Genomic DNA, 219,616 nt, shown 5'->3' with positions numbered 1-219,616 from the left:
AGCAGCACCTCGCTGCTCCCTAACTCTGGCTAGAAGGCCTTGGCTGTCCAGCAGCAGGACCTCTGGGCTGGCCTGGCTCACCCAGACAGATACCAAGCTTCCGCAAACCAAACTGCCCAGTCTCCCCAGTGTGGCTTCCCGATGCCCTTCAGGGGTCTCCCAGGGTCAGAACTCGTGGCCCCATCTGTGACTCCCCATTCTTGTCGAGTCGTCTGGAGCCAGCTGCCAGGGTTACTGGACAAGAGGGCTTCACACCAAGGGCATGTGGGGCTTACCTGTCGTCGTCCTGCTGGGGCCAGGCAGCCCAACTTCCGGGGGGACAGGGCACCCGGCTGCCCCCCACAGGGAAAACATCGCACCCCCCATGGCTCTTTCCGAAGACGAGGGCCTTCTGGGAGTGCTGGGGGTCTCAGACCTGAGACCACAGCTGTCCTTCCTCTCTCAGGGTCAGAGTTTCTGGGCAAGGTGCGGGCTCTGACCTACCCTTGGGTCAGAGAGGTACATGGGTCAGGCATTCGCCATTCTCTGGCCTCGCAGAGACACAGTCTGCACTTCACTCTCTCTCATCCCAGACCCCTCCCCCTGCACCCTGCCCCCTGGGCACCCCCCTCACCAGCCCCTCCTCGCCTGCTTCTTCCGGGGTCCAGTCCCCTGCTTCCTGCTGCTGGGGAAGACCTGACCAGTCCCAGCTTCTCCCCAGAGAACTCTACCAGCTCCAACCCAAGTCCCCCCAAAGCCCTGCTCTATTTCACATCTCCTCCAGATTTTAAGACCATGATGGAGGCAAACAGCTGGCCAGAGTCCATCTCTCCCCGAAGACCGAAGAACACAACAATCCAGGAGTTTCCAAGTGAAGGTGAGACACATCACAGCCATTGGCATGTGAAGTGTGTTGCCCGTGGTTTAAAATAGGACATGTTGCCGCTCGAAGTATAAAACTCACGGTGTTATGACTCGTTAGGCAGACGGACAGTCCCATCAAAGCCGCCGGTTGCAGCCCTGCAGCCTCACAGGCGATGGGGGCCTCTTGGCAAACCTCCCATCCTTCTGGGAGGCAAGCACAAGCTGGAAGCCTGGTGGCTGTCGGGTCCTGGCTAGCACCCAGCTCTGGGGACGGGGGTCCCTGACGGGGTGGGGGGGAGGATAGGGCTCTGTCTGCCACGACGAACAAAGCCGCCTTATTCACGAGGCACAGCAGTGTCGCGGAGCTCATCTAGCCCTTCCTGCCTCAGGAGCAGCCCTTTTCCAGAAGAACCACCCAGGAATCCAGGGGCATAACTCAATCCAAGTCCCATCCGGCCAAAGCAGCTCCCGCCAGGTAGCGTTTTGGACACAGCCCTGCCCGGTTTTTTGGTCACCGCGTGGCGGGGCCGTGGCAGGTGGGCGTCCCCATTGGTGCAGGTCCCTATCTGTCCTAACTCACGGTGACACGCATGCCACTGGGGCCCCACCACCATCGTCCGTGGGCTGTCCTGAGGTGAACGCAGTCCCTCAAACCCTCTGACCTCCCTGTCACCTCCAGGGGTGTCTGCAAGCTGGACCAGACCCACCAGCCAGAGTCAATTTTTACATTTTCAGTTTTTGTGAACTGGTTTTGTGAACCGGTTGTGGAATACAGCTATTATCAAAAGTAAATGATATGAACTTACCATTCAATAAATTCCATTGAAAACAAAGATAAGCAACCCTCAAAACTCACCATTGCCTTCCCTCTTACCGTGATTTGCGTCTGTCCTGAGGCGGAGGTGAGGGCGCGCCCCAGGTGGCGGGCTGGTGGCTGGCAAGGGTCATCAGTGGAAACACTCGTCAGTGGGAGCGGTCAGCGCTACACACCAGGCCGGGATTGCGGAGAGCTGCTGCCGGACAGCCACCAGCACCCCTCTGTTGACGTCCCAGTCCCATGACACAGGCGGTTCTCTTCAGACAAATAGGGCCTCCCACCAGGCAGTCTCCTCTCCCAACCTGCCTGGGAAAGTGCCGGTGAGCGTTCTGGGAAGAAGGCAGAGGAAGAGGGGGAAGGAGGAAGGAAAGAGGGGAGAAATATGTTTAAAATTGCAATCCTACTTCTTCCTTGAAATGACCTTAAGTAGAGCTGAGAACTCCTGTGTCCATTTTACAGGCAGGGAGCAGAGGCTCGGAGGACAGAGCTGACCGGGCCGCAGGCCCGCCCTCTCCCCGGGGAGGTCCAGGGGCGCGTCTAGGTTCCGCTGCATCCCAAACCTGTGCTCCTGCACCCTGCCTGGCTGCTCAGAACAGTTTCTCTCTTTCTGAGCAACAGTCATGTTCAAACTGCAGAGATACAAGCAAGTAGAACTTAATGATACTTAATAGCAGGCCCTCTTCTTCTGCTAAAGCAACTACAAATGGGCTCGGCCACGAATTCAGAAAAATCCATGTTTTCGTTTAGAACAGTTCGTTGGTAATGGGACCTGATGACCAGCGGGCTTGGGCCGGGCTGCGGACGGGCAGCGGCTTCTGATGAGAGGCCGGAGCGCACGGACATTGTCTGTTTCCCTGCTCTTGACACAGATAATGTGCATCAGAACTTAACTGTGTCTCATGAAAATGCTCATGGCTCCCATGAGTCTCCATTTACGGTTGAGACCCACGGAGCGAGTGGACTCCGTGGGAAGCAGGGGTGTGGCCCAAAGGTGGGATCCCCAAGAGAAGGACAGGGGAGTGGGCCGGGGAGCAGGTTGTAGGGAACATGCAGCAGGGCAAGGGTGTGGAGGGGAGGGTGCTGGGGAGCGGAAGGAGCATGAGGGCGGGGGTGTAGCAGCGGGAGGGGAGGGGCAGGGGAAGGGAAGGGAAAAGCCTGGCTGGGGCTGGCACCGGACCCTAGATTCACTGGGATGAAGAAGACTCCGCTTGGAACCCCGGATGCTCCCCCCTACCCGTGGCAGTGGCCTCAGGACAAAGAAATGGGACGGGGGCGGGCGCACTGGGCTTTGTAGCTCTTCTGCAGGCCCCCTGGTGCCCAGGCAGTGCTGGGGCCCCTGACCCAGCTCCAGGTGCAAGAAGGGGCCTGGGACATGTGGGTCCTGCCCCCAGCGCGCTCTGGGCACTGGTGGACAGCAGAGCTGAACCGTCACCCCAGAAGGATGCCGTGGGTGGGGTGGTGGGAGGCAGCGGCTGGGGGAGCTTAGCCATGGGCGGCACCACCGCCCCCACAGGCCGGTTCCAGGGCAGAGACCCGCTCCACAGGCAGCCCGGAAGGGCCCCTGCCGGCATGAATGCGAGACCCATCTCCCGAGGGAGCCCTGCAGGTGGGTCCTGCCCACGGCCCCACGAGCCTTCCCGAATAAGGTCGGAAATTCGGCTCCCAGGGCCTGAGTACAGGGGGGCTGGGCCACGTGTGCCCCTGGCTCGCAGGGCACGTTCTCGCAGGGTGGGGCCGCGACCACTCGGGACCGGCCAGACCCAGGCCGCTCCCTGAAGGCTCGCGCGGCCAGTAGGAAGTTTGTGGGGGTTTTCCAGCCAATTCTCGCGAGCTTCCTGCCCAAATCCATACCGATTTAGGCAGAAAGCTGCGAGAATTGGCCAGCGGTCTGCAACGATTTGGACTGTGCTCACATCCGCTGTTCACAGCGCTTTCTGGCTTGGTGCGTGTCGGGGTCATCCAGGAACTCGGTCGGGGACATGCGGCTCCCATGAGGGCCGCCGCACAGGGGAGCTTTCCAGGGGCAGAGTCGAGGGAGGGGGTCCGGCTGACCATCAGCCTCCGAGTTCACCCGGTGTGGCGCTGGAGGTGGGGGAGGCCTCGGGGGGTGGGGGGCGTGCAAGCGTCTCCCGCTCTGAGGGTTCTGCGCAGCTCCCAACAGCCTGGCTTCCTCCTGGGTGGCAGGTGGAGTCCTGGGTTGCGGCTCAGGGGTCCCCAATCTGGAGGGCTTGGGGGCCAGTTCTCTGGGGACGGAAGCCTGAAAACCCAACCTAGAGTTTGGGCCTCGGGGCATGGCAGGCGTAATCTGCCGGTCGCTGGGGCAGGCTCCCCAGGCCTGCTCACGGACTCCAGAAGCACATCTGAGCACACGGCCGGTGCAGCGAGTCCTGAAGGTGGCAGGAGCCCCCCAGCTGGCAGGGCCTCCCCCACCGCCCGCCACCCCAGCGTGAGCCCAGAGGAGGACGCCCAAGATCGCTGGCCCATCCGACGTTGCCCTGAACGTGATCTATGACCTGTGACATGGAGCCTGAGGCCCCTCCGGACCTGCGCCGGGTTCTCAGGCAGCGGCCAGCGCCCTGAGGCCCAGGGGCGGCCCTGGCGGGAGTGGGGTCTGGTGGTCAGCTCGGACCATGACTGGCCCCGGGGGAGCCTGGCTGGTCCCTGTATTTGCCCCATGGGGCTGTTGTTTCCTGGACGGCCAGTTCTCTAACAGGAAGGAAGAAAGCCCCACTGAGTGGCTCTCATGTGACTCCAGGCAGCCGGTGGCCGTCACCCAAGGGACGAACCATCGCATCATCCTGGGGCTGGTGAAGTTTGCCTGGGACAGGTCCTGGAGCCTCCCGGAGACTCAGAAAATGGACGTCCCCTCACCTCCCAGACCATCCGAACTTCGTCTCAGAAGCTGCTGCTCTGTGCCCCGAGCCCCGGGACAGCTGGTTGAGTGGCCATGCAGAACGGGAGCCAGCAGTCAGGGACTCCTGCTGTGGCTGGGCGCGGAGAACCAGAAACAGGAGGCACCTCTTTCAGGCCCCCGGGGCCTCAATCTGCAGAGTCCCCCACATTGCCTTGGGGCGTGGGGAAGGGCCCTCCACAGAGCCCGGGGCGGCACTTTCAGCAGCTTCCGGAAAGCCTCTGGTGTCCCGAAGAGGAAGGGACTCCAGGCCACGCATCAGGCACAGGGCAGGCCTTGGGCAGGGCGTCTTGCTCCCTCCTGGTCCCGCTGGCCCAGGGCTCCGAGCTCCTAGAGCTCCTAGGGCTTGGTGCTGGTCCCGGGACCCTCAGACATCAAGGTCCGCAAGAGGTCAGGGAGACTGCGGCCCGTCTGGGCATCAGGAATGCGGACATCCCACGGTGGGCGCTCTGGGGGCATGGAGTGAGTTTGCAGGGGACATGCTGAGACATTCTTCAAAATGATGAGTGAAGATGGCTCTGGTGCCTGGCCCCCTTTCTTCCTGGAGGCCTCCCGCAGGCTGGAGTGGGGCTCACCTCCAAAGTCAGAAACCGTCCTTGGGAAGCAGGACTTATGCCTGAACCACACTGGGCCACACCACACCAAGGCCCTGAGCCCAAAGAATCCTGGTGGACGCAGACTTCCAGAAGCTCCCCACCCTCCCCCCTGCCCCGAGTGCCCACCCCGTGCCCCTCCCCGGGACCCACAAGAATGGCCTGTCCCAGCGAGCCGAGGACAAGACCGGGGTCACTTGCAAAAATGACTTGGAAGGCCACCAAAGTGGCTCCTCTCTGCGGCGGGAAGGGCCGCACAGAGCCACGGCGCATCCTGCCAGGACGCCCAAAGCCGGCAGGCGGCAGGCGCTGCCCCAGCGGGGGAAGACAGAACCAGGCGAGGGGCAGAGGGCTCGTGAGCCACAGCGACAACTCGCTCAGCAAGGTCTCCCGTGGACGTGGACAGGCCCATGAGGAGGCCTCCCCTGCGCCGGGATCCGTGGGGCCCCCAAGACCATGTCCACCTGGAGCCTTAGCAGGTGACCTTGTTGGGAATAGGTCGCCGCAGGCGTAAGGAGTTCAGATGAGATTGGCCGCAGGTCAGGTGGGTCCTGACCTATGACTGGGGTCCTTGTAGGGGGAGGTTAGGATGCAGACACATGCAGAGGGAGGAAGCCCAGGAAAGACGGAAGCGGAAACGGGATGGACACAGCCGCAAGCCCGGGGATGGCCAGGACATCGGCAGCCCCAGAGCTGTTAGAGACTGGGAATGGCGTCTCCCTCGAGCCTCAGAACCGGCCCGCTGACACCCTGCCCACAGACCTCCGGGCCCCAGACAGACAGGCTGCTTTCAGTCACCCGGCTGCGGTCCTTCGGCAGGGCAGCCCCGGCGCGAGGTGATGTGTTCCGGCCCCGTGGGGACATGGCGGGCGCTGCAGCGCTGGGGGGACCCATCTGCATGGGGCTGACCTTTCGTGTGTGTCCCCCGGCACTTCTGCCCTCCCAGATGCCCATGGCCTCCTGCAAGGGGGACACACGTGTGGCATTCGCGCATCCAGTGTGGAGACCCATGAGCAGGGGTGATGTCTCCCACAACGCCAGAGTCACGCTGAGTGCCCACCACCTGGACTCCTCCCGTGGCGGCAGTGATGGAGAGCACCTGCGGTCTCCACCCTGAAAATCCACCATCCAGGTGCTTCTGACGAGACCGGAGATTGAAGCCTGTCCCTCCTCCCGGCCCCCCGAGCTGTGCCAGCAACCACGCCCACCCTGCTTTGTCACCGCCGGTGCTCCCTTCCTCCTGTGCTCCCGGGGCGCCGGTCCCCTCCCACCAAGCCTGAGCGGGGCAGGGCGCGGCCGTCTCTCCCGGGGTTGCCAGTGAGCGTGTCCTCGCGGGCTGTGGAGTGCCCGTTTTCACATTTCTGTGGCTTGTGTTGGTGCGCTCACGGTTGAAAGGGGCCCCCACCAGGGAGGGGAAGTGTGCACTCCTAAGCCCAAGAAGGCTGCCGTAGGCAGGCGGGGAAAATGCGTGGGTCTCCCGTGCTTTGTTCAGGGGGAGCTACAGCCATTGGCGGAGGTCAGTGGTGCTGAGTCGACAGCGTAGATTAAATAAGGCGTCTTCCCACAGAAACACACCAAACAAAGCCATCTATTGGTCAGCAAACAGAAGTGTGACCCGAGGCCCTCAGGAACGTCATCACGTGTCCCCGGGAGCCACAGCCCAGCGTCTGCTGGTGGGCACTCGCAGGGACTGCATGGAGCATGGTGGCCACAATGAGGACTGCGTGTGTTTGTGTGGGCACAGTGAGAGGTAGTGCCACTCTTCTCTAGAGGTCAGTGAAGGTCAAGTGTGACTCCTGGCTCGGGGCCGGGCCACGAGCCGCTGTGCTGGGACTGTCCCATCCGGTACAGCCAGAATCGGGGGGCGGGTGTCTTGTCTGTCACACCTGCGAGGTCGTGAACTCAGGCCTGGGAGGGTGACAAGGAGGCCCCCTGACATCGCGAGCTGAGTTTCCACCGCCAGAGGAAGGGGCCTCAGCCTCAAGAGTTTAGAGCCGCAGGGTCCCTTCTGGCGCACGGATGCCCGGGTGTGCGCTGGGGCGGCGCGGAGCTCGGGGTCTGAGAGCAGAAGGGGCGGGACGAGGTGATGAGGGGCCGCACAGAGCGGGCAGCCCGGCGGCCAAGGGCCCCCCCCAAGGCTGCGGTGACCTGAGCTAGACCCAAGGGCCCGTGCTGCTTCCTCCTGCTGAGAAGAACCACTCCCTGCGCCGGCGGCCAACACTAGTTACACTGACAACCTTGATAATCGCACCATTGACAGCTCGGGACAAAAAGGATGAGGAGCCTTGTTTGTGGTTTTTTCCTACTCTTTTAAGCACCCGATAGTCATTTTAAAATTAAATTAAGCGGCTTATCGGTGCTAATTCCCGTCGACAGGGCCATCTTTCTTCAGGGACTATTGATGGCGGATAGCCTGCTGCCCTCTGACGTGGCTCGTCGGGCGCTATGGATCCTGGCGCTGCTGGGGGGCTTTGAAGTGACCCCTTTCAACCTGGGTTCATTTCTCCCCCAAAGTAACAGTTGTCTGGGCTCCAAGCCTTGTCAGAACTTGCCTTCACGGTGGTGTCCATCGCATGGGGCCAAGTCCTCCCTGCTGGGCTTGCCCTTGTGTGTCCTCGAGAGGGAGAGTGGGGGGCTCACCGCAGAGACCGCCCCCCATGCCACTCAGAGGACAGACACAAGCCTTCACTCACACCTGTCCCACGGCAGAAGCCACACATCCACGCCTGCACAAGATAAGAAGAAACAGCACAGCAACGCTCAGCACACATGTGCAAAGACAGACCCAAAACCTTCTGGGATAGAATAACCCTAAGAATAGAAGAAAATCCCCAAAAGTGCTCCACCTGGGAAGAACTTAAAAAGACAACGTTTTAAACCTTTTATTTATTTATTTTACGCATTTAAGAAGAGCTTAGAGAGTAGAAGGCAGGACTTAAGAATGAGGTGAAAACTACAGATTTCAGAGTTGAAGAAACAAAACTAGGCTCAAGACTGCAGAATGGGAAGGTAGGAGCGAACCCTGCGAAGCAGAAACCAGGATCGGCTGGGCCAGAATCCCGCCTCTGATGGAGGAGGAAATCTCAAGGCAGGCACGCTGATGACAGATTGTTTCTCAACACCTAAAAGGAAGCAACAGAAAGAAGATTTCCAGAAGCCCCAGGAAGGGGCGCTGCATAAGGACGGCGGTTGTCACCGGTTGGACAGGAAAACCAGCCACAGATGTGCCAGAGGCTTCCCCTGACATGAGTGAGGGCCCGCTGCTCGGCAGGTGGACTGGGACAGTGTCCTGGACTTCACGCCCACATGCCTGCTGCAGGACCCCCACATCGGAGGCCACCCCCGCTGGGCACAGGGCACTGGGGGACCCCTCCTGTGGCCGACGGATAGAAGCTGTGGTAGGATGTGCCGGCATGCACCCACCCAGGACAGCCAGAGAGCGGACCCTGAGCAGCAGAGGAGAGAACTGAGGTCTATGGGCAGTGCCCTGGGACAAAGAGACCACATGCAAGCCAGAGCCCGTCCTGGGAGGGGACCCGGGAAGCCTGTACAACGTCCCTCCTGGGCATGCCGGAGGGAAAAGCCACAGCTCCCGTGGAGTGCAGATGCTGTGGGCAGCTCTGCTCGGGAATGAGATAACACCGGCTAAACGGACCCTCTCCTAGAAGAGCACAGACCACCACAGCCTACCCTGTATGGAGTACATGGGTTATCCCATGGCCTCTGGGAGCCTGCATCAGCACAGCGCTGCTGCGGAATGAGCCAGCCCAGAGCGGAGTGTGCAGAAACCTCCCCTTGTCCCTCACTACAGCGCTCTGAGGAAGGGGCTGGTATTAACCCTCACTTTACAGATGGGGAAACTGAGGCATGGAGCATGGCTGTAACTTGTCTGCAATTACATTGTCAGGGCCAGGTTGTATTGGTCAGGGTTCTCCAGAGAAGCAGAACCAAGGGGAGGGAGGGAGGGATGGATGGGTGGGTGATAGGCATAACAGGAAACTTATTATGAGGAATTTGCTCATGGAGGCAACAGCCTGGTGGGCAGGGGAGGGATGGGTATTTGGCCCAGAGGAGGGCAATGAACAGAGCAGAGGTCCACTAGGGGAAGGGGCGGACCTTGTGGGCAGGGCAGGGGCTGGCAGTGGGAGAGGAAGTCCTTTCCTCCTCTGGCACCTGCTCTGTCTACACGGCCTGCCCATTCTGCTATGTCTGGCGTCACCTTCTGAAGCAGCCCCACCAAGTGCGGGACTTGCCCGTGTTGTGTCTGACACCTGCCTCTTTTTCATCAAGCCTGACACCTGCCCCCTCTCCAGGTCACCCATGCCTGGCCTGTGCCCGTGCCGCAGGGTCTGCACTCCCACCTGTCACCGTGGCCTCAGCTCCTGGCCCCTCACACGACAGACCCTTCTGTGCCTGTGTGAGGATTTGCCCAGCGCTGGAAGCCCGGTGTCGAAACTGTTTGTCCACGCGGCCGGCAAAGTGATCGTCCCACTTTCGAAGCTTTCAAAGCCCAAACCAATCGGGATGTGGAAACAAGCGATGGGCCAAGCAGCAGCGGGGGGGCGGGGGGAGGTACAGGAACTGCATCCTAGAAATAGCACGTCTGTCGCCCCGTCCCCCCAGCCAAGAGGGAAGAGCATCCTCTGGAAGCCAAGGACACCACGGCTGTGGCCATACCAGGGAGTGGGGGAGGCAGGAAGGACCCCCTCCCAGAGCCTCAGGGGCAGTGCAGGCCAGCCACACCCTGACTTTGGACTTGTGGCCTCCGGAACTGTGACAGGACAAATGCCTGATCTTTGGAGACATCAAGTTGTGGTGGCTTGTGGTGACATCCCTGGGATCAGGTACATGCAGTGTGGCCATCTGTGGGGGGTCCCGGGGGATGGCCCCGTGGAGCTCGGGGCCATTTCACAGAGCAATTTTGCTACCGTCTTTGATTTGTCCCCGTCTGGGGAGGCCCGGCTCCAGGGACCCACCAAGGCATTTCCTCCTGAAACATCCAGTTTCTCCCGGAGATGGATTCTGAACATATTTTCTCTTTTCCTAACATCTGCCTCAAACAACACTACATCAGATGACACCTTGTGTTTCCTGTTGTTTTTTTTTGTTGCTGTTGTTTTTTAAAGATTTTATTTATTTATTTGACAGAGAGAGAGATCACAAGTAGGCAGAGAGGCAGGCAGAGAGAGAGGAGGAAGCAGGCTCCCTGCAGAGCAGAGAGCCCGATGCGGGGCTCGATCCCAGGACCCTGAGATCATGACCTGAGCCGAAGGCAGCGGCTTAATCCACTGAGCCACCCAGGCGCCCCGTGTTTCCTGTTGTTTAATGTGCTCACGGCACTTGGTATTTTGCCCCCATTTGAAGAAACTAAACCAGACGTGTTTCCACCAATGGACCTGGGAGTTCTCATCAGCCCCAGACGGGAGAAAATGCAAGATCGAAAACCCAGGTCCTCTGGCCTCTGCGTTCCTGCACCACACTGTCCTTTTCTAACAAATCTCTTTTGTACAAAACTCTATCTCTCAGTCGTTTGTTTGTGACTCAGGAATCTGGTCTTATTTGTGGAAGAATGGAAGTGTCTTTGCCCAGGAAGGCAGAGACCCACTCTGGGAGAGGGCACCAGTTAAGGATCACACTCAGCTGGTAGAAATAGGTGCTTCGCTATTTACTTATTTTTCTCACTGCCAAGTCCCTTGGGAAGCATTACAGAGCCTCCAGGGGATCAGACTCTCTCCTTGTGATCTCAAAATGGCTGCTGCAGCTCCAGCCATCACGTGCACTTTCTAGACAATGAAAATGAGGAAGGGGAAGGAGAAGAGAGTGGAGGCCTGGATCAGAAGGACCAGCTTTCCCAGAAGACCTCAGGAGACTTCTGCTTTTGTCTCCTGGGTTAGATTCACGTGGCCACCTCCAGCTGAAGGGAACCTGATAAACTCGTTGACTTAATTAGAGAAAAGGAAACAGGACTGGATGGATGCCAGGTAAGCCAGTCGACAGCGTGGTCACCCCGTGGTTCTGAGCATGCGGTGGGGGACAAACCCTTGCTGCTGCCCCATCATTGCCCCACCTGATGCCTTTCTGGAAGGCCCCAGAAGTTTCTGGATTGTGGAGAGTGGGCCCCGGGGGCACAGGGTGTACATTTCAGGAATAGAGGGTATAGCAGAAGCCCCATGGTGGCCCCAGACACCCCAGGTAGCCCCCTCCTTGGCTCGCCCAGGCTCTCTGCCCCAAACACATGTGTTCCTCGGCAGGGATGGCTGCGTCTGCACCCAGGAGCCAACCAAAGGAGGATGTGGCTGCCAGCGCACAGTAGGACAGCATCAGGCCTGGCTGCTGTTTCTCGAGGTGGGGACAGACAGCTTTAAAAATGTCCAGAGGAGCCTGGGCCGGCTGATGTCCTTGTGGGTTTGCAGCCTCTCCCAGCAGTGGCCTGGCCACGTCCAGCATGCTTGCCACAGCAGCCCCTGTCCCTCGGGGTCTCGGCATCACCCTGGAGGGACCCCACTGGTTTCCCTCCAGACCCCTATTGTCCCTTTTGCTGTCAGGTACCACCCCCCCGGCCATCCTGTGCCCTAGCAAAGAGCCCCCACCTGCATGTGCCACCAGAGCTCCTGGCCACGTGGCCTTCATGGCACCAACTTCCCCTCCCCACCCCCCAGTATTTCCCGGTCGTCGTGGTGTGTTCCATTCTCGACCTGTGGGTAACAGCAGCTGCCTTCCTGGGGGACTCCTCCTCCAGCACCCACGCACGGGAGACACTCGGCTAGTGTGTCTAGTGGGGGATGGATTGTCTGCTGCCTCACTTCGGGGCGGGTTCCCCGACCCACCCCCCAGCCTCTCTGTTCTGAGTCCAGGGAGTTCCTCCAGAAGCCAGGGTCACAGGGCTCGCCGGGATCCAGGTCTGCCGGGGGCTTCCCAGCACTCGGCAATAAAAGGACCTGCCTCGGTTGTGTCGGGATCGGGGTCCTGATGGGGTGTGGGGGGCCAGGATGCAGACTCAAGGGGACCCAGAAGGGCTCTGTCGACACCAGGACGAGGCAGCCCCCACGCTCCCCTCTGAGCAGGAGGCCGTGGCGTGGAGGGAAGTGGATATCAGGGAAGCGGAACCACAATCCTTCCACCAAGCCATCGACTGCCCAAACCACCAGCTGCCTGTTTCCTCGCGAGCTCTTAGATCTTTAAAGGAAATCTGATTTCTTATCATTCCCCCCACTGACCATGGGTGCAGCCTGAGGTCTGACAGCGAGGGGCAGAGAACTTACCCAGAGCCCAGAAGCCCAGGAAAATAAATGTGTAATTAAGAATCCCTGTAGCCATCCAAAAGGCTAATTAATGGGCACTTTCGGCAGTGCAGGGAGAGGGTTTCGATCTTTAAGTGTAGGAAATTGAACTCTGAGTCCAATCTCCAGAGCAAAGACCTGCCCATGGAGCGATGGCCAAGAAACACTCCTCAGCTCAGACTTTGTCCCAGGTACGGACTGGGACCAAAGAAACAAAATGTCACTCAAAATCGATCCAGAGCAGGGGGTTCTGATGAAAGAGGCTTCAGCTGTCTGCTCATCAAATGCCAGGCTGGTCTGTAAATTCTCCATCTGGGCAGGGGAGTGGGGGGAGATGGAGAGTGAGGCTCAGATGCCAGCAACCCCCAGCCCCCAACAAGCCCAGGGCTGCCCACATCCCCCCCTCCCCAGCTAGCGGAGGGGTCCAAGCCTCAGAGACTCAAAGGTCCCGCTGCCTTGGCTCTCCTTTTGGAGAGAGACCTGGGGGAGGGCGGGAGGTGGGGACATGCTCTTGGGAAGCCTACTGTCTTTCCACCCACAGTGCCCCCTTCAAGCCCAATCCCACCCCACATGGCTCCCACTTCTTTGGGATGGCCCAGAAGCACAGCCCTGCATCAGACAGACCCGAGGTCTTGACCCAGATGCACTGGTCAGTGTCCTAGCTTGAGGGTCACTGCGAAGGTGCCTGGGACTCCTGGTGCCTGGGACTGTAAACGCATAGTTCTTGGAACAGCCTTGACCCCCAGCTCCTGGCAGCAGCACTCCTGTTCCCCAGCTGAGCACAGGACCTGGGGGTGGAGCCCCAGGGAGCCCTGAGAAAGGCCTCGTCTGCACCCTTAGAATCAGCAGGCAGGGGAACCCCACGAGACCGCGTGTCTGCATTTCTAACCAGCCCATGACGCAGGTCCCAGGACCCTGCTCTGAGCCACAAGGCCGAAGCCCAGAAGGAAAACCACATCACTGGGCCATCCCCAGGCCTGCCGGCTGTGCCCACACCCTTCAGTGGGGAAGCAGGTGTCTTTTCCCCCAGGTCCCTGATCCTTGCCTGCTGCCACCCCGTTCACAGGGACATGAAATGCACTTCCCAGGTGATATAGGAAAGGTGTTAGGGTTTGACGCGGATGGCCAAGACAGTTCGTGGGACGGGTCACAGGCGGAGGCTGTCTGCGGTTCTGGAATTGGCCCCATCCAAGCCCGATGACACAGAGGCACCTGTGCCCCATGAAGGCCCATCTGGACGCAGGTGCACTGACTTTCCAGCATGGGTGGCGGCTGACAGGCCGGTGACCCTGCCGCAAACGACCCCGGGAGCTTGGGAGGCCGGGAAGCCTGGGACCCGTCGGGAAAACAGGCCCAGCCCAGACGGGCGCCGCCGCCTGCCCGCCGTCAGCTCGGACAGTCTCGGCCCGGGAGGCTCTGCGGCTGCGTCTGGAAGGGCCTAGGACCACGCGCGGACACACGCCCGCTTCCCCGCACAGGTGAGCGCGTGCCTAGCGCGCATGCGTGAGTCGCTCAGGTGCGGGGAGCCCGGGACTCCTAGGAGGGCAAGCGGCGCAGGGCAAGTGCGCAGGGCGGCTGGGGGAGGCGAGCGGCCGCTGGGTCCGGTCCTCCAGCTGATCCCCGGCCCCAAGCGACAGTCCTGTGCCTGCTTGTGCCCCGGAGGTAAGGCTGGAGGAGCGGGGTCTGCCTTGGTCGCGGGGGCGGGGTCGAGGGGATGGGGGGGAGGCTGGCGGGGTGTTTCCCAGCAGCAGACACCTGGGAGCCTGGATGCCTGGTCACGCAGGAGCCCTCCAGGCAGGCAGCCGGTTGCAGGGGCGCGGACTGCGCCATTGTGAGCTGTCCCCTAACCAAGGGCTGGGGGAGCCTGTTTTATCCTGGAGGCTGCTGGCGTGAGCCCAATGACCCCGAATCCCCACGGGCTCCCAGGCCCTCAGCTGGCTGGTGCGGGGCTCCCTGGGCGAGCTCCGGCCCCACAGGTGCCTGGAGCCCAGGATCTGGTGCCGGCGAGGGGCGGGGGCGAGGGCTGCCTCTCTGGAATGGCCGGGGCGGGGGTCCGTGGCATCGGCCTGTTCCGGAGCGCGAGTGCACACAGACCCGTGTGTTCCCGCTGCAGGCAGAGTGGACGGGTCTGGAAGCCTCAGGAGGCCCGACTGGGGCGGCCTTGGCCTGGATGAGAGGCACCTGGAGCCTTGTTTGCAGCCTAAGCCCAGGCCTTGCGCACAGTGAGTGCACCTGCGGCCGGACTCGCCCGAGGTTGGGGCTGCCTCCCCAGTGGACACTAGGCAGAAGGACTACAGACGCCCGGACTCCTGGGATAGTGACGGGGTGAGTGCCGGGCAGGCATGAGCCCCCCAGGTCAGGGAAGCCCCGGGGCCTGGAACAGGGGCAGTGAGCGAGGTCGGGACCAGGAGCAGACCCGTGTGCCCCTGCGTCTGCCCAAGTCCAACCCACACAGATGCACGCGTGCCCCCCGAGGTCTGTGAGGTTTCGGGGCCGGGAATGCTCCCACGATGGTCTGTGTCATCCTGGCTTTTGTGGCTGCCGCTGTGTGCCTAATCCGCTTTTTTAGGATCGGATTCCAGCGTGGCCGCCCCGCAGTGTGATGCCAGTTTCGGTGCCGGACTCAGCCCTTCCACATAGGGCCCGTGCTCCTCGCAGGAGGTGCTCGCCTCATCCCCTGGTTCCCTCCCAACCCCCCACCCCTGCTGAGCACCCCTTCTCTCTAGCTGAGTCTGTTCTTGGTCGTTTCTCTTCTTCCTTCGCGTGTCTGTCCTACAGCTCCGCACGCGCGGGAAGGCCTGTAGCATTCGTCTTTCTCTGACCGACCTCACTCAGTGCAACACCCTCTAGGTCCATCCACGTCATCACCGATGCCAAGACGCCCTCCTCTCTGGGGCTGGCAACGTCCCGTCATTCGTGCACACGGCGCCTCCGTCCCCTCATCGGTCTGAGGGCGCGCGGCCACGTCCCTGTCCTGGCTGTTGCCGATAACACGGCTGTAGCAGGGCTGCGTGTGTCCCTTTGAGTGACCGATTTGTATCTTTGGGTCAATACCCAGCAGTGAGGTTGCTGGGTCGTAGGGTAGCTCTAAGTTCAGCTTTAAAAAAAAAAAAAAAAAAAGATTGTATTTATTTATTTGACAGAGACACAGTGACAGAGGGAACACAAGCAGGGGGAGTGGGAGAGGGAAAAGTGGGTTTCCCGCAGAGCAGGGAGCCTGATGTTGGAGGGACTTGATCCCAGGACCCTGGGATCATGACCTGAGCTGAAGGCAGATGCTTAACGGCTGAGCCACCCAGGTGCCCTATTCTCAGCTTTTTGAAGACCCTCCACGCTGTTTTCCAGAGTGCAAGCTGGTGCAGCCATTCCCGCCAGCAGTGTGGGAGGGGTCCCCTTTCTCCACATCCTCCCCAACACCTGTTGTTTCCTGTGTTGTTGATTTTAGCCATTCCTACCGGTGGGAGATGGTACCTCATTGTGGTTCTGATTTGCATTTCCTGATGGTGAGCGATGTTGAGCATCTTCTCATGTGTCTGTTGGCCAGCTGGAGGTCTTCTCTGGAAAAGTGTCTATTCGTATCTTCCGCCCATTTTTAAAATGGATTATTTGGTTTTGGGGGGTGTTGAGTTGTATGAGTTCTTAATGAAGCTTTGGATAATAAGCTTTTATCAGATATGTCATTTGCAAATTTCCCACCAATTCTGTAGGTTGTCTGCTAGTTTTGCTGACTGTTTCTTCCTCCGTGCAGAAGCTTTTTATCTTGATGAGGTCCCAATAGTACATTTTTGCTTTTGTTTCTCTCGCCCTTAGAGACGTGTCTTGAAAGAATTTGCTGTCACAGTATCAAAGAGGTAACTGCCTGTGTTCTCCTCTAGGATTTCGATAGCTTCCTGTCTCACATTGAGGTCTTTTCATGCATCTTGAGTCTATTTTTGTGTGTGGTGTAAGGACGTGGTCCAGCTTCATTCTTCTGCATGTGGCTGTCCCAACACCATTTTCCCAGCACCATTCGTTGAAGAGACTGTCTTTTCCCATTGAATATTCATTCCTTTGTTGGAGATTAGTTGACCACAGAGTTGAGGGTCCATTTCTGGGCTTTCTATTCTGTTCTATAGATCTATGTGTCTGTTTTTGTGCCAGTACCATGCTGTCTTGTTGATGACAGCTTTGTAGTAGAGCTTGAAATCTGGAATTGTGATGCCACCGACTTTGGTTTTCTTTTTCAACACTCCTCTGGCTATTTGGGGTTTTTTACATACAAATTTGGGGATTATTTTTTCCACTTCTGTGAAAAAGGTTGATGGTATTAAATAAGGATTGCATTGAATGTGTAGATTGCTCTAGGTAGCATAGACATTTTCACTATATTTGTTCTTCCAATCCATGAGCATGGAACGTTTTCCCATATCTTTGTGTCTTCCTCAATTTCCTTCATGAGTACTCTATAGTTTTCTGAGTACAGATTCTTTGCCTCTTTGGTTAGGTTTATTTGCAGGTATCTTATGGTTTTGGGTGCAATTATAAATGGGATTGACTCCTTAATTTGTCTTTCTTCTGTCTTCCTGTTGGCGTATAGAAATGCAACTGATTACTGTGCATTGATTTTATATCCTGACACTTTACTGAATTCCTGGATGAGTTCTAGCAGTTTTCGAGTGGAGCCTTTTGGGGTTTGCACATAAAGTATCATATCATCTGCAAAGAGTGAGACTTTGACGACTTCTTTGCTGATTTGGATGCCTTTAATTTCTTTTTGTTGTCTGATTGCTGAGGCTGGGACTCTAGTACTACGTTGAATAGCAGTGGTGATAGTGGACAGCCCTGCTGTGTTCCTGACCTTAGTGGAAAAGCTCTCAGTTTTTCTCCACTGAGGATGATATTTGCTGTGGGGTTTTCATAGATGGCTTTGATGATATTGAGGTATGTGCCCTCTATGCCTACACTGTGAAGAGTTTTGATCAGGAAAAGATGCTGCACTTTGTCAAATGCTTTTTCAGCATCTATTGAGAGTATCATATGGTTCTTTTTCTTTCTTTTATTAATGTATGTATCACATTGACTGATTTACAGATACTGAACCAACCTTGCAGCCCAGGAATAAATCCCATTTGGTCGTGGTGAATAATCCTTTTAATGTACTGTTGGATCCTGTTGGCTAGTAGGTTGGTGAGAATTTTCCCATCCATGTTCATCAGAGATATTGGTCTGTAATTCTTTTAATGGGGTCTTTGTCTGGTTTTGGGATCAAAACTGGCCTCATAAAATGACTTTGGAAGTTTTCTTTCAAGTTCTATTTTTTGGAAAATTTTCAGGAGAATAGGTGTTAATTCTTTAAATGTTTGGTAGAATCCAAGCCGCCTGGCCCTGGGCTCTTGTTTGTTGGGAGATTTTTGATGACTGCTTCAATTTCCTTGCTGGTTATGGGTCTGTTCAGGTTTTCTACCTCTTCTTGGTTCAGTTTTGGTCATTTCTATGTTTCTGGGAATGCATCCTTTCTCTTTTCTTTTTGATAAGTCTGGCCAGGGGGTTATCAATCTTATTAATTCTTTCAAAGAACCAGTTCCTAGTTTTGTTGATCTGTTCTACTATTCTGTTGGTTTCTATTTCATTGATTTCTGCTCTGATCTTTATTATTCTCTTCTCCTGATGGGTTTAGGCTTACTTTGCTGTTCTTTCTCCAGCTCCTTTAGGTGTAGGGTTAGGTTGTATACTTGAGACCTTTCTTGGTTCTTGAGAAAGGCTTGTATTGCTATATATTTTCCTCTCGGGACCATCTTTGCTGTGTCCCAAAGCTTTTGAGCAGTTCTGTTTTCATTTTTTTTAAAAGATTTTGTTTATTTATTTGACAGATAGAGATCACAAGTAGGCAGAGGCAGGCAGAGAGAGAAGAGGAAGCAGGCTCCCTGCTGAGCAGAGAACCTGATGCAGGGCTTGATCCCAGGACCCTGAGACCATGACCTGAGCCAAAGGCAGAGGCTTTAACCCACTGAGCCACCCAGGCGCACTGTGTTTTCATTTTTATTTGTTTACATGAATTTCTTAATTTTTCTTTAATTTCCTGATTGACCCACTCATTCTTTAGTAGGATGCTCTTTAGCCTCCATGTATTTGGGTTCTTTCCAAATTTCCTCTTGTGATTGAGTTCTAGCTTCAGAACATTGTGGTCTGACAACATGCAGGGAAGGATCCCATCTTTTGGTACCAGTTGAAGTGTGATCTGTGACCCAGGATGTGATCTATTCTGGAGAATGTTCCATATGCACTCGAGAAGATTTTGTATTCTGTTGCTTTGGGATAGAATGTTCTATATATATCGTTGATGTCCATCTGGTCCAGTGGGACATTTAAAGCCCTTATATCCTTGCTGATCTTTTCTTAGATGATCTGTCCATTTCAGTGAGGGCAGAGTTAAAGTCTCCTATGATTATTATATTATTGTTGATGTGTTTCTTTAATTTTTTTTATTAATTGGCTTGTACAACTGGCTGCTCCCATGTTAGGAGTACAAATATTTACAATTGTTAGATCTTCTTGTTGGACAGACCCTTTAATTATTGTATAGTGTCCTTCCTCATCTCTTATGATAGTCTTTGGTTTAAAATATAATTTGTCTGATATAAGGATTGCCACCCCAGCTTTCTTTTGATGTCTTTTAACATGGTAGATCATTTTCCACTTATCACTTTAAATCTGGAGGTGTCTTGGGTCTCAAATGAGTCTCTTGGAGACAGCATATCAGTGGGTCTTGGTTTTTTATCCATTCTGATACCCTGTATCTTTTGATTGGGGCATTTAGCCCATTTACATTCAGGGCAACTTTTGAAAGATATGAATTTAGTGCCATTGTATTGCCTGGAAGGTGACTGTTCTTATATATTGTCTCTGTTCCTTTCTGGTCTGTGTTACTTTTGTGCTCTCTCTTTTCTTACAAGACCCTTTTCAATATTTCTTGTAGGGATGCTTGGTAATCAAATTCATTTTGTTTCTGTTTGTCCTGGAAACTTTTTATCAGTCCTTCTATATTCAGTGACAGCCTAGCTGGATAAAGTATCCATACCTCCTTATTTTTCTTGTTTAGGACCCTGAATATATCATGTCAGTCCTTTCTGGCCCACCAGCTGACAGTGATAGGTGTGCTGCCAATCTAATTTTTTTTTTAATCATTGTAGGTTACAGACCTCTAGGAAGGACATTTTAACAATATTTTTTCTTCTAACTCTTGAGTCTGGAAGGTCTTTCTACTTGATTGTGTTGTCTGGAGTTTCTTTCATCAGTGTTTTATGGTTTTCACAGTACGGGTTTTTCATCTCTTTGGTTAAACATATTTGTGGATGTTTTATTGCTTTTCGTGTGATTATAAATGGTGGTGTTTCTTAATTTCATTTTCTTTTTTTTTTAAAGATTTATTTGGTTGACAGATATGACAAGTAGGCAGAGAGGCAGTCAGAGAGAGGAGGAAGCAGGCTCCCTGCTGAGCAGAGAGCCCAATGAGGGGCTCAATCCCAGGACCCTGGGATCATGACCTGAGGCAAAGACAGAGGCCTGACCCACTGAGCCATCCAGGAGCTACTTAATTTCATTTTCTGCTCCTTCATTATTGGTCTATATGAAAGCAACAGGTTGCTCCATATCGATATTGTATCCTGCAGCTTTTCTGAACTCCCGTGTCAGTTCTAGTCACTCTTTGGTGGAGTCCAAGGTGTTGCCTTTCTGTCAAAGTCTGGACATAAAGTCCATGATCGATGGGTTAATGATCTAATCGGTGGCCGTTGGTCTGCAAGCTCCTGGGAGCCTCCCAGAGGTGATGTGAACCTCCCAGATGTGATGTGAACATGGCCGCTGCTCTGAAGACAGGGAGAGACCAAGGAAAGGCCACTGCACATCGGTGGGTGGCAGGTTGAAAAGCAGGGGAACTCCCATCCATGGCTTGTCCTGGGCAGCAGCGAGAGGAGAAGACCCCCACACCCACCTGCCCCCTCTTAGATGCTTGTACCGAGGTCGTACCTGGGCTCAGTTACCTAGACCGTCCAGATGGTCTCAACGCCACATCACTGTCTCAGGGCCAAATCCTTGGAGCAGCCTCTGGGAGTGGGGACAGCAGGGGAAACCCACATTCCAAGGACAGGGCAGAGGTATAGAGCCTCTGATTGCCTGGGTTTGGGTCATAGCAGTGGTGGTCACGGCCTTTCCTTGACCTTTCCGATCACCCACCCCTCGTGCCGGCTCTTACAACCTCCCGTGAACCTCTGTTCTGCCTGTGTCCTGACGGGTCAGGAAGGGGTTTCCCGAGCCCGGAGGTGGCCCTGTGGCAGCTGTCCCGCTGTGCTGGAGGCAGAGGCCACGGCAATGACACAGGGGCAGACGAGACAAAGCACAGATTAAGACAACCGTTCCCCAAATGAGCCCAAATGTTCCCCACCAAGATGCCTGTGATCCCAACCACTGATTTCTGAAGTCCCCGAGGCCGGGGTCGGATCGCTCAGGGCGCTCCCCGCGTCCACGTGAGACCCGAGAAACGTGACGCAGCAGCGGGCGCGTCAGGGACAAATACACCACGTTCTGCCTGGATCATGACACAGGCGCCTCCTTGCGAGGCAGTGGTGTCCGAGGCCATCGTGGTCTGGGGGAGAGCTGTTCTCACTGAAGACACACGGGTGTTCAGTAGGACAGACTGTTGGGCCATCACTCAAGGCTCACGGGGTGAGTCCAGTCAGGGCTGCGAGGTCTGCAAACCGATGGAGGGAACAGAGTCCACAGCCAGACGATCACACCATCACAGCCGAGCGTGTCCACCCGGCCTTCAGGAGAGGGAGCTGGTCGGTTGCCTTCCCACGGGGCAGGTTCTCTCCTGGGGCCCAGGGGAACCCCAGGGCACAGCAGCCCAGCTGGGAGCCACGACCAAAGGTTTGTGCCACAAAACCATGGAGATCCATGGGGGTCACCCACTAAAGACTGGGGTGGTGGGACCAGTCCCTGCCAACCAGTGACTCTCCCTGCATGTGACAGGACGGCTACGGTCCCTGTGGTGTCCGTCCCAGGTTGCTGGTTTAACTGGGCTGGTTTTTTTAGAGTGACTTTTCTGTTCCCAGTGTAGGGGTGATTGGGTGTGCAAATGTCCTTAACCCAGAGTAAGCCTCATAAACCCTTCCAATGCTGAGCATAGCCACCATGACTCTGATGGAGTTCTTTCTAGAACATTCCAGTGAATGATTTGAGGGGCTGCCTTTATGGTGTGTTTGACAGAGAAACAATACCCATGGCCAGTGTTAGAGACAGGCTGTTGGTCATATCAGATGAACAGGGAGCTGTCCTCACTGAATGCCTTCCCCCTGGGGGGATGAGACCCTCCATTACCATCCTGAGCGGCTAGAGGACAGCTGCCCACATACCCAGCGGTAGGACTGGTTTCCTCACCGGGCATGGGATGCTGCCCCAGTGGGAAGGTACGACCTCCGGGTGCCCGTGTTGTGACGACACTACAGGATCAGCAGAGGCTCAGGTCAGGAGGACAGACAGGAGGAGGAACTTGCATGGGGAGGTCGTCCCCTCCTATGGGAATGACCCTCGAGACATGAACTCTAGAAGGAAATGTGGCTGCATCTTTAGGAATCTGACCGCGCTGTGCACACCAACCATGTTGGCCTGGGAGGCAGCCCTGTCAGGCGTGGAGGGAACCATGGTGGGAGATGATGGGTCAGGACCCCCACCCGCTCCCCTCTTTCCATGGTTTGTGTTCCATGCGGGTGTGGTGTGTTTCCTTGGTCCGAGGGCCGAGGGACAGTGGGATCCCAGCATAGACTGCGTAGTTTCCCATCACCCAGGCCTGCGACATGATTCATGTACCCCGGCAGGACACCCCAGTACCAATTCCAGTCCCTCGCTCCTGTCCCAGGTGTGCTGGGGCTCGCTGTCCTCAGCAGCAGAGCATGGTGACGCTTGGTGGGAGTCGGGGCGTCGACTGTGTCCTGAAACTTCCATGGGTTACAGACCAGGGCACCTACAGGGGGGTCCCGTCTGGCTTACAGGCCCAGGGCCCCATGGGCTGAACTTTCAGATACATCCAAGCCCGGACAGGACTGCAGTCACCCAACCAAGGTGGTTGGACCTGCTCGTGATCAGGTCTGCTGCCTTGTGTCCACTGTTCCTGTCTACTGGCCCTGCTGCCGTGGGTCTAGGCGAGCTGGATGCTGATCGCACCCACGTCCCTCCCCACCCTCGCCCAGGATGATCTTTGGGGTGTGCACCCCTGATCACAGTATGTGAAGGGGGTCCCCATCCGTGGTCCTCAGCTGTCTAGCGGTGGCTACCTGGCTTGCACGGTGACAGTGAATGCTTGGGTTAGGCCAGCTGCAGGGTCCACACAAACCAAGGCACATTTACAGCCCTGACCCGGAGGGAGGGGCTGGGGGATTCCATGTGCCAATCCCACCCTGGGTGGGAACATCATGGAGGGGCTTGTAGTCCCTTGGCACTGGCCTTGGGGCCTGTTGAGAACACACAGGACATGGTGATACTGCCCCAGACCAGTCACTGTGCTTGTACCCAGGCCGTCTACCTCTGTGGCTCTAGGCCACCCCATCCAGCCACCAAGGTGGCCTCTCTGTCCAATCTGCTGTCCCCTTACCCTTGTCTGCACTGGGGAGTCTGTTTCTCCCTCTGACCCTCCTCCCTCACATGCTCGCTCGCTCGCTCTCTCTCTCTCTCTCATTCTGTGTCTCAAGTAAATAAATAAAATCTTAAAAAAATTTTTATTTGAGAGAGTGAGAGCATGAGTGGGGGCAGGAGCAGAGGGAGAGGGAGAAGCAGATTTCCCACTGATCAGGGAGCCCAATGTGGGGCTCAATCCCAGGACCCCAGGATCATGACCTGAGGCAAAGGCAGATGCTTCACTGACTGAGTCACTATGGCACCTCTAATGTCACTACTTTAAAGCTGTTGTCTCAGTGAGACACTGTGAGTGGGCTCCGTTCTTCCCGGGGAGGGGGGGGGTTCAGAGTGGCTGGGGACTGGCCCGTGTTCTCCAGGCCTGGGTGTCCCAGGTGCTCCAGACCAGCTGAAAGGCTGTGCGCTGTGTGTGTGCATGCTGGGAAGCAGGGCACCTCGGACAGGGCATGTGTCTAGAGTCCAGGTGTCTCATTGGGCTTTTGGGGTCCATGGCATCCATTAAATGTGAGCCCTCAGTGACACAAACGTGCGTGTTCCTCCTGGAGGCACAACTGGCGGGATCTGCGGTCGTGCGGGGGTGCTCTTCGTCAGGCGACGCCTAGGAGCCTTGACTACTGGTTCAGGGGAGGAAAACCTTTTCTCTGTCTTTCGAGGGTCTTCTGGCTGGTTGAAGAGTTAACTTGACAGGATTCACAGGAGAAAAAACCCAGAGTTTTATTGCATGTGCACAGAGATCCAGTGATGAAATTGAGACACAAAGAATGACCAAGGCAGGCAGCTTTTGTTCATTTTAAAAATTTGTTTTACGATTTTATTTATTTATTTGCCAGAGAGAGAGCGAGAGAGCACACACAAGCAGGCAGAGAGAGAAGCAGGGTCCCCGCTGAGCAAGGAGCCCAATGTAGGACTCAATCCCAGGACCCTGGGATCATGACCTGAGCGGAAGGCAGAGGCTTTAACCCACTGAGCCACCCAGGTGTCCCAGCTTTTGTACATTTTAGACAAGCATAAATCTGTGAGGAATTCGCAACACAATTCTTCGTGTGACCAGGCATTAAATATGAGGTATTTCTATGGAAACAAGGAAAAACAGTGAAGTAAATGATATACCGGCTTCTGAGTTCTGAGCACGGCCATGGAGAGGATTTCTAGCCATTGGGGTCGGAGCATCTGCAGGTGGAGGGAAGGCAGGAGGCCGCAGTTGGAGAGTTTTCTTGGTTTGCAGCTGGAAGATCTCTGGTGATCCCTGCGAGTGGCCCACACGGCAACAGGCTCAGAGATGGTTGTATATGGGCTATGAAGTGGGTTTTCTGAAGTTTCCATCAAGTCATTCATATCCAGTTGGCGAGACTTCAGGACCTTGCAGTTCAGTGTCCCATGATTTCAAGTCTAAAAGATGGAAGAAAACGGGAAACATTAGTTTGGAGAGTTGGAGTCTGACGTGGGAGGAACCTGGAAGGATTCAGGATCCAGAGCTGCTCACAGATAGAATCAACCTCAAAACAATGAACAGAACTAGAATCTAACACCCAAAATTCTGTATTACGGTTACAGTGGAAATGTATTTTTCTCTCAACAACTACCCCCATTTCTATGAACCACAGTAAGACTAATTTGTTTGCAAATTAGATCAAGTTTCAATAAACTTTGCTTTTTTATGTCAGCACAGCAAGAGAAGTGATTGATCGTACAGACTCTGTTAAATTTGCTTTGCTATATTAGGGTCTGTAATCAAAGGAGTGAGACTGATACAAAGCGAAGGTCAAGCAAAGCTTTATTTCCGCACCAAGCATTGAGAATCAAACTGACCAGTCAGGGCCGTCTCTTGCAAAGAGGCGACCCCTCCCAGCCTCACAAACTAACTTTATAGAGGTAGTTTAGCCGGGTATACAACAGGTGGCCAATGAGATTGCAACACATAGAGAAAACTGCACCGTCATCTTAGGTCACACACAGGCGGCCAATTGAATTACAATTCACCCTAGTAGATATATGCACGCCCCACTGATTGGCTGTCTCTACCTGGCCTGACCCACCCTTGTATCTAGGCTTGCAAGTAAGTTCCTGTGGGAGGGGCAGGGTCAATCTAAGTTTACTGCATGAACAACAAAATGGCTCCCTCTGGCTAAGTAGGCCCTTACATTGCTGGAACTTTTCATAGCCTGTTTTTAAATTTTTTAAATAAAACAAATTTTTAATTTTTAAAAATTGTTGTAGTTGGCCTACAATGTTATCTTACATTTAGGTGTACAATGTAGCAACTCGAAGTTCTGTACATTCCTTGGTGCCCACCATGACAGCTGTAGTCTGTAGTTCTCATCTGCCTCCAAAAGTGACGCTACAGTATCATTAGCTACATTCTCTCTGCTGTCCTTTTCATCCTTGTGACTTGTTTGTGACTGGACGTTTGTACCTCTTATCCTTTCCCCCTAGTTTTCCCTTCCCTCCAATTCCCCCTCCTTTGGCTGCCACAAGTTTCCTCTCTGTATTCATGAGTTTGTTTCTGGTTTTTTGTTTGTTTGTTTGATTCCAGAATAAGTGAAATCATGTGACATTTGTCTTTCCCTCTCTGACTGACTGCAGTTGACACCTTCCAGTTTCAACCTTGTTACAAATGACAAGATTTCATTCATTGTTAAGACTGTGTAATACTCCATTGTGTGCGTGCGTGTGTGTGTGTGTGTGTGTGTGTACACGCCCCACATCATCTTCAGCTCTGTCAGGGGACACGTGGGCTGCTTCAATGACTGGTCTATTGTACATAATGTAATAAACATGGGGGCGTGGATCTCCTCAAATTCCTGTTTTCATTTTCTTCAAGAAGTACCGGCAGCGCAGCTACTGTCTCATATGGTAATTGTGGTTTTGTGTTTTGGAGGAACCTCCATACTGTGTTCACGGTGGCTGCACCGGTTTGCATTCCTGCCAACAGCGCATGAGGCTTCCCCTCTCTCCACATCCTCTCCAGCATTGGTTGTTTCTTGTCTATTTGATACCAGCCCCTCTGACGGGTGTGCGGGGACCCTCACTGCGGTTCGGATCTGCATTTCCTGATGCTGAGCGATGCTGAGCATCATCTCACATGTTGTTGGCCGTCTGGGTGTCTTCTCTGGAAAGGTGTCTGTTCCTGGCATCTGCCCATTTTTAAATTGGACTATTTGGTTTTTGGGTGTTGAGTTTCATAAGTTCCATATGTATTTTGGATACTGGCCCTCTATCGGATCTGTCATTTGCAAATATCTTCTCAGGTTCTCCTTTCATTTTGTCGACGGTTTCCTTTCCTTGGCAGAAGCTTATTACCTGGTGGGGTCCCGATAGGTTAGTTTTCCGTGTTTCCTTGTTTGAAGATACGTCTCTGAGAAATAGTGCCGGGGTTGGTGTCCAAGAAATTACTGCCCATGTTTTCTCTGAAAGTTGGACGGTGTCAGGCTCACACTCAGACTCCAGTGGACTGAAGACCTATTTTGGCGGGCGGCGTAAGACAGTGTTGCACTTTCAGTCTTTTGCATGTAGCTGTGCATGTCTCCCAGCACCATGTATGGAAGACACTGCCTTCTCCCCACTGCATGTTCTTGCCTCCTTTGTCGTAGATAAACTGACATAAAGGCATGGGTGTATTTCTGGGATTGTCTGTCCTGGTCCACTGATCCGGGTCTGTTTCCGTGCCAGACCCATGCTGCGATGATCACGACAGCTTTGTGGTGTGTGTTGAGATCTGGGTTAGCGATGCCTCCGGCTTCGTTCTTCCTTCTCCAGATCGCTTTGGCTCTGGGGGGGTCTCCGTGGTTCCACACACGTTTTAGGCTTATTAATTGTTCTAGGTCTGTGAAAAATACTATTGGTATTCTCATAGGGATTTTTTTTTAAAGATGTTTTTATTTACTTGACAGAGGGACAGTGAGAGAGAGCACAAGCAGGGGGAGTGACAGGCAGAGGGAGGGGGAGAAGCCCGCTCTCACTGAGCCGAAGGCCGATGTGGGGCGGGATCCCAAGACCCCGGGATCATGAGCTGAGGCGAAGGCAGATGCTTAACCCATGAGCCCCCCATGTACCTTAAGGATTGTTTTGAATGTGGAGGTCTTTTGTGGACATTTTAACAACCTTAGTTCTTCTATTCCATGAGTTCAGTGTAACTTTCCATTTGTTTGTGCTGTCACAACTTTTTTCATCTCTTTTTCATGGTTTTCAGAGTAGGAGCATGTTTCCCATGTGTCATAAGGAGGCTCGCTCCTCATGGCCTGTAGCCTTGCTCTGCTCTCTCCTCTCATGTCAGGGAACCGCACAAGTGTGGTGACCACTGTCATGTTTCTTCCTGGAAGCGCCCATAGTCTTACTTAAGTTTCCCAAGGAATCACGACATGAGGGTGTGTGGCGTCTCCTTCACTTCCGGCTAGGCTGTCTGGGCTCCCAGAACCAGGACTTCCCCCAGATCATGGCTGCTCTAGGAGCGTTCCTCGAACTGGCCCATCTTCCCACAGCAGGTGTCAGTCTACAGTCAGAGGAATAACATCCGTTTTGTTTTTTATCCAATCTGTAGTTATTTCTGGTCATTTCCCCAACGGCTTCGTGTCGAATTTCCATTGCCCTGTTTGCTTCTGTTGGAAATTCATTTCTGTTCTGTGCCACGTGGCTAGTTTTGTCCATTGTGTCCAACGACGACCAAGCCTCCAGGGCGTGTGTGCTGGATCGAGACTGCTTGGTCTTTCCATATTGAAAACTCAGCGTGATTTGATAAGTTTGGAATTGGCTGCTGTTTTTCCTTCAATGGAATCTTCTACCGGTCTCACAAGGACCTGTCTGTCAGAGATTCGGCTTCTGGCATAGGGCATAAGGTGGGCATAAATGATAGGACTCAGCCCGTTTGGGGGATGGGCACCTGTCTAGAAAGTCCTGCCTATTAAGTTTCGAGTCAGAGGCTGCAATCATCACTCCCAGTACGGTCAAGGGAGGGTGTATCAGGAGCGAATCCCTTATTGCTGGAGTGGGAATCTGGGCTGGGAGACTGAAGGTCGACATGACCACCAAGGAGGACGTGTGTTACATGCCAAGATCCTTCGTGTGCTGTGTACGCAGTATAAGGGGCCCCTTGCTTTATCTTTCTTAGATTTTTTTTTTCTCACTTGAGTTTATGACACAGCTGCTTTAAGTTATAACAAGTAGATGAATATCGGGATGTAATGAAGTGATAACATCCCCCTCCCCCACCACCTACCGCTCCTGCCGCTTTGGGGGAAAATAGCGTAGTTGTGAGGCTTATGTGTATGAGGTCGTCCCTGTGCAGCTCAGGTTTCTTTTTTGTTCACATGTGGCCATCCCTGACATCAACAAAACTGTAACCAGTGCATCAACTTGACAGTGTGGCTAAAGCATCTCTCGAAAGAGGTTCTCCAGTTTTAGCCACTACAAGTAATGCAATGATGAACATTAACACCTTCTGAAGCAGTCCTTTTCTTTCTGTGGGAGAGATTCCCCAAAATGGAATATGAGTTAAAGAAATGTTCTTTTCCTTTTTTAAAATTTTTATTTATTTTTTAATTTCAGTGTTCCAAAATTCATTGTTTATGCACCACACCCAGTGCTCCATGCAATCCGTGCCCTCCACAATACCTACCACCAGGCTGACCCAACCTCCCACCCCCCGCCCCTCCAAAACCCTCAGTTTGTTTCTTGGAGTCCACAGTCTCTCATGGTTCGTCCGATTTCCCCCAACCTGCTTCTCCTCTCTGTCTCCCCATGTCTTCCGTGTTATTCCTTATGCTCCACAAGTAAGTGAAACCATATGATAAATGACTCTCCCTGCCTGACTTATTTCACTCAGCATAATCTCCTCCAGTCCCATCCATGTTGATACAAAAGTTGGGTATTGGGGCACCTGGGTGGCTCAGTGGGTTAAACCTCTGCCTTCGGCTCAGGGCATGATCTCAGGGTCCTGGGATCGAGCCCCACGTTGGGCTCTCTGCTCAGCGGGAGCCTGCTTTCCCTTCCTCTCTCTCTACCTGCCTCTCTGCCTATTTGTGCTCTCTCTGTTAAATAAATAAATATAATTTTAAAAAAATAAAATAAAAAGTTGGGTATTCATCCTTTCTGATGGAGGCATAATACTCCATAGTGTATATGGACATCTTCCTTATCCATTTGTCCGTTGAAGGGCATTTTGGTTCTTTCCACAGTTTGGCGACTGTGGCCATTGCTGCTATAAACATTGGGGTACAGATGACCCTTCTTTTCACTACATCTGTATCTTTGGTAAATACCCAGCAGCACGATTGCAGGGTCATAGGGCAGCTCTATTTTTAATTTCTTAAGGAATTTCCACACTGTTTTCCAGAGTGGCTGCTCCAACTTGCATTCCCAAAAACAGTGTAAGAGGGTTCCCCTTTCTCCACATCCTCTCCAAAACACATTGTTTCCTGTCTTGTTAATTTTGGCTATTCTAACTGATGTAAGGTGGTATCTCAGTGTGGTTTTGATTTGAATCTCCCTGATGGCTCGTGATGATGAGCATTTTTTCATGTGTCTGATAGCCATTTGTATGTCTTCATTGGAGAAGTATCTGTTCATGTCTTCTCCCCATTTTTTGACATGATTATCTGTTTTGTATGTGTTGAGTTTGAGGAGTTCTATATAGATCCTGGATATCAACCCTTTGTCTGTAACATCATTTGTGAATATCTTCTCCCATTCCGTGGGTTGCCTCTTTGTTTTGTTGACTGTTTCCTTTGCTGTGCAGAAGCTTTTGATCTTGACGAAGTCCCCAAAGTTCATTTTCACCTTTGTTTCCTTTGCCTTTGGAGACATATCTTGAAAGAGGTTACTGTGCCCGTCAAAGAGGTTACTGCCTGTGTTCTCTAGGATTCTGATGGGTTCCTGCCTCACGTTGAAGTCTTTTTTTTTTTTTAAAGATTTTTTTTATTTATTTATTTGACAGAGAGAGAGATCACAAGTAGGCAGAGAGGCAGGCAGAGAGAGAGGAGGAAGCAGGCTCCCTGCGGAGCAGAGAACCCGATGCGGGGCTCGATCCCAGGACCCTGAGATCATGACCTGAGCCGAAGGCAGCGGCTTAATCCACTGAGCCACCCAGGCGCCCCACGTTGAAGTCTTTTATCCTTTTAGAGTTTATCTTTGTGTATCGTGTAAGAGAATGGTTGAGTTTCATTCTTCTACACATCACTGTCCAATTTTCCCAGCACCATTTATTGAAGAGACTTTTTTCCACTATGTATTTTTTCCTGCTTTGTCGAAGAATATTTGACCATAGAGTTGAGGGTTCATATCTGGGCTCTCTGCTCTGTTCCACTGGTCTCTGTGTCTGTTTTCGTGCCAGTACCATGCTGTCTTGGTGATCACAGATTTGTAGTAAAGCGTGAAATCAGGCAATGTGATGCCCCCAGTTTTGTTTTTCTTTTTCAACATTTCCTTAGCAATGTGGGGTCTCTTCTGATTCCATACAAATTTTAGGATTGTTTGTTCCAGCTCTTCAAAAAATGCCGGTAGAATTTTGATCGGGATGGCATTGAAAGTATAGATTGCTCTAGGCAGAATAGACATTTTTAACAATGTTTATTCTTCCGATTCATGAGCATGGGATGCTTTCCCACCTTTTCGTGTCTTCAGTGTCTTTCATGAGTGTTCTGTAGTTCCTCGAGTACAGATCCTTTACCTCTTTGGTTAGATTTATTGCCAGGTGTCTTATGGTTCTTGGTGCTATAGTAAATGGAATCAATTCTCTAATTTCCCTTTCTGTATTTTCATTGTTATTGTATAAGAAAGGAACTGATTTCTGTACATTGATTTTGTATCCTGCCACATTACTGAATTGCTGTATGAGTTCTAGTATTTTGGCGGTGGAGTCTTTTGGGTTTTCCATATAAAGTATCATGTCATCTGTGAAGAGAGAGAGTGTGACTTCTTTGCTGATTTGAATACCTTTTTATTTCTCTTTGTTGTCTGATTGCTGTTGCTAGGACTTCTAATACTATGTTGAACAAGAGTGGTGAGAGTGGGCATCCTTGTCGTGTTCCTGATCTCAATGGGAAGGCTGTCAGCTTTTCTCCATTGAGAATGATATTCACTGTGGGTTTTTCAGATAGATTTTATGAAGTTTAGGAATGTTCCCTCTATCCCTATACTGTGAAGCATTTTAAACAGGAACGGATGCTATATCTTGTCAAATGCTTTTTCTGCATCAATTGAGTGGACCTTGTCATTCTGCTCTCTTCTCTTATTGATTTGTTCTGTCACATTGATTGATTTGCGAATGCTGAACCATCCTTGCATTCCATGGATAAATCCCACCTGGTCATGGAGGAAAATCTTTTTAATGTACTGTTGGATCCTATTAGCTAGGACCTTGTTGAGAATCTTGGCATCCATATTCGTCAGGGATATTGGTCTGAAATTCTCCTTTTTGGTGGAGTCTTTGCTGGTTTGGGGATCAGGGTAATGCTGGCTTCATAGAAAGAGTCTGGAAGTTTTACTTCTCCTTCTATTTTTTGAAACAGCTTCAGGAGAATAGGTGTTATGTCTTCTTTGAATGTTTGGTAGAATTCCCCAGGGAATCTGTCAGGTCCTGGGCTCTTGTTTCTTGGGAGGTTTTTGATTACTGCTTCTGTCTCTTTACTAGATATTGGTCTATTCAGGTTGTCAATTTCTTCCTGGTTCAGTTTTGGAAGTTTATAGGTTTCCAGGAAAGCATCCATTTCATCTAGGTTCCGTAACTTACTGGCATATAACTGTTGATAATAATTTCTGATGATTGTTTCTATTTCCTTGGTGTTAGTTGTGATCGCTCCCTTTTCATTCATAATTAAATGACAGCCCATCCATATGTTGTCTACAAGAGACCCATTTTGAACCTAAGGATACATCTAGACTGAAAGTGAAGGGATGGAGAAGTATCTTTCATCCCAGTGGGCCTCAAGGCTGAGGTAGCGATTCTCATATCAGATAAATTTTAAAGACTGTAGTCAGAGATACAGAAGGACACTGCATCATTCTTAAAGGGTCCACCCACCAAGAAGATGTAACAATTGTAAATATTTATGCCACCAATATGGGAGCAGCCAACTACATAAGATAACTGTTAATCAAGATAAAGAGTCATGTTGATATGAATACATTAATAGGCGATCTTAACACGCCACTCTCAGTAATAGATCATCCAAGCAGAAAATCAATAAAGAAACAAGAGCTTTGAATGACACATTGGACCAGATGGACCTCTTAGATATACACAGAACATTCCACCCTCTAACAACAGAAAACTCATTCTTCTCAAGTGCACATGGAACTTTCTCCAGAATAGACCACATACTGGGTCACAAATCAGGTCTCAACCAATACCAAAGATTGAGATTATTCCCTGCATATTCTCAGACCACAGTGCTTTGAAACTGGAGCTCAACCACAAGGAAAAGTCTGGAAGGAACTCAAACACCTGGAAGCTAAAGACCACCTTGCTTAAGAATGCTTGGTTCAACCAGGAAATCAAAGAAGAACTTAAACAATTTATGGAAACCAATGAGAATGAAGACACTTTGGTCCAAAACCTATGGGATATGGCAAAGGCAGTCCTAAGGGGGAAATACATAGCCATCCAAGCCTCCCTCAAAAAAACTGAAAAATCAGAATACACCAGCTCTCTTAACACCTTAAAGAACTGGAGAATCAACAACACACAAGAAGGGAAATAATCAAGATCAGAGCAGAGATCAATGAGATAGAAACTATGATACAGTAGAACGCATCAACAAAAGTAGAAGCTGGTTTTTTGAAAGAATCAATAAGATGGATAAACCATTGGCCAAACTAATCCAAAAGAAAAGAGTTCTTTTTTCATTTTAATAGAATCTACTGTCCAATTACTATACAAAACATTTCCTTTTTCTGATTTTGAATTGGCTTGAGGAGAATAATCATTAGCACTTGCTTAAATGTTTGGTAGAAACGATCTGGTCCTGGACTTTGATGTGCTGGGAGGTTTTTTGATTATTGATTTTTGTCACTGGTAATTCTTCCTGATTCTGTCTTGGAAGACCAAGGTTCGCAGGAGTGTACCCGCTCCTTCAGGGTTGTACAGTGCCAGGTGGGGAACATGTCGTCGTGGTCTCCTAATCCTTTGTGTGTCTCTGCTGGCCAGTGCTTTTCCCTCTCATTTCCAGTCTTGTGTATTTGAGTCGCTGGTTTTTATAATGAGTCCAGCTAAATGTTAATCAGTTTTGTTTCTTTTCAAAGAATCAGCTCTCCGCTTTATTGATCTTTTGGTTTTCTAGTCTCTGTTTCCTTCCTTTCCACGCTGACCTTCAGCATTTCCTTCCTTCTGCCAACTCAACCTTTCTTTGTTCTTCTTCAAGTTCATTGAGGATTTTCTTGTCTCCCGAGGGAGGCTGGCATCACGACAGACTTCCCTCTGAGAACGTCTGCTTCCCTCCGGATCTCGGTCTCCTTCTCCAGGTCAGGGACGTTTGGGGACATCATTTCTTGAAGAAACTGTTCCACACGTGTTACCTCCTCTCCTGGGATCCCTGCAGTGTGAATGTGGGTGGACGTGATGTTGTCCCAGATCTCATCGGACCCACACTCCTCACATGTCCCTGCTGCCCCAACCCTGTTGTCCAGATCGTGGGTCCGTCCTCCCGCGTCCTCTGAGCTGCCGATGCCCTCTCGTGCAGCTGCCGTCGCAGTTACCACATTCAACCCAGGTTCTTGCCCAGACTTGCCCTCTGGGGGTTCTCCCTGAGGTAGCCCGCTTCTCTCAAGACGGAGAAGCCCCTCACAACCTCTGCTCTGACGTCGTTCTGGGTAGATGGCTTGTGTCTGTGTTGCACGGTTGCTTCTCTGAAGCTCTGTCTCATTCATCCCTCGGAGCAGTGTCGGACGCTCCGTGTTCTGTGAAGCGGCCGGAAGCGCCGTATTTCCGAATCCGGAGGGAGCGGCCCCCATCGGGTCGCACGTGTTGATGGCTTCGGCCGGCAGGCGGGCTGGGACTGTGGGTAGAGGCTGCGGGTCCCGGTGCGCGCTGAACTGGGGCCACCCTGCTGGGATGGCTGGAGCTGATGTGGGTGCGGGCCAGGGCACCCCGGGGGCTCCGTGCAGAGGGTGCACTTGCTGGAACAGATGGATGGAAGGTTGCTATGGCCCAGGAGGTCCCCGGACATTTAGTGCAGGGGGCACCCGGCAGGACCCCTGGAGCTGAAGACGTCACGGGCCACACGGGGACCCAAGGTGCTGCCCGGGGCCTCATGATGGGATGGATGGCACGAGCCATGGAGTATGACCCCAACGTCCTGGGGCACTCACCTAGACGGTGTCCTGGGAAGTCACATGCACAGGTACAGGCCTGGCTGAGCCCAGGGAGCCTCTGCCCATGTCCAGGGTGACATGGGCAGGCACTGGGTGCCATCGGGGAGTGTCTGCTGTGTGCCGCACTGGGTTGGCTGGGGTCAGCTAGGGGCCCAGGGCCTTGCTAAGGCAGCGGGCTGGTGAGGGACTCCAACCATCCCTTCCATCTGCACCAGTGAGGCGAAGGGAAAATGGAAACCATGGTGGGCACCATGGTCTTCCAGCATGACCCTACATGCTGAAGGTAGGGACCAGCAGGTCCCTACCATTGGGCAGGCGCTCTGGGGTCATTGCTCTTCTACTCTAGCTGCCCCTTTCCCCCGTGGCTTGTCTTCTGTGCCCCGGTCGTGTGAATCTGCTCCTGGTCCCTCCACCCTCTCCGTCCCCACGGCCCATGGCAGGGTTCCTCTCCGTCTGTCCCCAGAGCAGTGCCCAGGCAGCCCTCTGTCCCCCTGCAGGAGGAGCCACTGCACAGCAGGGCGGGGACCCCATGTTTCCGGGGGTTGGTGAACTCAGGGTCCTCCCACCTCACCATCTCTGACCCTCCCCTCCGACAGAACTTCTAACAGCCTCTCAAAGCTAAACATTCATATGCAATGCCTGTAGATTCCTGGAGTCCCCAAAATATCCTGGGTTTTTTTGACAGAGATCACGAGTAGACAGACACAGGCAGAGAGAGGAGGAAGCAGGCTCCCCACTGAGCAGAGAGCCCGATGCAGGCTCGATCCCAGGACCCCAGGATCATGACCTGAGCCAAAGGCAGAGACGACCAGGCCACACAGGCGCCCAAGGGGCTCTTGCTCCTTTGGGGATGTGACCTTCTTGGGTCCCTGGTAAGGCTGCTGGGACCCTGTAAGCGAGCATCAGGCTGACACTTCCAAGGGGCTTCACTGGCTCCGTCAAGTCCAGCTCAGGTCCTAGAAGAGGCTGGTCCCTTCCGAGTCCAGGCAGCTCGTTCCAGTCACAGCTTCGTGCCGGCATCCATGCCGCCCTCGGTGTCCGTCAGCAGCAGAACGGACTCCCCGTGGACTTCCGCAGTTACGTGGCCAAGAAGAGCACCAGGGAGAGCGGCTGGAGGCATTGGTGGGGTCAGGAGATGGAAGTTTCCCCTCTGCTGACGATGGTGTCATTCCCAAACTGCCATAAGTCACAGGTAATGAGGAAGATGGTCTCACGTGGCGGTGAGCAGAGCCACAAAGGTGAGGCTCGGCGGCCGCTCCTGACCTCCGTTACAGTTCCCCGCTGCCGTCAGGTCCTCCGCAGCACAGGCGCCCGTGGTCAGCAGCTCCCGTCAGCGGAGACCACATCCTGCAGTCTGGGTCTGTCCGCCCTGGAGTCCCTGGGGGGAGGGAGCACGTGCGAGGGCTTCGGGACGACACTCCCCACCTGTCGATGAGAAAAGGAGGACATGAACTGGAAAGGAGAATGGTTACAGTTCCTCACAGACACCAGACCAGGAATCCTAGAAAACCTTTGCCTTTTAACAGAAAACGCAAATTTTAATCTAGCATGAGCTTACTTTTGATGTTCAAACTTGTTTTTAAATTAATCTGAGCCAGTTTGACCACACATTTTTACAGATTCTATCGTCTTTGTTTTTCCCAATCAGATTTTTTTAGATTTTTTTGTTCTACTCATTTATTTGTCAGAGAAAGCACAAGACAGCCCAAGCAGGGGAGCGGCAGGCGGAGGAGACGCAGCCTCCCCGCTGAGCAGGGAGCCCAATGCGGGGCTCAATCCCAGGACCCTGGGATCACGACCTGAGCCGAAGGCAGAGGATCAAACCGCGTTTCCACACGGTGGAAGTTTCGGGCAACCCCGTGACACCAAGGCTGCTGGGACATTACTCCCACAGCGTCGGCTCGTGTCATGTCGCTGCTCCCATTTCGTGATCTCACATCGGGCCACGTGTTTTCACGGTGGGTCTGTTGCCGTCTTCCGTGTTGCTCTGTACTCGCTGGGGCTCCGGGACCCACAACGGTGAGCTCGGCCTCCCAGGCTGCAGGTGTCGTGACGTCCTCCAGCGTCCCGTGTCCCTGTCTCTCCCCTGGCCTCCCTCGGCCCGGAGACACAAAGACACTGAAACCGGGCCTCTGGCGTCAGCCAACCCAGGGCTCTGCCTCAAACACCAAAGGGTCCCATACCTGTTGCCTGAGATGGGGCAGGTCAGCGAGGAAGGCGCGTTGAAACGAGACGGGCCGAGCAGAGCTGCGATGAGTGCTCAGTGACATTCTGGAAGCATCAGAGAGCCCGGCTCCTGGGAGGACACGGAGGACCCACAAAGCAACTGTGCCCGGGTGCGGAGAGCATCGGAGTGGCCTGCGTGGACGCAGACTGGCCCAGACGTTCCCTTCAGCCAGAGCCTCCGCAGAGCAAGGCCCTGACCCTGCTGGACGCATGAGGCTGAGGGAGGGGAGGGCACTGCGAGACAGGTCTGGATCCGCAGAGGGGCTCAGGAGGGCGGGGAAGGACGCTGTCCCCATAGCTCCGAGGGCGAGGTGAAGCCGCACGTGCTCGGGAGACTCAGCTGGGCTTGGCTCCGCTGACCGGCGGGCTTCCTGTGTAGACGCAGCAGCCCTGTTGGGAGAGGCCATCGAGGCCTGTCCCACCTGGGAGGGAAGGCAGCGCCTGGCTTCAGAGCTCCCGGGGTCAGGCCGACTCTCTCAGGGGCCAGGGCAGCTGCGGGTTCCCAGCTGCAGCCACGGCTCTGGATCGTCCGAGAACCCTCGGGCCCTTGAGAACAACCCGTCTACTCTGCCTGGGCTCCTGCAACCGGATGGCGGAGCCCGGGTGACAGCACGGCTCCTTCCAGCCCGGCTGGCTGCATATCTGAACCCCCATCGGACCTGCTGCTCTGAAGCAAAGATTGCTCTCAAAATGCTGTTTCTCCCTGACAGCGGGCTGGTCCCAGAGCTCTGATGGGGAGGAGTGACGCGACCCGTCTCTGTGGTGCTGACACGCAGCCGTCCCACTGCCTGCGGAGTGTGGAGTCTTCTAGCCTCTCGCGGCTTCTCTTCAAAGAAATACGTCCTGAGAGGCTGTAGCTGCAGAGATCCGGTTCCTCTGAGGGACCCGGAGCGGGTCAGCAGGGAAGGATTCAGCCTCCCAGACCCACGGGGACGTCCACGATTCTCGGGGAGGGCTCAGGACATCACCGTGGGCAGAACTGGAGCAGGTGGATTCCAAGCCTCCTGTGTACCAGGAGGTGGCGGAGACCCCTGGAGGGAGTCCCCATAGACGGTGTGGATGCAGTGAGAGAACCAGGAGGAGAGCCGGAGCCTGAGGCTGGGACCAACTCCTGTGTCCCAGGATCGCACTTGGGGGACGGGAGCTGCTTCCGCGGACAGACAGAGCGCAAGGGGTCTGGAGAGAGGAGCCCCTCCTGGGGAAGATGCCAAGAACACTCCCGACTCTGCGACAAGGGACGCAGACCATCACGCAGACGCAGCGGCGGGTCTGCGAGGACGGACCCCCGCATGGAAGAGGGTCTGCGGGGGAAAAGGCCATCGGACCACCTGCCAGCAGCAGAGAAATCCCGAAGGAAGGGGATGGTCTGCGGACGTGACGCACGTCATTCTTTCCTTCGTTGGAGGACCCGGCACAGCCCCCAGCCTGCCACCAGCACCCCCGGGGACTAGGGGACTAGCAGCCATTGGCATCGAGGGGAGACGGTCACAGCTCAGTGAGAACTTGGGAGACGGTGGCGTTTCGTACACGGTCTTTTTAAGTTACAGTGTGAACCTGTTTCCATAGACGCCTGCACACGCAGGGGACGACAACAGCAGAAACATCTTTTTTTTTTTTTTCTTTTTTATTATTTGACAGAGAGAGAGTACTCTGACAAGTAGTCAGAGAGGCAGGCAGAGAGAGAGGAGGAAGCAGGCTCCCTGCCGAGGAGAAAGCCCGATGCAGGGCTCGATCCCAGGACCCTGAGATCATGACCTGAGCCGAAGGCAGAGGCTTTAACCCACTGAGCCACCCAGGTGCCCCATCTTTTCACTGATCTCCGTCGATGCATGTGGCTGTGGGGTCTGCACGGGCGCAGGGGCCTGGAACCGGAGCTGCCCTCGCTCCGAGCTGCGCCGGCGGGAGCAACGACCAGGAGCAGAACAGCCTGTCCCTGAAGGGGGAGCGGACGCTGGAACAGAAGGGACAACGGGACCAGACTTCCGACAAACGGACTTGGACACACAAACCAGGGGCATAGCCCTTCGTGCGTCGGGCAAGGAAGGGGCTGGATTCCCCCCCCCACTCCCTCGCTCCTCTCTTCCCCGTCCTCCCTCTCACGCACCCCCCCCAGCCCACTGAGCTTCCGGAAGGGCCATTCACAGCCCGAACAGTCCCACAGAACGTGGTCAGGATGGTGCCGGCCGCCCAGCAGCCTTTCCACGTGAATGTGGAGCCCGAATTGCACATTTTGGACCCGATACAACGAGGGTATTTCAGGAAAACAAATACTCCTTGAACTAGAGGTCTTTCCCCCCCCAACTCATCCTCTTCCCAAATGAACCATTTGCCTCAGTCACTCATCTGCCACTCCTCCCAGCCCCACTCTCTGGTACCGTATGAGCTGCACAGTGCACGGTAACAGACAGTTTATGAACAAATAAAGTGTAAAAGGAGAAACCCGCAGAAACGCAGTGGCCATTAGATGGACGGACCGGAGGAGGAGCACATCTGGTCTCCAGGAGCGGACACGGCGCGGCTCGGGTCCGTGGCCGCTTCAGCTTGGCCAGACCCTCCCAGCACGTGAAGAACATCCTTCTGCCGGACCAGCATCTGTCTGTCTGTCTGCCTACCCGGCCGTAGCCCAGAAGCCCAGAAGGCCCTGGGGCTCACGAGGGCCCCAAGAAGCAGCTCCACGGACACCAGCAGGGGGTGCTTTAATAGCAGGTGCCACCCTGTCCCCTGTCCTGGGGACAGACACCCTCCTGGGTCCACACAGAAGCCACGGTCACCACAAAGCCGCGCCCCTACGCATGGACCGGCACTCCGCCCAGGATCCGCAGGGGACGGGACCCCGGAGAGCTGACTGACGAGCCAAGAGCTGCTGCGGAAAGGCTCCGACGACACTAGCACAAAAGCCACCATGAGCCGGCACCTGCTGGAAGTGGACCCGATCCCAGCGGAGCCCGGACCCCCCACTGGAGCCCGGACCCCCCACTGGATGCGGCCGTGTTGCCGCCCGAGCCGTCCAGACCCCCAGCGTGCACACAAAGGTTGACCACGGAACCTGGAGCGGTGCCCCAGAAACCGCTCAGCCTGGAAGAGCAACGGAACCACCCGCCTTCCAGACTCTGGGACCTACACAGACCCCAATGAGCCCTTCGCTGAAATGTTGCCCTCTTTGTAGAACATGAGCCCGAGGGGCACCTGGATGCTCAGTCCTTAAGCATCTGCCTTCTGCTCAGGTCATGATCCTGGGATCGGGCTCCCTGCTTGGCAGGAAGCCTGCTTCTCCTCTCCCTCTACCACTTCTTGTGTTCCCTCTCCCATTGTGTCCCTGGCAAATAAATAAAATAAATAAAATCTCTAAAAAAGAAAAAAAACCACGATCCCGTGAACAGACACACCGCCGGTCCCCAAGCAGGAGGAAAGCCCACGAGGCCCCCACAGGGATCCACGGGCTCCATCTCCGGCCCAAGTCGGAGACCAGCACGCTGGGGTCACACAGGTTACATCAATAAAAACCCTTTTGGAAAATAAAAGTACTGCGCAAGCCTGTGTTTTCAGGTACACAGTCCCAGGTGACAGTGACACGCGTGTGTGATTTAGAAAACTAAGAAACTTAGAATTAATTAGTAATTAATTCTTAGTAATTTAGAGAACTAAAAACCTTTAGTAACAACCCCGTCTGGGCTGTTCGGAGGCCAGGCAGGTCCACAGACGGACAGGAGGTAACAGACATGCCCACTGAGCTCACCTAGACTTACAGGAACCTAAACTGACGCTCCCAAAAGTCGAGGTGGTTTTCCTGGAGGCGGCATCATCGTGACACCCACCCCGGCTCAGACACTCAGTGCACGCTGGCCGCACCACCTGGTGGTTCCCTGCTCGCCCCACAGACGCGGACAGCAGCCACGACCATGGACAGCAGCCACGACCGCATTCACACGGGAAGGCACAGAGGATCCACTCACCGGAAACCACAGAGACTCCTTAGCGGCCCGGAGCAAGCCCACGGCCTTCTAGCCCGAGATGCCCGGGCCTGGCACGGACACACACGCAGCAGCATTCCATACGCTGATGACACTGTATCTCTGCTGACCACTTGGAGGAGACTAACGTCCACAGAGAGTTCACAGCATCCCTGCCATTCAGGGGACAGACCCCGACCCACGTAAGGGCCATGCACCGCACACTACAGTCACAGAAGGCCTGACATGCTCTTCTGAAGGCAGGAAACACCACCGGTCTCCCGGACCCCAGAGCGTGCGCAGTGACCCCGACCACAGAGGTAGAAGGTCGGAAACCCGGGGGATGGACGCGACACCGCACACACCACACGTGGGATCCCAGGAACACGCGTCTGTGGAACGACGAGGAAGAGCGGGGAAGGGTGGAGCGTCAAGGCGCAGCCCTGACCTGTCAGGAAAACAGCGTCAGAACCTGCCATCCGTGGGCACTGGCGACCGCAGGCTCCGAACTCGCACGAGAGCGTCCTCACTCACAAGGGTTTGTGACAGGGTCACCGGGGACTAAAAACACCGCAGGGCCCACGTTTCACCTGAGTGGGTTTTGGACGGAGACGTTCCCATGTCTGAGAACAGATCCCAGCTGCCGGGAAGGCTCGGCCAGCCCTACAGCTCTGAGGCCCTACAGACAGCGGGGCCGCAGGCGGAAAATCAGCCCCGGATCGTGCACACCAGGGCCCCGTCCGGAGCGAGCAGGGCAGAGCCCTGACAGATGGAGGGGAACGACCTCCCCCCCAGACATCCTGCCAGGAAATGGCACGTGTCCAAGCAGGACACAGAGATGGGGGGTCGGCCCTTTGCCTCCGTGGGGGGAGTCCACGCTGTGCCGAGAGTGGGGTGTGGAAAGTCGCCCACAGGGGCCCGTCCACACTCGAGCATCCGTCACGGGTACTGCCTGCTGGGGGACCACCCATCGCTGGAGACACAGGCCGTGTAGGGGTACATCGGGGACACCTCCCTGTGACCCCCCCCCCACCAGGACCAGGGAAGCCCCGGAATGGTGCTCTCATCCACACGGACCTGCGGGAGAAGACTGGCCTGAGCCACGAATGGGCACGTGGGATTCGGACCAGTATACATGCCGAGATGAGCAGTACCGACCCCCGTACCTCTCCCTGAGCTTATCCGGCCATTTCAGTGCAGCTGTGGGCACAGGGCAGAGCCTGCAAGCAGCCCCGACTTCATCCCTGACCGCACCATGCTCTAGCATTTTGTCATGGACAGCAGCTGCCGAATCCACTAACAAACACTCAGACCTTTCAACAGAAATGGGGAAATCATCACTTATTACACTCCAGCTTGCCATATTTAAACCACAGTCACCAATTACAACCCTCGTAATAGATCCATGGACACAAAGTCCGACTTAAAAGAACAGGGACACCTTGTCAGGTGCAGAGAGGACACATGGAAACGTAGCCCACAGCAGCCATCACCACCCTTGTCAGGGTGCCTCAGGCTTCAGTCTCACGCCCCAGATTTCTACCCCAAGAACAAGGGATCCTATGTTAATAAAGCCCCACAAACATACTGGAACCTACAACACGGGCCGTGCCTCGGAGTTTAACACACGGGACTTTCAGCCCTGATCTAGGTCCCCAGGTGGTGGTCAGTGTGACCATCTTTCTCTGTGCCTAACTTAAGACCTGTATCAAAAATGGGTCTGGAGGGGCACCTGGATCATTCAGGCAGTGAAGCGTCTGCCCAGGGTCCTGGATTCCAGCCCCACATCGGGCTCCTGCTCAGTGAGGAACGGGCTTCTCCCCCTCCTTCTGCCTGCCACTTCCCCTGTTTCTGCTCTCTCTCCCTCTGTCAAATAAATAAATATATCTTTTTTTAAGAAAATACCAATAGAATTTTTCACAGAACTTGAACAAGTAATAATCCTAAAACGTGTGTGGAACCACGGAGACCCACCCAGAGCCAAAGCAATCTGGAGAAGGAAGAATGAAGCCAGAGGCATCGCTAACCCAGATCTCAACACACACCACAAAGCTGTCGTGATCATCACAGCATGGGGCTGGCACGGAAACACACCCGGATCAGTGGACCAGGACAGACAATCCCAGAAATACACCCGTGCCTTTATGTCGTTTATCTACGACAGGGGAGGCAAGAATACACAGAGGGATGAAGGCATTGTCTTTGATACATGGTGCTGGGAGACGTGCACAGACACGTGCAAAAGACTGAAAGTGCAACACTGTCTTACGCCGCCCGCCAAAATAGGTCGTCAGTCCACTGGAGTCTGAGTGTGAGCCTGACACCGTCCAACTTTCAGAGAAAACATGAGCAGTAATTTCCTGCACACCAACCCCGGCACTATTTCTCAGAGACATATCTTCAAACAAGGAAAACTAACCTATCGGGACCCCACCAGGTAACAAGCTTCTGCCGAGGAAAGGAAACCGTCGACAAAATGAAAGGAGAACCTGAGAAGATATTTGCAAATGACAGATCCGATAGAGGGCCAGTATCCAAAATACATATGGAACTTATGAAACTCAACACCCAAAAACCAAATAGAAAAATGGGCAGACAGGGACACCTGAGTGGCTCAGTGGGTTAAGCTTCTGCCTTTGGCTCAGGTCATGATCCCAGGGTCATGGGATCGAGCCCCGCATCGGGCTCTCTGCTCGGTGGGAAGCCTGCTTCCCCGTCTCTCTCTGCCTGCCTCCCCTTCTCTCTCTGCCTGCTTGTGATCTCTGTCTGTCAAATAAATAAATTAATTAATTAAAAAAAAATAGGCAGACACCAGGAACAGACACCTTTCCAGAGAAGACACCCAGACGGCCAACAACACGTGAGAAGACACTCAGCATCGCTCAACATCAGGAAATGCAGATCCGAACCGCAGTGAGGGTCCCCGCACACCCGTCAGAGGGGCCGGTATCAAATAGACAAGAAACAACCAATGCTGGAGAGGATGTGGAGAGAGAGGAAGCCTCGTGCGCTGTTGGTAGGAATGCAAACCGGTGCAGCCACCGTGAACACAGTATGGAGGTTCCTCCAAAACACAATTCCCGTGCAATCCAGTAGCTGCGTTGCCGGTACTTCCCAAAGAAAATGAAAACAGGAATTTGAGGAGATCCACGCCCCCCCCCGTGTTTATTACATTATGTACAATAGACCAGTCATTGAAGCAGCCCACGTGTCCCCTGACAGAGCTGAAGAAGATGTGGGGCGTGTACACACACACGCACACACACAATGGAGTATTACACAGTCTTAACAATGAATGAAATCTTGTCCTTTGTAACAAGGTTGGAACTGGAAGGTGTCAACTGAAGTCAGTCAGAGAGAGAAAGACAAATGTCACATGAGTTCACTTATTCTGGAATCAAACAAACAAACAAAAAACCAGAAACAAACTCATGAATACAGAGAGGAAACTTGTGGCAGCCAAAGGAGGGGGAATTGGAGGGAAGGGAAAACTAGGGGGAAAGGATAAGAGGTACAAACGACCAGTCACAAACAAGTCACAAGGATGAAAAGGACAGCAGAGGGAATGTAGCTAATGATACTGTAGCGTCACTTTTGGAGGCAGATGAGAACTACAGACTACAGCTGTCATGGTGGGCACCAAGGAAGGTCAGAACTTCAAGTCGCTACATTGTACACCTAAATGTAAGATAACATTGTAGGTCAACTACAACAAATAGTTTTTAAAAGTTAAAAACTTGTTTTAATTTAAAAATGTAAAAAGAGACTAGGAAAAGTTCCGGCAAAGCAAATTCAACAGAGTCTATACGATCAATCACTTCTCTTGCTGTGCTGACATAAATAATGAAGCAAAGTTTACTGAAACTTGATCCAATTTGCAAACAAATTAGTCTAACTGTAGTTCATAGAAATGGGGGTAGTTGTTGAGAGAAAAGTTACATTTCCACTGTAACAGTAATACAGATTTTTGGGTGTCAGATTCTAGTTCCATTCATTGTTTTGAGGTTGATGCTATCTGTGAGCGGCTCTGGATCCTGAATCCTTCCAGATTCCTCCAACATCAGACTCCAACTCTCCAAACTAACGTTTCCCGTTTTCTTCCATCTTTTAGACTTGAAATCATGGGACCTGAACTGCAAGGTCCTGACGTCGCCAACGGACTACAAACGGCTCGATGGAAACTTCAGAAAACCCACTTCATCACTCACACGTGGACCATCTCCGAGCCTGCTGCCATGTGGGCTGCTCACAGGGATCACCGGAGACGTTCCAGCTGCAAACTGAGAAAACTCCAACTGCCACCGCCTGCCTCCCCTCCACCTGCAGACGCTCCAACCCCGATGTCTAGAAATCCTCTCCACGGCCGCCCTCAGAGCTCAGAAGCCGGTGTATCATTTCCTCCTCTCATTCACCACTGTTTTTCTTTGTTTCCATAGAAATACCTCATATTTAATGCCTGGTCACATGAAGAATTGTGCTGCAAATTCCTCACAGATTTATGCTTGCCTAAAATGGGACACCTGGGTGGCTCAGTGGGTTAAAGCCTCTGCCTTCCGCTCAGGTCATGATCCAGTGTCCTGGGATTGAGTCCTACATTGGGCTCCTTGCTCAGCGGGGACCCTGCTTCTCTCTCTGCCTGCCTCTCTGCCTGCTTGTGTGTGCTCTCTCTCTCTCTCTGGCAAATAAATAAAATCTTAAAACAAATTTTTAAAATGTACAAAAGCTGCCTGCCTTGGTCATTCTTTGTGTCTCAATTTCATCACTGGATCTCTGTGCACATGCAATAAAACTCTGGGTTTTTTCTCCTGTGAATCCTGTCAAGTTAACTCTTCAACCAGCCAGAAGACCCTCGAAAGACAGAGAAAACGTTTTCCTCCCCTGAACCAGTAGTCAAGGCTCCTAGGCGTCGCCTGACGAAGAGCACCCCCGCACGACCGCAGATCCCGCCAGATGTGCCTCCAGGAGGAACACGCACGTTTGTGACACTGAGGGCTCACATTTAATGGATGCCATGGACCCTCAAAAGCGCACCGTGACACCTGGACTCTAGACACACGCCCCGTCTGAGGTGACCAGCTTCCCAGCATGCACACACACAGCGCACAGCCTTTCAGCTGGTCTGGAGCACCTGGGACACCCAGGCCTGGAGAACGCCGGCCAGTCCCCAGCCGCTCTGAACCACCCCCCCCGGGAAGAACGGAGCCCACTCACAGTGTCTCACTGAGACAACAGCTTTAAAGTAGTGACATTAGGGGCGCCAGAGTGACTCAGTCAGTGAAGCATCTGCCTTTGCCTCAGGTCACGACCCTGGGGTCCTGGGATCGAGCCCAGCATCGGGCTCCCTGATCAGTGGGGAGCCTGCTTCTCCCTCTCCTTCTGCTCCTGCCCCCACTCATGTTCTCTCACATTCTCTCAAATAAATAAATTCTTAAAAAAATAAAATTGAAAAACAACAATGACATTAGGTTCCATGTGGAGTGGCTGCCCAACGGTGTGCTAGCGTTTTCCAGCTGCCAGGGCTCCCGGGTGTCCCCTCTAGGAGGATACCCCAGACAGTCGGTTTATACCCAGTCTTGCCACACAACGGCTAGGCTCGGCACTTTCCCAGCTTAGGCTTCAGGTCGATCATGCACAGGAGTGTACGTTCGAGCTTGGAATTAGGAGTCTTATGCCCCCAACAGCCCATTCCTTGGACCAGCTTCTCTGACACTCTCCCTGTACCTGGTCACTGGCTACAACGGCCAGTGTGGCCCACACGTGCACAATAATAAAACATCAGCAGCCCTGTCATAAAACATATTCTGAACAGAGCTGTGAAAGGCAAGAGGAGAGCAGCAGGTAAGCGTCATGAGTAACCTCACGAAGATTACTCGGGGTGAGCTTTGGGGTGGGTCGATGCTGTATTAGTGTCTCAGGAGACATGGAGACCTCCTGAACACGGGCAGGAGCAAACTTAGAATGTGGGTAATTCGCAACCGACGATTCTCACCGATCACTCGACTCAGCGGGTTTTATCCTACACTCAACAGACCAACGACGGAGGACAGGCCAGCCCTGTCGTCGGCATCAGCTGAGATCAGTGCTGACAGGTGCAGAGAAAAAGTGCTGGGGAGGAGAGTCAGCTCCAGAGGAGGAGGAGACCAGACCTGGGACAGAGGAGAATGGAATTGCAACAAACAGGAACAGGTCAGCACGGTCCGCTCAGCCTGGGCTAGACCCGGGGCTGCTGGGGCACTGGTCACTCATGTCCCTGGCCAGTGCCCACTGCTCTAGAGGGACAAACACTGCGGCGTGGACAATGGGAAGGTGAGGGGAGAATCATCACTGATAAGCCCTTGTGGGGACAGGACATGTGCAAGGGCATTTCAGTCCATTGGTAGGAGCTAAAGGTGGTCGTCGCTGCTTGTCCAATCTCAGCTCGAGAGGCTGGGACAGCTCTTGGCCATCAGGCGGGCTCCCTGCTGAGGCTCAGCCCTGGCTGTGCACTATTCGTGGGGGACAGCAGATTGGGCACACAGAGAGGCCACCTCAGTGGCTGGATGGGGTGGCCTAGAGCCACAGAGGCAGACGGCCTGGGTACAAGCACAGTGACTGGACTGGGGCAGTATCACCATGTCCTGTGTGTTCTCAACAGCCCCAAGCTGGTGCCAAGGGAATCCGGGCCCCTTCATGAGGTTCCCATGAGATCCCAGGGCGGGATCTGCACACAGATTCTCCTGGCCCCTCACCCTGGGTCACAGCTCAAACTGTGCCTTGGTTTGCGTGGACCCTGCAGCTGGCCCAACCCAAGTGATCCCTGTCACCGTGCAAGCCAGGCAGCCACCACTAGGGCAGCTGAGGACCACGGATGGGGACCCCCTTCACACACTGTATCGGGGGTGCACACCCCAAAGATCATCCTGGGTGGGGGGGCAGGGATGTGATGCGATCAGCATGAAGCTTGCCTAGACCAATGGCAGCAGGGCCAGTAGACAAGAACAGCGGACACGAGGCAGCAAACCCGATCACGAGCAGGTCCAACCACCTTGGCCGGGTGACCACAGTCCTGTCCGGGCTTTGATGCGTCTGAACACTCAGTCGTGGGGCCCTGGGCCTATAAGCCAGATGGGACCGCCTTTGAGGCTCCCGGGTCTGTAACCTACAGAAGTTGCAGGACACAGTCGACGCCCTGACTCCCACCGAGGGTCACCATGCTCTGCTGCTGAGGACAGCGAGCCCCAGCACACCCGGGACAGGAGTGAGGGACTGGAATTGGGACTGGGGCATCCCACCGGGGTACACGAGTCACTTCCCAGCCCCAGGTAATGGGAAACTACACAGTCTACACTGGGATCCCACCGTCCCGCGGCCCTCACACCAGTGAAACACACCACACCCGCATGGGACACACACCGTGGAAAGAGGGGAGTGGGTGGGGGGTCCCGACCTGCCATCTCCCACCACGGTCCCCTCCTCACGCCTGACGGGGCTGCTTCCCGGTCCAACATGGTTGGTGTGCACAGCGCGGTCAGATTCCTAAAGATGCGGCCACATTTCCATCTAGAGTTCGGGTCTCGAGGGTCATTCCCATAGGAGGGGACGACCTCCCCATGCGAGTTCCTCCTCCTGTCTGTCCGCCTGACCTGAGCCTCTGCCGATCCTGTGGTGTCCAGTCACAGCACGGGCACCTGGAGGTCGTACCTTGCCACTGGGGCCGGATCCCGTGCCTGGCAAGGAAACCAGTCCTACTGCCGGGTATGTGGGCAGCTGCCCTCTAGCCGCTCAGGATAGTGATGGAGAGTCTCGCCCCCCAGGGGGAAGGGGGAAGGCATTCAGTGAGGACAGTTCCCTGTTCATCTGTCCCTAACACCGGCCATGGGTATTGTTTTTCTGTCAAACACAGTATAAAGGCAGCCCCTCAAATCGCTCAATGGAAGGTTCTAGAAAGAACTCCATCAGAGTCATGGTGGCTATGCTCAGAATTGGAAGGGTTTATGAGGCTTACTCTGGGTTAAGGACATTTGCACACCGAGTCACCCCTATGCTGGGAACAGAAAGGTCACTCTAAACAAAACTAGCCCCGTTAAACCAGCAACCTGGGACAAACACCACGGGGACTGTAGCCATCCTGTCACATGCAGGGAGAGTCACTGGTTGGCAGGAACTGGTCCCACCACCCCAGTCTTTAGTGGGCGGCCCCCATGGGAATCCAGGTTTTGTGGCACAAACCTTTGGTCGTGGCTCCCAGCTGGGTGGTTGGGCTGCTGTGCCCTGGGGTTCCCCTGGGCCCCAGGAGAGAACCTGCCCCACGGGAAGGGCAACCGACCAGCTCCCTCAATATCATCATAGCCATCTATGAAAACCCCACAGCAAATATCATCCTCAATGGAGAAAAACTGAGAGCTTTTCCTCTAAGGTCAGGAACATAGCAGGGCTGTCCACTGTCACCACTGCTATTCAACGTAGTACTAGAGTCCCAGTCTCAGCAATCAGACAAGAAAAAGAAATTAAAGTCATCCAAATCAGCAAAGAAGTCATCAAACTCTCACTCTTTGCAAATGATATGATACTTTATATGCAAAACCCAAAAGACTCCACCTCAAATGTCCTAGAACTCATACAGGAATTCAGTAAAGTGTCAGGATATAAAATCAATGCACAGAAATCAGTTGCATTCCTATACACCAACAGCAAGACAGAATAAAGACAAATTAAGGAGTTAATCCATTTACAATTGCACCCAAAACCATAAGATAACTAGGAATAAACCTAGCCACAAGACAAAGAATCTGTACTCAGAAAACTATAAAGTACTCATGAAGGAAATTGAGGAAGACACAAAGATATGGGAAAACATTCCATGCTCATGGATTGGAAGAACAAATATAGTGAAAATGTCTATGCTACCTAGAGCAATCTACACATTCAATGCAATCCCTTTTTAATACCATCAACCTTTTTCACAGAACTGGAACAAATAATACCAAAATTTGTATGGAACCAGAAAAGACCCCATATAGGCAGAGGAGTGTTGAAAAAGAAAGCCAAAGTCGGCAGGATCACAATTCCAGATTGCAAGCTCTATTGCAAGGCTGTCATCATCACGACAGCGTGGTACTGACACAAAAACAGACACGTAGATCCATGTAACAGAATAGAGAGCCCAGAAATGGACCCTCAACTCTGTGGTCAACTAATCTCCGACAATATTCGATAGGAAAAGACAGTCTCTTCAACGAATGGTGCTGGGAAAATGGTATTGGGACAGCCACATGCAGAAGAATGAAGCTGGGCCATGTCCTTACACCACACACAAAAATAGACTCAAGATGCATGAAAAGACCTCAGTGTGAGACAGGAAGCTATCGAAATCCTAGAGGAGAACACAGGCAGTTACCTCTTTGATACTGTGACAGCAAATTCTTTCAAGACACGTCTCTAAAGGCGAGAGAAACAAAAGCAAAAATGTACTATTGGGACCTCATCAAGATAAAAAGCTTCTGCACAGAGGAAGAAACAGTCAGCAAAACTAGCAGACAACCTACAGAATTGGTGGGAAATTTGCAAATGACATATCTGATAAAAGCTTATTATCCAAAGCTTCATTAAGAACTCATACAACTCAACACCCCCCAAAACGAAATAATCCATTTTAAAAATGGGCGGAAGATACGAATAGACACTTTTCCAGAGAAGACCTCCAGCTGGCCAACAGACACATGAGAAGATGCTCAACATCGCTCACCATCAGGAAATGCAAATCAGAACCACAATGAGGTACCATCTCCCACCGGTAGGAATGGCTAAAATCAACAACACAGGAAACAACAGGTGTTGGGGAGGATGTGGAGAAAGGGGACCCCTCCTACACTGCTGGCGGGAATGGCTGCACCAGCTTGACTCTGGAAAACAGCGTGGAGGGTCTTCAAAAAGCTGAGAATAGGGCACCTGGGTGGCTCAGCCGTTAAGCATCTGCCTTCAGCTCAGGTCATGATCCCAGGGTCCTGGGATCAAGTCCCTCCAACATCAGGCTCCCCGCTCTGCGGGAAACCCACTTTTCCCTCTCCCACTCCCCCTGCTTGTGTTCCCTCTCTCACTGTGTCTCTGTCAAATAAATAAATACAATCTTTTTTTTTTTTTTAAAGCTGAACTTAGAGCTACCCTACGACCCAGCAACCTCACTGCTGGGTATTGACCCAAAGATACAAATCGGTCACTCAAAGGGACACACGCAGCCCTGCTACAGCCGTGTTATCGGCAACAGCCAGGACAGGGACGTGGCCGCGCGCCCTCAGACCGATGAGGGGACGGAGGCGCCGTGTGCACGAACGACGGGACGTTGCCAGCCCCAGAGAGGAGGGCATCTTGGCATCGGTGACGATGTGGATGGACCTAGAGGGTGTTGCGCTGAGTGAGGTCGGTCAGAGAAAGACGAACGCCACAGGCCTTCCCTAGCATGCAGAGCTGCAGGACAGACACGCGAAGGGAGAAGAGAGACGATCAAGAACAGACTCAGCTAGAGAGAAGGGGTGCTCAGCAGGGGTTGGGAGGGAACCAGGGGATGAGGCGAGCACCTCCCGTGAGGAGTGCGGGGCCCTGTGTGGAAGGGCTGAGTCCGGCACCGAAACTGGCATCACACTGCGGGGCGGCCACGCTGGAATCCGATCCTAAAAAAGCGGATCAGGCACACGGCGGCAGCCACAAAAGCCAGGATGACACAGACCATCGTGGGAGCGTTCCTGGCCCGGAAACCCCACAGACCTTGGGGAGCACGCGTGCATCTGTATGGGTTTGGGCTTGGACTTGGGCAGACACGGGGGCACACGGGTCTGCTCCTGGTCCTGACCTCGCCCTCTACCCCTGTTCCAGTCCCCGGGGCTCCCCTGACCTGGGGGGCTCATGCCTGCCCGGCACTCACCCCGTCACTGTCAGAGGAGCCCAGGCCCGTCTCCAGTCCCTCTGCCTTGTGTCCACCAAGAAGGGAGCCCAGCCCTGAAATTCCCCTGGAGGCAGCCCCAACCCCGGACGAGTCCAGCCGCAGGTGCACTCACTGTGCGCAAGGCCGGGCCTTCGGCTGCAAACAAGGCTCCAGGTGCCTCTCATCCAGGCCAAGGCCGCACCAGTCCGGCCTCGCGAGGCTTCCAGACCCGTCCACTCTGCGCGCAGCGGAAACACACGCGTCTGTGTGCACTCGCGCTCCGGAACAGGCCGATGCCACGGACCCCCGCCCCGACCATTGCGGAGAGGCAGCCCTCGCCCCCGCCCCTCGCCGGCACCAGATCCTGGGCTCCAGGCACCTGTGGGGCCGGAGCTCGCCCAGGGAGCCCCGCACCAGCCAGCTGAGGGCCTGGGAGCCCGTGGGGATTCGGGGTCATTGGGCTCACGCCAGCAGCCTCCAGGATAAAACAGGCTCCCCCAGCCCTTGGTTAGGGGACAGCTCGCGATGGCGCAGTCCGCGCCCCTGCAACCGGCTGCCTGCCTGGAGGGCTCCGGGGCGACCAGGCATCCAGGCTCCCAGGTGTCTGCTGCTGGGAAACACCCCGCCAGCCTCCCACCCCCTCGATCCCGCCCCGGCGACCAAGGCAGACCCCGCTCCTCCAGCCTTACCTCCGGGGCACAAGCAGGCACAGGACTGTCGCTTGGGGCCGGGGATCAGCTGGAGGACCGGACCCAGCGGCCGCTCGCCTCCCCCAGCCGCCCTGCGCGCTTGCCCTCCTCGGAGTCCTGGGTTTGCCGCACCTGCGCGGCTCACGCATGCGCGATAGGCACGCGCTCACCTGTGCGGGGGAAGCGGGCGTGTGTCCGCGCGTGGTCCTAGGCCCTTCCAGACGCAGCCGCAGAGCCTCCCGGGCCGAGACTGTCCGAGCTGACGGCGGGCAGGCGGCGGCGCCCGTCTCGGCTGGGCCTGTCTTCCCGACGGGTCCCAGGCTTCCCGGCCTCCCAAGCTCCCGGGGTCGTTTGCGGCAGGGTCACCGGCCCGCCAGCCGCCACCCATGCTGGAAAGTCAGTGCACCTGCGTCCAGATGGACCTTTAGGGGGCACAGGTGCCTCTGTGTCATCGGGCTTGGATAGGGCCGATTCCAGAACCGCAGACAGCCTCCGCCTGTGATCTGGCCTCTTCCCACAGCTGCGCTGCTCCTCACTCCACCGCTGCTTCCCCTGAGCGGCCTGCACTGCGCCCTCTGCCCCTTGCCAGCCCACCTGGCCACCCGGTGGAACTCCGGGTCCGCCCCGAAGCACCTGACCGGCCTCAGAGTGGAAGGACTCCCACCCTGGGAGGGTCCTTGAGGCGGTACATTGAGCCCCCCCCCCCCCAGCCCGGTGGACATCCTGCTGTGGAGGTCCTGGGCCTCTTCAGCAAAGGAGGCTCCCAGGTGTCCCCCTGGAGGACAGCCCAGCTGTCCCCGTGGACGCTCGCTGCCCAGCAGGGGGGATTGTCCAGCCCAGGCTTCAGGGACCCTATGCTCCCTGGTGCCCTATACGGCTTGGACCCCCTGATGCAGGCCCAGATTCCACACCGGCTGCCTCCTTGATCTGTTGGGCCGGGCCATTCCCCCAAGCATGCACACCCCCAGGGCGGAGAGTGCTTCCCCTCAGAAAGTCTTTCAAGGAGTCCGGTTAAAACTGGCTGCACGCAGTCCCTTTCATAAACAGTGCCTCATGGGCCCGGGCTGCCACATGCTCCTCCCCTAGCACCTGATTCACTCCCCATGGCCCAGGCTGTAGCGGGGGGAACAGGGCCCTCCCCAGCTGGGTTAGGGACACGGGGATGGGATTACAAGGTGCTCTGGTGGTCCCCGGGGACGGTGCCCAGGTTCAGGGAGCGGATAAAGGGGTCAGGCAGGGGTGGAGGCAGGGGTGGGAGGGACACAGCCTCTGGAGGGATCCTTGGCCACAACTGGAGGCTGGAGAGACCAGCAAGGACCCTCCCCTGTAGCCTCAGGAGGCAGCTCGGCCTGAATCACCCATGTTAGGACCACTGGCTTTCAAACTGGGGAAGACCACACCTTTGTTGTTTGCAGACCCTAGGTCAGTGGCCCCGCGTGAGGAAAGCCCTGGGAGCTGTCCACCTGCATTTCCCCATTCCCTCATCAGAACGCAGGTGGGAGGGCGCTGTTGTCCCTACCCGAGCTGTGCCCAGCCTTGGTGTCCCAGCTAGCTGAGCTGCAGGGTGCAGCCCCAGGTGGACCCCAGCCACAGGGCATGGGACACAATAAAATGCTGTTTGATGGCACTGAATTTTGGTTTGTTACACAGGAACATAAACAGAGGCATGGGAGCCCAGCCTGAGAAATCGACCCGAGTGATGCAGGAAATGCGTCACAGTGTATCCCTACCTGGGGGATGGCTGCACGGCTGACCAGACCACACAGCACGCAGGGAGCACAGACTGCAGCTGGGAGGACAGAGGGACAGGGGCGCAGCGGGGTGGGGGTGGGTAAGAGGCACCTGCTTTTACTAAGAGAAGAGCCAGGTGGGGAGCGGGCCCATGGCAGAAGGAGAAGCCCCGCAGCACCCGAGTGGCCACAACAGGGCAGTGGACTCTGCCCCCAAGCACGACTATGCTGGGCGTCCTGTGACACCACCAACTCCTCCAGCTCAGGACCTGCGCAGCCGGGAAGGGGTCTGCCCAAAGTTAGACAGGGGACCTCAGGACCCAGCAAGCCACCCAAGACAGGTGTGACAGGTGGTCATGAAGCCCCGCCCACCAGTGTGCACAGCAGCGCAGCCCACGGTGGCCAGAGGGACACATCCCTGAATTTGCCCAAACTGATGACTGAGCAAACCCATGTCCATCCGTACCAGGGACTGTTACTTGGCCCACACTGGGCCTGGTGCGAGGGCGAGGAGAGGAGCAGGGGTGGAGAGGGAGGGTTTGGCAGGTGCCTGCAGGGTCCCCAGTGCTGCTGCATCCTGCTGGTAGCAAACGCCCTACTGTGCGACCTGGAAATTTCAATTTCCAGGAATCAATTGTGTCCAATTAGCAGAATTAAGAACAGAAATACCAGCCAATGTTCTCCACGGTCAAAGCAAAAGCAATCACTACTGACTGACAGACAATTCAATGTCACAACTCGGGGGACACAGAGGGCAGAGGACAGTTTCACGTCAGCATGCACTGGGTCATCATGCTTCCAAAACAGAGGCCGGTGGGATTCTTGGATTTGTGCCAAAGGGGAATGGGTGCCAACATGGTAAGCATGGCCATGCCTGGGACTAGGTCATGCGGATCTCACGCAGACATACCGGAACATCGTCAGAGCAGCTGTCCAACCCTGGGTAATGAGGTGACCTGTAAGACAATCCAGCAGCTCCACAGAGAACCCTGGGGGCACGCCTGGCAGAAAGCCAAGAAAAGAACTCCCCAAACACAAAGCTGACTTCTCCACCAGCAAGGGCTGTCACCTGTCCCTCCTGGAGGCCAGGTTCCTCTCCATGTCCGTGGACCGGACCCATCGCCAGGCACTCTGTCATGCACACGTCCACGGCTTCCAAAAGGCTGGTAAGAAAGATCGCCAGGCCAGCGCTTGGCCGGCCACCAACCACAGGCCAAACCCACCCACCCACTCTCGCGGAGAACCATTGGGACGCACACGTTCTCACCCAGCCCCCTGTGGCCTGCCGCGCTCCACCATGGCACAGGAGGGCTGTTCCACGGGACCACAGAAACCACACCTGCCACCATGGCCGTCTGTGGAGACCTGGTTTCAAGCCCTAAGGTCTGGGGCAATTTGGTGCAGCCCTGGCACTTGGCACCACTCACTGTGCACTTGGGACAGCCAAGGTGGGGCGTGCCGGCCTGGCCAGTGGACGCTTAAGTCACAACCTTCACCACCCCGCTCCGGAAAGTGGCAAAGAGTCTCACGGCTTCTGTGAAGGGACTGGCTCCTTTCCCGCAGAGGCAAGTGAACAGGGCGCAGTTCCAGGGGAAGGTACTGGCAGGGGAGGGGACGTTCACCAAGCTCGTCAGGCTAACTGACCTCTCAGGAGGTGCACCTGCCGACACCGGGCTGCCCGCAGCTGGTTTGCCAAATACCAGGCAGATATGTAAGTGCTGTTCCCTCCAGGACGGGCAAGCCTCATCTGGTCAGACGGCTGCATGACTTAGGTGATTGTGACTTCATTGCCTGCTGGCCCCATTCACCTCCTGGAGGGGACAGGGCATGGGACACTGAAGGAGGGAGAGGTTTTGCCAGGTGTGAGCAAGGACCCAATGGAAGGACACTCCTGCCCACAGCAGGTGCACGGTCAGCACTGGCCTTGGCGATGGTCCAATAAAACCTTTGAGTTTTTCTAAAAACTCTGGGCCCATGGACACTGGAGCCTCTGTGCCAGGAGAAGGGGCAGTGAGCCAGGAGCTGCTCAGGCACAGGAAGGGCCCATGTCCCTGGCCCCCTGAACAAGAGGATGGCGAGAGCTCCCCGTGCACCTCCTTGTGGGGCAGGAAATGCCACGCCCCTGAGTTTCTGCAAAGGGATACACATTCTGTTTCCAGCTCCCATCCTGGGAAGGACAGGAGTGGGGTCTCTGTTGGTCGAGATCCCCCATTCCCCTGGGTTGGGTGCTGCCCAGGAGGGATGTATGGGCTGGGAACAGAGAAGTTGCATTTGACACTGGGGGGTGGCTACATGGTGACAGGGGAGGGGAGGCCACTGCTGCCCCACACAGAGGGAAGAAGGGAGGGGCCAGGCCATCCGTGAGAGCCGACCCTGGAGTCAGGGTCACACCCACGGCACTTGGGACCTGAGTGCCCCCCTTCACTACCTGTCCTCCCCTCCACGCTGAAAGGCCCATCATCCCACCCATGCTGTCTTAAGACCGCACAGGAGGCCCCTGCCTGCCCTGCTGCCCCCGGGGCCTGGACATCAGTTCTGGACACTCCATCCAACACTGCCTCCACTGGCAGTTTCTATTCAAGAGGCATCCCTTGCCCTGCTCTCTGGGCCTGCGTCCTTCCCAGGATCCAAGTAGAGGCCAGCCCCCGGTTTGCTCCGGGTCTGCAGACCCCAGACTGCAGGGCAGACAGCACACAGGGTGGCTAGGACAGGACCTTCTTCCTACAGAGCACAACGCAGGGGCTCAGTGCCACACCTCGTGTCCACCAGGGTTACTGATTCCTGCCCAAGGACGTAGGCTGATACAGCCCAACGTGCAGGACTCTCAGCCCGCCTGCTAGGGGCTGGCGTCTGCCTGAAGCAGGTGATGGGACCTAACTAGGTCCAGGTGGTAGTTACAAGGCATAAACGCGCCAAATGGCACTGAATCGGGTGTTTTAAAATGGCTAACTTTAGATTGGGCGGATTTCATCCCATTTTTATAACTATATCCCAAGTATTGCATACAGCATACTTTGTGTGTCTGAAATTCCAAAAACTGTTGTTAAAGATTTGCTTATTTAATTTCAGAGAGAGCACGTGCAGAGAGGGGCAGAGGAAGAGAACCTCAGGCAGACACCTGCAGAGCACGATTTCATGACCTGAGCTGAGAGTGTGACGCTGGGCCCACTAAGCCACTCAGGAACCCCTCCAAAAAAAGTGGTTTTGGGGGGAGCCTGGATGGCTCAGTCATTAAGTGTCTGCCTTCAGCTCAGGTCATGGTCCCAGGGCCCTGGGATCGAGACCTGTGCTGGGCCACCTGCTCAGGGGGGGGGGCCTGCTTCTCCCCCTCCCTTTCCAGTTCCCCTGTGCTTGTGTCCCCTCTTGTTATCCCTCTGTGATAAATGAACAAAATCGTGAAAAATATAATGTGCTTTTTAAAAGCTCCAGCTCGAGCTACAACATGACAACATCCCAGAGGCAAAGTGGGGAAGGGCAGTGAGGCAGGGTGGCCAGGCGGAGGCGCCAGAGAGCACGGCCTGAGCCAACCCACTGGGGGGCGCTCCCAGGAGCCGGTGGGGTGGTGTGTGAGCAGCTGTTCCAGACCACCCAGGATGGATGGCAGTGCGTGCACTGGAAGGGATGAGCAGCAGGTGTTAAGAGTCAGGCACCAAGGCTGGGAACCGCGGGTCCCGCCGGAGCGGCTGGACCTTGGGTCGGCACCTCCCCATCTTCCCGTGCACTTTCCCCTGGAAGTCTTGCAATTGGCTTTGCGTTTCTTCTGTAATTGAAGTGATCAATGAACCCAGAACCATGTTTTAGTGAACCAGCAACTGGTTTGCGGGAAAGACTTGTGCTGTCAAGGGCACAGCCTAAAGCAGCCCCGCCCTGGCCTCTCAGTCCCCGGGATGCTCGTGGACTCGTGGTCAGCATGGTACAAGCCCCAACAGGCAGAGGCCTCCGCACCAGAGGAGAACCCATAGCAACTCAGACCAGCTCCCGGAAGGCTAGCCTGAGAGATCTGCTGCAGGAAACCAGCACCGTCCTGAGCACTGGGCGCTGACACGGCCCCAGCAGAGACAGGCAGCACTCAGACCACTGACATGCACGCCACTGGCAGCCAGTGTATCAGGGTGATGTGGGGTGGGCAGCTGCCCCCGCAGGGACGGCCACAAGCTGCCACGGAGGTAAGGAGGTCCTGGAAGAGCAGGTGGCACGGCCCGGGGGGCTGCCGGGACCGGTGAGAGGGGGCACTCCGTGCAGGACGCAGTGCCACCTGACCTCCTCGGGACGTGTAGACCTCCTAGGACAGTGACCGCCAGGCCTCACTCCAGCACTGTCACTCAGATCCCAGAGGGTTCCAGAGTCCCTGACCGTCCCGGCTCGAACATCCCCGAACCAAGAGCCCCGACGTCCATCAGATGCTCAGGCTCCCAGCCCAGAAGCCCGAGAGGCTGTCCTGGCCACCCAGGTGCAACTGCCCCTGCCCTGCGTCCACTCAGGCAACCTCCCCAGGGGCAACCACCCAGGGCCAGAGGTGGAGAAAGGCCAGCCCGGGGGCCTAGACAGCTTGGTGGGTTGAGCACCAACTCCGTTTCAGCTCCGGTCATGATCTCGGGGTCTTGGGATCCAGCACCACCTCTCCCCCCAACCCTGGTCAGGCTCTAAGCTCAGCGGGGAGTCTGCTGGTCTCTCTTTCTCCCTCTGCCCCTCCCCCCACCCACACTTGCTCAGTCACTCCACAAATAAAATCTTTTGAAAAGCTAAAGTAAAATACAAAAGAAACACCAGCCTAATACCAAATGTGCCCTAGTGCAGCTGCCCAGCCCCGGTGGTCAGGGGTCACAGCGGCCTTTGTCCAGGCAGTGGGAGTCCCCAAACCTGCCAAAACAAGGTCTACACAGAACACACAATGCTGAATTGGGCGGGGGTGGGGGGACAGACAAGAAAACCTGCTTAAGCCTTTTATAGTTTAACTTTAAAAAGTCAATGGCATTTCTTAATCCATTAGCCCTCAGCCCACCCACGCGGCCCCCTGGTGTCCGCACACGGAAGCTCAGGCAGGACATCTGGTAGCAGGCCGCCAGGAGCCTCGGGACAGTCCCCCACAATGCGCATGAGCCCCTCCTCTGTGCCAGGCAACTCCTGGGCCCTAGGGCTGAGGCAAGGAGCGGGTTGGTAACCCTCAGTCCTGGCGAAGGCTGGCAGGGACAGTCATGGACTACTGTAGGACAGCAGGGCCATGACGATGCAGTGGGTGCCACATAGGACACACAAAGCCATTACATGAAGTGGAGCCTCCCCAAGGCCCCACTCAGCCCGAGGTGTGAAGAGCAGGGGCAATGGAGTGGACAGCTGTGAAAACAGCAGAGCAAAGGCCCTGGGGCAGGAACTGGCCTAAGACAGAGCCCTACAGTACAGCTGGGGGCAGGGGTGCTAGCATCCCTAACTCGCACAACCCTATACAGAGGAGAAGCGCTCCTTCACTACCCGGCAAAGCCCACACCAGGTCCTCGGCCACGGGAGCAGCTCCCTAGAGGCCAAACCGGCCAAACAACGGCCCATTGTGACCCCAGGGCGCTCCTGTGGGGAGGGGCTGTGCCGGGAACTCAGACAGGAGGCTGCAGGCAACCAGGCTCTCCCACCCCCTCCTGTGCCTCCGCCAGGCCCCCTAGCCCACACCAACTGCCGTCACACACGGGATTCCTCCGTCCCCAGACAAGCGGGTTTTCCAGAGAAACTTGCATTCAAACAGGCTCGCCTGACAAAAACGGGGCCTCGAAGGAACACACCGGACCGAAATAATCAGCTGGCCCGTGGCCGCCGGCACCCACTCTGCTGGGGGACAGGATGAAACGGTAAGCGGGCTTCAGCTGTAACTCCCTCTGATGGAGGACACACACTCTGGGACCCCGGGATCAGGGGACAAAGGGGTTCTCCTCAGGACCTGGCCAGGAACGGGTATGAGCGCTCCCTGTGCGCCCCAAGACTAACCAGGACAGAGATCCCTCACTGTCGCTCCTGGGTCACAAAGTCCAACTCCAGAGGAAAAGTAGAGGGCTTGGCCCAGACCCTTCCAGGATACAAGGGGCCCCAGGGAGTCTGGGGTGCCCAGGAAAGCTGGCAGGGCTGGCAGAAGCCACTTCCATAGGCCCACCCCCCCCCCCCAGCACCCAGCCTGCCCCCCTCCCCAGGCTTCAAGGAAGGGAGAGGCCCCTGGACAGCACCTTCCAGCGGCGGCGGGGAGGGGGCTGCCAGTGCACACAGCAAGCGGGCACTGTGGATGTCGGCCCGTGAACACGGCCGCCACAGGAGCCGGGAGACAGGTTCAGCGCCTCCCCAGACCCTTCACTGCCCACAGTCCACCCTGTTGGCTCTCCCACGAAACCACTGACGGGGCGGGGGGCGGGGAGGCCACAGGGTCAGCTGAGCATGAAGTGCTGCGCGCAGAGGTCGTCCTGCCGGCCCAGCAGACCTTGAGTGGGGATGAACTCCAGCGGTATGGACCCCTGGCCCTTCTTCTTCAGGTCCCGCTCGAACACCTGCAAGGGACAGGCAGATGATACGCCTGCGCCGCGAGGTCCCTGCACCCCAGCCACCCAGGCCCCCGCATCCCCCCAGCCCTCACCTCGAATGCTGTGAGCTCCAGCAGCGGGGCGATGCTGACCTCGGGCACAGACAGCGCCTGGTTGATGACGCTGGCAGCCTGGGACACCTCAGGGTGGTAATGTCGCTGGAGGGCCTGCGAAGCATGTGATGTCACCAACCCTGCCCCCCGCTCCAGACACCATCCCAGGCTCAGGTGGGGGGGGGGGGCGCGGTGGGGAGAGTGACGTGCCTGCCAAGCTCACCTGCAGCTCCCACAGCGAACTCTCCAGAGCTCGGCTCTTGGCGGGGTCCTCCTCTTCGGGGTCATAAGGGTCAGCATCCAGCTCTAGGAACGAGACCAGGCCCTGCTCCACAACCGGCCCCGTGTACTGGCTGCTGGGGGCAGGCCCCCCAGGCTCCCCAGTGCCCGCTGCACTCACCGGGGCCCAGGGGGCGGTGCACAAGGACACGGCAGGCAGGATGCCGGCGCAGCAGGTTACAGATGAAGGGCAGGACCATGAGCAGGGCCTCGGGGGGCGCCGTTAGGGCCAGGCGGGACAAGCGCTTGGCGAAGGCAGCCACCAGGTAGGCAGGCAGATGGCTGGGCAGGACGGTGGGTGTGAGTGAGACCCCCCACCGCCCAGCACCCCAGTCCCCGCTCTAGGCCTCAGCCCCCGCCCCAGCACTCACGAGGACGACAGGAAAAGGTCGGCCAAGTGGAAAAACCGGGCCCGGTACTTCACGTGAAAGACAGACGGGTCCAGGAGACCATAGAGCTTCCGGTAGAAATCGGGGTACTCGCTGGGGGAGGGGGCATGTAAGTGAACAGCAGGCACGGGAGTGGAAGCACACAATAAAGAGACAGAGTAGCTTCCAGGGGCTCCGTCCCCTCTCCCGTGCTTCTCCAGCCTGACCCCCACCACTGCCCCCGGGGCCAGCCCAGCCCAGATGAGCACTCACAGGTTGTGCTGATGAATCAGGATAAAAAGTCCGTTCAAGGCCAAGAGACTGATGGCTCCCCCTGTGGACACATGTGCAGCTGTGAAGCCCCGGCCCGCCGTACCCCTCCAGCTGGGGCATGAGTCCAGCAAAGCTGGAGGCCACCAGCCCACAGACCCAGCTTCCCCTGTCCAGCCCGGGAGGGAGGGCAGGGTCCTGAACTGCCAGAACCCAGACCGCAGCAGACACGTGGGAGCTGGGCACTCACCCACGTCATAGGCGCGGGTAAGGAAGTCAATCATGAGGCTGGGCTGGGCCAAGTGCGGCAGGATGGAGTCGTGCATGATCACCAGCACCTTCTTGTAGAGACTGAGGGGCAGCTGGGGGAAAGCAAAAGGTGTGGGCGCACCTGCCCTACTCCAAGAACCCTATGAGCCAAGGGGCCCATCCCACCCCTACCTTATGCTTGAGAAAGCCGAGCCACATCAGTTGGAAAGCCTTCCTGTGCTCCTACAGCAGCGGGGGCGGGGGGGGGGTGTCAGGCCTGCACACAAGGACACAAGGCACCCACCCCAGTCCCCTGCCCTCAGAAGGGACACTGCCCATACTGCCTCCCACCTTGCCCTGTGGGAGGAGAAACTCACAACCCCAAATCCAAGAAGACACACTTAATGACTGAGCCACCCAGGCACCCCAAATAAATAAAATCTTAAACAAACTTAAAAAAAATTAGAAGAACTCTTAATCTCACAAAACAAACTGGGGGTTGCTGGGGGGAGGTGAGGTTGGGAGAGGGGGAGGGGGTTATGGACATTGGGGAAGGTATGTGCTATGATGAGTGCTGTGAAGTGTGTAAACCTGGTGATTCACAGACCTGTACCCCTGGGGATAAAAACACATTATATGTATTAAGAACCAGTGTGCCTCCCCCATCCTGGCCCCGGTCCCTGTGAGGGAACCCCACGACTGCCTAGGCCAGGGGAAGGGCAGCTAGTCCTCTTCCTGTCCCACACACGCTGCCTCTGCCTGAAAAGAGCATTAGTCCCAGGGAGGCCCCCAAGCCCTCTGGAGCATCTCACCTTCAGATGAATGACCTTCCACGAGCGCGGCAGCTCTGTAAGGAAGGCAACAGTCGGCGGACGGGCGGGAGAGGGGCAGCCCACCTCGTGCGCCTGCCTACCCGCCTACCGTCCAGGATGCCCACTGAGGATGCTCACCCTCGTGCTTCACGTAGAAGCTGGAGATCCCACGCTCCTGGCAGGGGAGACTCACAGATGACAACAGCGTGAAAGCGTTGTTCCAGAACGTGAGCGGCACCTGCAGAAGGCCTGGCCTGAGCACGGGCATGGCCACCGCCTACCCATTCCCCCAGCCACATGACCCAGCCAGCTCACCTCTGGGTGCCTGTCAGTGATGCGGCCCACGATGTCCGTGGCTGCTTTCATCGTGTGGTAGCGGATGTCATCGTGCTCCAGGTACTCCCGGAACCGGGCCAGGAGCAGCGAACAGTCGTCCTCCGGAGAGAGCAGACCTTCCACCACCGCCTAGATGCCGCACGGGGAAGGGGGCCTCAGTGTGTCAGCCCACGGCCAAGCGACCACCCGAGGAGACCACCGAGCTGGCAGGCTCACCCTCTGCTGCATGGGAGGGTCTGGCAAACGCACGACACTCACCAACCACCTGCACCAGGCCCCATCCCAGCTCTGGCCAGAGGTTTCTGTGTCCTCCCGCCCCAACGTTCCCCACCTTGAAGAGCTGGCGAGGGAACAGATAGTAGCCGTCCCACTTCGGTTTCTCCAGGGGGTGAGCTCCTTCCAGCTGCACAAACTTCATGAGTGTGCTGAGAGCCAGCTCCTGGGGACAGAGGGGAGCAGAGTGGCCAAAAGGGCCCCGACCATAGGTCACGCCCGCTGCCGGCGAGGCCACGGAGCTCCCCCAGCACGCGAACCCAAGTACGCCTGACACAAGTACCAGGACAGGAATAACACTAGGCATCAGAACTCCAACCACACGGGACGTGAACGCGGCCTCAGGTGGGCCCAGGAACGGAGGCGTAGGCAGCCTCAGCCCTGTGTCGGTGCCTGTGGACAGCCTGGTGCAGGGACCGCGGGGGAGGTCAGCCGAACTCACCTTGACCTCGAAGGAGGAGTGAACCAGGAGCTCCTGGAGGCGGTTGAGGCAGCTGCGGTAGCGGTGCCGCATCCACACCTTGTACTTGCGTGTAGCTCCCTGAGAGCCTGCAGGGAGCCCCAGATCAGCCCACCCCGCCCACCACTTTCCACCCCTCCTGCCCTGCCAGGGACACTGACCTGGGATGGGAAGAAAGAACCTCCTCCTTCCAGGGCATGGTCTGTCACCCCTCACTGGACCCCAAGAAATAAGTGACCCAGGATGGTGAGGTGTGGTGCACCTTCACCAGATGCTGGCCATAAAGGCGGACGCTGTGGTCACCTAGCTGCAGGGCGGTCTCCGACGCCGCCCCCAGCACCATCCTCCTCCTACCCCGGGCCCGCGGAGCAGCTTGGGGGCTGAGTCTCCTCCGGCCCTCCCAGAGCCTCAGCCCGGCAGCTAGACCCCAGCCTAGGGCCCTGGGGGACGCTCACCCGCCATGACCAAGTCCTCGGACGGCAGCTGGCCCACAAACAGCTCTCCCCGCTCCAGCAGGGCCCCGAAAAGGCGGCTGCACGCGCGCACCGCCTCCTGGGTCTCCTCGTGGTCCTCGGACTGCAGGAACAGGCCGGTCGCGGGCGCCCCGACTTCGGCCCCACGCCTGACCCCGCCCTCGCCCGCCCACCCGAGCCTTCGGCCCGCGCCCCCCCCCCCCCGACCCCTCCCCGGCCTCCGACCCCGGGACACCGGCGGCCGCGACCCGCGCGTCCCCACCTGCAGCACCGCCAGGATGTCGAACACTGCGTTGGCCTCGCCGCGGCTCGCCAGCACCGCCTCCAGCAGGCGGCCCAGCGATCGGCGCACGCCCTCGGGGTCGGAGTCCCGCTCCATACCGCTGCCGCCGCCGCCCGCGACAGGAACCTGAACTCGCGCGCCCGCACTCAGCACCCCCGCTGACGTCACCTCCTCGCGCCGGGGGACTCCTGCACGCGGCAGCCGTCGCCCGGCCCCCGCTGTGACGTCACCTCCCCGCGCCCGGGGTCTCCAGCTCGCGGCCGCAGCCGCCCGGTCCGCGACGTCAAAGCTCCGCGCCGCCGCCGTCATCGCGATGCGTCCGGCCAGGAGGCGTGCGGCTGGCTGGCATGGCGCTCTTCCACGTCGCGCGGTACTCGGGCCCCGAGGCGACCGGAGCGGAGACCGAGGCGGACGGCCGGGCGCGCGCGCTGCTGGAGCGGCTGCAGTGCCGGGCCCGAGAGCGGCAGCAGCAGAAGCAGCCGCAACAGCAGGCGGCCGCACGAACGTCGGAGGCGGCGGGGCGGCGGCGGCGGCGACCGCGCCGACCGCGGAGGCGCGAAGGCAGCGGAGCGCCGGGGAGCCCGCACGCGCCGCCGGGGAAGCGGCGTAAGGTGGAAGGCGAGAACGCGCGCGCAGGTGGGGCCGGGCCGGGCGGGAACGAGGGCGCGGCGGTGCTACCGGAGTCCGCGGGGTGCTGACGCGCTGCCCCCGGGCCCGCTTCTGCCGCGCAGGGAGCAGCGAGGAGGCGCCGGGCGAGAGCGGCGCGGACGCCGAGGGCGCGGGGCCGCCGGAGCACCCAGGCGGACGGCCCCGGGGAGAGGCGTCGGGGCCTCCAGCCCACGCCCTGCTGCTCGGGGGCTTTGGAAGAAGCAGGGCGCCCAAGGTGAGCGACCCGGGGTGGGAAGGGAAGCTTTCGACGACTTTGCTTCATCCTGGAGCTGGGTTTGGTGGCTGTCGCCAGTCCGGCCCGTGCTCGTGGGGTAGCGCGGAGGCCCGCGCCTGCGACTGAGGAGGGTCCTTAAGTAGAGGAAGAGTCTTCCCCCCCCCCCCCCGTTGTGTGGCCTGTAATTTCCCTTTTGATTGTTCAAGCCCTGTGCAAGCTCAGTACTTCTGCGTTTAGTTGTAAGAAAGCGTGATTTTGTGAATACAGTTAAGCGGATTTGCAGTTGTCACAGTTGGGTCTTAAAGTAACCTAAATTATCTGGTGTGTATGGATAAAGAGTTCCTATCCCATGTTCGCCCACTTGGTAAAGAAAACGAGTTTCTGGTGGGCTCTCAAGTTAGTCCTTTTTTATTGTGGTGGAGATTTTCAGTAAGTAAGTACCGAACAGAAGGGCTCTGGGATGACCGTGACTGCGGGGAAGGAAGCGGCGGGCTTGCCAGGGTGCGTGGGGCACCTTCACATCTGTGCCCGCGTGGAGGTCTACCTTGAGCTGGGATCAACCGGAGTAAGATGGACGGCGGAGGTGAGCATCACTCAGAACGCGGGAGGCACCAAAGCCCTGAGGCAGCTGTGAGCTTCAGTGTGTAGGAACAGAGGTGTGTATGGCTAGTGCTCACAGTGATTGGAAATGTGGTTGGGGGCAGGTGAGTCTCATGTCCCGGAGAGCTTTGCAGGCGCACCTCTGGTGTGGACGTTATCCAGAGTGTGAGAGGAAGCCCCCACCCCTGGGGGGGTTTGCTCAGGGGAGCGGCACTTTCTTGTGCGTTTTTAAATTCCTTTAAAGGTTGTGTGGAAGCTGGGGAAGGGGAAGAGTAGGGAAACTAGTTAGAGTGGTCGGCCTGCCTTGCTGTGTCCTTGTCAGCTTGAGTGACCCAGAGCTTGGTTTCTGCAGGTCTTAACCGCCCTAGCCCCACGGATCCTGGAGTGTTCACCTGGCCCCTTTCTCTTTACGGTAGGTCCAGCCTTTCCTGCCTTCGTGGTTGGCTGAGCCCAGCTGTGTTGGAAAGAGTGTCACTGAAGACTCGGTGCCTATCGAGCACATCCCCGCAGTACACCCCAACATGCAGAAGAAATTGCGCGCACATGGCATCTCGTCCTACTTCCCAGGTGCCAGGGGCTGGGGCGGGCACGCCTTCAAGAGCGTCTGCACCAAGAGCCGCACAAGGCCACAGTGCAGCAGCTGTGAACGTGGGCTTCTAGGCATGTCCGGCTTCAAGTGCCATCTGGGTTTTTGGCATCTTTGGCCGCCGGGCCTGATGATCCGAGAGGCTCTCGTGCCGTCTTGGAGTGCGAACGGCCTAGAGATCGTTGAGAAGGAGCAAGGCTACTCGTGGCTTCGGCGCCTGTGCTGATTCTGGGTATTCGTGCACTTTGTGACTTGCGTTTCCTCCTTCTTTGTCCAGTCCAGGCAGCAGTGATCCCTGCCCTCCTGGAGAGCACAGCCAATGGATTTCTGGTGGCCAGAGGTGGCTACCGGCCCAGAGACCTTTGTGTTTCCGCCCCGACAGGCAGCGGGAAGACTTTGGCCTTTGTCATCCCCGTGGTACAGGTCAGTGTAAGGACCCCCGCCCTCCGAGGGGGCTCTGCAGGCAGGGAGCCGGCTTTGCTGACAGGGTGGCTCTCGTCCCCCTCCCCCCCAGGCCCTGCTTGGTCGAGCTGTCTGCCAGGTCCGTGCCTTGGTTGTGCTGCCCACTAAGGAGCTGGCCCAGCAGGTTCGTGCACCCTACGCCTCGGGTCAGACCTAGGACCTGTGTCACTGTGCTGCTTCATACCAGCGTGGTGACAGCCGCTTCTTCTCCAGGTGAGCAAAGTGTTCAACATCTACACAGACGCCACACCTCTGCGTGTCGCTCTAGTCACTGGGCAGAAGTCGCTGGTCAAGGAGCAGGAGAGTCTCGTCCAGAAGACGTAGGTCCTGGGGGCTAGGGGCTCCTCCGGGAACAAGGAGCGGCTGTCTGAACCCTGTCAGCAGGCTCCCTGTGGTGTTGCGGGGTTGGTGTGGGGCCCTTGACTGAGCCACTTTGCTCCTCAGAGCAGACGGCTTCCGCTGCTTGGCTGACGTGGTGGTGGCCACCCCGGGCCGCCTGGTGGACCACATCGACCAGACTCCAGGATTCAGCCTCCAGCACCTCCGCTTCCTGGTATGCTGCACCCCAGAGGAAGGCCGGGGTTTGGAGCCGGTCCTGGCCTCAGCCACCTGACACCAGGCCTCCTGCTTCCCCAGGTCATCGACGAGGCCGACCGCATGATAGACAGCATGCACCAGTCCTGGCTGCCTCGGGTGGTAGATGCAGCCTTCCCGAGCGATAGTGCCAAGGACCCCTTTGTCCTACTCCAGAGGCGGCAGCCCCAGGCCCCCACCGCCGCCAGGTACCTGAAGCTGAGCCCTGCCCTGTTCTCAGTGCAGCCGCCCGAGCACAGCCCCATCAGGCATCCTCTCTGTCTCTGAGACCAGCTCAGCCTCAGGCTGGTCTGGTTTGTTCTGGGGCGGTCAGTCTGGGTAGGGGGGGTGGCCAGGGCTCTGTCGCTTAGTTGGCCAGGCTGAGACTCCTGTCCCACCACTCGCTCCCCTTTCAGTATCTCTTGTCCTCAGATGCCCCTGCAGAAGCTGCTCTTCTCAGCCACCCTGACGCAGAATCCGGAGAAGCTGCAGCAGCTGGGCCTCCACCAGCCCTGGCTCTTCTCCACAGGGCTGGCACGCAGAGACCCTGGAGACAGTGACGCAGACGGGGACTCAGGCGGGAAGTACGCCTTCCCAGCGGGACTCTCGGTGAGTGGGGCAGGCAGGGGCAGGAAGCGGGGGGCAGGCAGGGGCGGGAAGGGGGGGGCGTGCAGGGGCGGGAAGAGGGGGGCCGCTCAGGTGCTTGGGGCCTGGCCAACCCTGTGCCATCCCCACAGCACCACTACGTGCCCTGCAGCCTCCGCACTAAGCCACTGGCCATCCTGCACCTGATGCTGGAGAAGAATTTCTCAAGGGTCCTGTGCTTCACCAACTCCCGCGAAAACTCCCACAGGTCAGGCCCTAGGAGGTGCAGGGGGAGCAGAGGGGAGACGGGCTCCAGGCCCTGCCCACTTGGTTCCTTCTGGCTCTTCCCACCCAGGCTCTTCCTGCTAGTCCAGGCTTTCAGAGGCGTGACTGCGGCTGAGTTCTCCTCCCGCTGCGGGCCCGGTCAGAGGAAGGCGGTCTTGAAGCAGTTTGAGCAGGGCAAGATTCAGCTGTGAGTGCCTGCAGAGAGGGGCAGGGAGGGCTCAAGCCAGGTAGCAGCCTGGGCTCTCCGAAGGGGGCTTTCCTGCGGGAGACTTGGCTCCTCAGCGTGGAGGCCTCCCCAGCAGGCCCAGGCAGGGTCATGGGCACAGGGCGTTGGGGGCTCCTGGCCTCAAGCAGGGCCCGTCCACAGCCCCCGGTGTCCCCCAGCCTCATCAGCACAGACGCCACCGCTCGAGGCATCGACGTGCAGGGCGTACAGCTGGTCATCAACTACGACGCCCCCCAGTACCTGCGCACCTATGTGCACCGGTGAGGGTCCCGTGGCTTTGGAGGGAGAATCCATGGAGGGAAGCCCCGTCCCATCGGACCCCTGTGCGCCACCGTCCTGGAGGTAGTTGTGCTTGGTTTCAGGGTCGGAAGAACCGCCCGCGCTGGAAAAACCGGACAGGCCTTCACACTGCTCCTCAAAGTGCAGGTCTGTCTGCTGGAGTCTAACCGGGGGGCTGGGGCCTCTGCTGGTAGCACTGCTCGTGGAAAACGGGACCCCTTTCGTTCATTGCCCTGCAGGAGAGGAGATTCCTCCGCATGCTAGCGGAAGCTGGGGTGCCAGACATGACGCGGCATGACGTCCCCAGCGAGCTTCTGCAGCCGCTCGTCCCACGGTACGAGGAGGCCTTGTCCCAGCTGGAGCGAGCCGTCAAGGTGAGGGGCCGAGGCGTTCCTGACGCACGTCTCATGTCTGGGAAGACCAAATAACAGCGTGTGGGAAGGGGAGAGGGTGGGAGGGGCACCTGGCCTTGGGAGGAGGGCTGGGGCCAGAGTTGCCCCAGAGGGACTGCTGCTGCTGCTACTAGTGGGGGTGGGGGAGCCTCAGGGGCAGGGCAAAGGTGGCGCCACAGGGCCTTTGCCTCTCCCTGCCGCAGGAAGAACGAAGGCAGAAGGCGCCCTGACGGGCTCGGGGGACAGGCGGGCTGAGCAACCCTGCAGAGCGGACCCTTCCACCCTGTGCCCTCTGCTGGGCTCAGCCACTTCCTTTCCGGAAAAATCCTGAGCAGCAGCTGCTGGATACGGAGCAAAAGACAGATTCCTTGGATTTCAGAGGGAGCAGCCAGCTCCCTCTGAAAGGGGAAAGCTCCCTCAGAAAGGGCCTTCATCCCCCAGCGCGCTGCCTCCTCGTGCCAGGCCCCAGATACGGTCGCTGCAGCAGGCCTGGCACTGGGCAAGCTCAGGCCCAGGTGACACAGTCACCGGGCAGCCTCTGCCCAGGTCTCGTGAACCTGCTCATGTTACTGCAGAACTGACAGGGAGGCATCTGGGACCTCGGGGTGGCCTCAGGATGTCTGCCACCATGAGCCATTCCCGGCGCTGTCACGGCTTCCACACGGGGCACAGCACACCACACGGCTGGGGGTTCTCCCCATGGGGATGAGACTAACCTCACCACCCACCAGGACATGCGTTGTGAACATAACGGAAAACAGGCTTCAGAAGCACTGACCCAGCATTTGTGTAGATTTTTGTTCTCAAAATTGCATGCTGATATTAAAACAAACTTGAAAAACCAGGATGGAGCGGTGGTGTCTGGTCTGTCCTGAAAGCATGCTCTTTGCTGCGGCAGGGTAAGGTTCAGAAACACAGCCGCATGGTTGCTTGTGGGGCCGTGGGAGGGCATAGGAAACATCACGCTCAATGGCCACAGACCTGGATGGAGAGCAGCCTTCACGTGCGACCAGCTTACGTCCCCAAACATGGGCTGCTCGTGGCCCATCTGCTCCCACCCCCCTCACTGGGGCCTTGCTGGGTGTTGGAGCCTGACCAGGCTCTGCATCCGGGGGGGGGGGGGGCAGTGGTCAGGACCCACTCCTGGGGCACTACCGCCACAGACACACCAAGCTGCCTGCTGGTGGGACAAGCTCTCACTACCCCGAGGAACCCCGGGTTCGCAGAGGGCGGCCTTCATCCCGGGCTTCCTTGCGGACATCCCCTGGACTCTGGGAACCCGAGACCAAGCTGACGGGAGGGCCTGTCCCACCGGCACAGCGAGGCGTGCGCTTACTGCTGTTCTGTGTGTTACCTGTCGCGTCCACTCCCGCATGACGACTGCTGGTAGAAACTGTTCAGGAAGGAGGGAGCCGGATACAACACGCTCCAGACTCGGAAACACACATCCCGGACATGGATGCGTGCATGCGGACAGCTATCTGGACTCCGCGATAGCTAGTCTTCAGCTACTTTTCAGCTACCCCGTGACCTTTCGCTGTCTCACTTCCTTATTCTCGATTTCCTGAGTCGTCTTAACTGCAGTCACTCCTACTCTACTCTCACATCTGTGGGGCAGTAACGACTCTAATCGGCGTTGGTCCTTCATATGCTTACCGTCGCTAACATGCTCTTCTCCTTTGTCTTACATACGTATACAGAGATAGGTATTTTTCTAAGTTTTACTCATTTATTCGACAAAGACACAGCGAGAGAAGGAACACAAGCAGGGGTGAGTGGGAGAGGGAGAAGCAGGCTTCCCGCTGAGCAGGAGGCCCATTCTGGGGCTCCATCCCAGGACCCCAAGAGCATGACCCATGCCAAAGGCAGACACTTAGACTGAGCCACCCAGGTGCCCCTCCTTTGTTCCGTATTTTACCATTTCAGGAATATTTTAAAATTCTGTATTTTTATTTAAATTCAGTAAGTTAACATACACTGTATTGTTAGTTTCAGAGGTAGAACTCAGTTACTCAGCAGTTGCATCCAACACCCAGTGCTCATTCCGCCACAAGCCCTCCTTCATGCCATCCCCCGTTACCCCAGCCACCCACCACCCCTCCAACAACCCTCAGTGTGCTTCCTATGATTAAGAGTCTCACGGTTCGTCTCCCTGATTTTATTTTTCCTTCCCGTCCTCTGTATTCCTTTGTTTCTTAAATTCTGTATATGAGTGAAATCACATGACATTTGTCTTTCTCAGACTGATCTCACTTAGCACGATACCCTCTAGTTCCATCCACACCGACGCAAACGGCAAGAGCTCGTTCTTTCTGACAGCTGAGTGATACTCCATCGTCTATATGAACCACATCTTTATTCACTCATCTGTCGATAGACATCTGGGCTCTTTCCTCAGTTTGGTGATTGTGGACATGGCTCCTGTGAATGCTGGGGTGCACGTGCTCCTTCGGATCCTTACTTTAGGGGCAGCCACTGCTGGCTGTGTCTCCCCGTCCACGTGGCTCTCCTGCGAGCCCATGCTTCCTGTCCCTGGAGCCCCTTGTGAAAGGCTAACGACCTGCACAGGGCTTGCATTTGTGGGGGCTGCTTGTGGCCCGCTGTGCCTCCGCGCCCCCCACCCCGGGAGGCTACACTGCAGCTGTGGTCAGGGGGCTCCCCACCTTCAGAGCAGGACTCCATTTCTGCCGCGGGGCACACGCCATCCGTCTGCGCCGTGAGCAAAGAGCCAGTGAGAAGCTCAGCAAACAAGGTAAGAGTAAAAACCTCCCCGAGTGCCCATCCCTCCGAAGCTGGCAAACTTGCGGGCACTAAAAGCACAAGGTTGAGTGTGTCATTTTCTGGAATGTCCTCAGTCACCGAGATCTGTCAGCGCTGACACCACGGAAGCACACGTGGCTCCGTGTTCCACGTTCCTTCTGTGCGCTCCTGTCTGCACAGATCGCCGTCTGGGGCAGCGGTCCCCACCTGGCCTCAGAGAAACGTCGTCCTTGTTTTTAAGACACTGGAAGGCTTGCTCATTTTGTTTCGACACCGTGGTCTGGGAAATGTGTGACATTTCAGGAGATGCCCGGAGCAGGTCTCCCAAAACACACCGTCTTCCTGTCGGCCCCCACCAGTTTCTACAGCACACGCTCACAAGTGGAAACACTTATAAATGCTCCTGGACTTGTTTCAACATGGTGCCTTTCGATACTTTTCTTTGGGTTTAACCCAACTTGTTACTCACCACCTAAAGGATATTTTTTATTTTATTTCCTTTCTTACTTGTATCCTCCTTATCCACAAACGTATAAAAAGTTTTTTCTGTTAAACATTTCCTCAAATGTGTTTCTTCAATTCAATTTTAAAATTCTTCAATAAAGCAGGTCAAATCCGGGGACAACAAACAGTGCTCTTCGTCTGTGACACAGAAGCCCACGGAGCCTCCCAGCCTGGGCCATGCCTCCGAAGAAGGTACAACCAATTCCTACCCAACCTCCCAGCCCCGCCCAGCCCCTGGCTTCAGACGGGGACTGTGCACTGGAGCCCAGGCTCACGACGCTCTCCCCGGCTGGCTCTCCCAGGCAGCCGCAAAACCAGCCTCTTCCTAATTCCACGCACCCTTCCTGCGAGTTGACCTGTGCTCAGCCACCAAAATGCCCCTGATTACCTGGTGCAGCCCTGAAGGGTTAACCAAGAATTAAAGACAAATTAGTACCCAGCTGTCTTTCACAGAGGGATCCCCTCTGTGCTGGTTTAGCCTTCCCATGCATTGTTAACTTCTGCTTAAGGCTACCAATTCTTAGGGTAGGGGCCAGCCAATTTTCAGATAAGTAAGTGATAAAAGGCTCTTGAGAAACACCAAAAACCTAGCAAAATGGAGAGTGCTCACAGGCCATGATGCAAACCCCAAGACCGCAGCCCTTACAGCCTGCCTGACGTGCAGCACGTGGCTCAGGGACCATTCACACTTCCGTGGCTGCTGCTGTTCAACTAGACACAGGCAAGCCTCCCGGGTGGGTGAACAGACACCGGGAGCCGCAGCCCTTGGTGAGGGAGGGTGCCGCCCAGGGTCAGGCTGCTGTCCTTGGTACCAGCCAGCCCCTCCCCACACTAGGCAGAGGAAGACAATCAGGCAAATGCAGGAGACTCTGCCACACAACCCGCCAGGGCCACGAGCCCAGCTCATCCACCACCCACCAGCCCGCGGTTTTTCTAAAGCACGCAGGGAATTATAGACTACATCCCAAGCCATCAAACAAAGAAAAATTTAAAAAATTAAAAATTAAAAAATTAAAGCTCAAAATTAGGGGCGTCTGAGTGGCTCAGTGGGTTAAAGCCTCTGCCTTCGGCTCAGGTCATGATCCCAAGGTCCTGGGATCGAGCCCCACATGGGCTCTCTGCTCCGCAGGGAGCCTGCTTCCTCCTCTCTCTCTGCCTGCCTCTCTGCCTAGTTGTGATTTCTCTCTGTCAAATAAATAAAAAAAAATTAAAAAAAAAATAAAGCTCAAAATTATAAGAAATGTTTTGATTGTAAGGAGCAGATATCCAGCACACCCCCAAATATTTGAAAATAAGTATTAAATAAAACCTTTACAGTGTAAAACCTTTGACAAGAATTCCACGTTAGACATACGTGTCTCCATACAGAATGGGTAAGGGGCCCTGTCTACAAAGTCATTAGCCGTGTCTGCACAGAGTCGTAGTTCGACACCTTCAAGAGACACACAAAACCTCCTAGAACCGCAAATCCCAGATTACGCTGCTGAGCGCGTCTCTGCTCATCCTGAAATCTGGACAGAAGTGACTGCGATCTCTGGCACCTGCCAGCTCACCCATTCTGTCACTCCTCGGGAAGGGCACACACTCCTTCCTGCCGTCCTTTGCTGCCTGCACACCTGCATGTTTCTAAACACAGGAGAGGGCACGTAAGTGCATCCAGATGGTGCAATAAAACATCGTTGAGTGTCGACTCAGTGTCGAGCTCCTGCAGCCGGCTTTCCTGGCTGACAAAAGGAAACCAGGCGATGTAGGAGGCCCTGGGGGGAGCGGGGGATACTGAGGGTCAGACCCTGACTGTGCTGATAGCTGGGTTTAAATCCTGGCTTTTCCTCCAATGGTCCACGTGACCTGGGATAAAATGCTTAGAACCACAGACACTTTTCAATTTGTCCAAATAAAGAACTCAGAAAGGCAATCTTCTTTTTTTTTTTAAATTTTTTTTTTTTTTAAGATTTATTTTTTTGACAGATAGAGATTACAAGTAGGCAGAGAGGCAGAGAGAGAGAGGAGGAAGCAGGCTCCCAGCCAAGCAGAGAGCCCGATGCGGGGCTCGATCCCAGGACCCTGGGATCATGACCTGAGCCGAAGGCAGAGGCTTTAACCCGCTGAGCCACCCAGGCGCCCCCAGAAAGGCAATCTTAATTGTTTAACATTATTTCATTATTTCAGCATTTCCAAGATTCTAACCACCCCACTTCTCTTCTCTGACTAAATCTATTTGGTGACTCTGCCCTGTCTCTGGCTTCAGGAACCCACCGTTGGGCTCCTCTCCCGCCTTTGACAGGTGCGGCCACCCCCATGTGAGACGCCATGTTGTACCCTCTGCAATGTGTACCCTCCGCGATGAGGCACGTTGTACCTCCCTTGGGACTAAGTGGATCTCCCCCCTCCACTGGCCCGCCCCCCACCTGTCCTGCAGTGCGAGGTCCTCCCCACGTGAGCGACTGCCCCCTAACTAAGCAGATTCACCTCTGCACCTGTATTTACTAGAATTAAGGAAATACACCTCACAGGGAAAACTAAGAATACCATTTCCATCCAAGCATCAAAGGGACCATCCCGAGCCCGTGAAGCCCCCTCACCCCCACGTCACCCCTGCTCCCAGGCTTAAACACAGCACAGCCGCCAGCAGGGGCATGGCACCCAGCAGAAACACTGAACAGAGGGAAACAGAGGGAAAGCAGCAGGAAGACGAGAAGGAAGGACAACAGCCAAGCCCCCGAGGAGCTGGACAGACAGGAGGACACGGAGAACTACCTCCCTGCTCTGGACCCTGAGCGGGCTGTGACAGAGACTAGATGGCTGCTTGAAAGACCCCTCCCATCTCGGTCTGCCGTCCTGACAAGTACAGTAAATGCTTCCATTTCCGATCCTCTCTAAATGGCGCCGCTGTCCTAGGTCCTCATGGCCCTTAGGCAGAATCTTACCAGCCTTATTTGCTCTTAGGGGCTGGCCCATCGGGGGGTCCGGCTGCTGTGAGCTTTGCGCAGGGAAGCCCTCCTGGCCCACAGGCTGGCCACCGCAGGGATGCTGGCGCGCTGCTGGCCGTGGGGCACGCGCAGCTGTCCGCACAGGACACACGGACGAGGCGCCGAGGGTGGTGGAGACCATGCAGAATGCCGCGGAGCGGCATCGTGGCGGGCAGCGGTGGCCTGTCCGGGAAGAGCTGGTGACTCCGCAGACCGCCGCTGGGCTCACGGTCTCTCCCGCCCCCCTCGGACCTTCAACCCGCACGTTACCCTGAGACCGGCACCGAGCACGTGCTCAGTGAGGAAGAAACTTCTCGGAAACGCGATCTGCCCCTCTGGGTGCCCGCAGGTGTGCAGGCGGCGACCAGAGAGCGGCCGGGCCTGGGGAGGGCTGGCCCGCCCCGCGGAGGGAGCCCACCGAGCACTCGCGGGTCTGCCCGTCCCCAGCCCGGCCGTACAGCTGCCGGCTCCGCTTCCGTCCGGGGAGGTAGGCAGCCGGCTGGGTCCTGCCCGCACGACAGGGACCATTGCTCATGCTGAGGGAGCCCACGGCTCCCCGGGCTGCACCTCAGCCGCGCTGCCCCGGAGCGGCCCCTGCCCACCAGCGGGCGTCTCGACGGCGGCCCCGCAACGGCCCGGCCGTGAGCACGCGGCGCCGCGGCGGTACGCGGACCAGAGGACACACGCGGGAGGGCCCCGGCTGGACGAGATCCGCAGAGCCCCCGCCCGGAGCGGGGCCGGGCCCGACCCTCTGCGGGGACAGGGCTGCAGCCGGACGCGCGCCACAGACGCTTGAGGGTCACTCTCGGGGTCGCGTGTCACAGCGGGGCCACGCTGGGGGCGCAGCAGGCGTGTCTGCGCTGCACGTTTTCAAAGCGGCTTTGTGACGGCCTTTATCTCACCTTCGCAGCCACCGCGGAAAGTCGTTTCTGGAGCCCAGAGGAGCCAAACCCCACCGGCAGCCCGGAGCTGGGCCCCCGCAGCACGCAGGCGCGGACGGCGGGACGGCGCACGGCCCCGTGCGTAGGCGCGGCGCGGCACTGCGCGCCCGGAGGCCCGGGAGGAAGGGGGGGGGCCTGCACGGCTCACTGCCGGCGCCTGCGCACTCCGCCGGTCTGCGCGTTTCTGGCCTCCCGCTTCCATCGATTCCTCGCGTCCTCGTGCCCACCACCGCGTGCCCTCGCCGGCACCATCTGCCACACGGAGCGCGCGCGCCGTGGAGGTGGCGGGAGCCAGTCACGGAGCAGGACCCAGGCGCCCAGTGAGAGGCGGCGGCGGCCGCTCGGGGAGAAGGGTCCAGGGCCCCCTCAGACTGGGGAGGAGGCAGAAGGTGCAGGTTCTTCGCCTGGGATCGGGAGCGCCCAAGCGCAGGTGCTGCTCCCTGACCAGGGAAGCGGCGTGGCGGGGCCGTGGATCCCGTCTCCCCTGCTCACAGCCCTCTCCCCAGAGGCAGACACCCCTTTCTAGGATTTTCTGTATACATCCAGGCATATAGGCCATAGCTCCACTGGGAGAGCATCCCACACGATTCCGCACTTCTCTATTTACTTAGCCTCGGCAGGACCCTTCCATGGTTCTACCTTGTTCTTGATGGCTACGCTCTAGGGCGCCTGCGTGGCTCAGTTGGTCAAGCGCAGTCTGCCTTCAGCTCAGGTCAGGTCATGAGCTCCGGGGTCCTGGGATAGAACTGCACCCATGTCAGGCTCCCTGCTCAGCAGAGAGCCTGCTTCTTCCTCTGCCCTTCCCCACTGCTCCTCTCTGGCTCCCTCAAATGAATAAAAAATCTTTTTAAGGGCCACCTGGGTGGCCAGTGGGTTAACCCTCTGCCTTCGGCTCAGGTCATGATCTCAGGGTTCAGGGATCGAGCCCCACATCAGGCTCTCTGCTCAGCGGGGAGCCTGCTTCCCCCTCTCTCTCTGCCTGCCTCTCTGCCTACTTGTGATCTCTGTCAAATAAAATCTTTTTTTAAAAAAATCTTTAAAAAAATAGCTACACTGTTTCACTGACTGTACATACCATAATTTATCCAGTTAGATTAGACCTTTGGAAGATTATTTGAGGGTATGGGCGATGCGGGCCAAGGACAGAGAAGGGAAGAACGCTGCCCGGAATCTATGGCAGAAGTCCCCCTCTTCTCTCCCCTGAACCACAGCCCCTAATCTGGGCCATGGAAAGCACGTTGGCAGAGGCTGACTGGGATCTAAGCAGCAGAGACCAGGCGGTCAACAGACCTGAGACCTCTAGAGCTGGCTGTGGTCAAGGGGCCTGCGGGACAGCCTGCTGGGTGTGTTTCCTGTTGAACCAAACTGAGATGCCCCATGAGCTGGAGGTGGCGGCAAACGAACCCCTGGGCTCAGATCCGGACCCCACGGCAGCCAGATAGCAGAACCACGGCACTAAGCAGCTGCAGCCCCACCTCCAGTGCCCACAGAAATACAGCCTGGGGCCAGAGGAGCACACCCTAGGCCTCCTGGCATACGTACAGTCGGCAAGGACGTGATCATACATAGGTCATGGTGGCGGAAAGGTTCAGAAATCACGATCTTCTCCGTTGGGAATAATCTACTGAGCACAGGTGGCAGAGGCTAAGAGATTTGCAAATGTCACAACTGCCTTGGGAGACGGGTACACAGGAGGAAAGCAGCGCCCCGAGGAGCAAAGTCACTGGCCCCAGAGGGCAGAGCAACACATCCACAGAGCAGGGGGGTCCCAAGCACCCCATCCTCTCCACACCAAGCACCTGGCAGGGACTTGGCAAAGGGTCCTAAGTGAGCTGACCCCGACTTCCCCCACCCAGATCTGCGGATGCAGGTGATGCACAGAGGAGCCTGCACGCTTGGCTTTGAGGTAGGGGGATGAGAAATGGGAGCCTGGGGCCACAGGTCCACGTGGCTCCCGGGCCCCCATTGCTGCAGTGGAAGACAAAAATAACCATAGATTTCCCAGGGTGCTTCTTAGCAGTGTATGAAATTGTACATTTTTAATTAAAAAGTGTATATGTTTGGGGGGCACCTGGGTGGCTCAGTGGGTTAAAGCCTCTGCCTTCGGCTCAGGTCATGATCCCAGGGTCCTGGGATCGAGCCCCGCATCAGGCTCTCTGCTCAGCGTGGAGCCTGCTTCCTCCTCTCCCTCTGCCTGTCTCTCTGCCTACTTGTATCTCTGTCTGTCAAATAAATAAAATCTTAAAAAAATAAAAAGTAGATGTTTTGTTACCAGCAACTTTTTTTTTTTTAAATATTTTATTTAAGAGCAAGCGAGGGAGTGGGCAAGGGAGGAGCAGAGGGAGAGGGAGAGACAAGCTCCAGTAGACCGTACTGCACACAGAGCCCGACGTGGGGCTGGATCGCAGAACGCAGAGATCACGACCCGAGCTGAAACCAAGAGTTGGACGTTCACCCAGGCGTTCCCAGAAACTTTTTTTTTTTTAAAGGTTTTATTTATTTGAGAGGGAGGGAGGAGAAGCACGCTCCCCATGGAGCAGGGAGCCCAATGTGGGCCTCGATCTCAGGACCCAGAGAGAATGACCTGAGCTGAAGGCAGACACCCAACCATCTGAGCCACCGAGGTGCCCCCAGAAACTTTTTTTTTTTTAACAAAAGGAAAAGTAATCAAAAGCAAAAGGGATGATAAAGCAGGCCGCCTGCTCAGAGGAGTGCTGGGTAGATTGCGTGTGAGGCCCCACCTGACCCTCCACCCGACCGGGAGCACCAGGTAACATGAGGACAGGGCGGCAGGGGCAGCGGTGTCCATACGTATCAGGTCATCCTCCGTCTCTGCAGGGAGCGCGCGGCTTTCCCTGAGAACCACCCCACACGCTCCACTCCTCCCACGGCGGGGGTCGGTCAGGAAAATCAAGCCCCTGCCTCCAACCCTGCGTGCCTTCCCGCTATTTTCTTCACACAAATCAAACAAAACTAGCACCTTATTTTAACTTGAATACTAGTTTTCTACAAAAGAGAAAACGAAAAAGCATAGAAAAAGGTCATTTTATTATACCTTTTGTTTGGTGGGATATCAGTGCCCTTTTTAAAACCCTACTATTCAAGTACAAATGGGTATGTTTACAAAGTATTTACAATTTCAGTCTTCTTCCTTTATATTTGAAACGTTGACAGCCGTGTGGTGACACAGGGGACAGAAAGTGGTGAAGACCGCCGGCAGGCAAGCCCCACCTCTGGGGCGTCACATGGGAAGAGCCCCAGCCCAGCCTCCTGGAAAACAGCCCAGCCTCGGTCAGAGCCGTCAGCTGCCCACGCCGCGCCGAAGGAGGGAGTAGGACAATGCTCCAGTGGTGCGCCTGACCGCCGGCCCCGCATGCTGTCCTGACTGGGGCGCCGGTTCTTGGGCCATGCGGGAGTCTGCGGACAGAACCACCCCACACTCGTGTGGAGCTCAGAAAGGACAGTGGACCCTTGACAGCAGAAGACGGAGAGAACCACACCCAGGGCGGAAGAGGTTTCCTGGAGCAGCTGGTGAGGCCAGCGGGGCCACCGGAGCATCTAAGTTGGACAAAAGCCAACCATCCGCCCTGGGTCCCACGTAAGCAGCCAGGGAAGGACGCGGCCTCGCACACGAGGGCCACTCATTCATGCATGGAGGCAGGCAGGGGCCGCAGGCCACAAACGCTGGCGCACTGGCTCGCTTCTGTCCCAGCAGGCGGCCCGAGCAGGGTGCGCCAAAGCGGGTGCAAATGGAGCCTCTTCCTCCTCCAGGCCAACTGCCAGCAATCCCAGAAGTGGGGGGCCAGGCATACCGGGCACAAATCACGCTGCACCTCTGCACATCGGGGTAGGACAGCAGAAGTCCCCGGCACGCTGTCCTCTCCTGGCGGCACGGGCATGCCAGAGGATGGTGGTGAGAACACACATCACAGCACTGCCTCTATACAAGTACAGCGAACTATCATGTTAAGTCCCTTCCATTTTTTTTCAACACTTGATTTTTGCCTTTCTCCAAATTTCTCACCCAGAGCTCAGTAATGAGCTGCCCCGTTGCTTCAGTAAATGCTGCCATGTTACCGTCCATGTAAATCAATGGGAAACCAAAACTACGGTCTGTGTTCCTTCATGCCACTCAAAGTGGTACACAGGGGAACACACAGAAAACGAACAGTGAGACTCTCAGAATGCCCACACAGACTCAACGTGACCTGATTTTCTGGACCCACAGCAGAAGAGAGCCACAGAGCCAGTGCACAGAGCGGGGAGCCCGATGCGAGCGTGGGCCTAGGGGAGAGCGTCCAGGTAAGCAGACGTCATTGGCCAAACACGCCCAATGCAAACACTTATATTAGCTCACTGCAGTGAAAAAATAAAACAGAAGCAAACACAGGGCCTCCTCTTTGTCCCTCAAGTGCGTCCCCAAATACTGCACAGAAGGTCCTCTGCTTCACATGGACCCACGAGGGAGTGCGTCCGCTCCCGGGCGCGACGCCGGCGTCACGAGAAATAGAAGTCTGGCTCACCAGCCCGCGAGGAAGCACTCACGACGCCCACGTCTGTCGGGGACCCTGCACCCTGTCCGCAGAGGCTGCTCCACTGTCAGCAGGTCCCGCCTGGGCTGGGCGGGAGAGTGAGGGGGTGGGGGTCCAACCCACACAGCAGTCCAGCCCCACAGCCTGAGATGGGAGCCTCACAGAGTTCGCCGGAACCGTTCCTGGGTGTTTCGTTCACACACGCGCTTCATCCGCCGGCCAGGAGTGTCCTGGACATGCTGGGAAGGACACCGCAGCAGCGCAGGTGGACCCGGTGTGAGCCCCACTGCTGCTCTTTGGAATGAAAATTCAGTCAGGGACGGTAAGCCTTCACATGGCCGGAAGCAGGTCATGAATGTGCCTGGAAACACCTCGGAGGAGGTAAAGAGAAAACCACACTGGCCGCCTCGGACCTGAGATGATCTCCCTCAGCCGACCTCTCTCCTCTCTGAGGACCAGAACGCGTGTTCAGGTAGGAGTACGGAACTAAGCAGAGGCGGACGCTGTCCAAGACCAGGTTTCAGGTCAAGAGCTCTCCTTTATGACTCACTGCCACTCCGCGTGGCCCCATGCAGAAACACTGCGCACACACGAGACCCGGCACTACGGCTCTGCAGAGACAGGAAGCTGAAACTGCCAGCAGCACCTCTGCCGTTGGTCACCGGACATGGGCACGGGGGCGCAGACCACGGCTCGCCGCCCCCCGCAGTGTTGGACGCAGGACAGTGAAATGATGACACTACTTTGTTTCCATTATAACCTCCCCGGGGCCGAACGCCTCCAACTACACCGTCCCACGGTTCAACAATAAATATCGTGCCCGCTCCTGACTCGGCGGTGGAGTGCCCAGAGGCCCGCCCCGAGGCCAGCCCGCTGCTGCGACTAGGGGCACGGGGGCTTGGCGGGCGTCTTCAGCCGGACGGCAGGGACTCGCATCTGCAGCTTGGGCTGCTGGCCGGGGCTGTCGGAGCTGGCTGGCACCTGGGCGGGGGCGGCGACGCCAGGGCTCTGCAGCTGGCCCGCCGCCGTTGGTACCACCTGCTGCTGCATGAGCTTCTGCTGCACCACCTGCGCGGTCGCCGTCACCGTGGGGATCATCTGCACCTGCTGCCCAGCCGCCGTCGCCTGAGTCAGGGTCACAGTCTGCGGGGAAGCCTGAGCCGAATGGTCAGAAAACACACACGGCCTAGTGACACGGCCGACTAAACGTTCTTGGGGGGTGGGGGTGGCTCAGAAGCCTCCTCAGCACAAACACTTCTGTGAGATGTGAGAACCACATGACGTATCATGGTACTGCCTCTGGTTTCCGACCACACAGAAGCAGGAAAGAGCCACTGAACGAAATCACTGCTGCTTTTGGCCAAAGGCTGACGGCTGGGGCCTGGGGGCAGCATTTGGCTTCTAGTGCGTTTGGTGCCTTGGAATCTACATGCCATGGGACTTTGAACAAAACGGTGTTTTGTTAAGGTGCTGCTTTACACAGCCACATTTTGCAGCAGTACATAAAAGGGCAGGAGCCAGACAGTTTGGTGACAACGGTCACTGCTGTCCCCAGTAGTACTGACACTTCCAGGACCAAAGTCACCGTGAGCAGACTGTTTTGTGTTTCCCTAAAACTAAGGCATGGGGGCTTCAGCTCGGAGGACGCATCTGAAATCGCCAGCCGAAGGAGAGATCCCACAGATGGACGGGCTCCTTTCGGACACCTGGCACTGAGTTTGAACTGGCTGCTCAGCTTGTATCCTGCCAGCCTAAGGACTAAGTATTGTCCCCAAATTAATCTCTTCTGAATTATGAACATCAAAAGTGATTCTCTGATAGTTAGTGTTCTACTTTCTCAGAGTGAAAACCAAAAACTCCCCTGATGGGAAACGTGAAGGTTACCGAAAAGCCCGTGTGGGACTCCCGGGAGGGCTGTGAGTCTGCAGGTCCTACCTGCTGGGAAGCAGAGGCGACCTGCTGGATGCTGGCCACGGGTGTCTGCTGCTGGACAACTTGAGGGAGTTTGGCAACCTTTGAGAAAACAAAACAAATGTAGAATTTACATGAACATGTGCACAAGAAGATTGTCCCCTCTCCTTCCTTCTCAGTTCTTAATACAGAAGTAGGAACAGACCGGGGGCCAGATGCCACCCCAGAGCGATTCTCTGTTTGCTGGCCGGAGCCCCTCAGAGCCTACTCCTGCGGAGGAGCGCCCACCTCCCTCATCTGCAGGCAGCGGGGACCGGCAGCTCGCCTGCTCTCATCCTTCAGTCACCGTTTCTCTTTCACCAGCAACCGCTCCGGGTTTACATAAGAGAACTACACCAAGGACAGAGTGACTCAGACTGACTCACGACAGTCCCCTCTTCAAGTCTGGGTACCGTTCCAGGAAGGCACCCTCACCAAGAAATGAGCTGGACCGAGCGGGGTTCAGCCCCGTTCCAACCACGTGCCAACATTTCAGGGCAGTTATCGTATCATCTTGCGGTGTTTTCCTCCAGCATGACGCGATCCTTGCTCCCAACAAACCTCTCCACACTACGCCGCCTGTTGCACGCGTCATCGCACACATACATGGCTGCCTCAACACGGAGAGACGATTCAGGCCCCGTGTCTACCCTGTCGGGGTGTCCAGAGAAGCACAACAGGTCCTGAGCAGCCAGCTGTTGGGGGCAGGGACACCCCCACCCGGGTCTCTAACTGGTAGAACAGGGTGAAAGTGAGGCTGCCCAAGACAGTTCTGCAGGAAATATGAATGACATGACATACTTGTGACAGACTCCGAGGCAGTGCTGGCTCCCACTGTAAAACCTGAAATCACCGGAAAGCACTTTCTAGTTCGCTGTAACTCAAATAAAAGTTGTGAACAGTATCTGCTAAGACAAAGAGAGCCCATGCCTGGAAGCTCTCAGCCCTGACGGGAAAGCAAGACTTGGCGAGTGGGAGCAGGACGCCCCTGCACAGGGTGGGCCGGCACGGCCACCCACGGAGGGAACTCCCAGTTCCAGAGCCAAGCAGAGGCGGGAACCCAGAGCAAGGAGCTGAGGCGCAGCAAACCAGAGGCCAAGGACCACTCACCAGCCCTGCAGCTGTGCCCATCACCCAGAGGGGTCTGCGAGGAAGTCAGCTCCCTGAGGGAGGCCCTGAGCTGCTGTGGGAGGGGCACAGGTTCAGGACCAAACTGACACTGCCTGAGACACACCAGCCCTCACGCCACAGCCGACGTGGCCCTGGCAGTGCCCACGGGCGCCCAGCAAGAGTCAGCCTTCAACCCAGACCTTGAAGCAATCCTAAGACAGGCTTCAAGGAGAACTGGTTCCCGAGAAAATAACTACTACAAAAATAAGCACATTTCCTGAGACAGCAGCGAAGACCCAAACTCCTTAATGTAAACGTAGCTAATAGTAGGGGATCTAATTAAAAAAGCAAAAATGGGGAAAAAACAGGAGAAACAAATAAATGCAGAAGCAGAGTGCGAGATGTCAATGCCTGCCTGTCAGTGACGGACACGGAAGGACACAGAAGTAACTGAGTAGTAACCAGACGCCCTGACAAGGGCACCGGCACCAACGTAAAGCAAGTCTCACACCTCCCACTCTGTTACAGAATCGCTGAGGGACGGGGCCCAGCTGCTGTGGGCCTGACACAGGGGTGGGGGGCTGTTGCCCCCGAGCTGGAGAAGTTCAGGTGCACATAGGTGTGGGACAAGGCACCCAAGAGGTCACGTAGCTTCAGGGACCTGTCCAAAGGCAGGCAGGACTGAGAGTCTGCAACGGGGCTAGCCATCGGCTGCAGCTGTGAACCTGGAGTCATAGGCCTCGGAGATGGACTGAGGCCTTGAGACTGGGGGAGACAAAAACCACCATAAAAAAGAACGAAAACGTTCAGCAAACTAGGTGAAAATTCTGACTCTACTGAAAGGTGATTTCAAAACTCAGACCTTGCAAAACAATCACATGAACAGGGATACAGCTGAACTTCCCTACATACCACCAGCCAGGGAGGCTGCGGCCCTAACCAGCATGGCAAAGCAGAAGAACCGGGCACGGGAAGAGGAAGATGCCACTGCCACTTGGCATGGGCCACCTGCCCAGGGACAAAGGAAGTGCCAGAGGCCACAGATGACTGTCCAAGAACAGGGCTCAATCAAAGCAGCGAGATTCAAAAGTCAAGGAGCCAAGAGAAAGGCATAGATGGAAAACAGATACTCAGTAACACACTATTACAGAAGCATCAGAAAACACTAGTCACTCAGGAACAAATCCAATCCAAGCAGTAAGACTGTCCTAGAAAAAATTCAGAAAACCCAAAGGGCACTGAAAGGGCCAGACAGCAAAAGATGCATCGTGTGGGTGAGTCTATGGTCAAAACGGCAAAGACATCGCTTTCCCCCTTAATGTCGTCTAGAAAGTGAATGTGGCTCTGCGCCCCACAGACTAGCACACGTGCCACCAAGGCAGCGATGTGCACAAGTGCAATCCCGTCAGAGTCGCAACAGCTCTGCCTGTGCTGAGTGAGCTTAGCATGCAGACTTGAAACTACCAGGGAGGTGAGGAGGGCCATGGACAGTAGCACATTCCCAATAGGCGGGCACGGTCTGCCCCCAGGGGCCGAGGCTCACCATGTGGCCACAGGGACGGCCACACAGGGACCGCAACGCCAAAGAGCGCTCCATGCACGACTATGCATGATTTACGCCAGAGTTGCACTATGGATCAGAAGGAAAACGGTGCTGAAAACAACAGAGTATTCTCATGGGAAAACTGAACTGAATTCCTAGTCTTATGTTGTCTGGAAAAGCCCATTCCAGGGAGATGAGAAACCTCAGTGTCAAAGAAAAACTATAGCGTTTTTGGAACATGATAGGAAAGTAACACCATGACCTCTAGAAAGAATTATTTAAGACACAAAAGCACTATTCAAAAACAGAAAAACTGGTCACTGCAACACGTTAAAACTAAGAACTCCTGTTCCTGCAAAGCCACCATAGAGTTAAGTGTGAAAATAAGTCACAAACTGGGAGCAGCCAGTGAGTGGGACGGAGACCTGAAGGCTCACAGAGGAAGGTAACGGCGCCAGGACGACACGTAGCCAGCACTCGGCAGAAGGGAGTCCTGACCGTCAAGATTCACGAACGGCAGAACTGCAGAGCTCGGCAGGAGATGCAGGAGCAGGGAGAGGCTGAGCGGAGGCTTGCAGGGCTGGGACTGCTGCAGAAGCCTGGCAGACACGCACACACTCACAGCACAGCTCCCCCACCCCAAGCTGCCACGTGCAGTGCCCACACACAAGAAGCAGTCACTGCTGCTGAAAGGTCAGTCATCTGGGCCACAAAAGGCCCAGAGCAGCCCCCTCGGCCATCGGCAGCAGAGCAATGGAGTGTCAACTCAAAAAATCGGGGAGGACCCCCCCAAGACATGAAGGACAACCCCCAGAGTGTGACCCCAGCATGGCCCCCAAGCCATACTCCATGACCCCAGAGGTGGAAAAGCCAGCGAGGAGTGTCGGGGGCCAGCCACCTCTGAGGAGCAGAGGAGGGCCCACGGTGCTCCGTAACGGGGGCTGGTTTCCCAGGAGTCTGCCTGTCCCCGCTCTCCGGAGCCCGTACATTGACCACTCACTTTCCAGGGCACCTGCTGTCCCGTGAGCTGCCTCGTGCTCGACTCGTGCTCACCTGGATCTGGGTCTGCACCTGCTGGGTCCCAGCCAGTTTCTGGGCCTGGGAGATGGGTGTGGTAAGGAACTGCGTTTTAAGGGCTGGCTGGGTGGCATAGGTGACCTTCTGTGGTTGGCCCTGAGCAGCAATCTGCTGTGCAGCGATCTGAAGGAAGAGAGACCGCCCAGGTTAGAACCAGGCCAGGCTGTGTCCTCTTCTTGAGGCGCCAGGGCCTCCCCTGGGCCCCCACTGCCCACAGTATGACCACTCCATGCTCCCAGCACTGCCTGCGTTCCCCCCAGTCCTGCAGCTAGCTGCCTGGCCGGCATGCCCAGCAACCCCCGCCTGGAAGTCCCCCCCAGAGACCAGGTCGGGGTTCGTCTTCACGTCCTCTGTCTGCTCATCATGTGAGTGAATGTTTCCTGAATCTGATTTGAAGATTTGGGCACATACTCTAAAATACTGAGCACAAAGGATAACAAACCTATAAGCACTGTCCCTGCATGATTAATTTCTAAGTTTTCTCTGCCAGAAGAATAGGACTCCTACTCCGAAGACCAAGCATACACATAGTGTGTGTTTTACAAGGCCACGGTTACACACACATATTTTTCTAATGTCTCAGAACTTTTCTTTCAAATCCCATGAACATCACACCAAGGCTGTAACGACCTCTCACTCAGCGGTAAGCTAAGCCCACTGGATTACCCAGGCCCACCCGGCGGTATCCCTGTCCTCCTGTCACCCAGTGCCCCCGGCGGGCCCCGACACGAGAGCTGCCCTGCAGCCGAGCCCAAGGATGGCTGGAGAGGACGAGGGAGGGGACTGAGTGCTGTCCCTCCCGGAACTGTCCACCAGCAGGGAAGAAGGCAGAACCCAGAGGCAGGTGTGCTGACTCTCTCCATCAGAGAAGACCCTGGGCCACAGCTCTCCCCGGAAGGCAGGAGGAGGCTGTCTGAAGGGCACACGTCCAGCACAGTGGGCTGCTGCTGGGACAGCTCCTTCCTGGGGCCTGGCCCACATTGCCTACCAACATCCTGGTGCCTCTGCCCTCGCCGGCCTCACCACCTTCCTTGCCAGTGTGGCCCCTTCTGGCTGCTGGGCCCTCCTAGCTCATCAACTCACCCTGGGCTGCTGAGGACCACTCAACTTCCGACTCCCTGCTGTCCCCACAAACCGCAGCAGCGTCAGGAACGGGCAGGACCCCAGTTCCAAAAACAGGAGGGACAATGCCCAATGTGAGCACAGAACATGCACACCTGCACCCCGGGCCGCATGCTGCCAGAAGGACACGGAGCAGAGTAGGGGGCATGCTCTGCTCCTGGAGGTCAGTACAATGCCTGCCTGGGGCACAGCCTCAACACGCTGGCCTACCGACAGCTCCGCCTGGGCCCTGCCTCCGCTCAGAGCCAACTCCCAAATGTCTGAGTCAGGGAGACGCTGACAGCACTCCTTCGGGCCCCTCCATCCGGCAAGCACCCACAGGGGCAATGACGCGGTCCTATTGTTCTGCACACCAGGAGCCCCGGCAGTCACGCACCGTGAGATACACCTACACCCCTGGGCCCCTCGGGCCCCTCCCCAGCCACGCGATTCCACAGCCGGCTTCACGGTTCCCCACCGTTCCCGTCACCACCTTCTCCTTGCAGGGCCTTGTTGCAGCTCCCACCCCGAGACCTCTGGGCACAGGTCTTCTGTGTGTGTGGCTGCTGGGAAGCCAAGAAAGGCCCTTGCTGGGCCTTCCTGCTGTCCATGCGCTCCATGCCCAGCGCGCGGCCAGGACGACAGGAGCCCACCCGGGGAGCTAATACCTTCTGCTGGACGGCCGCCGGGCCCGGGGCCGCCTGGGGCTGGATGGCTTTCTGCTGCTGCACGGCCTGCTGCTTCAGCTTCAGCAGCTGCTGCACGTGCACGGGCTGTGCCACGACGGTCTGTCCTGTGAACAGCGACCAAGACTTCAGTTACAGTGCTCCGTGGGGACAAGGGTCTCACGACCTCCCTGAAGCTCCCTCCATGTCCTGGAACCGCTTTCCATACAGAAAGTCGCACGTGGGACCTAGGCCAACGCAAAACAGCCAGCCCACGGCAATTCCGAAGATGTCTGTGGGCCCGCAAGACATTCAAATAAAGGTGTGGGGAGTTCCGAATGGTAACTGGTTAGGGCAAGGGCTGCAGTTTGTCCTGGGGCACCTCTGAGAGGCACTCTGGCCAGATGGCGCCCAGACACACTCGAAATGGGCATCTGCACAGAAGCCAGCAGGAGACCCGTCGCCCCGCTCCGGCACTCGATGGGACAAGAGTGGAGGAGGCAGGGCTGCCCACGAGGTACCTGCGGCTTTCTGCGGCTGTCCAATGGCCACGCTGATCCCAGCGACGTTCATGGGCAGGGTCGTCACACCTGGCGAGGAGACCACGGCCGCCGGCACAGACACCACAGGAGGCTTGGCCAGCGCCACCTGTGCGGGCTGGGGCGCCTGAGCCTGCATCTGCCCTTGCGCCTGCAGCTGCGAAGGGGGAACCCGGGTCTAAACAGTGAAAACGGGAGAGTCCACAGATATTCGGGATGCCATGTGTCTGTGTCTTTGCAAGCACTTCCCCCGAGAGCTCAAGTGGATCAAGAGGACAGATCCACAAAGGTGGGAAGTGGTCATCAGCTGAGGGGCCACATTTCACGGAGGGCTGCACTATGCTTCCTAACCCATCAGCAACCAGCGTGGGGAGCGCATGGCTGCTCGCCCGCTCTCACGGTCAGACCCTGCTACGGGGAGCCCGGGAGCCGAGCTCTGCTGCTCCTCCTCCTGGCTTCTGAATTCCAAGGAACCCCATCCCGCTGGGTCTCCTATAGACTCGCACTACAGTATCCTGTACAGAGACTCCTACAGTCTTCCACTACTCCGGCTACGCCTGAAGGTCAAACACCACCCCAGCCCACGACCACCGCAGCCCACAAACACCAGCCCACGACCACCCCAGCCCTTCCCGCAGACACACCTCCTGCTACTCAGTCTCCTGCCGCCACCAAGCACTTGTGTCCCAAACTTACATCTTCAGAAAACAGACCCATCTTACCTGTATAAGCACTCAGACTACCTGAGAAAACATAAAGAAGTAAAAAGCACCCCTAACCCTCAAACTCCCCACATCTGAATGTGAAGGCCAGTACTGAGACCATCAGACGCTAGTCTTTCCCATGTGACCGACTGTGCAAGTGTGTGAGATGGGACAACTTAGAATTCTTTGTAGTATTTGTACTGTTTCTCTCCCTTTCCAAAGTCACAGACTACCCCAACATATGAACTCCCCAGTTCAGTTAACAGGGACCTGTCTCCTCTAACGCGATTCAAACAGCAGGACTGCACGTCTGTCCCACTGTCCTCCCTCCACTACTGCTTCCTGCGAGAAGAGAACCAGGACCACTGGTTAGAAGCACGCTGCGTAGCTCAGAAACGGGAGGCCCTCCCAGAGTGGAAGACAACCTGTATGGCCAGTCCCGCATGAGCAGTGTGGGCTCCCCGTGCTCACCGCCCTTCTCTGAATTGGCTTGTCTTGTGAACACAGTGAGGCCACATTGTCTTTCCCAGTTTTAGTCCATGTCTACCCTGCTTCTTAGAGACAAAGGCGTCTCTAAGGGCAAGGCACCCAGGTGAGCTGCAGGTGACAAGCTCTCAGACTCAGACAAGTTACTTACTGTATCTGAGGGCCTCAGTTTCTGCCACCTGCACACCGGAGTTCACATTCAAACATCCACCCCGGCCTCGGCAGCAGTCTCTGGGCACTGACCACAGGACAGGTACAGAGCCGAGGGCAGCGGCTCACCTCATGGGACACTGTCTGTCCCACAGGACATTTGATGGATGCTTGTTGAATTTAACTGATCTTCCCTGCCACTGTATTCACCGGGACATTCTGCTCTTCTTGAGAAACCTCCCACGTCTCTCTGTACCAACAGAGCACAGGGACACCAGAGCCTGGTGTTCTGGCCTCGTCCACCTCCCCACATGGGTCTTCTTCCCCATAACCTCTGCTCCAACCACGTGGGCCTTGTCCCCAGGAGAAACCTCGCCCTCCCTGTGTTGCCCAGCCCACCATGAGCTCTGCAAAGCTCCAGGCCTGGGAAGCAGGATGAAGTGAGTGCCTCCACTTGTATTTTATCCTCTCCAAGGATGGCTTAAGCTCCTGGGGGAAGGCACACTTCTTCTATTTGACTTGCAGGTCTGCCAGACACCTGACATGGTCCTCAGCAAGCAGTAACAATTCAATTAAATGTTAAAAGACATAGCTTTGGAAAAACAAACGTATCAACTGGAACTTACGAGCCGGGCCACCTGGAGGTTGGCCACGGTGGTGCCCGTGAGCAGGGCTCCGGGCCGCGGGGCCGTGACCGTGGCCAGCTGGGGGCTCTGCTGCGGCGTGGGTGGCGGGGCCTGCACTTGCACTTGTGTAGCGGGCTGTGGGGGCCCTGGCGGGGCCTGCGGTGGGGGGGCCTGCTGGGGCAGCTGCAGTTTCTGCTTCTGCATTTTGATCAGATGTTCCTAAAACCCAGATAAAGTAGCTTTTCATCAATATTAACTGCATTCCATTTTTTATAAATCTCGGTTTAAGTTACTCTTGTTCTATCCATCAAACACCAAGGTAGACAGTGGCTAGCACACAATACGCAAACCACCCTCCAGGGGCGCTCTGACAGCTTTTCTATGTCCCTTTATTAAAAACTTGTGTACCGCTGATGATAACCGGAAATGGTGATTGACACATGAGTAAATTCATAACAAAATTCCTGTTTTTTCTCACTCACAAGCTTGTTAACTTAAACCTGTAATACTATTAAAATTTTTAGAAAGTCTTAAAACCATGGTCCTTCTTGAATTTTGGAAACTTACTACGTGCATCACCTCTCAACTTTTTATTCCAACTGTTTCCAAATGACTAGATTGATGAATAAACCCCAAGTCTTTAAAAGAAATGACAGCATCGGGGCGCCTGGGTGGCTCAGTGGGTTAAAGCCTCCACCTTCGGCTCAGGTCATGATCCCAGGGTCCTGGGATCGAGCCCCGCATCAAGATCTCTGCTCAGCAGGGAGCCTGCTTCCTCCTCTCTCTGCCTGCCTCTCTGCCTACTTGCGATCTCTGTCTGTGATATAAATAAATAAAATCTTTAAAAAAGAAGAAGAAGAAGAAGAAGTGACAGCATCAATATGTCAAAACAGCCCAAAAATATGTTAAGGAATCAATTTTCTTTTCAGAAAATTTCTAGTGTGTAGTTCGTAACTATCTGAAAATGACAGTGACTCTGGAACTGACTCAGAACAGGGAAGAATGGAGAATCCAGACGCAGGCCAACCAGCAGGTAAGTGGGGCTCTGGCTGCCAAAGGAGGGAACGTGGGGGCACAGCCAGCCACCATGTCCTGGGGAGAGGCAGGAAGGGGAGAAGTCCAGGCCAGGGGGGCGGACAGCAACTTTCTAACTTAGCACTGTCCCCAGACTTCCACAGTGACAGGCATATTCTAGAACTGGCCTGTCCAACAGGCTAGCCACAACCATGCGCACCCACTGCCCCTTTGAATGTGGCTGGTGTGACTGAGGGGCTGAACAGTTTACGTAGCTGCGTCTCCTCTCTCTGGCCTGCGTGCTGGGGCTGTAGCAGGGACCCCGTGGCTCGGGCTGGTGCATGCTCCATGGCCCTCCAGCATGCCCGCCTGTCCCCTCCGTAACCGAGAAGGGGCAGGTCCAAGGTCAGATACTTACTGTGGCCGGCCCAGCAGCTAGCTGCAGTTCTAAAACACTGTCTTGTTTCTATTACATATGCTTCTCCACTCACTTTCTGTGCCAAGCAAGAACACATCTCCGTTTTGGCAGGAAGACAGTACTTCCTTTCAAACGGAACGCATTGACACACACAGCTGCACAGCGGTGCACAGGGTGGCAAACCCAGTGCTCAGCACTGCAAAGGAACCACGCATGAGAAGACCAAGCACCTGGCACCTCGTCCTGGAGCCCAGAGCAGCGCTTCCCGCCAGCATCTTCTCTGGTCAGGCACGGACCCGAGCGGCTTTCTACTTGTCCAGAGCCCGAGCAGCTCCACAGAACCCCAGACAGCAAGCAGGAAGACAGGGCTCCCAAGTGCAGGCTGGCCACGGACGTGGCACTGGCACTGTGCAGAAGGCTGCCTTTAGGAGCAGCATAAGCGCACTCCCACAAGGACAGTAGCAGACCTGTGCTTCCAGCTAAGGGACACACGGGGCCCCCCACAGCAGGTGTGCGGTTTCCTAGGAGATACTCACCGGAGTCAACTTGCCAACAGCCTTGATCTGTGCTGGCGACGGGGCCTGGCCCTGGATCTGTGGGACCTGCACCTGAGAGGGCGGGGGCGGCGGCGGTGGCTGCTGCTGCTGCTGCCGGAGCAGCTGGAAGTGTGCGGGGGTGATGGCCTTCCCGGGCAGCTGCACCCCTGTGGCTGGGAGAGGGGACACCGTCACGCTGTGCACACGTACTGCCCGCCCCTCCTCCCATGACAGAGGCGCGTGCGTGTGCTCACCAGGAAACCCCACCTGCCCTTACCTTGGGACACCTGAGTCACCAAAGACCGGGTTGGAGTCTGCACTGGGGTCAGGCTGGTAGTGACCACGGCTGAGGCTGTCACAGAGGTAACCGCTCGAACACCCTGGGTTGGTGCCAGAGACACAAGGTCGGACGTGGCCGTGGCCGGGGAGCCAACCGCGCGAGGCTGGGTGTGGACCACCTGGGCGGGAGCAGAGCCTCCGGAGGTCTGCAAGAGGCAACGGGGGAGTCATCAGGTAACTCCGCGCTACCCTTCAAGGCTTCCCCACGCACCGGAGAAGACAAGAGGACATCGATCTCTGAACCTGAGGAAAGGAATCACTTGCCAGAGCTCGGTGGTTTGGCAATCGGAACGCCGGAAGGAATACGCTTCACCTGGGCCTTGAGTTTCAAAGTGGGCCAGTCACCACAGAAAAAAGCCGTTTCAGGTGGCAAGGCTCCCACTCCTGTTCTGAAGCGCTATCCTGTCCCTCTATCCACAGTGGATAGATGGTCTGGTCCCCAGGAACACTGTGAGGTTCTGACTACCCTCCGGACACCTGTGCTTGCTCCCCAACACACAGTTTAGGGTCCCACTATCCTCCCCCGCCCCCCTCCTACCTGCGCAGCTCTCGTGGCGGCGCAGAGCCACCTCGCTGTCCCCCACACCCCACACGGACCCGCACAGCTACAGCTACCACCCACTGTAGACAGACCCCCCGGCTCCAGCTCTGAGACAGCTGGCACACGTGCCACCTGCCTCCACTGGCCCCTTCGTGTGGGCAGCCAGGACGTTCCTCCAGACTGTGCGGTTTGCCCCCAGCCCTTCTGCGCTGCCCCACTCCTCCCACATCAGTGACTCCAGCGTCGGACACGGCACTTTCTGTTCAAGCCGTCCGGCTCCACGTGTCCTCAACTGCATCTCCTGCCTTTGCTCACAGCATTTATTATCATCTCCCTTTCCCCTCCCAAAGTCTGGATTACACTCTTTTTATGCTCTTAGTGGCGCATCTAAAATTGTACTATGAGGGGTGCCGGGGGGGCTCAGTTGTTAAGCATCTGCCTTCAGCTTGGGTCATGACCCCACGGTCTGCGGATCGAGCCCACCCCCCACCCCCTGCCTGGCTTGTGTTTGCTCTCTCTCTCTCAAATAAGTAAGTAAATAAATGAAATTTTAAAAAATTATACCCTGGGTACTAGCCAACGTCTCACCAAAAGTCACACTTTTCCTGAATGGAAGTCCAGAGCATCTCAGCACCTTGGCCCTTGGCCAGCTTACACACCTCTGACCCCACACAGCGCACCCCTGCTCTCAGCCCCGCAGGGGGTCACGGCTGTTGGGGGGTCAGTTTGCGCCTCGCCTGTCTCCTGTCACCACCTCTGTGCTCACTTCTCAGACCTTCTGCCTCAAGTGTGTCCTTTCATATGGACCACCTGCTGCTAGTCCGCCTAGTGTCTGCTTACAAGTGTGCCCGAACCCGTGTTCTTCACACTATTTCCAAAAAAGAGGCTGAGCAGGGTAGGCAGTGATTTGCTGTTCTTGGAGCACAGATGACGCTCTGGAGGCTCCTGGCTTCACCACCGCCGACGACGCCACCGTGCCCCTGGCTGAATCGAACCGCTCTGCTGTCGGCAGTCCCAGACCGGGCTCCGAGGGGACGGCTGCATACACGGCTCAGGGTCACTGCTCCGATCTGGAAAACCCGCATCTTCCAGCATCGCCCTTGCTTGCCCTCCTCCCCATTTTGAACTCTGGGTAACCGCACTCTCCACCCTCCCGGTCAGCCTCCCATGACCTCACAGGGCTCTTGCACGCAGCCCCTGCCGTCGTCCTGCACTGCATTCAGGAAAATGCCTCCTGACTTCTCTTCCAGTTCCCTGAGTCTCTCCTCAGTGGTGTGTGAACAGCCCATCACCAGGGACCTCTTCCAATTCTGATGACCATAGTTTTCATTTCCAGAAGTTCTCTACGGTTGCCCTTGAAGAGTGTGGGGGTTATGGGCACCAAAGCCCCCACACAGTTGGAAATCCACGTACAAGTTTTTTGACCGAAGCCTCACTGCTAACAGCTGACTACTGGCCGGAGGCCTTCCTGACAGCACAGCTGGTGAAGACCTGCTCTGTAGGTTAGTGCTTTGTATACTGCATTCTCATGTTAAGTTCGGCTAGACAAAAAAAAAAAAAAAAAAAAAAAAAAAGATTAAGAAAACCACAGGAGGGCACCTGGGTGTCTCAGGCCTTGAGCATCTGCCTCCAGCTCAGATCATGATCTCAGGGTCCTGGGATCGAGTCCTGCATTGGGCTCCCTGGTCGGTGGGGAGCCTGCTTCTCCCTCTCCTACTCCCCCTGCTTGTGTTCCCTCTCTTGCTGTCTGTCTCTCTCTGGCAAATAAATAAATACCATCTTTAAAAAAAAAAAAAAAAAGAAACAAAATAAGGACAGCACCCGGCACTCAGAGGGCTGTATAGCTCCAGGTCTTGGGGCCGCAAGTTCGAGCCCCATATTGGGCTCCACACTGGGCATGGAGCATCTGAAAAATAAACAGAAACAGAAAGCACAGGTGCTTTATGACCCACACCCATGAACTGCGCTATCCCACGTGGGGGTGGCTGCCGCTGTCTGTTTCCACGGGTGCCACTCTTCCATCCTGTGTTGGGTTATTTTCTACCGCGCACCACTCACTATGCTGGCAAGTCACTCGTGGGGGGTCTAAGGAGCCCAGGTCCCAGGCAAGCTCCCCCGGGGCACCTGTGCCAGCTCCTGGCCGCCCATCCAGGAACACCACCCAACTGAGGCCAAATCCGCTTGAGCTGTCAGCTGACAGGCCGAAGCGTGGCTACAGATTTGCAGGCAGAGGGGGTCCCCGTCCGGCCCCTCCACACAGCGACAGCATAGAGGGCAGGCAGGTTTTCCTTCTGCTTCAACCCTGCCTCAAGGGCTCAGCCACAGGGCTCCCACTTGAGCAGTCAGCACCTCTCTCCTCCAGGGCGAGCAGGCGAGCCCGGGGCTTGTGCTGGAGCCTCCCGCCGGATCAGGTAAAATGTCCACGGCAGACCCTGCCTCAGGGCACCGTTTTTCTCTCTGGGTTTCTTCCCTGAGATTTTGCCCTAATCATTACGTATTCTTTGGTCAGCTCTCTTAAAACTTTAAAAAAGTTTCAAAATATTTTTATCCAATAATTTTTGTTTCACTGAGAGAACAGTGTAACTCACCTCCCCTTGTCATCAGAAACAGAAATCTGTTTCTAGACTTCCAAAACGGTTTCCACTCTGCCCTTTTCTGCTCAAATCTGTTCTGTTACACACAGCATCATATCTGTGCTCAGGCACTAGCAAGGGCTCAAAATCCAGACTCTTGCTGGCTACCCAAACTCTGTGAGCAGCCAGCCTGGGGTCTCCCGGCGCCGAGCGCACATAGCCACGCGGAGCCTCCTGGCAGGTACAGGAATCACCGCCACTCTGGTCGTGCCTGTGCCCCCCAGACAGACCTACTCACTGTGCCTTGTATACCCCACACACCTTCCCAGTGCCGAAGAGCTGTGGGGGGGCGGGGGAGTGACGTCGTCCTGTCCGTTGGAAGCCCAGGAAGCCCGCCCTGTCATTGGCACCTCTTTTCCAGTCCAGGCGCAGAACTGGAAAGCAGGCCGCCTGTCTGACACAGTTATTCTTCCCACATCTCCAGCAAGAGTATCCTGTCTGTGAGAGTTCCTCAGAAAACACGACATGGGTGAGTTACTCATCTTCCAAAATATCATACATAGAAATCAGCCTTTTGCAAAACGAAGTGTCAAGTGCAATGATCTCGGCGCTGCACTCACATGAGGAAAGCTCAGAGAGAACGCTTGTGATGGCACAGGTCTACTGTACAGCTCTTGGTATTTGTTAACACGGCGGAATCAAAAGTGACTTACTGCCAAGTATGAAGAAAAACAAATAATCCTAAATCACACAACTAGAAAACCTTTTCATATATGCTGTGCCACCTAGAGAATATGCAAATTTTTAAAGCAGGATTTACTAAAGTATAATTTACATATAGCACAACCCCCCCACTTCAGGTACGTGGACCTATGAACGTTCCCGAACGCAGACCGCCAGGTAGACACCACAGTCCAGACACAGAACAGACTCAGTTTCCTGTCCCTGTGATCTTGCCTTCTGCCCAGTAAATGGAATCACGCAGCATGCGAGGCCTTCTGAAACTCTCACCACTTAAACTGTGTTTAAGAGTTGCACACCCGGGGCACCTGGGTGGCTCAGTGGGTTAAAGCCTCTGCCTTTGGCTCAGGTCATGATCCCAGAGTCCTGGGATCGAGCCCCGCATCGGACTTTCTGCTCAGCGGGGAGCCTGCTCCTCCTCTCTCTCTGCCTGCTTCTCTGCCTGCTTGTGATCTCCGTCTGTCAAATAAATAAATAAAATCTTTAAAAAAAAAAAAAAAAAAAAAAGAGTTGCACACCCTGGGGTGCCTGGATGGCTCAGTGGGTTGGGCCTCTGCTTCAGCACAGGTCATGATCTCAGGGTCATGGAATCAAGCCCCACATCAGGCTCTCTGCTCAGTGGGAAGCCTGCTCCCCCCGCCCACCCACCGCCTGCCTCTCCACTTGCTTGTGATCTCGCGCTCTCTCTGCCAAATAAATAAGTAAATAAATAAAACTCTAAAAAAAAAAAAAAAAAAAAAAGGAGAGTCGCACACCCTATTGTCCAGTTGGGCAGCTCAGTCCCATGTTGCTGGGCAGCTCAGTCCCATGTTGCTGGGCAACATGGATGGTGCCCACATCTCTGCAGAGGCCTGCAGCATTGTCTCCTTTCTCAGTAATTACAAATAAAGCCACCAGACACACTCATACCCAGGTTTACCTGTGCACATCTATGATTTTACTTCCCTTGGGGGAAAACCCAGGCGTGGAAGTGCTAAGTTGTCCAGTAAATGCACATTTGTCAGAAGTGGTCAACTTCGCACGTGACTCTAAGATTCCATGAGCCATCAGCAGCACGGCTCCAGCCGGGCAGCCTTGTTGCTTCTGCCACGGCCAGTTTTCTGTTTCTTTTTTTTTTTTTTTTTTTAAGATTTTTATTTATTTATTTGACAGAGAGAGATCACAAGTAGGCAGAGAAGCAGGCAGAGAGAGAGGGGGAAGCAGTCTCCCCGCTGAGCGAAGAGCCCGATGCGCGGCTCGATCCCAGGACCCTGAGATCATGACCCGAGCTGAAGGCAGAGGCTCAACCCACTGAGCCACCCAGGCGCCCCCCCAGGTTTCTGTTTCTAAAGCCGCTCCCAGAGACATGTGGTGGCATCTCACTGTGTTTTTTTTTTTTTTTTTTAAGTGGGGGCAGGGGCGGGGGAGAGAATCCTAAGCAGGAACCACGCCCAGCACGGAGCCCCTTTCCACGACCCTGAGATCACAACCTGAGCCAAAACCGAGAGTCAGATGCTCAAACGACTGAGCACGGTGGTTTGCACGGGATTTCCCTGATGACTAGTAATGCTGAACGCCTTTTCACATTTGGTTGCTATCCCTGTTGCTTCTTTGGTGAAACAGCTGCTCGAATCTTGTCCAGGTTTCACAGTGTTTTCTTATCACCGGAGAGTCCCCACTGACCCGGCAGACCGGGACTTCATCATGTGTATCCTACAAGTGTTCACCACACTTTCCATTTCTCCTATTTCTTAAATGGTAGATGTCACTGATTTTGATAAAGACCAACTTACTAATTTTTCTTTCATGATTCATGATCCTATGACATCTTTGCCTAAACCAAAGAAGCACAGATGTTCTGTGACTTTCGCCTCAAAGCCTTACGGTTCCGGGTCTCACACTCAGGTCGACGATGCACCCGGAGGGACTCTTCATACCCGGTGTGGTTACAGACCACAGCCCCTGAGCCTGCGTGCGGCGCCACGGTCCTTCCAGCACCGTGCGGGAAGCCCACCTTTCTCTTCCTGGCGCTCCTTTGGCACTCTTACTGAGGGTCAGCTAGCTGCAGACCCAGCCTTCACTTCTGGACCTTGTATCCTGCTCCACAGAGCCGTGCCCGTCCTTCTGCCAGCGCCACCCTGTCCCAATTACCGCAGGAAGACCTTTGTAGAAAAGACACTTCTCTGAACCCAACAGGGACAGGAGAGCGCTACTTGTGCAGGGCACACACTGCCTTCCAATATGTAACTAAACTGGGAAAACACAAGGGAACTTCACCTCCTTAACCTCGGTTGTTTACTTTGGTCATTTATGGCAAACACCAAAGTCGCGGAAGCGGCTGGACACGTGGCATGTCTTTCGGTGAGTGCAAGGTCCCCTCTGGTTCTGCGCTCAAAAGGTCTGATGGCTCTGCCCGGACCTGGCGCCTCCCTGCCTCCCGCACACAGGTCTGCATGTGCTCGACCCGACCCCCATGAGCTCTGGCACCGTAAGTGACAGCACACCCACCCTTGTGAGACGCCATGCAACCCCCCCATATGGTTACCCCAAGAGTGCCCATCCCTGCATCCCCGTGTCCCCCACGAGCACTCTGTCCTGTGGCACAGGCAGACCCCACCAGCGCCGGCAGCAACACGCCCTCACACCCTGCCTTCCTCCTCCTGGAATCACCATCGGTAGCACCCTCCACACGCACTCTGTCAGCAAGCACACCACGAGAGCCAACTCCCAAACTCCTGAACACTGACATCATCTTGGGAAATTCAAGCTGTGTCAGGACTCTTGGCACCGCTGGGATATTTCTTTACAAACCAAACAACTTTCTGGGTACCAGGTAGGCTCAGTTGGGAGAGCACACGACTCCTGGTCATGAGTCCAGGCCCCGTGCTAGATGTCAAGATGGCTTTAAAAAAATTAAAGACAAAACAAAAACCCAAAACCCAAACAATCCTCATGGGGTCCTAGGTCACAGGTGCTACGAAAAGTGCCCAGGAGCAGGGACAACTCACGGTCAAGGCTCCCGGCGCCACAGGCGAAGCGAGGCGCTTGTTAATGGACTGGAAGGTGGCAGCAGGGACCCCCGCGATGGTGTTCACGATGACGTTTCCGCTCACTGTGCCTGCAGGGAGAGACCCGTGAGGCAGGAGTACTGTGAGGGGGAAGCACCGACTTCTGACGGGGGCATCTCGGGTTTCTTACCCGTTGGCATACTCGTCCCCGTGACGGATGTTTTCATGGCTCCCGCCTGCTGAACACAAAAAAACCACTCGAATTAGAGTGCAGGCTCTCCCCTTCACAAGACCTCCAAATGTTTCTACTTCCTGAGAACCATATCCACACTCCCGCCTGGAGACGCAGCCACACGGGCCAACCCCCTGCTCCCTGCCCCCATACCCTGCACGGGCTCTCCTGCATGCACCCCTACCACCTTGCTGCGGCCCACTCTTTGCCCACCAACTCCTGTCAGTCAGGCCGCAGCCCGGCAGAGTCCCTCCATAGTCACTTGCCACGGTGCCCTTGGGGCCACGGAAGCAGGGGCTGAGTGCGCGGCTTTCTGACCCCAGAGCTGGGCCAGAATGCCCCATGGCAAGCCTGCCACGACAGACAGAACCACAAATGAGGCCAGACCGTGCTCACGCCCAGCTGGCAGAGCAAGGCCGCAGGCCTCCCTACGCAGTCCCAGGCGTTCACCCCACATGGGACTCCAGTGTCCGTGATACACGGACACGGGCACACGCAGCAAAGCAGCAGATCAGGGTCCACTGGCAGCAGCACAGGCCATGTGAGTTCACGAGTCAGTATGACTTTCTACACCTTCTCTGTGCATTCGTTTTACCCTTTTCTCTAACGGGCAGCAAGGATTCACGTACTCATGTGTGCGAGAGCATGCGTGCGCCAGCTTTGAGAAGCTCGCACGTGGCACGAGCAGTATTAGCCCTGCCAGGTGACATCACAATGACACCTCCCAAACCGCAATGAACTCCAAACTTCCTGGATGCCCCCACCTCCCCGGCCGGCCAGAGCCTGGAGAGGGCCGAGTGGGGGTGAGGGTGCCCCCTGCATGATCCCTCCCACCCAGGAACGGTGGGGCCTCCTGCTGCCTCTGAGGGGAGCAAGTGCTAGCGTCCACACAGACCATCCCGCCTTGCATGTTCAGGGGCACCCGCACCAGGGAGCAGCGCCTTCTCACCAGCACAGCAGCGCTGCCCACGGTCGTGATTGCTGGGGGCACCTTCGGCGGGGGCTGTGCAGGCGGCGCCTGGGGCTGCGCCGGGGCCTGCTGCTGGACGGCCGGCGGGCCCGCAGGCTGCTGGCTGCCGGCTGCCTGGGGCTGGGGCAGAGGCGGGGGTGGCTGCTGCGGCGGCGGTGGCTGCGGCTGCGGCGGAGGCGGTGGGGGCTGCGCCACAGGCGGCTGCTGCGCCTTCTGCTGATCAGCCAGAGCCTACGGGAACGGAGAGGAGAGGACCCGTGGGCAGGAGCCCAGCACGCCCACCAGCCCAGCCCCACGCTGGCGGCCGGGCCCCCATACCTTCTTCTCTTTGGCAATTCGCTCTGCTCGGAGAGACGCGACCTGAATGGGAGGCAGCGGCTTGTCATAGTTGATCCCGCTGAAAGACAGCATCAGAGACAGAAAATAAGCGGCCACGCTCAGAGGGAGAGGAGCACTCCAGAAACCCAGAGCTCTCGCTGCCCAAGCTGCCAGGTGCTAGGAAACAAGTCCCATTAATCCCTCCACAAAGAAGAAAATTTCTTGTGTCGTCCAAGACCCCATCTCCCATTTCCGTTCAACACAAAACCCTCCAGAAGGCAGGCCTTGGCTTGGTTCCCCACAGCAACACACAGTACAGTGCCCAGAACACCAGGTGCCCTGAAAGGTGTGTGGGTGCACCTCACGGCAAACCGCCTGCCCCTCCCACCCAGCCCACCAAACTGACCACCAGCCCCAAGCTGGGCCTCCCTTCCCCAGCGGAGCATCACAGTCCCTTCCAAGAAGGTGCCCGCAGCCCTGCGTCCCCAGGTCCTACTCTGGCCTGCAGATGCCCCAGGTCCATAAGACCGATGCCAGGGCCCAGGCTACCTCCCATGGCACCAGGCTTCCCGGGCGCAGAGGCTGACTAGCAAAGCCCAGAGAGAGGGAGGGCCCCCTCACAGCCCAGTGCCACGAAGTCCCCGCCGGACCCCCCACCCTGTCATGGAACCCTTGCTCCTGGGGCCTCCACCAACCCCACCCAACACTGTGAGCGGCCCACCTCTGACTCCTCCCACCACAGACAGCCTGGCTATGCTTAAAACCCTGCGCACACCCTCCCCATTTCCAGCGGCACCACCCTGTCTGCTGCTGCTGCACGTCAGCCTTCCACCCCCCATCGCTCACTGCAGCTCACGTGGTGACTTCTCACCCTTTCTCTGACCTCAACCACACCTGTCTGCCCAGATCCCCCCATCACGCCCCACTCTCACATCGACAGCCAAGCCTTCCTCCACCAACACTCCCTCCACCACACTTGGCAAACATATACCCATGCCGGGCTCCCCTGGTCTGTCAGTTCCGGGTGGGGCCAGGTGCCTCCACTGATGAGACAGAAACCACCCCATGCACAGCAAGGCTCCCACCTAGGCCACCCGGAGTCACTGACTCCTCCTTGGTACACAGCCTGGCCCCCGACCCCTCACGGACCCTTGCCCTTGGCTGCCACCTCCAGATCCCAGAGGACACCCAGAACACAGGAGGCTAAGTGCCACCCAGCTATAGGCCAACATGCTCAGTTCTCGCCTCCTCTCACTCTCCACCTTCTAGTCCTGTACTCCAGCTCAAGTGGGATCCAGCCCTCTGATATGAGCCAAACACAGAAACAAACCGGGCTCCCAGGATGCCACAGGCCTGCACTCACCTCTCAGCCTCCATCCACCTCCCCCCAGCTGGGCTTCACACCGAACCTGTTCCCACTGGTGCTCCCAGTCCACCTGCCTCCCTGCTTGCCTGCCCCCCCCACCCCCGAGGTACAACCAGGGGCCCCTGTGCTTGTCCTGTGGACCTGCTGGCCCCACACACTGCAAACCCACGATGGCCAACCTAACACCCCTCACACTGGGGTGACATCCAGCAGGAACACGCCCCGCTCGCCCTTGGCTCTGCCAGGCTGCTCCATCCACCTGCGGGACGGGTCCTTGACTCTGTGAGATCACTCCGAGTTTGCATCTTGCATGGATGGAAATAAGAACATGGCCTTTTGCTTGCTACTCAACTGTGGGGCCCAGCAGAGCGCAAGGCACGCAGCCCACCCACACATACTAGTTCTGCAAAACAATCCAGTAACGTCACTCACAACCCACGCTAACGCCCGCTCTGTACTCCAGGATCCAGAACCTTACATCCACAGGCATGGAGACACCATGTAACTCAGGTAAAGAACACGAAGATGATTCGTGCTCTGAGGAAAAACAGAAGGCCAAGCTGCAACTGTCTACAGGGTGGGGAAGGTGACGTGTGAGGGGCTCCTGGGCCTGAGCCCCACAAGTGTCCCGGAAGGCCGCCCCAGGCGTGAGTAGTACGGCATGGCCGTGAGGCAGGCCTGCAGAGTGGGATGGGTAGCACAGGCCTTGGGCTGCCTCGAAGCTGCCAGGAAGGGCCATCGGGGGTCTCAGCATAGATGTGCGCTGCTGGGGGCCTCACTGAGAGCACATAAAGAGAAAGCAGTGCCTTCGGTGTCCTGCAGACCCTCCCTCCGGCAACCAAGAAGGCTCGAACCAGACGAGCACCTGGGCTTCATGTAGACATGAGGTTTCCACCACCTCAACGTAAAGCAAACAGCTGAAAGCATGGGGAATGGGCAGCAAACACCCGCACACCCTGCATTCAGCTCCCAAGGCAGCGTGCACACCCAGCATCTCCCTGCCCATCCTGCTGTCTGTCCTCTTCTTGCTCACTCGGTTTCAAAGCAAGCACACCCTTCCTGATGCTGGCTATACTTTCCAGGTAGAACCAATAACACACACGCCAAGTGAGAGGCGGGCACGGCCGAAAAAGGAGAAAGCGGCCCTGCCTAGACACACAGATTGCACGATTCACTGACCACACCAAAATGAGATCATTTCCAAGAGTGGAAAATACAGAGGTACCTTTCTGCCAAAACAGAGGCGTGCTTGGGGTTTTTCTGGAAGGGATTCATGCCAAGCCTGCAGTACGGAAAAGGAGACAAGGGTTACCAAACAAGAGAGTGCCCAAGAAGGCAGTGTGGCTGGCACACTGCGCAGGCTGGAGTCCCAGCCCCGGCGCGACCCGGGCGCGGGGCGGGAAGGGCGCAGGGAGCATACAGAGGCTTGATGGGGGGGCTTCTCTTGCCGGCCGTCATCTTCATCAGGTCAAAGTGGCTTGTGTACAGCTGCGTGTGCGTGGCGTTCTCGTCCTGGGCGTACATCTGGCCTGTGCGCAGGGGCCGGTTGTTCTTACTCTGAGACAAAACCCACGGGAGCACATCAGTCAGCCAGTGGCTCATCTGGAGGCCCGACCTCAAACCTCCCAGACCAAACATGGTTCCTTCTTCCCGACGCTCTACACCACCGCCCACCACCTGCGAACACTGTTCCCCTCCATACGTCACCTCGCGCGAACCTGCAATCACCCAGTGCAGGACTCCCTGCCTTCGCAGGGAAACGTGACCGCTGGGCAAAGTGCCCAAGGTCACACGGCAGCTGCAGCAGAGCCAGCGCACCTCCATCGGTGACAGACCCTGGGAAGCAAGTAGCAGCTGCCCAGATGCAGGCCTCCACCCACACGCACAGGGAAGGGGAGAGGCACGGGGGGCGTGGGAGCGCTCTCAGGGGCTTCACGGTACTACTGGCAGATGGCCTGCCGTTAAGCCAAGCACCTGCTCATTCCCAAGACACCTCAGTGTCCCACACAACTTCGGAGCAACCCTCATGCCCGAGAGAAAACTCCAGTCTCCCGACACCGTGTGTGCTTTTGTAAAGCCAGCATGCTTGTTGGCAACCAGGTCTCACAGCTGGGCCACAGGGCTCCCTGGGACACCCCACCACCACCACCACGTCCTAGGTCCTCACTGCCCTATAAGCAGGACTCAAACACAGCGTGCCGGAAGGAAACTGCTACACGGTAAGAACCACACACTGGAGGGCCGCGCACATGCGCCTTCCCATGTCATCTGTGCTAAGCAAAAGCTTTATTTCAAAGAAAACCACCTCAGACGAAACTCAGAAGGACAAGACCAGCACGGGAGGCTCCTGAACAGGGGACCGCATCTGTGAGAACTCCCATGTCCCAGCAAAGTGAAGGAGAAAAGGCAGAGCAAGAATAAAATCAGGTAAGTCACGGTGAGCCCAGGTCGCAACTGGCGGGAGGGTGCTCCTGCCTGAGCCCACCCCACAGGCTGCCACCGGCGCGCGGCTGTGGACACCAACCTCCTGACTGCTTCTGACCCCATCACCTGGCCTTCTGCACAGCTGCCGGCCCATTTACCCACACTGTCCCCTCGGAGCTAAGAAATGCACTTCTGCCTTTGCTCTAGATTAGCTTCTCCCGTGACTAGAACAGAAGACAGAGCTTCAACTTTACGCGTCTCCACGTTAACGTCACGGCTGTCACTAGGAGAGTTTCCAACACAGAAGAGACCAAATGCGAGATTCCACGTCTCGCTGGCGAAGGCACCACAAACGGTATTGTGAGGAACACTTGCTTTCTTGTTTTTAAGCGACAAGCAGATAAAGGCCTTAAGACAAAATGTTTCCAGGAACACGAAAACAGAGAGGATGGTTGAAGCCATGATTTACACACAACATCTGGGCCCCGCGTGTGCGCCTCTGCCGCATCTGCCCCGCTGCCATCCGGTGGGCTCCACAGGACCCCAGTCAACACCGGCAGCTCACCAGGTGAGCAGCAAAAAGGGAGAACGGTGAAGACAGCAGATGGACGAACAGAAAGAGACCCTCTCGGCCCAAGAGCAACAAGAGGCACACAGGGGAACCACACCACAGACGCACTTGTCCGAGGGGCTGGCTCTCGGGGGTTAGGCTGCCACCACCACGGGAAAGACACCAAACACCCGGCCTCCGTGTGTATAGCCCATGCGCACGTGCACCATCAGCTGGGACCAGGGTCCAGAGCTGGTCCCACCACCGTGGCAGCCGACACGGCTGGTGGGAACCTGGAGCAACGGCACGGGAGGCACCGACAGACTTCTCACCAAACAAACCAACAGACCAAAGTCCCCTTCATTCATCCAACGCCTTTTCAAAAAATAAAGCCGGAGCCTGGTGGCTCAGTGGGTTAAGCCTCTGCCTTCAGCTCAGGTCATGATCTCAGGGTCCTGGGATTGAGCCCCGCGTCAGGCTTCCTGCTCTGTGGGAAGCCTGCTTCTCCCTCTCCCACTCCCCCTGCTTATGTTCCCTCTCTTACTGTGTCTCTCTCTGTCAAAAAAATAAATAGAATCTTGAAAAAAGTTTAAAAAATAAAAAACAGAAGGAAAAAAAAGGAAGATAGGAGCAAGCTCTCAGTGGCACAGGAGCCTCCAGACAGCATCTGGAATTTTCCAGGCACGTTGGGCAAGCTCTCGGACCCGCGGCCAAGTCCTGCACTGCCTGCAGCCAGGGCAGCTGTGCACAGCACACGCCAGGCGCAGCACACGCCTCCTGCCTCATTGGCCTCCCCCGATCCCGGGGACTGGAGTTCCGTAGTCGCCGAGTGGAAGGGGTCCGCCCTCACCTTGCCCTCCTCCCTGGGAATGAGCACGTTCTCGTAGCGGCTCCGGCACTGCTTGGAAGAGCGGTAGATGCGGCTGCAGGAGTTAACGACATCGCTGACGAGGTCCCAGTTGGGCGTGTGGGCCGGGGACACGATGGTCAGGTTCAGAGGCAGCTCCAGCAGCTGTTTCACGGCCTGCGAGACCGGGTTTCAGGCGGCAGCAGTCAGCAAGCCGCATCGGCAGGTGCACACGTTTGCCCCAGGGCTATGACCCTGGGACGCGGATAGGAGGGGACAGGACATGGCCCGTGGGCCATGCTCACCTGCAGCAGCGCCCAGTCTTCACTGATGAGCCACTCGGGGTTGTCTGGGCCCGACTCGGCTGTTGGTTTGGCAAAAGTTGGCAGCGGCTTCGCAAACTGTGTCTGCTGCTTCAACAAAATATTCTTTTTCTGCTCCTTCCCTTCCCGGCGCATTTTCAACATGCCGGGCGTGGCGCGGTCGAACAGCGAGCGAGGGGGGACGACTGGCTCCCCGTGGCGCTGCTTCTTCTTCCTGCCTGCAACTGGACAGAGAGCCCTTCTCAGCGCGGCCATCGGCAAGCGGACTCTGCCTTCGCGGGTGAGCAAACAGGGACGAGAAGGACAACTAAGGAGGCCCGGCGCGAAGGCGTCTCCGGGCAGACAACCTGACTCTCCTGCCCTGACGCCGCACAGGCCACAGGCTTCCCCCCCGCCAGCCTGGCCACATGAGCGCACCTGAGGGGTCCGTGCGGTGCCGCCGGCGCTCCTTCCTCACGTACACGGGAGGCAGCTTGGACTCTGGGATGGGCGTGGTTTCGTATGTGAGACATAGGACCGGGTCCACGTAGATGTCGTTGTCATCCTGGGGCGGGGTGGGTGGCGTCCAGAGCTGCGCGGAGAAGGGTGCGCCGTGAGCAGTGTGCCCCGGGGCCGGCAGCTGCCCCCGCACTCAGCGAGACCGTACTCACCGGCATGACCTCCACCTGCCCGTCGGCACCTTCGCACACGTACTCCTACGGGGGAGGGCAGCGTGTCAGCATGACACAATGTCAGATGCGCGCTGCGAGCCATCGGCTCTCAGGTCTCAAGTACTGTGACACCGTCTGACCACACTCGGGAAAAGCCCAAGCAGAAGCAGAGATCTGCAGCCCAGGGTGAAGCAGCACATGCGGGCTGTCACCCTCTCAGAAACCGCGCCAGACCGAGCCGCACGTACCGCGTTGTAGGCGTCCTCCCTCGTGTAGGTGAGTAGCTGCTCCTGTTCCTGCTCCTGCAGCACCCGCGCCTCCCTCTCCCTCAGGGCCCTCGCATTCTGGGACTCCCACTCCCTCACGGCGGTCAGCATGGCATCCTGACAGGAAGACCACAGAGAGGAGCCCTGAGACCAGCCACCGCAGGCCCCGCCCCTGCCGCCCTGCATCCCCTCACCAATGGGTCCACGTGCTCCGGACCCGTTCCCGCCCCAACAGGTAACTCTCCATCAAGCACCGAGCTGCTCCCAGTGTTTCCTGGGGTTTTCCCAGACTTGATCTTTAATCTGTTTCCACACTGCTCGGTTCGGTTTTTACTCCTTTAATCCCACGCAAGTCATGCTGACTTCAGGCCAAACTTGACTCTGAAGGCTGAGCCCACCCTTACCTCGCTGTCTCCCTCTTTCTCGGGGTCAGCCGGCGTGTGGAACAGCTCCAGGTAATTCAGCGCATACTTCTCAATAGGCGTAAGCTGTTTCAAAAGTCATCGTTTGAACAGGGTGAACAGCAAGTTAACGAAGGTTGAGGTCCTCATACGACCCCCACCGACACTTGAATCAAGAAAGTGATCGTTCTTACTCTAAGCAACCAAAGGAAAATTTCACAGAAGGGTCAAATGTCCAAAACACCAAAGCATATGGGAAAAATCAGGTTGAAGTAGAAGAAAGTGCCCAAACCTGTTCCATGAAGTCCGCTAACTCCTCCAGCTGCGACGGCTCCTCCTTCCACCTCGGGCTGTCGGAGCCGGACACCCCCAGCATGGCTTCCTCCTCGGGTTTCTGGGCGTCTTCCTCCAGGTACTCGATGCTCTTAAGGGCCTACAGAAGTTACGTGCTTGTCTTACTTTCACATATTTTTAAATTCCAGGGTTTGGAGAAGGAGCGACCCCGCGTCACGCCGACGAGACACACCTGCACGGCACGTGCAGCCTCCCCGTGGTCATGTGCTCCCGGGCCCAGGGAACGAAGCCCGGAGGGAGGCAGAGAACAAATGTGAGGGGCTCACGGCCACACTGGACGGCGAGGCCCAGGGAAGAGCCACGTGCTGCCACACTACCAAGCTGCCAACCCCGAGAACAGAGCGGGACGGGGCACCTCGTTCAACCTCACGCCCGACATGCACCGTGGCCACGGCTCTGACTGACGAGAACGATTTCGCATGGTGCACGAGACACAGGCCTCCGTCCATGGCATGAACGGGAGAAAAATGACCCGACACCACGGCTGCCAAAACCAAGCCCATACACATCAGGCGTGTAAGACGGGCAGTGGCCCCACAGAGAAACAGCAGCGAGAGGATGGAGGTGCCTTCTTCCCACGGCCAGCAGCTCAGGCCTGACGCGCGCCGGCGGCTGTGGACGCGCACACTCGCACACCAGGTGCAACCCAACGGTCTTTGGTTCCTGGGTGTCTATCAGGACCTGTACAACCTCTTTCCTTGGCGATTTGGAAAAATCTGCGGCTTACAATGTAATCTGACCTCACAATGCACGCAGAACACACTGAAGCACCCAGGGAAAAGCGAGGGGGACATCCTTACGACCCGGGGTCAGAATATCTCTCAAGCAGCGCGCAAGAGCAATGGCCACAATACGAAGGGCCGCCGGGCAGCTTCAGAATATGCGGTCCCCACTCACGACCACATCCCCAAAGGCAGACCACAAAATGCAGGAAGGTATTCCATGTGTATCTGTACAGAACACAGACATTGACCATTGAGAAAAAGAAACAGCCCAGTCAACCAAAACACAGGGAAAAGACGTGAGCAGACACTTCAGGGACTGCGCAGAGACGCCCAAATTCATAGACCAACAGCAAAGGCAAATCCCACCCGAGACATGGGCACATCTGCCACACGCTGCCGGGAAGGACACGCCAGGCCCTGCCTCCGACGCCGCTGCCTGAGCGCAGATTGGCCTAGCCAGCCCCTCTGGGTCACACGCATGCTCCCCGGCAACCCAGGGGCCCCACCCCAAGGTGCACTCCCCAGAAGTCAGCGGAAACGCACACACTCATCTGCCAAGAGACAGGGAGAAGATGTTCACAGATGCACGGCTGAAAACAGACGGTAGGCCGGAGAAGGACGTCACAGCGACCCACAGCGCAGTGTCACAGAGCCACGAGAACCATTACGACCTGAACCAGAAGCCGGACCCGCACGGCAGCCATGTGGCAGAGAGCAACGCTCAGGGATAAGAGTGGGGGTGGCGGTGGTTTCTGGGGCACTTTCCCTAATAACACCCTCTCAAACTCCTCTCTGTGATGCGGTGCTTCCCAGGGGCTTCTTGTGCTTCAACGACACCTTCCCCGAAAGCCGTTTCCCTGCATGAAGCGCCTGAAGAGCGTCGCCCCTGCTGGAGGAGTCCCAGACTAGTCGGGCAGCGAGGACATCCCGGCACTGCTGCTCTGTGCGTGGCTGCTCTGACCGTGCCCTTGCCACTGGCCTCTGCGCTGGCCCCCACGACCCAGACTCAGCACAGAGCCAGAGGGCCGTTTGGAAGAACACAGCCAGGCCCCACCGCCCTCACCCCTCATCCCCTGCTGACCCCCAGCTGCCTGGATGGTCCCTCTGCCCACACCGCCCCTCCCTGAACATTGCTCCCGGCCGCAGCAGGGAGAGTCTGTGTTCTACATGTCTGCTGGCATACAGTCTTTCCTCTTACTGGAATGTACGCTGCACGGTGGGGCGGCAGCACACCACGCCGTTCAGTCTACGCTAGGTCCCTCCTGCCTAGAACACGCTCGACGCGCGGCCAGACATTCAACACACACACTGGGACAGCACCTGTGCGTTGAGCTGGCGTGCTGCTCTGCTCGGTACGCACATGTCCCTGAGACAACTGTGCGCAGCACGCCACCTTCCGCACCCACACCGCCTCCTGCCTCTTGTTTCCCTCTCAGGACGCGTGCGACACTTTCAACAGAAAGGTCAGTATTTCTGGGAGAGAACTGACCTTTTCTTTTTAACCTCATGCATGTAACACCTGTTTTTAAAAGAACGGGGTGTGGAGTCATCATACACAGCAAACTCCAGAAGCAGGCAGGAAGATCTGCACCAAGTGGTCATTGCTGAGCCAGGGGGCGGGTCTGGTGAGGGACACCTGCTTTTCAAGATAAATCCCTGAAGCTTTTCCACATATGTATTACTTCTCAACCAAACGAGGACCTTTAAAATAGCCAACGCTGTGGCAAGCCCTCCTCGCCAAGGGCGCAGGGATGGGGGTAGAGGGGCACCACAGGGGAGCCAGGGCAGCCGTCTACCATGGGGCAAGAGAGAGGGAAGAGGCCCAGGACGTGGGGGCACCTCCGAGGCCAAGAGCCCAGAAACTGACACCCAGGAAGGAGGGGGAGGAGGGGACGACCCCCCCCCCAAAGCAGGCCAAGGGGAAGGGGGAGTCCTGGGGGAGCTGCAGCCAGGCTACTCCACGAGGCAGGGCATGAGGGGACGTGGCCCCAAAAGTAGGTCTACGGTGTGTCTACACAACCAGCACTACCCAAAAACAGCAGCACACAAGCCACACGTGTGATTTAACTTCGGCAGCTCACTCATTACATGTGTGAAAGGCAGAATTCTACTTAACCCGATACACCCAAATATTACTTCAACAAGTAACCAACGTAAGAAGGTATTAACGAGATCATTTACGTCCTCCTTTGTACTGTCCTGACAATCAGCTGTGCACCTTGCACTCACATACAGGGCTCCTATCAGACAGGAGTGAAGATGGCAGGCCACGGGCATGGGCAGGGCAGACAAAGCAGGTCAGACAGGACAGGTGAGGCATGCCCCACTGTCAGCTGCCCACTACGGCTCAGGGGAGGCAGCGTGGCTCGGGGAGAGCTGACGAGGACAGGGATGGCTGCCGAGCTGGACAGGAGACGCCTGAGGCCCGCAGACTTTACACTGCTTTTTACCTGCTTTTCCAGACGAAAATGCCCAGGAGAGAAAGCAGGCAGGCAGGAGGGGTGTGCCAGGGCTGAGCGAGGGGGGCCTGCAGAGCAGGCAGCGAGCGTGCTCAGGGCCCATGGCACGTGCAGCATATCCTCGGTGACCCCCAGGGCAGGCCATCCGCCCTCACCTCAATGAAAGGTCTTGCGATTTTGGGGGCGATGATTTCTGTGGCAGAAGGCTCCTGAGAGAGGACCACGAACTCCTCCGCCTTCACTGGGAAGCCGGCATCGTCAGTGGGAGAACACACCTCAAACAGCTCCTGGATGGTCCGCTGCATACGAGACACACGTTAGCGTCCGACCAGAAGCAGGTCGGCACCTAACCTGAGTGTCAGACCACGTCACCAGGGAAACCGCCCAGCAACTCCTCACCCGCGCACTGAGCCGTGATGCCTGCCCCCGCCCCCCACCCGAACAGCAGGTAGCAATCCCAAGGACGGTGTGCCCATGATGGCACCTGTGTCAGGAAGGCCATGGAGTAGTCATTGCCCTGAGCAGCTACTTCCCGGATCAAGTCTTTGGTTCCGTTTTTCAAAAGCTTCTCCTCAATGGAATTACCACTCACGAGCCTACAAAACACAGACCCGTGTACGATGAAAGCTGGGTGTCCAGAAGCACACCGCCACGAGCACTCGGGGTACGAGGGTGGGGAGGCTGGTGGCGCAGCACCCGGACACTCGGGCAGGAGCTGCACAGCTCTGCAGGTGCTCGGGGTATCCCCTATCTGGCAGTCAGGGCCACCTCTCCCACCCCACCTTTAGCCACCCCTACCTCCCCTGCCACACCTAGAAATGCCCTCCTGGGTCCCCCGCAAAGATCTCCAGTGTGGACAGCCTGGCAAGTCTGCTTACACGACACAATCTGCATTTTCAAGGGGCCACGTTTACACACGACGGTGGGCAGCATCTGCTTCACCGCACATGTATCTGCGTTTTGCGTTCTCACCAAGCGGTGTGCTGCAGAGATCCCCCCACCCCATGCCCAAACAGTTCCAGCAGCTGCTCGACACCCAGGGCACGGCTGTACCCCAAGCACAGGCACTCTCTGTCCCCGCTGTGCGCTGTGAACAAGCTCCAGAAGGCAGCGACGCCACAGGCCGGCTCCCGGGAAGGAAATGCTGGGCACAAAGGGCATGCACCATCTCCAGTCCAGCAGACCCTGCTAACCTGATGTCCAAATAGTGCAACAACCCTACGTCCCCAGTCAGGGGCAGGCGGTCCCTCGGCCATCACCACTAGCAGCTGTGCCCACTGTTGGCCCGTAAGGGCACGTAACAAAGACCATCACACATGCAGCACCTACCCTCCACCCGCAAGCCTGCGCATCCCACACGTGTGCGCGCAGCTGGAATGGCCCGTTCAGATGCTTGGGTTCCTCCCATCTTTCTCAAAGAATGGCTCATTTACCTTTTTTCCTCAACTTGCATGAGCGATCTAACCCTCCATCTGCTGTGAGAACTGCAAATCATTGTCCCAATCTATTATTTGTGTGTTAGCTTTGTTCATGGAATCTTCTTGCAAAAGCCACACTTCAGCTTTTGTTTTTTTTTTAAGATTCTATTTATTTAGTTGACAGAGAGAGATCACAAGTAGGCAGAGAGGCAGGCAGAGAGAGTGAGAGGGAAGCAGGCTCCCTGCTGAGCAGAGAGCCCGATGCGGGACTCAATCCCAGGACCCTGAGATCATGACCTGAGCCGAAGGCAGTGGCTTAAACCACTGAGCCACCCAGGCACCCCTCAGCTTTTGTTTTAACTGCAGTCAGATACGTCTGCCTTTCCTTCCCTCCAAGCCTTCTGTCTGGCTAAAGTGATCCCTTCAAGCCGCAGGTACCACCTCTTCGGTACTATGCTAAGACTGCCGCTTCCTTGCTACAGTGGCGCGCCTAAGCCTGGGGCTGCTGTTCTGGCCATCAAGTGGGCACAGCACTCAGGCCCCAGCTCCTCCTCACGGTCCACAGCATCAGCAGGAAATGCTAAACGACCTGTGCCCCAACGAAGCTGGAACCCCACCCTGCTGGTGCGTGTCCGCGCTGTTCATTGCTTCCCCTCCGATGATGGGCCTTCCCCCGAGCCCCTCTGCTACAGCCCTTGTCAGCATTTCCATTGGCTGCTGTCAGCTACCCTTCACTCTAAATACACTTTTTTTTAAAGATTTTGTTTATTTGACAGAGACACAGAGAGAGAGGGACCACAAGCAGGGGAAGTGGGAGAGGGAGAAGCTGGCCCCCTGCCGGGCTGAGCAGGGAGCCGGATGTGGGGCTCAATCCCAGGACCCGGGATCATGACCCGAGCCGAAGGCAGACACTTAACAACTGAGCCACCCAGGCGCCCCCAGATACACTTAAAAAACCACTTTATCCAGGGGTGCCTGGGTGGCTTGGTCGGTTAAGTGCCAGCTCGGGTCACAATTCCGGGGTCCTAGAATCACCCCCCGTTAGGCTCCCTGCTCAGTGAGGAGTCTGCTTCTCCTCCTCCCTCTGTCCTTCCTCCCACTCATGCATGCATGTGCTCTCTCTCGCGCCCTCTCAAATAAAGAAAATCTTTAAAAATAAACAAAAGCAAATAAATCCCACTTTATCCACTCACAGGTACACACGCACACATATACACAAACCCCCACAATGACAACTTTCCTAAACACTGTTCTACATTTGACATCGCTTTGGGGAAAGCACATTTTACACACCAGGTCTTCCTGTCCCAGAATACGGCTCAGTCTCCAACTCACATCTTAACACGTTTTGCACAATTTGGTTCTCATTTCCTACACAACCTGCATCTTTACTACCAAGACTATTCCTGATTCGTGGATTACAGTTACTGAGAAAAAACGGTTTTCCTGTTTCCGGCTGGTAAGCGCTGAAGGGGCACAGCCTCCGTAACTGCGGAGAGCAATCATGCGGGAAAACGTTGCGCACACAACACACACAGTGTGCCAGGCTGCAGTTTACCAGCACGAGACAGCCCACAGTGCGCCGCTGAAGGAAGAGCAGTTAACAAGGCCGTGGGCATCAGCCATCTAGACACTGAGAAAGACTCCTGGAAAGACATGCGGCAAACTGTTACCAGTCTCCATCTCTAAAGGACACTTCTCCACGGACCTCAGACAGGCAGTGACACAGCTGCTCAAATGCAGCCTTCGGAGGACTCTGCCTCAGTGGCAGGAGTGAGCGGGCACAGGCAGAGGCCGGGCTCGCACACGGTGCCGGCACCACGCAGCTGCCCGCACACCCAGTGCAAGTACATACCACAGACCCGTTGGTAGCACAGACAACAGTGCGCTGTTGTCGCACTACCACACTAAATGCTTCTGCAAGTTCAGACACGCATGGGAGAGCCTGCTCCACTTTCATCAGCCATGTGTGGGGCCAGCAGAGGCGGTACACACAGGTCTGAGCTCTTACAGTCGTTTTACTGACAGACAAGGGGCATCGGACAGGGGTCTAGAAGACGTGCGACAGATACGCATCGAATGCACAGCAAGTTGTGCATAAGCAACGTAATTTAACTGCAGTTTTAAACAAACTAATTATAAACTGAGCAAATGTTGGGCCTAAAGAAAGAACACACAAAGCAGCAAGAACAGAATTCTGCCTCAGAAAAAATAAATGAAGCAGTGGAAACTTCTGGAACAAGTTGTAACGTACACATAAGCTCCACGGGGTGCTTCTGCTCCAGCACCTGCTGCCCCCACACCTCCACGGACCCCTTGTCGCACCCGCCACCCTCACCTGTAGATGTGGACGTCCTTGCGCCTCCCGATCCGCTCACACCACTCCTGGGCCTTGGCGTCCATCACGGGGTTCAGGTCATTGTCATAGAACACCACTGCGTCAGCCTCCACCAGGCTCACGCCTGTGGCGCGGCTGTGGGTCGACAGAATGGCGCAGAAGATCCTCCTGTCCCTGTTGAAACTCCTCATCAGCTCCTGAGATGAAGTAAAGCCCACGGGTTAGCTCCCCTGGTCGGTGCTGGTGCAGCTCGGCGCTCCCAGCAACGAACGTTGGGCCATCTCCCGCTGACTGCGCACAGACACCCCCACGCACTCCGCACAGGCCAGGCCTCACCAACCAAAGGAAAACATCCGCCTCCACCTGACATGGACTGTCAGCTCAAGCCGTAGGCCCCAGGAGAACACAGAGTCTTCCTGGGGAGGGACGTGTGCTCGGTCCTGTACCCTCAGGCAATGCCTGGGCCTTCACAGCAGAAGACCCAGGAGTAAGGCTGAGGGAGCAGAGAAACAGGCCGGAGAGGCTTTCAGCCTCCTGGGAGCACTGCTCTCTGCAGTGAGCTCACACCAAACCCGACCGTCACAGGGACCCCCTCCTTCCCGGAGAGTCCACGTGCGATCTGTGAAAACACCACCGACAAAGCTCGCTCATTAACCTGGCGCTGCGTCTCCTCCCAGGCCCTTCTCCACGTGCGCACATGCGGGTGGAAAGGTCCATGTGTGCGGGATCAGAGTCTGGGAACCTGCTCCCAACAGAAGCATTGTGCTGTGCTACTCATCCCATTCCAAATGCTTTGATGACCAACTTGTAGTCTAGCCCACGGACACTTAGCACGAGCCACCCAACAGCACGGCACATGCACGACCTACGGACCCATCGTGCTGCCGGACGTGTGCGTCGCTCCAGGGAGGAGCAGAGGTGCCACAGGCACACTGAGCCCCTGGCACAGAATCACTTGGGCCAGCGCACACCCCCCGCACCATCAGCCCGACTCCTAGGAAGCGTGCGGCTTCGCGCCAGCTGAGAGCGCAAAAGATCACTCGTCTGGCTGCGCTGACCCATGGGACACAGCAATCTGACAAGCGACAGAGGGGCACACAGCACGACCTGCATTTCCCGCAGGGTGCCTCATGGGGGCCGTGCCCTGGCTCTCACCCCAGCCACGTCTGAAGCGCACCAGCCCACTCCTCATGGCACAGGCCGCCCCGCCCCAGCAGCCACCCACGTCCTGTAACAGGATGCATGAGCTGTGAAGGAGCCCCTGCCCTCGCAGGACGGCACCCTTCCTTCCTTACCTGCCGTTGCTCACTGTTCGCATTCTCATCAATCCTGATGTAGGTGAGATAATGGAAGTTCAAGAACATTTCTAAAATGTCCAACATGAGAACCATTTGCGACAAGATCAGCACTCGACGTCCCTCAGACTTCAACTTCTGAAGCAAGATGGCTAAAGCTTCGAGCTTTCCTATGGAACAAACGACATCGAGTCTCTCCTGAGCCCAGGCGCGGAGGGCCGACCTAAAGGCCAGCGCAGACAGGAGCCCCCGCCATACCTGAGTCGAATTGCACCAATCTGAGCTCCGGAAACCGGAGGGAGCGCAGCGCCGTCATTCGCCGCAGCTGCTGCGCGTAGGGAGCTGTGTGCTCTCGCAGGCGGTGCCTCAGGAGCCTCATCCTGCGGCTGTAGAGGGATGGCGGTCTCGCCACCCACAGGGACGGGGGCGCAGCCACCACCGGAGGGATCACACACACCACCCTGAGAAGCAGAAAGCACCTGGGTCAGACGCACTGCCCATGGCGTCTCATAGCAGCCCATAGCAGCTCCTCCGTCTCAGGAAGCAGAAGGCCAAGTAGGAAGCGGGCAGAACCTTCTATTGGTGTGGTCAGAAAAACCAGGGTGCTTAATCACAGTCACACAGGGTGACACAGCTGTTGCCCGTGTCACAGCACCATCCGTCACAGCATCCGTGGGAGTGAGTCCCGCCAGCTCTGGTCCCTGCCGGCCCCCAGCTGGAAACAAGCGGCGCAGGGCACCCCCTAGAGCCTGCAGGAAAGGGCACAGAGACGGCCCATTCCCTGTGAAACTCATGTTCTGGTGGGAATCTCGGGGTACGGGTCCTGTGTCCCCAGGACGGTCTGGGGGAGAACTATACCCCAGAGCGGGGAGAGCCGTGTGCCACCAGGAGCGGGGCCAGACTTAGCAGAAGGAGGCCTGCTGAGAGCAGCACAAGAATGACTCCGACGGGCCATTACAGCACAGGACACGTCCTCCAGACCTCTGAGTGGCCCCCACACCAGGACAGCCTCACTCTCGAGATCAGCTCAAGCTGCGTTTCCCTGATTTGCTACCAAATGCATGCAAATAAAAAAGCCATCTATGCCCAAAACCACTGGTGAAAAAATCACACCACTAAATAAGTGGAAAGCAAGTCCACGCTCACTAACCCAGAATCCACACGGCCGACACGCCCGTTCTGCCCAACCCGCCCTGAAGATCTGGCGTGGTCCTAAGCCAAACCCCAGCCGTTACTCTGTAGATCACCGACACAGTGAGCCGAAGGCTACCACACCAGAAGGGCCACACAGGACCGGGCGAGAACAGAGCCGGAGGCACACCGCCCAGCACCGGGGCTTGCAGAGGGAACAGACAACACCCAGCTGAGGAGGGCCCAGGGAGAGGCCCAAGGCAGTCACCTCAGCTCTGCCAACGGAGCAGAGAGCGTCTCTCAACAAATGGTGCTTGACAAGCAGGCACCCACACGCAAATACGTGAATGTGAAAGACTTGACCAGATGTCCTGGCTTCCTCACGGCGGTACCCAGTAAACCCCACTCCTGCAAACAGAGAAACCCCAAATAACCAGCAACCCACAAGAATTTGATTAAGCCTCTGAATCTATTTACAGATGATACAGGCAACAAAACTACACACCAGATTACACCTCCAGGAACCAATTCAGCAAATCCACGTTGTGGGAAATTCTACAGAGAAAACCACCAGTTTCCTCAACAAATAAACTACAAGAGGAAAAAAAAAAGGCAAGCCAGAAGCACAACCTACAGATTAGGAGCTACATGATACGTATCCCCAACTGCTGCATCTCTACATCACTGCCATTCTGATTCGAACCAGAAAAACGCTTATGAGACAACCACAACTGCGTGTGCAGAAGAGACACTTAACGGTATCAAGAACTGTTCTTTTCTTAGCTAGGGTAATGGTACGGTGCCTGCGCTGCTTTCAGAGCACAACGAAATCTTACACAGGAACTCCCGTCTGTCCGGAGCTAGCTACAAACAGTCTGTGCTTCCAGGCAGTAAACAGGGATGCAGAGCTGGGTGAGAGCCAGTCCCAGGCTGAAGGCTGGCTCCGGGTACACTCGGGTTCACTGCAGTAGTCTGCTTGCATAGATTTAAAGATCTTCTGAAATATGAGATTCTTCAAACGGGAAAAATGAATCTAGACACAGACCTAGTTCCTTCACAAACAGCTCCGAGTGAACCATAGACCCAAAGTAAAAGGCGGACAAGGGAGCCCTGGAAGAGGACACGGGGCAAGCCCAGGTGACCAGGGCCTAGCGATGACTTTCCAGGCCCAGCCCCAAAGCACGGCCGGTGAGAGGAGGGAGAGCTGGATCTCACTAACCCTAAACACGGCCGCCCTGTGAAAGCAGGTGTCATCAGGAGACAAGCCACAGGCCAGGGGAGCACGAGAGACACCGCTGATGAAGGACTGGCACCCGAAACACACGAGCACTCTGAAAGCCCAACAGCGAGAGAACAAATCTTAAACAATGGGCCGAAGACCCCAACAGACACCTCTCCAAAGAAGAGATGTACACGGAGAAAAGCTATGAAAACAGGCTCCAAGTGGGCTATCCTCAGGAAGTGCGGATGACATCGGCCCCAAGACATCACGACACACGTCAGAATGGCCAGAACCCACAGCATTCTCATTCAAATGCACTGAAACGTACGTTCACGTAAACACCTGCACATGGACCTTTACAGCAGCTTCGTCTGTGACTGCTGAAACCTGGAAGCAATGAAGCTGTTTTCCAGTAGGTGACGGATAAACGGGCCCACGAGACAAGGGAGCATCACTGGGAGCTAAGAGAAATGGCCGTCAAGCCATGGAGCGCTGACGGGGAGTCTTCACCGCGTCTCGCTAAGAGAAAGCGGCCCACCTGAAGAGTCTGCACCCTGCACAATTCTGGGAAAGGCAAGCTACGGGAACAGTAAAGAGGTCGCTACGGGAACAGTAAAGAGGTCGCTGGCTGCCCAGGTTTCGTGGGCAGGCGCGACCAGGGGGGGCATGGGGCTTTACGGCAGCTCCCAGATGGTGGGAAGGCGGTGGACATGAGCCAGGCCATAGGAGCACGGGCGGGTCCCCACCATGAACACTCAGCTGCAGGCACACAGCAGAGAAGGGAAAGAAGACCCATCCTCAGGCCAGACCTGACCAGCGCTCAATGCAGGGAATGGAACACAAACAGGGTGGCCGCTCTAGGTGGGGCCCGGAGGAAGCACAAACGCTCGGTGGGCAGGGTGGGGGGGCTGGGCTGGCCCCCGGTGCAACAGCATCTGCGTTTTCGTTTTCTCTCCTAAAGCTTGTTTCTGAGTTTAACTCTTAAATACACGTTCCTCACCACGCAACATTAACTTTTTCATGTGGTTTTCCAATAAAATATTACTTTAAGAAAAACACAGAGAAACTCATCAAGCACACAGCGGTCTGTTCTGGCACCCGGAACGCACATGGCTGCTGTGGCCCTGCGCCCAGGCCAGCCAACGTGCACCCAAGCGGGGCCCCAGGGACAGGGCCTGGGCCCAGGGGAAAAGAAGCCACCCAAGGATACACAGCCTTCCTGGAGAGACAAGCTGATGCCAGAGCCAAAGATGCAGGAAATAATTCACGACCGACGTCTGAGAACCACTCAGGGAGGAACTGACAGAACAGGCTTCCGGCAGGACAGGCGGGGCCGGAGGCACGCGGGGGCCTGTGGAGGAGAGTGAGGTGCGCACTCCCATGCAGGCCGCCCTACCTGTCGATGACATCCTGCAGGCAGGCTTGCCGCTGGGTCAGCGTCAAAATCAGGTCCTTCTGACCGTGGGAGGGTGGCATGTACCCGCCCGCTGGCCCGGCCCCGGTCCGCTGGCTGCTGTCAGAAGCCCCGGGCCATGGTGTCTGTTCCCGGCCTACCACGGAACAAATCCGCAGCAGATCTCGGCCATAGACAGGGGCCCGTGAGCAGCGCCGCTCGTTGACAAAGTAGATCTGGTCCAGTCGCTCCTTCAGAAGTCTGCTCTTCTCCTCCTTCAGGGGAAACAGCGTAGAAAATGGTCACTGAGGGACACAGGCCCAGGGCCTGGTCTCGCTAAGCCCTACAGTGTCCCTCGCGCACAGAGACCCTGAGACACCTGCGTCCCCTTCCATGGCGGACCGCGACAGAAAGGAGGCGGACAACACAGTGTGCGTCTCCGACTGAAAAATCTTTCTCCAGGCGAGGTGAGATTTCTAACACCCGGAAAACGGCTTCGAAAACAAAAAACGTGGAAGATATCTGCAATCATGAAGCCCAGTTTCCTTTATTATGAAATGCATTTTTAGAGTCAAACTCTGGGATTCGGAGCGATGACGTGCTTTCAAGGCCCACATGCTGACAACACCATTAACCGTCCCCCCAACAAGCGGCTTCTGAGAAACATCGGAGGGTGAAGGCATGGCCCGGGGACCCACACAGGGTCGGTGAGGGAGACACCGTACCTGGGTTGGCCCTCCGATGGGAGAGGCCGGTTTGGAGGCCATTCCGGGTTCTCCAGCAGCCAGGGGGTTGACAGCCACTCGCCCCGGCACACCAACTGCAGAGCAGGAGGGAAGAGCTGAATGCACATGTCTGCGGGCTCCGCAGACCCTCCTCTGGCAGCTCGCTCTAGCGACACACTGCCCACGCCCCTCAGGACTGCCCGCAAAGCAGCCACTTGCCGGCCATCGTCTGAGCCGTGGGTGTCTCTCTTCTCTAGTGAAAGCTCAGTGCGCTCAGAGGAAGCACCCACACCTGAGGCCCATGGTCATCCTCACCGCAATCATGTGGCCACACACTCAACCCCTGGGACATCACCCGCCCACCCGCCCCCAGCAGGGAGTCAGCACTGTCCTTGTCCTCTGAAGCAGGACAGAGCAGTCGCTGCACCCCCTTCTGCCAGGCCACACCGCACATCCTGAGAGAGATCACACAGGAGGCACCAAGGACTAAAAGGGGCCTGGGGTAAGACAGCCACTTAGGAGACCACAGGGAGGGTGGGGAATGTCTCCTGCCTTGGGGGATGGGTGCTGGCAGCATGTTCAGGTGGGGTGGGAGGAGGCCTGGAAAACAGAATCAGCCACAGGTGGGAACATGGGCCACGGCTGGGACACAGAAATGCTGCTCCCTGGACCCCATGGCAGGGCCCTACCCAGTCTCACTGCACACAAGACAGAGACCAGGGCTGATCAGGGACAAGGGCTTTGGGTCGGGAGGGGACCCCCACTAGGTCCACCCACGAGCCCCATCCGACCACCCACTCAGGCTCCTCAGCAGACCACACACAGCTGGGCATGGCAGGGAAGGCAAGACCCTGGTGAGAAGCAGGCCACGGTCAGGCTGGATGCAGAAGGGCCCAGATCCTGCTCTGTTACCTGTCCCGGGGGAAATTCCAGCATGCTCGCTAAATGTATTTGTGACCTTAGCAAGCCAAATTCTCATGATTCCAAATGCCTTGTCAGAACAAGAAGAAAACAAAAATCTAGGTGAGCAGAGACTAGTCATATTCAAAATACCTCCGAGAGGAAGGAGAGAGAAAACAAGCGAGGCTGATGGCAGCCTGTCTGCAGAAAGCAGAGACCGCCGCAGCAAGATGTTTGGGTTCTGAGACCACCGGAAAAAGTCAGTAGCAGCTAGCTCCCCGTCCCCTTCGAAGCAAAGTCACACAGAAAGAAGGTTCCGCGTGTAGTGACCCCATCAGAGCACTCTACCTGGTGCAGTCACGGGGGCTGGGCCCGAGCCACCGGTCGGGGGCTTGCTTCCCAGGGCGTTGAGGGCGCCCGCCTGAGACATGGTCTGCATCACCACAGGGCCTGGTGGTCGCAGGTAGGACTGCCCCGGAGCGGACACGATCTGAAGAACGCTGCCTGCAATCACACGGGCCCGAGAGGCATCACTCATGGGCCACAGGCACCTCCTCCTACCTGCCACGCGCACCTCCAGACGTGCAGAACAGATGAAGCAACAGACCGAAAATCCGAATTTAGATTTACTCCAACAAGGCAGTGCGGAGTTCAGTAACTTGGAAAAAAATGACTATTGCCTTTACAGCCAATGAAAAACTAAGAATACAGTCACTTTTACTTAAAGTCAAGAAAATTCTCAACTATTCTTTGCCATTTCTGACTTCTGGCACTTCTGGCAATGTGGTGGGCACCAGGACAGGTCTGTTGTGCCTGCCTGAGGCCCCACGCCGCTCCCAGAGCCAAGGTCCCAGCTCCAGACCACACATGGGTGCTGGCCGACCTGTAAAGTCGACAAAGAAACACATCCACTCCCTACCCAAAAGCTGCAGTTCTCTCCGCACTCAGTTCAAGGTGTTCACCACATTCAGCCCTCCGTGTGAGGAAGCCTGACATCGCTTACTCTGGAGAAGCGTCCCCACGCTGGGCTCCGCGCCAAGGGGGGCCCGCCAGCGGTATCTGCTAGGCTCCGCGCAAAGGAGAGCCCGCCAGAGGTATCAACAGATGGCCTTGCCCCTTCGGCCGGAAAACTGAAGGAATAGGGAATTAAGCCAAATTAACAGCTGTCTTTGCTGTAGGTGTCCTGGGGCCTCCATTCTGCTAAGCTGTGTGTGACCTCCCAGCGCCCGTACAGAGTGTCCCAGCCCTGGCTCACAGGAGCTGCACATACCTTGTCCCAGGGAGGCTGTGGCAGGCACCACGTGTGACCTAGGACCACAGCCAAAGGACACTCAAGCGCTGAGCCACTGCCACCGGTCCCTTAGGGCTAATCCCAGCATGCCTCTCAGACCACTTGTTCTCTGCACAAAGCAGTTACCAAAGGAGTACATCGTGCTCAGACAAAGGTCTAAGAGGCTTTGGTCTCGGAGTCAATGCTATAAAATCCATACATGAAAGAACATAACTTCTACATAACTTGCTAGTCCTGGGGTGTTTTTAGGACACTTCATTTCACACTAAAGTTAAAAGAGCAGCAAATATTTCTATTTTGATTTTTAAAACAGGGAACATTTGGGGCACCTGGCCAGCTCAGTCGGGGTGCATGTGACTCCTGATCTCGAGGTCGGAGTTCAAGCCCCAAGCCAAGCATAGAACTTACTCAAAAGAGAATAAAAGAAAAAAAAATTTCAAAATGGGCAACATTTCCAAAGAGCATATTTCATCGAGAAACAGTATCAGCTACACGGCACGCATCTGCCGCAGCCAGCAGGCCAGCGTTCTCAACACCCCCCAAGGCCATCTCCGGGTGAAGCACCCGTGCTCCTGGGTCAGCCCAACTTGCCCAAGTCCAGCAGCAGGAGAGGGACGGGGACGACAGTGGGGCAGCGGCGGCTGGCCCTTACCTTGCAGCTGCAGCGGCTGGCCGGCGGTGAGCTGCCGCAGCTGGCTGTGCGACAAGGTGAACTTGTTCCCCTGAAACTGCAGTGTCACCGGGGTCTCTGGCTGGGCGACCCGGCTCTGCGGCCCCGCCAGGGAAGCTAGCTGGGCTATTTTGACCACCTCCCCACCTGCGGAAACGCAGAGGAAGACAGGATTAAAACGTCTGGGAGAAGCCTACGACTGTTCTGCTGACGACCATCTGTCGTCTAGCATGAGCGTCTGTGGCAAACTGAGGAGTCACACAAACGTTTCTTAGGCATCACTTCCTAACGCTTTCAGAAAATGACTCTAACAGAAAAGAGAAAATTAAAATTAACATTGGATCTTAACAGTTGATTTATTTACTCATAACTGCTGAAGATTTTAGATATCAAATCTTAATATAATAACCAAACTACCAATAAACGTTTTACTTTTCTCTCCAACCAATGTAAAAGCAGCAAACGTCAAATATAGCAGAAATCTCTTTGTCATATGCTTTGAACTCTAATATCAACCTCTTCAGAGACCTTTCAGAATGTGAAGAGTACGTGTCCGATTCAGTGCACAGATGTACAGGAGGGATTATACCCCTACGAATGTAAGAGAGCGGGTCACTAGCACAGATCCGCCACACAAACGTAGCTGTAAGATACAAAGGCTCCCACTAACCTGGACTACACTGTGGGATTCAATCTAGAATGCTGACTGAAAAAATGCCAGACTCAACATCACTTCACACTTGGTTTGTGAAAACATGACTCGGATGGAGTCCTGTGCACCCGACTCAGAAGCGTAAGCCCTGCAGGCTCTAAGCAAACACCAAGGGTACAGGGCTCTACCCCCCAGTGGTTGATCATGAAACCTAAACGCTCCCCGCAAGGAAATCCATGCCAGAATGATCAGTGACACTGTACAGAGAACAGTTAGCAGAAGACCAGGAAAATGCCCAGAGGTCCTGCCCACAGAAGCTGTGAACAGGAGGGAACGACAGGAGGAGGCGCAGAGAAGTGTGTATGGACAGGACAGCCCTGGCCCTGCCCCACCCACACGGAGTGAAGGCTCAGCTCCCGTGGCACGGTCCCCGCAACACCTGTCCCTGGCAAACAGAAATGTCACCTGTACCCTCCCCCAGGCAGCTAGCCAGGACTGTAACTCTCCACTCATTGACAGTGGAACTGAGGCCTCATCGTTAGGGACTAGCCTGAACTCGGGGTTTCGTGACACCCGCCCCCCAGCTTCCCAGGGAGACCTCCACACACTGGTCATGCCAAGATAAGAAGTGCTCGAGGGGATGTCTGAGAAACAGTGGTGCCTACGACCGTCTCCGTCAGGACACTTCCTACGGCACAGTCAGCAGGGGCCAGTGAGAGATGTGGGAGTGCGCTAACGACACTGGTCACAATAAAGAGGTCTAAGAACACGCAGTAACACTGTGATGTTTTCATCACCAAGTTATTATGAGAGCCTCAGCTGAGCAGGAAGTCACTCCAGACTTAAACATGATGGTAAGCAAGAGAGTCAAAATCAGTCATGGTTTTTAACAACCAGCTCCGGTTCCCTCGCTGGCAAGGGCGTCCCCTGCTCTCGCCTGAGTGCCACCTGCTCCCCGGGCTGGGCCCCACTGCCCACGGGGCGAGCCTCCGGCTGACGCTAAGGAGAAGTGAGGCCATCAGTACACCAGCAGAGCATGCGTGGGAAGAAAGCAGAGCTGACATCTGGGGATCAGGATAAAGGACAGAGGAGGACAGGGCCCTGGACGCTGGCTCTGCAGAGGGCGCCTCTCTGCACACTTAGGGCCAGAAATGACAGCGTGGCGAAAGGCAGCACCCGGGCGTGGGGTTAGGGAGACAAAGGGAGTGGACAGCAAGGCTCTTCACACACGCTGATCGGAACACAACTTCCCGTGGCAAAGACGTGGCAGAACCGGGAGGGGCGAGGCCACTTACTGGGCAGGCGGGCCTGAGCCTGCGAGGTGAGCACCAGCCCCTGAGGCAGCGCGCTCGGCCCCGCCGGGTGCGGGGGGCCCGGGGGCGGGGGCGGGGGCGGGGCCCGTGGTTTCGCAGGATGGGCCGGGGCAGGTGCTGCGCCGGAGGTCGAGGCGGGCGGCTGTCTCGGAGTGGGCGCGCCGGCGGAGGCCTGGGAGCTCTGAAACGGGGCTGCCGCCACTGCAATCGATAAGGTTTGTTTGTGCAAAGCTGTTAGAGGTTCTTCACCAAATGCAGTATTTAAACCCGAACTCAAAGAAACAAAACAAACATTTCAGTAAAGTTTCTCGGATGAGAAGCCCTCTCTAGAAAACAGTGTGGCGGACTCGGCATCCGGGTGAAACAGAGCCATCCGCCTACCGCGCCGTGGTCGAGTGCACGCTCCCGCAGGGCACACAGTGCGGGCTGCCAGCCGGGCTCCAACGGGGCTGCGCTGCATGTGCACGCGGGTTGGACGCGGAGGACCCGGTGACGGAGGCTGGAACTCCGGCCCGTGACCTGTGGCCAGTCAGCCCTACCCTCCTTCACAGTGACAGCTGGGCTCCAGGCCATTGGCGGCCTCAACGGGAGCGAGCCTTCCCGAGCTCGTGTCCACAGTGTGACCCGCACGTCCCCAGTCCAAGAGCCCCCGCCGAGGCACATCTTCAGCAGCACGCCAATAGCGACTCAACCAAGACCGCAGTGTCTGGTTCAGGGAAAAACTCCACTTTCAAGACACCAAAAGGGTGAGCAGCGTGAGGTGTGTTCAGCAGAGCCAGAGCAGGCGGCCCGCTCCTGACCAGAGCAACAGCTGCCCATCCAGAGGGGCAGGGGCAGTACCAGGAACTCCGGCCACGAAGACCCACGACAACCCCAAGGGCGTGCCAGCACAAGAGGCATACCTTTTGCATCTGGATTGGCAGAGAACGTGGCAACCGGTGGCCGTCCTCTCACGTGGCCCTGAGGAGTGGCCGTGGCTGCTGCAGAGGCCGCCGTCCGGGGCGGGTGTGTACTGGGGAAAGCCACAGTGCGACCCTCGGGCTTCTGGCCGTACTGCACGGGCTGAAACAACCTGGCAAGAAGGCGTGAGCACCACTGAGACACGGGGCTCGGGCCACCCAGGGATGGGGAAGGTCCCTACTCCCGGTGCTGCTCCAAGAGGTGTCAGGGTTCCAAACGCGCCACTGAGAAGCTCAGCATGGGTCTGGGGGAGGGGCTGCGTACCCTTGGGACACACACGCCTACCCTGAGCCTGGGGGACCCGGGCTGAACGTGCGCATGGGACGCTCGGAAGCCACAGCGCTACTGTATCAAGTGCAAGTGGAGTGGGCAGGGAGCCACAACCGGGAATCAAGCAACGCAACAGCAGCAGGCATGCTGGCCAGAAGCGGTACCGGAGCCCCAGAAGCGACAGTGGCCACTGTTTCCAGTATTGCCACACCGCAACACACTCTTTCATCACCCTTTTACCTGGAAAACCATAATGGCGGGAATTCTAGATTTTCAAATCCCCTACACAGGGCAGCAGCTAGGGGCGGTGAGGAGAAAACCAAGGACCTGAAGCCAGGCCCCCCCAGAGCACCACAGCTCTGCTGGCCCACACACACATCTGACAGAGGCCTGCAGGCTCCGGCGAGTGTCAGGCAGAGGGCAGTGGGGTCCCAAGGCCCCGGAGAGGCCACAGGTAGAATAGGCAATGGAGCAGGCACCTTTCTCTCTAAACTTTTATTTTCTCATTTCTTTCTCCTTTTCAACCCAACCCTGAGATTGTGTACTCCAACTTGCTGGATTAACCTCTCTTATTAAGTCATTTCCTTCCACTCATTGAGTGTGCTCTGCCCCTCCCAGCCCCATGGCACTGTCGAAGTCGGTGACATCCTTCAGAAGTCCCTGTGGGGGGGGGGCGCTCTTCCCACCACCCACCGTGCACCCTCTCCCCACTACAGCAGCCACCGGAGCACACAGCAGGCATAGCAGCCTGACCTCCTCCCCTCACAGATCTCTCCCGCTGCCCAGGGCTGCTCCACTGCCACCACCAGGCTGTCCTTAGGAGGGCGAGGGGCCGCACTGTCCCTCCCAGGACTGCAGACTGCCCACACAGGCTACAAGCAGTGAGCTGCCCCACAGACACTGAGGGCACCAGCACAGACTCCAGAAGCAGGAGACCCAGTGAGAGGGTCGGCCATTTCTCCCCCTGGCCACAGCCAAGTCCTGTGTGAACTCCCGCCAAACATCCCAGGTCTCCCTGAGGGGCTGTGGCTTAGGTCCTTCCAGGGGCTGTGGCATGTGGGACATCATGCCCCAACGGCTGATTCGAGGCCAAGCAGGACCCAGCCGGGGATTTCGGTGAGCAGGAACCACCACTCCATGCCACGCACCTGCTGGGCTTCAGTCTGAGGGCCGCCGGCCTGCCCGACGGGGGCGGCGCGGTGTATAGCTCATCCATGAGCTTCCGTGTCACCTTCTTCTTACACAGCAATTCTGCTTCATGGCGAGTCATTTTGTTCTCTAAGCCAATAAGATCAAATATAGAAAGATCCGTTTCCTAAGAAGAAAAAGAGCCAAGTGTTGCTCTGGGAGACCGGAGAAAAATGGCTGGGAACCCAAGCACATCCCTCACTGAACGGCCAGGACCCAAAAAGCCTCACTGCCCAGGAGGCGGCCTGAAGCCCGGGGACCGGGCAGGCTGCTGGATCTCAGTGTGCCTCAGCGTCCCCATTGTTAAGAGCACCCCACGTAGCAGCATGAATGGAAAAGGCAATGCTTGGAGAGAGGATGGCCCCGGCAGACAGGGAGGGGGTCCGGACAGCATGAGTGCCAGGCGCATGGACAAGGGGCACTGTGGGGGAGAGACCCACGTGTACCGGGGAAGCAGAAGGGGGCAGGTGACACGTCACTCGGTCCAGAGCCCTGGGGACACGCATTCCATGGGCAGAAGTGCTGCCTGGGTCCCCAGCTGGGGCAGACGCCCCACGTGCCCACTGCCCATGTACTTCTCTAACAGGAAAGCGCAGCCGCTCTCCCACCGTGACGTCGAGCATCTAAGGGGACGACGGCAGCCGCTGATGAGCCATCCCACGCTCTTGCACACCTAAGGGATGTGAAATTCGCCGGCCATTCCTCAAACGGTTAAGCACGGAGTAGGCACATGACCCTGCAATTCCACACCTAGACACGTGTGTGAAAACCTGAAACCTACGTCCACACGAAGCTGCTCTGTCAGTGTGCGCACTAACACGGCTCAGAGCAGCTGAAATGTGGAAGCAACCCAAGTCGTTAACTGACGGCCAGATCAACAGTCCCTCAAACTGGGGAACACGACTCCGCTGTATGAAGGAAGGAGACTGAGCCACATGCCACAGCCCAGATCAACTCTGAAAACACTACACTCTGGGAAGTAAGCCAGACACGAGGACCACGGGTGAGGGATCCCCTCTGTGCGCAAAGCCCAGAACAGGTGGACTCGCAAGGCAGGTCAGGCAGGGGCTGCCTGGGGAAGGGAGGGAACAGGAGGGACGGCTCGTGTCTGTGGGCTCTCTCTCGGCAATGACGAAATATTCCGGAATCAGTGGTGACAAATGCAGGCATTTCCAGCTGTCTTACTGCCATCCCAGTCGCTAAAACACTACCAGACAGAGGTGCCTGTGGCTCAGTCATTAAGCGTCTGCCTTCAGCTCGGGTCATGATCCCAGGGTCCTGGGACTGAGCCCCGCAAGGGCTCCCTGCTTGGCAGGGAGCCTGCTTCTCCCTCTCTCACTCCCCTGCTTATGTTCCTCTCTCGCTGTCAAATAAATAAAATCTTAAAAAAAAAAAAAAAAAAAAAAACTACCAGTCACCTAGCATGCCTCAAGGTTTGTCAAGCAAATGATAAAAACACCACAACATCACACACAACAAGCTCACAGAAGCTAGGTAAACACCAGGCTCTTCTCATGGAGTAGACACACACGCGCGCGCGCGCGCGCGCAGCAGGGGAAATGCGCGATTATTTGTGTCCTAAGGGCACTTGGCCCAAAGCCCCTCAGCCAGGGAGAGGGTTGGGGGTTACAAGGAGCACACAGCAGGGCCCCACAACGCACACACCTCAGGAACAGGACCTCATCACAGACACGAGAGCAGCCCATGACGGTGCTTGCTGAGAACCCCGCACGTGTCCGCCACAGGCCTCACGCGGAGGCCGACAAACACCCCACACGCCGGGGCTATCTCCCACGCTCCGGCAGCACCCGAAATGCTAAGGACCCCACCCCTGCAATCCTCAAGCCAGGGCCTGCCTCCTCGGGCCAATTGCGGACACACCCCCAGCACCTGCAGATAGCTGCCGGGCGCCCAGAGAGCCCCAACAGCAGGGTGGGCGCGGAGAGCAGCCTCCGGAGCCGCGGAAGCCACGGCGCATCTGTGCGACGCCAGGTGGGCACGTACCTTCCAGAAGTCCCCATCGAGTGCCTTGAGGACGAGGGAGGCCGAGCGGTACTGCAGAGGTCCCGCCGTGTACGATGACTCCGGGAGCCGGGGCTCCACCAGCCCAGGGTGGTTGCAGATTCTCTGCAGCCGCAGCAGGATGCTCAGCACGTCCACGAAGTGGCCACTCTTCAGCGCCTCCTGGGTCCTGCTCACGGGAAGACACATCGGCGCCATCATAGGCATGGCCACCGCTGTGCCACAGACTCCAGATCGTACCCGCCACACTCCCCCCAGGTCCGCTGAGTGATTGGTTCCATCCCTAGGTCCGCTCCCACTCGTCCTCCAGGGATTCTAACTCTCAGCCTCACTTTCTGTACCCCCCGAAGCAGGCTGGGAGGCCAGAGAGCCAGGACTAAGGGTCAGACTGGCACGCAGCTCTCCAAGCCTCCTTTCTCAGCGGAGGATGACACCCAGCGGGGACAGGGACAGATTTCTGCCCCACGGTGAGGAGCGCTGTGAGGCAGGGGTGGGCAGCAGAGTGAGGGCACCCGGTCCAGGGAGTGGAGAGGCCCCTCGGGTGGGACGCCAGCCCTGGCTCTGTGGCCACAAAGACGGCAGACACTGAGGTTAACCCCATGCAGGCCAGACCACACAGGAAACACACGGCAGGAAACAGTCCGAGTGGAGACCTCCAGGGTCTCCAGGTGAGTGTTTCCAGGTTAAGGAAGGAGCCGTACAGGACAGGACTGAGGGCAGGCTGGTCCACAGAGACCCAGGAGCAGAGGCAGTAAGGTAGAGGGACAGGCGGTGGCAGAGAGAATGGCCAGGCTTCCAAATGAGCAGCAGGGTAATGGGCTACTGCGTTTGAGGACAGAACAGCCCAGAGAGCAAGTGCTCTGGGGACACCCTCGTGAGAGCAGGTGTGCAGCGCTCCGCACAGTGGCCAAAGTGAAGCTCGGAGGCCCCTGGGGGACCCGAGACCATCACATAAACACGCATCGAGCGCCGTTAAGAGAGCTGAGGTGCACTCAGCTACAGGCGTGCTCGACACTTTCTGTTTCACTTGACAGGTTCAGGGGAGAAGAGGCCCACAGACGTGAAGTGGGAGAGTCACAAACCCGACAATAGCCCAGGCATGTGGTCACCAGCATCCCCCCTCCCCCAGCAGGACGGATGCCGGAGCGTTCCCACTCCCAGGGCAAGCGCAGCACACCGCCAGCCCAGCCCCAAAGCAGGGCCCGGAATTCCTGACAGCACAGCGAGCGCCTGCAGAAGGATGGCAAGGGGAGGCTGACAGACGAGCACAGGCCTCCTGGCCTGGGAGCAGCAGCACCCTCTACGGACTCTGCCCTTGATGACCTGAAGTCCGCACCTGGAGGAAGGGATCCCCAACAGCCCGCCCTGCCCCTGCCCTGCCCATGCTGCCGCCTGCTCGCACCGCACACTAGCCCGGAGCCAATGAGGGCGCTGCCAGGGGAGGAGGGGGGTTGCGGTTCCGACAGGCCACTGGAGCACCTGACCAGCACAGCATCAACGATGCCGTCCGTCAAGGACTAAGACACCAGACCAGGGAGTACGAGCACACACTGAGGTTGTGTTGTAAAATTTTCCAAACCTAACCCAGAAAAACAAATGTCAACGGCAAACCGCCTCCTGAAGACTAATCACACATAGACACAATTCTGACGATGTCGTGAGTGCAATGACACGAGGCCCACAACAGCACAATGCCGGCCCTTGTCTCACGAGAGAACAGTGCCCAGGGGGCCCAGCAGACTGGTGGAGGGCCCACGGGAGTCCCAGCAAGCCCAGCACATGCAGTCTCAGGGCAGCTCCCCTGGGGGAGGCAGGCGGCCTCTCAGGCTGTAAGAGACCAAGCCACTCCCACAGAACCTGTGGCCGGTGTGAGCCTCGCCCATGAACTCAGGGAGGCGGGCAAGAGCCAGGCCAGTGCCGGCTCAGCTGCACAGGGGCAGAGCCCTGGGAAAGCGGGTGGGCACACGGGGAGCCGGGGCAAGTGCGGGTTCTAGACGCCGGGGACAGCGGCCCAGCACCCTCCAGCTGGGCAGGACCCGCAGGCGCGATGCCAGCTTACCCAGGCTGCAGGATCACGTCCTCGTACAAGGCCTTCTGCCGACTTGACAGGCGGCACTTCAGCACATGCTCGTACTTCTTCGTCAGCTGCTTCTCCACGTCTCTCTTAGTTCTCCTCAAGATGAAGGGCTGCGTCACCTGCGAGGGAGACAAGTGTGCGTTGCCCCCATGCCGAGCCCCCATCGCCACACCCGGTGCAGGGCTTGGCACCACGGCCGCCACACACGTACCCCGCACACGTACCCGGTGTAGCCGTATGACCACTTTGTGGTAGTAGTCCTGATTCTCATCATTTGGGGCCTTCAGGGGCAGGTGCAGGTAGGGCCTGGAGATGCCGGGGATGAGGAAGTGCACCATGGTCCAGAGCTCCAGGAAGGTGTTGTGCAGGGGCGCGTCGATCAGCAGCAGGCGCTGCTGGCTGGGGGAGAGGGAGAGCGACAGCAGACATTGTACCCCAGGAGCTGGCCACAGGTGCACTTCCTCCGCAGAGGTTCACGGACAGGAACATGGGGCTCACAGAGCCTCCGGGAGAGGGACCCGCAACCCCCATGCACTGAGCCAAGGGAAGGGAACCAGGCAGCCAAGCAGCAGCTCGGTGTGCCCATGACCATACACACCCCTCCATCCGCCACCCCCAGGACCCCAAGCGGGGCACGCAGGTCAGACCTCCTCAGGGTGAACACGGCCTCCCAGTGCCTCTCGGTCATGCCGCGGACACGCTGCATCTCGTCGATGACCAGGCAGCGCCACCGCACACGCGTGAAGGCTGCATAGCCCCTGAAGAAGTGCTTGTAGGGCGCTATGCACACATTGAAGCTGTTGGGCTCCGTCCACTCCTGCAGCACACGGAACAGGCCTCACCTGCGGCGTCTCCCCCCACCCCGGCGGGGGCTCAGCCCACCGCCACCCGTCGCGCACAGCATGGCAGAGCTCATCTCCGGGACTGCTCCTGCAGGGGTTTATGGTGCTCGGGAGAACTAAACGAGAAGCCACTGTGGGTATTAACCACCGTTTCTGGACGTCACCAGAGAGCGTCATGAGGACAAGCAGCTTCTGCAGGTGCAACCCAAGCATGGAAACCGTACTGAGATGGTGGCAGGAAGCAGCAGCGTCCATGCCACAGCGACTACTCTTACACTTTTGAGACCCACAGAAATAACGAGAAATGGGGAAACAGAAGACACATCTCAACGTACGCACTTTTCCACTAAATACTACTCAACACAAAAGTCTAGTGATAGAGCAAACTTTTTTTATCTTCAGGAAAAAACTGTGGCCTCCGGTACACTTTCACTCAGAACCAGGTGCAAGATGGAACAGGGCAGAAACCCTGGCCAGCGCATCACCTGCAGCCCTATGGAGTGTGTCCCGGGGGTCACCTCACAAGTTCACAGCTCAGAACTCAGAGTACACCACAAGTTCCCGTTCAGGCTTGTGGCGCTCACTGGCCCGCGGGCGGAAAGGATGGTTCTGGAAGGAAAGCGGCCACAGCCAGGCCTGGGAGGGCCCGTGGGCACGGGGCTCTCCCTGCCAGGGGCAGGCTATGCTTTCCAGGGGCTCCAAACCTAGGAACAACCCGAAGGTCTCACAAACCAGGGATTCAGACAAGTGCACACATCCATCTCCACATTCTCAAATCTGTCTTCTGTACAAACGGGGATCATTTCTGCCCAGTTTTATTTCATGTTTAAAATCAAATACCTGTCTCTTGGCTTTCAGTTCTCTATGGCTGCCAATATACAGGAGGGTTTTGAGCCCGGGGCACCACCGCTTCAGCTCGAGCTCCCACTTGAAGATGTTACAGCCTCTCACGACCACGAGATGAGGGCCCCAGTTGCCTACAAAGGAGAGAGAAGATAGAACTTTCCCTTTAACCAAGACCATCTGTCAGGTCTGGACACTGTGCACTGTGCTGACCCGAGACACCAGGACAGGTACACGTGGGAAGTTCTCGGGGCATGAGGCAGACGTGTCCTACCTCCTGTGCCACCACCAGACCTGCAGAGGGGCAGGGGCCTGACCCACAGGGAGCGCACGACAAAGAGCCGCTGAGTGGGGACTGAAGAAAGTGAGTATTTCCTCAAAGACACGCTGACCCCACTGCCAGCACAGGCAAGAATATGCGTCTCTGAGGAACAGTACCCAGAAAGCAAAGGAAGTGCGCTCGGCCCTGGCCTGGAGCCCTCCCGTGGCAGCCACCCACTGAGGCTCAGGTTCGGGTGCAGAGCCCACTTCCCGCCTCCAGCCAGAACACACCACCCAAAACAGACAGTTTCAGCTTCAGTCCTCCAAAAAATAATGTCCTCAATTACGAGAATATACACAAGACAAAGTTCCACTTCCGTCCTATAAACAAAACGTACACCACACCGAGACGGAAACGGCGGCTTGGAAAGGCTGCATGCAGGATACATGGCCTCGTGCGTGCAGAGCACCGTGTCCTGCGCTCCAGAGGACCCACCCAAGAGGAACATGAACAAGGACATAAACAGACACAAGAGGACAAAAACTCTCCAGAAAGTGCCCCCCAGGAGAAGGCAGATGCACACCAGCCCAGGTGCCCTTTCCCCTACGAAGGAGAACCACGACCCCTTATCAGCCAGCATTTAGAACATTGCTCCACGATCGGTTTTCTGCAAGGCCCCTCACACCGGACGCACTGCTGGGGCCCAGGCTGGGCCTCCTGACGGAGGGGCTCTGCTCCACTCACAGTCACAGCCGGATGCCCGGACCAGTACCTGGGGCAGCACGGGCACCAGGCGGGGACCCAGAGTTTGAGGGACTCGCACATTCATTTGTTCAACTGATGAACTAGTAAGAGTCCCTATTTTTGGAACTGTAGGCTGTTTCCATTTCTTACTCTTTTAAATATGGTAACAAACAATTTTTCCAGCTAAACAGTAAGATAGTGAGGCAAGGTGATAGTCTGAAGTAACTGTGTCTAAAACTGACTTTAAAGTGCCACACTGAAAATTTCAGGACACCAGATCAGAAAACAGAAACAAGTTAATCAAGAAAATAAGCCCTGGTATCAATCCATCTGTATTGAAAAACTGAGGGGGCGCCTGGGGGGCTCCGTCAGTTAAGCCTCTGCCTCCAGCTCAGGTCATGATCCCGGGGTCCTGGAATCGAGCCCTGCATCAGGACACCCTGCTCTGTGGGGAGCCTGCTTCTCCCTCTGCCTGCCCACTTGTGCCCTCTCTTTCAAATAAATAAAATCTTTTAAAAAATAAATAAAAATTAAAAGAAAATAAAACCGAGATTGACGAAGCTTTTCTCACAGAGGGCCAACAAAAGGCATTACTAGCGATGATGAGGAAAGAGTGCAGCAAGCCCGGGGAGAAGGAAGCAGCAGCCTTCCCGAGGCGGGGTGGGGGTTGGGGGAAAGGGTGGGCGACCACCACCCTCTGCACACCTGCCTCTCTTGGTCTGCTGAATGCCAGCGGTTTCCCCATGCTCCTCGGCAGGATGCCACCACCCTAATTTCAAGAGTCCCCTCCCAGCTTCTGAAACTCCACAAAGAGGACAATGTGTCTGCTCTTCTGGTCAGCTATCCAGGAGCCCACTCAGTCTGCATCTGAACACTCCCTTTGCAAGAGAAACACTACAGATGCCCCATGAACAACATGGGAATGAACCACATGAGGATTTTTTTTTCAATATATACAGTACTATATGTTCTCATTCTTACAGTATTCCTAATGCCGTTTTCTTCTCCCTGGCTGACTTTGTTTTAAGAACACACTACATAATACACAGAACATACCAAATACGTGTTTGTCCACCTATTGGTGTTATCAGGATGGCTTCCGGTCAATCGTTAACTATCAGCGGTTAAGTTACAGGGAAGGCAAAAGCTCTATGTGCATTGATCTCTGCGTGAGAGGTCAGTGCTCATGACCACCACACATTGTTCAAGGGTCACCTGTATGCAAGAACCTGTCGTGTGTCAGAGACACACAGGCATGTGTCCCTCTATAGTCCTCCAAGGCCCAGAGCAGGGGACAAGACAAGCACCTGCCCCAGAGGCCAAGTAGAGGGCAATGAGTAGTGGGAGGCAGATCCCTAAATATGCCAATACAGAGGCCACAGGGCCTGGACCAACGTCGTGTGAGTTCCAAGAGTCTAGAGGTGAGGAAGCAGCAGGAGTGGGCAGCCCGTTACAGGGAGGCAGGCACCCTGTCTCTGCCGCAGCGCAGGTGTGGGCCCTAGCAAGGCCCACACACCAGCCCCTGCGGAAGCCCAGCAGTGGAGAAGCAGTCCCAGGTGGCAGGGCCCCGCCCGGACGCAAGGTGGTGCACACCACTGTGACAAGGAAGGCGGGCACGTGGGGAGAGCTGCCGTGCACACGGGTCTTGGCCGACAGGGGACGCGGGAGTCACACAGCCCGGCCGCAGCCTGGTGGGCCTCACAGTGTGCTAGGTTCTGAGTTACAGTGAGTTGCTCACTCTAGGGCTAACCGCAAGCGAGTTTTTCACTTGTTCACGCCATGCGTATTTCTGACCGCTGTTCTGGGTCTTGCACCAGAGCACAGGGCAAAGCAGCAGGAAGAAGGGCCACTCTCCATCCTCATGCCAGGTGCGCTCCCCACAGTCAGCCTTAGCAAGGACACTCTCCTTACCTTCATTGCAGGCCAGGTGGGCGAAGAAAGCAATGACCTGCACCGTCTTGCCCAGCCCAGCTTCGTCCGCCAGGATGCCGTTGAGGTTCTTCCGGTAGAGTTTGGCGAGCCAGTCCAGGCCAATCTTCTGGTAGTCCCTGAGCGCACCGTACAACAGAGATGGCGCGCTCAACTTCACCTGCAGCGACACATGGGCCGAATGCGCCCTTCTCAAAATAATGCTCAGAAAGTTTTGTGCAACGCGAAACCAAATCAGCCACACGGTGAGCCCACTAGGGCCCCACAGAAAAGATCTAGAGGTGACAGGAGAAGCGAGACAGCACTCGCTTTTCCTGACAACTTCCGCAGCTGGCACAGAGCTGTGGGGAAAGGCCAAGCCTTTTCCCGGCCTCATGAAGACACCACACCCCACATGGCAGCTCGGCGCCTCACCGTGGGGCTGACCCGGGCACTGCCCTTGGGCAGGACAGCTTCGGCCACCGCGGTCACCTCCGCGATGTCCTTTGTGTGAGGGCTCCCAAGAGTCATTCTCTCCGCAGCTTTGAACTGGTCCATGATGAATAGCGAGTCTATGAGAACCACATCCTTCCGGGCCTCTCGGTCGCCCGGGGCGCCTTCCACATCTGCAAACAAGAGGAACAGATCTGCAGCGGCTGCAACACTTTTATAAGACTACTTACTGTTTACAAAAAAAAATACAAGGAAAAAAGTTGTCAGAGTCCAAATATTCCAAACGCACTATTTTTTTTAATCTGTTTTTAACCCACTTTGTATACCCAACACTCCCCAGATCAATGGATATAAACTCCTATGAAACCATCACACACAGGAGCGCTCTGAAGAGCCCTTAGGCAAAGATGGAGGCCCTGTACTGAACCAGGAACCAGCGCCACCCACGGACGTATGGGCACCGAAAGGCTTAGTGGCCACCCCTCCACCACCAGGAAAGGGAAAGTCACAATCGTCTCCAAGGACTAGCAAGCAAGAAGGCCACCAGCCCACTCTCTGACCCTGCCAGCCCCGAGCTTCTCTGCTCACAGGAATCTGCACCTAGTGATCAGGACAAGCGGAATGAAACAAGGAAAAATAGGTTGTTTGTTTAGGTCATCTAATAAAAGTAAAATAAACTCCTCAAAACGAGCACATTAAACAAACTCAACCCACCCTGAATATACATGATACAGATCCAAGTCTATGAAAACAATGACTTTCATAAACGTGGACAAAAACATTTCCATGTTGTTCACAAGTATTCTAATAATTGTGCCAAGTTAATAAATGAAAATAAAAAGCATAGAATTTAACAAAACCCTCTCAGTGCAAAATTACACATTAAACATACTTGCATCTTTTTATTTTATTTGTATTTATTCTTTGTTTTTGTGTTTTTAAGCAGGCTCCATGCCAAACATGGAGCCCCAGTCAGATCTCCATCTCACAACCCAAGATCAAGACCCGAGCTGAGATCAAATCATATCTCACCCGAGCCACCCAGGTGTCCCCACGTAACTGCTCGCATCTTTTTCTCCCATCGGTCTAAAAGGAAAGGAAGGTGACTTAACCCCTGCTGTAAGCACCCTCCTCTGTGAGATCTGGCCTTTGTCACGGGTGAGACCTTTAAAGACGTCAACACGGACCTTCCTCTTCGCTTGCCTCCTCACTGTCGGGCTTTGGCTGTGGCCACTGGAAACCGGGCAGAAAAGCTCCTTCGTACAACTTCATCAAGTCAATTAAGGGCAATTCAGCTGGAAAGGATCACGGGGAGAAAGGGGGATGGTTTATAGCACGAGTGGCAGCCAGGTGGGAAGAAAACACAGCTGCAGCCCTCCTGTAATTAGTTTTTTCCAAAAAGTAACTATTGCCCATTACTGATACCAGCTTTGAGGCACATTCTTTATCAACATGAGAATCTTCGACATGACATTAAAAAATTTAGTTTTTACTCATAAAGGAATTCTTAAAATTTCTAAAATAACCTCGTAAATGAAAACTAAAAGCTATAACCTAATAAACCTAACAATAAAAACACGGTTGATGGAAAATAATTGGTGATATGAAAAAAAGAAACATCAAATAAAAGTCAAAACAAAAATTAAGCAGAAAAATGCTATAAAAAGCACATAAAAAAGTTGTAATCCCTCCTGCACCAAGAGCTTGCCCTACCAGACGGCCAGTGGGGCTGTTCCGCGTCCAACTACAGAGCGCGGCAGAGACGCTGGGCAGAGATGCTGGCACGGAGTCCGACCTGCCCGAGGTGCACCCCGTCTGGGGGAAGCCACAGCAGCAAGAATACAAGCAGGGAAAGGAGGAGGCATGAAGAGCGCTGGAGTGGTGGAGGGAGCAGCAGCCAGGCCACCACACAGTGCCCCTGGGGGAGGAGGTGCTCCCTTCCAGACCCAACCAAGCGTACCCCTCCCCAGAAGGAGCACAGGAAGGAGCGCAGCAAGTGGGCGCTAATGCGACAGACAGAGTGGACGCTCTTGGGGGCAGGGAGGCCGTGCCCACAGGGTGTGTGTGTGTGAGCTCCACGGGGTGGCCGCACTCCCACCCTTAGCGAACACACCACTTACTGCGACTCTGAAACAGACCAGGCACCTAAACACAAACCTCACAAAAAAACCTGCAATCGTAAAATGTCCCTGCAGGCGCCCGAGGACGACCTGCGTGAGCGGACAGGCAAGCACACGGTGATCAGAGACTGGAAAAGCTCGGCCTCGTCAAGACGCAAGTGTCAACTATCACCCTCCAACTCCAGGCCACGAGTCCCCGTGGGTGTCTGTCTGAAGTCAACGAGTGGGTCCTGAGGCAGAGGAGGGCCCGAGGCGGCCCGAGGCGGCCAAGGTCGTCCTGAGGGGACAGATGTGGAAGGACCCCCAGCCCACTTGCAGAACCAGCGCGGAGCGCAAGGACCGCACACCGGCCAGCAGCACGACAGCATGACAGCGGGCGGGGAAGAGCCTGCCGTCCAAGCTGGCCAGGACCAGCAGGAGCAAGGACCAGTCTTTCAAATGGGGCCAAGACGACTGGGATCCACTTTGGTAAAGGAAAAAAGGAAGGAAGGAAGGAATCAAGCAAGCTCAGAACTGTACTCTTACTCCACACAACAGGCAAAGGCCATTCTTGATGGATCAGAGACACGGATGTGAGAGTAAAATAAAAAATCCGTGGACAAACAGGAAAACCGCCTCATGATCTTGAGGTGAAAAGAGGCTTCCTGGGCCCCTGGGGGGCTCAGTCCATTGAGCGTCTGCCTTCGGCTCGGCTCATGATCCCAGGGCTAGGATCTGGTCCTATATCTGGCTCCCGGCTCAGCAGGAGCCTGCTTCTCCCTCTGCCTCTCCCCTGCTTGTGTGTGCATGCTATCTCTCTCTCTCTCAAAAAGAGATAAAATCTCTAAGAAAAGAGATTTTTTTAAAACAAGACTGACAAATCCAACTACACTAAAGTCAAGAACACCCGTTCATCAGAGGGCCCCATAAGGACGACGGAAACACGGCACGAGCGGGGAGGGGACGCTGTGATGCATGTGACCAACAAAACCATGACGTCACAACGCACAGCTGCAGCGGGTGGACATGGGAAAGCAAGCCCAAGCCCACAGTGGAAAAGAGGAACCCGTGAAAAGGTGCCACACCTCGGCTGTTCTCCGAGAAGTGCCACCCACAGGCATTGGGAGTGGGCCCCTCACCAGGGGAGCAGCAGCACCCCGACGTGCGGGGCTTGGAGCGAGCCCTGCAGCCCCTGCCAGGCCAGTCTCATCCAGCAGCCTGTGTGCGCGCCGGCCCGGCCCGTCCACTCTGGCACACACTTGTGTGCCGACCCCAGCCACAGGAGTACTCCCGTGGCATGCTGAGGAAGGACCAGGGGACAACCCGAAATGTCCAGCAGCAGCCCACGAGGGTCAGTGACACGGTCATGCCCGGAACGTGGCTCAGCAGTGACGGCTAGGGAAGCCGCAGTGACACACCATGGCCAGATGAAGCTTGGGGACGGGAGAGCCGAGGGAAAGCACGCTAAGGCCAGGGCGCAACACCGTTGAGACGCCGTTCCTCTGAGCAAGCCCAGCAGCACCCCGGGCCGTGTCAGGTGGCAGGGCAACCAGAGCGGAGGCAACGAGCCACTAGAGCAGGTTACCGGCTAGCGTGCGGCACTCAGGCACTCTGCCCCATGCTGCGCAGTATGGCCCCGATGCTGGCGCTCGAGGTATCTGTTGGGTTTTAGATCTCACACGTTTTCACGTGTTCTTCTGTGCATGTTCAACATTTCCTAAGAGCATCTCTAGCAAGACACGCGCAGCCTACCTTCTTTGGCTAAATTGGACAGCTCTGCCTGGTGGTCCACGGCCCCCTCGTTTGCTTCTTCCTCTTCTATGGTCTCCTCCTCATCTTCCACTGAAACAGTCACCACCAGATGTCAGGGACACAGATCTCACTACGTCTTCTCAACTGCTCATAACGCTACCAGACTCCAACACGGTCTCGTCGGCTATGAGAGAGCTGAACTGGGCCTTCCTGTTTCCCAGGTGAAGTCTGGAAGTGCGGCTGCACTAAGTGGGCAGGGTGGGAAACATGGCCTGGGTCTTCGCTACTCGACAGACCGTCTCCAGCAGAACATGGAGTCATGGCAAACTTCTCATTCACCTGCTAACCCCACAGCAGAAAAACCCAGGAGCAGGCTGTCCGGGGTCATGCCGACTTTGTCATCACCCACACCAGGGTCCCAGTCACTGCTCGGCATGCCGCTCCCTCAGCTCAGCTCCCGTCCTGTGCAACCAGCGCCTCAGACCAGGTTGGTCCCACACCCTGCACCTCACGTCCAAGAGAGACGTGGCTCTGGGTGAGAAGAACCCACCGGCAGCCCTCGGCAGGACTGGCCCAGCTCCGGCCTGCCCCCGATCTGAGCACAGCCCTCAGCCCCTGGGCCCCGCCAGCGGACTACACCTTCTCTCCCGCCAGCCTCTGTCCTACCCTGCAGGCTCCTCCATGCAAACAACACGGCTCTGAGCTCTCCTGTGCTCTCCCTCCTCCAGTCTGGCTCATTTCTGCAGACACCCACCTGCCCCTGCAAGGTGCCTGGACCCCAACAACACAAGTCACTGGGCCCCCAGGCACCCTGACAGCACTGAGCAAGCGCTACGCCTGCAGTCTGAGAGAGCCCGCCATGCGGCCAGCAAAAGAGTGCCAGGGGACAGACCTTCATCATCAGTCAGAGATGTGCTAGCTTTCCTCTTCCTTCCAGACAACCCCGACTCCTGAAACAGAGAAGAAAATCTGCAAACACAGAACAGGAAAGGCAAGCAGAAACGTCTACTTCACATGCTCCCAGGAAGACCGTGTCAAGCCTGGGACATGCACGTCAGCCTATACTGCCATGAGGCACAGGTGTTAAGCGGCAGGCAGGTGGAAATAAATCCGGGCACTGTGTCTTCCCTTGTCCCCAGATCAACACCCTGTGACAGCCGAACACTAAAAACCAGGCTTCTTCCCCAGAGGAACTACTACGGACGATGTACACGTTTCTCCAGACAAAAAAGGGACCTGCTTTATCAGGCGCCGTGTCTCCTCTGTGGTCTCCCTCTCTCACCTAGTACAGAAGTAAGCTTCAACTTACCAGGAAAGCTTCCGGCAGTGCATCCAGCCCCTGAGGCCTCGACTCTTTTCCTAAAGACAAGGAAGCTGATTACTTTCACCGAAGCTGCACATGTAGGCCGTGCCCTACCGGTACCTCCTCGTGGGAGGACAGCAAGTGTCAGCTCCACCTCCTTCCTTCTGGGAACCGGGCCACAACACAGCACCAGCCCGCAGCCCTGGGCCGACCGAGTTCTCTGGCAGCTCCCCACATGTCTCTGGTCTGGGAGGGGGAACCCGGGCACTAAATGGCCACGTGTGTCTTCTAGAATCTCTACAGTCTCACGGCTCTATGACTCCGAGCAGAGCCTGCCGCTCTGCCTCCATCTCCTCACCAGCAGAATGAGAAATGCGCTCCCCTGCCCTCCCCGAGCCAGTGACAGCTGCATCCACTGGTGCCCGGCCCACATCACAGTGTCCAGGGAAGGGGCGGTCCTGTCAGAGCACTGCAGAGGCCATGGCCCGACCACAGACGTGCCCACAAGGTGCAAACGCCTACGGCTTCATCTCAGTGTCCGGCACCAGCCACGGGGCACAAGCCCAGAACCTCAACCCCAAGGGTACCCGAAGCTGATCAAGGGGCCCGGAAAGTGACTTGTGCCAGTAAACCTCAGAGCAGGGTTCGCAGCTAGAGCAACTGCACGGGGGGCCGCGTAACATCAGGCAGAGCACGGGCTTAGACTGGCGAGCAAGTGCCCCTGGTGCCACCACGGCAACGAGCTGCAGGACAGCAGGGGACCAAAGTGCTGGCAGCAACGTGAGGGCTTCTAAGACGTGTCCTACCTCTCCTGGGCACCTTCTGTAAAGTTAAGGCTTTTTTCCTTTTCTCTTCCAATTCTACTTGTAGTTTTATCTCCACAACCTGAGTACAAGAGTGGAATAAACAGGCCATTAGGGACAAAGGTCAAGGGAGCTCCGCGCAGGACGTCAGAACTCACACGTGGGGTCAGAATGCATAGCCGTCCCACCGCCCCACCGGGATGCAGCCGTGTGGCACTCCACCAGCTGTTGCGCAGCTGCGTGCTGCCTGAGCCCCACGGGCCGGGGCGGGGTAGCGTGTTCTGTAACAGATGCGTGGCGCAATGGCCAAATGGAAAACGGTCTGCCTCCCATGAGTGGTGCTCACATGGACAGAAACAATGGAAGGCCCTCACCGACGGCACAAAGCCGAGGCCACGGTGTGCAGCTGGGAGCCCAGGAAGCAGCGCGGGCACACACACCTGTCCCAGGGACACCGCGGGCGCGACTGCCCGGGTTTCCGCATCCCTCTGTCAAGCATGTTCAGAAAGCACAGTCCATGTTTTCAGGACCCCATTTAAATTCCACAATTTACCTGTTCAATATTTGACCAAAAACACTCTATCTCTCGGGCAGTGGAGGCAGCGATGCGTCTCAGTCGGTTCTGCTCCTCCTTCCTTCCCCTCTCCTCACGCAGCTTCTTCTCCTCGTGGTGACGCGCCACTGTCCTGATGAGCTGGAAAAGCGAGGGTCGTGGACCTGATGCAGTGCAGCCACAGGCAGGCACACAGGGCCCCCGGCCAACAACACAGACGCATAGGGGGATGCGCCTTCCCCTGCTCTGAGGGTGTATGGCACGCGCCCACACCAGCACAAACGCCACCAACACCCTGCCTGGCTTTCTACAAAGTGCTAGTTTACTAAATACACTGATTTTCCCCCAGAAAGTACACCATACTGCGTCACAATCTTCTTTTCCCGCGTGACCTACGATTAACATCTTTCCATCCAACACGAACACCTTCAATAGGCATCACTTGCACCATAAGTGGGGGGGGGGGGGGGAGTTCATCATTTTCACGGCTTTTCCTTTAAATCCCAACCCGCCTTCCAGGATCTGGGCTCTCATCCTATCAGCAGTCCTCCAAAAGGTGCTGAGAAGGAACCTGGCAACAGACACCTCGTGAGCCTGGGCTGCAGGCTGCAGGCCAACACACTGCGGGGCAAAGCTTGCTGGAGGCCCGCTGGGCACCGCGGACGGACGTCCCCCACTCAGACTCCTCGGGTCCACGTCCTGGTCCAATCACAGCCCTGGCACAAAGCCTCCTGCTCAGGGTTTGCAGTCTCTCACAGGAGAGGGTAGCACTTGCTGCTGGTGCCCTACCCACCTGGTGCCCACATGGTTAGGACCATCGTCCTTTATAAAAAACCATGCCTAAGGAGCAATCGGGTTTTTCTGAATTCCATGAATCTGATTGAAGACCCCGGCCTATGAAAGGAAAGCAGAGTTCGGGGAGGGGGGTGGACAGCAGGGCACACGGGACCACTCCCCAGGACTGAGAGCACGGGAAACAAAAAGAGAGCAGGCGTGCCCCGAGGAACAGACGGCAGTGCAGTGACGTGAGAGAAGCACGGCCCAGAGCCATTTACAAGTAGACAAAGACAGCTGCTTCGTGCTCTGAGACCTGAGGCTTCTGGAACACTGTCCCCTTCTGCATTGCTAGTATGTATGCCAGTGCCACCTGCTAAAGGCTCCCCAGGACTGGGTGCCTGCTTTAGGATGAGTGAGAAGGAAACCAATCCTCAGCCAGAACTGGGAGGACGCTTCTCTTCTAGAGAAGACCAAGCAGTGCAGGGCAGTGGGCAGCCTGAAGGCCCAGGACAGCCCCCTAGCTGCCCGGCAGCCAGCCAACCAACCTCACTGCTCCCTGCCAACCTGGGGCCTCCTCGGCTCCCGCATCACAACAGCCCTGGCACCGGCCTGTGTTCTGGGGGCTGCAGGCCTTCCGACCACCAGAAGGGGCTGACAAGCAGCAGCTGAACACACGCTGAAGCCATAGCAGAGGCGGACGCGTTCGCCCCCCGTGGTCCAGCCCGGGGCTCTGAAGACAGCCCCTCACAAGGAAACCACACAGCAAGCTCACTTCCTCAACAGTGCCAGGACACGCTTGTGTTTAGGAGGCAAACCTCTCAGAGGCGGTCTGCGGACCCCACGTACAGCAGTGAACACATGCTTGTGCGGGAACTGCCACCCCCTGCGCCTCACCTACCTTCCTGGCCGCGGCCATCTTCCACCTCCTTTCCTGGGCAAAGTCCGTGGCCATCCACTGCATCTCCTCTAGCAGATAGTCCCAGTGCGACTTGGGGCGCGGGGCCTCCTGCAGTTTGGGCAACCGCCTGAGGGACCACAGACCTTCTTTCCTCAAATCTGCTATCCGCTGATGGATCTGGTTTTCCTGTGAGGAGTACAGGGGCGAGGTGTCCCACATGTAATTCCTAAGTGCGCCCCAAGTCAAACCCCGAATTCACGACGCCTCAGTAACAAAGACAGGACTGGGCGCAAAGATCCAAAGTGGCCCTAGAGAAGTCAGCAGACATGCCACCCTCCCCAGAAGCTGGGGAAGTACGGTCACACCCCGTCTTTGAAACATAGACCAAATGCACAGGCCAACATTCACACCAGAGCACTGCGAAGGGAAAGGACACATGCCCGGCCCTTGCTCCAAAACCACTGCGAAGGGGAGGGCCGGATCACCCAAGGCTGGCCACACATCAGCACCGAGTGAGCACTGGACAACAGCGAACGCTGGGGCTGGGACATCCTACCGACCCCAGTATGTTTAGTTCCCCTCAGGAAGCTTGAACTGCTTAGTCACCCCATAAACAGCAAGCACTGATGAGGGGCCAGGCCACGGCCACGCTGGCCTCAGCAGTCTTCCTGGCCCTGCCCTGCAGCCCGCACGGCACGTCACCTGGGAGGTCAGCAAAGAAAGGACGTTCCTCCCCAGGAGCCCACTTCCAGCAGCACAGGTCCAGTTTGCCAGTGGTAACCCTGGTTTCTAACTGATCAGAAACCACGTTTGACAGTCCTCACTACAGTTACGCATCCTGTGCAGACACTGAGATCAGACGAGCTTCACAAACTAGAACACGTGTGACAACCCTCTTGACATTCCAAGTGCACTTACCAGTGCTATCTGTTCTGCCAGCTTGTCCTGAGAGCTGTCTTGGGGCGGGGCGGCATTCTGAGCTGGGCTCTGGGGTTTGGGCGGTGCTGACACAGCTGACCCCAGGGACCGGGAGGTGACTGGAGACAGCGACTTATTGGCTGCCGAGGAGGGTCTATTCCCTGCAGAGACCCGTACCGGTGAGGGGCCCGAGCCACTGGCAGGAGCTATGGACGAGGTAGAAGAGGCCGCCAACGGGGGTCGCTGACAGGGCTGGGCAGTGTCCACGGGCGGTCTTGTCGACGCCACCGTCTGGCAGGCAGAAAACAGGCCAACAGTGAACAGGAGACCTCACCCTCCCACCGGTACAGCCACATGCCAGAGACCACGTCGCCCCCAGAGGTGTGCACAGGGGAGCGCCTCCGCAGCAGAGCACAGAGGTCATGGGCACACAGCACACAGACACACCCGCCCAACCACGCCCATAGCAAGGACACATCCCTGCACTCCACAATGCTGCACCAAGAACGCATCTCAAACTCAGCTTTCATGGGCCATCTTATCCGAGGGGAGCCTCTTCCTCTGTTTTTTGCTTTTTGTAGCTGTTTCTCCTGTTCAAATTACTTTTTAGAATTTACAATTGTACAAGCTTCTTTTTTTAAGATTTTATTCATTCGAGAGAGGGAACACAAGACTGGGAAAGGGAGAAGCAGGCTTCCCGCAAAGCAAGGAGCCCGATGTGGGGGCTCGATCCCAGGACCCCAGGATCATGACCTGAGCCAAAGGCAGACGCTTAAGACTGAGCCACCTAGGCGCCCCTGTACAAGCTTCTTCTTAACTGAAAAATACCAAATGTTCACCTTGTATCTTTTCTTTGAAAGGTGAATACCAATACCACATGCCCCTCTCCCGGCAGGCAATCTGTCAGGTAAAGAGTCCATCTCTGTCCATAAGAGCAGGTCAAGCCAGAGGAACCCCTCCCACCCGGGCTGCAGACAAAAGCTGAGCTCCCACAGGAATTCTGGCGGGAAGCAGAAAGCAGAGAAGGCAAGGTGGCTCCCACAAGGTAAGAGGCATGTCTAGAGCCTAGAACCCGGGGAAGACACCGATGGAAACTCTCTGCACCCAGGCAGTGTGCGAATCCTGTCTCCATCTCACCCAGTCTCCGACTGCGGCTGGCCACGTGCTCTTGGAGAGAGAGCAGCCCTTGTCTCCGTGCTCGGGGGCTGCTCGCCATCAACAGCGGGGCTCAGAGACTACAGCAGAGACCGCGTGGCCGACGGTCCTGACGGTCCTGACGTGTTTTCACATCCCCCCTTTGTGTCCCTTCACAGAAGTCTATCAGCCCAACCCAACCTAGGAGGGACATATTTCCATGGGTTTTGTAATGAGCTGATCCTTTCAACAATAGGGGCAGGTAAAGGAATCCAAGCAAAACCCTAGTGTGGCCTGAAGGTAGCCATGTTCCTCAATAAAACAAAGTACTAGAACCAGAGAGACTTATTTCCACAAAAATGTAACAAAAGTGGTGCTGGTTCCCCAAGGTGTGCAGAGTGTGGTCACACAGACCCGCACAAAAGGATCCAGAACCCACTGGGGTACTCCAGTCACCAACCAGGTGATCATGCCAAGTTATTTCAGTCTCTCGAGTCTTTCTGGGGTAAAATAGGGATAACAAAGATTGTACATCCTAGAGCTGCTGGGCAGAAAAAATAAAATAATGCCAATAAAGTCTCCCCACAGCGCCCCATGCCGAACGGGTGGTGAGCACAAAGCAAATACAACTGCCGTCACCCCATCACCATACAGAGCCAAACCCCACAAGCCTCTCAAAAAAAGTGTCTGGGCCAATAGCGATCAGTAGGGGATGCGGGGCATTGTGGTACAAACCCAGGGAAGGAAGGCTTCGTGCCTTCGCAGAGCGCAGAGCACCCAGAAGAGGGAGGCGCCCGTGGGGAGCCCAGCAGCTGGACATGGACAAGCCTTACCAGAAGCTAGCTGTAGCCACGTAACCTATGGCAGCCCCGCATTCGCACCACCCCCGTCGCACACTGGTGGGGGGCACCTGCCATCCGCCTGCGCCACTGGACACATCAGCCGGGATGATAGCCATGACGCCCTCTGCGCGGCCACCAAACCACCAGCAGCAACTAGCCTGTACTGCTCGCTGGTGTTCCCACAGTGTAACTGTGGCCACAGGCCGATAAAGGGACGCTGGGCGACGTATGGGTTCCAAGTGGGACAGCAAGCCGCCAGGAGGGCAGGACGGCACACACACCTAGGCAGCGCACACCTCGGTCCGCCTTCCGTTTCTAAGCAAGTACCTGTGGCTGGGACGAGAGCTGAGCGGCCTGCATCTGAGCCTTCCCAGGCATCGGGGCATGCAGGGACTGTGGCACAGGCTGCGGCGGCGGCGCCGGCAGCTGGCTGGGTGGGGGCACAGGGATAGAGGCATTCGGCTGCGGCGTCTTCGCGGGGATCTGGAGCTGCATGTGAGGCTCCACCGCCGGAGGCTGCTGAGGAAAATGCAGTGCCGGCGGGAGGGGCGCAGTGGGGAGGCCAGCAGGGGGCAGCCTGCCGGGGAGCTGCGGCGGCGGGGTGTGCAGGCTGGCGGCGTTCTGAACCGGGGGCCCCGTGGATGGGTCGTACTGCTGCTGGCTTTGCTTCTGTCCGGCGAGCTGGGCAGTTTGAGGGGCCGGAGGCATTCCTCCTGTAAGACAGGAACAGCCCCAGCAGTGCTGAGTCTGCAGCCCCCAGCCTCTCCACATGCGGGGGATCTCCTGCCCCGGTGCTCATCACAGACCCGTTAGAGCCACCACACACGCCAACGGGAAATGCCACTGACACAATGTCTGTTACGTTACCTCTAGTGTCGTAAATGAGCACACAAAGAAGGAAAGAAAGGTGCTTGAGCCCTGCAAGCTAGCCTCAAGCCGAGCAGGCATGGTAACCAGTGCCCCAACCACAGAAGCAACCAAGGAGCGTGCTTGCGTGCGAAGGACAGGATCCCATGGAGGAAGAGAGGCATGGCTCCCTCAGGGAGAGGGCACGCCTGCACTGGCCCTTGCCCTTGCCCGTACCACAGCTCAAGCCGTGTCCCAGCCCCAGGAACCACGTCCGCTGCGCGGCCGCGACCACATGAGTCCCGCCAGACGCCAGGCCACGAGGCCTCTTTGCTGCACGCGCTCTGAGCCAGAGGAGCCAGTGCAGGCACCGGGCCTTACCTTGAGCCGTGGGCATGAGCTGCTGAAGAGGAACCCCTGCATTCGCCCCCGGGTGCTGGAAAACTGGCCCCTGGTGGCCCACCTCAAGCCGAGGCCGCTTAGACGGCTCTAGAATAAGTTTCAGAAAAGGTGCGATTCGATGTAAAAACAAAACAATAGAAGTAGTAGAAAAAACATGTGTCAGTGTTTTTTTTTAATAATCTTTGAACAGGGAGGCCCTTTGGCCCTTTCATACGTGAACCAAAATCCAGAAGCCAGAAAAGCTAAGGTCAATGAATACAAGTTCTTTCCATTAAATTTTGCAAATGTAAGAAGCAGCCTCATACAAAAGCAAGGGCGAATGGCTCCCCAGGAGACCACGGTGTGTGCGGCATGCACATGCGCGAGAGGCTGGCAGGGCCGCCATGCGGAAAGCTCTTCCACGTTCACAGGAGAGGTGCCAGCGACCAGACACATGGAACAAGCGAAGAGCAAAAAGGGCTCAGCAGAGGCAGAGTCACGAAAGGTTAACGACACGTCAAGGACCAAGCAGCGGCATCAAAACTGAAGAGCTCCACAGCACACCAGACCACCCGTGCTCCCCCTGCAGAGCAACAGAGACCAGAGGAGTGATCGTGCTTCACCCGCCAGGCATAACATGAGAGCACCAGAGACTGGAGACAGGACTGCAGAAGGGCGAGCCCTTCTGCAGGGCCATGTGCGTCCCCGTGTGGTCTGACCGGGCACTTCCATTCCTAGGAGCTTCTCCCTTAGATACAGTGACAAACGTGTCAAAAAGAAAAAGAAAAAATCTGGCTTCAGTGTTCAGAGAAAGGAGGCGATCAAGAGGAACACTACCAAGGATATGAGGAGGGCCGGAGCCCCACGCACTGGAGGAAGGCGCAGCCGTCGGAAAGAGTGTGGTCCGGGGTGGGCGAGGCGGCCTGGGAAATTACTGCTGGCGACCAAACAGGGCACAGCGAGCGCACCCACAACCCCTCAGAACGACCACAGGTGACAACGCGAGCGTGCGGGCAGGAGGTCCGGCATGCACACAGACGTCAGCGGCACTGACCTCTGGGGCACAGGGAGGGAACACCAAAGCAGAGGGACACTCGACTCACAACTTCCTTGACTGCCCAAATCTTTCACAAAAAACATGTGCTTTTATAACTCGAAAAAAATTCAGTTTAAAAAAAGCGATTGACAACTTGAAAAAGAAGGCGGTTTTACCCTCAATCCTATCACAAGAACTAAGAGCCCATCAGCGCACAAAAACCCGAAATGGAACCTACCGAACTCAGTGGGCAAACTTCGTAAGTTCACTATACACCCATGCAGCCACACAGATATTCTCTTCAGCCAATCAGCACAAATTACTTTCAAAGTAGAAAGAAAGTCACCAAACTAAGCACATCAGCATTCATGCGGCCACTATACTGTACGCCCTCTCAGGCCACTCGGGCCGACATACCTGCCGGGGTCCCCGCCTGCTGCCTCTTAAAGGGATCCGTCTCTGCCACACTTGTAGCCCCCGCCACAAGGGCCCCCGCCAGAGCTTGCTGCTGAAAGAGAAAACGAGCACGTGAAAGGCTAATCATGTCGGTGCCTTACAAGAACGGGTATGAACTAAACTATCATGATTACACCACACACTGGCCTCCCTACTCTCTAACTAGAGAAATGTTAGCTGCGCAGCACGTGTAATGTACGTTTTTATATAACACGGAACTTGAAGTTCTAACTTACCTCTGGAAGGGAAAAAAAGGACGTGTGGAAGATCTTATTCTGGTTTTAAATGGAGTTTCCTATCAGTGCAGACCTACATTGCCTCAGAAATGAACAGAAACGGCAAAGGACAAGCCAGCGTCAGGAAACACCGGTCCTCAATCCGACGGCTGAGCCTCCCTGTCGGTCACACTGCCTGTCATCACTTAACCCCCAAAACACAAAAGCTGAAAATGTCTTCCTCCTGGAAAATGACACTAAAACCCTGCCTGACAGACAACAATCTGATAAACCTGGGTCTCCACGATGGCAATGCGGCCAGCAGGCTCCCTATGCAGCTGGGAACACCAGGTAACGCGCGTACAGGTGACGTCCACTGCTGACACAGGGAGCTTCTGGCATAGAAGGAAGTGGCCGAGCTGGGGCGCCCCACGCCTTCACATCTGTGTACTGTCCCCGCAGGGCTTAGCTTAGCAAGCAGCTAAGGACGATGTATACCAAGCCCTAGTCATGAACACTGTGTTCATGGTCCCGCTGGGTCCGCCCTGCTGAACCCAGCACGCTGGATGCCGAAGTCACGCACGCCTACACAAGGCAGTGCCCCAGGGGGGCGCCACCCTGCCAACAACAGCCACACTACAGGTCGGGGCCTCCCCTGGGGACAGGTGCAGTGACCAACTGAGGGCAAAGTGAGCGCTCCTATCTACATTTAGTGAAGATGGGGGAGGGAGGAGGAGAGGAAGGGGAAAGGAGGAAGGAAAGAAGGATTTGAAAAACACATGATATGTGATAGCGGTTATCTCTGGGGACAGGATTAGAAGTAATTCATAATTTGTGTGTGTGCACTTTTCTAGATCTTCCAAACATCCTACAGTGAACATATATGTTTATATCAAAAGAAGCCTTTTTAATTAAATTAACAGAAACTGACACAAGGTTCTACGTCCAGAAATGGCCAAGCGATTCCTATCAGACTGCACGGAATCCAGACGGACATGAACTCTAGAGGATGGGACTGGACACCTGCGAAGAAGGATAGGAACGAGGAGAGCTTTACAGCTTCCTAGCACTTGGCCTGAGGACAGGCCCCAGCCCGCACTGTGCGGGCCAGCCCAGAACCAGACACACACAGCCCCACTGGTCGGAAGACCACGAGGACGGAGAGCACAACACTGCAGCAGAGAAAGGCAGAGTCAGCCCGGGAGATGACTGCACACAGGGAGGCCCTGAGTTCCCTCCCTCGCGTCCGGCTGCCTCCTACAGCAGGCACACACAAACTCCAAGCACGCCGAGGTCTCAGGTGCCCTCACTCGGGAGGGTTCCAACTCAAACATGTTCACTCCTGAAGCCGAAACAGGCAACACTGCTCGAAGACTGTAACCAAACCCGGTGTCTGCAGTGTCTCATTCACGACGTCCAAAGTCTCTCCCAGACACGGAGACGTAGGAAAACCCGAGCCACGCTCAGAGCACAGCGCACAGGCACAAACCCCATGCCATGTGAACACCGGGCTCAGCAGCAGGGACCCCAGTGACTTCAAGAAGCATAAGGATGTAAAGAAAACATACTGCAATGAAGAACACAGGAAAACCGTGACCACAGAGAAGGAACAATTAAGAAAGAGAAGCAAGCGGAGGTGCCCGAACTGAACAACAAGCTCTCTGGAAGACAGGTTCACTGGAGGGAGGAGCGGAGCCACAGGCCCGGCACGCCCAGGTATAGCCCAGCCGGGTGCTGGAAGGACGAGATCCGGGCCGAGCCCAGGGGATGCACACCCACGCGGCCCGGTCACCCCCTTAGGGCTGCACAGCCCCCAAAGGGGATGGAAAGTCTTCCCCAAAATGGTGCTGAGAATGAGGCATTCACAGGAAAAGGCTAAAACACTGGAAGTTACTGAAATAAACAACTCGCGCTCATCAAAGACACGGGCAGGTAGGGCCAACCTCCCTTCCCCCGGCTTACTGGCTACCCCTACTCTTGCCATCAGAATGACTCTGCTTTCTCTTACACTGTCTGGCTGACTATTCTACTGGGAAAGATACTGCAGTGCTTAAAATAAAACCTGAGGGTGCCTGGGTGGCTCAGTCACCAAGTGTCTGCCTTCGGCTCAGGTCATGATCCCGGGGTCCTGGGATCGAGCCCCGCATCTGGCTCCCTGCTCAGCTTTTCCCTCTGCCTCGCCCCCTGCTCATGCTCTCTCAATTGCAAAAATAAATAAATAAATAAATCTTTAAAAAATAAACTTGAGGGGCACCTGTGTGGCTCAGTGAATTAAGCTGCTGCCTTCGGCTCAGGTCATGATCTCAGGGTCCTGGATGAGTCCCGCATTGGGCATTCTGCTCAGCAGGAAGCCTGCTTCCCTCTCTCTCTCTCTCTGTGCCTGCCTCTCTGTCTACTTGTGATCTCTCTGTCAAATAAATAAAATCTTTAAAAAAAAAATAATAGGGTGCCTAGGTGGCTCAGCGGGTTAAGCCGCTGCCTTCGGCCCAGGTCATGATCTCAGCGTCCTGGGATCGAGTCCCACATCGGGCTCTCTGCTCAGCAGGGAGCCTGCTTCCCCCTCTCTCTCTGCCTGCCTCTCTACCTACTTGTGATATCTCTCTGTCCAAAAAAAATAAAAATAAAAAAAAATAATAAACTTGATTTCAATTAGCAATCATTCATTAGAGCTCTTAAAAAAGAGAGAGAAAACAGAGATTCTCTGATGGGAACTGAACTCTGAGTGCCCATTTTAGGAGAGCAGCAAAACAGACTTTATCCATAAAAGCCAGTGTAATTTCCAGGGAGTGGAGAAGCTCCACCAGGAGAAAGAACAGTTGAGGGCACTGGGGGTGCCGCTCACAAGAGAGACGGTCTGCCCCCGAATGAGGAACAAACTGAAGTTACTCGGGATGAAGAAATTGAGAGCAGTCACGACAGCTGGCAGTCAGCCGGGAGTAAATCTCTGCCCAATTATAAACCCAACCAAGCAACTATGGACTAACTGGGCCTGTGGCCCGCACGTCTGGGCGTGCAGTCAGAGTGGGGACGGGACTCGCAGGTGGGGAGAGCTCTGGTGCGCAGGGCTCACCACATCTCAGCTCGAGGTTCCACCAGCGGTCTCCCTAGGCTCACCTTGGCCAGGGAAACTGAGGACAGCACAAACAGGAAAAGCTCTTGCCCTGACAGCACGCCTATTACAACAAACCAAGCTGCCGACCTCCACCCAGTCTACACCCACAAGCTTGTAACTGTACACATAAAACAAGGACACACATGTAAGAGCAAGACAGCAGCAGCAGGGGTGTCTGGGCGGCTCGGCGAAGCCTCTGCCTTCAGCTTGGGCCATGATCTCAGGGTGCTGGGGTCATAACCCACGTCCGGCTCTCTGCTCAGATGAGAGCCTGCATCTCCCTCTGACCTTCTTCACTGCTACTTCTCTCTTTCTCTCAAATAAATAAAATCTTAAAAAAAAAAAAAAAAAGGGGCGCCTGGGTGGCTAAGTGGATTAAGCCGCTGCCTTCGGCTCAGGTCATGATCTCAGGGTCCTGGGATCAAGCCCCACATCGGGCTCTCTGCTCCGCAGGGAGCCTGCTTCCTCCTCTCTCTCTGCCTGCCTCTCTGCCTACTTGTGATCTCTCTCTCTCTGTCAAATAAATAAATAAATAAATCTTTAAAAACAAAAAAAAAAAGACAGCAATAGTGGGGTGAGGTCACAGAGCTACCATTATCCGTTTCCTCTAACATCATAACTAACGAGAAATCATCTCCAATGAGGACGGCTGTTTAAAATCCAAATAACAAGGGGACACCAGGGTGGCTCGGTCATTAAGCGTCTGCCTTCCACTCAGGTCATGACCCTGGGGTCCTGGGATCGAGGCTCCGCCTCCCTGCTCCGCGGGGAGCCTGCTTCTCCGTCTCTTTCTACCGCCCCCCACCACTCTCCCTCTCCTGGATAGAGCCCAAGTCAGGCTCCACGCCCAGCGGGGGGCGGTCTGCTGGAGATTCTCTCTCCCCTGGCCCTCCCACTAGTACTCTCACTCTCAAATCATTGAACACAATAAAAACAAATAGAGCAACGCCTGTGCTGCTCAGGCTCGTGCCTCACAGAGCCCGGGCCCTGTACGGGCACCTCTGCCCAAGCTGCGTGTGAGCGTCTGCGCGGTGCTCACCTACACATTCAGCTCCACACACCATGTCCTCTGCCTCTGCTTCCTAGACAACTCCCCACACACCCTTCTGCTCCACAAGGTGTGGCCGAGCCCGACACGCAGCCACACGTGTTGGCACTGGGGCCACCACCTCCTTCCCTACTGACGGCTCTCACTGAGGTTGCTCTGTACGAATGTGCACGACCCACTGACCCGTCCTCCCTCCCAGCGGACACCGGTTCTTACCAGCTGGACGCTCTTACAACCAGGGCCACTAGGAACACTATTATACCTGGTTTCTGGCAGACACACTCAAGAATTTCTTACAGCACGCTTCTAGGACAAATGGTCTGCCTGTGCTCACCTCTTCCAGGTCAGGCAAAATGTTTCCAAACATCCGTGCTACCCTCCCGTCAAAAGTACATGAGAATCCCACTGACCCACAACAGCGGATTCTGTCCGGTTTAATTTCCGGTGATCTGGTGAGCATGATGTCAAGTCACAGTGGTTTAACCTATGTCACCATGGAGGCCACACGTTTCATAACTTGACAGGTACTTCTTGCCTTCCGCTGTTCCGCTGTCCCACTGTCCTTAGGCAAATACTTATGGATGTGGTCTAGAAACACAGTAACGCATGACACTCCACGAAGCATTAACAAGAAAGATGTCCGGCTAATACAGGTTCTCACAATCTCAAATGCCAAAGATCTTAGCTTCAGTCGTGTCAAACTCATCACGAGAAGCACCTAAATATCAGCTTCAAATTACGCCTTCCCACCAAAGTGGATGGGCCCCTTGCAGAAAGGACTGATTCTGGGCCAGATGAAGGAAAACACAAGATGAACCTTAGTGTGTGCCAGCAAGGAAGGGCTCAAAGAGTGACCAGGACACGTCAACCGTGCAGGAGGCCCAGCATGAAGGGCTCCATCAGGTCAAAACACACGGTAACAGAAGGGGGGCCCTGGGCAGCAGATGATGGAGGGGCATAAAGAGACCTGAGCGGAGTGGGTTATACCAACACCTGACAAATTCCACAAGCCGAAACACTTAGATCTGTGCCTTCCCCGCCAATAAATTACACCTTAATATGATAGAACTCACCTTCTTTACAGACCCAGGAAGAAAAAAAATCACATGATCATGCAAATAGATACAAAAATACCATTTGACAAAATTCAATATCCATTCATGATCAATACTAGAAATAAAGAAATCTCCTTCACCTGGTAAAGGACATCCACAGAATCTACAGCTACTATCACACTATCATACCTGATGGCGAAACACTAAATGTTTTCCCCAAAACAGGAAAACCTTCCCCAAAACCTTCAGGAAGAAGGTAAGAGTAAGTATTCTTATTCACTGCAAAAGCCTGATGGACCACTCCACTTAGAAAATCCGGAAGTCGTCGCACGGACAATAAGGCAAAAAAATAAAAACACATAAAAGGCATATAAGCAGGAAAAAAAATAATAAATCTTGCTTTTCTTGGCAAACATTACTCTCTATGTAGAAAATCCCAAGGAGGGACGCCTGGGTGGCTCAGTTGGTTAAGCCACTGCCTTCGGCTCAGGTCATGATCCTGGGGTCCTGGGATCGAGTCGCGCATTGGGCTCCTTGCTCGGCAAGGAGCCTGCTTCCTCCTCTTCTCTCTGCCTGCCTCTCTGCCTGCTTGTGTGTACTCTCTCTCTCTGACAAATAAATAAAATCTTTAAAAAAAAAAAAAGAAAAGGAAAGAAAATCCCAAGGAATCTACAAAAAAGCTCCTAAAACTGACAGACAAGTTTAGCAAGGCTGCAGAGTACAGGTTCAAATAATCACCCACATTCCTACACATCTGCAATGAACGTCTCAATTTTTTTTAACAACCACATACAATACCACAGAAACACTGGAAACACCTGAGTATAAATCTAACAAAATATGTACAGAATGGGCATGCTGAAAACTACACAAAACACCAATGAAACAAATCAAAGATGACCAAAACAAAGGGAGAGATATGGCATATTCCTGGACGGGAAGACTCAGTACTGTCAAGATATCAGTCCTTCCCACAGTGGTCAACAGATTCAACATAATCCAAATCAAAATTCTGCAGATATCCACAGAGCAGAATCTAAAATCTCTATGAAAATGGAAAGGAATTAGAGTGACCAAAACCATTTTAAAAAAGAAGAAAAGAAAAAGGTTGAACTCACATTGATTTCAAGACTTACTACAAAGCTACAGTGGCCTAGACCATGTGGCATTAGCAAGACACAAAGATGAAGGGAATTCCAGAGAGTCTAGAAAGAGACCCACATAGCCAGGAATCAGCTCATTTTCAGCAGCAAGGCAAGGTCAGTGTACGGAAACAGAGTGGTCTTTTCAAGACACCGTGCTGGAACAAATGGAAATCAACAAGCCGAAGAGCGAACTTCCACGTTTATGTCTGCCATGTAATACAGAACCTGCCTCAAAGGGGATCGTGGACATAAGTGTGACACTCAGAACCATACAACTTCCAGGAAAAAATACAGGTTTCTGTGACCTCAGGCTGAGCCAAGAGTTCTTAGGATGCCAAAAGCACAATCTATAACACCAAAAACATGATAAAACAGACTGCATCAAAACCTAAAACTTCTGCTCTGGAAAATAGTATAACAGAGAAAGATAAGCTTCAGAATGGCAGAGAAACATCTGCAAATCTGTATCTGACAGGGAACCTGCATTCACATCATACAAAGAATTCTCAAATCGAACAGTGACATGCAGGAGTCCGACTTTCCCCAAGACGACTCAAAGACAACAACCGCACAGGCATGTGGCCGCGACCAGAGAGGAGCAGGCAGGACGCACTCCTCCCCGCCACTGGGGGCAGCAAAGTGCAGAAGGGCACAGCCAGGGCAGGGCGCCTTTGCCAGTTTTTTAGAAAACTCGGGGTCGCCTGGGTGGCTCTGTGGGTTAAGCCTCTGCCTTCGGCCCAGGTCATGATCTCGGGGTCCTGGGATCCAGTCCCACCCGCATCGGGCTCTCTGCTCAGCGGGGAGCCTCCTTCCCCCCTCTCTCTCTCTGCCTACTTGTGATCTCTGTCTGTGTCAGACAGATAACTAAATAAATAAGAAAAGAAAAGAAATCTCGAACCTATACAAGCCTGCAATCTGCTGCCGAGGTCTGAACCCGAAAGAGACAAAGGCCGAGGTTCACACACACAAAACTCTGAACACCGAGGCAGCTTTACTCCTAAGTAAACAATCCAACTGTCCTTCAACGGGTGAGTGAAGAGACAAAGCGGGGACACCCCTGCCCCCAGACACAGACGATTGGTAAACGGCACAGCGTGGCCACTGAGCGACAGAAGCCACAGGCAGTATGACTCCATCCAGATTTCGTTCATCCTGGAAAAGGCAAAATCACAGAGGCAGGGGCACAAGTTCCGGGATGGTGATGGAGCTCTGTTTCTGGATCACCATGGTGGCTACACAACTCTGTGGGTTTGGCACAACTCAACAGAACCACAGACAAAAAAAGAGTTAGTTTTACAGAATTCAGTAAGTCTAAATAAATACTATTAGTGACATAACCCAACGACTGAAATAAAAATCCACATATGAGTATGTAAATGGAAGAAAAAGGAAAGCGCACTGTTCACAGCAGAAGGCCAACTGATCGATGCATTAGGGACAACGGAGCTAGAAAATCCATTCTGCAATCTTGAAGGTGAAAACGGATTCTGCCCAGATGGCGGAATTAGTGGCTGAAAGTTTAATGAGATACAGAATATTTAACTGAGTCTCAAAGTTTCTTCCCCAGATTATTCATCATTTACCAAAGAAAAACTAAGAACCTTCCACTGCAAAAGCTTGATGGACACCAGCCTCACAGAGCGGTCAGAGTGAGCGTCACCGATCCCAAGATCGCCGACCTCACGGCCTCCTAATACGGGAGCACAAGCCGCACACAGCGTCACTTCTGGGTATTCCTCTCAAAGATACGTGGCCCAAGTCAGACCCAAGGGAACAGCAGGCAATCCAGCATCAAAGGGCATTCTACCAAACAAGTAGCCTCAACTCAAAAATGTGAAGGTCATGAAAGACTGAGGAGCCAGGCCACATTAAAGAAGACTGAGGAGGGGGCGCCTGGGTGGCTCAGTGGGTTAAAGCCTCTGCTTTCAGCTCAGGTCATGATCCCAGGGTTCTGGGATCAAGCCCCACATCAGGCTCTCTGCTTCACAGAGAGCCGCTTCCTCTTCTCTCTTCCTGCCTGCCTCTCTGCCTACTTGTAATCTCTCCCTGTCAGATAAATAAATAAAATCTTAAAAAAAAAAAAAAAGAAGAAGAAGAAGAAGAAGAAGACCAAGAAGGCATGACAACTACGCCCAACAGGCGATCCCAGCCCAGGGTAAAACCACCACGGCCGACCCTTGAACAAGCCAGGTTTGAACTGCACAGGTCCACTCACACGCTGATTTTTTCCCATACAGAACAGTAAATGTATTTTCTCTTCTTCCTTGTGATTTCCTTCTCTCCAGCTTACTTTACAAGAAGAATACAATATATAAGACAAATTAACAGGCAATATACATGCTAATCAACTATGTTATCGGTAAGGCTTCCAGTCAACAGCAGGCTAAGAGGAGTTCAGTTTTTGGGGAATCAAGAGTTGTATGTGGCGTTGCACTGTGCGGGGACGGTGCCCCTACCCTGTGTAAGGGTCCACTCTGTCAAGGACACCATCAGGTCAAGACACAAAAACCAAGATTGAGCTTTGGCTTGGTCGTGGTCCTGGTGTGACCCGGACCGTGTCAGGTAAGAGAACATTCTACCTAAGGCACACGGAGCATCAGGCTTAAAAGTGCATGACGTGGGATCTGCAATGGCCTGTCGCCGGTTCAGTGGAGACGTGTGTGGCTACACATACGCCAGAGTGAAAACAATAGAGGCGGGCAAAAAGGGCACATCCATGAACCCAGGTAAAGGGCACAAAGGGATTTCTTTGGAAAACTATTTTTGCAACTTTCACATGTGTTAGAAATTACAGGAAAATTAAAAATAAAAACATTAAAAAAAAAATGTATCACCACAAGATGAAACTAGTCTTCGAAGCAAGAACCATCCATTCCCTCCTGAGAGAACGTGACCTGTCCTTCCAGGTTCTTGGCATCACTGACGAAACACTGAACAATTCTGTTTCCAAACAATTAATGTTACTCAGTCTGCACTCAGTGGACACCCGGGGGGTCCTACGGTCCTGACTTCAGCGTTTCTTCCAGCTGTGGAAAATACCAAGTTACCAGCTGCTTAAATCTTTTTTTTCTTGTTCTGTTTTGCACTGTTCTTAAAGATACAGATAGAAGACACAGGAAAGAACCAACATTTAAAACACAGCACACAAGGAACCCTGAGCACACATTCAACAGGACTGTATTAGGAGACATGCATGCGAAGGCTACTACCGCGTCACACTCAACACAGAAAAAAACAAGAATGCATTAAGATCCGTGTTGTCATTTACTCATGCAACTTAATTTTATCATTTCATATGCAGGAAGTCTTTTAAATTTTTTAAAAATAAGGAATGGGCTCTGGAAAAAAATGCTGGAGAGCAAATAGTAAAATTGAAGGTTAAAATATCTGGATGAAGGAAAGTTTGGGATGAGGCTACATTTGAGAACCATCGAAAAGTACCTGAAGCGGTTGCTGCTGGGATGAAAAAGCAGCAGAAACATTTGGCGGAAGCTGGGTTGCTATAGCAACGGGAGTACCAGTCTGCCCATCCTTTCCTGTCACAACCTTTACCTGAGAGAAAATATTTTGAGAAAAAAAGGCAACATAATTTTTAAGACTGCTCAAAATTTTGTCAAGAATTTTACTGCTGATAGCCCAGTGATGTCTGGTGTATAAAAATGGAACGCTTTTGCATGACATCCTGTAAAAGGACACCGAACTGACTGACGGTGGATTTACAACCTAATGACCTCACTCCAGGGCGCATCTTGTGGGAACTCCAACTTGAGCTCAGGTTCTGCGGCTTCCAACTACAATCAAGAGAATGGCAGGCAGCCTCTGAGCAGCAAGGCCCTCACGCCCGCACACGCCATCGGCATGGCAGCCACCCCACTGCCTGCCATGTGTGGGGGTCTCTGAGCAGGAAGGTGCAAAAAAGGGGTGTCAGGTCTCCTCGTTAGCACAGGGGAGGGAGACTGAGCCTACAGACAATAGTGTGCACAAACAGAGAGAGAACTGAATTTCACTATTTCGTGGCAACGGAGATGTAACCCTCAAAAAAATATAAACCTTCTGGAAAATAAAAATGATCCTTTCTGGAAAGGGTGCTAAAGAAAACACAAAATGGCAAAGCCACACAGATATGTCCATAAATCTCAATGAGGACAGCAGAGCAAAGAGACCAGCTTTTGCTCAGCAAAGGCTGATTTCTTTGCAGGAGAAGAGCTGACAGAGTCAAATCACTTCAGCTGTATCGTAAAACAAAATGAGCTGCACCAACATACTGTACACTACACAACACAAAGGCACAAAATACAGTGCGCTACAGCGTCCCTCACTATTGCCCTGGTTTGATTCACTCCTTTTTCAGGAAATACAAGTGGAAGGACCTCGGGAATCCCTATGGTACTGAAAAATATCACCCAGGGGTGCATAAAGCACCCATTCCAGACACCCCAAAATTTCACTATCTAAAAAAGATTCTATGTCAAATATCACTCAGTAGGTATTTGCATACATGTGAGTTTAAAATACCTCAAACCAGACACTACATCTAAAAATTGAAAAATTCTCAGTTTTTGCCTTAACAACTGCATTCTCATCATGAAAACACCCACAGATGTACCTCGTGATGTGGAATCATGACTAATACACCGTAAAAAGCTAGTGACTGAAATGCCTGCTTAAAAATCACATCTGCGGTGTTTTTAACGGTGGACCAGTGGCAGTGAAATGCAAAATCAACACGAGCAGCCAGTAGGGGTCCACACCTCAAGCCTCAGTGCTAGACGAGACCCCCTGCCCCAGCTGACCACAGGGGAGGGCTGGGTCGTGCTGGGCCAGCCTCAGGACACCGGACGACCTTGCTCTGGATGCTTGGGCCTGGTCCAGCACTGCTCACACAGGTGTCCTGCATCTTCCTCCCAATATCCAGAGCAGCTCCTCCCCTCCATGCCGGAAAAGAGCAAAACACATCTTTGATTTCACTCCTAGATCAAAACCTTATGAAACCACATCCTAGAAACACCCCAGCCTCATAGGTTAGGTTTCATTTATAGTTGCCTAGAATCAAATCTGCAAAGCATGGTCCTCTCATTATTAAACTGCTGTTTCTCACCTCATCGTTGATAACCTCAGACTTTTCTTCCTCCTCCTCCTCCTCCTCCTCCTCCTCATCCTCCTCCTCCTCCAGGTCCAAATCATTCTGCCTAAGATAAGCTTGCAACGGGGCATAATGCTTCTTCTTGAAAGCCAAGAAGTCCATCATGTTCCCTTGAAGGTGTTGCAAGAAGAATAATTCGATCAGGTACTCCTTGAAGGCCTCCTTCAGTGCCTCCATTTCCCGGTAGTGGTAGTCCAGGCACTGCTTCCTCATCTGGGCCAGCTCCTGAGAGGCCGGGGGGATCTCCTCCAACTTCTTGGGGGCCTTCCTCACGCCTGCACTCCCCGCAGATGTGAGAGGAAGGCTGGAGAGGCCCGGGGGCACTGCAGTCCTGGAGGGGCTGGTGGGGGGCGGCGGGGAGGTCATCCCGAAGGCCGAAGCCCCCCCAAGCCCAACCCCGGGGAGCAGGGGTCTGGTCAGTGGCGGCCCCTGCAGCACCTGCTGCTGCTGGACCAGCTGGCCCTGGATGATACTGCTGATCTGGGGCGGCAAGCTCGCTGTGGCGATGTGGCCGGGGCTGGCCAGGGGCTGCAGGCCAGCCGCACCCGCGGCCGCAGGGCTCTGGGGCCCCAGGTGGTGGACGGTGCCCCCGGACTGCGCGTGGGGCTGCGACAGTCTCCGCTCTCGGACCGCGATGGGAGCCCCCGCGTGCTGCAGCTGCACCTGGGTGCCTGGGGCCATCTGGGCAAGGCTGGGGCTCTCCTGAAACACAAAGTGCCCGCTACTAGATGGGCTCAAGCTCATCTGCCTCACTAACACGCTGGCGTCCACGAAGCCCCCAGTGGGACTGCTGCTGCAGAGGCCCAGGCCAGGGCCAGGGGTGCCGGCCCGCACACTCTGCAGGCCCGGCCCTGGCCCGGCACTAGGCTGGGTGGGGCTCTGAGTCTGCACCTGCTGGGACAGTGGCGAGGTGACCTGGATGTACGACGGAGACCCATGCTCAAAGCGCCTCTGCTGGGCGCCAAACTGGAAGCCTGGAGAAGTGGGGCTGGGGAGCGGCAGAGGAGCGAGCGTGATCTGCGGGTTTCCTCCCACCACCGGGCCAACACTCTGCAGGGCGATGTTCACGTTCTGTCCCGTCACGGGGCTCCTATTCATCAGCTGCTGAACTTGGTACCCGGGAGACTGCGGTGCGGATGGGCTGGCGGAAGGTGCGAAGGGCGTGGCCGGGGACTGGGGCGGGTTTGGGTGCGCCTGCTGGTCCTCGCCTTCGCTGGGGGCGAACGCCCTGGACCGCTGCAGCTGGTGCTGGACACTCTGCGGGCCGCTGCCATGGTGCATTATCACCCCTCTTTTTAATCCAACTTAATGTTCTCCTGAAAAATCAAAGTTAAAATCAAGTTACTGGAAGACAAACGTAAGCATCCAATCAGCACTTGGCGCGAGCGCCATTCAGCAGCACTGGGGAGAGTGTGAAGGTCCGTGCCGGCTGGCACCTGACGAGCCATGGAAGAGATAGCACTGGAAATGATGCCCCTCGACACCAATGGGGGCCAGTCCATCCGGGTCACTGCTGGGACCTGTAAGTGGGTCATTCCAGCCAGCTACTGTGGAAGGTAACCAGCATTGCTAGCTCAAGGCCAAGCATGATCTGAACTCAGCACTGGCACTCGTGACTGACATGTTTCTTCCCAGAAGCCTTCCCCCGGCCTAGTGGCCCCTCTCCATTCCCATGTTCAGTGGGGCTGTCTGCCTGTCTGCCCCGGGGAAGGGACAGCACCCTGCTCGCCGCTCAGGAGGCAGTCAGCGACTGCTGCCAGAATGCAGGCACAGGCTGCATGCTGCCATCACCCTATCACCGGAGCAGAACACCCCACCAAGCCCAGGGCCACATCAACTGCAAACACACAGAGCAACCAGGGTGTGTCAGATCCTAAGCTCCTGAGGGAGAGGGTCCGGCCTGGGCGCCGAAGCCTCGCCTTGGACCTGCAGTAGGAGCCAGGACCAAACGGGAAGGCACCTCGACCTCAGAGAGAGAAGGAGCACGGCCAGGACTCAGGCTCATGCTCTCGTAGAGTCTCCCTCCGAGTTCTGCAAACTCCCTGAGCGGGTACCACAGCTTCCACGAGGCTCCTAGCCCAAACACTGCTCTGTGCAAAGGACTACGCAAGTGCTGGGGGAGTGGAAGACACGCGCTGGGGGTCAGCCCTGAGGACAGGGCTGAGCAGGAGGAAGCCAGTTCTGAGGTGGGACCCTAAAACAGTCCCAAGCCAGACCTAGCTAGAATCTCAATGTCTGTGAAGGAGATGACCCACTGTGGACACGATGTCCCCTACAGCCCCCTCTGGCTGTCTGCTCCCCACTGAGGCAGGATCAAAGGGACAGAAATACCCACCACTGGAAACTCTCAAGTCTTAACTGACACACCTAGCTCCCCATGTCTTGGTGTTCCTCCCACCCTGACCCCAAAACAAGCAAGAGGGCCAGCCCTGTCATTCTCGGGGCATCAGGACCTATGTACCTCACAGAAGTCAGGGATAAAAACATCAGAAACCAGAAGTTACCAACGTTACAATGCAAAAATACATAAACACATGGACAGACACCCAGACCCCTGGCTGAGCTAGATGGATACACGGAACCAGAAGCTACAGAACGTGGGGTATGCCAGTAACGCCCAGGGAAACACAAAAATCGGTGCCTATTTAAACAGCAGGAAAGGGGCTTTTGGCTCTGAAGACAGAGTCCCAGGATCAGAGGGAAGCTGCAGTGCACACATCAAAGCAGGAAGTCGGAGGAACGGCCGTCCTGAGCAGCCCCCAGCGCAGTCCCGGCCTCACCCCCGAGCAGCAGCCCCACACAGTGGCTCAGGGCACAGTGGCTCAGGCCTGGGCATGCCCGCCCGCTGCCTTCAAAAACGTTTCTGCTCCTGAGTCTTGTGCACAAGCGCCATGAGGAGAGAGACGTGTGTGGAACTGGCACAAAAACAGAACGCACATGACAGACGGACACACAAGGGTGCATTTCGGGTTATTTCCTTCCGATACATTCCCAGAATATCAAAGGTGAGCAAGGAGAGAGAACAAAAGCCAGAAATCAGCTCTCCCACTTAAAACAATTCACAAAACCAGGGGAAGGTAAGACTTGGGGTAAATATGTCACAACCACTGACACAGAGTGAAAATCCTATTTAAATTCCCACCACAAATCATTCACCAAAATAAAGAAGCGTCTCACAAGGTGACATCCAAGCTTTATACCAATTATAGAAATGTCAAAACAGAAATAGGTAGAGAATACAAAAATGAATACTTACTAAGCTCTGAAGGGAATTCAAGTTCCTAAACTTAAAACAGTAAAGCTGTATCTGAAAAGACAGATGGATTTGAAGACACGCAAAATTTAAAAATGTTTAAGACTTAACAGTAAATCATCAAGCTCATGAGCATTTGGGGGCAGTCAGGACAGGGCGACCACGGGTACTGGAGAAAGCACTCATGCAGGCTGAACATCACTGCAGTCCCACAGAAAAGTGAAGTGAGAGAGTTTCCCGAAAAGAAAGCATCCACTTAAGCAGCGTGAAGGAAAGCGTCCAACCTCATGGCTAATAAAAGCGATAGACTGAAGTGAGACTCTCCCAGACCCGCTTTGCCAAGACACTGCATCACGCAGCTGGCATCCTGCCAACCCTGCTAAGGGGGTGTGGGAGGCAGATGGGGACAAGGAGCAGAGATCTCCAAGGGCTCAGAGCCCAGAATATGGCTGGCGGGGTGGGCAACAGGGCTGGAAAAGCAGAAGTGACCCATCTCACCCACGACCTTTGACCTAGTCCTACTATCTCTGGAAAACTCTCCTGAGGAAATTCACCCATGTATTTTTTTTAAATTGTGCATAAAAACCTGCATTGCAGAATCCAGTAAAAGTAAAAGTAACCAGAAACATCCAGTGTCCAGGTTCTAGACAGAGACTAATAAAAATGAAACACGTACAGGCAAATTAAGTGGAAAAAGCAGGATACCAATTATGGGACATAACCTCTATGGCGTTAACGACATGCATTAAAGAGCTATCCAGTGAAACATATGAAAACGTGAATACTGACCTTCACCTGGCTATGGGACACAACACTGGAGCAGCCTCAGCAATATAAGGACCGAATTGACAGACCCACACCACGACGAGTCTTGAGACGCCAGGGGCAGAGACAGACCCAAGGGTCACGCAGCGCCGGTCACGGACATGACATGATAATCTGCAACAGGCAACAGGGACAGAGATCAGACAGATCCCGAGGGCTGAAGGTGGGCGAGGGGAGGACTTGAGAGGAGCAGGAGGGAATCTGGGGGTGTGCACCCACTTCTCCAACGGATTCGTGAGGATAGTTACAAGTGTTTGTCCAACTTCATGGAGCCACACACTAAAGCGTGAACTTTGCTACATAGAAACTATACCTCAACCTTGTAAGAAAATGGATCCTGACCTCATTAAGCTTAGAGCCAAGTTAGAAAAACAAGCACGTTCGACAACGATATAAAGACACTACTTATCTAAAGCAGCGTTCCCTAAAAATGTGCCACAGTTACCCCAATGGAGAGCAAAGCTACCACCAATGGCAAAACAACTTCTGTTGTAGTAGCTGTTTCTACTTTGGAATCCATCAGGAGGAGCCAGAGCCACGTTCAGCTTGCCGCCCCACACGGGTGCTGCTCAGGACGAGGTGGAAGTCGGCAGCTTGAGGGCAAGGCAGGAGCGCAGCCTGGCAAGGAGCAGGGCGCGACCCCCGTCACCACACCCGGCACTCGCCAGTGCCGCTGGCGGGATGCTGGCACAGGCCCACCCTCTCTGCCTGTTGCTGCTGTCAGGGTGACCACGATATCATAAATAGGCACAACTAGACACCAGGAAAATGCCACTCTAAGGAACACTACCCAGGCCCTGTTGTCAGTGTAGGACAGGGGTCCCCAGGCTAGAACCAATGAGAGAGTCCGAGAGAGAGTCCACTGGCTACTTACAGCAGCTGCTCCCGGGCCCCCTGCTGAAGCCTGGAACTGCTCCCGCTGCCCACCCTCCACTTCCAGCTTCCCGAGTGGGAGCCGCCAGAGTCCAGGCAGCTGGACCTCCCTTTGAACAAGTAAGCAACTCGGGCCATGAGCCTGGCTCCCTTCCCAAACTCACCTCCTTCTCTGTCCCCACGTTTTCCCAGAGCAGCCAGGCAATCCCCCCTGCTTCAGGCAGTTCTGCAATACTGTCTCCATGGTCCTGGTGCACCCCCTAGGCCAAAGCCAGGGCCCGGGCACTGCTCGTCACGCAAGGAGCACCACTCGTCACGCAGGGAGCACTGCTGTTTCTCCAGGGAAGTACTTCTGTCCATCCGTGACACCCATGTCCAGCACACAGAGCCAAAGAGCCCGCTGTGAGCTGTGAGCAAACACCCAGCTGCAGACACAGAGGGGTCAGAGACCATCCAGCTTGCTAAAAAAAAAGGACGGGGCGCCTTGTAGGCTCAGTCAGTGAAGCACCTGCCTTTGGCTCAGGTCATGATCTCGGGGTCCTGGGATTGAGCCCCGCACTGGACTCCCTACTCAGCAGAGAGCCTGTCTCTCCGTCTCCCTCTGCCATTTTGCCTACTTGTGCTCCCTCTGTCAAATTGATAAAATCTTTTAAAAAAGTAAATGAAAGTAAAGACCAGTCCATGGCTCCAAATGCATAAGTCAGAGCCTAGACTTGGCCCTCGTGATCCATCAAAACACTGAGTATCTCTACAAGGCTGCTCACAAGAAACAAGCTAATGTTTGACTCACTCACTCACTCCCAGCCCTTACGAAATGACATTTCCTGTTACAAATATCCGTAAAACAAAGTCGGACTCCAAGGCTTGAAGCTGAATTTTTCAAGCACATTAACTTGTAAATCATCTCTCCTAATAAAAGAATTGGGTTAAAACTAAGCTGAAATGCCATTTCTCACATCCCAGACCGAACAACTCAGCAGCCCAACACCACAGTGCTGGTGAGGTGGTGGGGACACAGGCCGCTCAGCTCTGCAGGGGGAGCTGTCCCCCCAACCCCACCAGGGCTCCGGCAGCACCTCACAAGTCCGTACGTCCACACACTGGACCGGCTAGTGCCCCTGCAAGTTCCCCCAACAGCCCCCTCCAGGAAAGAAACACGTAAACACCTAGTCAGTCACAACGCGTTCTCTGCAAACACAGCGCTGGAAATATACACGTTTCAGAGACAGGCGACTCCATCTGGTGTGGCCCCTCGATGGAGCACCACGCAGCTGCAGAAATGGGTGAGAAAGCTCTCTGCAAACTCCGGGCGGAGTGACTTCCAGAACTCCAACATTAAGTCAAATAAAGCGCAGAAGACTGTATGTGGGACACCATCCCTACGTCAGAGGACAAGATAGATAAACACACAGATACATCTTGCCTGCATTTTTTCCTACAAAAATAAAAGCATATACCCACATATCTGCATATACATAACTTTTTCTCAAAAATGTATTTCCTAGTTATATGCACTGCAACAGTCTACCACTATAGACTGACATCTCACTGACATCCCCCAAGTATCTGTTTACTCTGCAGAAAAGGAACTCATGAAGACTGAGTTAGAAACGAATGAGACTGATGACCTCCTCAGGGTGGTGTGAGCAGACAGGGCAGGAAAGAAAGTGACACTCCCGAACACACCATCTTGTAACACTCTGAACTTCAGAATCATGTTAAAGAGTCACATATTTGAAAAACAACTACATCGATGAGGACAAAGAACTCCCTAAAACCGACGTGCACAGAAGCAAACCCTCAAACTCTAGGCAGGACAACAGAGTCACCCGTGGAACAGGGCAGGAAGGGACAGCGGAACCCACGCAGCTGGAGGAGAACCAGCACTCAGTGTGCGCTTTCAGGTTCTTCCCTTAAAACACATCTCCTCGGGGCGCCTGGGGGGCTCAGTGGGTTGAGCCTTTGACTTCCGCTTGGGTCATGATCCCGGGGTCCTGGGATCGAGCCCCACTCGAGCTCTCTGCTCAGCGGGGAGCCTGCTCTCCCTCTCTATCTGCCTGCCTCTCTGCCTACTTTGGCCTACTTGTGATTTCTCTCTCTGTCAAATAATTAAAAATCTTTGGGGAAAAAAAAAAAACACATCTCCACGTTCTGCGTACGGAAATGGCCTACAAACAGTGACATCCTAGCAGAACGGAGGACCGTAGGGGCACCGGGGCCAAGGCATGATGACAGGCAGCAAAGCAGGCAGCCTCGCCTCAGCAGAAGACACAGGGAAAGACAGCTATGGGATTTGAGGACAGTGGCTCCCAGCTGTTTTAACCTTATCCATCTCTGAAAAAACAGTTATACCGTCACTTAACATTCTTTGAATTTCAACCTGAAGTTAATGTTGAGACTAAAAACAAGTTGAGGCAGTGAGACTAAAGCAAAGCTTCTTCCTTCAGCTCGGGCTCTCTACAGACACGCTGCTGCACACCCAACTCACACTCTGGAAAACCAGCCAACAGGTAAGCCCGGCAGGCCCAGGAAATGGCCACAGGTGGGCAACCCAGACCAGGGGAGGGACGCTGCTGAGGCGTCCTGCATGCGGCTAGAATGCGTTCGGTGTCAGCCAGGTCGAGTCTGAGGCCTGCGAGGTCTGGCCGCCACCACGTTTCGGTTCTGGGAGGAAGCAGCTCGGGCAGAGCCAGCGCTGGGATGCACACTGAGGCCCACCCCAGCAGCAGTGGCTACACAAGAACCTTCCCCCCCAAACACCCAAGCCGAGCCCCACAAAACCTCCCTCCTTTCCTGGGAAAGCACTGCCAGCCTCCCAACCTTCCTTGGGCAGGGACTGCTCTCCACCCTCTCCACCCGCCCTGCCCTGGTCAGCCTGCACCCCAGCACTTTCTAGGAGGACCTGCACCCCCCAGGCAATCTGCCAAACACCAAAGCACAGAAGTGTCTCTGCCTGAGGGAGAAGGAAAAAAAGAGGGGGTGAAGCTTGAATGTGTTAAGAACATTGCTTTTACTTACCTTGAAATGCTTCCCAAAACCTTAAAAGAGAGAGAGAGGGCTGGGCGATAAAGCAGATGCACCAAAATGCCCACGAAAAGAGACAAGGCCGCAGTAAACATCACGGGAAAGAGACTTCCTCATGGGACGGCAATGACGACAGTGCTCTGAAAGTCAAGGCCGTAACAGAAGTCCCCATGCTAACAAAACATGCACTCCTCTCCTCTCAGAGAAGACGAGCAAGGCTCCACACTCCTAAACTATGTAAATTCCAAGTGACATAAACTGGGCCACATGGAGTTTTACAACTCTGCAGGCTTCCCTGTGCCACATGCCATGTCACAATGCCACGGTGTGGAAACGAGGACTGAGGGCCCTGTGTCCCCTTCTAACTTAACAGGTCACGATGCCAGGAGCTTACAGTCATAGCGGCGGGGGCAGGTCCTTAACCCGATGGGACAGAGAGCCCCGAGCTCCCCAGAGGCAGGATCAATCTCAGCTTGGGAGGAAGAGGCCAGAGAAACGGAAGTCCTTCCTCAGACACGAGCCACACAGCTGCAGTCCCCAATGACTGTCCCACTCGCTGCTGCTCCTCAACGTTTTACCCACAGCCCTCAAGGGGCCTGCTTCCACCTTTCTCTCCTAATCCCTCCTGACACACTGTGAAATTTTAATGCCACAGCCCTAGCATAGATCTGTGGATGCACTGTGACTCTTTTTTTTTTTTAAGATTTTATTTATTTATTTGACAGAGAGAGATCACAAGTAGACAGAGAGGCAGGCAGAGAGAGAGGAGAAAGCAGGCTCCCCACGGAGCAGAGAGCCCGATGCGGGGCTCGATCCCAGGACCCTGAGATCATGACCTGAGCCGAAGGCAGCGGCTCAATCCACTGAGCCACCCAGGCGCCCCTGCACTGTGACTCTTTGTGAGGCCACAAACCACTGTCATAGCTAAGATTTTTTTCACCCTCCCCCCAAGAACCAATTTCCAGCCTCGTGTGAGAAACAGCACCACCATGGAGAAGGCAGAGACCTGGAGAAGTGGAACCAAACTGGCTGGCCCTGGGGAGGAGGGCAGGAGCCGGGAGAAAGCAAAGAGGAACTTGTCTTCCCGCGGCCCTCGTGTTGCGGCCCTTGTGTATCGTCTGAACAGCACAGGACAGGAGTTACTCGGGCAGCGCTGCCATCAGGGGGCCAGCAACAGCTGGGGACTAGACAAAGTGTGGCACACCCACACATCCAGCCCACGAGCTCTTGGTCCAAGCAGTAACCTTGGTAAACCTCAAATGCGCTATGCTCAATGAGAGAAGCCAGACTGGGGTGCCTGGGGGGCTCCGTCGTTACGCATCTGCCTTCGGCTCAGGTCACAATCCCAGGGGCCTGGGATTGAGCCCCACGTCCGGCTCCCTCCTCACTGGGAACCCTGCTTCTCCCTCTCCCTCTGCCCTTGCTTGTGGTCCCTCTCTCACTGTGTCTCTACCAAATAAACAAAATCTTTAAAGAAAAAAAAAAAGAAATAAACCAGACTCAAGAGGCTCACCCCAGAGTTCCTTTAAATGACATCCCAGAGGAGTACCTGGGTGGCTCAGTGGGTGAAAGCCTCTGCCTTTGGCTGGGGTCATGGTCCCGGGGTCCTGGGATTGAGCCCCGCATCGGGCTCTCTGCTCAGGGGGGAGCCTGCTTCCCCCTCCTTCTCTCTCTGCCTGACTCTCTGCCTACCTGTGATCATTGTCAAGTAAATAAATAAAATCTTAAAAAAAATTTTTTTTAAAAATGACATCCCAGAAAGGACAGAAAACATAGTGACAGAGATCAGTAGCTGCTGAGGAGGAGGAGCTCAGGAGAGCGGCAGTGCTAGGGAATTCTTTGGGGTGAAGAAACTGTTTTTGAGTTTTTTTAGATTTATTTATTTACTTTAGAGAGAGAAGGCACACATATGCAGGCACCAGCAGGAAGAGGCGCAGTGGGAGAGACAGGATGTCAAACGGATTCCATATAGCGTGCGAAGCCCAACACAGGGCTCGATCTCATGATGCTAAGATCATGACCTGATCTGAAAACAAGAGGGTGCTCTACTGAGCCACCCAGGTGCCCCCAAAACTGTTCTGAATCCTGACTGTCCTGGAAATTACACATCTATCAAAATTCTCAGAATTCTACTTCAACAAAAGGGAATACTACGATGTGGAAAGTGTTAAAAAAAAAGGGGGGGTGCATCTGGGTGGCTCAGTCATTAAGTGTCTGCTTTCAGCTCAGGTCATGACCCCAGGGTCTTGGGATCAAGTCCCACACCGGGCTCCCAGGAAGCCTGCTTCTCCCTCTGCCAGCCACTCCGCCTGCTTGTGCTCTCTGACAAATAAAATCTTAAAAAAAAAATTTAAAAATAGAAAACTTTTAAAAAAAACCTAAGTAAAATAGGAACATAAGGTTATGCAAAGTCCTTCCCTTCACTCAGTACATTTTAAAATTTATTTCTACAACAATGCACCAAAACAAAATTAAAATTTCCAATGACTAGAAATAAAGCAGGAACGGGGGGGGAGGGGGGGCTGAGAATATAGGCCCAAAGGACAGAGGCCCTGCCCAGAAGAAAACACTGAGGGCCAGGCCCGACTCCTGAAGGCAATGGGCACACGGTTCCCCTCCAAGTGGCAGAAGAGCAGAGCCAGGCTCCCTGAGGAAGACGCTGGTCTTTCAACTGTAAAGAGGCTCAACCATCAGCTTGCCCTAGGCTCCAAGGAAAGGAGCAGACCGGCCAAGCAGAACCTCCGCAATGGAACTGGAGAACTTCAGGGACGGCAAGACCTGGTTCCAGGACTGGACCCCAAAGCCCAAGGTGGGCAGCCACAAACCCCTGACAGAAAAGAGAGCTTCCGTCCTCTGCACGAGGAGCGCTGAGAGACATAAAATGGGGGCCGGGGGGACAGAGAATTCACTGCCAGCCCTCAGGGCAGGCCCCACAGATGGTCCCTGTGGAGATGCCACGCCCCAAATGCAGGCTCAGGTGACTGACCCCTTCCTTGAATGACCTCACGCTCTCCCACCTCCAAGCTACCTCCCTTCCATCTCTACCCCCATCACCCTCGCCCCCCCACATGCATCTGTCCCTCTTGGAAGAGCCAGCTTCCCTTTTCTAAGCATGTGAATTCCACTCCTCAGCATCCCCCAGAATCGTTCACTACCCCATACACCGAGGTTCCCACCAAATCCACCTGCTCTAGAGAAGAATTTGACTGTTACTGTATTTACTCAGTAAGTATTTACTGAAGGCTGACTGCATCAGGCATTATTCTGAAACACCAGGGATCCCAGAGTGAACACGGCATAGTCCCTGCCCCCAAAAGGGGGGCAGTCAGACAACACACAAAGTAGTAGGTGGCACACAAGAAGGAATGGCAGAGGGCACCTGGGTGGCTCAGTGGGTTAAAGCCTCTGCCTTCCGCTCAGGTCATGATTCCAGGGTCCTGGGATGGAGCCCTGAATCAGGCTCCCTGCTCAGCAGGGAGCCTACTTCCTCCTCTCTCTCTGCCTGCCTCTCTGCCTACTTGTGATCCCTGTCTGTCAAATAAATAAATAAAATCTTTAAAAAAAAAAAAAAGGAAAGAAAAAGAAGAAGCAATGGCAGAGCTCTCACGAGGTAAGGGACAGAGACAGTGAACGACGTGGGCAAGGTGCTGAGTTCTATAGCAGCCTCTGTGCAGAGGGGCCTCTGAAAAGAGAGAAACAGACCACAGCATGTGAGGACCCAACACTGCACGTGAGTCCATGTGTGCTTGGACCCCAAGCCAGGTGTGACTGAGCCAGCAGATGAGTAGCGGGGGGCAGGGACATGAGACAACACGGGCAGTAAGGACCTGGTCACAAGAGGCTTCATAAACCACCTAAAGGATATTGGCCTTTTTTCTGAAATGAGAACCATGGAGAGCTTTGAGCAAAGAAGTGCACAATCTGGGGCACCTGGGTGGCTCAGCGAGTTAAAACCTCTGCCTTCAGCTCAGGTCATGGTCTCAGGGTCCTGGGATCGAGCCCCGCATCGGGCTCTCTGCTCAGCGGGGAGCCTACCCCCACTCCTCTCTCTCTGCCTGCCTCTCTGCCTACTTGTGATCTCTGTCAAATAAATAAATAAATAATCTTTAAAAAAAAAAAAAAAGACATGCACAATCTGATTTCTGTCTTTTTTTTTTTTAAAGATTTTTATTTATTTATTTGACAGACAGAGCTCACAAGTAGGCAGAGAAGCAGGCAGAGAGCGAGAGGAGGAAGCAGGCTCCCCGCTTGAGCAGAGAGCCCAACGCGGGGCTCGATCCCAGGACCCTGAGACTATGACCTGAGCCGAAGGCAGAGGCTTTAACCCACTGAGCCACCCAGGCAAAAACATCATTCGGTTGCTGTGTTGAGATTCGAGAGCAGAGTGGCTCAGGGGAGCAGGCAGAGAAGGGAGGAGGCAATGGAATAACCCAGGAAAGAGATGGGGGGAGATGGGACTGAAGAACCGCAGTAGCCAGGAAGACAGTGAGGGGCAGCCAGGTTTGAATTTGATTGTAAAAGTGTTGACAGATCAGATTTAGGATGTGGAAGAGAAGCAGAGACTACAGGAGGGTTCTGAGCTGAGCAACTACGAACATGGGGCTGCCTCCAAGAGAAATGCAACGACAGGGAAGCGGCAGGTCTCACACAAGTGAAAGTGCGGTGTGGAACCTGGAGCAGGAAGATCCAGCCAGGAGATACACATCAAGACGTGACGTGTGACCTACAGTCCTGACACAGGGCGAGATCACCCAGGTGCACACAACAGAGAGGAGGTCTGGGACTGCCCTGAAGCATTAGAAGATTTAAAGGGGAAGGAGATGAGAAGCAACCAGCAAGGTAAGAGGAGAACCAACAGAGTGGCGTCCCCGTGCCACGAGCAGACAGTGTTCCAAGGAAGCCATGGGCGGCCTGGTGAAAGGCCGCCTACAGAAGGGCTTGGCAATATAACAGTACCGGCGACCCCAAGAGAAGTGGTGCTAGAGAAGAGTCCGGGACGGAAGAACCAGAAGCTTAAGTGAAGTCGGTTCAAGAGAAATGGGAAGAGGGGCGCCTGGGTGGCTCAGTGGATTATCGGCTCAGGTCATGATCTCAGGGTCCTGGGATCGAGCCCCGCATCAGGCTCTCTGCTCCGCAGGGACCCTGCTTCCTCCTCTCTCTCTCTGCCTGCCTCTCTGCCTACTTGTGATCTCTCTGTGTCAAATAAATAAATAAAATCTTTAAAAAAAAAAAAAAAAAGAGAGAGAGAGAGAAATGGGAAGAGAAAATGGTGACAGAGAACACATGATCTTTTTTCTAACCGTGGTGTAAAAGGAAGGTAAGACCTGGGAAGAGTTGGATGGAGCATCTCAATGTCGCTAAGAATATCCTGAAGAGAAGATAAACTGAAGACGAGACCAAATGTCAGAGCCACAGCGCAGACGGCAAGAAATGGTGGATGCAATGTAAGAGCCTAATGCTGGTCTGTGGATAGGACAGGGCTTTACGAGGTCGCGCTACTTTTAAAACCACATAAAATCACGCCATACAATCTCAATTATAAAGGAAAAATTACATGGCTAGAACGACGGGCCATAAAAACATCAATTGTGCGTATCTTTGGGTGGCAGGATGACAGTTTCAAAATACACTTTTCATTTTTTAAAAACATTCAGGTACCCTACTTGTTTTATTGCTTCCACGAATAAAGGTTACCAAAACCATTTTACCGCAAACACCACTTCGACAACCCATCGGAAAGTACACAAAGGCTCCAACATGGACATCGGCAGGGGCAGCACCACTGGCATCCGGCAGCGCTACCTTCTGCACTGATAAGGTGACACCGAGCAGAGCCCTGAGGGCCACGGATCTCCGCGCCACAGCGCTGAGGGCAGAGGGAGCCGCGGGCGGAATGGCCTGGCGGTAAGGGGCTGACCCTTCTTTGGGGCGCCAGGGGGCTCCGCAGGAAGACATCTGACTACACCACTGTGCAGCGAACAGCAGCGCCAAAGTGAGCGGGGCCTGAATTCAGCCCGCTGTCCCCCCACTGAACGGCCTGGACAAATCACTTCCTCTGCACCTGTCCCCACACCCGTGAAGACGACACGCCGCGCGCCGGAGGACCAGTGCAGTGGGGATGCCTGTGCTGCTTAAAGGACCGGCCACGCAGACCCGAGAACCGACCCAAACCAAAGAGCCGGGCATGCAGTGGGGGTTGGAGAGTCGTCCCCGCGCGGCACCCGCGTCCCGGCGGGCCTCCGCACCGCCAGAGCGCCCCACCCACCCCCGGCGCCCCATCAACGCGGGCCGCGTCTCCGCGCCGGCGCCGCACACCCGCCCCCGGCGCCCCGTTCCGGTGGGCAGCGCTTCCGCAGGGCGGCCCCTCACCGCGCCGGGGCTCTGTCACCGCTGGCCGCGTCTCTGCGCTGCGCCAGCGCCCCCCACCTGCCCCCCGGCCGACCCTCACTCCCGGCGCCCGTACCACCCCCCACCACCGGCGCTCCCGTCTCCTCGGGCCGCGTCTCCGCGCCAAACCAGTGCCATCTCCACCCCCGGTCCCTCCACCCCACAACTCCCGGCAGCGCCCGCCCACTCCGGCGGGACCCCAACTACACAGCCCGGGGATGGGGGGGGCGGGGGAAGGGTTCCAGAGGGGCTGCGGGCGCGAGCCACACGACTCTGAGCCCTGACCCCCGCCGTTCCCGGCCACGCTGTGTCCCACGTACCCGGGCCTGGACCGCACTCCTGCCGCGTCCGGCCGAGGGTTGAGGGCTGGGGTCGAGGCGGCTCCGCTCCGCTCGGCGCATCCGGGGCCGCGAGCAGAGGAAGCGGCGGCGCGCCCGCTACGGTGAGCCGGAAGTGACGTCCCGCGGCGGGAGGCGGCGAGACGCGCAGCGGGCTAGAGCGGCCGGGCGACGGGCGGGCCGACGGGCCGACGGCTGACCGGCCCTGCCGAGTAGTGCGTGGGGCGAGGTTGGGGCCGCTGGGGTCGGCTGGGCGGGCGCGGACCCGCGGATGGCGTCAGACTGGAGAGGGCTGGCGCAGTGAACACGGCCGAGAGAAGACGCCCCCCAAACGGGTGAAGACCCAGTTAGACCCCGGGGCCGGGGTGGGCCGCAGAGCCGATGAGGGCCTCGGGCTCCGCTCCCGGGAGCTCTCTGGCTTGCGCCGCCTGTTGTGCACCCCGCGGCCGGGCGCCCCGGTGCGGAGGAGCTTTCGGGGGGCGAAGTGCAGTGGGCGCGCCCCGACTCCGCTCGCTCGTGCCCGCTGTCCGCGGACGCAGCCCCGTCGGCTGACGGCCGGGAAATGGAGTGAACCCAGGGGACACCTGCTACGGCAGAGATGAACCCCGAAAGCACGGGCCCGGTGGGGAAGCCAGACTGCCGGCCGCGCGCTGCAGGGGTGCATTTCCATGAAGGGTGCAGAATGCGCGGGTCCAGGCGGTGGACAGTAGCTAGCCATGGCCGGGGTGCCGCCTGCAACTGGACCCGGGATTTCCTTGGGCAGTTGATGAAAATATTGTGAAATTAGGTAGCGCCGATTGTTGCACAGGTTCGTGAATGTACCAAAAAACACTGAATCGTGCACTTTGAAAGGATGCGTTTATGGTATGTGAATGACATCTCAATAAAAAAAAGTCGTTTTAAAAAAACGAAGGCTAGGGATACCTGGCCGGCCTCGTCCAGTGGAGTGTGCGATTCTTGATCTCAGGGTTGTGGGTTCAGTGCTCACCCTGGGTGTGAAGGTTACTTTAAAAATAAAAATAAGGGGCGCCTGGGTGGCTCAGTGGGCTAAGCCTCTGCCTTCCGCTCAGGTCGTGATCTCAGGGTCCTGGAATCAAGACCCACATCTGGCTCTTTGCTCAGCGGGGTGTTGGGGGGGGCCTGCTTCCTCCTCTCTCTGCCTGTCTCTCTGCCTACTTGTGATCTCTGTCAAATAAATAAAATTTAAAAGTCTTTTAAATAAATAAATAAAAATAAAATCTTGGGCACCTGGGTGGCTCAGTTGCTGAGGCAACTGCCTCCAGCTCAGGTCATGATCCCGGGATCCTGGGATAGCATCCCACATCAGACTCCCGGCTGCATGGGGAGTCTGTTTCTCCCTCTGACCTTCTGCCCTCTAATGTTCTTTCTCACTGTCTCTCTCAAATAAAATCTTTTTTAAAAATAAATAAAAATAAAATCTTAAAAATTTGAGGAAAAAATTAGAAGACAAATGGGATAAAAACGCCTCAGCAAAGTGCAGGTACAAATGCCCTCTGGTGTTAAACTGAAAATTTTAGAAAGACAAACCCTGGCTATGAAGGGAGTTGCACTTACCAGGCGTTCCAGAACCATGGTCAAAGAACATTCTCTGTCCCGTTGAATTGCCTGGGTGGGGACTGGCTCTTTGAACCCTCATGCCGCCCTCCTACTTGGTGAAGCCGGGAAGTTAAAAACTCGGTCTGCCAGAGTCCTGGCCGAGTGAGGCCCTTCTGTTTGCCGCATATATGCAAGACTGGAGGTGGAAGGAGGTGGCCCCAGACTTCCTGCTGCTCCTGGCTGCACTTGCTGCCTGAAAGCAGGTCTGACCCATGTTTCTCCTGCAAGGGTGGCCCAGTGCTAGGTGGCCATCAGCATGGAGCTGTGTGGTTTCTTTCATGAGTGGTGGTTTCTTGACAATAACACTTCCCCCGGGGGCCATAGCTCTGGGAAGCTTGTCAGCAGCTCCAGGTGTGTGGCTGTGGTGGGGGGGGGAGCTCCAGGTTCTCTGGTCCCCCCAGCTCCAGAGGCAGGTGCCTCAGTGGGCCAGTTACGTTTTGTTCTGGGAAATCATTCCAGGGGATCTGGGGTCCAGTTCCAAACCAAGTCCTTGAGCCGCAGACCCCCAGCCATCTGTAAGCCCCAAATTTCCTGAAGAAAACATCTCCCAACCACGCACAGAACAGTGATGTCTTCCTCTCAGAGACCTGTGTGCTCCCAACACACACAGGTGAGAGCAGTTCACGTGATTTCCCATGGCTCCCAGGTGCTGACTCGCGTGCCCATCTTACATGCCAGACAATGTGGGAACCCAGCAGGCAGGGAAAGGAGGTGCGGGTTCTTGCTCTCCTGTGTCCTTGGGACAACACTGCATTCTGGCATCTGACGCCCTGACTACACAGATCCTGGCCCTAACTTTCTGTGCCTCCCATACTCAAGGAAGGATCATGCAACCTAGGAAAAGGCTGGCCCCAAGGTCAGACTTGCTTCCCTAAGGTTCTGGAGATAGTGGGGAACAGCTACCATCATGTGATATCTGCAGAGCTCCGTGGAGGGACGGAGCCCTTGAAGTTGAGTGAAACTCATCAGACCACTGACTCTGCTTTTGAAACTGATTCAAAACCCATCAGACCACTGATTCTGCATCCACTGCCTACTCACACTTGTGAACAAGGACGTATGGGATGGTCTGGACAAACGCCTGGCAGCAGGCTGAGTGGCGTGGAAACGGTGAGCCACCAGCAAGAACAGTACAGTCTTTCATGACTGCAAAACCATGCTACGTTGAGACAGGCAAGAGTCAAGTGTGTTGTGAGTCGCCATCTGTGTGAAGAGGGTGACCAGATGGGCTCGTCCATGCACAGAGCTCTCTGGGAGAAGCCCTAGAATGAGGGATGAGAGCTACTCTCTTCTGTACTGTTGCTTCAAGCGTGTTCGTTACTTTAAAACGCCGCACACCCAGGGATCCTCCGAGGTGACTAACACAGGTCATCTATTTGTTACCTGGAGTCACACTTGGGAGTTACCTACTCTAGAGGTCAAGACTTTGTAGCCTTTCAAGGGTGAAGCTGTGGTCCAGCAGCTTTTAGGCTCATTTCTACACTTGGAAATGTCTTCGCAAAGAGCCTTTGTTATCACGAGGCCCATTACCACACCTAATGCCAACCTCCTCTGTACCTCCTCCAAGCCGCCCTTCCCGATGGCCCCATCTGCGAATGGCCCCAGCTCATCAGCCCCTCAAACCTGAAGCCCAGCTCAGCCTTCAGTCCTCTCTCCTGTGCTCACCTCCGTCCGCGTGGTAGCCAGAAGCCCAACTGCTTTTCTGCCCCCACCCCCCACCCTGGCCACACCAGCATCCCCAGCGGTCTTCCTGATGATACTCGCACCACCCCATCTGTGCACCCAGAAGCTCTCGAAGAGATCTGCCCAGCTCCGTGCACACAGGGTTGTGCCCCCACACGCATGCATACAAGTGTGCAGAGAGGCACCCACAAAGACACACAAGCACATGTGCATACCCACGGTACAGACACCACATGTCTCGTGTATCACATGTGTACTTGTGTACCCATGCACGGACACCAGCACGCACACACAGAACAAACTCCGGTGTGGCACTCCCCCACCGCAAGCTGCCCGTGCTTTCCGCGGACTTGCCCGTCACCTGACTCCCCTCTCCTCACTGACAGGTCACTCCTGGGCTGTGCAGCAGCGCCTGCCACTTGGTAAAGCGAATCTCCCAGCATCCCTTGCAGCTAGACTAAATGGCATGACATGCTCTTAACCACGAGGGGAAGAAGCTACTGGTAGGTCTTCTGTTGGGAAAGAATGTGCCTCACCGAGGGGCACATTCGGTCCCCTCATCTGTCCCACTCTTCCCATCTGAGATGTGGGCAGGGCTGGGGTGGATGTGACCGGGGGAAGGGCCGGCCCTGCTCGTGCCGCCTTCTACTACGCCGCCAAGCCACCAAGCCGGGTCCTGAGGGCCTGATGGCTAGTCCTGTAGAGCCTCTCGGGCCCACCTGCTCCGGCCTCCACCCACCAATGCCACTTTGTTCCTAACAGCATGCATCACTCCCTCCCAAAGACAGAATGAAAAATAAAAAACAGCACTACTTAAGCAAAGTTTGTACTTATTTAATAAGAAAAATTACTTCTTTAAAAAAATAGTGTCTTTACATGCTGAGGTGTATACGGTTAACGCATGAGCTGAGAACAGACTCACAGCAGGTCCTCCCTGGGATGAAGCCCAATGTGACGCAGGTCTCAAGACCCTGAGGTTGCGGGGCCGCGGCACGGCTCTCCTGTGTGGTGAGGACGGCAGCAGTGACAGCAGCGGTTCCTGGCATACACTGGGCCAGCCCGAAGGCACTCCAGCAGGTGGCCGCCGCCTCAATCACTGTCTCCTGGGGGGCTGGGGACCTGCAGGACAAGAGCAAAAGTGTGGGTGCTTCCCCCCTGGGGTGGGCTGTCCACGGGGGACTCAGAACCAGGGCCACCTGGCCTGGCCTGGCCTCAGGGACACGCACAAGCGCCCGGTCTCTGCCCAACACCTGGTCTCCACACCAAAAGTTCGGACCCCTGACCTGCTCAGGGAAAGTCAAAGTTGGGGACAAGGGAGTCTTCGTGGGGCTCCGTCAGATCCCCCCAGGGGACGGAAAACGAGGCTCCTCCAAACTGGACAAGCACAGGCAGCAAGAGCCTGTCCTGGCGGGAGTCCAGCAGAGGCACACCGGGCCCCCGGCTTGAACCTGCACACACACGCCGTCTGGCCTCAGTGCCTGGGAGAACTAGTCCCCACCAACACCCAGAGCAGAAGAGCTCGCACAAGCTCCCGGCAGGCCCATCTCCTCGGAAGAGCTTCAGTTCTCCCTGTGTGGCTGTCCCAACCGCCACCCCACCCCCGCCGTGCCCTGAGACAGCAGGAGCGCTCCTGTCTCCACTGTCCAATCCCCATCACCCTCTGATGCTGCTGCCAGTCATCATTCCGCCTGAACACCTGCTCTTCCACACCTGGCCCACCTGGCCGCCTCGCCTCACCTGCGTGCGTGAGTTTACAACCCAGGTATGCAGGAGGGAGCATGCATTTCGGGGCATGTAGACGATGGGAAGCACTGTTCCAGCACTCCAGGTGGGACTGCGCCTGTGGAGAGCTGCTGGGCCAGCAGAGAACCCAGGCTCAGGGACGCCTTCCAGCCCAGGGAAAGACCTCCTGGCGCAGACTACCCTGAGCTCCAGCGCCTCGCACACGCGCCCTCCTCCTAACACTACCACTGGCAGGGACAACCCACACGGAGCCGCGGCCCTAGCAGGAGGGCGCGTCAGAGAGCAGCCTCCTGGGGCGGCCGCCAAGCATCCCACATGCCTCTCTTAAGGGAGTCCATGTTCCGGAGCAAGTGTGACAACAGACACATGAGGACCCCACAGTGCTCGTCCTCACAGCACCGTCCCACAAACAGAAAGGCAGACCACCCAGCCCAGCCTCTGTCCAAAGTCACCAGGCACAGAGCGGGGAGCGCACACAAAGCAACACCGTGGGGCCACCAGCCACTTGGTCCCATGCCCTGCCCCTGCTCACCCCCGGCTATGTGACCCCGAAAGGCTGACACACCTCCCTGCACCTCGGCCTGCTCATCTGCACAACAGACATGAGGACGCCCGTGCGCAGCAGGTGACAAGCTCATCCGAGCACCTGGAAGGGAGGGTCTGCGGCCTCCCCAGAGCCCCAGCCTCCAGCCCCACAGCCCCAGCCCCCACCTTGGCATCTGAGCAGGCTGCAGCGTGGGCGGTGGCATTGAAGTCGTGCACGGGTAGGGTGCTCAGCCACTGGGCCATGGACCGCTCGTGGCGCTCAGTGCTGATGATGGTGGGGTAGATGTGCTGTTCCTTGAACGCCGTGACCCCCGCCTCCTCCCGTGACCAGTCCAGCGGCTCGTGGAGCCCGTCGTTGCCAAAGCGTTGGTTGTACTTCTCGAAGTGCACACGCTCCAGGACCAGGCCGAGCCCCGGCGCCTTGGGCACGTCCACCTTCGCCTCCCCCCAGCTGCGCTCCAGCACGCTCTCGGGGGCGTAGCCCTTGACGATGGCCACCACCAGGCCGACCATCTTCCTGATCTGGTGCGTCATGAAGCTCTGCCCCTTCACCTTGATCACGGCGAACTCCATGCCGTCCCGCACGAAAGGCTCCTCGCAGAACATGTCCAGGACGTAGCGCCGAGCGCTGGCCTCACGGGGCCCCTTCTGCGAGGTGAAGTTGTGAAAGTTGTGCGTGCCCTTGTAGCAGGCGAGGAGCCTGTTCACATGCCGCAGCGTCTCCGCACTCAGCCGGTAGCTCTCATCCTGCACGTCGTGGTCCTTGTGGGCGAAGGCAAATGTGGGCAACATGTAGAAGTAGGTCCTGGCGTCACACTTGTTCTTGGAGTTGAAGCCACCCGTGACCCTCTTCAGTCCTTGGGGGGAGAGGAGGCAAGTGAGGGCAACGCTTCCGGGCCAACGAGCGCCTGGACCAGACGCAGGCCTGGCCTCCACGCCCTGAACCCACCCATGCCAGACGCTCCACAGCAGAAATGCACAAGCCGACTCATCAAAACCCCACGCTGATGTTAAAACCCACGTTCACGGAGGAGCAGGGCAGCACATGCTCTTGCTCTGTGCAGCTCTCCACGGCATGCGCTGCGGACCTGAAACCACACTCTACAAACTGTCCTCCGCGAGGCCACCAGGCAGCAACAACAACCAGCTCAGCAACAACTGAAAGAACTCGAGACAACTTAGAAAACCCACAAGAGAAGCGATCACACGCATTCTAGCGTGTTTGCAGAACAAAGCAGCAGACAGCCCCCGAACACCAGGAAGCAGGCCTGCAGAGACCCGCACTCTGAGCGCTGACAGCCCAGCAGGTGCCCGACAGACGCGCTAACCAGGACGCCTGGGTGGCTCAGTTGGTTAAGCGGCTGCCTTCGGCTCAGGTCATGATCCCAGTGTCCTGGGATCGAGTCCCACATCAGGCTCCTTGCTCGGCAGGGAGCCTGCTTCTCCCTCTTCCTCTGCTGCCACTCTGCCTGCCTGTGCTCGTTCTCTCTCTCTGACAAATAAATAAATAAAATCTTTAAAAAAAAAAAAAAAAAAGGAAGGGGAAGAATGAAGACAGGATGAAGCACGCAGGCACCACTTGTGTGAAGCAGACATATCTGTGCGTATAGAATTTCCCCAAGGACACACAGTTCCAGCGAGGACCCTGCGTGCAGCCTGAGCTGCATCAGGGCTCCGTGGGCCTACAGGGGTGGGTCTGGGCCTACACCTCCAGCCGGCCCAGCCCCAGGGCTCCTACCGTCCTCGTTCTCACTCTACTATCAGGGCTCATTTGGGGGTAATTTCAGGTTTTCTTCCTTGCCTGGCATTAAACACTTTCATCCGCACTGAGCATCCCTAGATGCGTTGTGCAGGCGACTGCCTGCCAGGATCAGCGTCCAGGCTGCCTGATGGCCAAGCTCTGGGGCCACAACAAGGAAAACCACCCTGCATGTCACACTGCACGAGGAGCGCTGACAACTATGGTAACTGTACGGGATTCGGTGTTGTTTTAGCAAAACTGGGGCCCGATCTACGGACCACACGGAAGACCTCCCATGTGGGAGAGGCCACGTCAATTGGCCTTCACGAGGATTTATGTGACGAGGAGTGTCCCGGGGGGGACCCTCCCTAGAGGCAGAGAAACTCTGCAACAGAGCAAACACAGACATCCGGTAGCGGACAGAGTCACAGGAAGCATTACTAACCTCACACTAAGCCTCCGTTCGCTTGCACCCAATGCCCATGGCAGCTGTGTCCGCGGCGGCGCGCAAGCCCAGCACCCTCAGGCAGCCCATGGAGAAACCGCGTGCAGCACGCCCGCGTGTCACGTCCACACAGCACCTGGCTCCGTGAAAGGAGCCACACGCGGGGCCTGACTCTGCTCAGGAAAAACGCCAAGAGCACGAACTAACCCACAGCGTCAGACTGCCGGTCGGTGGTGGCCAGTGAGGAGGGGAGGGGGCGGAGGGCTCATGGTAGTAGCCGGGATGCTCCACAGATGTGGGCGCACGGACGCATGCACGTCAGAACTGTACACTTAGATACAGGCTTCATTATATGCCAGTATGGCTCAAGAGGTTTTTTTCAATTCGCAGCTTAGAAGGAAAACTAGGCAGCATAGGTGGGCACCACATGGGGTCGTATGATACCCACCAGCTGCGAGGCTGGGGAACGGATGCAGGGACGCGGCTGTCGTCTTCAGACACTACAAAAAGCGAGGTGAGAAAGATGCTCTAATAGAGACGGCCACCAAGGCCACCAAATAGCCTGTTTGCAAAGACGCGGGCAGCGGGGGCAGGGAAAGTCAAGGAACGCATGGTGGCCACACAGGCCGGCCTGCTACAGAGGGTCTTCTGCCCCCTGCTTTAGCCCCCAAAGCAATCGCTAAAAACCACAATGAGTTACACCTAAGAAGGCAACCACGGTGATAATGAAATGGAACTATAAAATACATTCATTAATCCAAAAGAGAAAACAGAACAAAAGGAGAGCACAGAACGCCAGCGACAAAAGCAACAGACAGGCAGGTCTACAGCGACAAACCCAATGGCCGGGAAAGGTAAATGGACCAGAAGCGCCACTAGAAAGCAGGGTCAGATGGGGCTGGTTTAACAAAGACCTAAAAACCCCGCTTACCAACCTTGTTATAAAGGAGAATCATCACCCATTTTAACTCAACCAAATCTGGACTCCTGTGTCCGGTGTTTGGTTGAAACAAGGCACTGCCATGAAGGGAGGAACCTTTAGGAGGAGGGGGCGGCGACCTCTAAAATGACTCACAGCCACTCTTACCAACCGCTAAGCAACCGCTCGGAGTCCTAATTCCACACCAGAGAAATCTGGTGCGGCCTCACGTCCCAGCAAGACCCGCCGCCACGGGGCAAAGGGCCATGCCCTGCTGCGCTTACCCAGGATCCGGATGTGAGGCGGAAGGTGGCTGTTGATCTTTTCTAAAATGTCGTCTATCAGCCACACCTTCAGGGACACGACCTGGCCAGCCGCCGACACGCCCTACAAAGGAAGCAGAAGGGTCAGGCACACGCTTCCACATGGTGGTTCCTAGAGGAAGGACCACGCCAACACTAGGCTACTTCCCGTACAAGTTCGACTTTGGAAACGCATCTGAGAGGCTGGTGAGACCTGAGGACAGCGCTCGGTCCCCCAAGAAACCAGGCAAGCACACCCGGGAGAGGATCACGGATGGCTTCAGAGCCCAGCAAAACACACGTCACGCAGGCAGGAAAGAAAGGCCCCCTTGGACCGAACGCTGCACGACGTGGGGGAAGAAGAGCAAGTGATTTCATCAGGAGAATAGGAGGCCGAGCAAGAAGAGCTCGCCCAGCCCTGCCCACGGCGCTGCCATCCCTGCTCCAGGCACCCAGTCACCAGTGCTGCTGACGCTCCACCAGGACGAGCCTCCGGCTCCAGCACAAACCCAAGCCATCTGCACCCATCTCATCGCGGAGGCTCATCTTGTCTGCCCTTGTCGCAGGGATAGCAGGGACGGGCCAAAGGCCTTCTGAGAGCCCCTCCTCGAGTGACTTCCAGGCCAGCACACAGCTGTAATCACCCTGGCTTGCCCTGAGGGACTGCTGCTCATCTGTCCCTGGGCCACCTCTACGAGCAAACAGCAGAACGGGGCTTCAGCTCCATCGACAGGCCAGGCATCCACCAGGGGGCCTGGAACACATCCCCCGCAAACTGGGGGGAGGACCACTGTGCCATCTAAGTCAGGAGAGCAATTATCTTGTGAACAGGGACGGGGCACGACGTGGACAGTCAAAGGGAGCTGGTTACACAGGCAATGCCCATCAGGGTGAGCAAGCTTCCCAACCCGATGCCAAACCTTCGTCTAGAGGCTGGCTTTCCAGATAGCATGGCAGGACCATGCGGGGGCAGGGAAGGAGACAGGAGGGCTGCTGGGGGGCAGGCAGGGGACAGGGTGCTCTCCTGGGTGCAGACGGGCAGGCGTGCAGCTCAGCAGCACCCACATCACGGCACCGCGTGAACGTCATCTAAAGACACCCCACAGACCCGTGCCAAGAGGTCAGACTACTACACACGGGACATCCCTGCCCGAAACTCTGATTGAGTCAAGAAAGCAATCAGACAAATCCCGAGGACATTCATTAAAACAACTGGCCCCAAGTGCCCAAAAACATGTCAGAAAAGACCAAAAAAGAAAAGATGGGACAGATTAAAAGGAGCTCAAAGGACGGGAGCACATGTGCGTACACAGACTGCGGCTAAGGGGCCGGGTCAGTAACGAGCCAGGGTGCGCAGGCAGTGGTGTTCCATCAGTGCTGGACTGCCCAAGGGGAGACCCCCCCCCCCCAGGCACCACCATCCCTGCACGTTCAGGCCTGCGGCTTTGGGAGATAATGAGGTCCACGACAGACTCTCAAACTGTCAAACAGTTTCAGGGGAAGAAAGGATGGAAAGAGAAACGTGGTAAAATGGTATCACAGCAGAATCGAGGAGAGGGCCGGTCCGGCATCCACCGTGGCACCCCCACACGCCTGCAGGGCTGACATTCTGCCCAATAAGAACCTGGAGAGACAGGGGGGTGCCTGGGAAGCTCAGCCAGTGAAGCATCTGCCTTCGGCTCAGGTCATTATCCCGGGGTCCTGGGATCGAGCCCGCACCCGGCTCCATGCCCAGCAGGGAGTCTGCTTCCCCCTCTCCCTCTGCCTCTTCTCCCTTTCTAAAAAACAACCGGAAGTTTAAGAAAAGAAATAAAAAATGAACACTGACAATGTTACCCAGACTAAACCTATTGCCCCTGGTTCCACGTCCTGCAATACAGAGCATCCCAGTCGTTCCAGCAGCCGAAAATACAGAACGGATTTCAAACACTTAGATCAAAAAAAAAGGAATGAGAAGGAGCACCTGGCTGGCTCAGTGAAGCGTGCAAGTCTCGATCTCAGGGTTGTGGGTTCAAGCCCCATGCTGGGTGTAGAGATTACTTAAAAAAACAAAATCTTAAAAAAAAAAAAAAGAAACGGGGCGCCTGGGTGGCTCAGTGGGTTAAGCAGCTGCCTTCGGCTCAGGTCATGATCTCGGGGTCCTGGGATCGAGTCCCACATCGGGCTCTCTGCTCAGCAGGGAGCCTGCTTCCCTCTCTCTCTCTCTCTCTGCCTGCCTCTCTATCTACTTGTGATCTCTCTCTGTCAAATAAATAAATAAAATCTTTAAAAAAAAAAAAAAAAGAAACGAAGATAGACAGCATGGCTGTTTCTTTACCAATCACGTGTGTAAATGAGAACATTCTGGATGTGCTGCTGGCGCAGGAGACGGCTAACAGACCTGGGTCCTTCCTGGGGAGCTGGAAGTGTCCCCAGACCAGCTACAGGCATGGTCACAGAGCTCTGAACACGCGTGAACCCAGTGACCCGCACGCTCTGGGTGGGCAAACTGTAAGGAGTGAGCAGTATCACAACAAAGCTACTTCTTAAAAAACCTGAAATAAAAACTAAGAAAATAGGAGTGCCTGGGTGGCTCATTGGGTCAAAGCCTCTGCTTTCAGCTAGGTCATGATCCCAGAGTCCTGGGATCAAGTCCCACATCGGGTTCTCCGCTTGGCAGGGAGCCTGCTTTCCACCCCCTGCCGCCCCATCTCTGCCTGCCTCTCTGCCTCCTTGAGATCTCTGTCAATAAATAAAATCTTTAAAAAAAAAAAACTAAGAAAATGCTATCATTTCTTCCTCTATCAGGCCAGATATATTAAGTGGAGAGACGAGCTAGGACGTTGGTATGGGAAGTTTCATGTTTCTTCGGGTTCCCCAGAATGGGAGGGGAAAACGCATCTGAACACAATCCAAACAATAGCGGATTAAGCCCCACTGTAGCCCCACCGTTAGCTCAGGCAAACATCTGCTTTTCTCTGGCCTAGAAAACTCCCAGAGTGTAGTCACTGGAACAATTAAAGAGAAAAGGGAGACTGTAAGGAACCACAGGACCCTAGCCTGAGCCGTGAGAAACATTACCACATCACCTACAAGACGCAAACCCGTAGCCCCGTGTTTGTCCTCTGCTATCTGTACAACGTGCCTCTTCTGCAGTCTCCGCCCGGCGCCTGAACCCAGGGGATCTCGTACCTGCAGACGTGGCCATGGTTCGGCTGCTCAGGACCCTGACCTGCCCATGTCTGGGTCACACCCCCAAGGGACCTCAGGCGACCACAGAAGCCGCTCAGGGCCGGGGATGCAGAGCAGAACAGAGGGCATGCGGTGCACTCTGCATTTCCTGGAGGAGCGTGAGGTTAGTGCCTCTGCCCTACCCACCTGCCCCGCTCCCCTCCACTCTCCCTTGGGGACCTTCTGCCCATGCCAAACCCACACCCAGGAACACGAGACCACTCGGCATGGCTGCCACGCCGCCCAGGACTGAGCCCGGGACAGATGTGTGAGGCAGTGAGTCCCTGCAGTGGGGCCCAATCTTAGGGCTGAATGGACAGCACAGGGCCACAGCCACCAAAGCCCCCCAGTCCCCGAGACGCGGCCAGAGCAGAGGTGATGCACCATGAGCGTGGAGTACGTAGTGGGCTACCAAGCCGCGACACACACACACACACACACTTGCACCTGCAGAGAACGGGAACTGCGTTCTGCCGACTGTATTCCTGCTGATTACATAGTGAAAAAAGACTATCTCGGATAAACTAAGTTAAATAAAACAGATTACTCACACCAGGGTCATCTGTTTCCTTCCCCCTCTTGGAAAACGGGACACTCGATCCTATGTGTACCGTCAAGCCTGAGTCACCGGGACACTGTGACCACCATGTGGCCACCTGTGGGAGCCACAGAGAACGCACAGACACAAAGTCTGGGCAGCACTCAGCCTCCAGATCCCGCCACACACAGACTGGAAATGCTTAGATAAGTTTTTAGTGACACATGGCGATGGCTTTCTTTCCATGTTGGCTAGTTGGGTCTGTGCGTCTGTCGTTCACAGACAACAGTCCTGACAGACAGACACTGACCTGTGGTGTGTCACACAGACTGGCAGCTTCAGGTGCTGCTCAAACCTGCAGGGGAGGGACAGGGAGTGCCTACCTTATCTGTCCGGGCACACCGCTGGAAGGACATTTTCCTCATGTCTTCGCCATGATTTTCAGGAATACAACCCGACCGGACCAGGGCAGATACCAAGTCATCTTCGATGGTCTTGAACTGTGAGGACCCAACATTCCTCTGAAGGAAAGAGGAGCAAACCAGTTTTCTTCACTCAGTCACTGCCCACAGATGGCAGCCCCAGGCCTACGCTGCTCCCTGTAGTACGCCTGGGTGCTGGGCCCATACCTGTGGCCCTGGGGACACACCACGGCACTTCCCTGTTCCATAGCGAGTGAGAGAGTTACCTAAGCATACCCAGTCTCTAGAAACTTCCCATCCTGGGCAGCCAGGTCAAACAGCCCACAGAGGGCATCACCTGAGACACCGCTGCCTCCCACCTGGTCAGATCTGAAACCAGCGCCCCTCCTACCCAAGACCCATTGATCAGCAGCAGCAAGCCACAGAGGGACATCCCCCTTATCACCAAGGGGAGGCAGACCCCTTGGCTCAAAGCAGGAAACCCAGCCTTGGCATCCCGGCACCCCTTCAGCTCACGTGACCAGCCTGTACAACTTTTTGGAACTACCGTGTGCAAGGGAAAGCCACTGCTTCTAGAACCCCCTAACGCTACCCTCTCAGTGTGCCCCAACCACAACCGAGTGCCTGCAGGTCCCTGCACATCCATGAGGTCACACGACCACCAGGATGCTCCTCAGAGAAAGCCCCCCGCACACCAGGGACACAAGGGCCTACGAGCAGTCCACCACGATCACCACAGGGGAAGTTCTTCCCAAGGTCAACCTTACAGCCCTTACTGAGACGATCAAGTCATAAATGCTGCTCAAACACCCACGCAGGGGACACAGAAGCGGCGGTGGAGAAGGCGGCCAAGTGCCAGGCTCTTGGAAGGTCCTTCCATCAGCACAGCGAGCCACTGTCACTCTCCAACCCCCCACATTTCTCTAACGGGGAAACTGAGGCAAGCAGAAGCCAGTGAGCCTCAACAAAGCTCTCAAGACGGCGCCTAAAGTAAAAATGCACGTCAAAATCACAGTCGCAAAAGCATTTCACGGCCCATCCGGAGCAGCAGGGGTGGTCCCTCCATTCCTGAGGCAGTCACCGACCCGCTGGCACAGCTGACCCCATGCCACGTCAGTTTCCCCGGTGCCACCCACGCTCTTCCCTAAAATGAGACACAAAGAACCCCAGGTCTCCCGCCGTTCGCAGTGAGAACTATTACAACACCTGGAGCGCCCAGGACAGTTGTGTTGGACGCTCCCGGCACGGCACTCAACTCCATGCCCAAGTCAAGCTTCAGCAAGCTTACGGAACACGGAACCCATGCTGCAGAACAGACTGCGGGACCAAGGAGAGTCGACATGCACTTGTGCAGCACCCGCACCCCCACTTCCAAGAATTCTGAGAATTCGGGGCGCCTGGGTGGCTCAGTGGATTAAGCCACTGCCTTCGGCTCGGGTCACGATCTCAGGGTTCTGGGATCGAGTCCCGCATCGGGCTCTCTGCTCTGCAGGGAGCCTGCTTCCTCCTCTCTCTCTGCCTGCCTCTCTGCCTACTTGTGATCTCTCTCTCTGTCAAATAAATAAATAAAATCTTAAAAAAAAAAAAAAAAAAAAGAATTCTGAGAATTCTACCTCCCCACAACCTCTGAGCTCCAGCCTCTGACAGACACTGGCAGATGCCCCTCCCAGCCCCTCAGCCTCCAGAGAGAGAGGAGCAGGGAGAGCCTCAGTCAGGGCCTCCAGCCACAGGCTGGTCTGCCACAATCCCAGCGGGGCCACAATCCCAGCGGGGCACCTCCCGGGGCCACAGCAGGGCCACAGCAGGGCTCCAGCCGCTAGGGCTCCAGCGGAAACCCCGCCCAGGGGACTCACCACGACTCCGAAGAGCGAGGCCCCGTGTCCTGCGCTGCCCTAGCTGGACACCTGTCCCCGCGAGGTCCCAGCCTGAGGCCGGTCGGAGGAGGGAGCCCCGCGCGGTGCCCTCACCTGCATGCCGTGGTAGCCCTTCCCGGAATAGGCCATGAGCAGCACGATCTTCCGCTTGGGCAGCTTCCTCTGCAGCTCCCCGTCCGGGCTGCTCCTGAGCTTCTTGGCCTGCTGCTCCGCGTCCTCCCAGATCCGCGCCCCGCCCTGCCAGCCGCTCCGGGCCTTCCGGTCCTGCTCCCGCGCGGTGCCCACGGGGGCTGGGGCCTGCACGTTCCCGGCCATGGGGGGCGAGCTGCAAGGACACGGCCCGAGTGAGCGTTGCGGCCGGGGCGCGCGGCCTGGACAGCGGGGGCCCGGGCGACGCGCCGCGGTTACCAGAGCAGACGCCGTCCCAGGCGCGAGCTCCACGCTCCACAGGCTCTCCGCAGGGCCCCGGCCGCCGCCCGCAGGCTGGACGCCGCCATGCGCGGCAGGGAGCGGGGTGTTTGGGGCGGGGGTGGCACGGGCCCGGCCCCCTCCCCCGGGGCGCCCCCGCTGTCGGCGGCCGACCTCCCCGGCGGCGCCTGCCCTTCCCGGCCCTCCCGCCCCGCCCGGCCGGCTTCCCCCTCCGGAGTCCGGTGGCCTCCGGCCACTGTCCCGGAACTAGACCGACACGCTCCCACCCGACCCGACTCACGGCGCCGCGGAGTGAGCCAGAGCCGGACCACGTGGGCGAAGGCGGAAGTGGGACGCGCGCCGGACGGCGGCCGGGCGCGGACTAAAGGCCTACTGAGCGGAACGAGGGGAGGGGAGGGGCGCGGGGAGGGGAGGGGCGGGGCCGCGCCGCCGGAGAGCGCGGGGCTCCCGGGGAGCGAGCAGGTGCAGACAGGTACCCGACAGGACGAGTGCCGCGGACGCGGCGTTCCTGAGGAGGACCCCGGGGGCGGGCGTGAGCCCCTGCCCGGAAGGCGAGCACACCAGCGCCTCCCCGGACTCTGCGTCTCCCGGATCCGCGGTGGCCGAGCGTCTGCTCACGGCTCACACCTGGGAGCAGCGGTCCTGGGGAAGACCTTGTGAGAGGGCTTGGGAGGCGGCAGGAGAGGCCCCGGACGGCACAGGGACCAGTCTCCTTCCGGAGCCAGGGAATTGACCAGAGCAATTCGGGAGCTCACGTTCTCGTGGGGGGACGCCCAGTGACCAACCCAAGCAGAAAAATAAAACGGGGCATCCCAAAGCAATAAACGCCATATGCAAAAGGAGCCGAAGCACTGGTGCGTCCACGATGTTAGTCTTGGAAACTGCCCGCAGTTAAAGAGACCAGATCAGAGGCCCAGGTAGTGTAGGTTCTCATTCATACCCAGCATCCACAACAGGCAGGTCGGGACCCAGAAAGTGGGTTGGTGGTTGCTGACAAGAGTCTCCATGGACCACACCATAACCAGGCTCCTCTAAGCTCAAAAGCAAGGATGGGTTGACAAAGAGATCATGCTGGAGGGAGGGGATGCTCACCCATGCTACCGGACCCCCAGGACAGCTCTCCCCTCTGCGGGAGGGGGTAGCACAGCGTCTCTGTGCCAGGGCTGGGTGACCTGGGGAGCTCTGATGGCTCAGCAGCTTTAGGAAGCATTGGGCCAGCTCCACAGAGCACCCGACCTTCACACAGGGCACCCCCCCCCAAACCTCTTCCGGAAGATTCCCTCTGCAGGGAATGCTCCCTCCCAGCCCTAGCAGCTCTGAGGCCACGGGCCCCACCCAGCATAGGGAGATAGAGATGGGGTCCCAGGCTGGGGGCATCCGCGGGAATTCAGGACCTGGACAACTGGGACGGCTCCAGATGGGCAGAGGACTAACCCAGCCAGGGAGCCAGGAAGGCTGGACACTGAGGCTCTCCCTCCCCACCGCATGGGAGCCAAGGGTTCCTTAGTGCTGGAACAGAGACCCAGACCATGTGGAGAGCTGTGGCAGGGGCAGACCCAACACCCCCTCGGACTATGCATGTGCAACCTCTGACTGGGAAGCCCCCAGCCAAGTTACATCAGGTAGGAAGGATGGAGGCATGTGTCCCCGCAGGAGCCTATGCTAGGGTCCTTGTAGGAGTGAAACTGGCAGGAAGGTAAGCACTGTGACAGGTCAGAACTGCCCACTGTCAGGGGAGAGAGGCTCCTGGTCACCTGTCATTGGGGAGCAGACCACCACACCTGCTCCCTCCTCAGACCCCGCCAATGACGGTGGCCAGCCTGAGCCTGGTCCTCCTGGCAAGGGCCCCTGTGAGCCTGGGCAATGGTGAACATGCCTGGAATGAGCTGGGGAACAGGGAGGTCCTCGGATAGGAAGGAGGGAGCCAGCCCCTCCTGCAGAGTTGCCACACCCCACACCCAGCCCTCACCACCAGGTTCCTACACAGGGGCCTTTCTAGCAGTTTAGCCGTAACTGCCCAAACTTGGAAGCACTGGGGTGTCCTTCAGTTGGGTGACTGGATAAAGTAACCCACCCAAACAATACAGTATTCTTCAGGGCTAGAAGGGAATGAGCTACGGATGCAGAAACCTCAGATGTGTCTTACGTGAAAAGCAGCCAGTCTGAAAAGGCTGCACGCAGGATTCCAAATCTGTGACGTTCTAGAGAAGTTGAGATTATAGAGGGAATAAAAAGGCCAGTGTGTGCCAGGGGTTGGGGAAGGGAAGGAGGAGGCAGAAGAGAGGATGGCGGTCAGTGAAGTTCCATGTGACACCGTGGTGGGGGACACGCGGGCACAGGTGTCAGCCCCCAGAACGGACAGCAGCAACCACGGACCAGGATGATGATGGGCATCCGTGTAGGCTCCCCCACCGCTGCAGGGTGTGCGCAGACAAACAGGGGCAGAGGAAAGGAGGAAATGAAACTCTGAAGCCTATTAATTGAGCAACAGAATGCCACAATTCTCTTAATCCTCTGGGCATTTCTTCCAGTTACTGATAGACCAGGAGCCCCACAGAGCGGAAGCGGCTCCACCTCCCGGCCCCGTTTCCCACCTGCACAGCCCTTCCTGTCTGCAGAGACCGCTCGCACACACCAGGAAGGCATGCAGGACTCAAAGCCCCAGGGCCCCACCTTCCCAGGCCCCAGGCTCTGCCGCCGCCTCCAAGGCTCTCCGTGCACTTTCATGTAATCCTGCGGTTAACCTTTCTGGTAATGAGTTATTTTTAAAACTCACAGAAACAGTATACAGCCTTAAGAATGCAAATCCTGCACCTAACCTACCTAGAAATGGCCAAACAAGCACCAGAGACGGTGCTGGAGATCACCAGGCATGAAACACTGCTCCAACAGCAGCACGGCCAGGATCCAGACAGATGGCATTGGAGAGGACGCGGAGAAAGCAGACCCTCCTGCCCCCGAGACGGGGCCGATGTGGCACGGCAGCCACGCAGTCCAGAGCTGGTTCCCCTCTCAACCCACACCCCCCTCCCAGGTGTCCCCCAGGGACTAAGACTGTGTCTTAGTGGGGGTCAACGCAGCCCCAAACTCATGTCAGAGCACCTAGTGTAGCCTGAGCACCTAGTGTAGCCCGGGCGTCTGCGCCCTGGGGGTCACCGACAGGGTGACTCCTCGGGATGCTGCAGGCCCCCGGGCTGCAGTGTTAGACGCAGTGTGAGACACACTAGAGACGCCACTCCCACTCAGTTCCAAAGGTTTATTTCCTTCAATCAGTATTACACAATGTAATGCAAATGGAGGGAGTGGGGGAATCACACGAAACTCCTTATTAAAGTAGACTAAGGGTTGGGTGCCGAGTGGTGGAAACAGGATGGGCCGGGAGCACACACGCCGGAAGGCGGGAGGCATGGTGGCCCGCTACCTGCGTTCCCTCCCGTGGCACCAGCTGGTGGCCTGGGTCCCAGCCAACCGTAAAGCAGTAAATACGCACGGGTTCCGGCAGCAAGAACAGAGCCACAGGCCGGTGAGGGAACGACTCACAGGGCTGCTTCCGAGATTTCAAGTATTGCAGAGAAATGAACACACAGATGTCCGCGTCTTGATGTAAGACCTTAAACCCCTCGCCCAGGGCGTCTGGACCCAGGCAGGCTTCGTCTGCCCTCTCCAAGACACAATGAGGGGGGCAAGGCAGAGCCTCCCTGCCGGCCACCCCAGAGCAGCCAAAACCCAGCCTGGGGGTGGGGCACGACTTTGGCATCAAACTCTCTGTGAAAGCTGATGGGAGGCCTTGCACAAGATCGCCCCTCGCCTGCCCACCGCCTCCAGGTCAGTGCAGCGGGAGAAGGTGCAGGGCTGCCTTCCCAGCCACCATCGGCCTCCACGAGACACTGAGGACCCACCCCATCCTGCCTCCTGCTTCCAAAACAAACCCTAAACTTCTACAAATTTTCTTCTTTTGTTAAAAAAAAGAGCTGCAGAAAAATAAGACATGTTTCAGGAGTAAAGTGTAATAGACTTCAACGTCTGTTCTGGGTTCAGAAAGCTTGGTGCTTCATACTGTCCGTCCCTAAAAGAACATTTAAATAAGACGTCTGTGTCTCCCCGGGAAGGTCCCGGGCAGACAGCACACACGCTCGCATGGCTATTTATATATGTATATATGTATATAAGTATGTACACACGCCTCCTAGCGCAGCAGGCAGCACTGCACCTGCATAAAGTGCTCCGTGATTCACAAAGCTGGGTGGGTGGTTGCGGGGAAGGAGGGGGACCAGGTGGCCGCACCTTCTGGCCAGAGCTGTCTCAGTGCCTCCGCCAGTCCTCAGCACAGCGGCCGGCATCAGGGCTGCCCCAGGGTCTGGCTGGGGTTGGGGACCGGCTGCATGTGCCCACCTGCCTTCAAGGTGGCCAGGAGCTCAGCCCACTAGTGAGGCGGTGGGGGGACTGCCCAGATTCGGGTGCCCCAAGGCCCCCACAACAGAGTTCAGCCGTTTGGCTCGGGAGCCCCCCAGCCTCTCCCCGGCAGCAGCAGGCAGCACCACGGCCGCAGGCTTGTTGTTCCACTGAGCCTGGCCAGCCTGCCGCCCATCAGCCTGGGGGACTGGCAGAGGAGAGCCAGCCCCTGGGACCCCATGAGCCAGGCACCCCGCAGGTCAGGCACAGAGGCCGCTCAGCAACGCCGAGAGTCTCCGCTCGATGCACAGCTTGCCTGCAACGAGGGACAGCTGGGTTAGGAGGCCCCCGCTCCCCACCCCTCCCCTGCAGCCTCCCCTGGCTGGCCCAGCGGCACTCACACTTGGCGATGTTCTCCACGTCCGCCTGGTCACTGAGGATGTGCTGCAGCCCCTCCATGAGCAGCAGGGCCTTGTGGTAGCGCTGCACACAGTCCTCCCGGCGGTGGAACATCTCGTCCAAGGCGGCTGACTGCACCTGCTCGCAGGAGGCCGGGGCTGAGCCAGCTGGCCCGAACCCTGCACCAGGCACACAGGGACCAGGGACTAACTGTTGCCACGCACACAGCGGGCGGCTCAAATGAGGACACGGCCTGCAGTGAGGACCGCCAGGGCCACGTGGGGGCCTGAATGGAGACTCGTGCGGCCCCAGGCCGCAGCCGCCGTGGAAAGCACCCCCTGGCAGCACCGGCTGTGCCGGCCTACCTTGCTACCCGTCACCCCTGCAGAGGAGGCAGCACACTCTCCCTCAGACGCTTGCTGTGCCTGCACATTTACTCTATAAACGAACATTCTCAAACACAGCCTCCACCTCACAGCCAACTCCTCCTAGGCACCAAGACCCCGAAGCCATGGGAGCAGAGGAGGCCCGGGTTACCGCGGGGTGCGCTGTAGCGGGACCGCCTGCCCTGGCAGCTCCCGGGGAACACACGCCCACCGGAAGGCTTGAGCACCGGGCTTCCTACTCGGACCCAAAGCCCAGATAGGCTCCCAGCACAGGCTGGGCCTGGGGAGCCCAGGGGTGAGCACCAGCAGGGGGACCCCGGCCTCGAGCCCAGCAAGTAGTAGCCCTCCCGTCCACCGTGCGGCCTACCGTCTGCACTGCGTGGCTGAAGATGAGCTTCTCGGCAGTGACACTCTGGATGCGGTCCAGCAGCCGCTGCTTGTCCAGGAAGAAGCGCCGCAGCCGCAGGCTGAGCCCTTGGCAAGACACCACGCTCGCCTTGTACAGCTCGTTCAGCTTCCGCACCACTGCGGGCAGGGCCAGGGCGAGCACGGCCTCCGTCAGCGTAGTCCCCTTCCATCCCTGAGAGCCCTGGCTGTCCTCTCCTTCCCCCCACCTCTCCCCGACCTTCTGCACCTGGCCACCTCTCCGGCCTAAGTCGCAGCCCCTGGGGGCGAGCACTCACCCTGCTTCACGGTGGATGATAGGCACAGCTTGCCAGCCCGGATCTGGTCGATGGCAGTCTGCAGGCCCGAGGACAGCAGCTCGGCCACCTTCAGATAGAGCACCAGCTGCTCCGCGAAGCTGTGGGGTCGCAGACACGTCAGGAGGAGCAGGGGCCTGGAGCCTGGGCCGCCCCCCACCCACCCCCGCCCGGCCCTGCAGGGCCCACGCACCCCCACTCCCGGCTCAGCAGGCTGATCTGGTCGGCCACCACGCTCTCCTGCAGCTGGGACTCGGGCCCCCCGGCTGTGTCGCTGGCGCTGCCCCTCAGGGCCGCAATCTCCAGCACGTGCTGGACAAAGACCAGCGTGAACCGCAGGCTGTGCAGGATCTCCGTGTGCTCTTGCTGCGGAAGGAGGGGAGCTGAGGTGGCGGGCCCCTCCCCAGACTTTCCCCAACCCAGGACACGCCCTCCTCCCCCCCTTCCCTCCTCAGGACCTGCAGCCCAGCCACCACCCCCACCCTCCCCAAACCAGGACCCACCGCCCACAGCTGGGGGCCCTCACCTCCATCAGTGTCTCCTCAGGGAGATCGGGGGCCTCAAAGGTCACAGCCCCCTCCAGGTTGGCAGTGACAGGGTCGGCAAAGCCGCAGCAGTGGCCAGGGGCCGGAGCATCCGGGGCAGCCTCCCCACAGGCCCCGAGGGGCAGGTGACGGGCAGAGGAAGAGCCAGCGGAACCAAATGAGCTCGAGGAGCCCACTGCAGGGAGAGACCCGTGGGCAGCCGATTCAGGACGTGCTCCTCTCAACTCCCCAACGCAAACCCCTTCCCACCTGTTCTGCACGCCTAGGTCTACACTCCTCCCCCGCCCCTGAGCAGAGCCCACCGCAGATGCCCTGTCCTTCCTGCCTCCTGGGCCACAGCAGGTAGGCCCTCCAATACTGAGGCAGGAGCTGTGGGTGCACCTGGGCCCGAGCCCAGGACCCCTGACCCATGAGGACAGCCTTCCCAGGGCGGCTGCAGGCACTGGGGTTGTGGGTACTAGGCCTGCTCCATGAGTAAGAATGACACTGCCTCCCACTTCTGCCTTCTGATCTGCACTGCCGCTTATGCCCTGCAACCTGGAGGAGCACCGTGCAGTCCTCACCTGAGAACACCCTGGCACGGGGACCCTGGGGTGGCGTGGTCCCGCTGGGGGGCGAGCCCACAGTGAACACCACGGGAGACGGGCTGTTGGCACCCCCAGCACGGGCTCCTGGGTGCAGGTTCCCTCCGAGGCCAGCAGAGGGCGCTGCAAAGAGCAGGAGGAAAGGCTCAGAGCCTGAGCGTCCCCACCCGCCCCCAACCCCAGGGAGGCAGCCCGCCCACCCACCGATCTCCATAGGTTTCTCCTGCAGGCTGTCCGTGCTCCCCGAGTCAGGGGCCTGGGTCCCAAACGCAGCCTTAAGGAGCAGATCAGTGAGGCGGCCGGTACTGAGGGACCTGCAGGGCGAGGAGCCTTGAGGAGACGGCCCGGGCCCTGGCCCACAACGCCCAGCCAGCCCTCCCTAACTCACAGCATGCCAGGCACACACGGCTTCTTGTCTGCTGGCCGTGCCTGCCCTGGACACTGCTAGTGGCCCCCGTGAAAAGACACACCAAGTGAGCTCAGCAAGGCTCCCAGAGGGGGGTGGCGCAGACAGCAGCCCTACCCACACGCGGGTCCACTCCCGGCTTCTCCTCCCAGCACGCGGGCGGGCGAGTCCAGTCGGGGGAGTCCCTTCCCACGCACCTGCCAAAGGGGCTCTTGTCTTCGGCAGGCCGCAGGCTGGGGCCCAGCTGCGGCCCCTGGAACGGTCCTGCCTCGGAGAGGTCCGGCAGCGTCCGGTTCCGCGGCGGGGTCATGACCACACCCTGCCGGGCCAGGAGGGCCAGCAAGTTCTGGGAGCTGGGGGTCTTGGGGAAGTCGAAGGCAGGCATGGCCTAGGAGGAGTGGGCGGGGAGCTAAAACGGACCACTGCGAGGGCGCGAACAGCCCGGTGAGGGCGCAAACAGCCCAGCGCGGCCATGGCCCCACGCCTCCATCACCGGGTGTCCACAGCACAGGCGCGAGACCTCATTTGCTGCAGGAAAGCAATACGCACCCTGCACATGCCCAACACCCAGGCAGGCACACGTGTGCCCTCAGAAACCCCGCGTGTTGCTACGGGTCTGGCCCTGCTTCTCCGAGAATACTACGGAGACTGAGCTAAGCAGCTGGCGCGAGCAGTGCCAGAGCCCATGGGGCACTTGCGTTTCTGGGGCCCAAAGCACGTCCCACAGGCATCCTGCCAGGCGGGCCGGAAGGGGTCCTTGGGGCAGAGCCACACTGGCCGCTCCCTCCCTGCCCTCCCAGCTCTGGGGCCCATTACCTTGGTGGGGGAGCCGAGGATGGGGGGCAGGGGGTTGCGCTGCAGGAAGTCAGGCAGCTTGGGTGAGCCTCGCAGGGGTCGGCAGGATTGCAGCCCGTGGGCCGGCTGTGGGGGGCTGGACTGGGGGTGGCCGAATGCCACCCCCAGGGGGTCCGTGGGGGGCTTGGGCAACTTAGGGCGGACGACGTGCAGGTCGGACAAGTTGGGAGCGCTGTGTAGGCGACAGCCCAGCCCAGTGGCATGCGCAGAGTGCTCAGGTGCAGAGGAGCCTGGGGCAGGACAGGACAAGGCCAGGTCACTCCTGCGTGGGGCCCGCCCAGCCCAGCAGCAAGAGGAGCGTGCGTGAGGCCCTCTAGCCCGGCCTACTGCCCCTACCCAGTCACACTGCATGGTGCGCGTGGACACCGAGTCCCCCCGTACCCCTCCACAGCCACAGCCTGAACTTGTGAACAGTCCCCCAGGACCCAACCCTCCCTCCATGTGCACCAGGGACCGTGGCAAGCAGGAAGCTGCCTCTTGCCCAGGTCCACGGCCGCACCTACCCGGACGAGGGGATCTGCCTCCCCGCATCTCGGCTCCTTGCGGGGAGGGTGCCCCGCTCCAGCCCGGCCGCTCGGGGAGGATTCCAACTTGAGGAGAGAGAGGGGTCACCAGGGTCACACAGGGACAGAGAAAGCCAGTCCCCTCCCCTGACACTCCAGCCCAGGGGGGATCCCCTTCAGCAGCTCCCACCATGGGCATCCAGGCTCACCTTGTGGAGATGGTGTGTAGGGCCGGCCCCCTCCCAGGGACAGCTTCCTGGCCAGGGTGGCGCCGTGCTCAGCGTAGGACGGGGGGGACGGACTGGGGCGGGCAAAGCCCAGGGGGCTGGTGCTGCCCGACCTGCGGATGGCGGAGGACCTGGGGACAGGAGCAGGTGTGGGGAGGTGAGGCCCCAGCCACATGGTGAGGGCCATGCCCATGCCAGATGGCTCCACCCTCCATCCAAATAACGGGTCTCAGGAGCCTCCGAGGAGAATGGACCGCTCACCCTCCTGCCTAGAGCCAATAAGTAGGGAGCAAAGAACCCCAGTGTTTCCCTTGGGCATCCTCAGACCTGTGGTCACAGTCCCTGCCAGGACAACCACTAGCCCACAGGAACTCTCCATGAATTAAAAAAAACGAGGGGGCCTTCTCCTGTAGCATTTGTTGAAATCTGTCAAAAACCAATACTGAAGGGTGCCTGGGTGTCTCAGTTGTTAAGCGTTTGCCTTTGGCTCAGATCATGATCCTGGGGTCCTGGGACTGAGCCCTGCCTTTGGCTCCCTGTTCAGTGGGGAGCCTGCTTCTCCCTTTCCCGCTTCCTCCCCCCGCCCCCGTTTGTGTTCCCTCTCTGCCTCTCCCTCTCTCTACCAAATAAATAAAACCTTTTTTAAAAAAAAAAGTCAATGTGGGCGCCTGGGTGGCTCAGTGGGTTAAAGCCTCTGCCTTCGGCTCAGGTTGTGGTCCCAGGGTCCTGGGATCGAGCCCCGCGTCGGGCTCTCTGCTCAGCGGGGAGCCTGCTTCCTCCTCTCTCTCTGCCTGCCTCTCCGCCTACTTGTAATTTCTGTCTTTCAAATAAATAAATAAAATCTTAAAAAAAAAAAGTCAATGCTGAGTTTTGCAAATTCAAGAAACCTTGCTAACGTCTAACAGAAAGCAATCCTAATAAACCTAAAACCTCCACACATCCTAAAACGGTAGCAATGAGATTTACACAGTGCACACCCTGCACAACTGTACATGTGGGACCCTGTATCACTCCAAGGGAGCTATGGCGGGGGTGTTCCCACCGTAGTTCTCTAGGGCACACCCTTTGCCCCCAGAGGGACCTCTATAGTCAGTCACGGGGGTCAAAGGTAAGAGGGGACTATGCTCACCGTGTGGTCTGGTACTGGGTAGGCGACTGCAGGTTCTGCTCAATGCGCTGGTAGTTGTGCACCTGCGTGGGGACTGGGATGGGGACGGACACGCCGCACCTGCTGCTGAAGGGGCCGGCCCGGCTGCAGTGGGAAGAAGACAAGCAGGGAGGAGGGGGGGATTGTCAACAGAAACAGCATACTGATCTAACTCCAGCCCCAAACACCAGGCGGCAGAGGCCACGGAGGCCGCCTGCTTCCTCAGCTCTGCACAGGCCATCATTCTGGCACCCAGAACTGTTCACGCCCCATCCCAAGCACCCTGTGCCACAGGGACATGTGATAGAAGGCCGGCTGGGGCTGCTCCCCCATTTGGCTCTGGGGCCCTGAGCCCACCTGGCCCCATAGCTCCCTCCCCACACCCCCCCAAATCTACATCCCTCCCGCCACAGCCCCCCATCCTGGGCCACCCACGAGAAGCCAGCGATCTGCAAGGCCTGAACAAGGACAGGACCTGTGGACACAGTTCTTGCAAAGCCCCAACTGGGGCTGGGGCCCCTAACCCCAGCTTGGGGCCCCTCACAGCCCTACCCCACCCCAGGCCCTGCTCACCCTGAGGGGCTGGGAGAGCTACTGCAGGGCGGGGAAGGAGATGGGGTCCGGCCACGGCTCTCCAGGCCAGCAGAAGCCACCAGTGAGCTCCTGGTACGGACAGACAACATAGACAGGACAAAGGAACAACTGCCAAGAGCCAGCATGTCCCTCTCCCCAAACCAGCAGCAGGCAGGGCAGGGGGCTCACCCACTACACATGAGGCTGTCCGGAGGAGGCTTGACACCGGCTGCCTCAGCCACCAGGTCACCTGCAGACGGGATACAGGTGAGGCTGGGCCTGGGTACCTCTCATACCAGGACAAGTGTCTACTCCACGCTCCCGGGCCACCTCACCCACCACGGCTCCCTGATGGCCCCACACTCCATTCCAGATGGTGGGGGGAGGCTCCAGGCAGGGGGTGGGTGGGGGAGGCAGCACTCCCAAGTCCCCACTTCTGTCCCCCAACCTGACCCGACCTCGGGCTCTGAAGCAGACCCTGGGTGTGCCCTGTGTTCCACCCTTCAGCCACCTCCAGGCCAGGCAACTGCGGCTTCCAGCCTGGGCCTGACCCCTCTTCTGGGACCCTGGGTCCCACACCTGCCCCATCAACCTCTCTCATGGCCCTGTCTCCCGAATCACTGCCCTCCTGGCCCTGCCCGGGAGATGTAGGGCCAATCCCACCCTGCCCCGTCCCCAGAGTCATAGGATGGTCATAGGCAGCAAAAGGAACTGTCAATGCCCAGGGTCATTTTGGGAGGGGCTGGGGGGTCGCAGAGGCCTGAGAACCAGTACTCAACAAATACTGAACTGACAGCACCTGCCTCCCTGCGAGCAGAGACCAGAGGGCAGGGCCAGAGCACAGGGACTCAGCGTACAGACCAGCCACAGAAAAGTGAGGTGACGTGGTCTGGACTCCCTAGCCAAGCCGACCTGGTAGGGAAGCTCCCAGAACCACCGAGGACACACACAGAGACAGGTTTGCAAGCACGTGCACGCGCACACACCCACACACATGCAAGCACGCAGGCACACACACGCTCACACCGAAGCTACTCCCAGCCTCTGACCTGGAAACTGGGCTGGGACCATGACGAAGTCATCCGTGTCGCAGGATGAGTCCTTGCTGCTGCCGCCGGAGCCACGGGAGCCCTGCAGGAAGCCGGCACCGTCGGCCGGGGACGTCAGCGTCTTCTGGAGCTGCTGCTGCATCTCTCCCAGGGACTGGGGGTCACAGGGGAGGTCACTGAGACTCGGCCCCAGGGCCTGGGCAAACCAGGGCTGCAGGGTGCTGACATGGGGCTCAGCACGCCCTCCTCCCCATCAGCTCCTGCATGGTCTACCGCCAGCTGGGCCCCACAGGGACAGCCCCCAGGTGCAGCCACCCAGCTCCCAGAGTTCCTGAGACTAATTCCCCTGCATCTCCATCTCCTGCAGAGGCCCGAAAGGGCCGTTCTGCACTCGGGACAGAAGGCATCCCACATCTGCCTTCGGCATGACCAAGAGCCATCCTCTGCACCACAGGCTGGTGCCCCAGGTCTGTGCGCCCCCTCAGCAGGTCCCCCCCAACCCATGCCAATGTGCCGGGGACACATGCGGGGGTGTGCTCCAGGACGCAGGACCACCCCGCTCCCGTGCCCACACGCGCACAGACCAGCACACACAGACCCACACCTAGCAGGCCGGCCTCTGGGACACGAGGGCTGGTGGTGGGGAGTACAAGCGCTTCTCCCAACTCGTCCCGCTCTGACCTTCCACAACCCGAGCGTGTCTGTCCGCAGCTAGTGCGAACAGTGGGTGTCCTGAGGACATAGTGTCCCCAGCGTGGGGACGAACCCCAGGGGGAGAAGCCCGGGCCCAGCCGCCAGCGCAGGACTCACCGGCGGGGAGGCCAGGTGCGAGGCGGAGCTGCTGCTGGAGCTGCTGCCGGAGCCCGAGCTTGGGTACGAGGGCACAGGCACAGGAGGGGCTGGCGGAGGGCACAGGTCAGCACACGGGAGGCTCCCACCCCCCCACCAGGTGTGGCACCTGCACCCCCATCCAGCCCCGTCAGGGCCTTGGGGGCCCCAGGACCCTCAGGGGACTCACACTTCTTCACAGTGGCGCTGGCGTCGAGGAAAGGATGATGGAAGAACTCGTCTGCAGGAGGAAGGCCAGGAGAGGCCTCAGAGCCCTGAGCCCAGGGCTCCCACACGCCAGTGCCGCTGGGGCCTGAGCTCCCGCAGGCATGGGAACCACGCAGACGGAGACAGAAACAGCCCCAGCAGGTGGCTCCTCATGCCCCTGGCTGAGCACCACCCACCCCACCTGATGGGTTTTCCTAGTGGCACCACTTCCCATTGTAAAACCGGGGTTTTCACAGCCTGTGGGTGCCCAGGAGCTGAGGGAGGGCAGCACGTGTCCCGGAGGCCGTGCCCCAACCCGGTGGGCCGTGAGGAGCAGACGCGCGCTGCGGGCTGGCCAGGGGCCACTCACCGAAGTCCATGCGGTCCTTGTGGTTCCGCTGCAGCAGGGCAAGCAGCAGCTGTCTCAGCGGGGCTGATGTCTCCCTGGGGATGCTGGCGGGGCAAAGACAACATGATCCGCTGCCCACCCAGGGTCAGCAGAAGGGGCAAGAGCGGGCAACACCGGGCACTTACGTGGGGACCAGCGTCTTGTTTCTCTCGTAGAAGAGGCGAAGGTCCTGGGGGCTGCTGGCCTGGCAGGGGACGGCAGCATGAGCGACCCTCAGAGCCTCCAAGCCCCACGCGAGGTCCCCCCAGCTGTGACAGCAGGCCAGAGCTTGGGGCCCTGGACCGAGCACCGCAGGCACTCCATGCTCCCAGGGATTGCCACGCTCCTCTGCCCCATCCAGGCTGCAGACCACAAAGACCACATAACGGCGCCAGGCCTCCCTCCCCACTAGGGCAGAGTAGTTAGGGTGGTCTTGGGTATCTGTTGGGACTGGATGTTTGCCTTTTGAAAGAAAACAACAGTCCCTGCACCCCACCCCAGCAGAGAACCCCAGCACCAGCTTTCCCCTCAGCCATCTGTGCTCACCGCAAGCGGCCGCGTGCCTGGCACCAGTGAGCTGCCAAGAGCAGGACAGCACCCAACCCTCTAGGGTTGACAGCGAGGGACAGCCCCCTGCATGCTCACGTGGGGAGGAACGGCAGACGGGGGGTACATGGAGCAAGGGGCCAGCCGAGGTCACCAGGCGGCAACGGCTGAGAGCTGCGCCATTAAGCCAGAAGTCACGACGGGATGTGCAGCCCGGCACAGCGAGGCTCAGAGCCCCTGGCCCTCTGCAGCCCCACTGCTGACCCAGCCACTGCTTTCACACATGGTGCCCCTCGGGGCCTAACCCCCATTCAGCGCTTCACGCCAACAGGGCATGGGCAGGAGGGAGGGTACAAGGCTGGGTTCAGACATTTACCTGGGCACACTCGGGTGAACGCTGGAGCTCACGGACTCCAGTGTGGCCTGGAGCAGGACAGGGCCCCACAGGACTGTATGCTAGGGAGCCACGAGACCACCTCACACTCGTGAGCAAAGGCTGCCAGCCTGCGGGACTTGGCGGCCGAGCTGGGACCCAGAGCCAAGCGTCAGGTGCAGGGTGCAAAGTGGTACTAGACCACGCCTGACCTGGGGCTTGCTCACCTGGAAGGGCGCCTTCCCCGTCAGGCACTGGTACACGATGGTGCCGATGCTCCACAGGTCTGCCTTCCCGTCATAATGCTGGGACATGATAACCTCGGGGGCCTACAGGGTGTGAAGCATTTGAGTCAGCACCGTGGCTGGGACGGACACAGCGTACTGCGACCCGAGTCTCGTGTCAACACCAGCCCATCAGAGACGCGAGCCAGCTGGTACCCAAGCGCCACAGGTGTCGAGAACAGCGGTCCAGCCACACAGACTGTCCCCCCATGTGCGGTGAGGGAGGGGGATGGGTCATGACTCATGTCCCTCCCACAGGGCCCCGGGGAGAGGCGGCCCGCCTACCATGTACATGGGGGAGCCGCACAGTGTGGCCGCCATCATGTTGCTCTGCAGGTACCGAGCGAACCCGAAGTCGGCTGCGGGGTCGGGGGGGAGGGTGTTCTTGTGAGAAGGGCGGCCCCAGTCCCCCACCCCCCGGCCCCCCCCAAGCCGGCCCTGGTCTCACCGATCTTGACACGGATGTTGTTGGGGTTGGCACGGCGCCCACCAGGGTTGGACAGCAGGATGTTCTGGGGCTTCAGGTCCCGGTGGATGATGCCTTTGCTGTGGAGCAGACGCATGGCGCCCGCGATCTGCTGCAGGAAGAGCCGGATGGTGTCCTCACTCAGCGTCCGCATGGCTGCAGGGAGGAGGAGCGGCGGCTCAGCCAGGCACCGGGGTAGGGGCTCCACGCTCCGCAGGCTCCCCCACGGTGACCCTCCACAGCCCCCCGTAGAGCCCACGGGGGCCACGCCCAGTGCTCACCCGCGGGCCCATTTGCTGCCGGGTCTCCAAGCCACCATGCCACCACAGGCACGCGCTGCCACCGATGCACCCTCTCTCCGTCCCCAGGCCTCCCCCGGAGCCCGGCAGAGTGCCTGCCCCCCGCCCCCGCGGTCAGTCAGGCCTTTCTGGGGGCCCAGCACACTCAGGACAGCCCAGCATCCCGCAGAGCAGCCGTCCAGGGGCTTCGGGGACGCTGTAGGGCCAGGCGGCCATCAGAAGGCACCACAGCCCCACCAAGCACATCAGGCCCTGCTCACAAGGGGCCTTCCAGACCCATCTGTCCTGCAGAGCCGTTCCACCTCCCGCAGCAAGTACGGAGGGACAGGAGCCCCCCCACCTCCATCAGGCTGCCCTGCAGGCTGGGTCAGGGTGAGCCTGGGTGCGCAGCCCCTGGCCGAGGGGCGTCCACTCACTGTGCAGGTAGTCGGCCAGGTCCCCGCCATTACAGTACTGCAACAGACCATCGGCACAGCCTGGTCAGCAGCCCTTCCTGGACCACCCACCACCCTACACCAGCCCCCCTGCTTCCGGGCTCCTTCTTGGGGCAGGTGTCCCTCGTAACTCCTACTTGAAGAGGTCAGTAGGGGTCTGATCGCCCCTCAGACACCTGCCACAGCCACCAGAGCTGTGGATGGGGGGGCCCTACACCCATGGACATGCAACCAACTTCTACTCCCCAGGCGAAAAGGAATCAGGACCCAGGAGAGTCCGGCTTCCCTGTCCTCCCAGCCGGGGCCACGGGAACTCACCTCCATGACCAGGTAAACAGAATTGGCCATCTCCTGCAGGACACAGAAGTAGCAGTGAGAGGCGGAGGGGCCACTCCTTGCCCCCACCCCCGGTAGTGCTCCAGGAAGCTCCTCTCGGCCTCAGTGTGACCCACACACTTGGCACCCATGCCCTCAACACAATCCCTGGGCTGCAAGCCAGCAAGGCCAGGGAAGGTAGACCCCCGCAGGCCGCTTTTTTATGTCGTGCTTGGCCCGCTGGGGAGTGGCCAGAGGATGAGGACCAGACTGTGCTGTTTGGTTTTGAGGCCATGGCATGTGGGCGTCACTGACAAGAGCAGGAGCCAATCAGAGCACTCTTATTTGCCAAGCCTGAGGGAGAACCTGAGGTCCCCGGAGCGGGGCCTGGGGTGGATGCTGACCCTGCCTCCAAGGGGCAACCTTTAACTGCCCAGGTCCCTGTCAAGATCAGGGTCAGCCCAGCCCCAAAGTTTCAACAGGGGTCAGCTTCGCATTCTACCCACCCAGTGGGGGACCCAGGTCACAAGGAGGGACACTGCCAGAGTAGGAGAGCCTTGACCCACAAAGCTCAGAAACCACTCCTGACTCCAGGATCAAGGACCCCAACCAAAAGGATTACAGAGGGCTGCGCCAGCCCCTATGGCCCAGCACACAGCCACCCATGGGCTCAGGGTGCTGCTGACATACCCGGCGAGGTCCCCCCAACGAGACTGCAGAGCTCGAGGCCTGGCCAGTCCACAGGCAGCCCCACCACCAGCATCCACATGGGCTTATGCCACCCACGGGCTCCAGCTGCTGGCAGGAGTGCTGCCGAAATCCCCAGGCAGTGCACACGTCATCTGAGGCCCCGGAGACCCAGTCGACCAGGCAGGTGGGGTCTCTGCACACATACAGCCCAGCCCCTCCCCATGCAGTGGCCAGCAAGAGAGGAGGCAAGGAAGTGACTCCAAGAGGGACACCTCTCAACAGCCTTGTGGGGGGAAGTCCCCTGAGACCGATCCACAAAGGCCCAACCTCCAGCAGTGGACTCAGGTCCCAGGGATGTCCCCAAGCCCTACCTGGCAGGACACAGGTCCCCCAGCTCAGCGACCCTGTCACCAGATCTGGCAGGACCTGGGCCCAGACCACACTCAACGGGTATGGAGCAGGGACACAAGCGGCTGCATGGGGGACACCCCATGTTTTTTGGGTTTGTGTTTTTTTAAATATTCATTCATTTAATAGAAAGACACAGCGAGAGAGAGTACACAGCAGGGGGAGTGGAGAGAGAGAAACAGGCTCCCCACCGAGCAGGGAGCCCAATGTGGAGCTCAATCCCAGGACCCTGGGGTCACGACCTGAGCTGAAGGCAGATGAGCCACCCAGGTGCCCCTGGGGACACCCCATGTTATAATGTCAGTACCCCCTAATGAGAAGCCCCCCCAGAGCTCCAGCAACAGAGGGCCGTGGGTTCAAGACATAGCCTGGGCAGCAGGTGGAACAGTGGGGTGTGCTCTCAGGGGGGCGATCCTGACTCACCCCCCCCACCCAGGGCAGGCAGCCTGCTCCAGTGTGCCCCACCCTGCGTTCCCAGGCCTGGTCCTTCCAGGCCAGCTGCAGGGGATAGATAACACAGGGGCAACTCCAGGAGAGTCCCCCGTCTCCTGCGGGGCCAGAGAGGTTAGACACATGGAGAGGAGAGAGCAGGCAGGGGCTGGCAGCCAGAAGGGGAGTGGGAGGCCTGCAGGCAGAGGTTCCAGCAGAGGCCAGAGGGAGGGGCAGGAGATAGGAACCTAGGAGCGTCCCAGGAGAGCAGCCCTTGGGCCACCTGGCTGCGTCCGTCATGGGCATGCCCCATGGTTCCTCCTCACCACGGGAGCATTCTGGCCTCAAGTGGCCCAGACAAGTTAAGTCCCCTGCCCTGAGCCATACAGTAGAGAGGCAGAACTGGGACTTAGGCCCAGGCACCTCCAGAAGGAAGAGCCCTAAACTTACCCCGCCAAGCCAGGCCAGGCACAAAGCGACAGGCAATACAAAGCCAAGCGCCCCCCCCAGGGAGTGACCCACCAGGACTGGCAGGGAGGCAAGGGCTGTGTGGTAGCAGTGAGTACAGACCCCTGGCCTGCCTCCCTCTCCCCCAAATCTGGGAGTGCCCCAGGCCCCATGACCACCTCCCCTGGAAAGAAGGCCCCCCATGGCAGAAGTGACAAGAGTCCCCTTTGAACATCAGAGCCCATAGGGCCCAGGCCCTGTTGGAGGGTCCTTGCCCCACACACGAACCACAGCAGGCTTCCGAATGTGACAGTGGATGCCCTCCCTCCAAACACCGCACCCCATGGGCCCCTGGGGCCCCAGGCCCGTTCCCACTCCTGCACATGCCCCATCCCTGTGGCCCACTATTCCCAGTGCTCCCCAGGGCCGCACTCCTCCCCACAGGAGATCAGGGCTGATCGCCTCCTCCAACACCTCCCGTCCTGAGACCACCCTAAGCCACTCCACGGCCTGCAGCTCCTCCCTGGACAGCCCGTGAGCAGCAGGCCAGGAGGCCACTGGGGCTCTGGGGACCTAGACACCTGCTCCCGCTCTGATCGTGGTCTCTCCACCTGCAGCCTAGATCAGCCAGGCCAGCCTCACCCCAGCAGGCCTCCAGGTGGGGAGCACTGAGGGCCGGCAGGGAGAGAGCACAGTAGGCCTAGGGCCAAGGGCAAGGAGCCAAGCCAACCGTGCAGGGGGCAGTAAGGCTTGGGGTGAGCCAGGGAAGCCAGATGGGGGTCTCCCATGACCTGGGCCAGAGCACAGCTTCAGACTAGCCCCTCCCTGCTGGCATCTGTCTCCCCACCTGTGACACCCTGACTCCACTGGCCATCCCTGGCTGGGCCACTTCCCAGGTGAGCTCAGGAAACATGGCCAGGCCTGGGAAGCAGAAGCCACCTCCAGGGCGTCCTCAGCCTGCCTGGGTGCTGACAGTGAGCCAGGTCCTGAGAGAGCCCCGCCGCACTGCTACCCGCCCCGACAGGCACCAGGAGAAGGTGCAGGTAGAGCATCTCCCCACCCCTGGGTGGGGAACTTTTCCAGACGTGCTCCCTGCCCGGGCCCCTTCCCATTTTCCAGACAAGCTCCCTGCCCCAGCCCCTCCCCAGAGCAGCCGCACCATCCACCTGGGGTCAGGCCCTCCCTCCGGCACTGCTAGTGGGTATCCCCCACCCTTCCCTGGGATGCCATGTGGTTGGGCCCCCCAGGAGAAAAGAGCTGGTCAGCACTACCTAGGTGGCCACGGCCGGCCTGCCCCTGCCCAGCTCACTGCCCACCCACCACAGCCTCATGCTCACCTGTGAGGGAGCAGGGACCCCACGGCTGCAGGTACCAAGCCCCCTGCTCAGGGTCAGTCTAGACTCAGTATACACTTGAAATAACCAGAACAGCTTCCCCCCTGGGGGAGGCAGATGGGAACAGGTGGCCTCTTCTCATCTCATCCTCAGGGGAAGTTCTTGGAAACTCATCACAACGTTACACAGAAACATATGCGTGGCCAAGGCACGGGTCCGCCCCACAGCCCATGGGGAACAGGGGCCCCTCACGGCCCCATGGCCAGCTACCCACATGCCCTGCTGCCCTGCTGGCCTAGGAAGTGGCGGCTCCCGTCCGTGTCACAGCCCACAGGCCATGGACACGGTTATACAGGGGCAAGGGAGGGGCAGGGCTGGGCAGGGAACCCTCAGTCCCGCCCCCCACTCCATGGATGGGGGGGCGTGTCCCCGCCCTAGCACCTGACGTGGACAACATGACAAAGTCTTTACAGGGAAATGACAGGGAGCCCTCCGCATCTCCTGGCAGGGTGCCCACAGGCCCCAGGGACGGGGCTGGTCCGAGCATCCAGGCACGTAGGAGGCCACCCCACCATGGGGTGCTAAGGTGCTTTGCTTAATAGGATCCCACTCCCTGCCTGGGCTGGGCCTGGTAGGTGGGCAGGCACTGACCTAGTTAACTCAGGGGACGCTGGCCCTCTTGGCTCCAGAAGGTGCCAAAAGCCCCAGCGGGGGCCAGAGCACAGCCGCCCACAGGAGCAGGGCCACTCTCCGCCCCAGGCTGGCCTCTTCCAGCCAGCTCCCTGCAGGGAAGGGTGCCCGGTCCCCCCCTCCTTGCTTGGGGAGACTCCTACAGCTGCCGCAGGGTGGCCTGCCCCCACCCCGCCGCGCACTCCGCCCAGCACAGTGGCCCTGCCTGGGAAACGCAGGGGACAGGGCAGGGGAGGCGTGAGTTGGTATGAGCCCTCAGAAAATAGAAACCACATGCTCCTCCCAGAGACGCACCAAGCCCTAGTGGCCACACACCACGGCGACACTGCAGACGTGACCTGCACAGATCCCTGAGCAGCTCCGTCCTAGGGCACTGACCCAGACGGCTGATGACAGGACACCACACAGCCCCAGAGCCCCCACGCCAAGAGCACATGGCCAGGCAGCCGAGCTGGGGGGTCCAGGGCTCAGAGGCGGGTGGACCGGCAGAAAGATGTCCCCACAAAAGGCAGCACCACAGGCTCCCCAACCTGCTCAGAGAAACTCGGGCTCGGAGCTCCTGGGGCCAGCCCCGTTCGAGCTCTCTCCTCACCTAAATGGTCCCCAAAGCATTTTATGATCTGCGTTTCCCACTGCCCAGTATATGTTCTACTTCAAAATTCTAATTTAAAAACATTTTTAAGCTAAGAAAAATAGGTAAGACCACAATAACACAACCTTACAGGCATTTCCAGAAGCACCGGACTCTCCCTCAGGCCTCCTCACCAGCCGCCAGCTTGGAACCTGGTACAAGGGGCTGCCACCCAGCCTGCACCCTGCCCACCGCCACCCACCCCATCCCGGACCCATGGTCCCTCTTGGGGAGGAAGGGCAAGGCGGCAGACCGGCACTGCCCCGAAAAGGCCCTCGAGTAAGCCAGCAGGAGGTTGGCTGGCTCCGTCTGCGGCCAGGCCGGCCCTGAGTGAGTCATGTCCAGCTGTGGGAACCAGCCGGCCTTGGGAGGGAGAGGGGTCCCTGTCAGCAAGAACTGGGAGCATCAGCCCTCCTCCCAGGGCATGCCAGGTACAGTCCTAATCCTGATTCCTGCAATGATCACCCTCCCTAGGAAAAGCACGTCCAAGATACCACCTACCACACAGGTGTAGACTCGATAGAAGACCACAGGCTCCAGCTGCCTCTCCATGGGTCAGGGGGCCTCAGAATAGAGTACAACCCCCACCCAGCACCCACATCACCTGACAAACGTCTCTATTCCTATTCCATAGGGCTACAAGACAACAATAGAAAATGAACAATCTCAGAGAAAATAATTGCAACATATCACAAAAAGGTTTTCCTTAAAATGTAAAGAGTTCCTACAAAGCAACAACATTTACACAGCGGTTGTTACGTGGCAGACACAGATCTCAGCACAAACACCCAACCACACAGGCATACTGTTACCGTCTCCCATTCTACAGATGACACTGAGGAGCTTGCCCAAGGTCAGTCACACAAGTAAGCGAACTGAGGAGCTGGGCTCAGACAAAGACAGTATGGTTCAGGGCCCATGCCGCCAAACATGATGCCATTCAGCCTCAGTAAAAAAACACCAAAGACATTAGGCCGAGAGCAGGCAGGATTCCAAATACTCACACACCGAGATGTCGAGCCTCGCTCACAAGAAGTGAGAAACATGGAGATGTCATTTTCCACTGAGATCAAAGTCTGACAACCGACCTCCCGGAGAGGCTTTGGAGAGACTGGCCCTTCCGTACGCAGCCCTGCTGCATGTCCAGTCCAGCCTCTGGGGACCACAGTTTGGCAACTGTACCAAACTAGAAGTCCACAGCCCTCTTACCTAGGGATCCCTGTCTAGGAGCCTGCGCTGCAGATACACACCTGGCCCAAACTGAGCGCAAGGTCACGAGCACGCTGCCGGTGTGCTGGAACCCCAGAAAAGCCCACGTCCCATTAGTGGGGGACCGGATGCGGTCAGCTATGGAATGTCGGGCAATGGAACCCAATACATCCTCCAGTAACACCCACAGCCGCATGGGGACAACAGCTACCAAGCACTCGGGGCTCACCATGGCCGTTTTCAAGCCCACATGTGACACCAGGGTCTCCACCCGGAAGAGGTGGAGGCACAGACACGTTAAGATACTTGTCCAAGGACACACAGCTGGTTTAAGTTCAGAGTTAGTTTAGACCAGGACTGGAACTAGGTCACCTAGCTTCAGAGTCTGGACTCCAAAGCGGTAACCTTCCCGGGAGGGGGGTGTGATGTCTCACATACAGACATAGAGATCCTCCCTGAGATACGGGCTCCGGTGAAAACGGCACTGACCGACAGAGGCGGATGGTACTGTGGTGGAGCCGTACGTTAAGAACGTGTTTTTGCCCCTGAAAAGACCCAGAAACCGCCAACGTCGGTGTGGGGGCAGCGGGGAGAGAGAGGGGTTACCTTTTCCCAGGCCACTTTTATAATCGATTTTTTTTCTTGTGCCAAATTACTTATTCAAAGTTTTAAAAGCTATTTTTCCCAGGTCCTGTGTGTCTCAGAGAAGTCTAAAGACGCAGGGGCCTCCGCACGCCCCAGGGAGTGAGGCACAGAGCCTCCGTGCACTTCCTCCAGGCGGGGGAAGCTGAGGCCGCTCACGCGCTCACGCGGGAGGAAGCGCACTGCCCACAGCCAGGTGTGTGGCCCAGCCAGGAGGGGGCAGGAGGGAGAGGACAGGGAAGCGGGGGGAGAAAGAGGGGGACCGCCCTCCTGGCCCTGGGACACCGTGTCTCAGCAGCCCAGTACCCGGCTTCCAGGTACTCGCTGTCACACTGGACCCGTGCCCTCCCATGTCACCTCCTGTCATGCCATAGCCCCCAAGGCCACCACCCGGCTCTCAAGGGGGAGGGCGGAGGCCACCCAAACACAGACAACCGGGCTGGGAACTTCCCCTCAGCCAGGGGCAGGTCCCGTGGCCTCAGTAAACAGGTTTCAAAACCATTAGTCAGCACTTTGGCCCGCAGATCCGCCTCAGGTTCCCAGTCCCCAAACTGGCTCTCCAGGGTCCCAGACCCTCACCGGAGCCAGGCTCCACCTGCGGCCCCAGGGGCGGTGAAGGGACCCGGGGGGGCCTCCGGAGGGGGCCTCCAGAGGCGGCCGGGCCTGAGTGGACTGCCGCCTGGCTGCCGGCTGCCTCCGGCCTGGGCTGTCTGGCCCTGACTGCCAGCTAGAAGGAATCTCCGCGGGCCCCTCCCCTCCCCCAGCCTGACGCAGGGAGGGACTGGCCAATGCCAGGCTGGAGCAGTGTCAACAAACAAGCTGCCGGCCCAGACAGGTGGGCCAGGCCTTCGGCACCTCCCTGCCCCAGGCCTGCGCCCGGGACAGGACCCACGGTCCAGGCCACTGGGTCAGATCCCCCAAGGCCCACGCCACAGCGAGCCTGACCTCCGTCAGTCCCAGGAAGGCGACCTGTGGTGCCCTGCTGGTGCCGGCGGCAGACAGGCTGCTAGGGCCGGCAGGACTCTCCCCACATGCCCAGAGGAAGCAGGCCCTGAACTGGGCCGAGAAAGAAGTCTCCAAGGTCCTGCTCAGGCCTCTCAGTTGGACAGGCCAGACAGCGATCTACACCCGGGGGTGCCCAGCTCCTCCCAACACAAGACCCTGGCCTAGAACCTTCCACTACCCAGCAGGGTCTCAGCACCTGGCTGACCTGGGAACCACGCTCGTGGGGCCTGAGGCTGTGCGCCGGCCAGCAGGGGAGGGTAACACACCCCCTCCCCACCGCCGGGGCACCCAGAGCCTTACCTGGAAGTCGTACAAAGCCACGATGTTTTCATGTTTCAATTCCTAGGACAGAAACCAAGTTTCTTAGGATTAAAACTAACTCATCCCCCACCATCTCCCTACGGCTTCCAGAGCCCACTCACCTTGAGGATCTTGATTTCCTTCCCCAGCAGTGTCTGGGACTTGGCCAGGTTCTTTTTGTTAATGCACTTGACCGCTACCTCCAGGTCATGCTTCTAAAAACCAAGCATGGATGTTCCTCAGGGGCCGGGAACCCAGAAATCCATAGAGGGCCACCCCCAGGCCAAGTAAGCAGGGGGTGGGGGGGGTGGGGGGGGGTTTCCAATGCCAGTGGAAAGGCCCCAGGTGTGGGGTGGGAAAGATGCACTGTCCGGGGAAATAGGGAGCCCAGGATATGGGGACAGGGATGAAGGGCCCATGTGGTGGGGTGGGCATGAAAACCCCCGCGGCGTGTGGTGGGGATGGGCCCAGGGATGGGGATCCTCGGGCATGAGGAAGAGATGAGGGTCCCCGAGTGTGGGGCGGGGTTGGGGGTCCCGGTATGAGGCGGAGATCGGGGGTCCCCAGCTGTGGGTCAGAGATGGGGGTCCCGGGTGTGCGGTGGGGATGGGGGATGGGGCGCCCCGGACGTGCGGGGGAGAGGAAGGGGCGCCCCCTCGCCGGGGCTTGGTCCGGGCCCGCCGGCGCCCCTCACCTCCCGGTGGCGCCCCTTGAAGACCACGGCGAAGGCGCCGTGCCCGATCAGGTCCTTGCGCGAGAACTCGAACTTGCCCACGGCCTCTAGGCCGCCGCGGCCGGGCTCCATGGCGCGGGCGGGCGGCTCAGGCGGCGGCTCGGGCCGGGGGTGGCGGGCGGGGGTCGCGCCCCATCGGGAAGGCTGGGTCCGCCTCCAGCCCCGCGGGCCGCTCGGGGCGCACTGGCAGTCCGGGCTGCTGATCCCAATCCCTTCCCAGCTGCGACTCCGGCCGGGGTCCAGGCTCCGGCTTGGACTCCAACGGGGAAACAAAAGAGCCGCGGCCGCCGGGCCCCAGAGCCTGAGACGCCAGCGCAGGCGCAGAGAGCGCCTGGGGGGCGGGGCCGGGGGCGGGGCCTGACGAGGCGGCCGCGCTAAGTGGGCGGTAGGGCAGGCGGCGGGGCGGGGCCCTTCGGGGGCGGGGCCGTGTCGGGAGGCGGGGCCGTGTCGGGGGCGGGGCCAGCACTCGACTCGCCCCTGGGGGGTCGGGGGGAGGCGAGGTTCCCCGCTGCGACAGAGCCTGGAGTGCTTCATCTCTGCACATCGGTACTAGTATGTGGACGTGGCTTGCGCACTCGAGGGACGAGGGACCGCACAGAATAGATCGGGCTGCTTTAGAGCTGTCGCATTTTATTTATTTTTATTATTATTCTTTTTTTTTTTTTTTCTTTTTTTTTAGTAGGCTCCACACCCCAGCGCTGAGCCCAACTGAGGGGCTTGACCTCAGGACCCTGAGATCAAGACCCGAGAGGCTGGAGAGTCGCAGGCTTAACCGACTGAACCACTCAGGCACCTGAGGTGATGCATTTTAAATTGTGTTCAACAGGGCGCCTGGGTGGCTCAGTGGGTTAAGCCGCTGCCTTCAGCTCAGGTCATGATCTCGGGGTCCTGGGATCGAGTCCCACATCGGGCTCTCTGCTCAGCGGAGAGCCTGCTTCCCTTCCTCTCTCTCTGCCTGCCTCTTGTGATTTCTCTCTGTCAAATAAATAAATAAAATCTTTAAAAAAAAAAATTGTGTTCAACAGTAACAAATTGTCTGCCACATTGAACCAAAACATAGGAAATCAGAGGGAAAATTCCCATAAATCCTTTCACTGGGGTGATACACAGCGGATTCCAAGACACAGTGTTAAATAGACATGTGCTCGGGCTTAAAGTGCCCCAAAGTTTAGAATTAAGAACTAGGCTACTAGCTGTCATTTAGAAAGTCCTGTGAGGCTGTGAATGTATATGTAATACCCCGGAGAACGCGGAGCCCAGGGCGTACCACGGCCAGTCCGGCCAGTCCGTCCCCAGAGTGACTCATTTATTTCTCCAATGATTCCATGAGATGCTGGAATGCTGTTCTATCACCCTTTGACAGATGAGAACGTTGAGGCCCAAAGAAATGTACCCAAAGTCACACAGCAAGCAAGGAGAACAAATTCTCATGCAAGAAACTGCTAGCAGGGGCTGCCTGGGGAAGAGTCGGTGCTTTTCACTACCTTGCGCACCAGCGTGAATTATCCTTTTTTTTTTTTTTTAAGATTTATTTATTTATTTTACAGACAGAGATCACAAGCAGGCAGAGAGGCAGGCAGAGAGAGAGGAGGAAGCAGGCCTCCTGCTGAGCAGAGAGTCCGATGCGGGGCTCGATCCCAGGACCCTGGGATCATGACCTGAGCCGAAGGCAGAGGCTTCAACCCACTGAGCCACCCAGGCGCCCCAGCGTGAAT

The 219,616-nt window shown here is 56.7% G+C and overlaps 5 protein-coding genes and 1 non-coding gene across 22 annotated transcripts; 1 reads left to right on the top strand and 5 right to left on the bottom strand.

Moving 5' to 3' along the window:
- Positions 1–57,181: 57,181 nt before the first annotated feature.
- NOC4L (nucleolar complex associated 4 homolog) lies at positions 57,182–64,465 on the bottom strand. 2 transcript variants are annotated; one of them, XM_046026030.1, is made up of 15 exons: positions 64,292–64,465; positions 64,012–64,132; positions 63,539–63,645; positions 63,155–63,262; positions 62,803–62,952; positions 62,626–62,725; positions 62,488–62,522; positions 61,868–61,918; positions 61,677–61,788; positions 61,430–61,490; positions 61,160–61,270; positions 60,910–61,070; positions 60,733–60,815; positions 60,510–60,623; positions 57,182–60,423 (listed from the first exon to the last, which is right to left on the bottom strand). In XM_046026030.1, exons 1-15 carry the CDS (start codon positions 64,406–64,408, stop codon positions 60,304–60,306), a joined length of 1,551 nt encoding a protein of 516 aa, XP_045881986.1. In that variant the 5' UTR covers positions 64,409–64,465; the 3' UTR covers positions 57,182–60,303. The 2 variants fall into 2 exon arrangements, with proteins under 2 accessions (XP_045881986.1, XP_045881987.1); XM_046026031.1 differs by lacking the exon at positions 61,868–61,918.
- Positions 64,466–64,638: 173 nt separating this feature from the next.
- Positions 64,639–70,497, top strand: DDX51 (DEAD-box helicase 51). Of its 2 annotated transcripts, none has more exons than XM_046025899.1 (15): positions 64,639–64,918; positions 65,044–65,195; positions 66,212–66,362; positions 66,659–66,804; positions 66,896–66,967; positions 67,057–67,163; positions 67,288–67,396; positions 67,480–67,625; positions 67,833–68,025; positions 68,154–68,269; positions 68,357–68,473; positions 68,671–68,772; positions 68,875–68,938; positions 69,031–69,165; positions 69,387–70,497. In XM_046025899.1, the coding sequence occupies exons 1-15, from the start codon at positions 64,660–64,662 to the stop codon at positions 69,411–69,413; spliced, it is 1,896 nt and encodes a 631-aa protein (XP_045881855.1). In that variant the 5' UTR covers positions 64,639–64,659; the 3' UTR covers positions 69,414–70,497. The 2 variants fall into 2 exon arrangements, with proteins under 2 accessions (XP_045881855.1, XP_045881854.1); XM_046025898.1 differs by having other exon boundaries at positions 64,639–64,948; positions 69,387–70,494.
- Positions 70,498–79,388: 8,891 nt separating this feature from the next.
- On the bottom strand, positions 79,389–178,110 carry EP400 (E1A binding protein p400). Of its 12 annotated transcripts, none has more exons than XM_046025911.1 (55): positions 177,990–178,110; positions 167,350–167,499; positions 163,263–164,623; positions 161,606–161,716; positions 151,551–151,641; positions 150,098–150,205; positions 149,198–149,583; positions 146,895–147,185; positions 145,977–146,162; positions 144,302–144,442; positions 143,752–143,830; positions 142,952–143,001; positions 142,535–142,592; positions 141,643–141,732; positions 138,979–139,086; positions 137,774–137,964; positions 137,342–137,519; positions 134,422–134,558; positions 133,387–133,556; positions 132,964–133,138; positions 132,722–132,858; positions 130,645–130,831; positions 128,601–128,767; positions 127,125–127,294; positions 126,205–126,423; positions 124,240–124,404; positions 122,645–122,800; positions 121,397–121,491; positions 120,675–120,946; positions 117,184–117,386; positions 116,926–117,095; positions 115,631–115,827; positions 112,359–112,470; positions 112,030–112,173; positions 108,629–108,769; positions 108,340–108,423; positions 107,918–108,052; positions 107,670–107,714; positions 107,437–107,590; positions 107,002–107,243; positions 106,700–106,873; positions 104,296–104,432; positions 104,101–104,157; positions 101,510–101,588; positions 101,171–101,422; positions 100,180–100,228; positions 99,990–100,099; positions 93,086–93,293; positions 92,809–92,981; positions 90,841–91,059; positions 88,857–89,052; positions 88,339–88,463; positions 86,546–86,692; positions 82,825–82,902; positions 79,389–82,044 (listed from the first exon to the last, which is right to left on the bottom strand). In XM_046025911.1, the coding sequence occupies exons 3-55, from the start codon at positions 164,586–164,588 to the stop codon at positions 81,772–81,774; spliced, it is 9,348 nt and encodes a 3,115-aa protein (XP_045881867.1). In that variant the 5' UTR covers positions 164,589–164,623; positions 167,350–167,499; positions 177,990–178,110; the 3' UTR covers positions 79,389–81,771. The 12 variants fall into 12 exon arrangements, with proteins under 12 accessions (XP_045881867.1, XP_045881873.1, XP_045881869.1 ...); XM_046025917.1 differs by having other exon boundaries at positions 88,857–89,031; XM_046025913.1 differs by having other exon boundaries at positions 100,180–100,225.
- Positions 116,003–116,132, bottom strand: LOC123954802. The gene has a single exon (XR_006821163.1). It is a non-coding gene; the product is annotated as a small nucleolar RNA SNORA49 (small nucleolar RNA).
- A 4,010-nt stretch (positions 178,111–182,120) lies between the features above and the next one.
- On the bottom strand, positions 182,121–193,819 carry PUS1 (pseudouridine synthase 1). 2 transcript variants are annotated; one of them, XM_046025943.1, is made up of 6 exons: positions 193,757–193,819; positions 193,141–193,372; positions 191,135–191,272; positions 186,986–187,088; positions 183,762–184,453; positions 182,121–182,426 (listed from the first exon to the last, which is right to left on the bottom strand). In XM_046025943.1, the coding sequence occupies exons 2-6, from the start codon at positions 193,360–193,362 to the stop codon at positions 182,397–182,399; spliced, it is 1,185 nt and encodes a 394-aa protein (XP_045881899.1). In that variant the 5' UTR covers positions 193,363–193,372; positions 193,757–193,819; the 3' UTR covers positions 182,121–182,396. The 2 variants fall into 2 exon arrangements, with proteins under 2 accessions (XP_045881899.1, XP_045881898.1); XM_046025942.1 differs by lacking the exon at positions 193,757–193,819 and adding an exon at positions 193,456–193,743.
- A 2,899-nt stretch (positions 193,820–196,718) lies between these two features.
- On the bottom strand, positions 196,719–218,196 carry ULK1 (unc-51 like autophagy activating kinase 1). 3 transcript variants are annotated; one of them, XM_046024767.1, is made up of 28 exons: positions 217,863–218,196; positions 217,291–217,383; positions 217,169–217,210; positions 209,387–209,419; positions 209,051–209,087; positions 208,318–208,491; positions 208,155–208,228; positions 207,813–207,914; positions 206,813–206,871; positions 206,649–206,731; positions 206,262–206,312; positions 206,054–206,142; positions 205,244–205,397; positions 204,384–204,444; positions 204,195–204,284; positions 203,604–203,726; positions 202,457–202,605; positions 202,248–202,334; positions 201,706–201,974; positions 201,087–201,277; positions 200,688–200,797; positions 200,463–200,606; positions 199,881–200,074; positions 199,548–199,720; positions 199,337–199,455; positions 199,021–199,178; positions 198,270–198,405; positions 196,719–198,184 (listed from the first exon to the last, which is right to left on the bottom strand). In XM_046024767.1, exons 1-28 carry the CDS (start codon positions 217,971–217,973, stop codon positions 198,129–198,131), a joined length of 3,162 nt encoding a protein of 1,053 aa, XP_045880723.1. In that variant the 5' UTR covers positions 217,974–218,196; the 3' UTR covers positions 196,719–198,128. The 3 variants fall into 3 exon arrangements, with proteins under 3 accessions (XP_045880723.1, XP_045880725.1, XP_045880724.1); XM_046024769.1 differs by having other exon boundaries at positions 208,975–209,087; positions 217,863–217,910; XM_046024768.1 differs by lacking the exon at positions 204,195–204,284.
- Between the last annotated feature and the right edge of the window lie 1,420 nt (positions 218,197–219,616).

The sequence above is a fragment of the Meles meles genome, chromosome 12 (genome assembly GCF_922984935.1).
Source record: "Meles meles chromosome 12, mMelMel3.1 paternal haplotype, whole genome shotgun sequence".
In the NCBI taxonomy this organism is placed as follows: domain Eukaryota; kingdom Metazoa; phylum Chordata; class Mammalia; order Carnivora; family Mustelidae; genus Meles; species Meles meles.
Note: the sequence above shows the minus strand (reverse complement) of the source record. Positions and strands in the feature narration are given on the sequence as shown.

What these genes read in the sequence shown, in the direction of transcription:
- NOC4L (XM_046026030.1), bottom strand. Translation starts at nt 64,408, where the DNA reads ATGGAGCGGGACTCCGACCCCGAGGGCGTGCGCCGATCGCTGGGCCGC. An exon ending in TACCCGCGCCTATGACGTGG is followed by an intron (nt 61,491 to 61,676) that starts GTGAGTGCCCAG and finishes ATGTGTCCACAG; the next exon opens with GGGGAGCCATCAGTCTCTTG. An exon ending in GACCTTTTCCTGTCGTCCTC is followed by an intron (nt 61,071 to 61,159) that starts GTGAGTGCTGGG and finishes CGTCCTGCCCAG; the next exon opens with CCATCTGCCTGCCTACCTGG.
- DDX51 (XM_046025898.1), top strand. Translation starts at nt 64,660, where the DNA reads ATGGCGCTCTTCCACGTCGCGCGGTACTCGGGCCCCGAGGCGACCGGA. An exon ending in CATCTCGTCCTACTTCCCAG is followed by an intron (nt 66,363 to 66,658) that starts GTGCCAGGGGCT and finishes TTCTTTGTCCAG; the next exon opens with TCCAGGCAGCAGTGATCCCT. An exon ending in CACTGCTCCTCAAAGTGCAG is followed by an intron (nt 68,939 to 69,030) that starts GTCTGTCTGCTG and finishes ATTGCCCTGCAG; the next exon opens with GAGAGGAGATTCCTCCGCAT.
- EP400 (XM_046025911.1), bottom strand. Translation starts at nt 164,588, where the DNA reads ATGCACCATGGCAGCGGCCCGCAGAGTGTCCAGCACCAGCTGCAGCGG. An exon ending in GCAGGCGGGGACCCCGGCAG is followed by an intron (nt 150,206 to 151,550) that starts GTATGTCGGCCC and finishes AACTTATTCTAG; the next exon opens with AGCCGTCTAAGCGGCCTCGG. An exon ending in GGCTCAGGCCCGCCTGCCCA is followed by an intron (nt 124,405 to 126,204) that starts GTAAGTGGCCTC and finishes GCGTTTCCGCAG; the next exon opens with GTGGGGAGGTGGTCAAAATA.
- PUS1 (XM_046025942.1), bottom strand. Translation starts at nt 193,544, where the DNA reads ATGGCGGCGTCCAGCCTGCGGGCGGCGGCCGGGGCCCTGCGGAGAGCC. An exon ending in GGTGTGCCCGGACAGATAAG is followed by an intron (nt 187,089 to 191,134) that starts GTAGGCACTCCC and finishes CTTCCTTTGTAG; the next exon opens with GGCGTGTCGGCGGCTGGCCA. An exon ending in GCCTCACATCCGGATCCTGG is followed by an intron (nt 184,454 to 186,985) that starts GTAAGCGCAGCA and finishes TCTCCCCCCAAG; the next exon opens with GACTGAAGAGGGTCACGGGT.
- ULK1 (XM_046024767.1), bottom strand. Translation starts at nt 217,973, where the DNA reads ATGGAGCCCGGCCGCGGCGGCCTAGAGGCCGTGGGCAAGTTCGAGTTC. An exon ending in CAACATCCGTGTCAAGATCG is followed by an intron (nt 208,229 to 208,317) that starts GTGAGACCAGGG and finishes CCGACCCCGCAG; the next exon opens with CCGACTTCGGGTTCGCTCGG. An exon ending in CAAGGACCGCATGGACTTCG is followed by an intron (nt 206,313 to 206,648) that starts GTGAGTGGCCCC and finishes TTCCTCCTGCAG; the next exon opens with ACGAGTTCTTCCATCATCCT.